Genomic DNA, 252,210 nt, shown 5'->3' with positions numbered 1-252,210 from the left:
TAGTGTGAAGAATGAATCCAAGTGCATTTTCCTCCATACCATTCCAGGTCAATTATTAGTACATCTTTTTTTTTTTTTTCCAACAAATTTGCAATGCCAACTCTGTCATATATGACATTCCCATACATATGTGGTTTAATTTCTGGAATATCTATTCCATTCCACTGATCAAGTTATCTAACCCTAGGCCAATACTACCAAATCTTAATTAATGATATTGGATACTAAATTGTAAATCTGCTCAGGAACATCTTCTAGTTTGTACTTCTTCAATTGTGTCTTGGCTACACATAGCTCTTTATTCTTTCACAGACATTTCAGAATTAGCAAGACAAATTCTACAAAAACTGCTACTAGAATTTTGATCAAAATATCATAGAACCTATAGATAAATTTTTAAAAATTTGAATCTCCCATCCATGGTCAGAGTAACTAACTCCATTCAATTATGTCTCCTTTAATATCTTTCAATTAAGTTTTATCGTATTCTAAATACGATAAACACCTTGAACTTCTTTTGTTACATTCATTTCTAGGTTCCTTGTATTTTTTGTTGAGTCTAAACTTTATGAAGACTATTCTTGCATTTGGCTCCCCATGTTTTTGTAGTTACAAGACCTTTTTTCTTATTTCTTTCTGAATGGAAATAAGAATCTGCGTATGCCTCCAAGGTATCTTACTTCCCCAGATAACTGCTCATAATTCACCCCTGTCCTCATATCCCCCTTATGATTTTTTAGCCTCTTCTCTTCATTTAAAAAGTGTATTTAAAGTTTTCAATAATTTAAGAATATTTACGTTTTTATCTAGTGGGGTGGTATCAGGATCTCTGGTCTATCATATTATGAGAATTAGAGATTTGAGGTTTTCATTTGCCAAATGTAAATTTACTAATGCAAGGTTTTCTCATTCCTAGTTTTCCTTACTTTCTAATCTTTGAAGAAGCAATAGACTTCACATGTAAGTATTATCCTATTGATCTAGGATGACCTTATGTATGGGCAGGGTGGACAGGCAACCACTTTGAGCTGTCAATACAGCCTTTTGCCAAAAATTACTCCTGACTCTTGATGATTGACATTCTCCCACTAGGCAGTTTTCTAGATAACTTGAAGGCAGTTGTTAAAAAGCAAACGTGTTCTGACAAATGGTTAATATACTAATTTATGATCATATATAGGGATACCTTAAAAGAGAATTAGGGACCTGTGCTTGATAAGTGTGGACTGGGAAAAGTGAAGATAGAGTGCCACCTCTAAGTGACCATCCAGTTGGAATCTCTAGGAGATAGAAGTTGGGAAGCCTGGTCAATAAGACCAGCCACACTGAAATGATGGGTTAATTCTGGGAATAAGTCGTAGATAAGGTTGGATAAATCAGTGGAACCCAAGAAGAATCTGCAATGCCAAATGGTTCATACTATTAGAGGTCATGTTCTAATTTTCATTTTGAAAAATGAAACCCAAAGTAATAATATTGATTTAATATTAACAATTTAATTTTAGACTGTGCCACAATGATAAAATAATCTCTTGCACACACATAAAGTCTCTTTGGAGAGAGGTATTTTCATCCACCTTACAGACAAAGAAGCTGAGTCTTGGGTTGTTTAACTGGCTTAGATCAGACAGCTAACAACTGTGGAGCTGCACTATGAACCCAGATTAAATTCCTTAACCTGTGTTCTTAACACAGATGCCAGACTGCCTCCAGTTTCTAATTTTCTTTCCCTCCATTCCTGCGAACAGTTAAAAAATTACAACCACAATTCATTCTGTAATAAGATTAGGGAATATTCAGTGAAAATATAAATTAAAAAAAATTTAATCTATTAAATTCTCCTGAAATAAATGTTGCATAATATCAGTGGAAGAATTTGAAAAAAAGAAAAAAATTATGTTGACTTTCTCTTAAAAACATTGATTTACCTCTATACCAGGATCCTTCCTTTTCTGCATATCCAATGATATCTGTTACCCAATCACCTGTCTTTTTCAGAAGAGGAAGAAAAAGGGCTGCTCTATTTATGAGCTGGGTCAACAGTTTAAAACATTCACTAGAAAAATGAAGAAAATTAACACAGTCTGACAAGCTGAAGGAACTCTCAAGCAATGTGACATTTCAAACCAGTTCAGTAAGGAAAATATGTAATTATTCCCCATAACTGTCAAATGAGTAGAGCAGCTGCTCTAAATGCTAGTTAATAAAATCAATTTGAGAGCAAACAGGATCCATCACACTGCTTGAATAATTCAATATCCTCTGGAAAAAAGATTTTCCTCCCTTTTTACTACTCTTAAATATCCAAGAAGTTTTGTTTTCTACTTATGAGATTTTTAAAAAAAATTCCACCTCTCTCTATCTCCAACTCACGTTTGCTAAAGCACTACCCTGTACTAACATACATATGCTCATAGTCTGGTTTTGATAACTCATGATAAGAGTCATAATTGATTTCTATTTCATAAGCTAAAGTGTTCCACCTACATCTGTCATTTTCAATAAAAGCAGCAAGAAAATTTGAAGTACACAATATAATTATTCAAATAAAAAGGAAGTAATTTTTTCTATAATTTGTTACTGTTGAGCATTTATCATACCTTTTATTCTATCATCATGATTATTTTCTGTTACTCAGATTTGCCTGCCATTGTACTAATTTCTTGGCATGGGATAGTTCTCTATTTTTCTAAGAAGTCTCTCCTGTCAGTTCTTTATGTCTCTTGGGTTTTGTCATTCCTTCCAATAAGCTCCATTGCTTTATTTAATGTCTCTTTTTTTTAAGGCATACATTACTGCTTTCAAATTTGTACTGCCCTAAAATTATTTTTAGCTATTATAGTTTAAAATTCATGACATATGCAGTGATTATGTTACATTTTCTTCATGTGCTATGGGTGATTCAGCCATAATCTAACTCATTTGGCAGCCTCTAGTTTTTTTTTTTTTCTTTCAAGTCAGCCACCATACTGCTACTAGTGATTCTTGTAAAACACGAATCTAATCATGTTATTACTATCTTTATAAAAAAAAGAACTCTCCATAACCCAAGGGCATTTCTTACTTGCATTGTCTCACAAGTAAGACAACATTTAAAAAAATAAACTACTCCAAGATCAAACATATTAGGAAATCTGCATATTATATGTCCTCTTAGAGTTTTACAGTGCTGTGACAACCTCTGCAATAACAAAATACTGTGTAATTTGATTTAACTCAGCTTTCCGCAAACTCGACACCACATACACACACATAAACACTTTTGAGCGGTGGTGAGGAGAAGTATTTACTAGAGTCTCATGGAACTCATTTCTTGGGAAAATGCTGACTACAGGAAAGGAGTCCACAGTCTTCCCACGGCCCAGGAGGCCTTCCCTGATGTGGCCACGTCCACCTCTCTCCCTGTACCAGCCAGTTACTCACTTGTACTCCGGGGTCCCGCTATTTGTAACCGCTTGCAGTTTCCACATTGAGGCAAGTGCTTCCACAGCCCTCTGCATTTACATGTACTTTAATCTCTGTTGGGAAAAAACTTTGTCCTCTTGTCCATCAAACCAATGTCTCATAATTCTTTGATTCAGTTTTTAAAAATTTCTTCCTCTTTTGAAAACTCTCCTAACCCTTCATATAATGGAATCTATTGATATAAAATAAGGTTTCTCAAGTGTTGTATGAGGTATAATTCTGGTTGGTACCCAAAGTACAGTTTTCTATATTAACAGTTACGTATTTAACAAATGTTAAAAACATACTGCTTTAACATTTATCATAATAATAGAAAACTGGTTTTGGAAATATATTGATTTTCCCTTAAGAAATAAGTCAAGTTAAATAAAAATATTAAGTAAGTAACAGCTCTTTGGGATTGACAAAATAGTACGTAAATGATAGTTTGAGGAAATACTGATCTAGGTTAGCTTAACACTACAGATCCAAAATTGCAGTGCCCAATAGGAACGCCAGAGGGCTCCAAATCATAAGCACTTTAAAGCTTAAGCATGTAAAAGACCTTATTTCAGGGGCAACAAATCCAATGATGATAATAGCTATCATTTCTTGATTATCTATTTTGTTTTAAGCATTTTTCTAGGCAATTTACATACATAAGCTGATTTATTCCTCACGATATCCCTTGAAATGAGCTATTATTATCTCCGTTTTCTAGGTGAGGTTATTTCTGATAGCAACAATGTTTTGTTTAGATTTGATCTTTTGAATTTAACATTGTTCCATGCACTGTGCAGAGGTTTTGATATAGGTCTTCTTAGTTATAATTTTCAAGAACACGGTGAGTTAGGTTATATTGCATTCCTTGTTTATAGATGAAGAAACTGAGGCTTAGAGTGATTAATTAATTTGCCCAAAATTACACAGTAAGGCAGTTTCTGGTGAGACATGTCTGTCTGAAACTAAAGCTTCTGACTTCATGAAGTCAAACAGCTTCTCCAGCATTTCACAACACATCTTTCTCTTCATGTGCATTAAATACATAACGTTTAGCATATTCATTACATCACTCCTATAAATATGATATTAGGTGATATTAGGTTAAAGTGTTAAAAGCAATCATCACACAAGGTATAACAATGTTGATATAAGTGTTGGATGTTTATTACAATATTCTTATGTATATTTATCAGAAAAAAGAAAGAAGCAAGGGAACGAGCAACTTAAGTAAATTCACCATTGTATACTAAATGCATTTCATGATTTAATAAAGTGACACGTAACAAGGTAAGAATAAATCCTAACCTAAAGCCGTTGTTGGCTACGTGACTCTGGGTCATTTTAGAAATGCAAGGGTTATACGCCTTTGTACCAGTACCAAGAGAGTTAGTTATCTATTAAAAAAGAGATAGAGACCCGAAGAGAGACTCCAGGGTAATCACTATAATGATTATGGCTTTAATAACCATGTCTTGGTTCAACAAATATTTATGCTGCTGACAGCATTTCACCCGCAGCTGAAATGCTGAACACTCACCAGAGTGTTCCCCACAAGAAGCTTCTATTTTAAGGTTATACTAAAGTGGAAGCACCATGAAAGAAATTTAAATTGTGAAATTTCAAATGCAATAGGAGGGACTACTATTTAAGAATAGTAAGAATCCACCTGCCAATGCAGGGGACACGGGTTCGAGCCCTGGTCCGCGAAGATTCCCCCATGCCGCGGAGCAACTAAGCCCGTGTGCACGACTACTGAGCCTGCATTCTAGAGCCCACAAGCCACAACTACTGAGCCCGTGCGCCACAACTACTGAAGCCCGTGTGCCCTAGAGCCCATGCTCTGCAACAAGAGAAGCCACCGCAATGAGAAGCCTGCGCACTGCAATGAAGGGTAGCCCCCGCTCACCGCAACTAGAGAAAGCCCGCGCGCAGCAACGAAGACCCAATGCAGCCAAAAATACATAAATAAATAAATAAATTTATGTTTTTTTCAAGTGCAGTAGTAGTCCTACATTAGAATATTTACTTTAGTAATAAATCACCTGGGATAAACGTAAATAGAATAGCCCTGGTTCCTGACAGCGAAGATAATCACAGAATTGAAGCATTGGCTTTTGTAGAAGTTTTTCCCTTTTGTATGTTCTGGCCCTCTGAACAAATACTTTTCTGTGACAAGCTTTGTTACCTTTGGTCACCAGATTGTCCTCTAAATTGGTTGAAGCTTGTGGATCCTAAGTTATAAGTAAGATCTTTCAAGCCACAAGAAGTTATAAGCAACATGATGAGTTCAGTAGTTTGAATTTAGGCCCCAAGTGGCTGTGTTTGAATTTTAAAACCCACTTGTTTTTTAAGGAACTTTGAAAGGATTGGAGGGCTACTCGTGCTACGTGGCCCTGTTCTTGAATGTCTGATAAATTTCATGCATATGCTGGTCAGGTCATAACAGACTGTCATATAGCTACTATCTCAGCTAGAGGTCTTTTCTTTCTTCCGCATTTAATCTGTGGGTTGGTAGGTGGTGGCATTAACATTTTGCTCATGCTTTCAAGTTCAGTCCTTCATAGAAAGGCTCCTATGATAGTTTCTATTTTGGAATCAAGATAGTACTATTTTAAAATTTAATTTATTTTTATTATTTCACCAAAATACAATTTACAAATAAGTTAAACCTTTGTCATGTGTGTCTCTGTATAGGCACCCACACACATATATATGGATACACACACGTAGTAGTCATGTGCTGGAAAACCAGCTCTCTGCCCCACTCCCACCAAACAAACAAACAAACAAAAATGCTCTGGTGTGTAGAAACTGCCAATTTCTGTAGTGTAAACACTCACATCTTTGCTGATTTGAAACTACGAACTTGACATTACTAAACATAGAGTCTGGAAGAGATGAGCATAATTGATTCTTGAAATCTGATGGAAGCCAGTGTCAGGACATGTGTGCGTGTGCACACGTGTGTGTGTATCAGAGGCTAATGTGATTAGCCTAACAAATTGTCTTATTTCTCTTCTTTGTTGGTGTATTTATCCCCACAACGCTGCATTGCTACTGCTTATGCTCTCACGTCTCCTCAGCCCAGGCTTTTACTTTGGCTGCACAGAGGCAATCAGTTGCTGGCAAAGGTAACCTGGCAGCACCTTCCTCAGCTTTCCATCTTGGGAGCTCTCTGCCTCTACTTCACTGGATGCCCTGTGCAGACTTCTGAGCCCTTGAGATTCATGTACATGGAAGTATGAGGGAGTTATTGCTCCACGGAGCAACCCTCAACAAATGGGCATCAGAGCAGGTGGATAAACATGTTCTCTTCTGCCTTTGGGGTGGGCAATTCTGAGAAACAGACTACATTGGCTATTCTGGGGGACCTTGAGGATTGACTGAGGTACGGTGCCCACAGAGACAACTGTGCCTTGATAATGCATCCTTAGATAAGTCTACAGTCCTTTCCGGTTTCGTTCTCCCAACTGTTCACTTCTGTTTCTTGGGTTCACATCCCAAAGTAAACTATTACCTTCAAGCAAGATCTAATCTTGGGCTCTGCTTTTTTGGAGGGCGCAGCCTGAGACTGTAGGCTTATTGCTAAGGCTGTATGATGAGAGTGAACTGATGAAATGTAATCACCACCAGCAACACCGAATAGGTTATTAGTTAAATTTTTGTCTACAAAACACTTAATTTGCTTTCTCTTTAGTTTAACTTCAAATTAAGATCATTTGGCTTAGACTGTAACTTCTAATTAAAAAAAAGATAGCTATGTGATAAAACCCAAATGGCCTTATAAAAAGGAGAAAATACTTGCAATACAATGGTTTACAAAATTGCCTTGGGCTTCTTCTATTTAAGGTTTATACCAGCAAACTATCAAAGACAAAGAAATATACATTTACTCAGTAAACTATCTATTTCTCCTGCCCACATTCACAAAATATGAGTTCTTACAGTTATATACTAGAAGTAATATGTTTAAGAACACACAAAATTCTTATGCAGGGTTTAAAATGGTTATGGAAACCATTGTCATAATATAATAGAAAACATGGTGATTATGCTGATTTTCACATCAGTGAGTAAAAAAATTAATAATGAACTCAGAAGATAATTTTAACCCCTACACATTCTGTGCTATAAATTGGGTTATACTATTTTTGGCTTAGGTTTAAAACATTTAAGTATGGTAAAACAGCTATTTTTGATTTATATATTTCTGTGTTTTCCTTCTCTTCTAAATAACCACAAATCAAAACTTAATAGGAGGCATTCTCATTCAAATAAAATGAAAGAAGAAACACTCTAAAAACACAACATATCCAAAAGATAAGACATATATAAAACTTAAATTTTCTTTAAATCTCTAATAGAAAGTACCCAAATACATAACCAGATGAGTAATACTATATTTTACCAAAGTTACTTATTTAAAAACAAATAATTGTAATTTTTCTCAATTTTAAAACATAGAACTTGAACACAAAAGAAAGACATGTATATAATGAGAATTTAGAAAATACAAAAAAGACTATTAAAAGAAAACCAAAAATCTTATTTGAGTGTAAGAACATTTCATTTTCTTTTCTTCCCTTTTTTTTGGTGTGTGTATGTAATTAAAATTTTTAAAAGCCATTACATTGATGTATAATTGACATTAAACTTTTATATTTAAATTTAAAGTGTACAATTGACTGAGTTTCCACATGTGTATAAATTATAACCACAATCAAGTTAATGAACATTTTCCAAAAAGTTTTCTTGTGTCCAATTGTAATCTATCCTCCAATCTCTTTCTTCTCTCTGTCTAGGAGTCCAAGTGCACATGCATGAGAACTTCTGATATTGTCCCACAGATTCTTAAGGTTTTATTCATTTTTCTTCAATCTTTTTCTTTCTGTTCTTCAGATAGAATAATTTTTACTGATCTAGCTTCAAGTTTACTGACTCTTTACTCTGCTATCTCCATTATACTTTTGAACTCATCCAGGGAATTTTTCCAGATATTGCATTTTTCAAGTTTAAAAAATTTCACTTGATTCTTTTAAAAATAGTTTCTATTTCTCTGCTGAGCTTTCCTCTTTTCATTCATTTCTCCTTCTCCACTCTCTCCCCTCCTGCCCTGTCTTCTTTCTGTGGTTCTGAAGGCAGGTAAACGTAGCAGAGGGTTCTACTGGAATTTTAGCAGCTGTGTCCTCTACAATCATGCCTTTGGAGCAAAACATTAGAGGTAAACAACAGAGACCATCCCACCATGGGGGTCTTCTCCACGTTTGATTTTTCACCACAACCTGCCTGTTCTTGTTTATTTTAACCTTTTCTGGTACATGATTTTTGTTTTTGTTGTACTCACAGGAAAGGGTCAGCTATAGGGGGTTTATACCACCATAGCAGAACAAACGCTCTCCAGAAACATTTATTTTTGTTTTATAAAACAAATTTTAGATGAAATAAAAGCAAACAGCTACACTTTTATAATAAAAAAATGGCTACCTGTAGTTTTAAACACATTTGTTCAGCCCCAAAGATGTTTTGGGGGGTAAAGACTTGGAGCCTTTCTTGGCTTATTTAATAGTAATAATACCAAGTTAACATAGTTGAAATAAGTTTCAGACGGTTATTGTGTTGCACTTGATACTTCCCGGTTCTGCTCCTGGACCCATGCCTAATGAACTAGATTATTGCAATTTGCCAGGCCTTTATTAATTCATTTGTATAGAAAATAAGCAACAAGAATAGTGTTCTTAAGGGCTCTTAGCAAAGATATGAGAGATGTTTGATGCTGTTTCCTAATGACCTGGTAATTGTTTAGCAATGATGTGTAAAGTGTTCCAATACAAACCTCTTACTACTTCCAGGCTTTAAAAAATGATTCAGCTTTCTCTTCACGACTCTTAGTCTTAATACTGAGCAAAGTTTGAATACAAAGTCGTGGAAGACGAAAACTGTGGGATCATGCAATCCTTTTTTTTATGCTTTTCATTTAACAAAACACCATCAGCATTTAGTCATATTGTAGATATTTGCTCGTCCTTCTGAAGCAACTCCAAGAATAATGGAATGATTCTGAGTGCCTCTGGTGGTTACAGGAAATGTTGCAGTGATGTGTGTGGTGTTTAGCTCACAGATTTCCTCCTCAGAGGACCAAATGGTTCTAGCAATGAGCTAGCAACATGACTCCAAAAGTTCTTTGAGCAGCCTTTATTCATGCTGCTTGGGACTGGGCTTATGGCCTCCTGGAGTTAATTGCAGCTGCCAGTCTTTCCTGCAGGGCCAGCTGCTTTTTATGGTCAGAGGAGATAAACAGAGGCTCAATAGGAGATCTATTTCTGGATGTTGAAAGGGCCTCTGTGCTGCTGGTTGCAGGGGTGTGTGTGTGTGTTGGGGGGGGAAATCATCCAACCTCCCTCATGGAATGCCTGGATGATTTCTCAGGCTGTCCTCATGCAGGCACTTCCTGTACCCAATTTAAATAGTAGATCGGCTAAGAGAAACAAGTGTTAAAGCATCTCACAGTGTGCGATGATGTCTAACTTGGCAAACCAATATGTTAATTCAAGGTTGAATTAATGACCAGGGTAAGAAGCTTATTAATTTGGGGTCACTATTACAACCCAGCGATTGTTAAGGACATTCTTTGGGTCAAGTGTGGTTTGCTTGAGGGAAGGGAGAAGGGAGATTTCATTCATTGAACACTACTTTGAACCTCCTGCATGAAGAGTATCCACAGTACGTTTATTCCCATTGTGCAGTGGTTAAAGCAAATTTTAATTTATACAATTGTGAGAAAGACGTTTTTAACTGCCGTAGTTTAACTTTATTACACATTACTGTTCATACAATATGTGTGTTAGTGATCTGGTCCCCCCACATTCAAGGAAGGGAACTTGGCTACAGAAAGATGGAACACCTCCTCCAAGGCCAGGCACCCATGAGCAGGCAGTAGAAGCCAGGCGTTTGGACTCAAGTCATGCTCTTTTCACTACCCCAGACCACCTTATTCACGTGATCTAAGTTTCGTGGTTAAGAATGCAAGTCAACTGGAAGTTTATACCTCTTTGAGAACTTCTAGTTGCAAAATAAATGAGTCACAGGTACGAAATGCACAGTGTGGCGTATATAGTCAATAACTATGGAATATCTTTGTTAACATATGGTAACTAGACTTACTATGGCGATCACTTTGAAATGTATAGAAGTATGGAATTACTATGTTGAGTAACAGGAACTAACATAGTGTTCTAGGCCAATTATACTTCAAAAACAAATGAACAAACTCATAGAAAAAGAGATCAGATTTGTGGTCAACCAGAGGCGGGGGGGGGGGGCAGAGGGAGGATTGGATGAAGTCAGTCAAAAGGTACAGACTTCCAGTTATAAGATAAATAAGCACTAGGGATGTCATGTACAATATGATAAATATAATTAACACTGCTGCATGTTATACATGAACGTTGTTAAGAAACTAAATCTTAAAGTTCTCATCACAAAGAAAAATAGTTTTTTCTATTTAAAAAAAATTTTATATCTATATGAGATGATGGGTGTTCATTAAACTTATTGTGATAATCATTTCCTGATGTACTGATATGTAAATCACAACAGTATGCTGTACACCTTGAACCTTTGCCTAGCACTGTCTCCACTAGACCAATGTTGGGGCCTGGCCTTCTCCTAAATGCATATATGTTATATTTCTTATAACATAGGAGGAGCTCAATACATGTTTACCAAAAAAATAATTAACTGAATAGAAAATATCAAATAGATTTTCAACAAATGATTAAGTCAAAGAGAAAATAATTGGCAGTATTCTGTGCGCTTGAAGACATGCTGTCTCATTTGATGGGAGCCTCAAATCTCTATGTGTGATTATTCCCTATTTCCCAATGTTCCTTTGTAAAAAATTGCAGATGTTAAAAGACTGCTTGGGTAACTTGCCTCTGATTCCCTGGTTAATAAGAGGAGATGGAGAAGCAATCCACTGCTGTGGCTCAAATCTCAGCTCTGTCCCTGACCGGCTGTATGACGGGGCAAGTTATTTAGACTCAGTCCATGCTAACAAATAATGTAACAGTGGTAATTCTAATGTTTGGGAGGAACCAGGACACGCTAATGTAGAGGAAAGAAAATTGCCTTTGGGATTGAAATCAGATGGGGTTTGCAACTGTCTTGACTTCACCTCTTAGGCTCCTTTTTCCTATTCTAGCTTCTTAAATGTCCCTTTCTTTCCTCTTTCCTTTCCCTTCTCCCTTTCATCCCGTTCTCCTGTTCGTTTCTTTTGGGTAACGTTTTTAATGAGCTGTAGAAACTTTATCAGCCAGGTTTATGAGAAGTGATCTGGCAAATGGAAGCTGCGATCAGAACACTGCAGGCAACTGTCTTCTAGCCTCCCCATAAAATTAGGTTAATTTAATTTAAAAATTCACCTCCTCAATTAAAAAACAAACAAAACAACGTTCTTCCCTTAAACGTGCAGGAACGGGATGTGTTGCTGGCGCACAGACGTCGCAGCCTCGCTGTCCCTCCCCTCGTGCTCGCGGAGGAGACTCGCTTCTCCCAGAGCCGCTGTCCGGAGGAGCGGGCAACAGCTGAGGTGGGCTGGGGGAGGGAGGCGGCGAGCAGCGCCCGGGACGCAAGCGCCCCACCCCTGTCCCCGCCAGACGCCCGGAGGCAAGGCGGTCACCGCCCGCAGCCAGTCCGACTGCCTCGCTCAGGGCAGCCGGCGGCCTCGTGCGGGGCTTGCTGGGGACCAAGATGCTCGTGGGCACTGGCTCTGCCTCCCCCGAAGGAAGGCTTTTGCAACCCCTGGATCCCAGGACTGTAGTGGTCCTTGGGGCGTCTCCCACTGGACCGGGTGTGCCTGGACCCGGCCTGCGCGGGGAGAGGATGCGCGGAGCGGGTCTCTGAGTGTAAGCGCCTGTCCGGAGACGCCGTCTCTCCTTTGGACAAAGGCAACCCCAATTTGTTTTTGTTGGGGATTGGGGAGAAGGATGATGAAACTGTGAAATGGTATTTCCCTCTCCCTTCGCTTCCCTTCCCCTTTCGTCCTTCCCTTCCTTCCTGCCCTTTTCTTTTCTCTTTCCTTTTCTTTTCTCCCCCTCCCTTCTTTCCTTTCTTCTTTTCCTTCTTTCTTCCCAAAAGATATCAGAATTTTCCCAGGGGAAGGAACTACCTACTTGCAGGCGGCAGCCTGGAGTTTGAATGAAGGCTTGTTGCATGACTTCAAACAGATCACTGAACTTTTGGTATTTTAGTTTTGTTTCATTTGTAAAACTTATAAAATGGGGATAATATAACACCACAGGGTGGCTGTAAGGATTATATAAGAATACATGTGAACATACTGGATGAACAGAGATCCTGTATGAACACAGAGCAGCTTCATGTCAAGCATTATCCATTAAAATAATTTGCCTTTTGGCAAAACATGATACCAAGCTAGCATATTCCAGTACTTGTGACTGATATCAATGATTCATATTGTATGGGCCAATGTGTCCATAATGAAACGGTCACTAACAATAATAAGAGCTAACGTTTATTGAAAGCTTGTTAAGAGCAAGGCACTATTTTAAGTGCTTTACGTGTTTTTAAAACTCAGTTCACCCTCACCGATCACTTGGAGGCATGTGCTGCCCTCCCCCTTACAGAAGAGAAAACTGAGCCACAGAGAGGTTAAGTGACTTGGCCAAGGTTACACACCCTGCAGGAGGCAGAGCTGGGGTTTGAATACAGCAGCCTAGCCACCCAGCTGCGCTCTTAACCTCTTTGCAAACCTACCTCAATTGCGATCTGAGGATTGAAACCTGGCCTATTGTAAGTTTCATTTCTAATAATCTAGTTATTTTATATTAAGTTCCTAACAGTACCTTGTCTAACACCCATATGAGTGATACAATATTTTTATCATCCCTTCCTAGTCAATAACCCGCACCCCTAAAGTAACTAGTGTTGTGACTTCTGTCACCATCGATTACTTTTGTCATCGTATAAATATATCCCCTTTTGTGTCTGGCTTCATTTGCTCAACAGGTCTGTGAGATTCAACCATAGTTTTGTGCATTGCTCTGTAGATTTTTAAGAAATTATTATTTTTTCATTGTTGTTGCTCTGTAGCATTCCATGGTATAAATCTACCCCAGTATACTTATCCACTTTACTCTTGTTTTTTTTTTTTTTTTTTTTTTTTCCACTTTACTCTTGATGGGAATCCTTATACATGTCCTTTGGTCAACAAATGCCCTTGTTTCCCTAATTATAGATCTAGGAAAAGAATTGCTAGGTTAAAGAGAAGGCATATATATTTAGCTCTAATGGTTTACTGGTTTCTACTTTCCCCACTCCAGTCCAGCCTCTTTTGTCTAAAGAGCAATCACCACCCTAAGCCAAATTCTTAATTTCACAGTATTTGCTTATCACACCCCATGCAGAATGATCATCACTGTTCTGTGCACTTTCCTCAAAACATGCCACAGCAACACAACACAATCCACCTTCCAAAGCACACACTCATGAATTTCTATGCATTCCTGCTTCTCCAATCTTAGAATCTAGCGGAAATGACTTCGATAACTTTCCAAATTTACTTATGTACATGTAATTTTGGCACTGCCAAATTTTATCTTTTAATTTCTTTAAATTCCAAATCTATTGGAAAAAAACCCCAAGAGTCTTCTCTTTTAAAAACTTTTATTAGGCATTGATAGACGACGCTGCACGATGTCTTGCACACATCATGCGAGTAAACAGCACTCCACAGGAATCCATACAACAGTTCATACAGTGACAATCAAAGTAGTTGATTCCCATTATAGTTTGCATCCAAGTAGAGTGAATGTCCTTACACCCCTCCATGAGATCTGATCTCACAATTAAGATTACCCTTCCATTCTAAAACAATCAACCAAAAACAATAAAAAAAAAAATAGAAGCCCAACCACAACAAAAAGCCATAAGGATGTTACTGAAAGTCCAAAATTAGACTTCAAAATTTCACAAAGTATCAATCTTTTGAAAGACTTGCCCCTAAATTTTAGGGTAGCCCCTAAAATCTGTGTGATCTGACACTTGGGTTGCTTTTACCGCCAGCAGCAAGTGAGATTGTATTTACAAAGAAGGATCATTACACTGATATATATCCACTGAAAATTCTTGAGGTAATAGATTTTTAAATCTCATTGCTTAAAAAAAAAAAAAAAAAAAAAATCTGTTAATTTCCACGTCCTGTCCAGCAGGACATATCTGTTGGCAGGAAGATTCTTTTCCTCTTTTTTTCTTTGTCAAATATTTACACATATTTGCATATACAACCTGTGTCTTTGTCTTTTCTAAGCACATGATTTATTTTAATTATTCACTATACATTCATCAGGAAAAGTTGAATTACATACTATAGTACATAAAGAATACAACAAAACCAGCTTTTTGTATAACACAAAAGGCGAAGACCAAGAAGAGCAAGATAATATATTGTACAAAATGTCTTGATGTCGATAAAGCCCACTGTGAGTTAATAACTCTATGTAAATAGCCAACACCATCGTTCTTCAGCATCTGTGTGGAAGGAGATTACAGATGGAATATTACCAAAGACAAGTGGTAGTGAACTGGTCGAATTCCTGAAGTACCATATAATTACTTTTATTTTTAATGCTTTTTGTAAAGTAATTTTGCCCTAATTGGAGCTATATAGATAAAGATGGATAACCATTCCAACTCCTGTTTTAAACTTTAATAATCAGCATTCTTTTTGGTGGTTTAAAAATACATTTCAATTATAATGGCTTCAATTTATGGTGTTTAAGATCCTTTTTAAAATACTTTAAATAATACTTTAACCTGCTGTTCTAGAGATAATACAGTGAATGAAAGTAGCAAATGCGGCCTATATATATATATATCCTTAGAGATACACTGTCTCATCAGCACTTTAAATAGAAGGAATAAAGAACACTCACAAAAAATATATGGCTCTTTAGATAAGAAATAAAGTCAAGTGAAAAAATAAGGCACTAAGAACATATATAAATGTTTTATATTCTCATCACACAAAGCACCATATGGAAGGTTAAAGGGACTATACATTAGTGCTATTGGAAAATGGTAATAAACCCAGTTTCCTTGACTTTCATTCACTAATTTCTTTTCTTATAAGTGATTAATGTATAAACACTAAAATGGTGGGGAGAAATTATATATTATGCTAAAAGCACAATTCATGGAACCAACAGCATGAAATAATCATTTGGAGATAAGAAGCAGATTGCTCTAAAAATGTAAGAAATTAAGGTCTTAAATACTCCTGATTTTTCAACATTTTCGTCACAAAAGAATTTGTTTCCTTTCCAGTTTTCTTTTAGGAATTTCTACAAAAGAGTATTAATATTTTCTATTTTCTTATTTTATTTCTACATGCCTTTTTCTTAAAATATATTCATAATGGTTTCCTCCACAGTTTTATGAATACCAAAGTTAACAGTATGACTAATGAAATGTAGACAAAGTTAAAAAGTAAAATTATATAAATACTTTCAATATCATTGAAAAGGTAAAGAAAATCTCTTTTCAACCAGGCTCATATATAAATATGAAAAGTATTATGACATTACTTGGAAAATGGCTACAAGTTTTACAGAAAATGAAAAACGTGTAATGTAATGAAACTATGGACAAGATCTAGTACAAACTGCTAGTGAAAATCATTCATCTTAAAATTAAGAAATTCTTCTCATTTGCTATTGTTTGTGAGGATGTAATTATTGATTAAATGGGATATATTCTGGTAATTCAAACAGGAGGTAACAATTATTCTTTAGAACTGCAATTTCTAAATATACAGTAATGACAGCGTAAACACCCAAATGTTTTTCTTTTTAGCATTTTACATTCTTTGAGAAAAAGGAGAATGTGAATACAGTAATTTAATAGACCCACAATTTTGCTATATATACATATAAATAAATTTTTTTCATGAATATATTTTATAATCAATTTTCTTTACAATGGAAACAAAACAACTAACTGTTGTGGCTTCTTAATAAATAATGTGTGGTTACGTTATGTTAAAATGTGTTAACAACATTTTTATGCCACTGTTTTTGTGTTCCTTCTACACAGAACTATTTCTATGTTCTCTCGGAATTTACTGCTTATTAAATTAATAATTTCTTTCATAAGCAACATATATATCATATATATATATCAATTAGTGTTCTAGGTTTCATACAAAATATAAGGTTGGTTTACTTTTTTCAAGACCATCTACAGAATTTAAATTATGATGAAAATGATCAAATAACAAAATTAAGCTGTTGCCACGTGGAATTAAAAAAATAGGTCTTACGCAGACGTAGAGAATGGACATGAGGACATGGGGAGGGGGAAGTGTAAGCTGAGACAAAGTGAGAGAGTGGCATGGACATATATACACTACCAAACGTAGGGGGGGTAGCTAGTGGGAAGCAGCCGCATGGCACAGGGAGATCAGCTCGGTGCTTTGTGACCACCTAAAGGGGTGGAATAGGGAGGGTGGGAGGGAGGGAGACGCAAGAGGGAGGAGATATGGGGATATATGTATATGTATAGCTGATTCACTTTGTTATAAAGCAGAAACTAACACACCATTGTAAAGCAATTATACTCCAATAAAGATGTTAAAAAAAATAGGTCTCAGAGAAAGGGTCTGTAATCAGCTGATAAAGTCATACTTTACCTAAAATTTTCTTTATAAAGGAACATAAAGCATGCTAATTTTGTTTAAACTGAAAAAAATTCAGATATTTCTATCAAATATTTAGACAGTATTTACTCAAGGGAAACAATAAAGTTATATTTGGACATAGAGGAAGTAATATATTAATGAAAAAATATTATTTTTAAGAACTTGACTGTATTATTGACATGATTTCTCCAGCTGGGGCATGAAGTGAACACCTAACTTTACGGGGAATTGATGACCGATGTAGTTTGCCAGCTACAAGGAAAAATCTGAAGTAACATCATCTCAGCAATTTGAGGGGATTTTTAACACCCAAGTTTGACTATCCCTTGAATTTTTCCATATCATGTAATAAACCTATGCTAAAGGTATCTTGAGTGTGGCTTATGTCTAAATCATATCAATGAAAAAGTTGAACATTTGCAAATGATGCATGGTTTCTCTAGAATAGGGCTGATATTAGTTACATGCAATACCATCCACTTTAGATTATCAGGAAGTCCAATAACATTCCCAGAATTAAGAATCCACAGTCAAGTACAAATGCGACAATATTATAAATCCAGACCAAAGTCCAAGCTGTGGTACTTTTTGTTGAAACAAAGACCCCCAAACCACACATTTGGTCATTTTGGATGAATCAAGGATGATCTGGGGTTAGACTGGATGAATGTCCACGCGTGCTTTCTGTCCAACTAATAGGTAAACACAATATTGACCTTATAATAATCATGAAACAATTTCTGAAGCTTGGTTTCAGAGTATTTCTAGACTCTCTGATTCAAATAACGTCTCATTCATTTTACTTCTTGTCAGAGGGCTGGGCAGGGTTCTCCAACTCCTATAAGGAAGAGGGACATGTTCCAAGTATTCCTGAGATGTTTTAACTTACAGATAAAAGAAGCCAAGGTATATTATGTTTACTACCAGGGTCCAATTCTGGAGTCTTTTCAGTTTGAATTTCATTAGAGTCAAAAAAGTTAATGGTGAGAGAATTTATGCCACACTTCGTCAAGATGGGAAGGGGACTGCAGAGGGAAAAAGCAAGATAACTAGGAAATCTAAAAAGAAAACAAACTTGATGTTGAATTATGTATCACTTCACAAGCAGGGAAGAAAGTCATTTAATATGATGGAACAGAGTGACAAAAATGTGGGATAGACCTGAAAAACAAAAAAAATTTTCTATGCTAATAACTCTGTGTAATCTAAGTAATGCAGTAAGTAAATACACCTAATGAAATTTCTTTTATAAGCTAAAAGGAAGTGGCCCAAAAAAAGGCAGTAGTAATTTTTAATGTTTTCTTTTAAATTTACTGCCCTTTAAGTCCATATTTTAATTCTCAAAATAGTCACGTCTTTAGTCAAAAAAGAATATAGTTTATAGTATGCATAATTACATGCTGCTAAAATTGGCACTGTGTATGAGAAAATGTAAGGTATGTGATATATGAAGACTTCAGCTAATGCCCCAAATAGACTATTACAAGTCTCACACTTCTGTGACTCTCTGCTTCTTGGATTTTGATAAAGTGACTACAGTCCAGCCTCAGAACAGTGATGTACAATAAAAGCCCCACACAACAGTTAGCTATGAAATGAGTATTCGTTCTACCCTCTAAACCAGTTATGAAGGAGTGCCTTTCTCTTATAAAGGTTTGCATTGAAAAGGTAGCATTTCACAATCTTGAATACTCCCCAGATTTGGAACTCTGATTTTGTTCAGACCATAGTTTAATGCCTCTATAAAATTATTTCAGTTTTATTAAAGTAATAATTATATTCATATTAAAATGGAACTTGCAACTTACTTTCCAGAGGAGGAAAATGTTATAATTAAAACACAATGATTTGAAAAACAAAATATGCTCAAACTGGCTGTTGATGGTAGTTTTGATCTACTATGTTACTAATCAGTGGAATTTCTTTTATAGATTTCATGAAAAATAAAAATGCTAAAACTTTCAGTAGAAACTAACTTAATATTTTAAACAAACATTCCAACTAGGTTATTAGGTAACATGTATTCATTACTTGCTACGTTTGAGCTCCTAATACCAATTTCTAGGATTACTATAATTTCAGAAACTTGGCTACATCTTTTCCAGGTATGTTTTACTTGTTTTAAAATTTCAGCTTCTGATTCCACCCCGCCTCCCTGCCCCTCTGCCAAGTTTAAAGAGGTGACATATATTTGCTAATACTGTTATTCTACTGTCTCCATCAAAATACTGCAATTAGTTTCCTCAACTCTGTCAAATTGCTTAAATGGCACAAGTATTTTAAAGTGCATTATTGGATCTTAAGGCTATATTTATACTAAGCATTAACACAAAACAATAAAGTTGACCACAGGAAAGATTACTTTCAATAGTTGGGATAGATTACAGCCACAAATATGAAAGGTTAAGCATACAATCCAATGGGAAGACTCACATTCAGGCATATATGCAGCCTGCATATAAAATTCAAATATAAAATGGCATTTGCCATGAATTTTTATTTTGGTACTTAATGAAGTATACCAATGGATATTATTTAGGCCACTAACTTTTTAGAATTATGAATTTAATAGAGCTCATAAAAGTCTAGTGTTAAAAACAACTGCATTAACAAGGGAGAAACCAGATCCATCTGGTGGCCCGTGTACTCAATTTGACAAAGGTGTGGAAGGAATGCTAATGCTCTGCACGTGCCTGAGTGAGTTTTTAACCCACTCCTTTCTCTCCTCCTCTTTTCTAGTGTAGAGGAGCTGGTTAGAATCTCAAAGGAGTGTAGAAAACTGAGGTTGGATTGTTTGGGGACTGGAAGAGTATTTTGAAGGTCCTTTAGGGGATCCATGGGCCATGTATTTGGGTGATAGGATTGAAAGATAAAGACTACCTGTGGCCTTGGGACTCAAGAGATGGTGGGTGACACAAGACAGGGAATTTCCTGACAGGCACCACTGAATCCTGATATCACAGCAAGGAAAGTACAATTAAAGATACCAGGTTGTAACCCAACCAGTGTTTAATTTATCTTTGATTGTTTTCCAGTCTGTTCTACCTTTGGGATACAATAGCACTTATCAGAAAATCAAGGTGGTGGCAACAGAATGTTGTTTGTGCCAAAGGGTTTGACCCCTCTTTTCTTAACTTCACATACAGAAGTTCTTAGGGAAATGCTGGGATTCATTGTAAAATAAAGGTTTCATGTTATTCCAAGCTTCTGAGCATCCCAACAAACCACCAAACCTCACATACACTCAAAATTATTTTTCTATGGAGAACGTGGTCATTCATAATTACCAACATGTTGCTTCCTACTTTTCACAATGGTATAATTAAGTTCCTCTGTGGAGCAACATGCATGAACATGGATAGTGTTTTAAAACATGTGACAAACATGATCACTTTGGCTATTTCATTTAAATCCCTCAAGTTTTAAAACTAGGCAACCCAAACGTCAATGCATCTTTCTCACATTATATTATAGACATCTCATTGCATTTTATTTTTATTGGAATAAGATGAATTTTCTTTTGTAAGTGTTGGCAAGATATTTATTTGGCTAATCAAGCATGGGGGGGGAATTATCCTGCAAAAGATACTTTTCTTTAAAAATTATGCACTTTTATACGTTTTTCTCCAAGAAAAGGGCCTTAAATATATTATCTCTATGATCTCATTCATTGAAAATGCATCAAAATTTTATTACTAATATAAAAACCCAATGAAACTTTAAAAACTTATGAAAATGTTCACACAGTGACAGAAGTATATGTAAAGGATCTTCACTAATGCTTTGTAATAGAGAAGTGAAAACAATCTTGATGTTCATTCGATAGGAGACTGATTAAATAAAGTATAGCCCCACAATGGAATAGGTAGTAGTTTACAAAAGAATGAGGTACATCTATTTAAACTCTTATGGAAAGATGTCTACCAATTCATAGTAAAATGAAAAATAGTCACAGGACAGTAAGCATATTATTATTCTATTTATACAAAATGAATACACACACAGATACATACACACACACGCATACTTATTTGTATATTTATAGATAGTATCTGGAAAGACACATACCAAACTATTAACAGTGGTTACCCCTAGAAAATAAGGGGTGTGGAAAAGCAGAGGAAGTCGTATTTTATAATTCAATATAGTTTGATTTTTTTTAAAAGGAGCATATATTAAATTTACAATGAAAACGTATTAAAAAATGACAAGCCTTGGATAAAAAGATATTCATCTTACATGCATGCTGCTTTTGTTAAAGTCGTTTTTAGAATTTACCCCAAAAGGTGCGATTGTTTTACCTTCAGGTTAGCACTAACATATAAATAATCTTTTATCTTTCTTCTCCCTTTTTAAGATCTTAATGATGCTTAGCAAAAAAAATTCACAAATAACTACTTTAAGTCACTAGCAGGGAAAGGCCTGATATATACCAACTTTGAAAGCGAGAAATGCATATGTTAATTTTTAGAAATCTAAGCGATAGAAAAATGAAACTCTTGTGCAGCACTGTGCACACTATCGCGAGTGCTGATGAAAGAGCCTCACCGATAACAAACGCCGCTCTGTAAGTGGAAAATTGGAACATTTCCAAATAATATAAAAATATCTCCAAAAGATAACTTAGTCAAAGAAAGGAATAAAAATCCCTGAGTAGGCCAAAGACAACAGATACAATAACCTAAGAAAATAGATTATCCAGGACCAGAGACTATATTATGTAGCTAGATGGTATGTATGTATTCATAGATAGCTATGTATATGTCTAAGTATATATACATACACATATCATAGATAAACACATCCACTAGATCTAGAATTCATCATATTCACACATTGTCAAACTAACACCCAAGTCTAGGAAAGGCCAATTTACAAAAATTAAGCACTTTTATGACAGAATTACATGGATTTGGGCTAGAAATTCCCATTCTCTCAGTTTTAATACTAGAGCAAGTAGAATAGGCACTCAATAAATATTTGTTGATGGACAGATGGTTGGAAAGATGAATTTGTGAAACTAGATTCTTCTTGTATCGTGTTATGCTTTAGAAATATGCTATTCCAGGCCATACATGGCACATCCTCCTCTAACTGGAAATAGACTAGTCCAGCAGTATAGCTTTTCTGAGCGTTACTCAGAAAGAATGGAAGTGCTGGCTTGCTATCCGTGAAAGCAATCTTCACTATTACGGACTTTCCAGATCAAATAAAAATGATAAATGTTCTTATACTCTGGAGCCCAACAAGACAAACTATCCATGTTAATGCATGTTTTATCACATAATCTATTTCAACTCAGAAAAGGTTGTTGAAAAATAAATGCTACATCTACGCCAATAGCTAATGTTAAGGATCTGGAGACAAGTGGAAACTTTAAGCTTCTTAGAGGTCTTTAATTCCCTTCTGCTGATGAACATTCGTGATGAAAACAAAAAAAACCCCACAGTTTAGTTACTTGTCCTTTTCTTATTTTTAAAGATTTCTCAGCCTGGTAAAACATCCTGAAAGTACTTTTTTCATTTTCTTTTGTTTCCTTCTCCAAAAGCAGTTTATATTTTAGATAAACCGATGAACACAAACCCCATAAACCCATGAACACAAAAGTTTTGTTTGAAATCACTTTTGTTTTAAATCTTCTTCCATAAGAAGATACCAACATATTATTATGCATTTGAGCAATAAACATAAGAAAAATCCTTCAAAAACGGTATTTGTTTTTATGAAAAACTTGAGAAGTAAAAGAGAGAGGGAAAGGAGAGGTGAGAAGGTGGGGTTTTAAATAATATCATATGCTTAACCTAAAGCATAATTATTGTAATCACAAGTTGGTTAAAAAATTAGCAGAATAGGGATATGTTTAAAGGCCTCAGCAGTTCTCTCTACAGCACACTTATTTAAATTAATTATAGAGTGAAGCAAGTATGCCAAGATATAAGAAATCTGAAAAAGAAGACAGAACGTTCAGGTCTTGAGAATTTCCTAGAAACAGCCTATTCGTTTTATCAGTTTATAAAGTTTGATAATACTTGAGGTGACACTGCACAAATTTCTGTGTGTGGGGGGGTGGGGACAGAGAGAGAGAGAGAGAGAGAGAGAGCAAGAAATAGCAAGGGTCAACATCAAAATAGCCTGTTGTGTATGTTGACTTTAATTCAGTACATTACCAAATTATGCCCACAAAGGAACAATCATTTTTAAATATGTCTATGAAAATCTGGAAAAATAGTGTAGGCATGGAACTTGACAAGTACAAGGTATTGGACCTAGTTTTAATACAGATATGTATATACACACACATTCACACCCCTACATGTATACACTTCAGTAACTATGATTCTTCTCATTCGTTTAGTTTCATTAGTTCCCTTTTGGGCATTGAGATTTTTAACAATTATAGCATCTGAAGGATGAAGGAATTATACTGCTTGGGTCATGGATGAAAATTGGTGCATATGGTGAGCCTTCATCTTCTGAAAAGTGGCCTTGCTTGTTGGTACAGGTGGGACCTTCAGTTATTCACACCAAGTCTCAGAAGAGGGCATGGAGGGAGATGCAGGTACAAAGACAGTCCAAGCAATGCTCAGGAGATGCATGCTCAGACAGTTCTGAGGATAACTGGTTCTAATTAAAATACTTTCTTCCAAGAACCATTAAGAAGATCAGAGTTATGATATAGATGTTTATAGTCTATGAAAGTGACCATTTTGTAAAAGCAGCAATCTGTATAAGGAAAGGACAGGATACCATGTCGGGAATGCACCGGAGCTAGAGGCATTGTGGCCTGCAGAGAACACAGAAGAGATGGCAAAAGGGGGGTCCTCTTGGCAGTTTTCAAGAAGTGACCCTCAGACAGGTGTATAATTCTGTGTAGCTCCTACCCGGACCAGCGTAGTCAGATGAAATCATCTGCATTTACCAGTGCATTCCTGTCCGTGATCGTTTTCTCTGTTTTTTACAAAGGCAATAGATAGGAAATACAAATAAACCTGGGGATTAAAAAAAAAAAAAAAGAATTAAAGCTAATTAAGAGGATAGGCTTTTAGTATCATAGATTTGAAAATTTTCTATTTTCAAATTTTTATTTTGCAAGCTATTTATAAATAATCATTATTTAGTAATACATGAAACTGAAAAGAGGGAAGATACCTATGCTATGAAATGTACATCTTCACGATTTCATCTTTATTATTTTTCTTCAGCTCCCTCTCCCCCTTTTAACAAAGTCTGTGACATCAGTTTGGATATGAATGCTTCTTATCAAAATATCAAAACTTAGGTTTAAGTCTTCTTTATTATCCCTAGTCATATCACTTGCACACTGATATTCATGCTTTGGTTTCAGGCCATATAGCATGTTACTTAAGAAAATGGGCAGTGGAGCAAATGTCAGCTTTGATTCCCAGTTCTACCACTTGTGAGGTCCTAGTAAAGCCTTAATTTCCTCAACTGTGAAATGAAGATAATAATAGTATCTACTTCATAAAGCCTCACTCATTGTAAGAACTTAAATGTTAGTTACCTTATAATTCTATCTGTCCTGTACATGCAAATTACTTGCTAAACAGAACTTTACATATAAAAATCAATTTATTTAGGAAAAAGAGAAATCCCATCTGCTATGTGGAACAATCATCAAAGCAGTCTTTAGCTATAGTGTTTAATTTTAAATCCTCTACAGCAATGGTTCTTAAAGTGTGATCCTTGGACTGCCCGTATCAGCATCACCTAACTTTTTAGAACTAGGCCCCTACACTGAGTCAGAAACTGTGAGTAGAAACGAGGAACCTGTTTTTTAACCAGCCCTCAATGTTCTTATAAAGCACTCCAAAGTCTGAGAACCATTGCTCGAAAATACATATTTTAATATACTTGCATGAATAAAACTATATTTATCACTGATACATTTTCTATTTGTTAGTGCTCAAGTATATGTTGGGTACATGTTCCTATACACATCAAAAGTATCTTTTTGACCCAGGGAACCCTTTTACTAGAACTAACCATAGACCCAAAGGTGTAACAGAGCCTCTTTTCTTTGATGTTCCAACCTGAACTCAGAATTGGAAAATCTGGGTTCTCTTCTACTGGAATCTTTTGCTAAAATACTAGTTACATTAACTCTTGTATAAAAAGGGGATGAATAATGCTTTATAAGAAACATGAATCAAAGTGTTCATGGACTGAAAAAGTGTCACACAAATACACCCTGTACAAAACACGCTCCTCTGAATCTAAAAATCATGTGCTGATTGCTTATTTAGATCAAGCATGGAACAGGTATCATCTACACTTAATACTGACTCACTATTACATTTACACTCATATTCTCTCTGTGGCACTCAGAGAATTCTCATCTCAGATACATTAAGTATTTCTTACCGATTACAACTGCTATGGCCCCTAGTGCTAATCCCAAGACCAGAATTAGAGGTGCAATGAATAATTTTCCAGCTGGAAAACAAAAGGCAAACCATTTAGAGAGTCTTAAACTAAAACTAAAAACAATTTCAGCAATGCTTTTTAATATCACAATGTATGTTATTTTTTAAGGAGTCATTAAAATTAAGGCAATATTTCTCTAAGGAAACGTATCAGGTGTAGAACAAATACACATATGTAAGTTCAGTAACTTCACCCAAGTCCTGGGCACACGTGTCATACATAGCATAAATCATCCTTTACAACCAAGAAAATTCCAAAGCTACTGGTTAACTTTATTCTACCAGGACCATTCATCTTTGTGTTTTTCCTTTAGATCTCTTCCATTTTAAATTTTTAAAATTCTGAAAGATTAAGAAAGGAGTGACACATTCTGAGCTGGCAGGAGAAAATCTAATTAGCTCACAAAATGGAGAGCTAGTAGGTGCTACAGAGGGCTGTGCCCAAGTCCACATCTGAAAATGTGATTTATTTATTTCCTGGGTCCAAAATAAACTAACTATATGAACACCTAATACACTGAATCACAAATGGGATGTTTCAATACCATTGTTAGAGAAAATTACCAATAAACATACAATATATTGAAGGTTTTTCAAATGAATCATTTTAACAAACTTAGAAAGGAAGCACTTATAAGGATGCCAAATGGCAACAACCAGCACTTTTTTTTCTAAATGAATAATTGAGCCGTGATTACAATAAATTCTAGTTATAGCACAGAGTTCACAACTGGAATCCTACTAGTGTTAAATGGCACTAGCACAAAAATAGAGGCTAGTAGTTAATATCTTGTCATTACATAGTAATCTTGATCTTAAGGCATGTGACACAGCAATAGCTGTACAACCCAAACACAACAAGAGAAGAGGAAGGAATGGAGGGGCTTCACAGTAGACTCCCTTTGCTGTTGAAAATAAAGCAGCAACACCATTCTATAAATAAGGACAGTAATTTGGATTAACAATTTACATTTAAAAACAGAAACATAATGCAGCCATTTGTTGGAAATTTGTCAGAAAAATATTAACTTCTTTATTCTTAAGAAAGGGGCTTTGGAACCACAGAAAAAACATAGATAAAAAATACAGTTTTTAATATCTAATTTTGAAAAAAACTGCCATTCAATTGACACAATGTCTAACCATGGGGTTTACTTACATTTTTCACCAATGTCAGAATCAATCAAGTAATACTAAATTGCATTGAATAATTACATTCCACACATTCTTAAAGTTACACTTGAGTTTAAACTATATTGATTTGCATATTGTAAAAGAACCTGGTTTTTTTCCTACACATGTAGCTCAGTGCGCTCATTCATGTTTCCTTTTTAAGTAATTATCAATAAATTTTCATAATAGTGATGAAACATGACTGCAAAGTAACAGCACGATTTTTTTTTTTTTTTTCAAATATCACAGAACTCAAAGAACCAGATATGTGCTCTCTCTCTTTGGGAAGTAATAAACTTATTACAATCATGCAATCAATGTTCAATACACGTTAAGTCTACCTTTGAAACTGTCTTGAGGACACTTAAGCACAGATTCTCTTATTCCTAAATCAATAATAATTCTTTTAAAATACCATTCTCAATAGCTGAAATAGTATTCTATTATATCCATATATTCTAGCTTATTTAAATATTTTAGTACTTATTTTTTGTTCCCTTTTCTGCTATTTTAAATTATCCTTGCAAATAAACCATTGTCAACCTAGATTTTTTAATCATGTTTTAAAATATCCTTCACACTACTATCAAATTTCTTTGTAAAAGAATTGCACAAAATTTCCAGTTCATTCAATAGAGTATGGATGTCCGGCATAGAGTATTAACTTGACAAAATATTTGCTAATCAATTTCCAGAACAAAATTTCATTTTTTACATTTCCCTGACTACTAATAACACTGAATCTTTTAAAACATGTTTATTGGCTATCTGTATTTCTTCAATTCTGGTTCCAGACTTCTTTTCTTTTTGAAAAATGTGATATTTATTTTTGGAGGGGGGCTCCATTGCTTTTGTTCATATAAATTATTTGCCAACTAGAAATCAGTCAAGGACCTGTATGTTCTTTACTATTATGTGTTTTAATGTAATATTTTCAATATGTGTATGGAATTATATGAGAACAAAGCATTCTTTCTGTCACTTTAATTCCCAATACCATTCACTGAATAACCTACCTACTCCCTACCAGCGAGATACCTGCACGTCAGAGGCTGCTCATTATCCTCAAATGGCTGCTCTCCCTTATTCTCTAGAGGCAGAACCTCTGATCTGTAGGGGGCAGATGGTCACATGACCATCCTTCTTTTCCAACCTCCAGCTGTGAGAGGAGGGCAGGCCCTTTCTCTGTCTCTGTCCAAGGACATCTGCAGGCTGTGGTCCCAAACTGAGGCGCGAACTGGGTTCCATCATGCAAGGATGGAGGGCAGGAGGGCTTTGCTGTCAGCCATCTACTCTCTTCCATGGCAGGGACAAGGTAAGCTTGGGACTTACAGAGTAACTCCTTTTCCTGCCTTTTGTAGGGATGAGATGTTTGGAATTCAATTGCTCTTTGTATTTAAAAGCATCGCTTATAAAATCATTCTGTCTGATTTTGTAAAATGTAATGGGTAACATGAATTATTGTATTTTTTCCTTGTTTGTCCACAGGAAAAAAGTCCACATTTCCCTTCTATACTTGGAGTGATGGTCCAACAGCACTTCGAGGCAGCTGTGCTGGAGGTGCAAAAATATGTGTAGGAGGGAGAGCTTATCATAAGGCCAGCTGCTCCCTCCTTTGTCAGGTTCCTCCTGAAACACACGGGTACACACACATCCACAGAAAAGAAAATGGGCCAAAAAGAAAACCATTTATGGAAAGCTGACCATAAAATGAAAAATAAAAACAGAGGAGACTGTACAAAGAAAATATTTCCCTGCTGACAATGTTTATGGGCTGTCCATTCTACAGGCTGTTAAATATCTTGACTCTACTTTATGGCCTGGAAAGAGAATTCTAGTGGCATCTAGGCAAATGGTGAAAGGACTCAAAGAGAATGCACCCCAAATATTATTGAACAAATAGGGCAGGAAATGACTTTCCTTATTTAAGAATGACTCACCAGAAAAACGAAAAGGAAAAAAAAAAAGCATGGTCAAATCAAAGATTATTTAAAACGAAAATGAAAGGAAACACTTTGCCACAAAATGGCATTGAAGTAGGAAAGAAGAGAAATAACAGTGTAGGAAATATAAGGATTTTGGTTTTTAGGTTGCTTTCTGTATGTACAGACTTACAAATAGGTTACAGCTCAAAACTTAATTTTGCAGTTAGTTTTCTCATGGTAATATTGTTATAAATAGTGGTTAGATTCCCTAGCTATCCCTCTAAAGTCTGTTTAACTAGTAAGTATATATTGGTTATATAATTATAATGTATACCATTATAAGCAACTAAACAGAAAAGCACTGAAAATCATTAAAACCAATCTTGACTATATTGAATGCTGTTGGTTGTGGGAAATTATGTTTAATTAAAGCTCAGTAAGGGTGTTTTTATAGATATCATATAAGATTTTAGAAAATGATGGCACTGGTTTCCACATGATACAATGAAATTTAAAATTTATGTTCTATTGTTTACCTGACAGAAGTATATTATTACCATCAGCTTTGTTCTGATTCGCCTGACATGATTCTAGTGAGGACAGCGGTTTACAACAGTAATGAAGTGATGGAGGGCCAACGAGTGATATAAAGATAGTCTCACGAAGTAACCAAGCACAAGTAAGTAGAAAGGAAGAAACATAGACAACGTTAAAAAGTATTGTGTATACATGAGAAAGACTGCCAGAGAAAGAAATAATGGAGTTCTGCATGATGAAAAAGAAAGAAATCTCACAGTAGGTATATTCCAGAGGAGTAGGGTGCCATTGGAAGAACTATCAGGCCAGAAGAACACTGCATCACTCAAAGGTGGTGACATTAGGCCAGAGCAGGAATCCGTGTTTATCTTTGCATACTTGTATATGAGACTGTGCGTTGTTGAGGACGAAGAAAGGGGTAAAAAAAGTCAATCCATAAAAGCATTGCACTTGGATATTTAAACTTGTGTTTGTATGCAATGAGGGCATTTGATGCTCATTTCATTAACTGTTAGCTATTAAGATTAACTACTAATACAACAGAAAATACATACAAATATATACAATGGCTTAACAACCACATAGGTACAATGTAACTCCATTACAAGACTCTGAAACATAGGGATTTTAAAAATTGTACTGTTTGCATTCCATGGATGAATAGAGGATATGCCTAAGACCCACTGCTAGGTACTGTCACTACAAAAGAAATGTGACATTGTCCCCTTTCATCCAGTGGCTTACAATAGGCTTTCAGAAGACTAATGACTTCATATTTCTGCAGTGTAATAAATTATTTGTTTTTTGAACAAAATCTGCTTGCTCATGTAAGCAGTGCCCTGCTAACAAACAAGTTTTTTATTTTAAACTCGAAGGGAGAGAAAACATCTTCCCCCTATTTTGAGCTAAAGGCTCTACTAGAATACCTGGCAGGTGCTGAGATTTGTCATGGCTATTCTATTACATTCCTAAGTTCTATCATCATCACTGCTTCCTTCCTGAGGAAGATTGTATAAGTCACGTCAGACACTCACCACAGACTGACCCTCGCACTAGTCTCCTTAGATGAGGTCTCTCTGGGAGGTAGCGGTATTTGCATCCAAATATACTGAGGTTTGATGTGTGGTCTCCAAAGAAACGGAGCTGGCGGTATCTCTCCCCACATCGATAACAAAAATTAGTGTTACATTGTGAACAGGTCATATGGTCACACCCTTCCGTTCTCTGGATATGGATCTGTACCAGCAAAAGAGGGAGAGAAAAAAAAGGTTATTAAATTTTTTATAAAGTAGAATCTGGCAAATGCATGGAATAACAGTTACTAGCTTCACCAAAATAAAAGCCTTACAAAGCATTCCTGAAGCCGTAAGTTTGCTTATTATCACACTCTCCCGGGCCACCTTTGTATCAAACACTTTAAACGTGGAAAGCTCAATAACATTTCAGGTGCTCAAGCTGTTGGCTTATTTTGAATAATACAGATATAAACAAACACATCCCAAAGAAAACTCACTTATCTTTCCAGACATGCATCGAACTCAATGATTTGGAGGCAATTTAAAATGCTGTGAAGGTGAGAAATGCAAGTCAAAACTACAAGGAGGTATCACCTCACACCGGTTAGAATGGGCATCATCAGAAAATCTACAAACAACAAATGCTGGAGAGGGTGTGGAGAAAAGGGAACCCTCCTGCACTGTTGTTGGGAATGTAAATTGATACAGCCACTATGGAGAACAGTATGGAGGTTCCTTAAAAAACTAAAAATAGAATTACCATATGACCCAGCAATCCCACTACTGGGCATATACCCAGAGAAAACCATAATTCAAAAGGACACATGCACCCCATTGTTCATTGCAGCACTATTTACAATAGCCAAGACATGGAAGCAACCTAAATGCCCATCAACAGACGAATGGATAAAGAAGATGTGGTACATATACAAAATGAAATATTACTCAGCCATAAAAAGGAATGAAATTGGGTCATTTGTAGAGATGTGGATGGACCTAGAGACTGTCATACAGAGTGAAGTAAGTCAGAAAGGGAAAAACAAATATCATATATTAATGCATATATGTGGAATCTAGAAAAATGGTACAGGTGAACTGGTTTGCAAGGCAGAAATAGAGACACAGATGTAGAGAACAAACGTATGGACACCAAGGGGGGAAAGCCGGGGGGCGGGGGTTGGTGGTGGTGGTCGCATGAATTGGGAGATTGGGATGGACATATATACACTAATATGTATAAAATTGATAACGAATAAGAACCTGCTGTATAAAAAAATAAATAAAATTCAAATAAAAAAATGCTGTGAAGGTACGTTTTGTTGATGCTATGATCAGCAAGAATGAGGTGGCTTGGGGAATAAAAAGAGATGAAGAGGATTCCTTAAAAGAAAGGATTATGTAAAATTTTTGTAAATAAATGTCAAGGAAAAGAAATCCTGTTGTGGAAGGAAATGATAGCAGGTTTAAGTGTATTTGCAGTACCATTTTAGTTTCCATCTCTAATTTAATTTGCAAATGCTTGTACAGGACTCTATATACAATGCTACCTGTGCAACTAAGCACCTCCCTCTGTTGTTGCTGTCAAATTACTGGTAAGTACGGAGGTTACTTCTTATCTCCCAAGCTACAATTTAGATGATATTACTTACATGAGAATAAAAATGTGATAATATACATACAGTGACTAAAACATTTTGGGGGCACATATTGAGTCAGATCAGTATAATATTGGTTCCCTCTATCCCTTCCCCTTCACCCACCTAAAAATGTGAGAAACCAAATACCAGGGCAATGCAACTGACACTCTCTGATTGCCAGGTGATCTCCTTTCTCACTTCTTCAATTGGGTGATTCTTAGGCTGATGCTAGACTAGAGTACCCTCCTGGATAGGTGAAGGCTAGCTTGTGGTTAAGGGCATATAAGCATCTGTGGTCAAAGGTAACTACCAATCAATATTTGGTCAATAGAAGCAAAATTTGCTTTTTCTGCTATTGGCCACCTCATCTTTTTCAATTACGTTGAATTCTTTTTCTTTTACCTGCCACTCCAGTGAGAGTGGACCCAGGTTTTGTGGGGCCTGAAGGTTATCTAACTGGGGGCCCTCTTAAAGGAGAAGCATGTAAATTACAAATGCAAATTAGATACAAGGCCTAAGAAGAGACCTGTGCAGGTGAGGGTCTCTGCAGCTTGAGCTCTTTAGCTTCCTGGTAATCTCTCCCTTAGTCTCCCCATTGCACCTGTTTCTATGAATGATTCTGAAGAACAATTCCTATGACCACATCCATTTAGCACAGCAGATGGCATTAAGGAATAAGGTAGGCTAAGGCCCTACTGAACCTTTGAACTATTTCTTATCCTTTAAACTACCTTAGCACTAGGAGAAAACGTGTTGAGAGACAACAGCTGAGCACCCAAAATAAACGTTACTTCATCATATGCTCAACTTTTTGACTGTATGTTGTAATTGCTCCTAATATGGAGGTAATTAAAGCTTAACAGATTTCCTGGCCACATAGCATAGTGTTGTATGTGACCTGTAAAGGGAAAAGGACTAATATTTGTTTAGAGCCTACTAAATGCTAAGCACTGTACCTAGCTTAGCGCCTTTAAGCCTCATGACCACACCATAAGACTGGCATGCTTATTCATAACCAGAGCTCAGAAGAGTAATCTGCTTGAATGAATGGAGAAAGTATTTTGATTCTTGTCTGTTTCTTTATTATGCTAAGCAGCCTCTTATTATAAACTTAAAGATAAAACCAGAGGGTCAATTGTATTCCGTGCTAACTGACAGAGTAGTCATGTCTGCCCTCCTGTACAAGGCATGTTCGAGTCTTTCTGTTTGTTTTAGCTGCTCTCTCGGCCAGTTCACGTTCTTCCTTTAAAATGTCAAAAATTTTTCTGACAAGAAGCTTGCTCTAATAAGTTAAACTTGTCACTGACAGTTCATTTGCCTCAAAATTTCACATACAATTTTTACTGTCATTTTATACCTGCTTGTAATATTGTTTCATTGTGTTCTAAAATCTTTATGCGGTATACTTATCATTGCATTTAAATAGTGAAGACTGAAAATTTTAGCCTCTTTTAACAGTCTTTCCTCATTTCTAAAATCATATTTGAAACACAGCAGGCAACTAAAATACTGTTAGTCCAAAAATACTTCTGCACAGGAAGTGATAAAATTCTAAGTTCTGACAATACTCTACAGGAACCTTGTACGTTGCAGTATTATATAGTTCTATAGATTAATTTGAATATTTTACTCATATAATGGCAATGATTTAATCATGAAAATGGTTTCATAATTTCCAACTGTCAAGTACACAGTGCTTTCTTTAATACTATTGCAAATATATCTTGATTATATATGAATATTTTATAACTTCATGCTAAAAGAGAAATGAACTGACACAATGCAAGTTAACTTGTAACAGAAGACATTATTTTTCACATTTACTAAGAAGCAAGTTGTAATTTTGAACTCCTAACACCCAGAGGCTAATAAATTTCATATGATAAACAACTTCCCTGAATATATCTTTAAAGGTCACACTTTGACAAAGCCATTTTTTTTAAAACATAGAGCCTTAAAAAGTAGGTTTAAATTACATTTATGTAAAAGTCCATTTTATTTCTCAGTCAAGTTTTAAAAGTTTTTTTTTATTATAGCTTCAAAACATTCATCAGTTTAGCTCTGCTAAAAAACATACCAATCACCCAAGTGGCTATAATTCAGCATCAAAATTCTGTTCTTACTTAAGGGATGGAAACAGAGTAAGACAGATGAGATATTTCTAACCCATTAGATTAAACTGACTACCCATAAGCCACAAACATCATTTGATTTGTTATCACTAACAGGGTTTCTTCTCTCCATCTATACCAAATAAGGATGGCTGATACGTAAGGAGTTGAATATTTAAGCACTAAATGTTGCTTCTATAGCTCTACATTTACAAGCCATGAGATAAAATGTTCAGGATATGCCAGATATTTCTTTAATATGAGTTTGATATTAAGTCCACATAGTAGTAGACAGAAATGACAGCACGGATCATTTTTGAGCCTATGACATTCTTTATGGTACATATCAACACCTGTAATAAGAGTAATCAATATATGTACCTGCCCTCTTCAAGTTGCTTACATTTAGTTTAATAAAATGCCCAAAAATTATCTTAAAAAAATAGAACTGGAATTCAGCTTTTTATTTTCATACAGATTCTACTTAATTATAAGGTGGAAGAATAACAATAAATGAACTGCTAAATATCCAACCTATTTTATAACTAAATCAGTACACATCTGCCCACAAGTATTTATCTCCACTTTCACCAAGAATTGAAAGCTTATTTTATTCTTTAAGCAGGAAATGATAACTAAATTAACTGTTGTGTATTATTGTCCCCAACAAATAATTTACTCTATGTGTAAAATTATTTTAATATATGTATTTGCCTCAATGGCTTTGATATGGGAGGAATTAATTAGAAGCAATAATTATGAGGAAAGTTTTTAAAAAGCCCATCAGTAACTCTCAGTTCCTTACTTATCTCACTATACCAATTCTCCATAATACAGGGATTTTTTTTTAACATCTTTATTGCAGTATAATTGCTTTACAATGTGTGTTTCTGCTGTATAACAAAGTGAATCAGCTATACGTATACATTTATCCCCATATCCCCTCCCTCTTGCATCTCCCTCCCACCCTCCCTATCCCACCCCTCTAGGTGGACACAAAGCACCCAGCTGATCTCCCTGTGCTATGCGGCAGCTTCCCACTAGCTATCTATTTTACCTTTGGTAGTGTATATATGTCCATGCCACTCTCTCACTTAGTCCCAGCTTCCCCTTCCCCTTCCCATGTCCTTAAGTTGGATTCTCTACGTCTTCGTCTTTATTCCTGTCTTGCCCCTAGGTTCTTCAACACAGGGATTTTTAAAAAGCAAGCATCTACACAAAGCCTTCAAAGACCTCATTAAAAATATGAACCTAGAATAGTTGTCCAATTACAAAATAAATAATATATGGGGGTAAAAATGAAACAATTCCAGAGATGCTAAGACTCCTCTGTTCCTTTTCTGGTGCCATGACTTAAGGAAGCACTTCATTAAGTGAATGCGCAAGTCAAGAAAAGACAGTGTTACCACATACCAGAAAAGGTGTAAGAAATCTCAGCGAAAGAGCTGAAAAGCAATCAGTCCAATTTAGAACAGGAAGTCAGCTGGTTTCAAGAATATCTTCAAAAACTAACAATGGAATATACACCAAGCAATAAAATTCCTGAGGAGCTAAATATTAAATAACATGATAAATAAAGTGGTATATCTATTCCCAATAAGGAAGAACAGTAAGGAATTTCAGGGAAAACAAAACGAAATGAAAGGCATGTAAGTTCCAAATATGAGGCGTAAAAAAACTACAGCATGATTAAGTAATTGACAGTGAGCAAAGATGCAAAACGCTTTTTTCCTAGAAGTTGTGATCTCATGGAAAAGGAAATGTAATCTTTGCTCCATAATTATATGTTCTTGATTATGTAAATACCCAATTGGTTTTCCCATGTTAGAATTATCCTTTAGAAATAACAGAAGTATTAAATATTATATTAGAATAGAATGTGAATGTTATTAAATTTGACAATATAAAAACAAAGTTACAGCTTACAGAAAATGGGAAATAGAGAAGTGGAAAGAATTGTAGGAGGGCTAGATCTTCGAATATCACTTAAAATTGTTAGACTATTGAACCAAGGTTACAGTATATTATTTAAAGGTAAAAGAGAATCAAAAGAAGAACTAAAATAATAATTATCAAAAATTAGAAGGAGAAGAAAGGGAAGGGATAGATAAGCGGAATGAATCCTCGTCTGTCATGTCAAACATGGTGGCCTCTATTATGGTAAACTATATTGCAAAAAATATATAAGATGATTTCAAAATCATTTGGTGTCTCCTGCTATGTTAGCTTTTTAAAGCCAATACTCTAATTGTCCTCCAATGTCCTAGTTTTCTTAGTTATAGGAAATTTCATACATATTTCAGTCTTATGATTGATTTATGATGACAAATTCTTTGAAGAAGAGCGTAGAATACTGTCCGATTCTCATTACTCATGGTAGAGTGTAGTACAAATTAGCCCCTAATTTTCTTCCTTCTTCTTTACCATACTTCCCTTAGCCCCACACCCCATGTTCTCAGAAATCTCCAGATGTCAGTTTTCCCCTCCTTCCCATTCATCTTTACCCTTTCCCCTCTGTGACTATGCACCACTTAGCCTGCTAATAGCTCATGTATCTCCCCATCCTAATAAATCCTTCCTTTAATTCCACATGACCTTCAGCCAATGATTACTCCCACCCTTCCATTTTAACCAAGCTTCTTAAAAGAATATTTTCACTGCTTTTCTTACTCACCTCTCAATTCTTCCTCAGTTGACAGCAACCCCATGTTACTGCAGTCAAATGTTCTACCGCTGAGCTATATCCCGACAACCCCATGTTACTGAAACATCCAGATCAACTGTCTTTCTCCAGGAAACATTCATTCATTCACTCAATAAATATTTATTTGCTCACTGATAAAATCTGACATGGCTTCTGCGATTAAGGAGCTTTTAGTCTAAGCTGTAGATAGACATAATCAATTCTGCAAATAAATAGACACTCGTAGGCTATGAAAAATGCTATGAAGGAAAAGGATAAGGTATGAAGACAATACTTAAGAAGCTTGATCTGGTCTAAGGGTCAGAAGAGGCTCCTCTAAGGAAGTGTCAGTTGATCTGAGAAATGAAGAACAAGTTAAGTTCATCAGTTAAGAAGACTTGGAGGTAGGGAGACCATTCCCAGCACAGCATATTCAAGGCACTGTATCCATGAAACGAGAAGCAAGCTGTACTAGCTTGAGTATTTCTCACTCTTTATTTTTATTTATTTATTTTTTTTTGATACGCGGGCTTCTCACTGTTGTGGCCTCTCCCGTTGAGGAGCACAGGCTCCGGACACGCAGGCTCAGCAACCATGGCTCACGGGCCCAGCCACTCCAAGGCATGTGGGATCTTCCCGGACCGGGGCACGAACCTGTGTCCCCTGCATCGACAGGCGGATTCTCAACCACTGCGCCACCAGGGAAGCCCTCACTCTCTATTTTAAAACTCTTTAATTATATGTCTCTGCTCAAACCCTCTCCCAGTCTGTAAGATCTGAAAGGGCCCAGATCATGTACATCTTGTTTGTTATTTTATTAAAGGGAGTTGCACTGATCCTGTCACATAGCATGTTCTCAATAAATATTAAAAGAACAAATGAGTATTATTCATGACCCTCTAATTGCCAAATCCAATGAACGTGTTTCTAATTCTTATCTTATTGTATCGCTCAGTGTCATTTAATCAGTTGATAACTACTTCCCTCTGACCTTTGATATACTCTTGCTTCAGTGACACCTTTGTTCCAGGTGCTCCTCTTACCTCTCTTAGGTTCCTATTTCTTCAGTTATCTTTTTTTTTTAAACATCTTTATTGCAGTACAATTGCTTTACAATGGTCTGTTAGTTTCTGCTTTATAACAAAGTGAATCAGCTATACATATACATATGTCCCCATATCTCTTCCCTCTTGCGTCTCCCTCCCACCCTCCCTATCCCACCCCTCTAGGTGGATACAAAGCACCCAGCTGATCTCCCTGTGCTATGTGTCTGCTTCCCACCAACTATGTATTTTACATTTGGTAGTGTATGTATGTCCATGCCACTCTCTCACTTCATCCCAGCTTACCCTTCCCCTTCCCCGTGTCCTCAAGTCCATTCTCTACGTCTGCGTCCTTATTCTTGTCCTGACCCTAGGTTCTTCAGAATCTTTTTTTTTTTTTAGATTCCATGTATATGTGTTAGCATACGGTATTTGTTTTTCTCTCTCTGACTTATTTCACTCTGTATGACAGACTCTAGGTCCGTCCACCTCACTACAAATAACTCAATTTCGTTTCTTCACATATCTCTTAATGCCATCCATGAATCACCATGTTGCACATACTCTTTGGGTGATCTCTTCCATACTCAAATGGCTTCAACTTCCCTCCACTGGATCTCATTTCCTAATTTCCACTGCAGACCTGGCTCCTGAGCTGCAGAGTCATGTAGCAACTGTTTGGGGGTCATATGCACCTGTATGCCTTACAGCCATTTCAAAGTCAAATAAGCAAAACCAAACTCAACCATTCCAAGGCTCCCCAGCCCAACAACAAGAAAACTAAGTCCATCTCCATGATTTTATCACAGTTTATGGTATCACCATCCATTTAGATACTCAAGCTAAATATCCTGTTGTTATCCTCTTCTCACTTCTCACCTCTACCCATTGAACAAAATCAGACAGTTACAGCCACAAGACATTTATCGAATACTTCTCCTCTTCTCCAGCCTTTGACCATTACCTTAGCTCATACAATCACCGTTTCCTTCTAGATGTCTACAACTACCTTCATATAATCAACAGCAACCAACTTAAAATATAAATTGGTTACCACCATTCCCTTGTTTATAGCTTTTCAGTCTGGAGGATGAAATCCAAGTTTCTTAACATTGCATGCAAAGCCCAGGCTTCTGTTTGTTTCTACAGCCCCACCTTTCACCACTTCCTTCTGTGAACCCTACTCTAAAGGAACCACAAAGCCCTTGTGGCTCTGGTACATAGAACTCATTTCCTGGCTCTGTGCCCTGTCCTTTAAGTGTAATACTCCCAACTCCTGGATACCTTTCATCATGCCAAAACGCACCCAATAATCCTCAACAACCTAGCTCTCCCTGCTTTCCCCGAGATGAACGGAGATGTCCCCTTTACCACGAACTCTCTTATAATACTCCACGCAAAGCCCTGCTGAAGCACAGCAGTGTTTTATCATCTTCCGTGTAACCACTGTGTCTCCCCTTCTGTGGGTTTCAAGAGAAAAAGGACCATGCTGCACAGAGCACATAATGGATTCTCACTAAAAGTACATATAAGGAGGAAAGAAAAATGACATTCATTTATTCAACCATTTTCTATTTAGTGCTAAACAGTGCCCAGAACTGCTCTAAATGCACAAGGTACCTCAAGGATCAAAACAGATCAATATCCCTGCTCTCATGATGAGAAATATATCCACTGTTTTAAACAGCGATAAGCAATATGGTGCTATGAAAAAAATAAAGCCTATAAGGAATATATTACCTATTGAGGTAGGGGAAAGGGATTACTGAGAAGCTGAATTTTGCTCAAAGACATGAAGGGAGGGAGCTGGGTGTGCAGATATCTGGGGAAAAAATATTTCAAAGGGAAGAGCAGGCATGGACACCCTGAGAAGGAAACATGCCTCATGTTTTTGAAGCACAGCCAGGAGGGCAGTGTGGCTGGAGGAGGGTGAAGGAAGTAGAAGATGAGGTAAGAGGAATAATGGGGTGTGGGCATGAACAGAGTGTGATGGGGCACATGGTCACTGCAAGGACTAGCTTTTGCTTTGTGTGAGATGGGAGCCATGGAGGATTTTGAGCAGGGGGGTATGTAATCTGCCTTATGTTTAGTAGTCTCGTTCTGGCTGCTGGGCTGCTGGGTTAGGAACATTGTGAAGAGTAAGAATCCAGTCAGGAGGCTATTGCAAAAATCTTAGAGGGAGAAAGATGATGATGTCCTGTACCAGATTAGTGACAGCACAGTGCTGAGATGTTGTCAAATTCCACATATATTTCGATGGTACAATCTACAAAAGTTAATGACTGACAGTATGTGTGGGTGTGACAGAAAGAGGTCAAATTCTTGACTTGAGCAGCTAGAAGGTTGCAGCTGCCATTTACTGAGATGGAGAAATTATGAGAAGGCCCATCTTGGGGACAGGAGAGTGCACTGTGCTGGAGAAGCTCACTAAGACAAGTGAAGACATTGCTTAGGAATTTGGATGAAAAGGTCTATATAACCTTTTCCCATAGTTCTCCAAACTTTGTTGATCTGCCTACTGATTGCTGCTACCAGCAAAACTTGTATCCTGTTTGGAATTCTAAGTTGAGTTTGCTGCAGAAAGAAAAAGCAATTCTTAAAGCATGAAATCAAATGAAAAGAAAAATAAATGAATCATCTTAGAAAGCTTTAGATCCTTTAGCAAAACTGGCCCCATAGGTATCCAAATGGAAAATGAGCAGATTTTTACTCAATTATTCCCTGTCGACACAGCTCATTGGATTTCATTCCTCTCAGAAGCCCTCATCTCTAACAGAGGCTCTCCACAGGGGCTCTCAGGCCCCTGGAGATGCTTCAGAATTTCTTTGGTAGGGGAATGTTTGGTTGTCACAAAGGTGGCTGATGCTGGCATTTGGGGCTGTTCTTCAATGTTTGGGACATTCCACACAGAAGAGAATTAGGTTCCACCCATACAATTTTCTGACACACTAGACATTCATATAGGTGAAAATCTGTTTATAAATATCTGAACATGTTACCTAACTTCATTTTACATATAAACGCAAAATAATGTTTGTATGGTTTTACTAGATAATTTTTTAGTTACTGTATAACTACGGTGTAAACTGAGAAAGAGTGATTGTATTTAGAATCTAACTTCATTTTATATATAAGCCCCAAAGAGGCTTATACATACCCAAAGAGGTATGTATGATTTTAATGTATCTTGAATTTTCTAGCAATAAAATTGTACACATTCATATGTACATATGCATACATATATATACACACATATATATACATATACACTAATTTTGTCCTCATTTTATTTTATTTATTTATTTTTTTGCAGTATGTGGGCCTCTCACTGTTGTGGCCTCTCCCATTGCGGAGCACAGGCTCCGGACGCGCAGGCCTAGCGGCCATGGCTCACGGGCTTAGTTGCTCCGTGGCATGTGGGATCTTCCCGGACCAGGGCACGAACCCGTGTCTCCTGCATCGGCAGGCGGATTCTCAACCACTGCGCCACCAGGGAAGCCCTGCGCCACCAGGGAAGCCCTGTCCTCATTTTAAAATGTCAGATAAAAAGGATAGCTATTGATAATATTTAAGCTTCACTTCATGGTTTCTTAAATCCAAATTTATGCATTTTAAATGGGTTAAAAAATCTGACTGCTACTTTTTGTCTTTTAATGTCATGGTACCTGAACATTTACATGTTGAAATACATATTATTTCATTATATTTGCACTTATTTTTATTCTATATTACGAGGACAATATATTGATTTTTAATGAAATGTTATATGTACTCACATTATACATTTAATCTCAGACAGTAAACAAATATTGAAGTTATTAGTCATAAAAATGGGGCACTGGATGAAATACAGTTTATATCCTAGAAAATATTTGTTACCAAACAATCAGGCTCTTCTCACAACTAAGGTCTAGGCTTTGGCACTTCAAGAAAACAGTAGCAGTGATAACCACTGCTTCAAATTTAGTGATTTCAAGTAATCTGGAGAGTTAAAGTAGGTAATTAGTGGTCAAGGAGAAGCTATTTTATTTTCTACAACGGGTACTATATAAAAGCAGTCACCAGCTGCTGAATATACTTTTGCAGCGACTTGTGAAGTGCTAGAGAATTGCAGGATTATCTATAAAATCCAACATTAATACCCTAAGTTCTTTCCTCAGCAACCATAGGCGCTATAGCTATAGCTCAGATATGAGCCCACAGACAGGGTTTGTGCTAATTTGATGTGAACAGGAGCAAATTAATCTTTTCTCTGAATCAATACATTTTTGCCAAAAGCATCCTATTACAGGATTTAAGAGAATAAAATATCTGAAAGGAAATATCTTGACAAGCAAATTCCTTTAATTCCAAATTCTCAATAAATTATGGATGAATATAATGTACTTTTCCCTGCCTGCCTTTTGGTTCAGTTACTTAACCTCTCTGAAACTTTTTCTATATCTTGAAGTGGTGGTAATTACCCCTTTCTCACAACTTTCTTTTGAGATTTAAATGAGGCAACAAATGTAACTCACATACTATTGAACCTATCATTTTATTATTACTGTGAAACACCTTAAAGTTTTATCAAATGGCATTTAATAGTTAAGATTTGGATGGCACATTGGAACTTAGCATCTTAGTATCACATCTGAGGATTTGATGAGATAATATGTGTGTAAAACTGCAATGGAGAGTAATATGTAGTAAATATCAGTGCATATAGATAGTATTGCCATTATTATTACTGTGCTAACACTACAAAGAAAGACAGAGCATTGTACAAAGGCATTTTTATGAATAAAATAAAGCTGGCATATTAGAACTCAGCACTCCCTGTTCATATCTTGGCATTTCTTAAAAAAAAAAAAAAAAATGAATGACTGTCCTGCCTCCTAAAACTAGGATATATGTTGACCTTGGAATAAAATAAATGATTTAATTACCTTTAATTCATAAATCACATTACTTATATATTAGTCTATGAAAATGTATAACTTCCTAATTAATTATCCCTATTCAATATTTTGTAAAATATCCTAACTAGAGATATGTTATGTATATAAGAGAAAAATTAAAGTGGTCAGCTGCATGTTATCTAGTTGGCTATGACTATATTTGTACCACATTATATAAATGTTTACATAAGCATTTCTCTTATCTGACATTAAGGAAGAAGGTAATTTGGGGTAGGGATGTTTGAGGAATTCCCTTTTAATTTTCCAAATTACGAAAAGCTAACCATTTTGAGAAATATTAACCTCAACTTTGCTTTAGTAAGCCCAGTATTCTTAGAAACATTTAACTTTTACCTGAGGAAGGAAAAAGAAAATGTAATAGTCAAATCCTTAGAGGTTGCATAGAGTCAAATCCTTAGAGGTTGCAAATAGAGATGTGTAAGCAGCTCCAGAAAGCTGTGATGTTAGAGTCCTTCTGTTCTCTTGTTAGGTTTTATTTATTTTTACTCATGAACTATTTCCAACACTTAAAATTTAAAGATGATAGTGTAACAGACATGCATGGATTTACCACCGATATTTAATAATGTTAACATATTACAATATTTCTTTCAGAAATATTTTTGAAGAGATAAAACTTTCTTTATATACTGCCTTTTTAATAAAATTGTTTCTTAACTTTAACTTCCTGCTGGCTTTAAACTGGCTCGCCTCATATTACTGGGTAAAAGGGCCTGAAGGTGTGTCCAGCTCTCTTTTGAAAGTACGTATGTTAAAAATATATACTCAGAGGGCAGAAATCTGGCCTTTGTCGAGTTTTGAATGTTAAAACCCCATTTTAAAAAACATTTTAAATAGAAAAACATGATATAGCTAAAAGATAAAACCTGGTTAACTAACACTAATTGATGAGTATTAAACCTTTTGAGGAACAATCAGAAGATTGGATCATTAACCATTCTTACAGAGTTCTCATTTACATTCCTGAAGGTTCATGATTGTTTTTATCTTTAATGATGCTTATTATAATATTAGACAGTAATATTAGAGATTTCTATCTCTTCTAAAATCTAAAATTGTTCAGGCCTTTAGAATCATCCAGCTGGGATTTGCTATGACCTAACACACATTTATTAATAAACTAAAATAAATAATAAAAAGACTTTTGGGGAGTTCCCTGGTGGCCTAGTGGTTAGGATTCTGGGCTTTCACTGCTGTGGCCAAGGTTCAATCCCTGATTGGGGAACTGAGATCCTGCAAGCCGCACAGTGCTGCCAAAAAAAAAAAAATACTTTTTATAAAGTATGTGTTGAACAATAAAACTATAGGTGGTCGCCATTTTCTGGAAAAAAGGAAATGATAAAATAATTTCTTTGTTTTCTGCTTTTAATTTAGTTAGTGGGGTATTACTCTACCATTTAAAGAACTATCAGTGCATACTTTGGAATAGTTTAAGTATTTCAGGCTTTCAAATGATAATATATATTAAAATAAAATTTGCACTTAATATTGTTTCCAAAAATTTTCATGAATAATTTAAATCTAAAGTATACAAGTGAAATTGCTTACAACTGCTTACTTATTTGTTTTGTATTGTATAATTTCATGTTTGTTAATTTTTAGGTGTGCATCTCACTTTTCATTTTCTTTGACTTAACAATTTTTTTTCTTATTAACTCAGAGTTTAGTATCTAATCTGTGCTATAAGACACAAGTCTCAAATGAATTTTTGCATAAAACTGAACAAATATTCTAATACCGCCAACAAAATTTAAATCTGCATTTTGCTTTAAATTTAATTTAAATTTAAAATTATCATGAACTAGATTGTCTTGTGGTAACTATTTTCCAGAGAGACATTTTAAAATTAGCATATATTTCTGGTAGGTTAAGAATTTATACAAAATAGAAGACACATTTTTAAGATAAAAATTGGTGTCTCACAAGTGACTGAAGAATACTATGAATTAAGGAAGCAATGAGACTCAAAAAACATGGCTAAGCAAAGTTGATCTTACTATGCTACTATTAATTTTTCATAAATATGTCCTATAAATAAATGATTTACATAAATGCTTATATATTTTTACCCTAGTACTAAAAAAAACCACACTTATGAATAAGTATCTTGATTGTATATGGGAGAAAAAATGTTTTAATACTCATTCTGATTATCTGCCAAAATTCAATTATAAATAATAATTTTGATTTCTCAGCATAAGTCAAATCTCTTCATAATACTATACCATATATTAAGCTGATCTTTCCACTTGAGATAAAGATAAAAACTCATTATAGGATAAATAATAATTATAAGCTAATGAAAGAAAAGTTGGCTTATTTGGAATACTAATTGAAATAATGAATTGATTATCAAACCTTGTATGGATGGGAAAATTTTACAAAAGCAAAATCATTTAACACTCACCAGTACAAGCACAGAATTTTTTTTAAAAATTAGCAGCTACAAGATTAGGGAGCTTAGAAAAGAGCTCTTATATATATTAATTTAACATATGTTTAGAGAAAAATTACAAATCAGTGGGTAGGGGGACACATTTAGATTAGATGCAATTAATTTGGAAAATATTAGTGTATGTATCCAATGCATAATAAACATCCAAATAAGTAATGGGTAGATCAAAGAGTTAAAATATTTAGAAATTAAATGCTAAAATGAAAGAAAGAAAATAGACCATTTATCAAGCTTCTGGATGATAGATAACTTTTTAGGCTTATATGCACATATCATATATATGTGTGTGTGTTCTTTCCTTCCAAAAATAAAAAGAATGATATACTTGGTCAAACACAAATTTTTAAAAATTAAAAAAATGCAAACACATAAATCAATTAAGTTTTAAAAAAAAATTATCACTGATATAAAAGAAAGTAATAAAAGATAGGAGAAAATATGTCAGAAAAGGAATTAATATTTTCAAATAGAAAATAGAGAGCTCATATAATTTGATAATAAAAAATATCCCCAACCTGACCCAAACAAGTGGGCAAAGGATATGAACAGGTAATTCAAAAAGGGGCATTTCAAACTCAAAAATACATGAATCTGTACTCAACCTAAAAGCAAACAAGACAATTCAAAATATAAGAACAAAATATTTTTTAAGTATTAAATATGCATTTAAAAATACTTGAAATGCTAATAAGAAATGATCATACAGAAATAGGTTCTCAGATTTTTCTGGTGGAATTATAAATTGTTTCAGTCTTTTTAGAAAGCAAATTGGCACTATGTACCAAATACTGAAAACACTGATATCCTTTAACCTAGTAATTCTGTCTTCAGGAATATATGCTTTTAAGGGTCCAAAATATGGAAAAATACATATTCAAGATGAATATCAATACATTATTTATAATATATAGATAGTTCTTACAAAACCCTTAACCCAAACAAAGCCAGCTTTGGTAACTAATAGCAGAAGGATATTTAAGCAAATATTACTTAGTTAATAAATGTTACGAAAACTAATTAGTAACATAAGAAAGGTTTGACATGTTAAATGCAAAAACAAAGCTTATCAAATTATCCCCATACTGAGATTCTTTTTTTTTTAAAGCTACTTAAATAGGGGAGAGACCAAGGAGACACTAATATGTTAACAGTGAGTATACTGGAGTGGCAGGATTCTGGTGAATTCTTTCCCTCTCTTTTCCAAATTTCTATCATATGTTATATGACCTTTATGAACAAAACAATCATTTAAAAATCAAAATAATTATTAAAATTATGAATCAATCTAAGCATATATACCTGTGCAGGGTACATAAATATACTTTGGTCACAACAAAATTTTAAACACATTTGATCATTATTGAAAACATATTCATATGAAAATATATGATAATTGTTTTGTTCACCTGGAAGAACTGTGTGAAATTTTTTTCATAAACTCCTAGCATCTTCCTTTTTCATATTTATAAATTTTAAAAGATTACTTATAAAAATAAAGCCTTGGACTTCCCTGGTGGAGCAGTGGTTAAGAATCTGCCTGCCAATGCAGGGGACACAGGTTCGAACCCTGGTCTGGGAAGATCCCACATGCCGCGGAGCAACTAAGCCCATGCGCCTCAACTACTGAGCCTGTGCTCTAGAGCCCGCAAGCCACAACTACTGAGCCTGCGTGCCGCAACTACTGAAGCCCGTGTGCCTAGAGCCCGTGCTCTGCAACAAGAGAAGCCACTGCAATAAGAAGCCCACACACCGCAACGAAGAGTAGCCCCTGCTCACAGCAACTAGAAAAAGCCCACGCGCAGCAACGAAGACCTAATTCAGCCAAAAATAAATAAAATAAGTAAAATAAATAAATTTTTTTAAAAAAATAATAAAGCCTTGGAATATAAAATATTAATACACTGAATAATATCTCCTTGTGGATTTCTAGTATTAGAGAGGCTTCATGGGCAAAAATATAATTTTACGGTCCAACAACAATGACAAAAAATCACAATTAAGAAAATGCAAAACTTTAAAGTCATATGCTTATAAAAGCCCTGAAACTATTTGTATTCAAAACGAGTCTTAAAATACGACTTAAACTGACATAAATTTTATGGAACCTGGATCTCACCAGCAAGTAGATTCTCCACTACAAGGTAGTCATCTAAACTCATTCCAGAGTTCTTTGGCTCCTTTCCCTTCAGCTATTTAAAAGGTAGTTCATTTTCAAACCCCAACCTTTTAGCTATTATTTCAAAAGAGAACCAGCATGTATGCCTCCTCTTAGCTGTTTATCTATATATGTAAAAACTGTGGGAGCTGTTAGTGCATTCAGTAAATTCCTGACAGCTGGGTGCTTTTTCTTTCAATACATCAAGAGTCCATTTAATGTTAGATTGAGGGATTACAGTAACAAATGTATGCTTTTATGTATTACCTCAACTCATTCAGAAAATCCCGAACATATAATGCTGCAGTAGTCCTCATTTAGCGCTCATTCTTAGAGCCAGGCCAACTGGTAATGGTTTCACAGCTTTCCAGAGAGATATAAAGTATACTTATGAACAAAGTGTCAAGCAGAATGACTTAAACAGCGCTCCTGAATTCCTACTGGCCTTTATTTAATTTGAAACTGAGCAGTACCTCTCAATAAATTGGAAAGACAACAGAAAGGGGAAAAGCCTCATCTTCCCATTGTTCTTTAATGGATAAAAAATAAAAATCTACTGAGCAATTGATGCAGTGATCTGAAGCAGCCTTACTAACACACCACTGTAAAGCAATTATACTCCAATAAAGATGTTAAAAAAAATCAAAGGGATAATTGTAGATGAATTTGCCTTCTACACGGAAAACAAAGAAAGCTTTAACTCAAACATCTGTAGACGTCACTTTTAAGAGAGCCAGGCCATCCAAACTATTTCAAAAATTTCTTCCAATTGCTAAGAACATAACATGTTATTTCAGGCAATGCTCTACCTACTATACATATAAACTAGTATGTGAATCTGGTGTAGTGAATCTGTGCATTATATTTATTCTCATTTATAGGCTTCAGAATATACTTTTACTACTTCAAGCTGCATTCACATGATTAATTTTAAAAATTTTCCTGATAATTCAAATTTCATTTATCTTGGTGCTAAGTCTCCTGGAAGGAATTGCAAAATTATTCTTGAAAGAAAATTAGGCCCGGTTTAGACATGATTATCAAAAATAAATTTGGCACAAAATGGAAACCACACATGGTGGAGTGTACATCTGCATTTACATACATATAATTTTCTAAAGTGAGCTTAAAAAAAAAACACAAAAACTTCAAATTTCAACAGATCCCTATCCCATAAGAGTCAAATCCAAAGTCTTCTGGCTGGATTTACGTGCTGGTTTGTCTATAGGAGATCGTTCCCTGGCTGTCTGCATGGTTGACTTTCAACATCTAGGTCTCTGCTCAAATGCCTGCTAACTCTTGATTACTTGCATGATCATCAAGAGAAAATTGAAAAATGGGATTCATAAAGTCCTGATTTTAGCTCTTAGCTTCTACCTCACCAGATTTACAAAAAGGTAAATGACCAGTTTAATGTAATCCTAAAGTAATAAGCAATGGCAGAGGGGAAGAAAACCAAAGGATTACAAGGATTCAGAGCCTACCTAATTGAGAAGTGATTGTAGTACGTGTTGGCAAACTAGAAATAATACTTTATATCATTTTCATATGAGCTTTTTTCTGTACACACATCTCCATTTTTAAATGGAAGATTAGAATTTTGAAGTTTAAGATCCATATTTATACGTAGCCTCCTTAAATTCTGAAATGTAAGGTGAATAAGAATATACATTGTTTATATACAAAAATCTTCATTTTAGTTAGGTAATATAATTACTCTTCCAAGATGAAAACAGCAAATATCCTTTTTCTCCACGTCTGCATTAAGAAAGTTATACATAGGGCTTCCCTGGTGGTGCAGTGGTTGGGAGTCCGCCTGCTGATGCAGGGGACACGGGTACGTGCCCCGGTCCGGGAAGATCCCACATGCCGCAGAGCGGCTGGGCCCGTGAGCCATGGCCGCTGGGCCTGCGCGTCCGGAGCCTGTACTCCGCAATGGGAGGGGCCACAGCAGTGAGAGGACCATGTATCACAAAAAAAAAAAAAAAAAAAAAAGAAAGTTATACACAGAATTCACTTCAATATTGTAAATAGTATTGTTCAGCGATACCCAGATGCATGTTTCTTTCCTCTCCTCCTAAAGGTTATCTCACCTTGCACTTTGGACACTTCTGGGCATTCCTCTGCCCATGCTCAATTTCGCTGGCCCAGTGACGCAATAATTTGTCTCCTTTTTTGTACTCCTTGCAGTTAACACCTTCATGCCAAGGAGAGTGGCACTTAAAACACCAGACGAATTGGCAAGTGGGGCACTGGATCTGCATAAGGAAAAGTAATATTAAGTACTAGTAGATATATTAAATTGCCTAAAAAGATAAGAATGGTGATGCTTAGGGAAATTAGCTAAAAGGCTATAATTGGTCCAAATTTAAAATACCTCCCCCTATACAAAACTGAAACTAGAATAAGATATGACTGTTCTGTTTTTAAAGGAGGAAAGAATTGCTTTGGCATGGGTGATTTGACTGTAGACCACACTAGAATTAAACCCTTCAGATATTCTGGAAATCAATTTGGCCTTAAGAAAAACCCCTGGATTGAAGCACAGAGTAAAATCTGAAGGCTCACAATGCCCCAGATCCACACTCAGGCTTCTGCCCTTGAACTCGCCTGTCCCTTGAACCAATTTTCCAGGCATTTCCATTGCTCTTCTTACCAATGGCTTCATTCATTTTTATAAAATCAAAGCTCCACAGATGCCTTATCAAATGAAAAATGCACTGGCAAATAAACTACTATACCAGCATTTGCTATGAAAATGGATATCCATGGTTTGCTATTAATCTAAGGGAGGTTAATTATAAAAATAATATAAAGGATCTTATTAGAAATATATACGTATGGTGGTCCTGTGGCCTACACCTAGGAAACCATCAGAAGATGTCTTTGTATGTTCACTGTGTGGAGGTGCATGTGAAAATGCATGTGTATGTTTTGAAAATATCTGTCTTCCACTTGACATGAAAGACACTTTATCTGACTTCCTGTATTTTGAATAACAGTGCAGCATCCCATTCTCTCACCATATTTCTGGTCCTCACTCTTTAAAAACATATGAGCATAACTTGACTTTCCCAGTTCTGTTTGATTAAAGTGAATTAATAAAATGTCTCACTATAAACAACCGACTATTCTCTGTGCTCCTGCAAATTACTTCACTGAGCATGATTGAATTTACTGACTACACTTTGAAGATGAGTTAGAATTTCTTTTGGTAAACTGTATACAATATCACTACTTTCTTTTTTGGAAAACCACGTTTTTGACAATGGTGGTTCCAATCTATAGATTGACCAAGTGGCAATTACAATCAGCTCTTATATTTATACCTCAAAGCACGGAAGTAATCATCTATGTCAAGAATAGATAATGTTATTCCTATGCAAATATGAGTAACAAAAATACTTTCTTTTACTTTATATCAAAACAAAATAGTATTTTGTCATAAAATTCTAAAACGCTGCATGTTTATTTATTTATTAAAATGCTGTTATATGGTAATGTTTATACTGCTGCATTACATGCATAGTTTATCAATAAAAAAATGCTGTAAAGTTGATATGAACATCATAAGTTTACAGATGAGGAAACTAATGCTCACAGAGATTAAATAACTTGCCCAAAGAAACATAGCAAGTAAAGTTGTCTGACTGCAAGGCCAGCATTCTTTTCATTGTGCCAAAACAATTCCTCATACTAAACAGCATTCTTGCTTTGATGACTGAAAACCGAAGTGTAAAAGTCAAAGAAGGTCATGTGGTTAAATCTATTCAGTGAATCAGAATTCTATATGACTATCAACATAAGGTGAATTTTGAAAATCCCTTTCAAGATTTTACTCCCATAAATTAGGAGACCCCTTTTTTTTTTTTTTTAAAAGGATGATACTATTTAGTCATTTAAAATAACCATTTTTGCCTTTTCTGATCATTAAAGTTAAAATAAGTTATTTTACACGGGACTCTCACTGTTGTGGCCTCTCCCGTTGCGGAGCACAGGCTCCGGACGCGCAGGCTCAGCGGCCATGGCTCACGGGCCCAGCTGCTCCGCAGCATGTGGGATCCTCCCGGACCGGGGCACGAACCCGTGCCCCCAGCATCGGCAGGCGTACTCTCAACCACTGCCCCACCAGGGAAGCCCCAAATTAGTTATTTTTAAAGTAAGAAGAATGAGTCGAAGTGGGTAAACTCCACATAATAAAACAATGTAAAAAGATCACTTAAAACAATGAAGAATACATGTGAATATCACATGGGGGCCTACGTGAATGTAATTTTTGAATGTAATGAATGAAACGGGGAAGTCGAAAAGACTCACTTTTCCTCCTGCTTCTGCCACTACGTCAGAAGGGCTGGAATATTTAGTTCAGTCCTCTTCTATTAGACATTATACATAATTCTAAATTACTGAACCCTAGCATTGTTAAATTTAAAAAAAACAAACCTCTGGTTTTTAATCAGTCAGTCTTAGATTATACTTATAAAATGAATAGTAGAAGAATGACTGTAATGGGTGCTTTGAAACTGGGATTAATTCAAAGGATGTCAGACATTATAATGGTTCAAGGATCTCTGTGACCAAGTGCTGAACTATCATATCTATGGATCTCTAATGAAGACAATTAGAAATGTAGGTTCTCCTAAGAATAAGGAATCTAATACTCCGTGTCCTTCCCAGGGACTCTAGCTTCCAACTTCACATAATAAACAACTAAGTTTCACTGCCCATCCTCACAGACAACACAGACTTGGTTGCAAACTACGAAACGAGTTTTGCAGCAAGCTCTCAAGTGAAGACAAATAATTTAAATTCAGACTCGCCTGCTTACTGTCTCACTGAAAACATTAAAATAACTACTGCCTTGCTTTGGATTAAAATAATACAAGGACTAATCACCAATCCCAACCACCTTGTTATTCAAAGACTGCACCTGAATTGTTTAAATACTGACTTTTTGGTTTGAAGGTGCCTTATTCATTCCAACTGTAACCATCTTCAAAATTGTAGACATGAACGCTGCATCTTCCTCCACACGAAATGCCATCTCACAGCCACAGCCCTCCTACACAGAGTGCCTGCCTCCCGAGTCACTATGTTCACACAGAGGCCACCACACTCTACCCTGGCTACTCAAAGTGTAGCTGGGGGGCGGCAGCGTCAGCAACACCTGGGAGCTTGTTGGAGACAAAGAATTCATGTCACACCCCCGACCTACTGAACCAGAGCCTGCATTTTCGTCCCCGTGTTAAAGTCTGAGAGCACTGCTCTATATCATGTGACCCCACAGCACTGGCCACAACTGATCACGCCAGGGATGAGTCCCCAGGCTAAAAGCAGGGATCTACTTGTGGGCAAGAAGCCTACGAGGTGGCTGGCAGAAGCTTTGGGCAGAGCATGTTCCTTGTTGAACAGAGATTGGCCAAGACAGATTTTCTCTCTTGCGGAATGAAAAAGGGATACACATGCACTCCACCTTGGCTGCAGAGGCAAAGACAGAGAAAAGCTAAGTGAACACAGTGCAGATCACTGGCGAAGGGAACAGCAGTCATTTTCACTTCTAGTAACACAACAGAGGAGCTCTCGTGCCCTCAGAGTTAGTGTCTGGTTCTCCACGAGGCCCGCCTGGGTGGCAGCTGAGACTGCTTTCTTGCCCTTCCTACTACTTCCTGTGCAACCTTATAGTAAAACATGTTAAGTGAGGGGGCTTGAAAGACAGCAAAGCTCTGCTTCTTGTAATGGGAGAAGGTCCAATGAACACAATCTGTCTACTGAAATCTTAACCAGATGAAATGCTACTTGCTCCAAGGTGTCTTCCCTATTTCTCCCAACCAGATTCAGTATCTTGCAGAACTTACATTACAGCTGTATTACATGTAGATGTCTAACCTCCCTAACAGCCTACAGGTTCACTGAGGGCAAAGGCTGCTTCTCATTTACTCTGTTTCCTGAGTTAAGTAACACAGAACTTGTGGCACATGGTAGGCACTCAGTAAGTTCTTTGTAAAATGAATTATTTTGCACAGACGAAGTACTGCATATTGGCTAACATTACATGAATTCCACGAAAACCCAACATGTCTAATTTATGACCAGTGGCTGAGATGATATCATTGCTTCTTAGATTACCAAATGATGTTTACTAAATATTTTATCCACATAACATTTTACTGAACATCATGATTAATGTGCAAACTCTTCTACAAGAGGCCAGGCTACAAGTGTTTCAAAAATAAAGTTATCAGAGTTAGGAATCTTGACTAACTTGTTCTATAATCCATGACGATAAAAGAACCTCATATTACATTTTTTTTACTTTTGAATTCCCTTAGTTCTTCTAGAATTCTGGGTTACAGTGACACTCAGATGACAAATTAAACCAACCCACTTGCCCGAAGCAAATGGTATTTTCTCTTGACAGTTCATCATGCCAATAAAGAAATAACCCACAGGGCTTCCCTGGTGGCGCAGTGGTTGAGAGTCCGCCTGCCGATGCAGGGGACACGGGTTCGTGCCCCGGTCCGGGAAGATCCCACATGCCGCGGAGCAGCTGGGCCCGTGAGCCATGGCCGCTGAGCCTGCGCGTCCGGAGCCTGTGCTCTACAACGGGAGAGGCCACAACAGTGAGAGGCCCGCGTACCACACACACAAAAAAAAAAAAAAAGAAAGAAATAACCCACAAAACAAAAACAGAATTCAAAACCAAAGAGCACCCTATATAAGTCTTTTCTTGCCTAAATACTATAGACTCCTATATACATAATTACTTTAAATAAATCACAAAATCATTACTTATCAAACTCAAAATATTAGACAACATCCATGTATAAACGTAGCATTGCCAATATGAATTAACTCGATTTTCCAAGAAGAATCTGCTTTATTAGAAATTCAGATTAAGACAAATACTCAAGAATGAAACATTCATCAGTTCATTTCCCCATTCAACAGATATTTATTGAGCATCTTCAAGTAACAGATACTGAGTGTACCGATTTTAGGCACATCGAAAACAATGAAAATACTGTCCTCAAAACAATTACTGAAGGCAGACAGATATAATAACCCCCAAGAGCTATAAAACCATGTAACAACTGCTAGAGCAGACGCTTGGACAAGGGGTTGCCATGACAAATGTGCCTCAGGGAAGGCTAAAGAGTAGAAGTCAGAGAGAACACGGCCTTGGAAGATAAGTGGGATGTCAGTGAGACAAGTGACAGGATAACACTTCAGGCAGAGTCCAGCCTGAGCCACCACTGAGGCCTGAGAGCACACGGTGCATTGGGGAAATAGTAAGTGCTCCAGTGGCGCCCGAACAGAGGTGTCACTTCATCTGGGTCAACCCTGAGCCTTGGAGATGTGCCCCCAAACAGGATCCAATTAGTCTTACATTAAGGTTCCTATACTCCTGATGTGTCTTTCAAAATACACTGTGGTCCAGAAACTTCTTATATGAACCATATAGAACTTGGCTGCCTGACTAGTATGTCCTAAAGAAACTGATCAATATACATGTAAATAATCACGACATCTTGTAGTTATAAAAAGTTTTGTAACAACTTAAGGAGGTTTTCTTGAAGAGAAGAAGACTGTGAGGAAGTGCTGGGTATAACAGAGAGGAGAAGTCTCTTATGCGTGACTTCAAATACTTTCAAGGAAGCATGATCGGCTCCCTTATAAGATCAAATCCTAGAGCAAGAGTAGCAGTGGGGGAAGGTTCCCCAAGTGGGAAAGATGACTTGACTTCTTGCCTTGATTTTACTCCCTAAGATTTTACCTCCTACTTGGGAACCTCTCCCTGAATGTGGCGCCAATAACACATGGGCTTCATGAGGCACTGCTCCTTGAACATAGTCCAAACGTGGTCAAGTGAACCTTCCCTTAATTTCTCACAGCATAGCTTAAACTAAACTGGAAAATGAAAGGGAAACTTTCCTAAAGGTTGGGGACCAAATAAGGACAAGAAGGCATAGTAACTCATGACAAGATAATCTAAATGGAGATAGAGTGTTTATTCATATAAATAACCTTACCAACATCCCTCTTATGGTTTCCAGGCTCCTTTTACATGTGCAACACACGATTTATTGCATTCACTTCAATACTAGCTTTTATTTTCAACGGAGAGGCATGCTTTTCTAGGGCAGTATATTGGAACTTGGGAATGGGGGTTTTGTTCTTTGAAAAGAGTCCTTCCTCTCTCCCTAATTTGAGCATCACTGTTCCATACTAATCCATCTTGCTTGTATTGCCAAGAATCATCTTTAAGCATTTATAGACTCTTCCTCTAAACCTAGAGAGCAAGGCCCAGAGGAATATCTGAGTCTATTTCTTCCACCTCTTCATAAATGAATATAAAGTGTGCTGGAAGATTCTGCTCTGATTTGTATAACCCAAATTCACTAGCCAGAAGAGGATGGCATCATCCTGTTTTCAAAAGGGCACCCTATTCTGAACACAACACAAAACGCTAACATCTCACAGAGATACCCATGGAAAGAAGCAAGAGGGCTAAGTACAGAGTGTACATGAGAAAATGGGAGTACTCTCTGTAGCCAATAGGTGAAGCAGGAGAAAGACATCTCAGCCTGAAGGTAACAATGAATCTTTCAAAATGGAAGGGAATGGGCTTCCCTGATGGTGCAGTGATTAAGAATCCACCTGCTAATGCAGGGGACAGGGGATTGAGCCCTGGTCCGGGAGGATCCCACATGCCACGGAACAACTAAGCCCGTGTGCCACAACTACTGAGCCTGCCCTCTAGAGGCCATGAGCCACAACTACTGAAGCCCACGTGCCTAGAGCCTGTGCTCCGCAACAAGAGAAGCCACTGCAATGAGAAGCCCACCCACCACAAGGAAGAGTGGCCCCTGCGCACCGCAACCAGGGAAAGACTGTAAGCAACAACAAAGAGCCAATGCGGCCAAAAATAAATATAAATAAATAAAATATTTTTTTTAATGGAAGGGAATGATTCTATAAGTAGCAAGTTTCCTAACAATGGAAGTGTTCAGTGTCTGAATGGCCACTTGGTAGGCATTTAGACTAATGCATGGGGTTCCCTTACAGTTCTGAGATGGCAAATATGGAAAAGTAGAAATACAGAGTAAAGTAGGTGAGAAATGCACAGTCCTAACATCTTCCAGATCATTTTATAATGGGCACAAGGCTTGGCTTACTTTTACTCACTATTCAGCAGGTTGTCAAAGAGAAATGATTCTTCACTTGTCTCTTGTGCTGAAGATACAAGGGATGATGTGATGAAGTGAAAAAAACAAACAGTTCTCAATCCCATGGCTGGTCAATTTATGGTAGCCATGAGCCTCTATTATTACAATTATTGTAGTTTTTTCTTTTTTAGGGTCAGATGAAGGCTAAAATTTCAAATGAATTCAAATATTTGGCTTTTGTTGTTAGAAGTTTCAAGTACAAGTAAAGACTCTATAAAGTATTACGGCTAACTTATACATCAAGACAGGAAACAAAGAACAACTTTAGCAAAGCATCTCATTAGTAACTAGAGGGAGAAATGCTTCCTAATAAAATTTAGTAGGCTTGCATCATAGCTGAGCGCTATACATTTTTTTAGTGGAAACATATATAACACACCCTTTGTTTAAGATGGCTTTTTAAAAAATTTTTACTTTATATTGGAGTATAGTTGATTTACAATGTTGTGTTAGTTTCAGGTGTACAGCAAAGTGATTTAGTCATACATATACATATATCTATTCTTTTTCAGATTCTTTTCCCACTTAGGTTATTACAGAATATTGAGTAGAGCTCCCTGTGCTATACGGTAGGTCCTTGTTGATTATCTATTGTATATACAGTAGTGTGTATATGTTAATCCCAACCTCCTAATTTATCCCTCCCCCACAAGATGGCTTCTTTAAACTGGGCTAGAGGACTTTTATCTTTATCTCCCTCACAAATCTATGCTAGCAACAATCATTTAAGGAACTACACTTGTTTTCTATCGGCTCCTGACATCAATGATGCATTATTGCCAAGAGAATTCAGCGTGTGTCGTAAGCTAAATTGATCTTGCCAGGCTGATGCACAATCTGACTCCCAATTTGTAAACACTGTCAACTCAAAGTGATGGTGTCGAGGGAAAACTGAAGAGCAGAGCAGCATGCTTTACACTTTCACGTGAAGCTTTAAACATTTTTATAGATGGAAAAAATTTCTCAAATCATGTTTACAAGAAAGAAGCTTAAGCACATTTTATTCATTTATTTTTTTTTATCTATTTCTATATAAATGAAAATTGTTCATTGGAAGTACAACTGAAGAGGTACAGCTCTTCAGGGATTTGAATAAACAAAGGACAGGCAGGCCCCCAGAAGCAGAAATAGTGGGAAACCATTGCCATCCCTAGGGCCAAAGAGACAAGGCAAGAAAGAATTTTCCGGAGACTAGTGAGAATTAGAAACATGGGGGAGGGACTACCTAGGGGGAAGCCACAGTCATGGAGGGACATAGCTACTAACAGAGCTTTGGCACTGAATTAGGAAGGGAGTAAGGAAGTAATGCATCAACTATTCTCCTTTCCATCCTCCCATTTCCTGCCAATGCCAACCCTTGGTTGAACCCAAATAGAGACTGCGATGGTAAGGGAGTCGGAAGAAGCAGTCCAAAGTGATATCTTTCTGGAGTTTAGGACAGGTCATCGAGGTTTGAATAACTGACAAAGGAAGAGGGTAAGCTGGGTATTCCTAGAATTCCAGCCTTTCACTTAAGCGTATTTTAAAGTACACCAATTAGGAACAACACACCCATTGACTTGATTGTATTCTTAAAGACCTTAGAAAAGTTCTTTTCCGCATGAGGAAATAATGTATTTGTGCAGTTTTATAACATAAACTGTGATTTCAACCCAGAAAATTTATGATTACAAGAGAGAAAAAGTACTGTATAAGATACAAGGTAAGAACATAGAGGGAGTTTCCTCAGGACATCTTATTGGCTTTTTTCACCTTATGACGAGTCAAAGCACTGTTTTGTGAATTATCAAGGTTCTGCTTAATATTTGTGGGAGAAGAGTGGGGATTATTATTAGTTTTGCCTCAAGGAAACCATAAAGAGGATTATCTCCAACATGTTCTCTGGGTTGATTTATGCGTGTCCTACAACTTACTCCAAATCAATATGAAAAGGGGGATCGTTTCTTGGTCTACACTTGGAAATAAGAAGGAAACCCAGAACTGCCCCTACCTCAGTAAAACTCCTAGGAGTAAATTAAGTACATTTAAGTATCTGCAATCCTCTCCTCTCTCCCATGAGAAACTGTAACTTTTCCCACCTCCCAAAACATATTTTTAATTTCTGTGAATTTAGGGACCTCCTCCCCTCCTCAAATATTAATGATTTCCATCACATCACTCCTAGTATTAGATCCACGCTTCTTTGATATCTCTTTGATGCCCCAAAGGGTCTTCAAACTTAACTTTATCCCACATTTCAAATGAATTAGTTTTCTACTCCCCAAACCTGCTCCTCTTCCTCAAGACACAGTCTGTTTCACGCCCTTTACTCTGACCATCCATCAGTCACCCCATCTTTTATTCCACCTCTATTCTTGTTGACTCCTTAGTCCCTTCCCTAATAACCCAGGGCTGTTCATTCTGCTGCCTTTGCCTGAGAGCGATAACAAGCATAATAATTTCTAGCATGTGTTGAGCACTTAGGATATATCAGACATGGTGCTAAGCAGTTTATATATGTGAACTTGTTTACTCCTTATTACACTCTTATGACAGGTATTATTACTACCACCAGTAAAAGATGCAGAAACTGTACTCAGAGTTACAGAGCTAGCATATGGCAGGCTGAGAATTTAAGTCTGGTTTGAAGCTTGTGCTCTGACCCACCTTTTCTAGCATAGCAAATTCAACATTTCAAGGCTTAGTTTAATGTGTTTGCCCTTTACTGAAGCCTTCTCAATCTCTCCTGTCTTTTCTTCTCCTGTGCTCTCAGCATATTCCACCCACATTTATTATGCATTGGCCCATTTATTAGTTCCCTCAAGACATATATTTTGAGAGAATACTCTACCAAAGTGCTTGACACAGGTTATCAGCAGTAAGCAAGTCTGGACCTGGTCTCCTAGAGACCAGTGGGAGAGACTTTAAGCAAATAACCACACGAATACACCATAAAATCTTAGCTGATAATTGCTATGGAGAAAACCTTCAGGTACTGGTGATGTGTCTGTCTCCAGGCATCACCTGAGAACCATTACAACCATAACTTCAACATTTTTATTTTCTCGATGCTAACTTGTTCTCTGTATTAACATTCATTTGGAGCTGCATTAATAAATTATAGGAACTGTTTAGGTTAGAAATTAGATTTTTAAATGGAAACTGAAATCAATCTTGTAGAAATGGAGTGGTAAAACTTTTTGGCTTCACGAGTTGCAGGGATGAGAAGGCAAATGTTATGAATGAAAAAGACTGGATTTGACCAAAGGCAAGGTTGTCTCAATGTAAATTTCTCAATTCAGGAATACGCTCTTACTATTTCATATAGTAAGAGTTTTATTGCGTTCAGAACATAATGAAAAGTTCTATTTACTAAATTTTTGCCAAAAGATGTTGAGTGAGGGATCAGTTTATCCTAGAAGGTTAAACTGGCACCTAAAAGTTCTTGTTACTGCTTGTTGATATATTCTGTTTATCCCTTTTCCACCTGCAGTGTACAAAAAATTTACAAAAGCCTATTCAAATGAAGTACCCAAACATGATATTTTATATCTCAAATTTCATATGTGATATACTCCAAGGTATTTCCTGCTATAAAATAGCTATAATATCTTCAAGCAATTTCAACCTTGTATGTTAAGTGCTTCTGAATTGACTGCAGAAACCATAATAAATGCTCAAAGAATGACATCTTGGATCAGGACATTATAACTCAACTCACAAAGAATAATATTGAAATATACATTACAAGGGTTCTATTAATAGATACAAAACACAATTTAGGCTCTAAGCAAAATTATGAAGAGAGTTTAAATTGCTCAGACATGTTAGACATTAGCAGTAAACATTTTTTCTATTTCTGTTGCCTTATGACTCAATTTAATTTATTCAAGTACTTGAATTTACTGCTCTTAAAAGTTATGACAAACTATACCAATTTGGAAGTGGGATCTGTTATTGGGAAAATGAAATTTTAAAAACTACAGCAAACCTAAAAAATATACATTGGTTAGCCCCAAAGAATGATGATATTAGTCTCAGTTTAGGGTGCTATACTGTAATCATGAATATCACAGTGGCTTTGCTGGAGTATCCATGCTTGCGCTCCCTTTACTCATAATATCCAGACCGGTATGGGCATGTGAATCAGGTAGTTAATAGTAATGTGAGAACTTGGAGTTTAATGATGGAAATGCTATAAAAACATTGTACTAAATAGTAAAAATCATTGCTTCAGGAATTGTGTAGAACTATGTAGAATATAGAACAGGGGGATGGATAATTTACCTCTTCTATTATAGATCATCTTTTCTGTAAGAGTAAATAAGAGTAACAGCAATAATCATCCCCAAATTCTGCAGTAGCTTTATTTTTCTTGAGAGCTGCTTAATAGTTTCACTTTAGGTTGAGATTTTTTCATCCCTCACCTATTACCAAGGATTTTAATTGCTTCATGATCAACAACATCTAGTTTGTATTGATTTCTGCTTCATTTACTGCAAAGGTTCCCAATTCTGCTACATATTAGAGTCACCTGGTGAGGTTCAAATATTTGCAAGACAGTTGTTCTGGGGCGAGAGGGTTGTGGGCTGGAGACCAGGCATTGGTGTGTCTAAAAGCTCGCCAGGTGATTCTAATGTACAGTTAGGGCTGTGAATCAAGGATTTGCTCCAACAGTTGTTGCCCTGGTTTCCATGCCTTCAGTCTTGCCCTCCTCTGACATCCTCTATATGCTGCCAGAATGATCTTCCTGCAATGGCCACAGAATTAAATTCAAGGCTGAGCACAGTGTAAAAGACTCAACATGATCTGCTCTTAAATACCTGACCAGCTGCCTCCCCGCTACTCTCTCCCTAGCTCTATCGAGCACTCATTTCCAACACGCCTGCCTCAGCCTCCAGGCCTGACGCTTACTCATCCCTTGCTCTGAAAGGCTCTCCACTGTTTATCTGCCTGGAGAACTGCATCTTCTCCATGAAGCCTTTCCTGACACACTAGCCTCCCTCCTGGGTCAGTGTTCTCAAAGCACAAGTGTATTGGTTTTCACGTTTTTTGACTACTCATTGAACTATCATTTTAGAACATATGTCTCTCTCACCTTCATTAGACATTTTTATGAGCAAGGACTGTGTCACATTTGCCACTGTAACACCAAAACTTAGCATATACTGGCATTTTGTATTTGCTGAATAAATGAATAAATAGCATATTATACTATTTTCACTTATTATAGACAGAACTGGAGGAGACTCATGTTGGGTTCACTGAAAAATTTAAGCTTGTACTAAAATTTTTTAAAAGTCTTAGTATTTATTTAATATTTAGTAATAGCAATGATAATTACTTTAAAGATTAGTTTTTCAATTAGTGAACTTTAAACAGGTTAAAGCCAAAGAAGTTTAATTAAATCCTCAATAGTGCTCTAATGATGATAATCATAACATCTCCAAACCATACATTTTCAGAATCATAGCCATTGTATACTCACCTCGGACTCCGATAAGGGAAGGAAGCCCACTTAATGCCTACCACAAGTTGGCCTAATTTGGCTGCTCCCAACATGTGCCATCTAACCCACAACTCTGGTGAACATGCTTACTTTGTATTTGCTTTCTGATCTGGAAGGGGTGGGAATATGTCCTTTTTTCTTGAAGGTTGTAAAGTGCTTGCACTGAGGACATGGCTTGGTGCTGGAATCAATACGGCCAAGTTCCAAGAAGTACTTGTATTTGATGGAGTCTTCATGCGTTAAGTTATAGATAACTGTTGTTTCTTCCAAGAATTCAAAACATTCCGTGATAGGGCATTTGATTTCCACTTGGCCAAGTTGTACCTGTGTGAAAGAGCAAATGAGAGAGAAAAAAGGCACCAGTTATTAAGCTTCTCTTCTTTTTTCTTTTTCTTTTTTCATACAGTGCTGCTTATTTCATGATCGCTGCAAAGGATTATGTCATTTTTCATGATTCTTAACATAATAAATGATAATCACTTTGGTACCTATATCAGGCAGTACCAAATAATTAATTACTATATAATGTTTCCAAAATGATTGATAGAGTGTTTAAACATTCTCCATCATTAAATATAATGATGATCAAATATGAGAACTTAAATGGGCCTCAGCCACAGTCTCCCCTCGGAAGAAAATTCTCATTCCATCCTCTGGAAACTGCAGGATGAGACAGCATTCAGACAATGAGCCAACTAAAGGAACAGCTAGGATGAAAATGTGTTTCAGATTTTTCAACCCTACTACAAAGTTTCCTTACTACAACCTTACTCAGCAGTAAGCTTAGGGCACATTTAACTACTTTTAAAAGACAAAAAAAAAGAGGATTTTGAAAGTACTTATATATACTACATCTAGTAGTTTAAAAATCATTGCTAGCAAAACCCTCTATTTTCCCTGACTCTTCCAGGCAAAGAACATATAACTGTTCCCATGTCATCAGAATCATAGGAACAAGTAAGAAAATCAAACCAATCATAATGTTGTCAGAAAATCCCTATGAGATCTGGCTACTACTGAGGTAATTTATAAAATGAATTTCTTCAAAGAACTAAAGAGTTAGATTAGGAGAGAGGAGAAGGGATATACTGGAATGCTACATTTACCATTTATTTGGTAGGGGATTCTAGAAACGGTTAGCATTAAAAATTACAGTGTAAGATTCAAGTACAAAGTGTGGACACAATTAAATTTTAAAAGATGAAGGGCTCCCCTGGTGGCGCAGTGGTTGAGAGTCCGCCTGCCGATGCAGGGGACACGGGTTCGTGTCCCGGTCCGGGAAGATCCCACATGCCGCGGAGCGGCTGGGTCCGTAAGCAATGGCCGCTGAGCCTGCGCGTCTGGAGCCTGTGCTCCGCAACGGGAGAGGACACAACAGTGAGAGGCCCGCGAACCACACACACACACAAAAAGATGAAGAAAATAAGCTACTTTGAAATAAGGAGGACCTGGAATTGTTTTCCTCAAGTAGTGAGCAAGAACTCTTTATATTCATGGCATCATAATCTCTTTTTGCTCATCTTAGGGTAGCAGAGGGAGGTAGTGAAAGCTCCAAAAGGCAAATAACACTAAACCATTTCTTTTTCACTTGGGTGAACCTGACATTCTGAGAAGGCAAAACACATTGACCTTAATGAGAAAAGCATACTATGAAAATGGAGGGAGGAATGAGGAAAAGCCACATGATCCAGGGAAAGAAAATCTCTGCAGTGAGCAATTAACAAAAACCCTAAATTCATAGTAACTTTTCTTTTAACTTTGCTGTTTATCTGGCACAGACTTGAGGAAAGGTAGTTAAGAAGCTACAGGCTGAAGGATGCCTGGGAACAATATATTTAATACTAGTAAAGAACATGAACCAGACTGATAATGAAATGAAAAAATCTGGCTTTGGGTAAACCATTTTATCAGTACTGACCTGTTGAAACGTAAGTTGCTATATCATCTTATGCTACAATTGTACAAGACATAGTCCAGAGAGGTCTTTCAAATATTAGCCCAAAGCAATTTTTTCTACTTTTTTTGATGAGTCTGCTTATAGTTACAATCAGATTTTATTTTTATACTTGTTACAGAGTTATTATAACCCAAATTATGTTTTGTAATAAATTATTTTCAGTTACAGCTGAAGGCAAAGGCTGTACAGATGAACTGGGACCAGAGTAGGAGGGCAGAGCATGAAGCCATGTTAGGAGTCTGAAGTAGACGCCAATGAAAAGAGAAAACGTCAGTTTTCAGCATGTGAAAGACAATTTCTTTTCATTCCACATAGAAGGAGTCCACTTGGATAATCTCAAGGGACTCTCGCTTATTGAAGAGCTGCATACTTTTGGGAGTAAGAGCTGGAATGTTTTACTCCCAGGTCAATGTTTTAACCTGGCCTCCCTTGCTTCTAAGTTTATTTATTTTAAGTATATAAATAATAACAATGGAAGCAGTAATTCACAACCACCCAAAGAGTCGGGTCGTATAGAAATGGAATGTGGTATAGGGACCAGAACCATCCAAGGCAGCTCAAGGGAGAGAGTAATTTGGTCACTCTTCCTGCAGTGGGTGTTCATTACCACACCACACTGGGACACCTACCATCTAACGTCCAACCAAGTGCCTTATCTTCTTCTTCAATGTCTCTCAAATCTGCCTGTAAGTCTATTCTATTTCCATAGCACACACAGTTTCCTTATGCTTCACACCCTCTGCATTTTGCGTATTCCATACGTTCTCTTCTCTCTGAAAGCTCCAAAATCCCTACCCCACTACGTTGAGTCAAATGATCTCATATTTTATTAAACAGACAGAAGCAATATGATCACGTTCCTTTATCTTCCCACTACAAACTCTCCCAATCTATGTCTGTCTCCATCTTTTCTGTCTTCCCTCCTTTTTTTATATTCTTCCCTGTTATTTTTTTTAAGGATCATGCAGCTTGTTCTATTCTCTTCATCAGATTTTTTTACAGCTATTTAAAAAAATTTTTATTTATTTATTTGGCTGCTTTGGGTCTTGGTGGCAGCACTCGGGATCTTCGTTGCGGCCTGAGGGATCTTTAGTTGCAGCATGCGAACTCTTAGCTGTAGCACGTGGAATTTAGTTCCCTGACCAGGGATCGAACCCAGGCCCCCTGTATTAGGGGCACGGAGTCTTAGCCACTGGACCACCAGAGAAGTCCCAAGTCTTCCCTTTTTTTTAGCTTTTATGTTTTTCTTTCTTTGTTAGTTTTAAATTTTTATTTTATATTGGAGTATAGTTGATTTACAATATTGTGTTAGTTTCAGGTGTACAGCAAAGTGATTTAGTTATACATATACATATATCTATTCTTTTTCAGATTCTTTTCCCATATAGGTTATTACAGAGTATTGAGTGGAGTTCCCTGTGCTATACAGTAGGTCCTTGTTGATTATTTTGTATATAGTAGTGTGTATATGTTAATCCCAACCTCCTAGTTTATTTCTGTCTTCCCTTCTTTTACAGCATAAGGCCTGAATCTACTTCCAGGACAACTGCATGAGTCTCTTGAAGCGTTTGTTGAGAATTCAAATTTCCTGGCTCACCTATGGCTTATACAATTTGAATTATTGCTGGTAAGCTAATATTTGGCAGTTTGGAACAATTACTCATACAATCCTTTGAATTACTCATACTTCTTCATATTAACAATATCCCCTTCTTCATAATAAAATGCTACTCATGACCTATGCAATCTCTTGGTCTCTACATGTCTATCTTTTCCAAATAATTTCCTCAATTTCCAAATAATTTCCTCAAAAGATCACTAAAAACCAATAATCATGATTAAGCAAAGTGCATTCATTTATTTATTCAACAAGGTACATATTTCATCAATTCATAAATATTTCAGTATGGGTCTAAAGAAAATAAGAAATCTTTAAAAAACATAACCATGATACCAAATATTTTCTAAAATGACAATAAATCTTTAATATCAATTTAACAGTTTCAATAACATCATCTAACTTCTATTTATAGGATTTTATGTATTTAATATCCTTAAAACAAAGGTCTAAATTTCTGTTGTGTTCAATGCTAATACTACTATTTATATCACTGAAAAATATGCTCTCCAATTCTGAACAAAAACATGTCCATTCTTGTAAGATAAAATTACTTAATTCTAAAACAATCTCCAAGGGGGTTAGTAAGAGACACAATTATTCACTAGATAATTATCCACTACCTCAAGCTAGATGGCTAATTTGTCACTTGGGAGAACTCAAAAGTAATTTAATGCCACAGGTGAGAGAAACCACTGGAAAAGTGACAGATTAATTAACTCTTCCAAAAAACAAAAAAAGAGAGAAAATATAAACCTTGGATTCGAAGCTCAGTTTATCAAATGCATGGTTTATGAATTTGATCTTGGTTTTAAGTGTTGATCATGATAGTTTACAGTGTGCCTTGGCCTTTTGTTCACTGAATACCAAGGGATTTCAGATTTCCTCTATCATTAAAAAGAAACATATTAATATGGCAGAGGAGAGGAGAATACCACAACAAAAGCAATAACGATAGTCATGAAATGTATGCAGCACCTCCTCCATGCCAGGCATTGTTAGAAGCACTTTCTGTGCATTAATTACTTTGTGGAATACCATAGAGGCAGAGTCATTTTTAAGTTCTGCATTTCTCCATAAGGCTGCTTTACTGATAAATCTGCTTCTTCGTTTACTCAGCAGGTATTACAGAGCATTGTGCTAGACGCCTTTGATTTTTTTTAAAAACTAATGAAAACCATCAAGTCAAATATCCCAGAAGTTCTCTCAACCCCAAGGAAGAAAAATATAAAGAAAATCCACTTAGGCACATCAAGTAAAAGTGCCAAGTACCAAATACAAAGAAAGTATCTTAAAAGCAACAGAGGAAAAAGACATTCCCAAATAGAACACTTCAGCCCCAGGTCCCTTGCTGGTAAATTCTATTGAGAATTTAAGGATGGAATAACACTGATATTACAAAACTACTCTTAATGAATAGTGATAAAAAGGGGGGGGGAATCACTATTCAGGTTGTTTTATGAGGCCAGCATAATCATGATACCAAAACCTGATAAGGACATTTCAAGAAAGGAAAACTAATGACTAATCTCTTCATAAACACAGATACAAAAATCCTAAACAAAACATTAGCAAACCAATCTAGACAATACATGAAAAAGATAATATATCATAATCAAAGCGGGCTTATTCCAAGAATGCAAGATTGGCTTAACATTCAAAAATCAATTGCTATAACTCACACATTAATAAAATAAAGGAGAAACATCATATGATGATCTCAATAGAAAGAGGAAAAGGTTATTTGATAAATTCAACATTCATTCATGTTAAAATCTTAGCAAACTAGGATGAAAATTCCTTAATCTAATAACAAGTATATATAAGAAAATCTACAGTAAACCTAACACTCAATGGTGAAATATTGAAAGCTTTTTTCTTAAGACTGGAAATTGGGTGAGTATGCATTGCCACCATTACTAAACATTGACTAGAGCTAGCCAATGCAAGAAGAGAAAAAGAAAAATGAAAATAAAATAATTAGAAATGAACATATAAAATCCCCCATTTTTTGCAGATTGCATAATTCTTTATGCAGAAAATCCAACATAATTGACAGATAAACTATTAGGATAAATAAGTGAATTTAGAAAATTTGCTGAATAGGTCAATACACAAAAATCAAACTTACTTCCATACACTAGTACCAAGCAATTTCAAAATAATATTTAAGAAATAGTATCACTTATAACATATTAAAAACATCAAATATGAATAAATGCAACAATGTTCAATACCCCTGTATAGAAATATCTGAAATATTTTTGGGAAAATGGAAAGAAGCAAATTAATGGAGAAATATAACAAGTTCTCAAACTGGAAGATTCATTAAAGATGTAAATATGGTCCATATTGACCTACAGATTCCAGGCCATTTTAATAAAATTCTCAGCAATTTTCTCTCTCTCTTTCTCACTCTCCCTCTTGCTCTCTCTCTTTTTCGAGGAGAATCATCTTCTAATTCAAAATTAGAAGATGATTCTAAAACTATAGTAATTACAATAGTGTGATGCTGGCACAAGGATAGATAAGGATAGAGATCAGAAAAATAGAACAGAAAAAGAGTACAGAACAGAACCACTTACATACGAACACTCGATGTTTTGAAATTATAGAGCAGTGGGGACAATGTTATTCTTCAATAAAGTGTGCTGGGTCACTTAAATATCTATTAAAAAAATCTGTTTGATTCCTACCCCAAACCAAGTAGACTGTAGCTATAATTATAAAAGGTGAAACAATAAGACTTCTAAAGATGGTCAAGAAGAATATCTTCATGTCCTTAGGGAAGGGAGAGACTGCTTACACATGACACTAAAAAAAACTCACCATTTTAAAAAAGTGATAAATTTGACAAAGTAAAATTTAAAACTTCTGTTCATCAATAGATACTGTTAAGAGAATGAAAATGCAAATGAGAATTGGAAAAGATATTTGCAATATTTAAAGAATAAGGTTTTGCTTATCCAGAATACATAAAGAGCCCTTCCAAATCAGTAAAAAAAAAAAAAGGCAGACAACCAACCCAACAGATAAATGGTCAACCAACCCAACAAATAAATTGTCAAGAGGATGTTCAAGTGACCAATAAACATATGAAAATACGTTTAACTTCATGAGTTGTCAGGGAAATGAACATTAAAGCCAAAATGACACGTAATTTTGAAGGAATTAATTAATTGAGCTCTCATAACTCTCAAAGATTCAGCAAAATAATGTTTAAATAGTTAAAACAATAACAATACAATTAGTACAGTATTAATTTTCTATTCAATCATGCCAAATTATTTTTCTATAGACATTCCTCCTTTATGTTACTTAAACTTCTTTCCTCTTTCCTCACTACCCAAACATTCATGCTCCCTTATCCACTTAAGTAAAATTTTATCCGATAGGTGAATTGCACATTCAGATTTGGGAACTCAAGCAGTAAAAAAACGTTTCTTAATATGTGGAAAGAATTATAAACTTAATCCAATTTTTCTCCTTGAAAAGCACACTGAGATATATTATTAGGTTGTAAGCAAGCAATTTTTTAGGATTCTATAGCTTATCTTGATTCTTTAAGAAGATAACACCCAAATTCTAATCCATCCTCAAAGAATATTAATATGGAGGGCTTTTTCAATGAAAATCACTGAGTAAGTATTTAGACTGAGAGAGAAATGCATAACGTATGCTCAGATAAACAGAACGAGTACATATTCATTTAACTATAATCAATTTTACCCTTTGAAAGGTAGAAATTTTAGAACAGGCTAGATATTTGGATACACTAGAAAGGGAAATAGTTCTAAAAGAAAAAAAATTGAGCTTACTTTGTTTAAATGTTATCCACTCTTTTTCATCATTACACTCATCTAAATCAGATATCACAATTTATTACAATTAGAAAATAAAGATACTACACAGGTAAGTTATGAAAAGAACCCTGGAATGGAAATCAGATATAGGATTCTGGTGTTATTAATATTTATGTGGCTTCATGTCCTTGAGTTCCAGGGACACACACAACCAAATTTCTTAGAGATGGACTGATTCACCTTTAGGATTCCCTGCTGGTGCTAAAATTGTATAATTATAATATATGCTCTAACTTACAAAAAGACCAAAAGTTTATGTAAGCTCTAAAGCTTTACCTCTAGCTTAAAAAGCTGTAGAGGTTAATAGTTAAAAGAGTAGATTCCACACACAAATTGGCTCTGCTCCTTACTACTAGTTGCTAAATCTTTCTCTTGCCCAGCATCTGTATCTGTAAAAATCAGAATTTACCAATTGAATTTGCTTGCTTAGAGGACTGTATGAGCTGATTTACATAAAATACCTGGAACAGTACCTGATAGGTATACTCAATAAAAGTTTGCTAATATTTACCTTTGTTGATATTCAGAAAGCAGTATTTCACAAAATTAATTTCAGAAATTAGAAACTCCTTTGTACTTATTTCTTATACAAGGAGAACATTTTAAATTCTGTAATCATCCATAATTCATAATTCAGTACTCTCATTCATAATTCAGTGTTCTTCCTCCAAAAGCATATACGTAAAGGAAGATAACTAAAAGTACAAATTACATGAATATACTGTAGAACTGAATGCTGAGATACAAAAGAAAAACAAATCATATACATTTACATCAAAAGTGTCCCCATTTTTAAAATAAATTTAACCAAGAATGGAAATACAGATGCATAATTATGGAAATGTACATATATAGTTCACATTAATAGACATAAAATAGCTTTGGAAATATTTTAGTCAATCCAGTACCGCAGATAAATAATCAGTATTACTCTAGTGGGAGAGGGAAGCCTTAAATTTTGTTTTACTCAGAGGTTTAATTTCAGTTAAAAGGGGCAAGTGAAAATTTCAGAGAGTAGAAACAACTTTGGAAGCTTTAAAATAAAATATTACAAAGCTCACAAGAGACCTTTTATAACTTCTCTCTCCCCCTCTTCATTGGTGTCTTTCCCTTGGCTTTCCAACTATGCTTAAATAAACTAAAAATGCCAAAAGCAAACAAAAGCAAAAGCCATTGGTGGTTTAGTTATGGAAAAGTATTTTGCCCTTCCACAAATCATATTAAATTCGTTTAACAAGTCTGAAAAGTGACATAAGAAAGCAAAATTTTGCAGATACAGGTGATTTTGAGGATTTACGAGTATTAGTGCCCAGTTAGAGCCATTGACTCGAGTGTGGGTATATTTAAGGTACTGGATTCCAGGAAAATTATTGCAAAACAGACATGTCAGCACAGACATGGGTAATGTAGTAGCTCCTCCAGTTTTTTTCCCTGTACACACCAAGGTAATTTTAATTCTCTCTTGGGTCTTGTAGCATGTTTACCCACTCTTCTTAGTAAGGGAGTGTTAAATACTTGAAGACAGCTGTCATGTCCCTTCAGTCTTTTTTCTCAGGAAAACATCCCACTTCATTAACTATTCCTCACCTATTGTTTGAAGACTTTCCTTCTTCCTACATTGTTGGTTTGTAAAAGTGTGATACCCAGAAACCAAAGCCATCATGCAGGTGTGGTCTGGCTACTGGGGAAACAGGATTATCCTCAACCACAGTAAACTGAAAGATAGGAAAGTGAAAAGAAAAAAGTCCTCAGGAATTATAAGTTACCAAAGTTAACCCAAGAAGAAGTAGAAAACATGAACGGGCCAAGTATAATAGAAGACATGAGGGTATGTCTTCTTCTAGGAAGGCCATCTATTTCCTAGATTTTCACCGTTGTTGCAATTGAATATTCTCTCACTGAGAATATTCTTTTTTTTTTTTTTTTTTTTTTTTTTTTTTTTTTTTTTTTTGCGGTATGCGGGCCTCTCACTGCTGTGGCCTCTCCCATTGTGGAGCACAGGCTCCGGACGCGCAGGCCTAGCGGCCATGGCTCACGGGCTTAGCTGCTCCGCGGCATGTGGGATCTTCCCGGACCAGGGCACGAACCCGTGACCCCTGCATCGGCAGGCGGATTCTCAACCACTGCGCCACCAGGGAAGCCCGAGAATATTCTTAATATTCTCTTTCTCTCTGTGGTTTTTATTTCTTTTCTCATCTTGTCTCTTTCTCATTTTCATTACTTTTACTTTGGTCCCTAAATCAGGCTCCCCAAACAATCTTTTGTTTCTTAAAATAATTAGCTTTGGGCTTGCTTATCCTTTACATTGCTTTTTTCTCTTTTAGTTTTCCTTTCTTTTGATTTTTACATTTAGTATTATGCTCTCCCTGCTTTTGTTTGTCTCATTTTGTTATTCTTTTTCTAGTTTCTTACAATCACTTTGTTTTCTGCTTTTACTCTTTAGTAATGAATACAGTTTTGGCTACATTCCAAAAATTTTGGTATGAAATGTTCTCTCTTCATTATTTTCTAGGCAGTTTATAGTCTGTTTTTACTTCCTACTTAGGTGTTTCTTAATTTCTATGCAGTTAAAACTTTTTTTGGTAACTTTTTTTCTAAAATTTATTTTCAACTCTACTTGATTATGAATAGAGTAGGTAGACTGTAAAAACTCTTAATTTTGATGTATTAAGGTTCTTTTCTAGCCAACTACATAATCTTTTAAAAATTTTTTGATATTAAAAATATTTAATCGAGAAGATTCTATACAGATTTCTATTAAATCACAGCTTTGTTGATTTAGGTCAACTTCTCTATGGGCTCATTAATTATTTGTCTATTCAATCTGATTCTGAAAGAGGAATATTGAAATTGCTTACTACAATTTTTTTCAAATTATCTTTGCACTTCTAGTTTTTATATTTTTGGTTTATATATTTGACTGCAGTGTTTCTTGGTGCATACAGGCTGTGACATATCTTCATAAATAGTCTTCTATCTGGTGTTTTTACATTTAAATTCTACCTCAACCTCATCAGAAATTAATACTACCACTTCCTCTTTTTATTGTCATTTTCCTCCTATGGCTGTGCTCATTTCTTCTCACCTCAACTTCATTTTAAATCACTTTGCTGGAAATGATTCTATGGATTAATTAAATACTCAAATATTTATTCAGTGCCTACCATGGACAAGGCACTCTACTAGCCACTGGGGGGAATTTAAAAATGAATAAACTACCTTCAAGCAATTTTCAGTTTATTAGGGGAAAGAGACGTAGGCATAAATAAACGCGGTTCAGGCAGAGAAGCACAAAGGAAGACTGGGTTTGACTGCTCATGGAAAAGAAGGTATTTTAGTTAAACTATGAAGAATGAAAAGGATAGCAATGAGTAGATTTGACTATGTCTTATTTCTTAAAAGAAAAAAAAAGAAAAATAATATGAAATACATATCTGATAATGTTAGGTCAGAAAACATAATAAACATTGTATTTGTATATTATAAATATGTAAAAGCATATTGAAAAAACATAAACTGAGAGGGAAGAAGAAAGAATTACTAAAATGATTTTTCAGGTTGTGGAATTATTTTTTTTCTTATTTAATGTTCTAGTATTTTTTTAAAAATAAATTTATTTATTTATTTTTTGGCATGTTGGGTCTTCGTTGTTGTGCGCGGGCTTTCTCTAGTTGCAGTGAGCGGGGGGTTACTCTTTGTTGCGGTGTGCGGGCTTCTCATTGTCGTGCCTTCTCTTGTTGTGGAGCATGGGCTCTAGGTGCGCAGGCTTCAGTAGTTGCGGCACGTGGGCTCAGTAGTTGTGGCTTGTGGGCTCTAGAGCACAGGCTCAGTAGTTGTGGTGCACGGGCTTAGTTGCTCTGCGGCATGTGGGATCTTCCCGGGCCAGGGCTCGAACCTGTGCTCCTTGCATTGGCAGGCAGATTCTTAATCACTGCGCCACCAGGGAAGCCAAATGTTCTAGTATTTTTGTTACAATTTTTATCATTCAGTAAATTTTTTTTGCATCAGTGTTTTCTGACTCTTAATAGGTGACAGATACAGAATAGATAGCAACACCAGTAAACCAAAACTTTGCATTGGTCTTGAAAACAAGAGAGAATACTGAGAATTATGTGTCCAGGATTTTACTTATCAAAACTAAATTATGAACATTATTTAAGTTTGTTTCTGAACACACTTGGTGGTCTAAGTTTATAGCCTCTACCATTGCCTTGATGGATTCTGGGCTCTGTCCTAACCCTCTGCAGGGTGCAGTGGAGAAAGCAGACATTTCATAAGTCAACTAAACCCTGTGGGAATCTCATCCCACACAGTCCTGCCATCATTACAGCTACTTCACAGAAAGCAACATTCCTTTCATGGAGCTCATGTCAAAATAGTTCTTTTTTTGTTTTTTGTTTTTGTTTTTTAAATAATATCCAGAAACTTTTCTTCTTGAAACTTGTTTAACAAATAGAACAACAAAATCACTCCTTACGATACTACTTGTAAACCTGGAGGTAGTCCAAGTTTGACAAACTTTAAAAATACATGTTCTGTATTTTTATTCACAGCCATTTCAATATTTGGTGGGGTTTTTTTTCCCCTACAGGTTTTGGTCTTTCAATACTGGCAAGCATCAGTGCTTTCCTAGACTTTAAACCAAGTTAACATCGTTTTTTAACTTAAAAAGAGCAATTTCAACAGAGGCTTTTCATGCCAAAAACAAAGTATCTTTGTGCACCCAATTCTAGGAATAGTCTGTTCATTACCTGGAGTTTTTAGATTCGAGAAAGAAAAATATAATTCCATTCCTGGCTTCTATTCGTTATTTGCAGATACAAAACACTGTTTAGTGTAGAGTACCAAATTTTCCTTTCTATCTCCCAGGAATAAAGTTAAAATGTATATGAATATGAATACGAAAAGAGAAAAAAAATGTGTTTTTTTTTAAAGTGTCTTCTCTTTTGATGTTTGAATTTTAATGCCTCCAAAGTAGGGAGAAATCTTTGCCTAGGAGTTTAGAAATCTCTTTTAAAAATATGATTGAGCTAGAGAGGTATCCACAAAAGGCTAGCCTGGTGAATGAAAAGTTTTGTGGTTAGAGTGAAAAAGAGTTGGAATACCTAGTATATCCACAGTGTTAAATGTCTTGATTTACTGCACATACACTTCAGAAAATCCCATCCTGCTTCAACTGAGCTTCTTTTCTTTAGAAGACTACAATACAATGATGAAAACCTCTTGACTTTGCTGCTGGCCAACGAGGTAAATACTGCTCTTGCATTAGAATGGAGACTGCTCAAATGAGATTGTTTTGATTGAAATAACAAATCACTTAAGAAAATTAACTAAGATAAAGTATAAAGGAAGATGGTGAAACAGAGACCACAACAGAAGACTGTGAGCTATATGGAAAGAGTAGAACACATCACCATATTGTAACAGAGAAAATAATCACAAGTAAAAATGAAACTCAAGTTGTTTTTAAAAACCCTTATACTTTTCTCTTCTAAGCCAAACATAGGAAAATGTGTAAAGGGAGAATAATAATATAATTTAAAAGTTTTTTATAAAGCACTTATGAATACTATATAAAAATACTTTATATATATACTAATACTGTTTTGTATTAGTACTATTTCCAGTTTTATTATATGTTCTTACCTCATGTTTATATTGAATTACAATAAATTTTGTCATTATATTCCAGAAATTAAATCCTCTTAGAACTACTCAGAGTATATACATATGTATATATGGGGATCTTAACCTGGGATCCTGAAATTATCTTTTACTATTACTATTACTTTACTGTTACTCTTTGCATGTGAAAAAAATGCTACTGTACTATGAGTACATTGTGGTTCTTTTGTATTTGTTTTAATTTTTTTCATACAGTAAGGGAGACAGATTTGGGCAGTCAAATCATTTACATACCCACCTGTTCTTCCATGAAATCAAGGGTCATCCAGGAAAGCAATGCGATTCTTAGAGAGTTTAGGGACTGCATATGGAAACCTGCCTACTAAAAAGACTCAACTGATAAACATCTAACTTTGATTCTTTTTTTTTTTTTGAGAAAGGTTTTTAATATTTGTTTTAGTTTTGTCCTCTCAAAACAGGAATGCCCAGTGCCTTTTGTCATTCTTTCTACCACAGAAAAGTGGAGCTCTGATGACATGTTTGTGCTCTATAGTAAAGGCTTAAATTGTAAACCTTCCTGAAACTTCTGGTATTGTCACAGTGAACTGAATGATGGTGATGATGACAGCAGCAGCTAATATTTATTGAAGCTTTAATCCAAACCCAGTCACTGCCAAAGCTTGGACACAAGCAAGCCCCTGCAGATGCCTCTCCAGACTTGGCAAAATTAGTCACTTGGAATAATAATGCCATGTCGCTAGAGGCCACCCAGAATTCTTAAATGCCTAATGAAAAGCAGTACATGCCTTTCTAAATATGATACTTGGATGAGCATAAGCAGTCTGTAGACAAGCAGATGGCCCCAAGCACATCTGGGCTGTCATCATTGAGCAGCAGCCCTTCTCTGGGTCCCTCTAGGTCACTCCTTCCTTACCTATGAAACATTTCTAATTTCCACCTCCTCCTCAAGTCCTCACCCCAACCTTTCCTTTCAGGTGACTGACACACACGCAATCAACAACCTCACTCCCACTTGACATGGTAAAATATAATGTGTTCAGTTGAGAACCCCTTCCACTTTCTGTTCCGCATAAGTTCTCTTCCAACCTTCCTTCCTCTTTGGTAGAAAGCAAGACCTTCCAAGCTTCCCAAGATGAATATTTCTACCTGCCTTGTCAGAAATCTCAACTCTCTCTGGTAACTTCAGACAATCAAGCATATGATGAGCTCAAGTTTCTCCCATCATAAAAGCAAAACGAAATAAAAGCTCATTAGGACCCCTATGTGCCTTAGTCTCTACATCTTAGTCTCCCTCCATTTTTCAGCCAAGCTAACTGAAAGATAATCTAATGTCCTTGTCTCTGTGTCCACATTTAAAAACCCACTGCAATCTGTCTCACCCCTCCACTTTAAGTCGCTATCTACAAAATTACCAATGACCTTCTCCTTCCAAACTGCCCTCATGAATCCTTATCTTACTCGCCTCCTCTGCAGCACTGACCCTGCTGACCTCTGCTTCTTTCTTGACCCCTAGGACATCACATTCTCTTGGTTCTCAGTACTTCCTTCTGTCCCTTTTGTGAGTTCTTCCTATGTCTATCTCTTAAAACTTCCTGGGTTTCCAAGGCTCTGTTTATTACAGATTGCTCTCTGAGAGTTATTCCTTCACCCCTACGGTTTCAAGTCCACACATATGCCGAAGGCTTCCCCACGTAAAACTCCAGCCCAAATCTCTCTACTGAGCTTCTGATATCTACATGCAATTCCTTACTTGATGTCTTCAGTCACATACCTCAAACTCAGCCTAAAACCAAACTCATCACCTCCCCATCTCTCCCTGACAGCCCACTGTCCTTCATGTTCCTTATTCCTGTGAGTGGCACAGAAACCAGAAAACAAGGTATTCTCTCTCCTGACTTTTCTTTGCCTCGTCTCTCCCTCAACCGATCAATCAACAAGATTCCATTTTATTCATACTTCAAAGAACCATTTATATCTTTTGATCTCCACTGCCACTAAGTTAGCCTAGGCTCTGAAGTACTCTTTCTAAAACACAAATCTGGTCATGATACTCCACTAATTAAAATTTCAATGATGATAACTTAGTGTTTCAGGATTAAGTGAAAACCCCTTTGTATATGAAATAAAGATCCAATTAAGGATTTGATGGCTTTTCTGGATTCCCTATTGCCATTGCCCCATTGCAAGCTATGCCCCAGTCATACACTAGTTTGCCTCTAGAACCTGCTGTTCCTTCTATCCGGGACATGATTCATACACATGCCTCTTGCCTAAATTCTGCAGGTCTTAGCTTAGATGTCAAATCTGTAGCAGCCTGTGCTCATTCCTGTCATTTTATTTATCCCATTACAGACTGATTGCTTGTATTTTCCATTATCCTATAAATTTTGTTGAGGGCAGAAACTCTGCCTTGTTTATTCTTGCATTTCATATACCTCACTCACTACCTGGCACAGGGTAGGTGCTTAATGAATATTTGCTGAAATTCAAAAAGAGGTTAATATAACTAGTGTTGGTTTTCCAGGTAGTTTTCAGGTAATGGATCTCTAGCCACAGAAGGCTAAGGGTCAAGCAGGGAGCATAGAGATGATAAAGGGGAGCACGGGGCCACTAGTCCAGGTGCAGCATTAATTATACGGGAGGAAATGTGATTTTATTTGTTTTGTCTAATGTATAATGTAGGCTTGTAGGAAGAATAATTAATGTCCTGTTCTGGATCATTCTAAGGGGTTCTGGGAGGGAGGGGGTGACAGTCAAATTAGCCTTGATCAATAGTTCTAAGAAGATAAAAAGATCAGTTATAACTACCAGGGCAGAGAACTCACATGGGCTGGAAGCCCGGCCTTCCTTAAGGGGAACAGACACATCCTTGACTGGCCACAGGCTCAGCTATTGTACCCAACATATTAATGGAAAGAAAAAAGGCTGGGATGTAGGAAAGGAAACACTTCTGGGCCTCTCTAATGCTCAGCCCATCCTTCCTAGTCCAACTCCTCTAAAGTGTCCCTAGGCTGCTCCGATTAAGGGGCATTGATTTTTTTTTTTTTTTTTTTTTTGCTTTTGTTTGTGTTTTAATGCACTAGCTGTCAAAAGTGTTACTGGCTGAGCAAAATTTCACTAGATCCTTACTATATATAATGGAACTATGTAAGTTTTGTTAACTGTTGAATAATCTCACCATTTTGAGGAAGAACGGAAACATATTTTTTCTTCCTAAACGAAATAGGTCTGGTAGACCTACTTCTCACTTGCTAGAACTAACTGGAAATCAGATGTCAATCACACTGGGGCCCTGGAGTGGAGGGAACTGTTTGATAATAGTCTTGGGGTCTCTTGTGTTTGTGCATAAATGATTTTATAAAGGAAATGTGGAAAACAGAAAAAGGGGAAAAATTAGGTTTTGTCTTATGATCCAAATGTGAACAATATTAACACCTTCATATATATCCTTCTAGAATATACTGTATTTATTCTACACGCACACTAAATTCAATTTGGTATCCTGCCTTTCCACATAACACAACATAAGCATTTTCCATGTTATTACCACTTATAATCATCGTTTCAGAATGTTGTATAATATTTCAGAAAGTAGAGGGCCCACAGTTAACCTGTGGAGACTCCTTCCAATTTTATGCTATTATAAATAATGTGCTGATGAATAACTTCATGCATGAAGCTTCTTCTGTATTTCAGATTATTTCCTTAGGATAGATTCCCAGAATTGGAATTATTGGGTCAAAGAACATGATTATTATAAGACTCCTGACACATATTGCCAAACTGCTCTCCAAAAGCTGTATTTATTTACAGTCCATGATAGTAACCATTTCACCACAACTTGCTCTGATTAGTACCATCATTAAAAAAACAAGCATGCAAAGTAAAGCAACAAAGAAAACCTCCGATACTTTTGCCTTTAATGTGATAAGCAAAAATGACAATATTTTTCTTTTTACATGTGTGGTTTAAACATTTTTTTTTACTAATTGTAAACTTTAATGTATATGTCAGTGTATTTATTTGCTGTTTTCTCCTTTCCTGTGAATCTTCTAGCTATGTGCTGACCTGAAAGAGTTTGATGACCTATACATACTACTCAGTATTCATGAAGATTATATAATACTCCATGTGAAGTAAGAATAGTTTCCAGCAAGATGAGCCAAAGTAACAAGCCTGTATCCAGAATCCAACCCTGAACAGATGTTTGCTTGGCAGCCTGGCTGCAATAATTAACATCAGAAAGCAGGGCAATTAAAAAAAAATACAACCAGATCTCACATCTATGAATCATGGTTCTGTAAATGTCCCAAACCATCTGGATGACTGGGCTCCAGTCCTCCATTTTGAGAAAGACCTGAACGATAGTCCTAAAGACAAGGGACCTCTGAATACCAAATGCTCATAGGATATTGTTTGTTTCCTCTTAAATCACTTCTATTACCTACCTTTTAATAACTGATATTGATGTAACTGTCTCAAGCCCTCTTTCCCTGGATTATATACTTCTCTTACGCACATACCACATTTGATTTATCTTGGTATCCTAGGGAGTACCAAGACCCTGCCCTGCATACAGTAAGCACTTTGTATTTGTTTGTTGAAATAAAGTGAAATAGAATAATCAAAGCCTTGGCAGATGTCTGACCCCAAGCCAGAGGGTGTCTCTTAATTGCACTGGTAGTTGTTTACCACTACGATAAACAGCTCTGTCTAAAGCCCCGCTGATGGTGGGAAGTCAGCACAGGAAAGCACAGCAGTGCTGCGGTGAAAAGCAATGTAAAGACAGAACAGCCCTTGGCTTCTGAGGCAGGCGGAGTGTCTTCACAGCACATATGGTGCTTGCCCAGATTTGCTGTGTGGTTCTTCACAGAGCTGACTGAGCTAGGAGGCAAACAGTGACTTCAATTTCATGTGCAAAATGGCAATATACTATTATTTTAATATACATTATTTTAGCTAAGGATTATTCATTTTCCCAATAAACAGATGGTGACAGGCAATTCTCAAAGGGAAAGAGAGGATTGCCCACCTGAATGACCAACTTAGAGAGATTTTCCTTTACATTTCTCAGTATTATTTGATCGAATATTTTCAAAACATTTAACTAACATCTATCTCACATTTTAGGAAACATGCTAATTGTCTCCAATCCACATCATTTCTTTTGCAATATTAAAATCTTCACTAAATCTGTTGTGGCAAAGAATTTACTAAAGCACTTTTTAAAAAAAGAATGCATGGCATAATCTGTCCCTCAAATTATTTCCTTCCAGATTTCAATTAATGAAACATTTCAAGTCTCTGCCTCTCTCTCTCTCTCTCTCTCTCTCTCTCTCTCTCTCTCTCTCTCTCACACACACACACACACACACACACACACACCTCTTACTTTTTTCTTCTTTTTTGCTTAACCACTTAGGATAATAGGGGCATTATTTTACTTAATCATGATATAATCATCTCATCAGGAAACAGCAGAGATAAAATATTCCTACCCAATACAGATTCTATATTCATATTTCCCTAATTGTCCCCAAAATGTTCTGCATAGCTGATTTTTAAAAATCATTCAGGATCCAGTCAAGAATCATGTAGTACATTTTGTTGTCATTTCTCTTTCATCTGTTTTAATCTTTCATTTTTTTAAATAAAATAAGTTGTTACTAACATTTTAAGAATTCAGGCGAGTTGTTTGTAGAATGTCTCACAATCTGGAATTGTTTGCTATTTCCCCATAAACAAATCTGACTTAAACATTTTGTGTGGTGTGTACTTCCCATGGTGTCAGATCAAGAAGCACGTACTTTCAGTTTTCTCCATTGTTGGTGGTGACAGTTTTGATCACTTGGTTATGGTGATGCCTGTGCCAGCTCTCTCTATTTTAAAGTACTTTTCCCTTGTAATTAATCAATAAACTGATTGATACTTGACTATGGGACTATATTTTATTCCCCCAAAACACTTTACTCAGTAGTTTTACCACTAGGTATCAAAAACCACTGAGCATCATTGTCTATAGGCCCTTTCAGTCATCAGAGTTGTTAAATATATATATATAATTTTATACACGTATATATTATAAATTTAATATATTTAAAATACTATATTATTAATTTTTTTCTTTATTTTAAATCAGCATTTCATACTGATGCTTCCACTTATAACCCAATGCTACAAGGGTTCTTTCTTAGTTTCCCTCATTCCATACTTATAACTCTTCTGCCATGGTTAGAAAACTGATATCAACATATTTATTTATTTGCTTTATCTTCCAGTACATAAATAAGAATTTCCTAATTACTGTACCAACAAATTAGCAACAACAAACCACTACAGAAAGATAAAGATTTGTCTGAAATTCTCTTTCTGCTCATAATATATCTTACTAAGCATACACTCAGAGTACTGTGTTTAAAGTTGCCTGAACTCATTCTTCTCTGTCTATGCAATTTGATAAATAGTTACCCCTTTGTTTCTGTTCATACTCTATCTTCAGGCTTACTTCTTTAAAAAAATTTTTTTAAGTTCTTTTTGATTGAATTTTATTTTTGATAAGTAGAACATTAACATGGTTCAAAAGTCAAAACTACATGGAAAGGCATACTCAGAGTATTTTTACTCCTACTCCTCTACCTTCCACCCCAATCCCACCCGCCTCTATAGGTAACCATTTCACTGTCTTGTGTATCCCTCCTATGCTTCTTTTTGCAAAAATAGGCAGATATATTCATATATTCACATTTTTTTTTTGTATTTTGCCCTAACGTGTTTTCAGTCTAGTTGAAGAGATACAGCATTCCCACATAAAAAGTTAACTAAACAATAAAAGGCAGAATATTAGTGACAAAATAGTCCAGAAAATACGTGCACTAGTACTAAATGCTCTGGAGGTTTTCTTCAGTACATCTCTAAGAGGTATTCAGGGACAGGTTTTAATAATCTGTTTATTCGTGCACAGGATTAAAAAAGCTATAAACATCCAGAGCTTTGCATTGCCAAACACATAATACAGTAAGAATAACATTTTCAAAATTAGCTAAAGCAAGTTGTAGTCATTATTTGCACTTATTCTTCACCATCAAATGAGCATTCACAATCTGTCATGTATATGACAAGAAGGAATAGTTATCATTATACAAAAGACAGTGGAAATCATGAAAGTCCACCTTAGAATTTTTAAACATTTAGCAATAGAAGTCGATATACGCTAAAAGCTTTTTATTTTTTCTACTTTAAAATAGAATACACAGCTAATTCTTCACTTTAAAACAGCAAACTTAAAGAGTTCTCATAAATAACTCTAAGTGGCCTTAGAAGTAAAAACTTTATTAGTGATATGACCTTTGGCTAGAAACTGATTAAATATCCAGACATGATCATTTCTGGTTTTAAAGGTTAATTAAGTAACTATTCAGTTAAGTGCTATTCAGATATAATCTGCTTTCCCATAGCTTATCAAAAAGTTAATGGATTAGAGAGGCAAATACATCTGTATTAAAGTAGTATTAATAATACCCAACAAGGACAATACTTACCAAGCACTATAGCAAATGCTTTGTATGCATCATTCTGTTCTCTCTTTATAACATTCATATGAGGTTATTTTTATGGTTATAATCATCGCCATCATCTCCATTTTGCAAATGAGGAAACTAAGGCTTCTCAAAAGTTAAGTAGCTTTCCCAGGGTCACAGAGTGATACTATACTGTCTATGCAACTGAAAAATTAGAGTTAGGCAAGTCACCTATATGTGATTGTTCACTCTATTTTTATCAATATCATTCTTGCCTGTTATTTAAAAAAATCAAATGATTCTTACAAGGTAGGTAATAAAAACAGAAATCCAACTCTAACCCCTATTCTGAGAGGGAAACAGTTTTAAACATAACTGTTTATTTTGTTACCTTTTTGTTTCTAGAGAATATGCTTATGCTCCTAAGATTCAAAGATCAGAATTTAGAACTCTCCTACTTTTCTCATCATTTTGCTTATTTCCATCCTCTCTGTAGTTGTAACACGTTTTTGTTAATTAAAAATTCATTTTAAAATATTGTGACTATGTAAGTGATATTTACTATTTACTAGTGAGCCTAATATTATATTACAATGTCATTTCATTTCTCACATAACTTAACATTTCTAGGGCTTATAATTTATATTTATTTTTATTTTTTAGCTTTTTATATCCCTATTACTAATATTTCTTAAAACTCTGCAACTGAATTACAAACTTCTCTTGAAGATTATTTTGCACATAATCAGATGAACTAGTTTATTCAAATTCCATTTCTTCTTTCTCAGAGCATACTTTCTGGAGCCCTCTGTCCTGCTCCAATATGGACTGTTGCTAAGCCTAATACTTTTGCCTTTTGTTGGCGCCCACAGCTTCCTGGAGTTCATGTTAACCACTATCTTGCTTCATTTCTCCTGTTTTGCTGAAGAACATCTCCATGGAGGAGTCATGCAATCCACATTTCAGAGTGAGAGAGTAAGAAGCTCATGGGGACATCTGTGAGCCAGCCTCACTGGCTGACTGCACTGCTAAAATCTGGTGGCAAGCTGGCCTTTTTGCTGGGAAATCACCAAGTACCAGTAACCTTAGGTATTTTCCCTGGAGCTATACACATTCTCCAGGGAAGAATCCTCTGGCTTTATGCCTGGAAGCGTACGTCCAACAACCAGTGCCAGAGCATGTGGCCAAACCGAGCGTAGGGGATTTGTTACCCTTTGTGTGGACTCGCCCACAGAACCCTACTGTCAGTGCAGAGCCTCTATCTCACCACACGGGGCCTGCAGCATCCCTGATAGAAATCTTATTACTCTGGGAGAAGGGCAATCACCTTGCTGTGTAAGGTTCAGAAAGGTGAGGGGGGTGGAGTTCCTACTCTTCATTCAGATTTTCAACTAATCCTGCTACCTTCAGCCCCACAATACACCACCATCTTAAAAATATTCTGAGGCTTCCTGCTCCAAAGACTTTCTGAGATTCACTGGTGCCGACTAACCTCTTTCCTTTTTCTCGTCATCCAAGTTTCAACTAGCTCTAAGTCAGTTATCCCTCCATCCATTTTCTCCTTCTAAAAATGGGTCTGGATTTCTGGTCCACTGTTGTCTTCTCCCTAGTTCTCACTGTGCTTCTGAGTTGAAATCCAAGTTTTGTGAATGCTAATGTGTTTGGAAAGCCTTCAACTAAAACAAACAAGATGTTATGTTTTCAGTGAAAATTCTTCTACTCAAGGAGATCTGTCCTTGAAATAATACAATGAGCTCATTCTGTTGTATCAAAATGAGGTATGAATTAGACCAAGTTTTGGAAAAAAAAGGGTAAATAATTCTAATTTTTAACACAATACCAGTGACCCCTGCATTTCCAGCAAATCACTTGATCTTATGAAAATAAAGATAATTGTAACTTTCCTCAAATATAAAATGGAAGGCTTGACTAAGAAATTATTTAAAATTCTGTTCAAAATACAGATATAATGCAGTAGCATTTTTCGGTTCTGTTCTTCATTAATTGATGCTAATGCCAAAGAAAGGAACCAATTTACCATGCTTCTATAAAGAATATAAAGCTTTTCTTTAATATGTACAAGTTACTCTATCACAAACTCTTGAATAGCCAGCATTAGAAATGACTAGTGGTTATACTTATAAAAACTCTAATTTTACTGTGTACTATTAGAAGGTTGAGTGTAAACATATGTTTAAATGCATCAGAAAATCTGATTAAATGAAATAAGTGGTAACCTCTTTTGTAAAGTGAATAAATGCTTCTCTGTATCAGTGGCTTTGTAATTCTACATGTTTTGTCTTAACCTTTTACCACTGAATGTGTTAATCTATTTATAATGCTTTGCTTGTGCCAAAATAACCACTGAATACAATTTGAATAGAAAGATTAATGTGACTGGTGCCCACACTGTAAAAATATACACTCAGTTAAAATTTAATAATAACTTCCCCAAAAGTCAATGACATTTATATATACATAACTAAGGAAAGAATTTAATCCCTATTTTAATCATAGGATTATATACACTTGAGCTTAAAGGCCTACAAAACACATGATCCTAGTATCAAGTGGAGAGAAATGTGTACACTCCCTAAAACAACATTACTTACCCAGAAATCTTTTTACTCCATGTAGGTTATTTTTATCATTTTATGCCTCCATGTACATGTTTTCTATACCTAACTTATAGCTTATGGTAAGACATACAAATAAAATAAAGCTGCAAAATAAAGGCAAAAGAAGCCCTGTCTAATCTTGCTCAGGACAACTCCCATTAATCCCGAAATTTAACTCCGTGTTTCCCAGTGCAAAGACAAATGAGAAAAGCAGTGGGGTGAACGTCTGTTAGTGTTCAGTAAAGAAAAGCATACCAACTCACTGAGAGAAACATTTTTTCTACATGAAATTCTAAGAAAATCTGTATGACTCTTCATATAAAACACTGAATACCATGAAAGGCAGAGTCACCAAAAATATTTTTTGAAAGATGTTTTCACACGGCCATGTCTTTTTTTCTCTTTAGTTGTATTCACAGCTAAGACTTATTTCAGTAAAAGGGAAAATAAACAAAGGGAAAAGGCACATGGAGTGAAGTCCAGAGGAAACCAGGTGCATGTTTCCAAAAGTGCTCTCATGGTGGAGTCACACAGAGGGCAAGTAATTCTGCCAGCAACAGACAATGCATGTGAAGCCTCACAGGCCATTAGAGACTGGGGGCCCAAGGTTTTACTGGGGACTGCTCATGTTAGCTCCCTTGGCCTAGCACAAACCCAAATCCCAGGCTCCCAGAAGATAGGCAGGTTTTCAGGATAAATTGTTTTCTGTGCACAAAGAGTTTAGGGACAGTGACCCACCCTTACCATTTGGGGAAGGTTTTACTTCAGTGTAGGAAAATGTTCCCCACTCAAGTTCCCATATGTCAGCCAAGGGTCCAACTGGCAAGTCGGACTTTCTAAGGATGGTGGGCTCAAGCCTGCTATGTTAACTCCTTTCTGCACAGATTCCATGAAAATGTGGCACTAATGACCCAATAAACTGACCTACAATCTATTAATGAGTCATGCCAGTTTGAAAATGCAGTTTTAATATTTCCCATCTTAAACAAAGAAACAAACAAAAAATCCCTTTCTTGACACCATATTCCCCAAAACCTTACAATTTTTTTCTTTGCTTTCTTTCACTGTAAAATTTTTAAAATCTAGAAAAGTAAAAGAATAATGACTGAAACATATTCCTGTCATCTAGTAATAATACCTATTAAGATGTTGTATTTGCTTAGACTCATTTATGTGTGTGTATATGATTTATTTAGTTATCTATTTATTCACTTAAAGAAAAAAAAATAGTACAAATACTGGAGTCGCCTTTAACTAGCCCCATTTTCTTATTTCTTCTCCCAGTAGCATCAACAGTCATTAGATTGGCAGGCCTCCTTCTAGTCCTCTTTACACTTTTAGGTAAAAATGTATTATTTGCCTATACAGTCAACATGTATTGTTCTATATTGTGCCTTTTTTCACTCAGCATTCTTTGAGACCTACTTATGTTGTTAGACAAAGATTTAATTTTTTGGCTGAAATGCTATATATAATGTTTTATCATATGATATGTCATATTTTATTAATCCAATATGTTTTTAGTGGACTCATGGTTGTTTCCAAAGTTAGTTCTTAGAAATAGTATAGCAATGAAAATGCATGTACATGTTAATATATGTGTGAATGAGTATTTTCAGAATTAAAATTCTTGGGTCTTGGGGGAACTATGTCTCTTTTTACATTACTGTTGTTTTTTTAAGATAATATGAAAATACTGAAAATACAAAAAAAGATATATAGTAGTATCTATAATTGTATAGTAGCCATATTTATAACCCTATATGATTATATGCATATATTTTAAATAAAATACAGATCATACTATATACACTATTATGACTTGCATTTATACTTATTATATCATATTCATATTTCCTAAAATATTTTAAAGTGTCTGCATATATGGGTGTCCCATTATTTATTTAACCAACATCTACCATTCAACATTTAGAGTTTTCCATGCTTTCTCTATTATATAATATACTGATGAATATCCTAGTGATAAGTATTTCTGTGTGTGTACATTTCTGACTGTTTTCTTACAAAATATCATAAAATTCCTGACTTCAAAAGTATTAATTTTGGGCTTCCCTGGTGGCGCAGTGGTTGGGGGTCCGCCTGCCGATGCAGGGGACGCGGGTTCGTGCCCCGGTCTGGGAAGATCCCACTTAAAGAAAAAAAAAAAAAAAAGTATTAATTTTGAGGTCCTGGAACCAAGATGGCGGAGTAGAAGGACGTGCTCTCACTCTCTTTTGTGAGAACACCAGAATCACAACTAGCTGCTGGACAATCATCAACAGGAAGACACTGGAACTCACCAAAAAAGACACTGCACATCCAAAGACAAAGGAGAAGCCACAATGAGACAGTACGAGGGGCGCAATCATAGGAAAATCAAATCCCATAACTGCTGGGTGCGTGACTCACAGACTGGAGAACACTTATACCACAGAAGTCCACCACTGGAGTGAAGGTTCTGAGCCCCACGTCAAGTTCCCAACCTGGGGGTCCGGCAATGGGAGGAGGAATTCCTAGAGAATCAGACTTTGAAGGCTAGAGGGATTTGATTGCAGGTCTTCAACAGGACTGGGGAAAACAGAGACTCCACTCTTGGAGGGAACACACAAAGTAGTGTGCACATCAGGACCCAGGGGAAGGAGCAGTGACCCCAGGGAAGACTGAACCAGACCTACCTGCTAGTGTCGGAGGGTCTCCTGCAGAGGCGGGCGGTGGCTGTGGCTCACCGTAGGGACAAGGACACTGGCAGTAGAAGTTCAGGGAAGTATTCCTTGGTGTGAGCCCTCCCAGAATCCGCCATTAGCCCCAACAAAGAGCCCAGGTAGGCTCCAGTGTTGGGTTGCCACAGGCCAAACAACCAACAGGGAGGGAACCCAGCCCCACCCATCAGCAGTCAAGCAAATTATAATTTTACTGAGCTCTGCCTACCAGAGCAACAGTCATCTATACCCACAACCAGTCCCTCCCATCAGGAAACATGCACAAGCCACTTAGACAGCCTCATCCACCAGAGGGCAGACAGCAGAAGCAAGAAAAACTATAATCCTGCAGCCTGTGGAACAAAAACCACATTCACAGAAAGACAGACAAGATGAAAAGGCAAAGGGTTATGTACCAGATGAAGGAACAAGAGAGAACGCAGGAAAAACAACTAAATGAAGTGGAGATAGGCAACCTTCCAGGAAAAGAATTCAGAATAATGATAGTAAAGATGATCCAGGACCTCAGAAAAAGAATGGAGGCAAAGATCAAGAAAATGCAAGAAATGTTTAACAAAGACCTAGAAGACTTAAAGAACAAACAAACCTAGATGAACAATACAATAACTGAAATGAAAACAACACTAGAAAGAATCAATAGCAGAATAACTGAGGCAGAAAAATGGATAAGTGACCGGGAAGACAGAATGGTGGAATTCAGTGCTGCAGAACAGAATAAAGAAAAAAGAATGAAAAGAAATGAAGACAGCCTAAGAGACCTCTGGGACAACATTAAACGCAACAACATTCACATTATAGGGGTCCCAGAAGGAGAACAGAGCGAGAAAGGACCTTGGAAAATATCTGAAGAGATTATAGTTGAAAACTTCCCTAACATGGGAAAAGAAATAGCCACCCAAGTCCAGGAAGAGCAGAGAGTCCCATACAGGATAAACCCAAGGAGAAACATGCCGAGACAGATAGTAATCAAATTGGCAATAATTAAAGACAAAGAAAAATTATTGAAAGCAGCAAGGGAAAAATCACAAATAACATACAAGGGAACTCCCATAAGGTTAACAGCCAATTTCTCAGCAGAAACTTTACAAGCCAGAAGGGAGTGGTATGATATACTTAAAGTGATGAAAGGGAAGAACCTGGAAGAACCTACAACCAAGATTACTCTACCCAGCAAGGATCTCATTCAGATTTGATGGAGAAAGCAAAAGCTTTACAGACAAGCAAAGGCTAAGAGAATGCAGCACCACCAAACCAGCTCTACAGCAAATGCTAAAGGAACTTCTCTAAATGGAAACACAAGAGAAGAAAATGACCTACAAAAACAAACCCAAAACAATTAAGAAAATGGTCACAGGAACATAAATATTGATAATTACCTTAAGCGTGAATGGATTAAATGCTCCAACCAAAAGACAGTGGCTTGCTGAATGGACACAAAAACAAGACCCATCAATATGCTGTCTACAAGAGACCCACTTCAGACCTAGGGACACATACAGACTGAAAGTGAGGAGACGGAAAAAGATATTCCATGCAAATGGAAGTCAAAAGAGAGCTGGAGCAGCAATACTCATATCAGATAAAATAGACTTTAAAATAAAGAATGTTACAAGAGACAAGGAAGGACACTACATAATGATCAAGGGATCAATCCAAGAAGAAGATATAACAATTATAAATATATATGTACACAACATAGGAGCACCTCAAAACATAAGGCAACTGCTAACAGCTATAAAACAGGAAATTGACAGTAACACAATAGTGGGGGGCTTTAATACCTCACTTATACCAATGGACAGATCATCCAAAATGAAAACAAGGAAACAGAAGCTTTAAATGACACAATATACCAGATAGATTTAATTGATAGTTATAGGACATTCCATCTAAAAACAGCAGATTACACTTTCTTCTCAAGTGCCCATGGAACATTCTCCAGGATAGATCACACCTTGGGTCACAAATCAAGCCACAGTAAATTTAAGAAGACTGAAATCATATCAAGCATCTTTTCTGACCACAATGTTATGAGATTAGAAATCAATTACAGGGAAAAATACATAAAAAACACAAACACATGGAGGCTAAACAATACATTACTAAATAACCAAGAGATCACTGAAGAAATCAAAGAGGAAATCAAAAATTACCTGGAGACAAATGACAATGAGAACATGACAATCCAAAACCTATGGCATGCAGCAAAGGCAGTTCTAAGAGGGAAGCTTATAGCTATATAAGGCTACCTCAAGAAACAAGAAAAATCTCAAATAAACAATCTAATCTTACACCTAAAGGAACTAGAGAAAGAAGAAGAAACAAAACCCAAAGTCAGCAGAAGGAAAGAAATCATAAAGATCAGAGCAGAAATAAATGAAATAGAAACAAAGAAAACAATAGCAAAGACTTTGAGAAGATAAATAAAATTGATAAACCATTAGCCAGACTCATCAAGAAAAAGAGGGAGACGACTCAAATCAATAAAATGAGAAATGAAAAAGGAGAAGTTACAACAGACACCGCAGAAATACAAAGCATCCTAAGAGACTAATACAAGCAACTCTATGCCAATAAAATGGACAACCTGGAAGAAATGGACAAATTCTTTGAAAGGTATAACCTTCCAAGACTGAACCAGGAAGAAATAGAAAATAAGAACAGACCAATCACAAGTAATGAAATTGAAACTGTGATTAAATATCTTCCAACAGGGCTTCCCAGTGGTGCAGTGGTTGGGAGTCCGCCTGCCGATGCAGGGGACACGGGTTCGTGCCCCAGTCTGGGAAGATCCCACATGCCGCGGAGTGGCTGGGCCCGTGAGCCATGGCCGCTGAGCCTGCACGTCCGGAGCCTGTGCTCCACAACAGGAGAGGCCACAACAGTGAGAGGCCCGTGTAACGCAAAAAACCAAACCAAAACAAAACAAACAAAAAATCTTCCAACAAAAATCCAGGACCACATGGCTTCATGGTGAATTCTATCAAACATTTACAGAAGAGCTAACACCCATCCTTCTCAAACTCTTCCAAAAAATTGCAGAGGAAGGAACACTCCCAAACTCATTCTATGAGGCCACCATCACCCTGATACCAAAACCAGACAAAGCTACTACGAAAAAAGAAAATTACACACCAATATCACTGATGAATGTAGATGGAAAAATCCTCAACAAAATACTAGCAAACAGAATTCAACAACACATTAAAAGGCTCATACACCATGATCAAGTGGGATTTATCCCAGGGATGCAAGGATTCTTCAGTATATGTAAATCAATGTGATAAACAATATTAACAAATTGAAGAATAAAAACCATATGATCATCTCAATAGATGCAGAGAAAGCTTTTGACAAAATTCAACAACAATTTATGATAAAAACTCTCCAGAAAGTGGGCATAGAGGGAACCCACCTCAACATAATAATGGCCATATACAACCAACCCACAGCAAACATCATTCTCAATGGTGAAAAACTGAAAGCATGTCCTCTAAGATCAGGAACAAGACAAGGATGTCCACTCTCACCACTATTATTCAACATAGTTTTGGAAGTCCTAGCCACAGCAGAGAAGAAAAAGAAATAAAAGGAATACAAATTGGAAAACAAGAAGTAAAACTCTCACTGTTTGCAGATGACATACTATACATAAAGAATCCTAAAGATGCCACCAGAAAACTACTAGAGCCAATTAATGAATTCGGTAAAGTTGCAGGATACAAAATTAATGCACAGAAATCTCTTGCATTCCTATACACTAATGATGAAAAATCTGAAAGAGAAGTTAAGGGAACACTCCCAATTACCACTGCAACACAAAGAATAAAATAGCTAAGAATAAACCTACCTAGGGAGACAAAAGACCTGTATGCAGAAAACTATAAGACACTAATGAAAGAAATTAAAGATGATACAAACAGATGGAGAGATATACCATGTTCTTGGATTGGAAGAATCAGTATTGTGAAAATGACTATACTACCCAAAGCAATCTACAGATTCAATGCAATCCCTATCAAATTACCAATGGCATTTTTTACAGAACTAAGACAAAAAAAATCTTAAAATCTGTATGAAGACACAAAAGAGCCCGAATAGCCAAAGCAGTCTTGAGGGAAAAAATCGGAGCTGGAGGAATCAGACTCACTGACTTCAGACTATACTGCAAAGTTACACTAATCAAGACAATTTGGTACTGGCACAAAAGCAGAAACATAGATCAATGGAACAAGATAGAAAGCCCAGAAATAAACCCACGTACCTATGGTCAACTAATCTACGACAAAGGAGGCAAGGATATACAATGGAGAAAAGACAGTCTCTTCAATAAGTGGTGTTGGGAAAACTGGACAGCTACATGTAAAAGAATGAAATTAGAACACTCCCTAATGCCATACACAAAAATAAACTCAAAATGAATTTGAGACCTAAATCTAAGACCGGACACCGTAAACCTCTTAGAGGAAAACATAGGAAGAACACTCTTTGACATAAATCACAGCAAGATCTTTTTTGATCCACCTCTTAGGGTAATGGAAATAAAAACAAAAATAAACAAATGGGACCTAATGAAACTTCAAAGCTTTTGCACAGCAAAGGAAACCACAAACAAGATGAAAAGACAACCCTCAGAATGGGAGAAAATACTTGCAAACGAATCAACAGACAAAGGATTAATCTCCAAAATATATAAACAGCTCATGCAGCTCAATATTAAAAAAACAAACAACCCAGTCCACAAATGGGCAGAAGACCTAAATAGACATTTCTCCCAAGAAGACATACAGATGGCCAAGAAGCACATGAAAAGCTGCTCAACATGACTAATTATTAGAGAAATGCAAATGAAAACTACAATGAGGTATCACCTCACACCAGTTAGAATGGGGATCATCAGAAAATCTACAAACAACAAATGCTGGAGAGGGTGTGGAGAAAAGGGAACCCTCTTGCACTGTTGGTGGGAATGTAAATTGATACCGCCACTATGGAGAACAGTATGGAGGTTCCTTAAGAAACTAAAAATAGAATTACCATATGATCCAGCAATCCCACTACTGGGCATATACCCAGAGAAAACCATAATTCAAAAAGACACATGCACCCCAATGTTCATTGCAGCACTATTTACAATAGCCAGGTCATGGAAGCAACCTAAATGCCCATCGACAGACGAATGGATAAAGAAGATGTGGTACATGTATACAATGGAATATTACTCAGCCATAAAAAGGAATGAAATCGGGTCATTTGTAGAGACGTGGATGGATCTAGAGACTGTCATACAGAGTGAAGTAAGTCAGAAAGAGAAAAACAAATATCGTATATTAACACATATATGTGGACCTAGAAAAATGGTACAGATGAACAGGTTTGCAGGGCAGAAATTGAGACACAGATGTAGAGAACAAACATATGGACACCAAGGGGGGAAAGCAGTCAGGGGTGGTGGTGGTGGTGTGATGAATTGGGAGATTGGGATTGACATGTATACACTAATGGGTATAAAACTGATGACTAATAAGGACCTGCTGTATAAAAAAATAAAATAAAATTCAAAAATTAAAAAAGTATGAATTTTGTAAAATATCTCATACATCTAATATATGGCTATATTTAAAATCAACACTAATTCTATGAAGAGATTTTTTACAAGGACATAAAGTAATGCAGTCCAGGTTTGTAGCTTTCTGAAGATGGGACTTCATACAGGACACTTAATGTGTCCCTTTGCTTCCTTTTCTGGAATATCAACATATTTTGTTGACCTTCTAATAACTAGCTAGCATACACACTGATATCAAGAAAACTGCTATGTGGCCACTAAGTGTTAGGTGAAAGTCCGTAAATTGGGACACTAGGATTTAAATGGTAATTTTGGTGGCTTTCTGTGAGAATAAAAACACACTACTAATAAACGTATATAGTTGCAGGGACAGTTCATCTCAGGACACAGGTGGCCTAAAAAATACCATGAGCGGGGTCAATATGATTCATCAGGAAGCAGCTTTGGATTTACTCAAAAGTTCAATCAAGCAAATGACTAAATTCCCATCAATACTATACTATAACATACGTCAAGATATGACCTTAACCTGAAATAGTATTAGTTTTTAATTAAAAAGTAATTTCCCTTCATTACAAAGATGGATTCTTCAGAAAATTGTACCCTAGGTAAATGAAAGATTCATTGGAGGAATGAAGTCTTTGTTACTGTCCATCAGAATGCCAAGCATCTAACCAACATGAAAAGCTTAGTTTTGGCGTGTTTGATGTTTGAACTGTTTCTGACAATAATTGACTTAAAGATTGAGTTATCTTTCAAGACTAATTATTCTACCTATAGTTGGATGATGGAATCTGTGTAGAAAAGAATTCGTATCCTATTTCCATCATCAGAAAGGATACTGTTCAATTAATAGCTATATCAAATAATTTAATCCTAATATTAACTAGTGGAAAGCAGAGCTTTATAGCAATTATAATTTTATTTTTCTATCTGTTCCTTAGTTTCATCATCTGTACATACCTCACAGAGTTTTTCCAAGGATTTTGTGAGCTAATCCATGCAAGGCATTTCGAGTAGAGCCTGGAATGCAGTATAAACTCAATTAAGTGTTAGTGATTATCATCATTATTCAAAATCTTTTCCTATCTACTCTACAGCGGTATTTTGTTAAAAGCACAGAAGAGATTCCAATCTATTCTGGGATCACCTAGTTTAGTCAGGGCCATCCATTTTGCCCAAAGCCAGGGAATATGTTATAAATGTATTACCTGGGGCTGTCTACCTAAACAGCACCCTCTGGAGTTGTGTAACATATTAGCCTTGAATTTGGTCCAGAGACAGTTCCTACTTATAAAACAACAAGATGATGAGTAAAAAGTGTTGGCTGACTTAGTATAACTTGCATATGTAGCTTGGAGGGCATTATATTTCTAGGATTTATACTGACATTTTGCAAATGAATTTTCTATCTTACAGCAACAAATCATAACTGCTTTTACTTCTTGGTGCTGTTTTATGTCATTTATCTTATAAACATTATCCAGTAGGTAAATAACAGCCAAGTGGTGATGTGAACCTTGACCTGCTCAGTGAAAAATATTGTGCTCTTTTCCAGTTGCCACTCAGAGAGATGACACACTGAATTATTAAAATACAATGAGTATACACGGAGTATTCCTGTTATGTCCTTTCTTTCAGAATCCACATACTTCTCTTTTACTATATTATTTAATGTGAATTAGATATGGTAGATGAATAAGAACTGTGCAATGAATAAACTGGCATTAAACATAGCCAAAGCTTTTAGACTTTTTTTTTTTTTTTTAGCACAAATATACTCTGGCCTCAGCACTTCTGTGCCAGCTCACCCTTCTCCCTGGAAGTCTCCTCCTCTGGGTGTTCACATGCCTCATTCCCCTGCTTCACTCAGGGCTCTTCTGAACCATCCCATCATGCAGAAAGCCTTCCAAAAACAGCGCATGAGCTCACATGCGCGCGCGCACACACACACACACATCCCCCCGCCACATTGCCTACATCCACCTATCTACCTGTCCTCTTACCTTGGTTCTGTTCTTCTGGCAAAAACCATTATCACCACTGTCCTGCTATGTATATTTATTTATTATCTGTTTCTTCCTATGAGAATGTAAGCTCCAAAAACTGCTATATCCCTAGAACCATGACCAGTCTATGTTATATATAGTAGGTGCTCAGTAATATAATAATGCTGAATCAGTGAAAACATCAAAATTAAAAAGCATTTATTTCAAATATTTTTCTTTTTTTCCCCAATGGGTTTTAAGAATAATTTTTAAGAAATGCTAACTTTCAGGAAACAAACATTTAATATTCTATATCTGAAAAACCACCATGACAAATGAATGTGCTGTTCAAATATATTTTACTCAAAGCTCTGAAAAGATACTTTCAACTTGAGGGTATGAAATAGGCATTTAAAAAGGACGTGGAATACAGTCATCAAAATATAATGAACACTGAATAAGAAATTCAATGATCAGAGATTAGTCAATAAAGCCCCAAATCAAATTAAACTACATCATTATTTCTAATTTATTGAAATATTAATGACACAAGCACATTACAAAAGTAAAATATAACTTTAAATCCCACAGGCTGTCTGCTACCATAATTTTGCTAAGCACCACCAAAGGAAAACACAGGACAAATTCTTGGAAAATTTCAAATAGAAAAAATTTCTGTAAAACACAAAACTAATGCTTTCTAAGAATATAAAATACTTGAGTTATAAATCTACCTTTACCAATAAAGCTCATATTAAATTACAGTAATTATCAAAATATATTTTAAATAGAAGCCCAAAAGCAGTATATACAATTGTGAACCACTAGGCAAAATGGATATATGCAGTGTTAATACAATTAATATATGAAAACACACTGCAGAGATGATGGAGTACATTTAAAATGTTATATTCATTATAGATACCTTATATTTATCAGTGAATGTTAATTTACAAAAATTTCCCAAATTCTGTCAGGTGAGCTATTCAAACTTAAAAGTCCTCAATCTGTTCTGTTTACCAGGACAGGTCTTTATAATGTGTTCTATTTTAGTACTATATATATTTAAATCTATTTTAAATATTTAGAAACATCTAGAATGCCTAATTCCTTTCTATTCTTTGGAAATTTCTTATTGCTTCTTTTTAAGGATGCTTTAAAGAACTAGATGCCAAACTACCTTTGATTATCTCTTTTGTTTAATCAAGGACTTTAATCAAATTTCAATATCTATTTGTTCAATAAGTGTCCTTTTAAAAGGAGAAAGTGGCTTGATTTAAAACTGACCTCTGGCCAGCACCTCCTGATGTGACCCTTTCAACTCCCACTAAAATGCATATGAAGACAAAGGATAAAGACAAGAACTCAGTAGCAAGAACTAGGGCTGGCAGTTAATACCCTACCAGAAAGAATTCCTTTAAATACCAGAGTTGAGGAAGGAGACACAGAGGAGGAGTAAAGAAAAAACAAAACGCAATGACAAATAGAGAAGTGGAAAATACCATGAACGAAATAATATTCGTTCCGATTAAACGCTCATTTTTAAATTAAAAGTCACTTTTTCAGAACCTAATATCTCCTTGTTCTCTCATGTAAAACTTTTGGATCTAATTCAATGGAAGACATATCCACACTAATGAATGTTGGCAGATGCTTTAAGACATTACCTAACCAAGTGACTTTTGAGTAATTACATGAAGAAAATTATTAACAAGGCTAAGATAATCAGATCAAGAAACTGAAAATCATAGACAATGGCATCTGATAGACATACAGTAGATACTCAGTAAACAGTAGCTATTATTATTACCTGTATCATTGAAGGTGGCAGCCCATTTAACACTCAGGATTTACTTTTAGTCTTTAGCTGTCTAATGTCCCTGAAGATTAAAGTTTTTGTGGAGCAAAACCTAGGTAAACTTTAAAAGAAGAAAAATTTGTCTTATGTGTTCTGCCTCCTTCCCTTTTATCTTCCCCTTGTCATTTCTTGAATTCTTGGTTCCCTTTTATCACCACCATAAGTATACCTTCAAAGTTATTGCTTTCCAGAGTGATTTAAGTCTAAAGAGCCTGTGCTAATGTGTCTGAGATGCCAGTAGCTTACTGTGTTAACCCTCCCAGGTTTTTACTGAATTTCACCCCCTGTCTTTTTGGAGACACATCTTAATTGAAATCATGAATCTAACAGCAAAATTTTAGCTTCCATGGCAGACCAGGGAGGGGCAGACTTGGGAGCTGGCAGATCTTAGATCATTTCTCAGGTCTCTTTTCTGCTGCACCCAAACATAGCAGGCTAGGGAGACTACTAAAGGCACTTGGACCCCAGAGTCTCTGGCTTAACTGGGATGTCATGGGGTGGCCAGGAGCAAAGAAGCAAAATGCACTCTTTCTGTAAATTTTGCCTAAGATATTAAATAGTTGGGTCAAAGAGCCAGTATATATTTAAACACTTTCCTTAAATTCTAAAAGGTACACTATTTTTTACACAGCAAACTTTTTATTGAGTTAAAAAAAAAACCCTCAATTGAAGCATTTTTGAACATTTCCTAGAGATTCAATGTGAAGTAGTTTGTGCCAGAAGAATAGAAATTGGTACAGGCATTCAAATCTGCAAAATGCAATTCTCCCTTGAGCGACTTTGTGAACTGCTTATTTAGAAGGCAGTTATAGTAATGTAGATATTTAATTAAATATTAAGTATCAAATCAGTTCATAAATTAGACTTCATTAGCACACTCCAACAAGGAAGCTCAACTGAAACTAAAGTTAAACATATACGGTTACTAATAAACCAAGAATAATATAAACAAAAACTTGGTAAATCATTATGTTCTGGCAGTTCCTATCTTAAGAGAAAATAATTTCTAGTCATACTAGTAGCTTTGTGCCTGTTACTTAAACACCATCCTCATTCATTTAGAGCAAACACTCAAGAATAATAATTTAAGAAAATGCTGTTCATTTCAATTATGTGAAATGTATGAGATACAAAGAAGACAGTACACCCGGAGGGCAACTGCTGTCCTTTCTTCTTTTCTCTGTGAAAGCCACACCTATCAGTCTGAAAACCTGTCTGACCCTTAGATTGTAAAAAAAAAAAATTGCTAAGCTGTTTTTGCATCAGCAAACAGAGGTAGAGGAAGACAAGCATGAACCAAAAAAACTATTTCCTGAAACTAGTCTAAAATAACTGGAGCAATAGAGAAATATGATCATTTTTAAAAGATTCTATAACAAGGGTAAGATCAACTGGAAATAAAATTGCAAGGATATAAACATTTTTTTCAGAAATTTCTCCCAATGAATATATGCATGGAGAGACTGCAGCTTGTAGCAGTTTATGTCTACTAGTTAGGAAAACAAAGGCTTTTATATTTGTCTATATCTTTCAGAGGAATAACACAATAGAAATGAGAGAAAAAAAGGGAAGGAGAGAAGGAAGGAGGAAGGGAGGGATGGAAGAAAGGAAGGAAGGAGACAGAGAGAGAGAGAAGAAATAAAAGAGAGGGTAAGAAAAGAGAGAGACAGTCAATATCAAATTATAATGCCAGGAGAATAGTCAGCTGCCATGAACCAAAGTCCTGTGGCATCATGATGCATTATGACATGGATATAGCTCTCCATGGCATATATTCATATTCATTCTCTCTCTCTCTCTCTCTCTCTCTCTCTCTCTCTCTCTCCCTCTCCTCTCTCTCTCTCTCTCTCTCTCTCTCTCTCTCTCTCTCTCTGTCTCTTGCCTCCTTCTTATTCTTTCTAGAAAGACATGGCAACATTTGAAAGACAATCACCTCTGCTTCTAAGAAAGTGAAAAAAATTTATTGTCCAGGTGCCATGTCTGTGAGAGGGCTTGACAAGAAATAATCACAAGGGCTCCTGCAGCACAATTAAATGTGCCCTTTGTGTACATAACCTACCTTTATCCCTTTCTTGAACTGGCTTGTGAGGGTGGATGAGAAGAGAAAAAAAACTAGTTATGCAAGAGCCTTCATTTTCATCCTATGCCTTTACCCAAGTTCTAGCAACAGATCCATGAATACAAATAGAGAAAAAAAGTGGTTCAAGGTCAAAGAACATATACTCTTATATGCACATTTCAGACACCTCTGCTCAGGGAAGCCCACTCTACCTACTTTTTTGTTCTTTGTGAACTAATTATATAAAATTACATGCAATGTGGTATAAAAATACATATAATAAGGTATCATTTTTAACCATTAAATCAAGTAAAAACATTTTAACTGATAGCAGTGAATGTTAATATCAGTATGAAGAAACTAATAGTCTCATGTATTGCTAGCAGCATAGTAAATTATAAACCTTTTTTGCAAATAATGTAGTGACTTCAGTTCAATATGATGAACTCAGCTGATATGAAAAATTTATCATACACAAACACATAAAAATACTGAATAAAATGAAATATTTTTGCTATCTAATTAAGCTTGAAACCAAGAGAGGGAAATCACCAGGATCCAGAAGAAAGAGGGTTCTCCAAGGAAGGGGCCAGATACAGGCTATAGCTGAGGGCAATCAAGGGAGGGGAAAGGATCCAATCACACGGAGATCTTGATCTGAGCTAAATGCACAAGGCCACAGAGGGCTGCTTCATTTGCAGGACTAATCAATACACCACCAAAGGCAAGAGGGGAAGCCATCAGCCTTGATGGATGGTAGAAAGAGAATCATTCCAAAAAGTTGGAAACCAAGACTTAAACTGTGCTCAGGACTGGGATGTCCAGACTCATAGCACTCTGTGATTCGTGGACCCCAAGCAAAAACTGGATATGACTGGTCTGGAATTAGGTAATGCTTAACTTCTTTGTAAGTATGGCTCTCTAACCTGGAGCACAAGGGATGTTTGTGGAACACAATCCCAGTAACGAGGCATGTAACCATAAGAAAGTGCAAGGTTAAGAACAAGGAAATATACATGCATGAAGCAACAGTCACCACAAATGAGATTTTTGCAGCCCAAGCATGGACACAGCTGAATAAATGAAAAAAGACTTTAAGGTAAGTATGTTTAAAACCTTCAAATTGAGTAAGGGAAGAGTAAAAACTATTAGGCAAGGATAAGGTTGCTGCAGGAAAAAAAAAAGTAAAAGAGGTCAAAATGAAATAGATAGAAATTCTAGATGAAAAGCACAATCATTGAAATAACTCAACCAACAATTTGATTTCTAGGCTCAACAGAGTTGAAGACAAAATTAAAGAATTAGATGATAGATCTCAGAAAATTATCTAGAATTTAATTATATATATATGTTGAATATACATATATTAAATATATGTATATATTCAATAATTGTATTTATCAAACATATCCAAAATATTGATAAAGCTACATATACTATACAAAGATGTTCATCACTGAATTCAATTTCAATAATAAAAATCAAAACCCCAAAATAATTGTAACATACACTGATAAGACTATGAAATTGTTATAAATCCATTTAGTGGAATAGCATGCTTTCTTTAAAATTAATTACAAAGTCTGTGGAGCAAGTTGGTAAATCCATAAAAAAGAAATCTAAGTGAAAGAAAGGATAGTAATTTCTATGCAATAATTATGAGTATATAACATATATAGAAATATATATAGCAATACAACATCGTACTAGTGACTGTGCTAGGGAAGTGAGGTTATATACTTTAATCTCTTCTATAGCCCCGTAGTTAGGAGTTGAGTATTACTAATCACCTGTATTAGATAAGTCCTCTAACTAAAATTTCTCAACTCCCAACATCACAGTTATAATGTAAATTTTGGAATCTAGAGAAAAAAGTTCAGGCCTCTTTTCTCTTCTTTAAATACGACTTAACATCTCCAACAAAAGGGTTACTCTACTTCTATGCCCCATTCTTCATTCACACTTTAAGTCACACTGTTATGGGAAAAAGGCCTCTATAAAGAAGCAGGAGCTCTCTGGGAAGTGTGCTCAGACCTCTGGTCCTTTGCAGGAACCGCCAAGGATGATGCAGACTTTGACAGCTCTTTCCTGGGCCTGGCAGAGTGCCTCAAAAAATATCTGTTGAATCAACAGACCATTATTGAGTCCTTAGAAATGGACACATTTTCTTACTGATTTTTCAAGGCTGTAGGACAGAGTATAAATCTTCTTTACTTGCAGTTTAAATATTACTCCTAGAAAGTGTGATATAAATCAAGCCTGAATTTGCTACATAAATAACAATTTCCCATAATTCCTAATTATGCTCCAGTGCCTTATGCTCTAGAGAAAACCATATTTAATTAATTAGCAATCTATACTTGAGAGCTTTCTACTGCATACAGTTCAAGGAGAATAGCATAAATTCATATTTTTAGAAATAACATGATACATGAATTTCTAGCATTACATCCTAAAAATTCTTAAAGATTAAATGTCTGTTCAAGATTGCAAAGATTTAGATTTAAGAAAAAAATTCTTTCAAAAGATTTTCAAAGGAAGCTTTGAAGATCTGTTATTGGAAGCTTAGGCAATGACCACTTGATGACTGAAAATCCTATCCAGATATCTGCTTTTATCAAGAAAGATTTTCCTGCAAAGATCAAGTTTCTCATTCTGTTGCCTGCAAAACAGAAAGTCTTTCTGCTTTCTCATCATCTTTAAGAAGTTTCACCTTATACCCTTATGTTATGCAAGATCTGTCTTTAAATTGCAGAGTCAACATTCTTGCATGGAATTTTTTATCCTTTGATGTCTCAATATGCTGATATTTCAATGTCAAAAAGCTTCAGATACTTCCCTGAATGACCTGAGGCACCAGGTTTGAGGCTGAGTTTACAAAATCAATCCTTTCCATTGCGGCTATAAATCCTACATACAAGCCCTTAGAAAATACCTTTTATTTTTCTTCCTTTTGTCAACTACTGAAAAAACCCTGAATATTCATGTGACTATAGAGTAGTGACATCACTGTAGTATATACAGAAGTCGAAATATAATACTGTACACATGATCATAAAATTTTATTTAAAAAAGCAAACAGGGAAAGTCTGAAAAACTGTCACAGCCAAAAGGAGCCTACAGAGAGACATGATGACTAAATGTAAGGTGGTAACCTGGATGGGATCCTGGAAGAGAAAAAGGACATTAGGGAAAAACGGAGGAAATCTGAATAAGGTATGTACTTTGGTAAATAACAATGTATCAATATCGGTTCATGTGACAAATGCACCATACTAATGTAAGATGTTAATAATAGGGGGTACTGGGTATGAGTTATACAGAAACTGTACTATCTTTGTAATAATTCTGTAAATCTACAACTGTCCTAAAATAAAAGCTTATTGAAAAAAATAAAAAATAAGAGACTAATTTTCACAGGAACAAGTCAGAATTAACATTTCAAAATGAGTGTGGCTCTCGTCCTTTGTGTATATATTTTGCATTTATAATTTTACCTTTCCCTTTACACAAAAGGCTTGTAATGAACACAACAGAGGATCATTAAAAAATATTCAGACCCTCACAGAACCTCATTAAGAGCTTTGTTCTTCTTCTACCGATGCTATCATGGCTCAGAACACTTCTGTACCTGCCTTTGGGGACAACTTCCTAGCCAGGCAAGAAAATCATTATTATCTTGAATCTGCCAGGCATTTATTCTCCCTAGGGCTAGGGCCTTGACTGCACTGCTTATCTCCCCTCAGCTTCCACCCCCATACCTCTTGCCTGTGATTCACCAGCCACAGGAAAACTATCCTGTCTGGATGCTGGTGGGTGTGGTTTGAGGGTGAAGGCAGAGGAAAAGGCTAGGACACAGGCTAGAATTGCAGTGTGAAGACAGCCATGCCTACACCAGCCCCCTCCCACTCTTAGGCACACAACTGGACCTTAGTAACAGGGTTAAGATAGGATGTAGACCATAAGTCAAAAGAGAAATACTATCACTGGTACATCTTGTTTCTTTTAATAATTGGTTTTAGATCTTATTTATACATTTCTCAAAAACTTTCCTACTGGATTTTTTCTAAAACTACCTCTGAGAAAGGTAACCTTATTTGATTGCTGAATTCTAAAGAAAAAGATTTTAACTCACCATTAAAGAAAAAAGATCAGAAGCAATTTTAAAACATGCATTTCAAGTGCAGAGTTTTGCAGAGCTTGATGTCATTTGGCTGCTGGACAATGAAACTAAACATAGATGTCGGGATCAATTAGTTCTAAGTTCCCATCACAGGCCTTCCCTAACTTCTCTGAACCTCAATTTCTTCCTCCCAAACCATTCACCTCACAAGGAGATTTCAGGACTAAAGAGGAGAGCAAAAGTGAAAGGGCACAGTGTGAGATCTGACACCAGCTACTCACAAACACTCAATAAACATTTAGCTTTTCCTTTACTACAATTACCTTTCATAATGATGATGATGATGAGGTTGCTGTCTACCAATCCGCGAGTGTTCACTATACACTAGCTACTGTATCTCCATTATAACATGAGGACCCGGAGACTTGGGGAAGTTAAATACCTTTTCCAAGGTCACAAGTCCACAAGCAGCAGTGCTGGGAGTTTACTCCATATCTGCCTTAGTCCAGAGCCAGTCCTGTTTGCCACTACGATGCTTACTCCCTCTGCTTAACAGGTGTTGTAGGAACATGAAGCCTCTCCATCCTGCTTCTTACTGACCCCACCTGGAATAAGCCTATCATATGTAACAATGTATTTTAGTTTGATTTTTAAAGAATAAATCCTGGATTTCCAATCACAGCTATGTATGCCACATTTTGGTAACAAATACAGAAAAATATTAACGAGAGGAAATGATGAAAAATGAGGAATCCGTTTCATTCCAATTAATTCATTCTAGACTAAACGCCAATGCTAATTGCTAAATCATATGATCTCAACACTGCAAGTCTTTAAACATCACCTACTATACCCACATATCTGATTCTTAGCCACCTTTACCTGTCTAAACACATGTGCATATGTGTGTGTGTGTGTGTGTGTGTATAAAATGACAGGAAGCTCACTACTAAGGCAAGCCACTCAATCTTTGGCCACCGCTGTTACTAAATCAATCTTTCCAATATACGACCAAATTTTTCACTTTCTCCTTATCCTACGGTAAGGTTCCTAGACTCCGTGGCATGCTGGTTGCTCTTATTCATCTGACATATCTGCCTTATACCATGACTCCAGAACTATAACAATATAACGAGTAGCCTCCTCTGACCTACAGAGTCCTCAAAACTCCTCTACATATAATAGAACAAAATAGATTCTACAATATACATCAAAGTACTTAGTTACGAAATAACATAATAGGGAAGATTCTACTATAATGAGGGATATGAGGGACATGAAGCCTCATAAGCCAACACAAAAGTCACGTGGACACTGGCAGAAAGTAGAGGAGGGAGACTGCCAACAGGAAAGCATGGGGCCAGGGTTAAAATGACAACAGAAAGCAACAAAGGAAAATAGGGGGCAGCGGTAGGTAGGAGTCAATAATAGGGTCAAAAGAAATAATAACTTTAGGGATGAAAGTCAAGGAAGGGATCCAGATTGGAAGTAAATGAGGAAATGCAAACAAAACAAAGCGCGGAGAAGCAAGCAATTCTTCTAAGTCCCATAGGGAGGTGAGGAGTGGCCAGGAGAGCATTTAAATATTGAGATGGAGGCAAAAGTAGGACAGTAATTCAAAGCGACCTGGGCCAGTGAGAAACCTCATCACCTCCAGTGATGAGGAGGATTAGAAGACTTAAGGTCATCAATTACTTAATCCACAAATGAGCACATTGTTGCAGTGCCTGGAAAGTGGCAGCTAAATTCCTCAGCATCCAAGCAAGCTTCCTCACACTCAATAGTGACAGACCAGACAGAAAGACACTTCATTTAGAAGCTAACAACTAGACAAAGATGTTCCAACTGGGATAATCAAAGTAGGCCACTGTAAGGATTGTTATTCTTTTCAGTATTTTACTCTCTGACAATACCAAAATAATTCAATGTATACCAACCCTTAGAAGTTTGGAGTTTATAAAAACTTGTCATTAAAGATCCTATTTCATATTTAGAATACAAAAGCACTTAAAATATACCTGCACAAATTATTTGAGTATGTCCTGCCTGGCTGGAAACACGGGAATTCTAGAGATTGGCTTCAGAATACTCCCTCATCTGTCAGAGATAATTGATGGCAGTAACATTTGTTCTTCAGCTGCTGTGCATTTTTTCACTTATCGTTGCTTTGAATCACACCACTGAGGATTAAAAGATAATCACTTCATTTCCCTCTCTCAGCACAAATAATAAGGAATCCATGCACTGATGCACTGAAGATTCCGTTACAATGTATTCCTATCACACAAGGAAGAAATCCTGTACTTCATTCAAAATTGTAAAATTAAAGGAGAAAACCAAGACAAGTGTGTGAATTCTGGACTAGTTAAGTAAATAATCCCTAAATTTGATGACTGTGATTCAATTTTTAACTTCACATTTTAACACTAAAAAAGTGTATTTATAACTAGCAAGAAACTAACTTATTTCAATGTATTTTTATTGTCATATTTAATTACTAGTTGAAAATGTATTAGTACATCTTTATCATAAGATACTAACAGGTGGTAACATTAATATGGGATTCTGTGTACCTCAGCTGTCACTAGATCCTTCATTCTATAGTTCTTAAATTAAGTCCAACAAGCTTAAAAGCACAGTTCTATTTATTGCTGACCTCAAAGGCATAGCCTCTAAAAATAAATGGTAGCAAGAATGGAGTATAGTGGAAGAATAAACACACAGGAAGACCAATAACAAGAAAAAAACACAGTGAGAATACTAGAAAATTTATTTAAAATTTCACATCAATACTAGACTCAACATTTCCTAACAGAACTCTAATCTTCAGAGTACTTTTGCCTTCTTTTATTTTCCTCATGAGTAAAATCTCATAAATAAGCAGTAGTTGCATATTAATTAATACGGAAATCAAAGGACAATTTAAAAATTAATATTCTGCAAAATGCCAAATCAATAAGTAAAAGGTAATCTCTGAGTTGATTGAAAATTTGAGACTCTATATTCCAAGGTCTTTTTGGAATTTTTAAATTATGTGTAACTGAAGTATAGTTCTCATACATTATACTTTTATGCATATGAAACACCTTATAACATTAAAAGTAAAAGAAAGAACAAAAAATGCTCAGTAAAAGCATGTTACCGTTTAAGTTTACCCTATTTTTAGAAAATCTTTTTACATAGTAATCCATTCAGGACTCCTTCTTCCCATTAGTGGAGCGTATTGCTGGACTACAAAGCCTGATTCAAATTAGAATATAAAAAACTTCCTCCAAATGTATTGGGTCACAAAATTATTTCCATTCCCTTTAAAACATGCAGATACTCCCATACTTCAGTCAATATATTTAGATAAAATATATTCTAGAGTGTCTATTTCTCTAATGAATACAAATGTGAAATGCACCAGGTTTTCCTAGAATATTTGATTAACATGAGGACCAAAATTTCCTTAGGAAATCAAGAAAGAATAATACTTAAGGGCAAAAGAATCAATAGCTGTGTTTTTCAAAAAATAAGAAAAAGTTTTCTTTACAGCATTTACAGTCATATAAGATGACAGTGAACAAATTGTAACTGTTGTCTGGTACCTCTAATACCCACCCCTTGCATTTATACAATATGCGTTATATATAACACCTCATATGTTATAACATTATGTGTTAGTGTTTCTGAAACTGGAATCCAATATACAGTGATCATCACTATACTCAGGGAGTTTTTTTAAAAACCGGTTTTAAAGACAAAACTCCTTTCTGAGTGATTATCCATGTCTTACACCATTTAATAGAATACGTCTAGCTTCTAGATTCTTAAATAAATTAAAACCCTGCTTTAAGATCAAGATAATGGTACAACATGGCAAGGTTTTGTACTACCAATTTGCAAGGGCTAAAGGGAAAGGAACACAGATGTTAATGCAGAAAGTAAATATTAAATGATGAAACCCCATTACATAACCAAGGTTTCTCAGTAGTCTGAATGGAGAAAGGCTTGAGAGAATTGAGTCATCACATGACCAATGGCAGACTAATAAGGGTAACATTCATCTACACTGATTTAGTTTCAGGAAAAAAAAATATTCATTGCATTAAACTGATCTTGTAAATTTGTAGTTAAGTTACTGGTTGTGTAACTGTGTTGGGACCTATGTTAAAATTTGTTTCTGTTTTATAGCTGTAGAACTGCATGAGGGGGATAAGTATAAAGCATGTGGAAAGTATAACTGCATGTTTATATATATTATAATGTTAAGTCAACAGCAGGGAGTCCATGACAATCTTCTCCTTTAAAGGTGGTCTGAGTATTTCTCAATTTTAAGAAATACTGCTGCATACTTTCTTAGCAGTCTTTATCATTTCATCTGATCCTCAGAGCAGCCCTGCAGGGCTTACTTGTCTCGACATTTTCAAGATTAGGCAAATGTGGCACAGTTGGCTTACCTGTCCTGCCTGCAGTTATACTTTCGGCTCTGGCTAAGTACAGTGCTTTTTCCATAATACCACAAACATATCAGTTGAGTGTGAACTACAATTTTAAACCTTGGGAGAAGAAAAAAAGATTCCATTTGTATTTGCTATTTTTCTAAGAGAAGTGGGAGAGATGAAAGGAGAGATACCCTTATAGGTATTCACAAAGCAGAAAGCATCCAGTGAAACCGAAGAAGAGCTCTGCTGGGCCTGTCAGCTGAGGAAGCAATGAATCCCTGCCAGCTCCAAGCACCAACTTCCCCGTGCACCTGCGGTTAGCCACTGCTGTCACGAGCAGGCTAAAAATGGAATGGCGTTTCTACAAGAGGAAATTTAAAATAAAATATCTCAAGACCAACCACTCTCGGGACTCGACTAGGAGACTCAGAACAAGAGCTAATAGGAGCCAGCAGGCCCTGCTTGTCCTCATTGTCCTATGCGCTGTGTTTTACCTTGTTCACTCACCAGAGGATCCAAGTCACCCTGAAACAGGAAGGTGTGTTTGATGTCAAATTCTGCTATACACCAACTGCAGGTTCTAGACCATAGGTAAAGGTGTAAGAAGACATGTTTACACTTGAAAACAGAAAGTGGAAGCAAAAAGCACTTCTGAAGGACTCAATTCAACATGTACTTATTTAGTGCCTACTATATGCAAGGCATTGTTCTTCAGCAAAATGAGAATATAGATTCCTTGTCAACTACAAGTTTATAATCTCATAGGCGCTTATAATCTTATGTTGACACATAATTACTATAAATTTGATAAGGGCTATGACCAATATAAACATAATATGTATGGAAAATGGTATTTAGAGAAGTTAGAATTTTGAGATGTTGGGCAAACTGAAGATTTAGGTAAGCTTATGGATTTACATTAGCATTTAGGAAACCTCCAGTCAAATGAGTCTTCACTCCCCCTTGTCTATACCCCGTGGCAGTTTTTTTTTTTTGATGCAGGCGGACTCTCAACCACTGCGCCACCAGGGAAGCCCTACCCCGTGGCAGTTTTTTTCCTCAGCTCCTTTCCCCTGTTTTAGACTGAGGCAAAAAAGGCAGATGTAAGTGACACATAAGATGTTATCCCACTCTGTGGAGGTGCAAAGGGGAAAGTGACGTGCAAAAAAATGAGGTAATAGTCAGAGATGACCAAGATTTGAGGCTAAGCGACTAGGAGGATAGAGATGACAGTAACTGAGAAAGGAACATAGGAGGATGAAGTGGTGAATGTTCTGGAGAAAACATAGAAAACTTTCTTTTTGGACATATTTAATTTGAGGTATGTCAGAAGCAATATCTCTTAGGAGATGCCCTCAGCTCACAATCAGAAAAGGGACTCTGGAGCCTGCAAGAGAGGTCAGGGTTAAACACAGAAATTCTGGAGTCACTCCTGCATAAGGGCAGCTGAAGGGATGGGAACAATCAGGTCAAAGGAGTATGTAGGGCTTCCCTGGTGGCGCAGTGGTTGAGAATCCGCCTGCCGATGCAGGAGACACGGGTTCGTGCCCTGGTCCGGGAAGATCCCACATGCCGCGGAGCAACTAAGCCCGTGAGCCATGGCCGCTGAGCCTGTGCGTCCGGAGCCTGTGCTCCGCAACGGGAGAGGCCACAACAGTGAGAGGCCCGCATACCGCAAAAAAAAAAAAAAAAAAAAAAAAAAAAAGGAGTATGTACAGGGTGGAAAACAAAAGTCTGAAGGCAGATCATGGAGAAATACACTAACTGAGAAGACAGGGTCCAGAGACGCCATCAAGGGCGAGAAAGCAATAAAGCTAAAGGTAGAGAGAATGGAAAGACAGCAGGGACAGCAGTGTTCAGGGCTGTAGAGGGTGAACAGATAGAAGGCAGAGCATTACCCTGAAAACAATGTCAGGGTTTCTCATGTGCACTGGTTCCCTTCAAGGTCCTAGGAATGTACTCAGTGGGTCACGTTTTTGCAGAAATAAGATATTTCAACTGCAACTGGTTAACACCACTTTCGCCTTCCACTCTGACCTCTCCCCATCACTGGGTCAGCTGTTGTTATTGCAGCTATGAGTGAACATTTTTCAGATCTGAGAATTCGAGTTGGTGATATAAGAAGTGTGAGTTTGGGGGGATATGTCGATGTGATTTGCCGTCACTTTTGAGTATAGTTAACTAATTGGTAGGGCCCCAGGGTAGGAACAACTTCCAGGAATGTCTTACTTCCTCCTGTAATGACTCACCTGGATCATGACATAGGTACAAGGATTGTATCACACAGCGTCATGTCCTACAGAGCTCAGGGTGGGAAATACGCATGGCATGCAAGAGAAAAGAGGTTTGAAACGTAGGGAGGCAGACATTTATCTGTGGAAAACTCCTTCTCATCATCAAACACAAAGCATTTAAACAGGGATTCTATTCGCTATGCTTAGGTCAAAATGGAAGTTCTCTTCAATCAGTTTAACAATTAAAAACACATCATGCTTTTTCTTTTTTATAGAAATAAGACATCGAATTTATCAGCATGCCTTTGTCTATAGGACACAAATTTGTAGGAGTACTACAGGCAAGTTTGTATGAGGAGAGACATGTTTCACGCATCCTAACTATCAATACTAAAAACATATTACAGATGTATGAAGCAGTTAATACCATATTATATTTTTAAATTGTGTGACTTTGTAGTATTTTTCAGCTTTCTAAATTTGTAATTTGTTTTGATTTTTCTAACCATTTTCTTTTGCACCTAATTTTATATTCACAATTTACGGTTCTTTGTCTTAAAGACTTCAGCCACATGGCATAAGCTTCAGAATCCAAAAACCTACATCTACCCCTGACTACAGATCTTACTTTCAAGACAGCTGTATCAGTAGAATGGTGGGGGAAGAACTCAGATTGCAATGTATTAAAGAGATTTAAAACTCTTCATAAAAAGAACATCATAAAAATAACAAAAGGAAAACCATGAACTGGGGAAAGATATTGGCAACACTCATAACTAACAAAGGATTAGTACTGTGAGTATAAAAATACAACTCCCATGAATCAGTAAGGAAGAGACAAGTAACCCAAGAGACAAAGAGAAAAAATGTGCTAGACCTGAAAAGGCACTTCAAAGAAAACATGAATGAACCATAATGTAATAAAAAAAATGTTCAACCTCATGCACACATCAAATTACGAGATTTTTTTTCATACCCACCAGATTGGTCAAACACTTAAAGTACTACAAAGTGCTGTTGAGGTTATGGAGCAACAAGGACTTTCACCAGTTGTGAGAGCAAGCGTAAACTGGCACAATGACTTTGGAAAACACTTAGGCAATACCAAGCCAAGCTAAAGATGCACATTCTTTTTTTTAAATTTTTTTTTATTTTTTTATTTTTTATTTTTTTCTGTAGTACGCGGGCCTCTCACTGTTGTGGCCTCTCCCGTTGCGGAGCAAAGGCTCCGGACGCGCAGGCTCAGCAGCCATGGCTCACGGGCCCAGCCGCTCAGCGACATGTGGGATCTTCCCGGACGGGGGCACGAACCCGTGTCCCCTGCATCGGCAGGCGGATTCTCAACCAATGCGCCACCAGGGAAGCCCAAGATGCACATTCTTATGAGGCATCGAGATACCTTCCTGGATATAAACCCTGGAGAAATTCCAGTACATGTGTGTTGTAATAGAAACAGTAAACAACAACATCAGAAACAATTCAAATGTTTATCAATAGTATGTCTGGGCTTCCCTGGTGGCGCAGTGGTTGGGAGTCCGCCTGCTGATGCAGGGGACGCGGGTTCGTGCCCCGGTCCGGAGCCTGTGCTCCGCAGCGGGAGAGGCTACAGTGGTGAGGGGCCCACATACCGCAAAAAAAAAAAAAGTATAATGTCTGAGTAAATTGGGGTTTATTCATACAATGAACTACAAAACAGCAGTGAGAATGAGCAAACTGCTGTCATGCACTTCAATATGGATGAATCTCAGGAATTTAACCTTGAATTTAAAAAGCATAGCATAAAAGGATATACAACATATGTTTTCATTTATATAAAGGTGAAATTAGGCAAAAAGAATTAATACTATTTAGGGATACATATATTTGTGGTGAAAATATATTAATAAATGATTCAATAAAATCTGGGATATTAATTATCTCTCAAAGAAAGAACACAGAATGTTTGGGATGGGTATCACGAGGCAATAAAACAACATTAACTTTAAAAATTGTGTCAAGAAGATAAAGGTATAAATAACAAGTCCCAAACATCTCCCTATTCAGGGTTCTAAATACCATCAAGAATTAGCAGTAATCTTGTTTCAATTCTTTCTTAATGGATATATAAGTTTTCCTTAAGTAATATTTGAGTATCTAGCATCACGGTTTTGCATAATACTAGCAGCCTGGATTTACAAATGATATTTTATACACCTATACCATCAGAAATTCTTGTACTATATATCCTTGACTATCTCAGTGCTCTCTCTTCCAGACAGTGAGCTCCAAATCCCTGAGGCTGTCAATAGTCAGTCACAGAGCTATAAAATTCAGAGTCAAGTAGCAGGTGTACATTTTCAAGTATAATTCTTACTCCTAAAGAGATGAAAGCATAGTTAGAAATATAATGCCACACAACTGCCTACTGTAGCACTGTAGGAAACACAGGGCGGCTCAGGATATACTAGTTTCAAAATACATTCAAAAGTTGGTTGTAGGGCTTCCCTGGTGGTGCAGTGGTTGAGAATCTGCCTGCCAATGCAGGGGACACGGGTTCGAGCCCTGGTCCGGGAAGATCCCACATGCCACGGAGCAACTGGGCCCGTGTGCCAAGAGAGGTCATCAATCACTTGCACCAACAAAAAAAAAAAAAGTTGGTTGTAGAAATTTTTATTACCTACTTAAAGTCATGCTAGTAACTATCTTCTTTCTCCAAATTGGAAGCAGCAATTGCACTTGAGGGAGGTTTGGAGTCAGAAGACTGGGCAATCTTGATTATTTCACTTACAAGCTTGTGAACTATGGCACTTATGAGGCAATGGGAAATTTTAACACTGACTAGATATATGGTGATATTAAGAAATTATTGTTAATTGTTTAGGTGCAATAATATATTCTGGTTATGTTTAAAAGAAAGTCTTTACAGAGATACATACTGAGGTATTTGAAGATGAAATTATGTCAGGAATTTGCTTCAAAATAATAAAGAGAAGGGAAATTAGTGAGAATAAAGATGGAACAAAATTGGTCACGGGTCACTGACTATTGTAGTTCGGTGATGGGCATGAGGGAACTACACTACTCTGTCCATTATTTTGTTTGAATTTTTCCATACTAAAAAGATGCATACACATATTTGTAACACACACATATCCCTTACATACTTTTTTTCTCTAGGCTAACACTTAAAAATTACCATTTCTTCTAGCCTCACTTTTTCCTCCTCCTCCCATCATAATCCCCTCCCCTTCTCCAAGCTTTACACTCAAGGAGAGCAATTCATTTTCTAAAATGTAAAACACTTTTGCTTCAATGACGCCTCACTGCCTGCAGGATAAAGGCCCAAATTCCCTGCCCTTGATTACAGATACAGCTCTTTGTGACCGAGTCCTCCTCAGGGATCAATTGTGTCTCCTGCTTCTACTAAAGTCACTTCGATTCAATGGAAGAGCTATGTTTTTGCAGTAGTGGTTCTCTCAGGCCTCGAAACTCTTCAGTAGCCCCTTCCACATCTGACTAATTCCTTCTTACCCTCAGATCTCACCTGAAGCCTGACTGGGTTCTTAATAAAACCCTTCCTAACAAACAGCTTACCTATCCCTCCTGTGTGCTGTCCCAGCATCTGCACACACCTCTAACGTAGCAACTACTACACTGCAAGACAAGGCTTTTACTTATATGCCTATCTGTCTAGTCTGTAATTCCTTGACTTAAAAACATGGTATGTTTGCTTTGCATCCCCAGGACCTGGAATAGTACGTGTAGCATCTAGAAAGCACTCAGTGAATATTTGTGCAATTAGGGAATAATCTTATTCTTTCATACTTCTTTAGCTTTTTCATCAAAAAAAAAGGAGAGCTAAGCAAATGGTGGTCAAGATGGGCTAAGGATAATAGTTTTAATAATAACAATAGAAAGGTGGGAGAGAAGAAGAGCTAATATGTATTAGTGCTTACTACCTGCCAGTTATTGGTCTAAGCATTCTATTTATATTAATTCTTTTAACCAGAAAACCCAAGACTCTTGTTAAACATACGGATTCCTGGGACCATCCCAGAATTACTGAATCAGAATTTCTTAGGGCTGGACTTAGGTGCCTCATACATTTCTGATGTTAAGTCAGCTTTAGGAATAACTAGCAGTACAGATCCAAAGAAAGTTCATATGATAGCATGTACATTTTTCATTTTGAAGTTCACTGTTACATAATATTTATCATTCCATGATATTCTATAAATTTGTGAATAATCCTAGTGTAGGCAGAGTCAATGACATTGGTTTCTCAGCCTGTAAAATGGACAAATATTCTGTTAAATTGGAGAATTTAAGAGGCTTCACAGCAATGTCTTTTTCTGATCTCTAATTATGACATCTTCAAGGAAACAAACTGTTTTAGGTAAGCGATGGCTGGTCATTTAGCAAGTAAGGATAAGATTAATAAACTTCCAATTGCTTTAAAGTTAGAATTTTACAACAAATTATATTATAACAAAGAATAATATCCTGCTGAATAATTCACAAAGACTTGGAATAGAAATCCCCAGCGTTTTATCATTCAAAAGTTAATTTCCAACTTCCTAAAACCAAATACAAATTCTGAACAAAAACAAAAAACATGCCAATTTCAACAAGAAAATTCTTCTCTCCTCCCACTATTCTAAATTTTCATTATTTTGCTCTAGGAATCAGCAAACTGGCCATTACTTTACATTTACACACCATTAGAAACATAAAGCATCACAAAGCATCCTATGTCAAGTACATTCTTAAAATGAATATTCTACAGCTTCTCAGTTTCTTGCTTGTTCCTGCTTGACTATGTATTATTTATGAAGCTTTCATCTGAGAATAGGGAACACATTTTAAGATATGTAGCTGTCTGTGAGACCAGTATTTAAGATATCAGCTCGTTTTATTTAGGAAACATCCTAATTACAAAAGTACACCTTTGTGATAATAATGAATAAGTGTCCTACTAAAATAATATTAAAAGGAAGTATTTCTTCACATGTAAAGAGTACCTTACTACTGAATATGTGATGTCCCAGACCAGCAGCACTGGCGTTCCCTTGGAGTTTGGTAGAAATGCAGAACTTGAGCCCCATTCCAGACCTACTGAATCAGAATCTGCAATGTTAACAAGATGCCCTGGGCCTTGAAAGTGTTGTTTTACAGTTTTAAATCATTTGAGTCCCCTGAGTTTCATCTCAATTCTGGATTAACAACCTGTGTGACCTTGGAGGAATCCACCTGACTCTGAGCAGTGCTGTCCAATAGAACTTTCTGTGATGATGGAGATGTTCTATCCCTGGGCTGTCAAACACAGTAGCCACTGGTCACACGAGCACTTGAAATGTTGCTATTGAGACTGAGGAACTGAATCTTCAATTTTATTTAATTTTCCATTTATATTTAAATAGTGCCTTGTAGCTATTAGTACAAATCTAGAAAGTACCGATAGTATAAAATCCCTTCCAGCTCTAACTTCTTACAAACTAGATCCAGAAAAATGATTTACAAAATCATATTCAGGACTGTGTTTAAAGCAAATATCTGTTGAGTTCCTACTACGTGTCAAGCACTCAGGCTTCATTAATGAACAAATGGAACAAAATCCTTGTCCTCATGGCTTACAACCTTGCAGGGAGAGAAAGACAATAAAATAAATACAATAAATAAAATGTAACATGATTATAAGATAATAAGGCTATGGGAAATAGAGGAGAAAAGAAAGGATGAAGAATGATGGTGTAGGGATGAGGGCTGGTAGCATTTTATATGAGGTGCTTGCAGAGAGGAGGCCACCAGGAGAAGCTGACATTGGAGCACAGCCTGGAAGCAGACAGGAGTTAAACATGTAAATATCAGGAGGAAGAATGCACCCAGAGAGAGTAAAAAGCTACTGCAAAGGTCACAATGTGAGTAACGGCCTGATGTGAATGAGAAACAGTAAAGAGTCTCCGGAAGCTGGATATGAGTGAGCCATGGCACGAGTAATGGGAGATGGATCAGAGAGGAAACAGCAGGGAGGAGAGGGTCATGGGTCATGCAGGGGCTTCAGGCCACTATAAGTCTTTTAACTTTTATTCTGAGGAGCCACTATAAACAAGTAATGTGTCAGATCACAGTTTTTAAAACGATCTCTCTGGCTTCACTCTTGAGATCATTCCACAAAGGCTCCAGGGCATTAGCAGGAGGAATAGTTAGGCTTTTATTGCTGGATTCCTGGTCAGAAATGATAGTGGCTTGGTTCACAGTGGTAGCAGGAGAAACGGTGAGAAATGGCTGGATTCTGGATATGTTTTAAAGGTAGAACTAACAATAATGCATGAAAATTAAGAATGTAGTATGAGAGAAAGAGAAGAGCCAAAGTTTTTGTCTAAACAACTGGAAAAATGGAATGGCCATCAACTGAGATGGGAAAAACTATGGGTGGAACACATTTAGAGGGAAGTATAAAGAGTGGAGTATTTGACCTGCCGATTATACATCCAAGTAGAGAAGTATTACGCAGAAGGATAAACCAGTCTGGATTTCAATGGAACAGCCAGAGCAGGTGATATAAATTAGACAATCCATGGTATGTAGAGAATATTTGCTAGAAATTGAATAAGATGACAAAAGCAGTGAACATAAACAGAGAAGAGAAGAGGACCAAGGCCGCTGAGAGTTAAAACAAAAGTTAAGAAGTAATTCAAAAAAGGAGGAATTAAGAAAGAATCATTCAAGAAATATCCAGAGTAGAAAGAAAAAAAATCAAGAGACTATGGTGTCCTTGAAGTAAAGTGAAGAAAGTGTTTCAAAAGGGAGTGATCGATTATGTCAGATACTGTTAGGAAATTAAGTAATGTGAGAGTGAAAAAATTACCATTAGATTAAGCAATATCAAGGCCAATGGTGACCTTTACAAGAGCAGTTATAATGAAAAGGTAAAGGGAAAGCTTGATTGAAGTGTGTTCAAGAGACAATGAAAAGAAAGGAAATAAGAAATGGGGAATATAGACAACTCCTGCAAAGAACTGGACTGTAAGGAGAGTGGAGGAAAGGAATGCTAGCTACAATGGAAAATGGGGCCATATGAGGGTTTTTGTCTTTATTTTGTTGTTGTTGTTGTTTTTAAAGAAAAGAGCAGTAACAGAGAGTTTGTATGCTGATGAGAAAGAGCCAGGAAAGGGAAGAATCAATGATGTGGGACAGAGTTCAGCAAACTATTTGACATATGGGCCAAATCTGGCCCGTTGACTATTTTTACAGCCCATGAGCTGAGTGATTTCTACATTTCTAAATGTTTGAAAAGAAAAATCAAAAGAATAATATTTCATGAAATAAGAAAATCACTTCAAATTCAAATTTCATTGTCTACAAATAAAGGTTTACTGGAACACAGCCATGCTCATCATTTACAAATTGTGTATGACTGCTTTTGCTCATCATGGCTGAGTTGAGTTGTTGTGATAAGGGATTATATGTGACATTTTCATTGATTCCCACTGTTGCACAGAGCTCTATGAATCACAATGATAGTTACTGCTATAACTTAACAGTATTTCAAGTGTCATATATATCGCTATACCGTGCACTTTATTTTCTTATTACGAATGCAAAAGGAGGTAAAATGGACTTGGAATGTCATGCTTTGAAGGCACAGTGCAGTGTGGATTAGTTTGTTATTGAATTAGATGGCAAAGCATTTTGTTATGTAGTAACATGATAGCTATGCTAAAAGAATACAGTATTTGTCAACATTACCAGCCTACGCACTCATCACAATACTCCCAACTCATAGGAAAGCAATAGTCAGGAAAATTAGAAGATTTAAAACAGAATATCCCAGGGGCTTCCCTGGTGGCGCGGTGGTTGAGAATCCGCCTGCCGATGCAGGGGACACAGGTTTGTGCCCTGGTCCGGGAAGATCCCACATGCTGAGGAGTGGCTGGGCCCGTGAGCCATGGCCGCTGAGCCTGCGCATCCGGAGCCTGCGCTCCGCAACGGGAGAGGCCACAGCAGTGAGAGGCCCGTGTACCACACACACAAAAAAACAAACAAAACAGAATATCCCATTACAGCAGAATTTCTTCACAAATGTAAAAAGTAAAATGAGGCTGCAACAAAAGTTAATTTTGCAAGTGGCATATTTGTTAGACAAGCAAAGAAAGCTGTTTACCAATTTCATATTAATTAAATTATATTATACTGCAGTTGCCAAAATGTGTTACTAGAGAGAATAAACTTATTTAAGACTAAGCCTTTTGGTAAGAACACTGCTCCAAACAGTTGAAGAAATTGAAAGCAACATCAACAGTCAATTAATTTAAAAACAAGGCAAATGATTTCAAGTCATTTTCCTTAGCTCTTTACATGTCAATAGATGTGCAGATACTAATTAATTGTTGTTATTTTTTTGAGGAGTCAATGCTATTTGAAGTGATAGGAAAATTAGCCTTGTATGAATAGTCTGCATGAAATAAACTACAGGCAAGAATATTTTTAAAGACGTTGAGAAAACATAAATTCAGTATAACCTGAAGTGGAATCTGCTAAGATATATTACAATGGATTTGTGGTAAAAATATACATAGAAAAGAAAAAGGTTTAGTTTGTCAAATTAACAAAGCTAGTGAAAATTTAATGTGTCTAAAGGCTAGAATTACTCACTGTTTTATTCATTAACAGGTACTTTACGAAAAATATTCAAATCTATCATGTTATTGAATGAGTAGTGATAACAGTGGAATTAATTTGCTTTCATGAAGTGAATTATGATTAGCTCTGTGCATTTTGTAAGGCAATAGAAGCTGAATATACTGACTTACCTTACCACACAGTACACAGTAGTGTGATGGGCTAGTAGTGGTAAAATTTAATTGCAATTTTTTTAGCTCAGAACAGTTTGAAATTTTTCTGAACGACAAGAACCACCTTTAACCACCTTTGGAAATTAGATTTTGCTGAAAACCTTATGTTTATTAATGAATTCAACCTAAAATCACAGATAAGACAGCACTTGTATTCAAGAGTTATACTATAGTAAAATCATTTTGACAACTACCATTTGAATCACAAGTAATGTCAAGCTGCTCTATAAATTTCTTGTACTGTTAAAAATTAAAACTAGAAGTAAAATATCCATTCCCACACAAATTTGCAGATGATATTCTTTCTGAGCTCAAACTACAATTCAGTCAGCATTTTTTTTGGACCCTGACTGCAGTGTACTAGAAATTTCATATTTCAAAATTCATTTCAGTCAGGCACAAAGGACCACATATTGTATGATTCTATTTACTTGAAATATCCAGAATAAGCAAATCTATACAGGCAGAAAGTAGATTAATGGTTTCTTAGAACTGGGAGGGATGTCAAGGGGTCAGGGAGTGACTGCTAATGGGTGTGTGATTTCTTTAAGAGAGAACTAAAATGTTCTAAAATTAGATAGTAGTAATGGTTTTACAACCCTGTGAATATGCTAAATAACATTTAATTATACACTTTAAATAGGTGAACTGTATGATATGTGAAGTACATTTCAATAAAAATGTTTTAAAAAATCCATTTAATTGTGCATCGAGGAGTTTCCACCTAACCTTTGATTGGAAGTAATCAATTTGCAACATAATGACATTCCAAATGCAAATAAAGAGAAAAATCTACTAAATCCTATAAAGGACTTTCAAAGATAAATATGAATATACATACAGGCCAGTAGGTTGATACCAGTGTTTGACAATGCCTATCTGTGTGAAAAGACATTTTAAAGATGAAATATGTAAAATCTCAAGACAGATCAACATTGACATAAGACTTATTTGCAATTAATACTGATGATAGGGGACACTAACTTTGAACCCCAATTAAGCAAAATGTTATCGCAAAAGATAAATTCTATTCTTATTAGATCTGTATTACATATAAAAAAATCCTCTATTATTTTTAAGTTTGTCAATAAAAATATGTGGAGGGCTTCCCTGGTGGCACAGTGGTTGAGAGTCTGCCTGCCGATACAGGGGACACATGTTCGTGCCCCGGTCCGGGAAGATCCCACATGCCGCGGAGCGGCTAGGCCCGTGAGCCATGGCCGCTGAGCCTGCACGTCCAGAGCCTGTGCTCCACAACGGGAGGGGCCACAACAGTGAGAGGCTTGTGTACCGCAAAAAATATATATATATGTGGAAATTTGTTTTATTCTCTTAGAAGTTCTTACATAATATTCTTGAATTTGTCTCTTGGCCTGCAAAACCTAAAATATTTACTATGCAGCCCTCTATTGAAAGTATTTGCCAACTAATGATATAGAAGAAAGAAGTATAGATGTTGGAAAATCATTTTGAGAAAGCAAAAAAGGTAAGTTCTTATACCACTGGAGAGATTTAATTCAGCCTTTAAAAATCAATTAGAAATGATTAGGTACAATGACCTAGCATGAAGGTAGGACTTACAATAATCAAAACAGATTACAGCAAAGGTCAAAGACAAATGGGGGAAGAAATCAATGGTGGAAGCCATGCATACAGTATCTTTGTAAAATTCAAAGGATATTTGAGATCAGTAGTTGAAAATAATATCAAAGAAAGTTTGTGGTCTGATGGTTGTCCCCCTTTTCCACTAACCACAAAACTGTATGTTTTTAAATGTGAAAAAAATATGCCAACATGGCAATACCAAGAAACAAGGTCAAAAAAGAAGGTAAGGCATTTATAGAAGTAGTGATCTTTAGCTTTATAACAAGAAATAGTTTAAGATCAAGAATAATGTCAACTTGGCAGTGAAGATAGATGTGTACTTCCATTTGGATGAGAAATTGAGAATTATGCTCCTTTAATGGAGATGATTATTTCTACTTTTGTAACCTATCTAGAATTCATTTTAAAAAATGAAAGAACTGAAAGCGGAGAAGAGTGGAAGATACAGTTTTCATTAAAAACATGGTGAATAATTATGGACTCTCATCCATAACTTCTATCAGAGAGGTCTCCAGAGCTTTTGCAAATACACAGTCGACAGTGGTAGGGCAAGAGACCCAAGAGGGTGAGTTTAAACCCAATTATCTCTATGGTGATACGCTACACTGTAGTTTGTAGATGTGTGCTATCTAGTAAAAAAGTGCTAGTTTGGTCCCTGCAGTGAGCCACAGCCACCCACCACCTCTGCAGAAGACCCTCCAATACTAGCAGCCATGTGGCCAACAGGGTCTTGGTGCTCCAGCCTGGTGTCAGGCCTGAGTCTCTGAGGAGGGAGAGCTGAGTTCAGGACATTTGACTGCCAGAAAACTCCCAGCCCCACATAATATCAATTGGTGAGAGCTCTCCCAGAGATTTCCATCTCAATGCTAAGATGCTATGCATCAATGCTAGTAAATGGATTAAATGCTCCAGCCAAAAGACAGAGACTGGCTGAATGGATATAAAAACAAGACCCGCATATATTCTGTCCATAAGAGACCCACTTCAGACCTAGGGACACATACAGACTGAAAGTGAGGGGATGGAAAAAGATATTCCATGCACATGGATATCAAAAGAAAGCTGGAGTAGCAATTCTCATATCAGACAAAATAGACTTTAAAATAAAGTCTATTAAAGAGACAAAGAAGGACACTACATAATGATCAAGGGATCAATCCAAGAAGAAGATATAACAATTGTAACTATTTATGCACCCAATACAGGAGCACCTCAATACATAAGGCAAATACTAACAGCCATAAAAGGGGAAATCAACAGTAACACAATCATAGTAGGGGACATTAACACCCCACTTTTACCAATGGACAGATCATCCAAAATGAAAATTTAAAAGGACTCACAAGCTTTAAATAACACGTTAAACAAGATGGACTTAATTGATATTTATAGGACATTCCATCCAAAAACAACAGAATACACTTTCTTCTCAAGTGCTCACAGAACATTCTCCAGGATAGATCATATCCTGGGTCATAAATCTAGTCTTGGTAAATTTAAGAAAATTGAAATGGTATCAAGTATCTTTCTGACCACAACACTATGAGACTAGACATCAACTACAGGAAAAAAAGCTGTAAAAAGTACAAACACATGGAGGCTAAACAATACACTACTAAATAACCAAGAGATCACTGAAGAAATCAAAGAGGAAATCAAAAAACACCTAGAAACAAATGACAATGAAAATACGATGACCCAAAACCTATGGGATGCAGCAAAAGCAGTTCTAAGAGGGAAGTTTATAGCAATACAATCCTACCTCAAGGAACAAGAAAAACCTCAAATAAACAATCTAACCTTACACTTAAAGCAATTAGAGAAAGAAAAACAAAAAAACCCCAAAAGTTAGCAAAAGGAAAGAAATCATAAAGATCAGATCAGAAATAAGTGAAAAAGAAATGAAGGAAATGATAATAAAGATCAATAAAACTAAAAGCTGGTTCTTTAAGAAGATAAACAAAATTGATAAACCACTAGTCAGACTCATCAAGAAAAAAAGAAAGAAGACTCAAATCAACAGAATTAGAAATGAAAAAGGAGAAGTAACAACTGACCATGCAGAAATACAAAGGATCATGAGAGATTACTACAAGCAACTATATGCCAATAAAATGGACAACCTGGAAGAAATGGACAAATTCTTAGAAAGGTATAACCTTCTAAGACTGAACCAGGAAGAAACAGAAAATCAGGCTCCCTGACTTCAGGCTATACTACAAAGCTACAGTAATCAAGACAATATGGTACTGGCACCAAAACAGAAATACAGATCAATGGAACAGGACAGAAAGCCCAGAGATAAACCCACGCACATATGGTCAGCTCATCTTTGATAAAGGAGGCAAGACTATACAATGGAGAATAGACAGACTCTTCAAGAAGTGATGCTGGGAAAACTGGACAACTACATGTAAAAGAATGAAATTAGAACATTCCCTAACACCATACACAAAAATGAACTCAAAATGGGTTAAAGACCTAAATGTAAGTCCAGACACTATAAAACTCTTAGAGGAAAACATAGGAAGAACACTCTTTGACATAAATCACAGCAAGATCCTTTTTGATCCACCCCTTAGAGAAATGGAAATAAAAACAAAAATAAACAAATGGGACCTAACGAAACTTAAGAGCTTTTGCACAGCAAAGGAAACCATAAACAAGATGAAAAGACAACTCTCAGAATGGGAGAAAATATTTGCAAATGAAGCAACTGCCAAAGGATTAATCTCCAAAATATACAAGTGGCTCATGTAGCTTCGTATCAAAAAACAAACAAACAAAAAAAACAACCCAATCCAAAAATGGGCAGAAGACCTAAATAGACATTTCTCCAAAGAAGATATACAGATTGCCAACAAACACATGAAAGGATGCTCAACATCACTAATCATCAGAGAAATGCAAATCAGAACTACAATGAGGTATCACCTCACACCATCAGAATGGCCATCAACTAAAAAATCTACAAACAATAAATGCTGGGGAGGGTGTGGAGAAAAGGGAACCCTCTTGCACTCTTGGAATGGGAATGTAAATTGGGAATGTAAATTGATACAGCCACTATGGAGAACATTATGGAGGTTCCTTAAGAAACTAAAACCAGAACTACCATATTACCAAGCAATCCCTGTACTGGGCATATACCCTGAGAAAACCGTAATTCAAAAAGAGCCATGTATGACAATGTTCATTGCAGCACCATTTACAATAGCCAGGACATGGAAGCAACCTAAGTGTCCATTGACAGATGAATGGATAAAGAAGATGTGGCATATATATACAATGGAATATTACTCAGCCACGAAAAGAAACGAAATTGAGTTATTTGTAGTGAGGTGAATGGACCTAGAGTCTGTCATACAGAGTGAAGTAAGTCAGAAAGAGAAAAACAAATACCTTATGCCAACACACATATATGGACTATAAAGAAAAAAAAATGGTTCTGATGAACCTAGGGGCAGGACAGTAGTAAAGATGCAGACGTAGAGAATGGACTTGAGCACACGGGGAGGGGGAAGGGTAAGCTGGGACGAAGTGAGAGAGTAGCACTGACATATATATGCTACCAAATGTAAAATAGATAGCTAGTGGGAAGCAGCTGCATTGCACAGGGAGATCAGCAGGGTGCTTTGTGACCACCTAGAGGGGTGGGATAGGGAGGGTGAGAGGGAGATGCAAGAGGGAGGGGATATATGTATGCGTATAGCTGATTCACTTTGTTATACAGCAGTAACTAACACAACAATGTAAAGCAATTATACTCCAATAAAGATGTTAAAAAACAAATTATCACTATTAAAAAAGTGCTAGTTTACATACAAAATAAACCTATATTACCTGTCACCAGGGATGCCATAAGAGGACAATGATTACAGAATACTAGAATTAGAAGAAATCTTGGAAATTATAGTATTCATATCCCTGAGTGTTTAAAATGAACTTAAAAAATAAAAATATTTATTTTCCAAAAATCAACCAAATTTTAAAAAGTAGATTAATGTAACATACATGTTTTCACAACACCCATTATTAACAAATGCTAACACTTTATCATTCTGCTTCCTATTTTTTATAGAAAAGATAGAACATTACAGATAAAAAGTACTTACCATTCTTCTCTCCTGCTGCAGAATTATGCATTCTTATAAATCTGGCTTATGTTTATTTTTTAATACTACACTAAAAACATATCTTTGAACAACATATCATGACTTTATATGTTTTTTTAAAATTTCACTGCATTGAAACTGCTTGAATTCTGAAATTTGGTTGGTTTTTACTTAATATTGCATTTTCAGTATCTATATTTATGTTAATACATATAGAGAGATTTAGTTGATTAAGTTTAAGTACAGTTGAATAGTGTACTTATGAATATACTAGAATTCACTCATCCATTTCCTAATGATAGAAATTTGCTTCCAAGTTTTCAACTACTATAAATAATGTTGCAATACATACCTTGTACATACCTCTCACATATGTGCAAGAGTTTTTTGGGGAACAAGCAGTGTCTAAATGTCCCTTTGCCCCATATCCTAACCAGCACTTGGTTTGCATCAGACTTTCTGATCTTGCCATTTTTAAGACCAAAATGTTATCTTGTTTTGTTGTTGCTAATTTGTATTTTCCTCATTAGCATAAATTGTAATGTGTCTTAATAATGAGTATGAACTTTTTGTATACATTTACTGGTCATTTATGTCATTAAACTTTGCATTTTCCAATGAGTAACTAGTCTTTTTCTTATTGATTTCTAAGAGTTTTTCTGTATAACGGATAATAATTCTTTATGATTTGTATATTTTAGAAAATGGTATTTGCAGGATGTGAATTGACTTTAACCCTAATTTATAGTATCATTTTCCTCCCTCAGCGACTTTCACTTAGATGGAAACTTCTTACTTTTAATTTTAATGAATGTATTTTCCTCACCTATTGAAATTATTGTAAGGTTTCTCTCCTTCAATCTATTAATGTGATAAATAATATGAAATAGATCTCTCAATGTTAAATAAAGCATTTTGCATTCCTGAGATAATTGATCATGATGTAATTGTGGTTTTTAAAAATGCATTTGCTGGATTTTATTTGCTAGCATTTAGTTAGGATTTTAAAAATTAATGTAAATGATGTAAATGGGACTACAATCTCCTTTTTCTTACTCTTATTTTTGTATTCTCCCAGTCTGCCTTTATTTGTCAAGCTCATATGAGCTTCATAATATAAACATTTTACAATGTGTAAAGGTTTCACATACATCAATCCATTAATTGACTTTTCCAATAGTCATAGGCTTATAATATAGCAAAGATTGAAACTCAAATGTTCTAACTCCAGACTTCCTTTTTACTGGTCCAGTAAGAAGCACTACATTTGAAATAGGTCCACAAAGCACTGCAGGAGATTAATTAATTAATTAATCAGTTTACTAGGGGTGAAAGGTCACTATTATGTTCAGCACCACCCCCACAAAAGTGAGGGCTACCACAGATGAAGAAACAGAATGACCCATATGAGTATTAGTATTTTTTACTGGTCATCTCTGTTCACATAAGTGTATGACTGAAAAGAAGGTAGCTTTGATACATAGATATCTACCTCGAATTAGATGACCTCTAAGGTTCTTTCCAGTAGTGAGAGGTTAGGACATAAATCCACTAAACCACCAGTCAGGCTCTAAATTTACACTTGTCCTGCTCATATTCCATCCACTACCTCAATCTTCTACTTATTGTGCTTCCTGTGTACACTAAATAGACTGAATATTCCACATATTCATAACTAGCCCATATCTTGGTTATCATAAATACGAACACCAGAATTTGTCTTTAGCTCCCAAGACATGAAAATCTTTCAAAGTTAGTAGCTCTAAACCTTTTTTGGATAGTGGTCTAAAAACCAGTAAATGTTATTAACCGAATCACAAGAGAAAATGGATTTTGCATAGGATCTCAGGGCATATATAACCCTTCTGAAGACAATCCATGAACTATTATGACTACAAAGTTAAGAACCCCTATCTGGAAAAGGGGATGATGAAGTGATGTTGAACAGAAAATACACAGAAAGCTTTTCTTTTCCTTTAAAACGAAGTACTCTCTAAAGTGGCCCTTCCACTCTGACAGTTATATCTGTTTCTTCCCTTTTCTCACCAGACAACAAACCTGCAAGCCAAGGAAGGATGAATGACTTCCCTTTACAGTTCTTCAATCTTATTCAAAGAAAACATTTGAGTAATACAAACCCATTTTCATTCTTCTCACCAGAAACTGAGTAAATAACTTTCACATACTATAAAGTCATCAACTTTTGACATTTTTTCTTTACAAATTTATCAATGGTATACCCAAGGTGACCTGGTAAACAAGTGTTTGCATATCATATAGAAATTTTTAAAGTCTTCAGAGAGTAGGTATGTAGATAAAACAATTTTAAAATTTCTTTTCAGGTAGAATCTACCATAGCATCATATATAAATAGATTATTAATGATAAATAGTCTACAAGATGGCAATGGTTATAAATTATTATGTGAAATGTGTTATTTATGCAAAACGCAATGCAGGAATATATATATATATATATATTTTGGTGGTTGGGGATAGGGTTTTGACTATAGAATTTTTGAAATATCAACCACATTTTTTGCTATAGAAAATATCAAAATATCTATAAACTGAGATAAACATTGAAAAAATATCTTATATCACCTCATGAATTAGCTTTTATTTTTTAATAAAATCGATACTTCTGGGACCACCCTGGTGGTGCAGTGGTTAAGAACCCGCCTGCCAATGCAGGGGACACAGGTTTGATCTCTGGCCCGTGAAGATCCCACATGTCGCAGAGCAACTAAGCTCATGCGCCACAACCACTGAAGCCCGCACACCTAGAGCCCGTGCTCCACAACAAGAGAAGCCACTGCAGTGAGAAGCCCGCGCACCGCAACAAAGAGTAGCCCCCATTCTTCACAACTAGAGAGAGCCTGCGCGCAGCAACGAAGACCCAATGCAGCCAAAAATAAATAAAATTTTTAAAAACATAAATTAATTGTTTAAAAAAATAAATAAAATAGGTACTTCCAAGAAAAAATGTTAAAGTGTTGGGATACAAAATTAAATCCCATTCATATTTATAGAGGAAAAATAATGAGTTGACTTTGAAATGAGTTGTTCTTGACAAGAAGATTAATACAGAGGAAAAAAAAGAGCTAAATTCTTTGCAAACAATTGAAATGAAGTATTACAAACGTAATGGATGTTCTAAACATAAAGTCCAACTTTTCTAACTACTTAAATTTTTCTCAAATTGTTTTATAGACAAAGTACTCCTAGATGCTACCCGGTATCTGTGATTGCTCACACCACCTAATTTGAAAATATTTTAAATTTACTAAACACTACTGGTCTTTAAATCACTTTTATCCAGCGGTGTTACATGGCAAGACAACTGAAAAACCTGTCATGATACAAATGCATAAGGTTTATATTCTTCTAAAATGTACACAACCCACACATGGAACAAATCTATTTTAAAGATAAATACTTGAGGTTTTCTCAAAAATACTTTAAAAAATCGATATTTTATTACCTCCAACTGAATATCACTGGTTCTATGATGAATAATAGAATGTAATTAGAGGAAACACTTCAGGACTCTGAAATAAACAAATGAAGGTTCATATGGGAGAGAGGGGGAACTCAGTTATTCAGCATAAAATCAACAAAGCAAATATTTGTTTAAGTAATTACTTTATCAGTGCACCCTTTCTAAAAACAAAGAAAAGGACAACCACAGTCAAAATAAAACAGCCATTGTACAGTTAAGCCATGACCCCAGGGCCTTTCCCCTTAAAGGTAGAGGAAGTGGAAGTGGAACTGACACCCAAAGAGAATACTGTTACAAAAACAAGAATTAGGAGTAAGAGATGAATACGTGTAAAAAATAAGAATTAATTGAGGAAGCAAAGGACAGTCATTCAAAACAATGCAAAACCATAAGGACAAGAACTAGAGTTATGAAATAATCCTAACTTCCTCTCAGAAATTACTGGTGGACCAGTGAGACCTTCGCCATCTGTGAGAAGGGGAGGGTGGGAGTTCCTATGTGTTTTAAGTAATGACATAAGCAAATTGTTGAGCATAAAATGAGGAAAGATTAAGAACGGCAAATTGAAAAAAAGTAGGTAGCAGAAAATAGCTCAACTTCTTTGATAAATTGAGTCTGACAATCAGTAAAATAACAACTATGGATACCTATTCATAGGTATTCATACATTTTTCCGTCAGTGATTTTCTACATGGTGTCTCTGGAACCAAATAATGAAAACCAAACAAACCAACCCATTGCAGACAGGCAAAATGCAAGAGGGAATCAAGTTGAACAGAGGTTGATCATACACTGCTTGAAAGATAAAGATGGCAGCTGGTCCAGAGTTATACGACGTGGACCTCTGAACATTAAAGGCTGCAAGGACTGGCAGGACATTCTGCTAGACCAAAGGCAAAGCACTCCCTGCACCTTTTAAAACCAAAAGCCCAATAAGTGATAGGACAGGAGACAGAACCATTTCCATACTAGCACAGACCACTGTCATCTCTGCCCTGGACTGCTGCAGACGCCTCCTAACCCATTTTCCTGCTTCTCTTCCTGCCATCTCACCCCTCAAACACAGTTTACTCTCCACACTGAAGCCAGACTCTTTTCGGAGCATTAATTATCATTTGACAGCTCTACTAAATTGTCCAATGACTTATTATTACAGTTGGAATAAAGTACCAATTCCACAGAGGGGCATCACAGCTGTACGTGATCTGACCACATCTCCCTAGATAAGCCATCTCCGACGAGGCTCCCTCTGTTCCCTGTTCTTGAGACACAGCACACCGGTGGGTCTAGCTTTGCAGAGGGATGCTCTGTCCAGCTGCCTGTGGTGCTCTGCTCTGTACTGAGGCCTCTGTTCCACAGACTCCTGTTCACCATTCAGCTCTCACCTCTCTACCTGTATCTGCATACTGTCCTTCCCAACCCCTCTCTCTAGCCATGGGGACTTGCACGCCCTCCCTCTTTATTTCCACAAATGTAATTTTGAGTGTGTATGTGTGCTTGCTCACCCCACCTCACTTGGAGACACGCCCCACCCCTAACTCCCTTCTCCTACTCTCCCTGTACATCAACAACTACTTTTTAGATACTAGCCAAGTTCCAACATTTTCTACTCCGATAAACACAGCTTTCTCTTTCTAGAACCACTTAAGTCAACAATCAGCATCACACAATGTAATTATAAACTTTCCCTAATATTTGCTGGACAGCTTACTTTTCACCTATTGAATTTCTAAACTCGCTGAGGATGGATCATAGACTACACTGTCTCTTCTCATAGTGATCAGCATAGCTCTAAACAAATATTTTGTGCTCAGTAAATGTTTTTAAGAGAATAAGAATGCTCTAGTTCCCCCTCCCCTTTGATTCCCTTAAACCTACTGAGTACTAGAGAACAGATCTTCTACAGTGTGACTACAGTGAAAGAAAGTCTCGTCCACTTGAAAAGATTTCTCTACATAAAGGTCTCTGCAACTCACTAATTATCTAGTGGAACTTTTTTTGTCCTGTGTTTTTCCAGAAGTGGTGATGAGATGATTAATGGTAATTCTTCCATCTTGTCTCAGCTACAGTCTTATGATCAGAAGCAGACACTTTATAGCTGACTGTGCAGGGTTAAGAGTAGGGTTATGGTCCCAGATCAGTGTCCTTAACCAGACTGTGATGAGACCTCCTGCTTTACCTTGACCTCATTAGCACCCTGAGCAAACCAACAAGGTTTTGTCCAACCCATCTAGACTATAACAAGCCAAAAGAATCCAAAAGTTGCAGTGATTTTTTTAACATCTGAATCTTAATTTTATTGTATTAATGATACAAAACATCTTATCATCACTAATAGAATTAGTAATAATTGTGAAAGCAATGTGTTAGAACCAGCTTTATTTTTAAAAATCTTTGTTCAGCATTTAGTGACACTGGGTCTCTAAGGTCTATGTTCAATTTATTTTGATATATTGCTTGAAAAAGCACCACACACAGACACAGAGAGGCAAAAAGAGAAAAGAAAAATACCTGTTGCCTGGGCTTACTAAATCATTATACTTATTTTTACATCTCATCTACCAAGTATTCAAAGATTGCTGATGAAATTCAGCTAGTAGATGTACATCTTCCCTAATGTCAATCAACTATTCTTGCAGCTAATCATAAAGTGCTATTTTTTAAACAAGTGGGTCAAAACTCTCTGAAGCAATTCATTTGGGTAATTTTCAAGCAAGATTGAAAATTCCATTTCCAAATTTTGTAAGTTTGTAGTGATTTTAAAGAGAAAAGCATATCTGGACAAACAGCATTTTTCAGAAATCCTAAAAACTAAAAACAAACCAAAAAAAAGCAGCAAACTCTTGGGAAAAGAATTACTATTGTTTCAAATGTTTTCTTTTCAAGCATACCTCTAAGCTCTCCCTTTATCCCAAGGGTGAAGCCCTCAGTGACTCACAAAGTGACATATTAAAAACTAACAACAGAAAAAAGGTAAGCTCAAGGGACATCTATTTTAGGTTGATTCAAACTAAACCTGAAATACATGAATTTACCTGAATGACTTTACTTAGATTTTTACAAATCAAGATCAGCAAATAATCTTGTGACACACAAATAAACTTGAGACGTTCACACACAGACACACACACAGACACACAGACACACACACACACACACAGTTTTAACATAAAGCACCAGCAAACTGAACACACAGAATATTTCTTTTATTTTTAGGAGCCTATTATTTTCAAAATGTTTCTTTCACAAACAAACAATCTTGAGGAGGAAAAATGGTAATATAAGGAAAAAAACCACTAAAGTTAATAGTAAGACTGGTTAAAAGTAGGATGGCATTATCAAAGGAAACAAAACACCAGTGAAACACTATGACCAATTGTTTTATTTTACCTGCTGTTCTAAATTGTTAAGCAACCAGAGGAAAAAGCTGCGGTGATTTAACTTGCCTCTTACATCTCGGAGATTCAGGAACACTGAATATGTCCAATAATCAAGTGAGGAAATAAGGCAAGAATCAACACCACAAAAAGGGAAGTAATTTGCTAGGTAGCCTATAATTAGCCTCTGAATCTTACAGTAGAGAATATCATTGAGGCAAACAGCTTAGGAAGATTTTAAAAGGGATCAGTCATTCACATGAATGCATAAGCACAGAATTTAGTTACCTCAGCTGGGGGAAAAGAAAAAGGCCCATCATAAAAGCAATACACCTCCTTTGTTTCAGGGTGAACATATCCTCAACCAGGAAGCAATTTCTGAGCACAACATGTTTGGTTCTGGAAACGTAAGGCTTACCTATTTGAGAGGACGCTAATCAAATGATAAAATCAGCCAAATTGGAATATCATAAACAATAAAAAACCAACAGTGGGTCAATTTAACAAAGGTTAACTAGCGTGGTTAATTCTTAGGTATCATTAAATATAATTTCTGTATAGAATATCCCTGGACTACAAAAACTGTTACATCAACTCTCTTTATTCAGCAAGGTATTCAATCTTTTCAAATAATATTTTAACCTCTAATGAAGCTAAAGTTTTGATATAATGGAAATTACATTATGTAGAATAATTTTAAGTGGTGTTAATAATTAGAAGCTGACCCTGATCTCAAGATATTTGATACAATGGAATTATCGAAAATATTTAATTTTAAAAGGGAACAACTTTTATGTAAGCTTTACTTAAAACTACATGAAGCTTTATTGTTAAATTATTCAAGGATAAAGCACAAAAAACCCCACAACACCAAACTATAAAATCAATATAATGATATGACTAGGAAATATGTAATTAAATGATTGAAAAGACATGAAATTTTTAAAAAAAACAAATTAAAATTCAGCCTCAAAACCTTTACTACCTAAATTCACAACATTCCTGATTTTCGTCTGAAGCAGTGTGGTGGATTAAAAATATGGCCCCAAATTCTTTTACATGTTCACAAAAAAAGTTGAGGTCTAAGTCTCTTCCCCCTGAATCTAGGCAGCCTATGACTGCTTTGCCCAGGTGATGCTGAGTGACTTCCAAAGTTAAGACAAAAGATCATGCAGCTTCCACCTGGCTTACTTGAGACTCTTGCCCCAGAGGAAGCCAGCCTCCATTTAAGAAGCCCACTTCCCTGAGACTATCTTGCTGTCAAGGCCACATGTAGACACTTCTGTACACAGCCGCAGCTGAGCATCCAGACAAAGGCCAGCCAGCATCAGTGGACAGCCAAGTGAGCAAGCTGACATCTGACTACAACTGCATGAGAAGCCCCAAGTGTGAACTGAGTCCTTCCCAAATTCCTGACCCACATGCCATGATCAAAAAAAAAAAAAAAATGGTTGTCTTAAATTCCCAGGTTCCGGAGGAATTTGTTAAGCAGAAGACATAGTAACCAGAATAAGTTTTATAATTAAAGAAGCATTTCAGTGATAGGTGGGATGCCAGGATAAAGACTCAGGCCATAGCATTCTGTTGCACTAAAATTTTAAATCTATTGTGAAATAAGATATCAAAAATTCAGGTTCAAAATCCTACCTTATTTTTCCTACCAACCTAAACTTACTATAATTTACTATAAATCATTCACTCAGTCTTTTAACAAATACTTATTGAGCACCTATTCTATTCTGGGCTTCATGCTAAATGCTAGTTATAAAAGCAGCTCAAATAATAGTGGGGAAGGGGAGATAATTAATCAAACATCAAATAATCACACAAACATATAATTACAAAAGGGGATAAAGATACAATGGCTGCAGAGTAAAAAGGACTCTAAAGCATAAACGGCAGGACTGATTCAGTCTGGAGACGCAAGGATGGCTGACATCTGAAAGAAGAGGAAAATTAACAGAGGGAAGGCTACACGCCTGATACACGTCTGATATAGAGCTGGAGGGACAGAGAAGAGACCGAAGAGAGCAGAGGCCAAACCTCATCATCAGTGTTATGAACTGGAATCTTTCTGTACAGCAATGTGAAGGTCTTGTAGGTGTTTAAGCAAGATAATAAAATGTTGAGAGTTTCATTTTAAATACCATCTTGGCTATCTATTCTCATACTCTGTATATTGACAACTAGCATCTGATTTATTAATTTTTTATAGACTACGTAAGTCCACTACACAAATACTCATTTCATGTGTACAACAGGCCAAGAGCTAAGAAATCAAACAAAAAAAAAATGAATAAGGTTTCTGCATGCATCAAGCTTTACAGTCTAATGGGAGCATAGAGCAGGAAACAGGTGATTTAAATATAGTGAAATGAGAAGAATCTTCTAGTGAGTCAAAGCATTGTCACAGAATATAGAAAGGATGCTTAATCCAGATATAGGGGGTCAAGAAGAATTCTCAAAGGAAGAAATGTCTAAGCTAAGACTAGATGAATGAATCAGGGTGAAAGAGGCAAACAGAGTTGGGGGAGTGTGGGAAAAAAAGTAGACCACCCCCCCAAGACAGAACCTAATGTCACTAAACTAAAGGATAATAATGAAGAGAGTCATAGAGTGCTCAAGGAACAAAAAGAAGTTGAATATGGCTATAGGCTTAGGGGGGCACTTGATGAGAAACAAAGTTAAGAGTGGTAAACAGGAGTTAGATCACTCAGGCACATGTAAATCATGTTTAGATTCTATTCTACAAGCAACAGGCAGACTGAAAGTCAAAGAAGGGGAACGCTAAGACCAGTCATGCATTTTATAAGACAATGCTGACTGTAGTGTGAAGGACAGGTTGGAAATGGTCAAGATTGGGGCACTAGGACCAAGCAGGAGGCTGTGGTTGGAATCCAGGAGAGAAATGGTGGAGGCCTGAGCAAATGCCAGTAGAAATGAAGAAAAGCAGAGTAGAGAAAATATAATTTCAGGAGGTAGAACTGAAAGAACTTGGTGATTAATTAGATCTGGGGGGTGAGGGAAAGGAAGAATTCAGGGATGATGCCCAAGTTTCTGGCCTGGGTATAACTGATGGAAACACGGAAGCCCAAAGGAAGGGCAAAGCTTTAGGGGTGTGGGAAGGAAGAGGAGGAAAGGGAGACTTTATCCTGAGAGGTTAAAGGTAGCTGTGGGTAGGACATGCAGGTGGCAATGTCGAGGAGGCAAACAGTTACTTGGTACTGCGGGTGAGAAGAGTCATCCGGGCTAGAGACAAAGATTTGGAAGTCAAGAGCATATAGGTGTTACCTAAAACCATGGGAGTGGACGACATGACCCCACTACTAGTACACAGTGTGAGGAGAGGAGAGAGGGGGTTTAATATAGGACCATGCAGATACCAACATTAAGAGATGGTAACATAAGAAAAAGCTCAAACGGAAACAAAAGGAATGGCCAAGAGAATTAGGAAGAAAACGGGAGAGTGTGCTGCCATTAAAACTTAATAGTAAGTCAAATCATAGCTCCTCTAAAGTAAACTCCTCTCGATTTTCGTACATGAAGATGAGGCTGACTTTGGTAGAAATCTTTCTCTGGATCTAAATTTGGGCAAGAGACTTCCACTTCCTCAAAACATGTAATTAAGTTTCTTCTTGGACTAGAAGACTTGTGATTCTATACAATATGGATATAAACTTAAAAGAAAAATGAAATAAATATATATTTAACCTATAAATGAGATAATAAATGCAAAGACTGTAAGAAGACCTTGGGTTTTAGAGCCAAATGGACCTGAATTGAAATCCCACCTTTGCCGTTTCCTAGCTGTGTGATTTAGGGCGAGTTATTTAATCTCTCTAACCTTGAGTTTCCTCACATAACATTCTGCTACCTACAGTACAGAAATTGAGCTGTTCCTGTTTTCTTGAACCCATTCTAATCAGAAAGCCAACCCCACCAGTGCCAATGAAAACAGCACTGTTCACACTTACAAATCTCCTTGTTGGGAAATCCAATGGTCAATTTTCATCTTTATCCTGCTGAAACTATCGGAAGCATTAGACAGAAATGATTACTCTTTCCTTTTTAAAACATCACCTTTGTTTGGCCTTTGGGTAACCACTCTGCCTTGGTTTTCTTCTTGCCTATCTGGCCCTCTCCCTTTCAGACTTTTTGCTGGTTCTTTCATATGTCCCAGACTCTATATCTGCAAACACTGGTATGCCCAGACTCAGTCCTCGATCCTTCCCTATCAACTATCATGCCCCAGGTGACCTCATCTGGTCTCAAGGCTTTAAAAATCATCTATATGTCAAAAATGTTCAAATTTACATCTTCTGTTAAGATCGCTCTGCTGAATTCCACACACCAACTGCCTATTCAACATCCTTTTATGAATGTCTAAATACCTTTTCAAACTTAGCATGAACTCCTGATTCTCCTTAAAACTAGTCCTCCTACAGTATTCCTCACCTTATTAAATGACAAACCCATTCTTCTAATTGCTTGGGCTCAAAACCTGAGTCATCCTGGACTCTTTTTTCTCTCATCCCACACCCAATCATTAGCACATTCTGTCAGCTCTGTCACAATATATTCAAAATTCCACCAGTGCAAACCATATTCACCTCTATCACCCTAGTCTGAACTGTCACACCTCCCCTCTGGCTTACTGCCATAGTCTTCTAACTGGTCTTTTTACATCCCTTCTTGACTCCCATAGTATATTCTCCACAGAGAGCCAGAGTACTTTCTCATAAAGGTAAAGTCATATCTGATTAGCTCACAACCATCTTACAGCTTCCGATCTCATTCAGAGGAAATGCAAATTCTCTTTGGCCTTAAAGCCCTTTCCGATCAGCTTTTCCCACTCTTCCTGCTGGTTTCTTCTTATCGCTCACCACCTCATTCCCTATGCTTCAGCCGCATGGATCTTTTTGCCATTCCTGGAACCCCCCCAAGTATGCTCCTGTCTCTGGAACTTTATACTTGCTGTTCCCTTAGATATCCTCATGGTTTGCTCTCTCACGGCCATCAGAAAGATCTCTGCTCAAAAGTCACCTTGTAAAATAAACCCTCCCTGACAACTCCTAAAAACACTATAAATATACAAAGAAAAACCTCCTCCCCAATATTTCTTATCACCCGTCCCTTGTTTTTCTTTCTCTATAGCCCTTGTTATCTCCTAATATACTAAATAATTTACTTATTTTATTATCAATCTCTCCCCAGCCTAGTATATAAACTCCATGAAGTAAGGGGCTTTATCTGTTACTGTTTTCTGTATCCCCAACACATCCAACAGTGTCTCATATGTAATAAGTATTTAATATGTAAGGGAATTAAAATTAAATAATAAAACGTGTAAAAATGCTTGGAATATAGATGTTCAATTACTGGTTGTTATTATTTGTGGAAACTTAAGCGTAATTACACAAAATTGATAGGGCAAATAGTACTGATAACATTGAAAGAGAATATTATTCTAGGAATTAACTGTCCTGCAGACACTGAATTTTTGTTTTAAGAACTTGATTTGGGAAGGTTCATTTCATTTATCACACAAAACCCTTCTAACACAGTGAATTTGAACAAAAAAACCCAATTCTTTGAAAGTATCATAACTTTAAAGATTTGCTACATTGTCATGAATGATCCAATACAAACTTAGCAAAATTATGTTTTCTCTTAAGCAAAGGTAATAAATATTTTGAAAGCAGCAAAGTATTAACTAATATTCTATTTATCACAATTACAAAACACTCTGAGAAATATGTTTATTAAGAAAAAAGTAATGAGTGGATTTATTACTTTGAAATAAACATAATAGGAGGAATAGTAATATGCTTACTAAAAGGTTAACTGGTATTCCAGAATCGGCTTAAGAAAATCCTCCCAGAAAGGAAGCAGAAGAGGGGAGACTCACAGCTGTCTGAGAACTTAAAGGAAAGCTTATTTATGCTTGGAAGACAAAGCTTGGAAGAAACACTGCCAACTAGTCTCTAAGATGGCTCCTTGGGGGCATTTAATACATTCACAGATTATCTCATAGTCCTTGACACACGGGTACTCAATAAATGTTTGTTAAATGCGTAAATGGTACATTAACAAATGAAAAAGTTCATTATAAGAAATTATGGGGCTTCCCTGGTGGCGCAGTGGTTGAGAGTCCGCCTGCCGATGCAGGGGACGTGGGTTCGTGCCCCGGTCCGGGAAGATCCCACATGCCGCGGAGCAACTAAGCCCGTGAGCCATGGCCGCTGAGCCTGCGCATCCGGAGCCTGTGCTCCGCAACGGGAGAGGCCACAACAGTGAGAGGCCCGCGTACCGCAAAACAAAAAAATAAATAAAATAAAAAAATAAATTATGACTCAAGTATCTCTCTACATCCCCATCACAAACTCTTAATGAAAAGCTAGGAGCTGAAGTCCTAACGTTCTCCTTTTGCTGTCTCTCATATGAGGAGTAAGGAAGAGCCTTCAAGTGTAAAAGTTGAGCTCTATCTACTCTAGGAGAAAAAAAAGAAAAATCACCACTGTAAAGGTTTCAGTTGACGCCTGAGGTAAGTAGTACTAGTCATGTTATTTGAGATCTTTTAGGCAGTGGAGCACAATGCAGGGTTTCTCCACGTGGTGTCGTCATCTCCAGATGCTGGAAGCGACGGGAAGGAAGACACCCAGGCAGTGCCTGGACAAGGTCCTGCTGGCCCAGAGATGAGCCCTTGATAGGGGATTGATTCCTCTGCAGAAATCAAGTGCTACTTAAAATCAAATTTTGAGAAGTAAGAGAAAAAAGAAATTATTAAAGAGAAATGAAGAAATTATTAAAAGAGATATCATTAAAGAGTCAGAAGAGGAAAATAAGTAAGTGCATGAGTCAGGATGGTATAAAAGCAAATGTTACCACAGCCCCCCAATACACATACACACACACACACACACTCATTCTGTACACAAAAAAATAAGCTTACATATGCCTGAATTCTCACTTTTCAAATTCTCAGAGTAATTTAACAGAGTTCAGTCTCTTTTATTCTTCACATTTTTAAGACTACCAAAATCACATCTGGCATGATAGGATCTGTAAATCACCTGTGTGAAGACGGCTGCATGCAAACTCCGTATTGAACAGGACAGATTCTAAAAATACCCAGGTTGTTTTAAGGTTTAAAGGGGAAAAGTAGGTTACACTTTTACCCATAAAAGTCTGGATGACTCAGAGTTTAATAATAGGATACAGAAGCTTTCATCCCTAGGTCACTGATTCGAGGGTGACTATGGTAGACAGTCATTCTAGGACATTACCATCTAGCAGCTGTTTTGTTCACAAACTGCAGAAGAAATGTGTTGCTTGTCTCTATTAATACTCATTTGACAGGTGTATACATTCCAAGTCATATGCATCTGCCAATCACGAGCACTCTGAAGCAGAGTGATGAAAGCTGCAACAGCTGTTACCTTTAGAAAGCCCTTAGCATGCCCAATTCTCTTCTTTCTTTACGTAAAGTACTAAATATTAATGTTTCACATCATAACAGATTTTACTGTCTCAAACCAAAATCATAAAAGAAAGATACCTGTGGAGGATTTTTTGAAATGAGCCCAATATCAATCTATGAAACAAGGAAAGCAACAATCTTTCCTCCTAGAAAATGTGGTGAAGGCCAAACCAGCTGAGGTCAGTATTCAGAATGGCCCTGTGACCTGCAGGAGACTGCAGACATCCCTGGGCCTGTGCGCTCTAAGCCGTGGTCATGCATGCACACATAGCTTACTAGGAAATGTACTTCTAAAATTTATGTACCAAAGATTTATGTACCCAGGCAACACAAACCAGTTAAACTCCCACTATCTCCGTCATGGTACTCTAGAGCCTTTAAGTAACTCCCCTATGTAAGTGCCAAAGATTATAATGTATCCGAGCAATCCTTCACCGTGGCAACTGGAAACTGGATGGTACCTATCGGCCAGTAAAGTCATTCCACTAAGAAGGATTCTCCAACAGCCCCAGTCACAGTGATAACTGAAGAAGAATTATGTTTTGAAAAAAACTAAAACTATTATTTTTAAACCACCGTATGGAGGTATTTAAGTCACCACCCTGTTATGTCTGCACTGAAATAATGAAGACACCTATCTATCAGCCTTTGCCACATATTCAGTCTATAGCACTAATGGAAATAAGATTTATCATCTAAAAACCTGCATTCCTGTCTTCCAACTTTGTACCTTCTTTGAAAGAACTCAGCATCTCCTTTTAGAAGAATATTAATTTAACCAGGCAATATTCCAACTCACATTTAGTATGCATTTTTAATATTTGCATAAAATGCTTAATAGGGACTCTGTTTTCTTAAATGATGTTAAATAATACACTATTTGGCACAGATCCAAAAGATGATGAAAAAAGTCACTAATAACTTTTTATTTCAAATATATCATTTTACTTTAAAAGGTCTAAAAGAGTCTTGCACGTTCAAGCTTGACAGATTTACTTCTGTCAAAACCAAGAAGCCTTATAAAATGAGAAAGAGGGCACTCTTCATGCCCTTTGACCTGGTTCAGTAATGCAACAAAACGAGTCTGCAGTTTCATTTTGTTTTGCTTTAGAACTGGTGTGTCATTACAGATCATGGTCTGCAATCCCATTTCATTGATGAGGAAATTAAGACACAGAGAGGTTAAGTGATGTGGAAACACAGACTCTTTAAGTAGAAGGGACCTTATCATTAACACAGATGAGAATTATAACCACAGGCCTAGTTTTATCCAAGTGAAAGAAATGCCATTTTTGTATAAGCGAAAAGTTTGTTTAAAAACTCTTTAATTCTAAGTTTAATAACAAACTTAGCAAACCTATTATTTTTGTCTACTTTAAGTCTTTGTCTTTTGTCTTAAACATCAAGAATCTCAGACTAGAATTCAGTGCTCAAGCAGATCACCTCCTTCTAGCCGTGGTTTCTGGGGGCAGTTTCATCATCTCTTTGTTGCTCAGCTCTTCATAAACTCAATAACTAATTAGTTGAGCATCTGTTATGTGTCAGACAACATTCTAGGTGCTAAAGCCACAGCAGGGAACAAATCATGTGAAAACTCCTATCTTCATGGAAATCAACTGCATAAGTACAAGACAGAGTATTTTTATCACTATGGAGAAAATAAATAGCTGGAAAGGAGATCTAGAGTGTGCGGTAAGGCTCAACTTTGGGTGACCACCAAAAAGGTGGTCAGTGAAGGTCACACAGGTGACATCTGCATACAGACCTGAAAGGGAGAAAGGGAAGGAGTAAGCAAGGGAATGGGGGGTTGGGGGGGACTCCAGGGGGATAGTCCTGGCACAAGGAACAACACACACAAAGCCCTGAAGTGGAAGCATGCCTGGCCTGCATGAGTCATCTTTTTGTTATTGTTTATTATTTCAAATAAAGTATATTTTTTCTTTATTGAAAGTTCTGTCAAATACTTCAGAAGAAGGTCAGGAACATACATACAATCCTAAATACTGCCGACAACCTTCAGATACTATGTAACTTCAGAGGAGCTTTTCCCAGTTGTGCATGGCAATGATTCTTCACTCACCTTGCCACCCTCCCACTCCCCGCCCCCATTCCTTCTCTTTCTCCACTGGAGATCAAAACACTGACTTCCTAAAACTATCTTATGGAGGCAAAAAAAATTTTGCTTTGGGGAAAGGGCCCACCTTAAGGGAATCAAACTGCAGAGTACCCCAACCTATAATGACCACCTCCCTTGAACTTCTAAACCCACTGCATCTGCATCCAGCCCTTAAAGAGTAAGTGCTACATGATATTGTTACTCTGTTTACATCTTATTATATGCTACCTTGTATTGTTCTTGTGTACACATCTTGTATACACACAAGGGGACTTCCTTGGAGCAGGGCCCATACCTTGGGAATGTCTGAATCCCACCACAGGGCTTTGCACATGGCTGGCACCTATATCTGTTGGGCTGTCTGACAGTGATGTTATAGAAGCTGACACAAGGCGCAGCAGGCTGTCCTCCTTTTTCAAGTATCTGTCTGCCGATAAAGCATGAAAGAGACATCATAGTCTCTCACAGGCGTTTGGATCATCTCAGCCATCTTGGCCAAGTCACTGTTTGTGTAACATTCCATTCTGCCTAAATTCCCCTTTGCGTTTGCCACTGGGCACGTTACACACTTTCAGTCTAGACACAAACATGGATTAGCCACAATACACAGAGGAACTGCACCGTGTGAAATCCTCTTCAGTTCCCTTCAGCCAATGTTATTAAACACTATTATGGGAAAGGATACCAACATGAAACTACCAGACACAGGGGCTATAAAACCCTGTCCATACAGTCTAGCCAGACAAACAGACACATATGGAACAACTCCAGTGCTTGCAAGACATGCAGAAGTATTTTGAAAGTATACAAGCAGTGGCCTGGAGGGTGAGGTAAGGCTTCATGGAAAAGCTGGCACCTGAACAGCCAGAGTTTTGAAAGATGAATAGGCGTAGGACAATCAGACATGGGATCAAAGGGCATTCCGGATTGTGCAAAACACTGGCAGAAACATAACAGACTGAAAACTGCTGGAAGGACGCATTCACCAACAGGGAAGGAAAGCCGGTCTACTGCACTCTTAAACTTTCCAAGAAAAAAAACAAGTTTTCAAATAAGGAGCTGAGGAGGAAAGTTTCACCAGCACTTGTTTTGTTAAGCCTCTTGGCCTTGCTTTGCTTTGTTTTGCTCTTTCTGTTTTGTTCCCTCTCAGAGAAATAAAGCACTCTGCTGGCATAAAACTTCAGTGAGAAAAAGTACTTCAACTTTACTGAGGAAAAAGAAACTGAAAAGCGGACCAGGGTCAAGGAATAAATAAATTAGTAACACTTTTTCTGGATTATCTAAATGGAGCAAAATTTCAAATTCTGTATCATTCATTGCAACTCTTCTCTCCACCAACTCAACACATATTTATTTTATGCCCACTATTTGATAGTTTCTGGGATACCAGGCCTCTGAGGCACTCTCATTGCCCTCCTCTTTGAGCAAGCTCCTTGCTTGCAATCTAATAAAAGAAATAGCAGAAGGCAATTCACTTGTACCCTGTTCCTTCTACGGTTGCCAATCAAAGCTCGAAGCTCAAGCAGAGTTAAATTCCAGTCAAGTTAACCAGCGAAGACAAACACACTTAAACCAACAACCGAGATGTAAGAAACTGATAGAGGTCCTCCATAAGGGTGTTCATCACCTCTTCCTGTGAGCAGGGAGCTGGCGAGCTGGACTTCCTGACCAGTGATTTGGAATGCTGAATGGGGGACAGGGGAGGGACAGAGGGGCTGAGGTTACCTGGGAGCTCAGGTAGACTTTGAGGCACTCCTCGCACACGGCCTTCTTGCAGCAGGGCAAGGGCTTGATGGGCTTGTCTTCCAGGCACACCCGGCACATCAGCACCATGAGGGGCGCATAGGGATCCCCGACCCCACCCAGGCCAGAGTAGGGTGGAGCTCCCAGCAGGCTGGGCACGGAGAACGGCTCGGGCGCCAGGTAGAACTCCAGCTCGATGCTGCCGCCGTCGGGGGACAGGGGGTCAGCTGGGAGCGACAGCCGGGGGCTGGGGAAGGAGGAGGGGGTGCTGGGAGGGTTGGTCACCGGCGGAGCCCGGGGTGGCGACGCGGGCAGCGAGAGCTGCTCCGCCGAGGGGACCTCGGGCAGGTCGTTCTCCACGCAGAACACGGAGCAGAAGACTTGTCTCTTGGCGGGGGGCGGGCGCCGCTGGCCCAGCACGTCCAGGACCAGTCCGTCTGGGGCCCCGACACGGGTCCGGGGCTCCGGCTGCTCGCCGGGGGGCGCCTCCTGCTGTTCATCCCCTCTCTCGTTTCGGTCCCCCGCTTCCTCCTCCTCCTTTGCCAGCTGCTGTTGCAAAGCCTGGGGGTTGAGGGGCCCGGTGTAGGCCAGTCCTGCGGGCTGCGCGGGTGCCTGGTTCTTATTCCAGCTCGGGGCCCCCCGGCTCCTCGCGGGCTCCGGGACGCTCGTGTCCGCGCAGCCCGAGTCGCTTCCGCAGCTGTCGCCGCTCGGCTCGGCGGAGAAGGCGCGCGGCCCGGGCGCCCCGGTGCTGTCCCCCGGCGGCCTCGGGGGCTCAGGGTGGCCCGTGGCGCCGCCAGGGGGGGTCCGCGCCTCCAGGGGCCCGCCGCTGCCGCTCACCGTGCTCTGCTCCTCGCCCATCGCCGCCCGCGGCCGAAGCCGCCGCCGCCCATCCAGCCGCCGGGACCCCCACCCGGCGCCGGCGGGCAGCGGGGGCAGCGGCTCGGCTCGACTCGCGGCTCCGCTTCTGCTTCCGGGTCCCTCCTCCGGGGCTGGGACGCCCCGAGCTCCCTCAGGGGAGCCCGTGCTCCCGGGCGGCGGCGCGCGGGGAGCCCGGCCCGGCCCGCTGCTCCTCCTCCTCCTCCTCCTCCTCCTGGTCCTCCCGCGCGGCCGGGCACCGCCTCGGGGGCGCCGAGGGCCGCTCGCTCGGGCCGCCGGCGCGCCCGCCCCACATGCAGGTCTGGGCGGCGCCGCGGCCCCTGGGAGCCCCTGGAGGGGCAGAAGGGTCCGGAGGGAGGAGGCCGTCAGTCCCGCGCCATCGCCGGTCCCCGCTGGGGGCCGGGCGGCCGGAGGGCGGTGGTCAAAGGGTCGAGGGGCCTGTGGCGCCGCCGCGGCGCGCACCAGGAGGGGCAGCCGCAGCGCGAGCCAGCCGCCGCGGCCCCTGGGGGAGAGGCCGGAGCGCGCAACCTCCCGCTCCCGCTCCTCGCGCTTCACCTAGCGCCCTCCTCACCGCCCCTCACCCCACCCCTTTGGCACACACCTCCCCACACGTACACACGCGCGCGGGCACCGCGCACTCACTCACGCACACCCCGAGTGGGTGTGATCTCAGACCAGGATGCGCTCTCACCCCCAGGGTTCGCGCTCGGCCTCCACTAAACCCTCCAGAGCCGGCAGGCTGCCCTTCGGGCTACGCTTTGAGCAGAACTTCCTACAAAACTCCTCTTTACTGAAAGCTAGAGCTAGAAAACCCTGGCTAGTTAGGATTTTGGTTTCGCTTGTTTCTCTTGCGTTCGTCCGATTTTAAATCCTCCAAAGAGGGAGTTCAGAGAATTAACGCTAGGAATTATTAGTTCAAAATGCTGTGTATACAACTCTCTGCTCTCTGCTTAATGAGGTAAGAAGGATGTTTGAAACCCACAAAAGTGCCAAAAAGCATGTTTAACCTTCTCCTTTAACTAGAATCTTATGAGAGCTGGTAAATAACGAATTTAAGATTTATCACCCTTTCCTCCTTTTCAATGTCCTCTTAGGAACTTTTTTTTTTTAACCCTTTGAATATTCCAAAATGGGTAGCATAAAGGTAGTAAGATGGTCTGGCCTAATCCGTAAACCGGATCGTTGGTGGAAATCATGAAAAGTTTCATTAGCACAACCATATTTATCCCCAAAACGGTTTCCAAGACAACAATTATAGTTGAGCCAGAACTTAATTATGTGTTGATCTATCTTTATTTTACAGGAAGTATTAGTCACCCAGACTGGTGCATGTTAGTTCCCTAAAGCCAATGAAAACATTTTGGGGAAGCCAACCTTTGTTTTTTTCATCTTGAGAGGGAATTCAATTTACACATTCATGTAATAGGAAGAAGCTGTGAAGTGTGTAGAATTTTTTTTATCTTGAAGTTGATATTGGGTTGTTCTAAAATATTTTCCAAACCAGATAACAAATGCTAGAAAGGTGACTAGCTATGCAGTACGAAGAAAGGAGGGTAACACCAAAGAACATGTCCATCATGTATGTCTGATGTTCAGTGGCACCACAAATAGATGAATCTAATCAATCAGTCTAAATGCCCACCTCATTTATCAGTCTGACCCAAGAATGAAGAATTCTTATTTGGAAGATTAAATGCTATTTACGGAATTTTTTTTCATCTTGGCTAATTGATTTCCTAGTAACGGATTTTTTTTTTTTTTTTTTTTCCAAATGATCCTAGTGTTTATTGTTTTAAAGGCAGGGACAAGAAGCCTACATGTTTGTGTCTTTTTTTGTATGCCATCTGATAACTACTTTCTTTTCTAAAGGGATATAAAAGTAATCTGTGTTTTCTGAGTGACAACAGACTGACAGTAAGACCAGAGTGACAATAATGGATACAAAAGAGTATATCTCCACAGTGTCTCTAGGAATCAAACCCCTCAAGGTCTTCCCATAGCTTTGGGACTCCCTCCTCCACACATATTTGTCAGAGGTGTTCCAAGAATTTGTTCTTGCAGTGCCCACCATTTTGTTCCTTATCCCTCAGATTTGGTTCACTGAAAGTGGCTTTCCTCGACACTGAATCAAGTCACCGGTGGGATTCTTGAAGGCTGCCCTGTTGCTCTGCAGCCCTTCTCCTTACCATGACTTCATCCCCATGGGATACATCTGGTGTTTGTGAAAATAGAACCATGGCATGCCATATCTCCAGCCTCCAGACAGACTCAGACTTGCCTCAATCCTGGGCCCAGCACCCCTGGTGTTCAATCTGGGACCCATGGGACACTAGTGACGTGGAATTAAAATGCAAAGTTAGTATGGTGATCCTACTATCAATTTCCCCTAAAATGAAACCCATGAAGCACCCATGATAGTTGTACTGATAGGATTCCTTTTTTTTTTTTTTTTTTTTTTTTTTTTTGGCGGTACGCGGGCCTCTCACTGTTGTGGCCTCTCCCGTTGTGGAGCACAGGCTCTGGACATGCAGGCTCAGCGGCCATCGCTCACAGGCCTAGCTGCTCCATGGCATGCGGGATCTTCCCGGACCGGGGCACGAACCCGTGTCCCCTGCATCAGCAGGCGGACTCTCAACCACTGCGCCACCAGGGAAGCCCCTGATAGGATTCATTTTAAAAAACTGGTTGAAAATATAGTTACTGTAGCAAAAATTTCACTTATCTAACACAAGCTTAATATTCTCAAAACTCAGACCATCTGCTCCATGTCAGACTGTATACAGTTGTTAGTACAGTATAAACGCTATCACCAATATTCTGTCACTACCAGTTTCAACTTTCAATGTTTTGTAATTTGCAATGGGCTGTGCACATTCCCTAAAACCAAGACTTGAATACTGGGAGACAATGTCAAGTTTGAGAATTGACATAGCCAATTACTTTTGGTCATTACTGAACATTATTTTTTCTATTACCAAGCTTCCTATCCTGGCATGGATAGGAATGGCTTGTTTGAGCATGACTTGTTTTTGCTTCCCTGGAAAATTTTTATTCAGACTTTAATTTGATAATTAAAGAGCCTAGATTTATTAATTTATTAAAAAGTGTTATGAAAACTCAGAAAAGCTGTGAATAATTTTAATTTTACATACTAAAGGTAAAGCAGATTTCTTCATAACAGTTGTGGAGAAAAAATACATAATGTTTAAATACCATGAAATAATTATACAGCAAATGCCTGACTTGTTTTTCTATCAGTCCTTTAACTATCAAATATATATATGTGTATATATATATATATATATATATATATTTTTAATTCATTTCCTGAAGAGGAATGAACACAGTGGAATGAATTTCTAGGTCTGCTTCTGAAAGACACAGTGGAATGTTGGTCCTCACTGTCCTATTTTCTCTCCTCTTCACCCATGGAGGGAGAGAACCTGGAATCATTGAGGAAAAGGGGCATTAGTACAACACAATTGTTTCGCTTTACTTTTCCACCCAATTTCCTAAGGAAAATCCAAATGAGATAAAGTTAAAAATAAAATGAAACAGTATATTCCTTCAAATTATAAAATTAAAGCCCAAGGCTTCCCTGGTGGCGCAGTGGTTGAGAGTCCGCCTCCCAATGCAGGGGACACGGATTCGTGCCCCGGTCCGGGAAGATCCCACACGCCGCAGAGCGGCTGGTCCCGTGAGCCATGGCCGCTGAGCCTGCGGGTCCGGAGCCTGTGCTCCGCAACGGGAGAGGCCACAACAGTGAGAAGCCCACGTACCGCAAAAAAAAAAAAAAAAAAATTAAAGCCCAAATGCTTGGAAAACAGAGGAAACCAAGAATAAAACGGAAGATGATGAAGGAAAATGAAGACAAATGGAAGGGAGGAAGGGGAAAAAAAAAAGGAAGGAGAGGAGAGAGGGAAGGAGGGAAGGAAGAAAGGAAGGGAAGAACTTTATTATCCACTACCCAAAATAACCACTTAAACTAACATATTGATAAACTTCATTCTAGTGTTTACATCTGTGTGTATAAAAAAAATCAAATGATATATGCTCCTTTTCCTACATTTTTAAAATTAGTAATATATCTTGACCATTTTTCACACTATTAAGACATCTGTATATCATGATTTGTGACAATATAGAACTTTACTATATAGATGCATCACAATTTATTTAACTAATTCCATTTTATTTTTAAAAAGTAGATTATGATTTTAAGAAAACACACAATATAATATTTAACATATATGAATATGTATTATAATCTTTGTGTACATTCCTAATATACCATAGCATAAAGTCCTAAAAATTAAATAGCTGCTCAAAAGAGTAGCTGTAATTTTGAGGTTTTGGCACACATATCAGAAAAACTTAGCACCAATTTATAACCCCATTAACTGAGGGTATGAGAGAGTCTACATCCCTAATCCTTCTAAGGAGATTTTTTTAAATTGAAAATGCTGTAAATAACATGTTACTTTTAAATTAATGAGCACATTCTTTTAGATAAAAAGGGAAAAATCAAATATTAACTGTCAATTCCCTTTGGATATATATAATTTAGCATCGCATGTTATGGTTCTCTATTCCTGAGGTTATGGCTCTAACAACTTTCCTTCCTCATCTTTTAAAAAAATTTCCTCATTACCTCTTCTAGTGACAGTAATGCTCTAAAAATACTTGGAGGTAACCTCAGTCATAGGTAATACTTCTAAGTCTATTATACCAATTCCTCATTTCCTAAATACAGGTGCACCTAAATACAGGTGCACTTATTTGAGTGCCCCAGACTCATTCCCAAATGAATACGGTGCCAAGGAAACCCCATCTTTCAGCCCTCACTGTGGAAGCTCTTTGAATTAAGACAAGAAGAGATCCACTAATAATGCAAGATCGACTCTTCTTGACCTGAGAAAAGCCCATTCCCTCCTCACAGAAAAAGTCACCTTGGAGTTTGAAGGCAACTCAGAGTTTCTACTACAGTGGCTTTAGTTTACCAGAAAGATGTCAACCCTGGCTCTGCATCTAGACATCCCTGTCTCCTCTTCCCAAGGTACAGAGTGACACAAAGAGAGAGATGCATTCTGTTCTGTTTCCCAGCTTCCCTTTCTGAAAGGGGTGTCAAGTCACAACCTGCTCCTGACAGGCTTTGTTTATAGCAGGAGTCCAAAAAATTTACAGCCTGGCTCCTCCCTGGCCCTGAGACTGGAATGCCTCGTTGGTTCGGTAAGTAAGAGCAAGATAAATCTCTTCTTGTACAACTCTCAGTACCCAGTACCTCCTTACTGGATAATTCACAGTAAAGGAAATCATTTTGTCCAAACTGAAGGGTAATCAAGCATCAATGGAACAGAACTGAAGATGCATTTTTACAAAATGACACTTTAATTCTGAAAAGAGTAGAGATTTTCTTAGCAAAAGGAAAAGCAAATCTCTTCCAAATTAGGGAGGAAGTAAGAGGTAATTTAGAGATTTATTTAGAACAACGGCGAAGTGCTTACAAAACTATGTTAAATGAAAAAAGACAAGAAAAATCTAATATATAAGATTACAGCTGTGTTGGGATGAATATGATAAAATAAGGACAAAAGTAATAGGAGTTATTGTATAAGGGTGATGTGGTTATGATTTTTTTTTCATTTCCTAAAATTTCTAAAATATTATGTTGCTTTTATAATGGACAAAAGAGAAAAACAAGATTTTTTTTAAAAGAGTGAAACAGTTTCATCCTAATGAACAGGGAAATAGATTTGGTGTTAATAGATGCTATTTGCATGTACACTCGTGATAGTTAAGGTAAGCAATTCCTCCCATTTGTGTTACAATTCAGTCCAACAATCATTTCCTGAAAGTCTATTAGATCCTGTGTCAAACTATGGAAAATTCAATTTACTAATTTGTTCCCCAAATTTTCCTTCATTTTTAACTTCATAACATCTATGAAACACTTTACACTGTCCAGAGCCAGAGCATATCTTAGCTATATGTGGAAGCCCAGTTCCTAGCATTCTGCACATATTTAGTTCTCACCAAAACATTTTTAAAGAAAAGAAACCACGAAAAAATGATCTTCTGTAGTGACTTAATCGTTATATAGACCTATGGTCCTCAAATTGCCCTGAAGCACAGCAGTAAACTCCTAGTTTCTAATTTATTAAAGCTCTTAGGATATTTAGAATTCTTCAGGGAATCATGGCGTTACCTGTTGGACACCATGTAAACTGCTCCTGTTGAGTTGTTTGGACCTAATTACTATTAGGAATTTCTTTTTGCCTAAATTAAAGGGCACCATGAAAAATAACTGAGACACGAGGGTGCCACAATCTGAGAAAGTTTGGAACCTCAGGTTGGAAACCACAGGTATAGGGCAGAAACAACAGGATCAAGATGCTAACCTCTTAGAGATTTATATTTTAAATGTATGAGACACCTATGTCATAAAGGATTAACCTTGCCTAAGAAAAGTTTTGGTCTTTGCTGCCAGCTCCTGGAAGGTAAGTATAGGTCATGACTACAGAAATGAGTCTGTCTGTTTATGTGAGGACCTTAGACCTCATATAAACCATGCCACAGTGTCTCTGCTAACAATGTCATGAATGGGGTGGCGGAGGGTGTCCTTGGGTCACGCGGTATCAACTTGACCTCTGGAGGGTCTGGGAACTAAGCTGAGCCACTTGCGTGGTCTGCCATGTCTACACCACTGACTTCCCATAAAAAGCCTGGATACCAAGGTTTAATGAGCTTCTGTGGTTGGCAAAATTCCATGCATGTTGTCACACATCATTGCTGGGAGAAATAAGCACTGTCCACACAACTCCTCTGGAAGGAGACAACTAGTGGCTCCATGCCCAGCCTCTCCTGGACCCTGCCCTGTGTTCCTTTGCCTGTTACTGATTTGAATCTGTGTCCTTTCATTGTAATAAACCATAACTGTGAGTAGATATTTTTGCTGAGTTCTGAAAGTCCTTCTAGAGAATTATTCAATCTGAGGGTGGTCATGGGAACTTCCTGAAATACACCACTGCAAAAATGGAAATCGACTAACTTTTATGAGTTTCCATTTCCCCAAGCAGAAAGATGTCATTGAGAAGGTACAGTATCCACTAAGGCAAGAATAAGGCAAGTTTAATATAAAAACAGAATAAGAGAAAATTCATGACCTTGTTCTTGGCACACAAGGAAGTTGATTGTCTCAGAAAATATAGATAATTAAGTGACTCTTTTAATTTATGAGGTGCTTGAAATTCATTATGACATTTCACTTGACAAAATCTAGGAAAATATTAAATGATTCTGAAATGTTCTAAGCTGACAGTTTAAGCCATTCAGTTACATTTATTTTTAAATTATGGCAAATAATTTTATCTATTTATCCCTCAGCACACTTGCTACCAAGTTGGAATGGGAGAACCCAGCTGCCTTTGGAGGATGTTAAATACCACAAGCTGTTTCTCAAACACTGTCGAATCAATAAAGCACAAAATATTTTCTCAAATACTTTAAAAAAATTTCTCAGCATGTAAGTATCTTAAAAAGCTTTTTATTCACAAAATCCTAACTCATTTACATTTTATTTTTTCTTATATTTATAAGACTTAGGAGTTGTTATTATAAGCCTTAAGAGAATAACACTTTATTCCATAATTATATAATAGAAAAAGCACAAGACTGGGTAATTTAATATCTGTATCACAGTTGTATTTTGCCATTGTCTATTTCCGGGCCTCAGTTTTTACTTCTGTGAAATGGGCAGATTGAACTGGATGACTCTAAGGTTCATTTCAATACTAAAATTATCATTTTCAATTTAACCAATAGACATTAATCCCTATTTTATGTACATTGTTGTGAAATGTATAAGGTGTATAAATGGTGAATGTAACTCAATCCATGCCTTGAAGAATCTTGCAATTAAATGGAGAAGACTGATGCCTAACTGTAATATCAGGCAGATTTTAGTGGATGGTATAGAACCGTAAATTGAGGATTATGGGAGTTGCAGTGCAGGGGGGATTTCTGCCTTGGTGGATCATAGAAAGTTTTATGAAGAGCCTGGAAGATAAATTAGATTCTTACAGATGGAGAAGTTAGTGAGGATAGTAAACATTTCAGTAGGAGGACTAGATGAGCAAACATGATGGCAGATCACATATGGTACCTTGGGTGGCAGCTTGTGGTCCTGGGTGTCTGATCATATGTGATGCATGGAGAAAGGACAGGAGGGGAGAAAAGAAAGATAAGCTGACACAAAATTATTTAGGGACTTTGTACTGGATAGTTCTATTTATCCTTTTAGATCCACTCTCTGCTTTTGTCTACCCTCTCTGCCTCTGGAGGCTGATGCATAGGGGCACACATCAATGGCCTCAATCACCCTTTGCCTTCCAAAGCAGGTCAGCCAAGGGAAGGCACTGGCAGGTGATCAGAGAGTTGGTGTGTTTATTTTTCTAGCTCTCGATCTGCTAGTTCCCTGCATGCTGCATGCTGTCCGTGCCCCTCTATCAAAGGCCATAGGTGCTATCATCTCTGGGTTCTGAGAATTTCTTCCTTCAGATCAAGAGGAGGTGTGTGAGTTTCCCAGGGCTGCTATAACAAAATACTGCAAACAGGAAGGCTTAAAATAACAATAATTTGTTGTCTCATAGTTCTGAAGACTAGAAGTCTGAAATAAAGCTGTCAGCAGGACCATGCTCCCTCTAAAATCTGTAACGGAGAATCCTTGGCCTCTTCTAGCGTTTTGCGTTTGCTAGCAAGCTCTGGCATTTCTTGGCTCGTAGAAGCATCACTCAAATCTTTGCCTCTTTTATAAGAAGATGACATTCTGAAGTACAGGGGGTTAGTACTTCATGTATCTGTTTGAGGGACACAATTCAACTTATAACAGGAGATAAGACTCCCCACAGTTGCTAATACCGAGGTACTGTGCTATCTCTTATGCAAGTCCTAAACCCTATCCACACCTTTGTAATTGGTCCCAGGGCTAAGCTCTACTATGTTACCCAGTTTGTACAGTCTGTTTTCTTCAGGGATTCTGATTGTATAGATTCGATTTCCCTGACCATGATTGGACCAAGCATTTTGTTTTGCTTTAGACAGTGGGATATATTTAATAGTTTAAGTTCTGGGTTTAAAAACAAATAGATACTGTTATCAAAGTAAATATGCAATAGAGGAAGGAGACCCAGGGGACAAGACATGAGGTAGTAGCTTATTGTTATGTTGCCATGTCGGGTCCCAACGGGACCCAAAGTGATATAATTGATTCCCACCTGAAGTGGCAAGGGGCACCAAAGGCTTCCTGCATCCCAGAGTAAAATCCAAAGTCTTCCTTAAGGCCTTTCATATGGTTTCACCTTTTCCTACCCATGACCCTCATCTCGCCCTCATTCATCACACAGACTCTCACTGGCCCTTTGCTTTTCCTCAAATGTCCCAGTCATACTCTCAGCCCAGAGCCTTGATCCATATTCCCTCTGCCAGGAGTGCTCTTGGTCCCTGGCATAGGCATGACCTCCTCTCACTTCCTTCTGGTCTCTTCTCAAAATGTTCCTCTTCCAATAGAGGCCTTCAATAACGGACTTGGGTAAAATACAGTCACCTTCATATACCTCATCCCCAGTCATCTCCAACCCTTTATTTATTTTTCCTTTCTGTGATCACCAAGTGCGGTAGTACTTATTTCTTTGTTAATTGTCTCTCCCTCCTTAGAATTTAAGCTCCCTGAGAACAGGGATATTTTCGGTTTGTCTCCTATTCTGCCCCAGGGGATAGAACTGTACCTGGCACAACAAACATTCATTAAATGGTAGTCACCGTTAGAGGCAGAATCTGTGAGATATGGTAATAGATGTAACGTGGTGAAAAGGATGACCAAAAGGAACTGGATATGGCTTCAAAGGGTTTTTTTTCCTCTTAGGTAAACCTGATTTCATACAAGTTAATTTCAATGCCTTTCAAAGACGGGAATGTGTGGTAACCCAGTTTAGTTATTTTTTCATTTTACGTTAAAAAAAAGTTTCTTTTATTTTCAATGGCATTTTAAAAGTTCTAATGTTAGTCATTGAAATCAGTAATTCTTACGAGAAATGTGAGTAGGTTGTGACTCAGAAATATATTTTTAAGATTGTGCTTCCGATTTGTATGCTGTTATTCTATTATCAGATTCTATTGATACGATTCTGTCTGTGGGTTGTGGCGGAGAGTTCTAGTGCTTTTCTTTCCCCTTTCCTTTAACTTCATGTAACAGTCTTACTATGCCTATGCCTCACCAGCTGACTCAATGCTCCCTTCTTTACATCAAATAGTCAAGTTAGAGAATTCGACAATATGTTTAACATGATTATCCAGCTTGCTCTGTGATGCATGACGTTTGTTACTTAATTACTTGCTTCCAGATTTAGGCATGACTAAGAGATATTGTGAAATTACAACTCAACAATGCTTTATGGGACAGGTGTTCCCACACCTAAGAGACTATCCAGCATCAAGCCAGCACCTCGGAAAATGGCGTCGAGCCAGCACTTCTCAAAATGGCGTCAGTGGATGAAATTCTGCAGGCAGATGGAGACGCGATCTCTTGACCTCTAATTGTTCCAGTGAGTCACGAATCTGCAAAACCTCTCAGACCCTGGGCTCTAGAGACTATTTATGCTATTATTTTAAGTATCCTTGTAAATTCTTAGGGACTATGAAGTAATAAAATTAGGGTAATTTTAAATGTTACTAGTGATAAATAACTGTCAGTGAACTTGAATCAAACAAGACTTAAGTCAGGGAAAAGACCTTCTTTTTTTCCCGCTAGAAAATATTATGATTAATAAAGTATTTTAAAGTCTAGATATAATTCCTACTTTCTATGTTCACTAAAATGCAGCAGTGAAGACTCAGAGTATATAATCATTCACTTTTTAATATGTAATATTCATTTGAAAGACAAATAAAAGTTAAAACTAGGAACTTGGAAATTCAAGTTTACTTCAATTGTTTACTGAACAGTTATGTTAAAATCAGATTATGAAGAAGTCAAAGTATATCACCTTCCTGGCTACGGAGGATTATGACTGTTGATTTTATGCCATTTTTCTCTAATTCCAAAGCAGCCAGATTATTTTTGCTAAGGTTAGATTTGGAAAAATATTGTGAAGTGAACAATGTGTGTGTTGGTGTACTTGTCTTGCTCATGGTGTAAGTGGTAGGATCTTATGCTGGTAGTACCTGGAAAATAATGTGGCCTGCCAAATTCATCTGGCAAGACTCAGAATATTCCTTTATCATTCCCTTCATCAAAACTTAACCTTACCTATGTCCAGTTCCCTCAGACCTTTGTGTTGCCCTCAAAATGACAAGGGGTAATTATTATCATTAATAATAATATCACTTATCTATAGCATGATTCACAACATATTTTCACATGCATTATCTCATCCGATTATTCAACATTGTACAATAGGAATGTCTAATACACATAAACCAGCAAACTACCGTCTGCCACTTGTACAGCTTTTAAGCTAAGAATGGTTTTTATATTTTTAAAGAGCTATAGAAAAAAATAAAAGGCGCCATGAAGCAGAATGTTGCTCACAAAGTCTATAATATTTACAATCACTTTACAGGTAAAGTTTCCCTATCTCTGGAACAGCATTATAACATTCATTAAGAGATGACTAAACAGAGACAAAGCTACATATAGGTTAAAAGCTAGAAGCCTTTAACTTTAAATATATTTTTAACAATGCCAAGAAACTAGTGTGCTCTGTCTCTCCCTTTCTCTTTAAATTTTATTTATGTATTTATTTATTTATTTTTGGTTGAACACAGGTAAATTTATTTCGTTTTGATAGCTATTCCTTTTAATATGTATTAGAAAATACATACTTAGCACATCAAACCCATGGTTTCACGGTAATCGCTACTCAGGATGAAACTGAAGTAGATAACTATATTAGATCTAAGACAACCTCAAGAAAAATATTGAGTAAATAGTACAGGAAGGAAATTTGGAAGTATCTGTTAAAAACAATAATATAAATAACCTACAATTCTGCAATTCAACTTGTAGGAATCAACCCTCAGTAAATTTTCACACACACACACACACACACACACACACACACACACACACACACACGATGCTCCTGTGTATTATCCTATAACAGCAAAAACAGAAAAGTCTTCCTGTCTATCACATGAGAAATGGGTAAATAAAATTTGGCAGAGTCACATCATGGCAATCTACATAACAATTACAAAGGATGAACTGCATCTACACTTAGCAACATGCTAGATCTCAAAAACATTGCTAAGTAAAGAAAAAAATTGCAGAACGATTCAATATACTATCTGCATTAAACACAGTATTTTCAATAAATTCCCTTTCTTTCTTTCTCTCTCTCTTGCAATTTCTTTTGCTTAGAAAGGAGTGAGAACAAGTACTTCCTTCTCACTAACCACAGCCTGAGACCCTGCTGACCTCATCCTCCTTACTTATCTGTCTCTTTGAATCTGTAGTACGGTGAAGGCAATGAAATAGTAGGGATAAACAAGACAAGGAGAGAAGAAAGGATGGGCATATGGGAGAGTTGTATTATTTTAGAACAGGAATAAAATAAAAATTCCAAAAAATAATAAGAGTGCTACTTTCCCTTGCTCTCCCTGAATTCAAATGTGTCATGAGGGCATGAGCAATTATTAAGAAAGATGAGAAGGAGAAAGATGAAGAATGAGTACTTACTGACACTTATTTTGTACCAAGAACTTTAGGATGTGTTTTTCTTTTTTTTAACATCAACTAACTTAATTCTTAATTATCCAGTATTATCCTATGTATAACAACTACTCAGGAACCCTCTCTGATTCTTAGCAGATCAGGAAATAACACAGCCCTAAAGACATCCAACAGAGGGATAGAGTAGTTAGAGTTAAGAATATGTACTGACATACCACAGAAATATAATCCCTAGGGTATGATACAAATAGCTCTTATTGGACATGCAACATCAGGAAACTTTGTCTAATGCCCATTTGTGTTAATGTTTAAATCATGTAATCATTTGGTCTTCAATTTCTAATCTGCAAAATTAGAGGGTTTATCTGGATACTTGAATCTGTTCCATCTCTAAGACCTGTAGTCTGAAATGCCTCCACTGTCTAAATTGTAGAGAATTACATCCTTCCAAGTCCAAAATATACCAGTAGTTAAAACAATAAAATGTTGCAAGAGAATTGTATCATGACTTTGATTCTCTTGAAGGCTCTGAAAATAAACTGAGATTGAGCTCAATAGGAAATAAAACTTTTTGAAATACTTACTTTCTTTGACATTTTAGACACTATTATTGGACTTTTTCTCCTAGAGACTTAACAGTTCTATATGACTTTAAAATTTCAAAAACTGATAATCAAGTTCTGCTTCTATAGTCATGTAAGTTCTTAGGGGACTGACTCTCCCTCATATAACAGATATAAACTCTGAATCAAAACCAAAAATAAAACAAACAACAACACACAGACCAAACAACAAAAACAATTACTGAAAGCTCTGGACAGTGAACAAAAGCAGGCAGATTCTGGAGGAGAGTCAACCTTGAAAGAAGGAATTGGCTCAGGATGAGTCTCCTGTTTCTATAGCTTTATCCGTAGGACAGACCACGGTCTGTGCTGCACAGGGTGGCAGGAAACATGTTAGAAAACTCAGAAGTTTGAATGAAACTCAGAGGTTTGAATGACTGGAGGAGAGTTTGGACAACATCAGCTGCCAGAAAGTAAGGGGGGATCTCATAAAGAGAGAGCCAGTAGGCTAAGCCACAAACTTTATGTATTAGTTCTGCCAGAATCTCTGGCTGACCCTGAAACACACATGAATGGGGCACACTGTAAGCAGTCCAGCTAAGGATAAAATAGTTAATATGAAATGAAAGCTGCTACAAAGAGACAACATTTGTAGTTTAAATCCAGCCAAGTTAATTGCTTGTTCAAACAAAAGCAATAAGCAGTTAATAAATAGTTAAATCCAAATATCATTAAATATCAACAATTTGGAGAAATATAGAGAACTGATAATCCTACAACATATCATTCCCAATGTCCAGCATACAATCCAAAATTATATGACATGAACAACAAGGAAAATATGACCCATTTGCATATGACAAAACATCAACAGAGAGCAAACACAAAATAACCCAGATGTTGGAATTAGCAGACAAGGACATTTAAAGCAGATATTATAATTATGCTCAATGAGGTAAACAAAAATCTTCTCATAATGAATTTTAAACTCTCAGCAAATGTAGAGAAACTACAAAATAGAACCAAATGGAGATTGGTTCAAGATGGCAGAGTAGAAGGACGTGCTCTCACTCCCTCTTGCAAGAACATCACAATCACAACTAACTGCTAACAATCATTGACAAGAAGACACTGGAACTCACCAAAAATGATACCCCACATCCAAAGACAAAGGAGAAGCCACAATGAGATGGTAGGAGGGGCGTAATCACAATACAATCAAATTCCATAACTGCCAGTTGAGTGGCTCACAAACCAGACAACACTTATACCACAGAAGTCCAACCACAGAAGTGAAGGTTCTGAGCCCCACATCAGGCTTCCCAATCTGGGGGTCCAGCAATGGGAGGAGGAATTCCTACAGAATCAGACTTTGAATGCTAGTGGGATGTGATTGCAGGACTTCGACAGGACTGGGGTAAACAGAGACTCCACTCTTGGAGGGCACACACAAAGTAGTGTGCGCATCGGGACCCAAGGGAAGAAGCAGTGACCCCATGGGAAACTGAACCAGACCTACCTGCTAGTGTTGGAGGGTATCCTGCAGAGGCAGGGGGTAGCTGTGTCTAACTGTGAGGACATGGTCACTGGCAGCAGAAGTTCTGAGAAGTACTCCTTGGCAGGAGCCCTCCCAGAGTCTGCCGTTAGCCCCACCAAAGAGCCCAGTTAGGCTTCAGTGTTGGGTCACCTCAGGCCAAACAAACAACAGGGAGGGAACCCAGCCCTACCCATCAGCAGACAAGTGGATTACAGTTTTACTGAGCTCTGCCCAACAAAGCAACAGTCAACTCTACACACCACTAGTCCCTCACATCAGGAAATTGGCACAAACCTCTTAGATAGCCTCATCCACCAGAGGGCAGACAGGAGAACCAAGAAGAACTACAGTCCTGCAGCCTGTGGAACAAAAACCACATTCACAGAAAGACAGACAAGATGAAAAGGCAGAGGGCTATGTACCAGATGAAGGAAGAAGATAAAACCCCAGAAAAACAACTAAATGAAGTGGAGATATGCAACCTTCCAAGAAAAAAATTCAGAATAATGATAGTGAAGATGATCCAGGACCTCAGAAAAAGAATGGAGGCAAAGATAGAGAAGATGCAAGAAATGTTTAACAAAGGTCTAGAAGAATTAAAGAACAAACAAACAGAGATGAACAACACAATAACTGAAGTGAAAACAACACTAGAAGGAATCAATAGCAGAATAACTGAGGCAGAAGAACGGATAAGTGACTGGGAAGACAGAATGGTGGAATTCAGTGCTGCAGAACAGAGTAAAGAAAAAAGAATGAAAAGAAATGAAGACAGCCTAAGAACCTCTGGGACAACATTAAACACAACAACATTCGTATTATAGGGGTCCCAGAAGGAGAAGAGAGAGAGAAAGGACCCAAGAAAATATTTGAAGAGATTATAGTCGAAAACTTCCCTAACATGGGAAAAGAAATAGCCACCCAAGTCCAGGAAGTGCAGAGAGTCCCATACAGGATAAACCCAAGGAGAAACACACCAAGACACATAGTAATCAAATTGGCAAAATTAAAGACAAAGAAAAATTATTGAAAGCAGCAAGGGAAAAACAACAAATAACATACAAGGGAACTACCAAAAGGTTAACAGCTGATTTCTCAGCAGAAACTCTACCAGCCAAAAGGGAGTGGCATGACATACTTAAAGTGATGGAAGGGAAGAACCTACAACCAAGATTACTCTACCCAGCAAGGATCTCATTCAGATTCGATGGAGAAATCAAAAGCTTTACAGACAAGCAAAAGCTAAGAGAATTCAGCACCACCAAACCAACTCTACAACAAATGCTAAAGGAACTTCTCTGATTGAGAAATGCAAGAGAAGAAAAAGACCTACAAAGACAAACCCAAAACAAATAAGAAAATGGTTGTAGGAACATACATACAGATAATTACCTTAAACGTGAATGGATTAAATCCTCCAACCAAAAGACACAGGCTTGCTGAATGGATACAAAAACAAGACCCATATACATGCTGTCTACAAGAGACCCACTTCAGACCAAGGGACACATACAGACTAAAAGTGAAGGGATGGAGAAAGATATTCCATGCAAATGGAAATCAAAAGGAAGGTGGAGTAGCAATACTCATATCAGATAAAATAGACTTTAAAATAAAGAATGTTACAAGAGACAAGGAAGGACACTACGTAATGATCAAGGGATCAATCCAAGAAGAAGATATAACAATTATAAATATATATGCACCCAACATAGGAGCACATTAATACATAAGGCAACTGCTAACAGGTATAAAAGAGGAAATCGACAGTAACACAATAACAGTGGGGGACTTTAACACCTCACTTACACCAATGGACAGATCATCCAAAATGAAAATAAATGAGGAAACAGAAGCTTTAAATGACACAATAGACCAGATAGATTTCACTGATAGTTATAGAACATTCCATCCAAAAACAGCAAACTCATTCCATGAGGCCACCATCACCCTGATACCAAAACCAGACAAAGATACTACGAAAAAAGAAAATTACACACCAATATCACTGATGACTATAGATGCAAAAATCCTCAACAAAATACTAGCAAACAGAATCCAACAACACATTAAAAGGATCATACACCATGATTAAGTGGGATTTATCCCAGGGATGCAAGGATTCTTCAGTATACGCAAATCAATCAATGTGATACATCATATTAACAAATTGAAGAATAAAAACCATATGATCGGGACTTCCCTGGTGGCGCAGTGGTTAAGAATCCGCCTGCCAATGCAGGGGACAATGGTTTGAGCCCTGGTCCGGGAAGATCCCACATGCCACGGAGCAACTAAGCCCGTGGGCCACAACTACTGAGCCTGTGCTCTAGACCCCGCGAGCAACAACTACTGAGCCCACATGCCACAGCTACTGCAGCCACGTGCCTAGAGCCCATTCTCCACAACAGGAGAAGCCACTGCAATGAGAAGTCCGCACACGGCAACAAAGAGTAGCAGCAACGAAGACCCAACACAGCCAAAAATTAAATAAATAAATTTATTTAAAAAAAAAACAAAACAAAAAAAACCATATGATCATCTCAATAGATGCAGAAAAAGCTCTTGACAAAATTCAACACTTATTTATGGTAAAAACTCTTCAGAAAGTGGGCATAGAGGGAACCTACCTCAACATAATAAAGGCTATATACAACAAACGCACGGCAAACATCATTCTCAATGGTGAAGAACTGAAAGCATTTCCTCTAAGATCAGGAACAAGACAAGGATGCCCACTCTCACCACTATTATTCAACATAGTTTTGGAAGTCCTAGCCATGGCATTCAGAGAAAGAAAAGAAGTAAAAGGAATAGAAATTGGAAAAGAAGAAGTAAAACTGTTACCGTTTGCAGGTGACATGATAGTATACATAAAGAATCCTAAAGATGCCACCAGAAAACTACTAGAGCTAATCAATGAATTTGGTAAAGTTGCAGGATACAAAATTAATGCACCAAAATCTCTTGCATTCCCATACACTAATGATGAAATATCTGAAAGTGAAATTAAGGAGCCACTCCCATTTACCACTGAAAAAAAAAAAGAATAAAATAGCTAGGAATAAACCTACCTAAGGAAACAAAGACCTGTGTGCAGAAAACTATAAGACACTGATGACAGAAATTAAAGATGATACAAACGGAGAGATATACCATGTTCTTGTATTGGAAGAATCAATATTGTGAAAATGATTATACTACCCAAAGCAATCTACAGGTTCAATGCAATCCCTATCATATTACCAATGGCATTTCTTAAGGAACTAGAACAAAAAATCTTAAAATCTGTATGGAGATACAAAAGACTCCGAATAGTCAAAGCAGTCTTGAGGAAAAAAAAGGAGCTGGAGGAATCAGACTCCGTGACTTCAGACTATACTACAAAGCTACAGTAATCAAAACAGTATGGTAATGGCACAAAAACAGAAACATACATTAATGGAACAAGTTAGAAAGCCCAAAGATAAACCCACTCACCTATGGTCAACTAATCTATGACAAAGGAGGCAAGGATATATGATGGAGAAAAGACAGTCTCTTCAATAAGTGGTGCTGGGAAAAGTGGACAGCTACATGTAAAAGAATGAAATTAGAACACTCCCTAACACCATACACAAAAATAAACTCAAAATGGATTTGAGACCTAAATGTAAGACCAGACACTATAAACCTCTTAGAGGAAAACAGAATACTCTTTGACATAAATCACAGCAAGATCTTTTTTGACCCACCTCCTAGAGTAATGGAAATAAAAACAAAAATAAACAAATGGGACCTAATGAAACTTTAAAGCTTTTGCAAAGCAAAGGAAACTACAAACAAGACGAAAAGACTACACTCAGAATGGGAGAAAATATTTGCAAATGAAGCAACTGACAAAGGATTAATTTCCAAAATTTACAAGCAGCTCATGCAGCTCAATATTAAAAAAACAAACAGCCCAATCCAAAAATGGGCAGAAGACCTAAATAGACATTTCTCCAAAGAGGACATACAGATGACCAAGAATCACATGAAAAGCTGCTCAGCATCACTAATTATTAGAGGAATGCAAATCAAAACTACAATGAGGTATCACCTCACACCAGTCAGCATGGCCATCATCAGAAAATCTACAAACAACAAATGCTGGAGAGGGTGTGGAGAAAATGGAACCCTCTTACACTGTTGGTGGGAACATAAGTTGATACAGCCACTATGGAGAACAGTATGGAGGTTCCTTAAAACAGTAAAAATAGAATTACCATATGACCCAGCAATCCCACTACTGGGCATATACACAGAGAAAACCATAATTCAAAAAGACACATGCACCCCAATGTTCATTGCAGCACTATTTACAATACAGGTCATGTAAACAACCTAAATGCCCATCAACAGATGAATGGATAAAGAAGATGTGGTACATATATACAATGGAATATTACTCAGCCATTAAAATGAATGAAATTGGGTCATTTGTAGAGATGTGGATGGATCTAGAGACTCAGAGAGAGTGAAGTAAGTCAGAAAGAGAAAAACAAATATCATATATTAACACATATATGTGGAACCTAGAAAAATGGTAGAGATGAACCGGTTTGCAGGGCAGAAATTGAGACACAGATGTAGAGAACAAACATATGAACACCAAGGTGGGAAAGAGGCAGGGGGTGGGGGTGAGGGTGGGATGAATTGGGAGAATTGGATTGACATGTATACATTGAGGTGTATAAAATGGATGACTAATAAGAACCTGCTGTATAAAAAAATAAATTAAATTAAATGTTAAAAAAAGATAGAACCAAATGAAAATTCTACCTGAAAAATACAATATCTGAAATTTAAAAATTCACTGTATTGGCAGAATAACAGAATAGAGATGATAGAGGAAAAAGTCAGTAAAACCTGAAGATAGATAAAATTTTTTAATCTGAAAAAGAGGAAAAAATTTTTTAAATAGCAAGAGCCTCAGGTACCTATGACACAATACCAAAATACCTAATCTGCAAGTAACTTAAGTCTCAGAAGGAGAAGAGAGGTTTGGTGAAACCTCTCTCTTAAGAGAAAAATACTTAAGGAAATAGTATCCAAAAATTTCCCCAATTTAGTAATCAAATATTTCAGCAGTCCTCAAGCAGTGTAAATAAGAACCTTGGCTCATTATAGTCAAATTGCTGAAAGCCAAATATAAGAGAAAAAATTTCAAGCAACCAGAGAAAAATGACATGTTACATACAGAAAAACATGGCTTCAAATGATAACTGACTTATCTGAAACTATGGAGGCCAAAAGGTACTGGAACAACAGTATCTTTAACCTTTGAAGTGTTAAAACAACAATAAAACAAAACTGTCAACCTCGGATTGTATAACTAGTGAAAAGATCCTTCAAGAATAAAGGTGAAATAAAGACATTTCAGAGAAAAGAAAAAAGGGAAATAGTTGCTAGCAAAACTTCCTGTACTATGAGTAGTGCTAAAGAAAGTTCCTCAGGCTGAAGATGATGCTAGAACGAAATCTCTATACTAGTGAAGAAATTAAGAGCATCAAAAATGTGAAGTATTATGTAAATTAAGTATAAAATATTCTTTCTTTTTAACTTCGTTAAACTACATATGAATATTTAAAACAAAAATTATAACATTGCTTTCTGAGAAATATCTTTTATTTTGAGCCCTTTTTCATTTTTGGTTTTAAAGTGTCCTATAATATAAGGTAAAAGTGTCCACCTTTACCATTTCTATTCATCATTAGATAGGAAATCCCAGTTAGTTCAATAAGAAAAGGAAGGGGGAAAGAAGAAATATTTGCCTTTATTCACAGATGACACAATTTTTACAAATAAAATTCTACAGAACTAAAAAAAGTTTTTAGAGGTAATGAGCTTATGTAGCAATGTCATAATATACAAGGTTACTATATAAGATGTATTTTATGTATTAGCAGCAAACAATTAGAAAATGAAATTAAAAATCATTTAAAGTAGTGTCAACATAAAATACTTGGCAGTGAATTTAACAAAAAATGTCAAAGACCTCTACATTGAAAATTAAAGAATATTGCTGAGGGAAATTAAAGAAAAGCTGAATAAATGGAGAGATAAACCATGTTCATGAATTGGAAGACTCAGCATTATTAAGAAGTTAATTCTCCTCAATAGGTCTATAGACAATATAATTCCAATCATAAACGCAAAGTCTTTGTTTTGACTAAAAATTAACAAATTGATTTAAAAATTTATATGTAAATGCAAAGGATATGAATATCTAAAGCAATCTTGGAAAAGAAAAACAAAATTGGAGGACACATATTGCCTGACTTCATGACTCACATAACTTCATGACACTTCATAAATCAAGATGGTGTGGTATCAACATAAGGATAAACTAACAGAGTAAATGAATAGAACGAACACCTCGGGCTTCCCTGGTGGCGCAGTGGTTGAGAATCCACCTGCCGATGCAGGGGACACGGGTTCGTGCCCCGGTCCGGGAAGATCCCACATGCCGCGGAGCGGCTGGGCCCGTGAGCCATGGCCACTGAGCCTGTGCTTCCGGAGCCTGTGCTCCGCAATGCGAGAGGCCACAGCGGTGAGAGGCCCGTGTACCACCAAAAAAAAAAAAAAAAAAAATCAGAATGAACACCTCAGAAATAAGCCCATGATTTATACAGTCACTTGATTTTTTACAAAATTCCCAAAGCAATATACTGAAGAAAAGATGGTATTTTCAATAAATCATGCTGGAATAACTAGATATACATTTGGAAAAAATGAAATTTGACCCCTACTCTCACGTCATACTTGATAATTAATTGGAAATGGCTCTTAGACCTGAGTACAAAAGCCTTAATCATTGGGCTTTTAAGGAAATCATAGGAGAATATTTTTGTGACTTGAACATAGGCAAAGATTTCTTAGATTATGAAAAAACAATAACTATAAAAAATGAATTGCTAACTATCAATTTATCAAACTTAAGACTTCTCATTGAAAGACACACATGAGCCATCAAATTGAAGTCTGGGAGAAAATATTTTAAAAACATGTATCTGATAATAATAGACTGGTATCCAAGCTGTAAAAATAACTCCTATGACTTGATAATAAGAAGGTCAAACAATCCAATAAAAAGTGGGCAAAGAATTTGAAGAGAAAATTTCACAAAAGAGATATATGAATGACCAATAAGCACAGGAAAAAGTGTGTGCATCATTAGTTGTCAGGGAAATGCAGATTAAAACTTCACAGAGATACCTCTACATAACCATGAGAGTGGCTAGAATTAAAAAGACTAATAATACTAAATGTTGGTGAGGAAGTTTCATGAGTGGAATTCTCATACATACTTGCTGGTAATGTACAAAGGTATAACTACTTCATAAAAAGTTATGTCAATTTACTATAAAGCTAAACATTTTCCTATTCTATGACCCAGTACTTCCAATCTTAGATATTTACCCAAGAGAAACAGAAACAAATGTCTAGATAAAGACTAGCACAAGAGTGATCATAATAGCTCATTCATAATAGTCAAAAACTTGAAGTATAAAAGAATGTATTTTTAAATCTATGGCATATTTATATAATATAAATTTTAAAATAAAAACATAAAGAATGAACTATTGATACATATATTAACATAGATAAATTTTCTTAATATGCTGAGAGACACTTTACACAAAAAAGTACCTACTGTATTATTTCATTTATATGAAGTTCTACAACAGGCAAATCTAATACATAGTAGAAAACAAATCCAAAAACTAGTTGCCTTTTGGGATAGAGGAAGAGATTGCTTGGGAAGAAGCTTAAGGAAATTTTCTAAGGGGATGGTAATGTCTTGGTAAAGGGTTGGATTATACCAATATATACATTTGTCAAAGCTCAGAAATAAAAAAGTGACTGTAAATAAATTTTGAAGTGTAAATATGCAAGCTTAAGTATTTGAGGGAAATGTATAAATGTCAGTAATTTACTTTGAATTGCATCAGAAACATAAGAGCAATTAACAAATGGATAGAAAGGTGGCTAGATAAATAGGTATGTGATAAAACAAGCATAATAAAATGTCAATGGTAGAATCTAGGTGGTGGGTACATGGATGTTCACTGTTATATTCTTTCAAATTAGAAAAGTTTCATAATAAAATGTTAGAAAAAAAATCATAACCAGGAATTATATTGTGGGAATGACCAAGAGTTCGTCTTATTTAAAATTCTTGAGTTTACTTAAAGGCACTTTGGAAAGTCTCTTTATATCCCAGGCATCTACTTGAGGGAAAATTAAATTCCATATTAATCTACAGAATCTTAAAGTTAATTCTAATGGTATTTTTCTAAAATTATTAACAAACTCCTCAGTAATTTACAGGTAAAAACAAAATGAATGTTTTATAAAAATGGAAAGGAAAGTACAAACAAGATGCTATAGACTGCATGTTTGTGTCTCTTCAAAATTCATATGTTGAAATCTATTCTCCCAGTGTGATAGTATTTGGAGGTGGGGCCTTTGGGAGCCCTCATGAATGGGATTATGAAAGAGACCCTAGAGAGCTGTTTTGCCCTTTCCACCACCTGAGGTTATAGTGAGAAGACAGCCATGTATAAACCAGGAAACAGGCTCTCACCAGAGACAGAATCTGCAGGCGCCTTGATCTTGGACTTCTCAGTCTCTGGAAATGTGAGAAATAAATTCCCATTGTTTATAATCTATGGTATTCTGTTATGGTAGCCTGAATGGACTAAGACACTAGGCCTAATTGCTTTGTACAGAAATTTAGACTTAATCCAGAAATTTAAGAAAACTTGAGAAGATGGGCTCTGGGAGAAGTGTGTCCAGACAGGCTCCCATAAGAAGAGAAAGCACAGAGCCCCTGATAGGCATTGTCCAGTAACAAATGTTTTCTTGCTGTATTTGGCTAGCTACAGGAATTTAGACATGAAAGATATTCTGGTTTTTTTAAATATAAATGTTTTAATAATTGCATCTGTGCAGCTCCTTTGACCACTTTCCAGGGAAAAGGAATTTTCTACCTATTACTAAACTATCTTACTATTAGCCTTGAATCAGAAGACAATGAATGATCTACTAAACAGATGGCATAGGCCCACAGCACATCTCCAATGCCTGAACAGTCACAGGAGCATTTTCAGTGGAATCAAACCAACATTCACCATGGTGCTGCTACTGACTTTAGATACATTTTTTTCTCCAAATACATATTTCCTGGAAAATTTTTAACTGTATTACATTGCATTTTAGTATTTATCAGTAGCATCCTATTGTTAGTTTTAGGGAAAGAAACGTTTCATGACTTGGAATAATTGTGTTATTGGCTAAGCAAAGAGTCCCCTTATTTTTCCTGTCCTCTCTAGCTTGATTTGAAGTTATTCTTGGGCTGTATTAATATTCACTTTCACAGCCAGAAGATTATAACTTGCTGAAGACTCAGATGATGGTTAGCATTTTTAGCAATAAAGTCTTTTTTAAATTTAGGCACATACATTAATTTTTTCAGACATAAAGCCATTGCACACTATAGACTACAGTATAGTGTAAACATAGCTTTTATATGTACTAAGAAGCCAAAAAATTAGTAGATTCTCTTAATTGCTATATTTGCTTTATTGTGGTGGTCTGGAACTGAGTGGGCAATGTCTCTGATATATGCCTGTATTGTCCTCTCAGTAGTGAATGTGTGTTGATTGTTTGATGGTGGCCCATGCAAGGGGAGATGCCCTTTAGACAGCTGGAAATATGGAACTACTCTGCTGTGAGGAAAAGGGCATTCAGATTGGGATGATCACATAGGGACGAAGCTATGGAGAAAAACTCTCATGGACAGTTGGGTGCGGAGAGAAAAGAGCAAAGAGGCCTAGTCAGGAACTCTGTTGAGGTAAAGTAGGAGAGGTAAGAAGCAGAATAGGAGCAAACTCACTTGGTATAAGAGAGCTGTTGGGAAGGGGGAAGTAGGATATAAAGGAGGCTAGGATTTTACAGAGTAATTAGTAGTGAATTGGCCAGCAGAAATAGTTTCACTAAAGCTGTGGGATCAAATCATGATTACAAAGAGTCTGGAACAGGCAGAGTGTTTAGCCATATTTTTGGCATTAAAAATTCCTTCTTTACTTCCTTAGCAAGGAAAATATTGAATAAATTATTGTGATTTAATGGGCTAAGTTGTCTGACCTGGTTTTCCAGAAGAAATATCCACATTAATATATTTCTATTTCCTTAGATTTATTGGTTCCAACTGTAATTGTATCTGGATGTTCTCCATTTATCTGTGCTTTATTCATTTCCTTTCTTGATAGCCTCATACTTTTTACTGCCTTTCTTTTTGCCTCTAGACTACTCCTGAAGTCATTGTAAAATGCCAAGTGGGGACAACCTACGGAATGGGAGAAAATATTTGCAAATGATGCAATAGACAAGGAATTAATCTCCAAAACATACAAACAGCTCATATAGCTCAATATTTAAAAAAAATAAACAACCCAATCAAAAAATGGGCAGAAGATCTAAATAGACATTTCTCCAAAGAAGACATACAGATGGCCAAGAGGCACATGAAAAGATGCTCAACATCACTAATTATTAAAGAAATGTGAATCATATTAGGAAATGTGACTCAGAATGGCCATCATCAAAAAATCTGCAAATCATAAATGCTGGAGAGAGTATGGAGAAGAAGAAACCCTACTACACTGTTGGTGGGAATGTAAATTGGTGCAGCCACTATGGAGGTTCCTTAAGAAACTAAAAATAGGGCTTCCCTGGTGGTGCAGTGGTTGAGAATCCGCCTGCCAATGCAGGGGACATGGGTTCGTGCCCCTGTCGGGGAAGATCCCACATGCCGTGGAGTGGCTGGGCCCGTGAGCCATGGCTGCTGAGCCTGTGCATCCGGAGCCTGTGCTCCACAATGGGAGAGACCACACCAGTGAGAGGCCTGTGTACAACAACAACAGCAACAACAAACTAAAAGTAGAGTTACCATATGATCCTAGTAGGTCTATTATCAATACATAACCAACACAGGCCTACTGTATAGCACAGGGAACTATACTCAATATTTTGTAATAAGCTTTAAGGGAAAAGAATATGAAAAAGAATATATATATATATATATATATATATATAATAACTTTGCTGTGCACATGAAACTAACACAACATTGTAAATCAAGTATACTTCAATTAAAAAAAATAAAATGACAAGTGGGATTGATGGTTCCTTGGGAAATACTACTGAAGAGATCTCAGAGAAGATACTTAATGTCCATAGAAAAGGAGGTAAGATACAGTAGATAACATAGCTCCACTGTCACCTTAAGAAGGCGAGTGGGATGTGTCTACTGAAGAGCTACCCAACATATGTTGGGATGCCCTTGAGAAAGTGACTAGGAGGAGAACAAAGCTTTCCAGGAATATTAGACCCTTGGAATGAGTGTGAAAAAACTTTGTACCTCTCTTTGAAGCAATTAATTTATCAGTCCAATCAAGTTGGGGTTCTAGTGCCAAGTCTGTCATGAACTGGTTAGATGAATTAGGCCAGTCATTAAGCTTTCACTTCTTCAGTTCTCACGTTTGAGTGAAGAGGGGTTGGACAGTGTGACCTCTAAGGTCCCATTGAGATCTAACATTTGGTGATTCCTTGGGGAAGAAAGCAGGAATATGCCAAAATAAATAATAAAATAAGTAAGTGGAAAGATCAGCCTGCTAGCTTTCTTATGTAGATTTAGAGCCCACTGAATAATCTTTTTTTGGTTTCCACACTTCTAGATCACTTAATAATTTCTTAATTACTCAATTATTTGCATTGAGAAATTTCTTATTTCTTCTCTTTTCTGCCAGATAAATAAAACACATAGCACACTAAAATGAATCCTCAAAAACAAAAGGATAAGATAAATGCCTAATAAAACTTCCCAAGTTTATTTGTAAGTTATATTTATTGTTTAAGACCAAAACTTCATAGTCAAAACAAAAGGGAGAATTGAGGCCAGAATTGATTTTGGTTCCTATAAGGATAAGAGGAAAAAACATTCCACAACTGATGTGACATAGTATAGAGAGACACTTGTTTCTTCTGTCTAAGCCCACAAATCAAGTGTGAGAGAATGACCTGCCTGCCTTTTTAATTTATGAAACCCCTCCTCCCTTTCCTAAATAGCTTGTAAATCTTTGATTACTAGTAACATTGAAAGTCTTAGCATATCTTTATTCACTATCTGTAGTTCTCCTATCATAATCTTTGGTTATTTTTCTATTTATTGATTTATGTATTTTAAAGATATTAAACTGTTGTCTACTATAAATATACTAATTTGCATTGTAAATCAGCAATGTAATGATAGCTAATCACATTTTATTTTATTCAAAAATTATTTCTTATAGGCACCCATGATTTTATTGGTGCAACAAATCAGATATCAGCCTATAGGTTAGTATTCATAGGAAATATCTCTAAAGGTCTCATACACATTGTGTAGCAAGTTACAGTTTTCAAAGCCTTCCATTACTAACTTGAACCAGTAGGATTATAGCAGATTATTTTCACTGCAAATCCAGTTAAGCTGGCCTCTTCTGTCTCCGTATACCTCATAGCATCTTCCCAAATAATCATGTTTAATGTGTTATACTTACTCTGTGAAAGCTTTCCAGCATGCAGAACTTTATTCTTCAAGAATTTAGAAATACTAAAAGTACCAGAATTTCAACAGGAACCTGAGAAAAGTAAATGAAAGAGAGGAACCATCACTGGCAATGAGGGCAAAGAAATGGAAGACATTTCTACAGATGTGTTGTCTTGACTTTATGTTACCTCTAAAATAGTTAAATAAAATGAGAGCATAGTTTTAGAACTGGAATTGTAAAATCAGAATGAATAGACTTTGCTTAGTTTTATGTTCTTTGGAAAAGCTTTTGGAGAAATCTAAAATGATAATCTAATTTATTGAGAGCTGCAATCACATAAGAAGAGGAGGCATACTAAGAGGAATTTTTTGTTTCATAAACACTGAACAATAGCTTTTTTGTGCTATATTGAAATTAAGAAATATTTTCATAGTATTACATGACAAACAAGAGGCAGATGAAAACTATAACCAAGAAACAAATGAATTATAGCAGAAATCATTAAATTAACCAGCTGTTCATTCTAATATATGAGTGAATGTTGGAATAAATTAAGACTAAGTCACCGTATTACCCAATTAGATTACATATAATTCTCAACAGAACAGCTTATCATTTCCCTCTTTTATTTCTTTTTTTCTTACTTGAAACCTTACTAAGCATTGAACATTGGTAAGAAAACAGAGTGGTAATATTACCAAGTCCATTAAGAATATGAGTTTCACAATATTAATAATTTTAAAATATTCTAGAAGATAATCAAATTAAGCAATTAAATATGATCAATCTATATGGATACATGAAATGGCTCAGATTTGCCATGTAATTGCATTTCTCTTTTCTTTCAGGCAAAAATTTGAGAATTAGATTCTTTTTAAAAAAAGACTTTACCCGCGGAGAGAAGATGGCGGAAGAGTAAGACGCGGAGATCACCTTCCTCCCGACAAATACATCAGAAATACATCTACACGTGGAACAACTCCTATAGAACACCCACTGAACGCTGGCAGAAGACCTCAGACCTCACAAAAGGCAAGAAACTCCCCACGTACCTGGGTAGGGCAAAAGAAAAAAGAAAAAACAGAGACAAAAGAATAGGGACGGGACCTGCACCAGTGGGAGGGAGCCGTGAAGGAGGAAAGGTTTCCACACACTAGAAGCCCCTTCGTGGGTGGAGACTGCGGGTGGCGGAGGGGGGAGCTTCGAAGCCGCGGAGGAGGGCACAGCAACAGGGGTGCGGAGGGCAAAGCGGAGAGATTCCCGCAGAGAGGATAGGTGCCGACCGGCACTCACCAGCCCGAGAGGCCTGTCTGCTCACCCGCCGGGAAGGGCGGGGGCTGGGAGCTGAGGCTAGCCGGGAGAGGAGTGGGGTTGGCGGTGTGAACACAGCCTGAAGGGGTTAGTGCACCACGGCAAGCAGGGAGGGAGGCCGGGAAAAGGTCTGGAGCTGCCGAAGAGGCAAGAGACCTTTTCTTCCCTCTTTGCTTCCTGGGGCGCGAGGAGAGGGGATTAAGAGCGCTGCTTAAAGGAGCTCCAGAGACGGGCGCAGAGCTGCTGAAGAGACAAGAGACTTTTTCTTGCCTCTATGTTTCCTGGTGATAGAGGAGAGGGGATTAAGCGCGCCCTGTAAAGGAGCTGCAGAAACGGCGCGAGCCGCGGCTGTCGGCACGGACACCAGAGACAGGCGTGGGACGCTAGGGCGGCTCTTGCCGCCTCCAAGAAGCCTGTGTGCGAGCACAGGTCACTCTCCACACCGCCCCTCCCAGGGCCCTGTGCAGCGCGCCACTGCCGGGGTCCCGGGATCCAGGGACAGCTTCCCCAGGAGAGTGCGCGGCGCACCTCGGGCTGGTGCAGCGTCACACTGGCCTCTGCCGCTGCGGGCTCGCCCCGCATCCGTGCCCCTCCCTCCCCACCGGACTAAGTGAGCCAGAGCCCCCGAATCAGCTGCTCCTTTAACGCCGTCCTATCTGGGCAGGAACAGACGCCCTCAGGCGACCTACATGCAGAGGCAGGTCCAAATCCAAAACTGAACCCCGAGAGCTGTGCGAACAAAGAAGAGAAAGGGAAATCTCAACCGGCAGCCTCAGGAGCAGCGGATTAAAGCTCCACAATCAACTTGATATACCCTTCATCTGTAGAATACCTGAATAGACAACGAATTATACCAAATTGAGGAGGTGGACTTTGGGAGCAACAATATCTATATATTTTTCCCTTTTTCTCCTTTTGTGAGTGTGTATGTGTATGCTTCAGTGTGTTATTTTGTCCGTATAGTTTTGCTTTGACCATTTATTCTAGGGTTCTGTCTCCGTTTTTTACTTTTTTTTAATTACTAAAAATTTTTTTTCTTAATACTTACTTTTTATTTTAATCACTTTATTTTATCCTACTTTATTTTATCTCCTTTCTTTCTTTCTTTTTCCCTCCTTTCTTCCTTTGATTCTTCCTGCCTTCCTTCCTTTCTTCCTTCCCTTCTTCCTTCCTCCCTTCCTTCCTCCCTTCCTTCCTTCCTTGCTTCCTTCCTTCCTTCCTTCATTTCTTCCTTCCTTCCTTGCTTCCTTCCATCCTTCCTTCCTTCCTCCCTTTCTTGCTTCCTTCCTTCATTTCTTCCTCCCTTCCTTTCTTCATCTCTTTCTTCCTTCCTTCCTTCCTTTCTTTCCTTTCTATTTTTTCTCCATTTTATTCTGAGCCATGTGGATTAAAGGCTCTTGGTACCCCAGCCAGGAGTCAGGGCTGTGTCTCTGAGGTGGGAGAACCAACTTCAGGACACTGGTCCACAAGAGACCTCCCAGCTCCACATAATATCAAATGGCGAAAATCTCCGAGAGATCTCCATCTCAACCCCAAGACCCAGCTTCACTCAACGACCAGCAACCTACAGTGCTGGACACCCTATGCCCAACAAATAGCAAGACAGGACAACAGCCCCATCCATTAGCAGAGAGGCGGCCTAAAATCAAAATAAGTGTACCAACATCCCAAAACACACCACCAGACGTGGACCTGCCCACAAGAGAGACAAGATCCAGCCTCATCCACCAGAACATAGGCGCTAGTCCTCTCAACCAGGAAACCTACTCAACCCACTGAACCAACCTTAGCCACTGGGGACAGACACCAAAAAACAATGGGAACTACAAACCTGCAGCCTGCAAAAAGGAGACCCCAAACACAGTAAGCAAAATGAAAAGACAGAAAAACAAACAGCAGATGAAGGAGCAAGATAAAAACACACCAGACCTAACAAATGAAGAGGAAATAGGCAGTCTACATGAAAAAGAATTCAGAATAATGATAGTAAAGATGATCCTAAATCTTGGAAATAGAATAGACAAAATGCAAGAAACACTTAACAAGGACCTAGAAGAAATAAAGAGGAAGCAAGCAACGATGAGCAGCACAATAAATGAAATTAAAAATACTCTAGATGGGATCAATAGCAGAAAAACTGAGGCAGAAGGACAGATAAGTGACCTGGAAGATAAAATCGTGGAAATAACTACTGCAGAGCAGAATAAAGAAAAAAGAATGAAAAGAACTGAGGACAGTTTCAGAGACCTCTGGGACAACAATAAATGCACCAACATTCGAATTATAGGGGTCCCAGAAGAAGACGAGAAAAAGAAAGGGACTGAGAAAATATTTGAAGAGATTATAGTTGAAAACCTCCCTAATATGGGAAAGGAAATAGTTAATCAAGTCCAGGAAGCACAGAGAGTCCCATACAGGATAAATCCAAGGAGAAACATGCCAAGACACATATTAATCAAACTATCAAAAATTAAATACAAAGAAAACATATTAAAAGCAGCAAGGGAAAAACAACAAATAACACACAAGGGAATCCCCATAAGGTTAACAGCTGATCTCTCAGCAGAAACTGCAAGCCAGAAGGGAGTGGCAGGACATATTTAAAGTGATGAAGGAGAAAAACCTACAACCAAGATTACTCTACCCAGCAAGGATCCCATTCATATTAGATGGAGAAATTAAAACCTTTACAGACAAGCAAAAGCTGAGAGAGTTCAGCACCACCAAAAAAGCTTTACAACAAATGCTAAAGGAACTTTTCTAGGCAAGGAACACAAGAGAAGGAAAAGACCTACAAGAACAAACCCAAAACAATTAAGTAAATGGTAATGGGAACATACATATTGATAATTACCTTAAATGTAAATGGATTAAATGCTCCCACCAAAAGACAGACTGGCTGAATGGATACAAAAACAACACCCGTATATATACTGTCTACAAGAGACCCACTTCAGACCTAGGGACACATACAGACTGAAAGTGAGGGGATGGAAAAAGATATTCTATGCAAATGGAAATCAGAAGAAAGCTAGAGTAGCAATTCTCATATCAGACAAAATAGACTTTAAAATAAAAACTATTACAAGAGACAAAGAAGGACACTACATAATGATCAAGGGATCGATCCATGAAGAAGATATAACAATTGTAAATATTTATGCACCCAACATAGGAGCACCTCAATACATAAAGCAAATACTTACAGCCATAAAAGGGGAAATTGATAGTAACACAATCATAGTAGGGGACTTTAACACCCCACTTTCACCAATGGAAAGATCATCCAAAATGAAAATAAATAAGGAAACACAAGCTTTAAATGATACATTAATCAAGATGGACTTAATTGATATTTATAGGACATTCCATCCAAAAACAACAGAATACACATTTTTCTCAAGTGCTCATGGAACATTCTCTGGGATAGATCATATCTTGGGTCACAAATCTAGTCTTGGTAAATTTAAGAAAATTGAAAACATATCAAGTGTCTTTTCTGACCACAATGCTATGAGACTAGATATCAATTACAGGAAAAGATCTGTAAAAAATACAAACACATGGAAGCTAAACAATACACTACTTAATAACGAAGTGATCACTGTAGAAATCAAAGAGGAAATCAAAAAATACTTTGAAACAAATGACAATGGAGACACAACGACCCAAAACCTATGGGACACAGCAAAAGCAGTTCTAAGAGGGAAGTTTATAGCAATACAATCCTACCTTAAGAAACAGGAAACATCTCAAATAAACAACCTAACTTTGCACCTAAAGCAATTAGAGAAAGAAGAACCAAAAAACCCCTCAAATTTAGCAGAAGGAAAGAAATCATAAAGATCAGATCAGAAAGAAATGAAAAAGAAATGAAGGAAATGATAGCAAAGATCAATAAAACTAAAAGCTGGTCCTTTGAGAAGATAAACAAAATTGATAAACCATTAGCAAGACTCATCAAGAAAAAAAGGGAGAAGACTCAAATCAATAGAATTAGAAATGAAAAAGGAGACGTAACAATGGACACTGCAGAAATGCAAAAGATTATAAGAGATTTCTACAAGCAACTGTATGCCAATAAAATGGACAACCTGGAAGAAATGGACAAATTCTTAGAAATGCACAACCTGCCGAGACTGAACCAGGAAGAAATAGAAAATATGAACAGACCAGTCACAAGCACTGAAATTGAAACTGTAATTAAAAATCTTCCAACAAACAAAAGCCCAGGACCAGATGGCTTCACAGGCGAATTCTATCAAACATTTAGAGAAGAGCTAACACCTATCCTTCTCAAACTCTTCCAAAATATAGCAGAGGGAGGAACACTCCCAAACTAATTCTATGAGGCCATCATCACCCTGATACCAAAACCAGACAAGGATGTCACAAAGAAAGAAAACTACAGGCCAATATCACTGGTGAACATAGATGCAAAAATCCTCAACAAAATACTAGCAAATACAATCCAACAGCACATTAAAAGGATCATACATCATGATCAAGTGGGGTGCATCCCAGGAATACAAAGATTCTTCAATATTTGCAAATCAATCAATGTGATACACCATATTAACAAATTGAAGAATAAAAATCATATGATCTCAATAGATGCAGAGAAAGCTTTTGACAAAATTCAACACCGATTTATGATAAAAACCCTTCAGAAAGTAAGCATAGAGGGAACTTCCCTCAACATAATAAAGGCCATATGTGACAAACCCACAGCCAACATCATCCTTAGTGGTGAAAAACGGAGACCATTTCCACTAATATCAGGAACAAGACAAGGTTGCCCACTCTCACCACTCTTACTCAACATAGTTTTGGAAGTCCTAGCCACAGCATTCAGAGAAGAGAAAGAAATAAAAGTAATCCCAATCAGAAAAGAAGAAGTAAAGGTGTCACTGTTTGTAGATGACATGGTACTATACATAGAGAATCCTAAAGATGCTACCAGAAAACTACTAGAGCTAATCAATGAATTTGGTAAAGTAGCAGGATACAAAATCAATGCACAGAAATCTCTGGCATTCTTATACACTAATGATGAAAAATCTGAGAGGGAAATTAAGAACACACTCCCATTTACCATTGCAACAAAAAGAATACAATATCTAGGAATAAACCTATCTAAGGAGACAAAAGACCTGTATGCAGAAAATTATAAGTCACTGATGAAAGAAATTAAAGGTGATACAAATTGATGGAGAGATATACCATGTTCTTGGATTGGAAGAATCAACATTGTGAAAATGACTCTATTACTCAAAGCAATCTACAGATTCAATGCAATCCCTGTCAAACTACCACTGGCATTTTTTACAGAACTAGAACAAAAAAATTCACAATTTGTATGGAAACACAAAAGACCTCGAATAGCCAAAGCAACCTTGAGAATGAAAAATGGAGCTGGAGGAATCAGGCTCCCTGACTTCAGACTATACTACAAAGCTACAGGCATCAAGACAGTATGGTACTGGCACAAAAACAGAAATATAGAACAATGGAACAGGATAGAAAGCCCAGAGATAAACCCATACACGTATGGTCACCTTATCTTTGATAAAGGAGGCAGGAATATACAGTTGAGAAAAGACAGCCTCTTCAGTAAGTGGTGCTGGGAAAACTGGACAGGTACATGTAAGAGTATGAAATTAGAACACTCTAACACCATACACAAATATAAACTCAAAATGGGTTAAAGACCTACGTGTAAGGCCAGACACTATCAAACTCTTAGAGGAAAACATAGGCAGAACACTCTATGACATAAATCACAGCAAGATCCTTTTTGACCCACCTCCTAGAGAAATGGAAATAAAAACCCAAATAAATAAATGGGACCTAATGAAACTTAAAAGCTTTTGCACAGCAAAGGATACCATAAACAAGACCAAAGGACAACCCTCAGAATGGGAGAAACTATTTGCAAATGAAGCAACTGACAAAGGATTAATCTCCAAAATTTATAAGCAACTCATGCAGCTCAATAACAAAAAAAGAAAAACCCAATCCAAAAATGGGCAGAAGACCTAAATAGACATTTCTCCAAAGAATATATACAGATTCCCAACAAACACATGAAAGAATGCTCAACATCATTAATCATTAGAGAAATGCAAATCAAAACTACAATGAGATATCACCTCACACCGGTCAGAATGGCCATCATTAAAAAATCTAGAAACAACAAATTCTGGAGAGGGTGTGGAGAAAAGGGAACACTCTTGCACTGCTGGTGGGAATGTAAATTGATATAGCCACTATGGAGAACAGTATGGAGGTTCCTTAAAAAACTACAGATAGAACTACCACACGACCCCACAATCCCACTACTGGGCACATACCCAGAGAAAACCATAATTCAAAAAGAGTCATATACCAAAATGTTCATTGCAGCTCTATTTACAATAGCCAGGACATGGAAGCAACCTAAGTGTCCATCAACAGATGAATGGATAAAGAAGATGTGGCACATATATACAATGGAATATTACTCAGCCATAAAAAGAAATGAAACTGAGTTATTTGTAATGAGGTGGATAGACCTGGAGTCTGTCATACAGAGTAAAGTTAGTCAGAAGAAGAAAAACAAATACCATATGCTAACACATATATATGGAATCTAAGAAAAAAAATGTCATGAAGAGACTAGGGGTAGGATGGGAATAAAACACAGACCTACTAGAGTATGGACTTGAGGATATGGGGAGGGGCAAGGGTAAGCTGTGACGAAGTGAGAGAGTGGCATGGACATATATACGCTACCAAATGTAAAATAGCTAGCTAGTTAGAAGCAGCCACATAGCACAGGGAGATCAGCTTGGTGCTTTGTGACCACCTAGAGGGGTGGGATAGGGAGGGTGGGAGGGAGGGAGATGCAAGAGGGAAGAGATATGGGAACATATGTATATGTATAATTGATTCACTTTGTTGTTAAGCAGAAACTAACATACCATTGTAAAGCAGTGTACTCCAATAAAGATGTAAAAAAAAAAAAGCCTTTATACTTACATAAGTAGATGAAATAATTTCCTTTGTTGCCTGGCTTCATATAATCTATTTGTTTCCTAAAGAATTTCACTTTATTCTCCAAAGCTTTTCTGTTAATTATAGTACAAATCTTCAAATGAGGTAGTAGCTAAACTTCAATAAATTTGAAATTAATTCCTTATGTAATACAAATCCAAAAATAAAATTATATTTGAATAATCAGGAAAAAATTGTAATTTATGGACTCACTCCTATTTCTTATGAAGAGTTTAATCCCCAGGACATATTGTCAATATATCATTTATATTTCATTTAAAATAATCCAGTGATATCTTTAAAACTGGCCAGGTAATTGCAGTTAGATTAATCTCAATGTTAGAAATAATTTTTAGATATTATTTTCTCAAAAAAAAATTTTTTTTTCTCCAGCACATGTAAACAATTCTGGGAGGGTCTTGGTGGTCAGGTCTGCTGGGGAATGTATCAGAAACTGGGCCTAGGGTGATGCTTATTTCCTTCACCTCAAATTAAAATAACTCTTCTTGGTCATCGTTTCACAAACTTTTTTGTATTTGAGACACCCTTTTGAAAGAAAGTGTTCAAAACTTGGAACAATTAAAATTCTCAAAACAAATCGGCAAAATTTACAATAAAACAACCTGCATGTAACAGGATCCCACAGAGTTTAGAAAAGCATCTATAGAACTACATTACGTCTTTGAGAGCTTACTGAAATATGCCTTTGAGAAAAATTCTTTACTGCTCTAAGCTGTCATATACTCACAAAGCAAATTTCATGGATATCCTTGTAAATACATGATTTTTCCTTAAAACCAGTTGGATATTATAATATGCTTTCTTCCTTAGAGCCAGCTTTATATCATTTTGTCAAACTTACTCATCTAAATGTTCACGTGGTAATATATGTAGTTTCATTTCTAACAGAAATGATTTTCCACACTATAAAAAATTTCACAGCACTCTGTAAAGCACTGTGAAGTTCCAGTAACTCCATGGAACACAGCATGTATGGTTGAGAAACATGCTTCTAGAATCTTGTCTGCTATGAGTCCATTTCCTTTTCTCCTGATTTATGCTTTTATACTCCATCTAAATTTCCTATTGTTCTGCATCATTTAATATTTTCCAGGCATGTAGTGAACTTTGCTTCATTTCCTCTTTGTTGTTGCTGTTGAGCAGTAGCCTTTTTCATTCTCTTTTTTCTAAATCCACTACCAATGATTACTTTTCTTTGGACTAACTCCAACTCTTGTAGCTGGTTTATAATAGATGTAGAAGGGAAATCAAGAAATCCTTGAAATCTAGGCTCCTAGAATAGAGGCAGAGAAAATAGCAGTGTTTGGGCTAAGCTTTTCTCTCCCATTCTTGACAGTCTAAAATCTAGACCATTTGAGTGGCTCTGGAGGGAGTACCATTTTGGGGCTGAGAGACTTGGCGGACATCCAAAACCACAGTGTTTAGGTGCATCCTGAGTCATGAGCATGACCCATCTTGACAGTGAAACTGTTCCACTATACAAATACCAGCAATGTCTGGGCTCTAATCCTTTCACTCAAGCAAGGACCATAGTGTACCTTGCTTGCGCTGACTGTCTGGAAAAAAAAAACTGTGAACAGCTTGAGGTCTGGATGATGGTCAACCTTCAACCTTTCTAAAACTGCCAACGAGCTCACTGTTTTTGCAGAATTGTGTCTGTGGACCCACATTTCCATTAGACTGGAGGACCTCCAGGTGTTTGCTTAAGGAAGTCATTGAAATTCAATGCAAATTAAGGCCAGATTTCCAGAAGAAGAAATTCAGCAGTAAGAATTTTCCAAGCACAAGATTTCAAGACACTATTTAGGTGTTCAATATGTGCTTATAATATGAGGAGTTAAAATAAGTTTTAACTTTTAAAAATACAAGCTACTTTGCAGTTTGATATAAGGAACATTAGGTTGGAATATAAAGAAAATTTTAGGTTCAGGCGAAATTTGTTGATTTAATGGTAATAAGATACCATTACATCATTTCCCAGGAGCTTGTTCAAGATATAATTATCCACTGAGAATTTAAAAGCAACATACTGTCATATAGAAAAATCAAGAAAGATTAATTTGTGTGGAATGTAAAAAAGATCAATAAACAAATAATATTAATTTTAAAAATTCATTTTCACTCAACATGGAGCTAGTCAGGTGTTACCTAAGAAAGAAGGCCCTATATAAAAAGTTAAAAAATCCTTTAAGTTAAGGGATACATTGGAAAATCAGACTAAATGAGAGGATTAAATAATAAACAACATGCTGTATATGCTAAGTTGAATGTTTACAACTTGTCTAGATATAACATTCATAGAAAAAACCTATCATTTTCTATCTAGCATCCTCATTTTGAAGATGAGAAAACCCAGGTTGTAAGTGGGTAAGAGATTCACTTGCTGTCACACAGCTCGTATGGTTGAATTGTTGAATTGATTTCTTGGTCCCTGATCTAATGCTAACTAGAGCAGATAATAAAACAGTATATATTAAAAAAAAACCAAATTATTTAACCAATAATGTTAAAAAACAGTTATAAGAGTTATACATTTGCAACATTTTGATTAGAGAACATATTTTTCACATGTTGGATTATAGTAATTAGCTTCCAATAACATCCTAATTAATACATCCATATGAGTATTTGAGCAAACTTGTAAATATTAGTAATAACGTGGAGAAAACACATAAAAACCTTTATTCGGATAACTAAAATGACCACTTTCATTTAAAAATGTTAATGTAGCATACTTGATGGCAAAAAAATGCCACTTCTTCCCAAGACATACCAAAGCCAAGACTATTTCCCCATCTGAAATACGAGTTTATTTTCTCTTGAAGTTATTTTGAGACAGAAACGGGAGTCTTTTGAGAAAGAAAATAGGTGCTCAGGAAAAGGCTCATAAAGGCATAGGAAAGATCTAAAGAAAACATAAAAACATTCAGTTATCCTTTGTAATAGACTAGTTTAAGGAAGCCACTAGAGTGATTTTTAAAAACAAATCAGATCAAGTCTTGCTCTTGTTCAAGAATGTTTGTTCATTGGCTTTTTGAAGCCAAGTAAACAAAAAGTCCTCACCATGGCCAATGAGGTCAACCTGCCTCCTCAAAGATGACCTTTCTCTCCCCCTCCTCCACTGTGGACACCTTGTCTCTCTTTCCCAAAGTCATTTCCTCCTCAGGGCCTATTTTCTTCGCTTCCTGCTGCCTTTCTTGCTGTGCCCCCAGATAACAGCATGGCTGACTCCTGCATGCCATTTAGATCTCTCGACAGATGTCAGCCTTGCAGAGCAGACTTTCCTACTATCTAAAACATCCTCCCACACAACTTTGATATCTTTATCCTATTTTATTTTCTACCCAGCACTTATCACTACCTGGAATTAAGTTATCTCTTGCCTGTCTCTCCCATGAGAATATAACCTTCATAAAGGCAGAAATGAACCCTTATGAGAACATATATGTTTCCACTTACATAAGAAGAGTAAGATTTCTTTTGCATTTACTGTAATTCCTGCATTATAAGTGCTTTACATTCATTTTCTCATTTTATCTTCATAAGAACCATACTAGAAAAATACTGTTATCGTCATCATTTCCAGGTGGGGAAGTCAAAGCTTGTAGACATTAAATAATTTGCCTTAAGTCACATAAGTATTAAATATTTGGTATGGGATTCAAACCTTGTTCTTTTTGGCTTTAGATCCTGAGCTGAAAACAATATGAGAAATGGAGTTTCAAGGCAGGTAAGTGACATAATCATTCTTGTATACACAAAGTGAAAGAATTAAAGCAGAATGTAGGTAGCGTGACTCTCAGGGAATAGAATCACAAAGAGAAATTTTACACAGACCACGGAAAAAAAAGTATTGCAAGGTCTATGATAAGCAAAGCTGAAAACATAGTTAGCTCTTAAAAATATTTGCTAACTTGATGCAAAAAATAGTTCCTGCTATTATCAAGTCAATTATACTACCATGTCTGAATATAGAATTATAGATTCTTAGAAGTGGACAATGTTTTAAAATCTCTTCATGCCTGGGCTTCCTGCCTCATTGAGACTAGTATCTAAAATATCAGAAAGAGACTCTCTTCATATATTAAAGATTCCTGGAGTGGATTTTTCTTTTCTTTCTTTTTATCAAATAGATTCTTCCCTCTTTTTACCTGTACTTAATTTTTCTGAACAAAGTTTCTTTTTTTGGTGTTTTTGTGGAGTTGGGAGAACAATAGATCTATGTTTCCTCATCATAACACATCTTGGTTATAAATGTCCTTCTACCTACTAGAACTTCTATCCAGTTCTATTGACAATAAAGAGACCCTTTGATTACTTAGTAACCAATTCCTCCCTTTACATGAACCATGAAGGCTTAAGAGCTGGCTGCAAAGTGTCAGAGAATTTCTCTTATCTCTGGAGCAGTTGGGTAATTGCTAACTGGTTTCTGGAGTGAGCACGTTTTCTCAGTTATCCCTTTGAGATCCTCACGTATTCTGGGATACATCTTCAGAAGACTAAGTCCTGGCAACACATGACTGCAGTATCAACTACCAAAGTCACCAAATTATAAGACTAGGATGGAAGTTGAATCCATTTTGGTTGAATAAGTCTGATCAAAGCTCGTCCCTCCAAATTAGCCTTCTGTGTAAATGCACAGATTATAAGCTCATTATTCTACATGAAACACAATTGGCTCACTTGCCTTTTGATGCTTAAGTAGAAAATCAATAGTGTAGACTGGCTCAAATTAACTTCGGTGAACCGGGCTTCCTATGGAATTAATCAAACAACTGTATCTTGTTGTGGCCCAGACTTGCTCTCAGGGATTTTTGGATAGATGATGTAGTGATTAAGAGTGGGAGTGATGGAGCTAAACCATGCAGGCACATCTATGCTAACCACAAATATTTCTTTTAGTAAGGCACAGAGTAATTTTTGTCTTTAAAACCTCTAATGAAATCCCTAAAAGTATGGCATATAATTAAATTCAGAGTTTTTCAGGTGATTGAGGGTGTCTGTGTGAATAAACATGCGGTTCAATTGGACCCGCTTAAAAATTCCTTGGTTGGCTTGTCTGTATTTGCTTTTACTGCTCACAGTGCTTTAAAATGGTCCAGTTAAATCAGACTGTCAAAATGGTGAGGTTCCCTGTTCGACTTACCCATGCCACACAAACCCACGCAGACTGTTATGAATATTCCACATTTGAGAAAACCTCCCGTTTGTGAAAACATATTGGGTCACATTAAAAAGGAGTGAAATGAATCCCTTTTTCAAAAAGTGTTTGGTAGGTAGAAAGGAATGCTGAGGTGACGCCTGTGTAATGGCAGAACTGCAGATGTCTCTTTCTCGTGGAAATATGCTCTATGGGCTTAATTTCATCATATTGGGGCAGGGGAGAACTATAAGAAGCATGTTTCAAATTACCCTGAAATGGAAGGCTGACAGCTTAAATCCTGACCTTCTGCAGGGTATTTAGAGTGCAGAGCAAGAGGCAGCCCACACATTTTCAAAAGGAACCCCGTTGTGAGCTTTGCTATACCTCAGCACTGCCAGGAATGCCCTCCTTCACTGCTCTACATTGTAGAATGCTGGCAGTCATGTGTGTGACCCATTTATTTTACTGCTACAGCATTTACTGCAGGCACACTTTGTTTAAAAGGTCTCGGGCCTCCCTGGTGGTGCAGTGGTTGAGAATCCGCCTGCCGATGCAGGGGGTGCCCCGGTCCGGGAAGATCCCACATGCCGCGGAGCGGCTGGGCCCGTGAGCCATGGCCGCTGGGCCTGCGCATCCGGAGCCTGTGCTCCGCAACGGGAGAGGCCACAACAGTGAGAGGCCCGCGTACCACAAAAAAATTATAAATAAATAAATAAAAGGTCTCAATTCTGTTGCTTTTAAATGGAATTATATAAGCCAGCGGATTTAAATGCATATGTAGGTGCATTATTTAGATGTGTCCTAAATTAGATAAGATGGGGTTTTACAGAAGCTGGAGTGCCTTCCAGAGTGGAGTGTGCACCAATGTCCAGCGAGATGCATGTGAGAGGATAGGATGACTAATGACTCCTCCTGGGGACCTTGATTCATGAGGAGCAATGGGGATGTGAAAAGGGATGGGTGGCTAACCACACCCTTCGATTTAATGACCCTCCATGTAGGACTAGAGTCAGGCCCATAAGGAATGAATCTCAACACTACTAGCTCTGCTCTAAGTAAAATGATAATGATTGGAGAAATAGCTTCAGTTCCCTTGAAATAATTGCTTGTAATCCTGAAATTGAAGGATTTTCGGTTGAAAGATAATTAACAGAAGGGTGAACAAAATTGCCATGTATTTTTGGTTATAATTCCACTGCTTCTGGACAAATTTCCCAAGCAATGAAAAGGTTTTAAAAAATGCACCATTTACTAAAGTCATTCCTTTGTGTCCTTTAACATAATTTGCTTATCAGTTGAGTCCTATTGGAGTCATATCACAACTGCAGTTCCAAACCATCACCACAGTCACTGCATTGTTGCAATTTAATGGGGTAAGATGTCCATGTTGCTCTTTAGGAGCTCTGTTTGATAACTCCTCACATTTAATTTGGCTTCTGCCCCTTTAATATTACAAATCAGCTATTTTTCCATCTGGTCTAACGTGTCATTTAAGGCTGATATTTTCTTATTGATTTTCTGTCTGGATGATCTATCCATTGACATGAGTTGGGTATTAAAGTCCCCTACTATTATTGTATGGCTGCCTATTTCTTCCTTTAAGTCTACTAATATTTGCTTTATAGGTGTTCCTATGTTGGGTGCATAAATATTTACAAGTTATATCCTCTTGTTGGACTGACCCCTTTATCATTATGTAATGCCCTTCTTTTTCTGTTATTACAGTCTTTGTTTTAAAGTCTATTCTGTCTGATGTAAGTATAGCTAATCCAGCTTTCTCTGGGTTTTCATTTGCATGGAATATTTTTTTCCACCCCTTCACTTCCAGTCTGCCTGTGTCCTTACATCTAAAGTGAGTCTCTTGTAAGCAGCATATAGATAGGTCTTGCTTGTTTTTCCATTCATCCACTCTATGGATTTTGATTGGAGAATTTAGTCCGCTTACATTTGAAGTAATTTACATTTAAAGAAATAGCAAGGTGTGTACACATTGACATTTTGTTAATTGATTTCTGGCTGTTTTGTAGTTTCTCTGTTCCTTTCTTCTTCTCTTGCTCTCTTCCTTTGTGGTTTGATGATTTTCTTTAGTGGTATGCTTAGATTTATTTTTCATTATCTTTTGCGTATCTAGGTTTTCGCTTTGTGTTTACTATGAGGGTTACATATAACAACTTATATTTGTAACAGTCTATTTTAAGTTGATAACAACTTAAGTTTGAACACATTCTAAAACTCTACATTTTTACTCTCTCTACCATGCTTTAAAATGCTGTCCCATTTTACATCTTTTAATCTTGTGTATCTCTTAGCTAACTATTGTAGTTTCAGCTATTTTTACTACTTTTGTCTTTTAACCTTCACACTAGCTTTAAGTGATTAATCATCTAAGTTTACTATATATTTACCTTTACCAGTGAGACTTAGACTTTCACATGCTTTCTTGTTACTAATTAACATCCTTTCTTTTCAGCTTAAAAAAAAGTTCCCTTTAACATTTCTTGAGAGGTTGGTTTAGTGGTGCTCAACTCCTTTAGCTTTCACTTGTCTGGAAAACTTTTAATCTCTCCTTCAATTCTGAATGATACCTTTGCTTGGTAGAGTACAAGAGTCCCTTATGCACAGGGAATACATTCTAAGACCCCTGGTGGATGCCTGGAACTGTAGAGAGTACTGAACCTTGTATATACTGTGTTTTTCCCTTAATACATCCCAATGATAAAGTTTAATTTATAAATTAGGCACAGTAAGAATTAATGACAATAAGCAAAAATAAAATAGAACAATTATAACAGTATATTGTAATAAAAGTTATGTGGATGTGGTTTTCTCTTTCTCTCTCTCAAAATATCTTATTGTACGGTACTCACCTTTCTTCTTGTGATGATGTGAGATGATAAAATGCCTACATGATGAGATGAAGTAAGGTGAAAGAGAGATGCTAGTGCTCTGGAATATGACAGAGGGAGAGTGTAAAGATAGTGCCCATCCTCCCAGGTCTCAGAGAAGGTTTACAGTCAGTCCTTAGATATGTGTTTAATTAGAATCCTGCCCCTCAGGCTGCAGTTATGATAATAAGATAATAGGCTTCTTCCACAGAAAGACTGAGCTCCTGGATCCGTTGCCTCTAGTGCACTAGGGGAGGTAGCTATTTAAGAACACTTTCTTCACTGGATACAGCCCTGTAGGACCCATGAGGGTAAGCCCCTCTAGCCACCAGAGCCAGGCAATGTAGAGGTGGTCCCGGCAGCAGCTGCTTTGTTGTGATTTCCCTTTTGTTTGCCCATTGCGAAGGGGTCGCTCTGCCAGTTTTAAGGTTTTTTTCTAGAGGAAATTGTTCCATAGATAGCTGTTGATTCAGGGTTTCTGTGGAAGGAGGCGAGTTCAGGTTCTTTCCAAATTGCCATCTTGAACCAGAATGATCAAGTTGTTTTCAAACCCAAATACTTAGTGTTTAAAGCACTAGTTTCATAGAATAAAAAAGACCTAAGTGAAAAGAACAAGCTAACTTTGTTTATTGCTATTTTCCCTCTCAGATAGGAAGAGGATAGAAGACTGTACTTATAACTGGAAAGAAAACAATTCTACCTGATCCATTTGTAAAATCCTTCACACTCTTAACTTGTTTTAGAGCCTAGATGAGTTGAAAATCCAATATATATGAAGGCTATGTTTCATTTGTTGAGTCTCTGCGATTGTGTCTGCAGGTCCCTAAACATGTAAAAAAAAATGTAATTGAGAGTAAACATAGAACATTGGAAGGTGTGTCTGGAGGGTGGCCAAACATAGCAAAAACATGATTGGCCAGGGGCTGCTTTAACAGTAGGGGCTGCTAGCCAGGTAGATTCCCTTAATAGGTCCATGAACTTGGCCAACATGGGGACTGTCTGGAACTCAGCATTGTATTTCTAAAGGAGATCAGGACCTTGTGATGACATTCCTTCCTATAGAATAGACTTTGGTTTCATTCCAATCAATATTGAGCCTTATCCAGGGAAGTACTATGTAGATTTATCAAAGAGATTAATTTGGTTTTTAAGTGATTTCTCCCAAAAGGGAGACATGTTGCAAAGATTTAAAGATCAGCATAATTACAAGTCTACTATTTTGTTTCGCTATTTGGGAATGTACAGTTTAGCTCTATAACCAGCTCTCCATAATGAGACTATGTTTTAAGTATTAATTTAACATCTTTGAAAAGTGGTGAAAGACTTTATACCAAGAGAAGATTTTGGTGAGTTCTTGGCATACAAGGGTACAGAAGATAATAATTTATCTTATTTTCAAGTTTCAAGATCATAACCAGACCTTTTTCCCAAACAGATGGGGTCTAATACACAGTTCATTAAAGGTTACATAACTTTAAAAACAGACAAACAGAATATCTTAGCAAAAGAACATATAACAGAGGCAGAACTTACTAAATTATGCTTTCTCATGATAGCACAATGACTTAAATATATCGAAGAATATATTTAGTGAAACAAATTTTAACGTTTACTGTATCAGTTATAAATAGCATTTGAAAAATAATAGGAGAAATGTTCAAAGGAATTTCTATTAATGTATGCTTTACTTAGAGTTTACAAGCCTGAATCAAAATTTTATTTAAAATATCAGGACTTAGAGACAACTTAGCAAAAAATCATCCATATGCAATCAATCTTCCATCTATAGATAGAGGATTTGAAGATGTGCATAAATTAATTGTTTCAAAAGTGACAATGTTTAGACAAATGAACTTACAAGAGCTATTGTTCTGTGTGGTCATTTTTTTAAAAGCAAAGCTAATAATAAATACTCTTTGAATACATGGGCAAAATTTGATAATACATGACAGGCAGATGGGCCAATTTTTTTTTTTTTTTTCTTTTTAAGGAACTAACAATTCTTAATAATATGGCACAATATGCTTTAGGAGTCAAAAAAGTGGAAGATGCGGGAAATGTTTCAGGGGTTCAGTAGGAGGAAGGGTCTAGTTTTAGAACAGTCAGGAAAAACTTCTGAAATGAATTAGGATTCCAGTTGGATCTTGAAATGACTGAGGGGCCTTCCTAGTGAAGGAATTTAAGTGAGATATGCGGACAAGAGAAGACTTTGCATAGGAGCTGCAAAAAAGAAACAAAAGAAATAGAGAAGATGATTTCTGCCCTCCTAGAATTTACATATAAATGAAGGACTATCTACACACACAAAAAAATCCCATGAAATATTTAAAAGAGTCATATTTTATGGACAATTCAAGTTAACATTGTGGACTATATACAATGTTGAGGAAGCATTAGAATGGCAGTACTATTCTGGTCTAAATTAGGGGAGGATTGTGGAGAAAATGGGTTTAGAGTTACAGTATAAAGGGAGCCTTGGCATGAATTACTTAGTCTTAATTCAACATTCTCACTGAATATTTGATTGTCCAGTAAATATATCTTGACTGCTCATTCTGTCGCAGGTTTCCAAAGCCTAATAAACAATTTGAAAGGTTTTTTTCCCCTTTATTTTTCCTTATAAATGTAACTTGTAATTGCTACAATGAACCATAATTACCTAAAGTCACATTAGATGAAATCTAAGTGCCATTACTATCTCCCTTAATTAGGGAGGGCAAGCTCAAGGGAAAAGGAAAATGGATCCGGTGATGCTGGCTTTTACTTAAGCAGAGCAAGGACACTCAAGGGAACTTAGACTACACCCTTCTAAGTCTAAGCTTATTAATGCATTACAAAGTGTACCATTTCAAAACTATTTTTGCTGCTATTTTAAAGTCATATCTTAATTTCCTGAAACCTCTAGTTTGACTTTTTCTGTTAAAAAGCCTGTCTTATGTGTGTGCAATGAAAATAAATAGAAAGAGAATGACTTTATGGTTGGAACCAATGACAGGGCTTCACAAATTTAATATTTATGTATTTATGGTTCTCTTTAATTATATGTCAATTGTTTAATTTTTTCCGGTATTTTGTTTTATAAAGGAAGATAATCCTAACCCAGCTTAGATGAAGGAGACTGCAGAAATAGCCTTGTTTTTGTGCAGAGAAAAATAATTCTGCAAATGTAAAGACTTGCCATATCTGTTTCCTTTTCTTCTAGGTCTCTTTTATTACTGAAATGGTGGTAAATAAATCTCAGAGAATTATATAGATAAACTGCTTCCAACTGTCAAGAAAATAAATCCAAAAGCAAACAAACAACCAAAGAGATGCAGACCTTCTGCTTGTGCACTCTCAGAGCATAATTTCCCCACTGTGTCTTGTCACGAGGCAAGATCTTCCTGTGCAACCCAGGGCTCCTGAGGGACTGCTAACACCAGTCTCAGAAGGCTCAGGAGGAGCATTTGAGCATGTTTTAATATCACTGGGCAGTTCTTACATTTCTTTCAGTAAACAGGATTTCATTATGGTCAAACAGGGGCTCAAGAACTTCTGATGAATTACTTAAAAGGCGGTAGAGGGAGCAAAGACTTGTCTTCTACATATTTTATACTGGAGCTGGGACACAAAGCAATATGATGCCTAAAGGTATAACATTTGCAGTAAGAGAACTCAGAGTTTGAATTATTCTTGCTGCGTGACCTTGGAGAACTCCTTGCTTTTTTGTTTTTTGTTTTTTAAGCAAAACATTTTTGATACAAAACAATGCATGGCAGTTGTAAGAAAAATATTCAAACTATATCTAACAAATACAGGGTAAAAATTGATAATTTATTTTTCTCTTTTACACTGACTGCCCAGAGGAAATCATATTTGCAGTATGTCCACAGGGACCTTTTCCTATACATCATACCGTTTTTCCATCATGTGGATGCTATTTATTTTAAGCCACAACAAAAAAAAGGATTTAATTTATTAGACAGAAATACTTCTACTGAAAATTATGTAATTAGATGGGTGGATTACTTAACCTTTTGCCTTAAGAGTCCTCCACTTTAAAATGAGGATGTTAATTCCTATTTCAAAGAAGTTTGATGAGGATTCAGTGAGTTAACAGAAGCCAAGCGACTGTGGGAGAGACTGAAATATGGAAAGGGCTCAGTAAGGCTGAATGTTATACACAGATGTGCTCACTTTCTCTCGTCTGGTTGTACTTCACTTCCAGGGTTCCACAGTGGCACAAACCATGTTACTTATTTATACCTTTCCAAATCCTAGAACAGGTCATGGTTCACGGAAGGTGCTTAATCTGTGATTAAGTGAAAACACCACAAGTTTAACACGTAGTGAGATGCTTTGCAATGATTGAGTACATCAAGTTCTTTTTATTCCGAAAGCTCCTCGAAGACACTGTTCTATCCATTTTCTTCTCTTTAGCACATACAGTGGGTCTTAAACGATACCTGGTTAGCATGCTCCTAAGCTAGTCAAGCCCAGAGCTAACCTTTACTTGGGTGGAAAGTAATCTGAAGGAGCAACTTCTTTAAAAAAATATTTTACTTAAATGTATTTATTTTATTTAAGTTTATTTTTAGAGGTTTATTGAAGAATTATTGGCATACGTTAAACCTCACATGCTTAAGTAAAACAATTTGATGACAACTGACATATGTATATATCATTGAAATCATCACTTAATCAGATTAGTGGATATAACCATCATGCTCCACATCTTCTTTTGTGACCCTTTGTAATATTTCCCCTCCTCCACTGCCTGGCCCCTGAACTAGCAAATACTGAAGGCCCACTATGGGTAGAATGAGAAGCTCACAGCCTCATTTCTCTCAGGCAGGCTGTTATCATTTTAAAACACCAAAATAATCCTCTAGCTCCTTGTGAAATTTTGGATGTAGAATGTTTGTTCGAGGACCACTAAGGAACAGGGAGCTGAAGCCCGGACCCATGACTCATCTTCGAGAGAAGCCTCAAGGGAGGGAGGATCCACTGACAGTTAAGAGGAAGCCTTTGGGGTCCTTTCTGGTTCGTCCCCAGGCCTGGATTTAGTTCTCTCTTCTACTCCTCTGGATTCTTGGAGAAAAAAAATCTTAGCTAAGCACAAATTTCTATATCTTTATTTTCATGTCAAAAAATTGTTTCATCTATCTAGTCTGGGTATTTATCCGCCGGGATTTATCCTGAGGAACTAGATAATCATCTTCCTCTTTAATTGCTTTTAAACATATCATTTAAATGAAAATCTTCTAGTAAACTTACCAGAATTTCCTGGCAGCCTTTTTGTTTCTTTGAATGAAACAAAGAAACATCAGTTTACCTGCCCGGGAGCATAAAGTCAGTCATATAAGCAGCAATTACCAAGTCTACTAAGTCCACTATCATATCCGTTATATTTCCCACAGGTCCTCAATTACATGCAATAATTTTTTTATTCTGTACAACAGAAAGTTTCCATTTAGCAAAATATTATTATATCGGAGACAATATCAGGACTTAAAAAATAATGCTAAATATATATAACATAAATTTTAGCATTTTAACCATTTTTAAGTGTATAATACAGTGGCATTAAGTACACTCATAATGTCATATAACCACATCAGTATTTCCAGAACTTTTTTGTCATCTTAAACAGAAACTTAAAGCAGGCCTTTATTTTTTTAAAAAAATAATAGACTTTATTTTGTAGAGTAGTTTTAGGTTCACAGCAAAATTGTGTGGAAAGTACAGAGATTTCCTGTGTGTCTACATATACTCCCACATATACATAGCCTCCCCCATTATTAACATTTCTCACCAGAGAGGTACATTTTTTACAACTGATGAACCTACATTGGTACATCATAATTACCCAAAGTCTGTAGTTTACATTAGGGTTCACCCTTGGTGTTGTATATTGTATGGGTTTGGACAAAAGTATAATAACATGTATCCATCTTTATAATATCATGTAGAGTATTTTCACTCTCCTGAAAATTCTCTGCATTCTACCTTTTCATTCTTCCTTCTCCCCAGTCCCTAGCAACCACTGTTCTGTTCACTCCATAAGTTTGCCTTTTCCATAGTGTCATATAGTGTCATATGACTCCAACTATGTAGCCTTTTCAGATTAGCTTCTTCAGATTTATTTCTTTTTAGGGCTGAATAATATTCCATTGTCTGGATATACCATAGTTTATTTATCCACTCACCTACCAAAAGACATCTTGATTGCTTCCAAGTTTTGGTAATTATGAATCCACTCATAGCAGTATTATTCACACTAGCCAAAAATTGGAAGCAACCCAAGTGTTCATCGATAAATGAATGGATAAAAAAAATGTGGTATATACATACAGTAGAATATTATTCAGTCTTAAAATGGAAGGAGATTTCTGGCTCATCCTACAACATGGATGAACGTTGAAAATGTTATAAGTGATATAGTCAATAACTAAAAGACATATCATTTCACTCATATGAGCTTCCTAGAGTAGTCATTCATAGAAAGAGAAAGAAGAATGATGGTTGCCAGGGGCTGGGGAAAAGAAGAATGAGGAGTTAATGTTTAAAGAGCTTCAGCTGGGGAAGAAGATAGGTGGTGATGGTGATTGCATAACAGTGTGAAAGTACTGAATGCCACAGACCTGTACACTTAAAAACGGTCAGAACTTAAATGTTATGTTATGTGTATTTTACCACAAAATTTAAATTTTTGCTGTTCAGCCTTATAGTCTTTCTTTTTCTACCTGTCTAAAAGTAGACAGTATTTTTAGATGATGAGAAATAAAGAGAAATTTTTTCTTATTTTTGTGTTTACTAGCATCTTCTGGACCTTATTCTTGAACAAAATTGATCTAGTGAGATTTAATCAATTATACTCTGGAAACATCTGTGACGTCTATAATTTTTCCCAGAATGGAAAATCAACAACAGAACCCTTGAGCTCAAAAATAATCTAATCTAACTCCTGAGTTTTACCGACAAGGATGCTGAGACCTGGGGGGATTTCGTGACTTGGGAAGATAACATAGCCGCTCTCTGACGCTGTGGGTCCACTGGCATTACTGTTCTAACAAAAAACAGGTTTACAGGCTGTGTACTTCTTGTGGTGCAAATCATATTAGCCAGGAAAACAAAGTACTGACAAATTCAGTAAACAAAACAGCCATTAGGAAAACAGGATTAGGACAGGGCTCAAAGAAGCCTCCAGGCAATACATTTTGCGATGTTAGAGGCTGTTAGGGCCTTTGATGCCCTGTTGCAGTATTCAAGGGCACTCAACTAACTGCTCACTTCCCTCTGCTGCAAATTGAGCATAATTGCAGGGCATCCATCATAGAGCTCCTGTGAGATTAAATGAGATAGTCCGTTTAGATGAGCTGGTACTTTCAGATGGCTCTGTGGAATGGTCTATTCTTGTTGTTTCTGATTCTTTTAGATGAGCAACCCAAATTCATAGAATGGCTATGATATCACAACCCCAAACTGTAAAATTATTGTGCTATAATCTTGGGGTTTTTTCCCCTTATTTATGAATGTTGTTCACCAATTTGCTGCCTTAAATGTCTGGGAAATTGTGCTAAGACATATTATTCTTAGATATTCACTACTTTATTTGAAAGACTTAAGAAGTATTAAACAGTAAACTTATTCAAAATGATTTATGCTTATTAGAAACTTATTAAATTTATTAGCTATGGTAACTTGAGGTTTGCAGGTACAACCAGGTAGTAGACTGTAAAGTCTTTAAGGGAAAGAACATTGTCCCATCTATGCTTCTCTTAACAAGTAGTCGTAGGCATATGATAGATGGTTGTTGGATAAGTAATAGAATGAATAGAGAAATAATGAACGACCTGTTCATTGCTCATTAATATCGGTATAACCTTGATTATTTTTTCTAGTGTGTATTTCCCATTCATCTTTTATGTGCTATCATTTTAAGTTCTTTCATTAAAAAATTAGTTAAGGCAATAATGCCACAATGCTGGACAATCTTTAACCCTGGGCTCAATATGTCTGTTCTACCAGAGTAGATTTATCCTGGCCACAATCCTGTATCCTGTGTTGATTAAGAACATGGGTCATCCCAGGCACTGGAGTTGGGGAAAAAAGCAGCTTAGGGACATCCCAGAGTGAGATGAAACAATGAACTTGCAAAGTATGTAGGACTAGGTCTCAGGCTTAAGGTGACATCAATGAGTATCAGACTCCTATGTGGACTGATCTGTAAAAGCTGCAAATTGGTTTTCTTTCTACTGTGAACTTGCTTTCTTTTTATCTGTAGCCATCTTAATTAATACACTTTTTTACATTAATTTATATTTGTCAGAATATTGATGTTTTTCCTTTGACCCCTCACTTTCTGTTTTGGGTCTTTTCCTTTATCGTAAATAAGATAAAAGTTTCTTCCAGCTTTGTTTTCTGTCCCTCAAAGCCTGTTAAGAATATTCACAAAGTGCAATTACTTTGTGAAAGAAATGTTGCAGATATCGGATGTGATTTACAATCATTTTGGAGCTGGAGTAGGGCCAAGAGTTAGTCATGTATAGAAAAAATTTTATTTGCTGCTATCTGGGAAATAACTGCTAAGTCTACTGTTCTCTGTGCATTTTCCAAGAAAGGGATTACAGTTACTACAGAAATGAAGTGTATGGTCATATATTACTTCTAGAAAAAATAATTACTACCTACATTTGACAGACAGCCCTGTGTGTGTTCAGAAAACATAGAAGCATAATGAAATAAAAAATTTCTAAAAGCCTAGTTGGTCAAACAATTTAACATCTAAACTCTTATGTCATTTTAAAAACAAGAACTTTAAGAATTTGGTTGAGGTTAAGGAAATGGTGTAGAGTCAGCGTCTCTGTGACCCTTGTCACATGTCGTTCTCTGGCACCACTTCATTGATTAAACTCATAGCTCTCTCTTAATTAAGACATGGATTAACTTACTGAAATTATTTCCTTAACATATGTATTTATATTTCTGTTTTCTAACTTTCCTATTGTCTAGTTTAGAACTGGTCCATCTGAAGAATTTTGGTTTTTATTCCAGAAAATGTTCTTTGAATTATTATTGAATTTCACACTACCTCAGTTAAGCTTCCCTTTGGTTTATGTTGACATCTGATTTATGAGCAATAGCCAGATGCAAGGGCTGCTAATTTCTCAACTGCTTTCTGCCAAGCTCTCATTAACATTTAGTTAAGGTGAGTCAGTGACATGCATGGGCATTATCATTTACGCAGCACTAAGAAGATGAGTGTAATTGGCAGTGTAGGCAATTCAAGGGAATAGTGGAAGAACTTATCCAAAGGTGTGGAAAATGTGTTGCAGGGAAGCAAGTGGCAAAAGGAGGGGGTGCTAATTGATTGTCTTTGATGCAAATGTAGAATTTATGTTGAGGGAATCTAGGTCCTAGCGAGAGGCCAGTTATGTTCTAAGAATAAGGAGGAGGCCAGGGTAGCTGGAGGGGAAAGAGCAAAGGGAGAGAATAATAGGAGTTGACGTCGGAGATAGGTAACAGGATCACTGTAACGTCTGTATGAAAAATAGACTATTGGCAACAAAGTTGAATCAAGATGAACAGGAGGTGGAACCTAGAAAAATGGTACAGATGAACTGGTTTGCAGGGCAGAAGTTGAGACACAGATGTCGAGAACAAACGTATGGACACCAAAGGGGGGAAAATCGTGGTGGGGTGGTGGTGGTGGTGTGCTGAACTGGGCGATTGGGATTGACATGTATACAATGATGTGTATAAAATTGATGACTAATGAGAACCTGCAGTATAAGCAAACAAACAAAAAAACAACTAATACTAAACTTTCTTTGGGTTATTTGTATGGAAATATGTTAATATAAATGTTTCAGACATTACATGAAATTTCTAAAAATCTTACATGTTTAGTATAATGTTATAAGTCATAATTCTAGTTATTACTTTAAAATGTATATCTCAGAAATAACTAAATTTCCTTTTCAATTGCATTATTATGAACTTTCATCAAATCTTTACCTGTGGTCATTTTTAAGTCTTTTGTCAATTACAGACAGTTCTGGGTGTACTCTGATGCTTTTGCAAAAATGTTCCTATAAAAGAGTTTCATCTTCAAGGAATTCATGGAAAAGACTCTGACAGGTATAGGTTTCTGACAAGTACAGACTATACTGCTGAACTGAATGAATAAGCAGTTTCAGAACTCTTATGCTGATGAATTCATAAAAGTGCTAACAAAAGATCAAGATGAAAAAAAAATTAATTACATGGGACTGAGTGAACGGATGAGGATGATTATAACTTTTGTGACTTTCTGTTTGAATAATAATAAAAAAAATCCCACAAGGACTCAGAGGCAAAAAATATACAAATCAATTTTCACTGCAAAGTAAAGGAGCAGTTACAGTGGAGGATTACTGGACTGAATGTCAATATTATGACACGGTATGAGTGTGTTTCGTGTTTGGTAATTGCAATCATTGTTACTTTTGTTGTGGTCATCCATTTACAATGCTTGGTGTCAGTTTATTTATCTCTTGTAAAAATAAAATACAGTGTGTGTGTGTGTGGAAAAAAAAAAAGATGAACAGGAGGCCATTACAATAATACAGGGTAGAAATGAGAGTGGCATGGATTTACTGGTAAGTGGTCAGATACTGGGTAGGGTTTCAAGGCAGAGCCAACAGGATTTGCTGATACATAAGATGTGGAAATTGAGAGAAAGAGAGGATCCCTTCTATATTTATTGAGTCAGTATATGTGTCAAACATTGTGCTAAGTATCTTGGCCTAGAAAGATAAAAAAGCACAGTCCCTGCTCTTAAGAAGCAGATACCTAGTACATTTTTCCCCAAATCATTTTGATAACAACAGTAAAAAAATAAATTTTATCCTGTGACCCAGTATGCACATACATATATCTGCATAACAGAAATGGAGGTTTCAAGAAACTATATTTATCCATGTGATATAAAACTTTGATTTAAAATATAATTTTAGTAATATAAAAATATAGTGTTCTTTTATATTCTATTTCATTAAAAAAAATGCTGGTCACAATCCATTAAATCAGTGGTTCTCAAACATTTGGTCTCAGGAACATTTTACACTCTTAAAATTAACAAGACCCTAAAAAGCTTTTGTTTGTACGGCTATATCTTTTGATTTACCACATTGTAAATTAAAATAGATAACTAAAATATTTAATTGATCTAAAAATGACAATAATAAACCTATTATAGGTTAACATAACATTTTTAATGAAAAATATTCTTAAGGAAACATATGCAAAAATTAGTGAAAAGACACATTGTGTTACATTTTTGAAAATCCCTTTAATGTATAAGACAGCTAGATTTTCATATCTGCTTCTGTGTTCAGCTGGTTGAGATGTATTGTTTAAATCGAAGTACAGGTGACCCTTGAACAGCGCAGAGGTTAATCTGAGTTTAACTTACACTCCTTATGCACAGTTCCTCCACATCCATGGATTCAGCCATCCATGGATCGTGTAGTATTGTAGTCTTTATTATCGAAAAATATCTGTGTATAAGTGGATCCTCAAAGTTCAAACTTTTGTTGTTCAAGGTTGACTATGTATGAAGAAAGTCTGGCCTTATACAGATACATAGATAGAAGAGGGAGGAGCATTTTAATGGCCTTTTGAAGGTAATCATGGATATGCTTTGTTACACAAAGTTCAAGGAGTGGTAGTTTCTAAAACATCATTTGCATCTTGAAATCTGAAACTGTGTCAATGAACTGTTAGTACATTTTCATTTAAATCCATTGGCTTGTCTTATAATTTAAATGGATCTTTTACCAATGCATGATTTTGGAATGTCATGAATTGGTCATTTGGAAAATATTGGTTCACCGAGTTATGAAAATTTTCCAGATGGTTTAGACATTTCATTATATAATATCAAAAAATTGCATTTGTTAATATCACCATCCATTTCATCAGAAAAGTAGTTTTGGCCTTGTAAATCCCTGAAAATATCTTGGGACCTCTCTTCTGCCAGGGTTCCACAGCTCACACTTTGGGAACTGCAATGTTAAATTGGTTTGGCAACCCACTAACAGGTGGCAAACCACAGTTTGACACAGAGAACATTCTAAGGCAGGAAAATTTTAAAAGAAAGAAATTTGAAGGAAATGAAAGAAGTATCATTGAACTAGATTTTAGTTTTATCCCCACCAACCAAGGTCATGGCTAATAATTGGATGAGAGGGAATTCAATTTAAGTTTATCCAATTTCAAAGACCGTGTTTTTTCCAATATAAATGCCATCCTTTTACAGGAAATTTTCGCGAAAAAAAATTATTTATTTTTCAACAAATATTTATTTAGTATCTGCTATAAGCCAGAAGCTATTTTATTATCGGGATTCCTATTATTCTAGGTATTATAACAGACAAAATCTGCTGTTAGTCCCGTGGTAGCAATATTTCCTTTAAAGTATATAAAAAAAAAAAATTTCAGGTAATATTAAAGTCTATGATGGGAGTATGGAAAAGTAAGAGCAGTACTATCAAGGCCCCATGCTTTAAAGGTCTCCACTTGAAAATAAAGGCCCTTTAGCCATACCTCTGCCCACCAAACAAAGAATCCACAGGACCAAGGTTCATGGCCACCCTAAATCACAATCTCCAAATTCCTCATTCTCAGGACCTCCTAATGGTGTTTGTATTCTAAGGGGAAGAATAAGCCACAGGTGTGGACATCCCTAGGACAATTTCTGGAAACAAGGAGGCTGGACTGAGCTGTCCATAAGAGCATGAGGTCTTTCTTGGTGCAGGATGAAGTGGAATGGAGAGGAAGGTAGGCATGTGGCAAGAGAATCCATTTTTGCTCTGCTTTGTCCTATAAATATTGAGGATGGGCCTGGATAAAGGGGTAGAGAGACTGGGTGAATGGTTCAGAAACTACTTGTACTTAGGCAGGTCAGTAGGTTACTTTTCAAGGTGGACTAGGCACACTTGTAGAGACCCCATCTCATATCATATCAAACATATTTTTAAAGTACATATTAAATATTAATTTATGCTGTAAAAATTTTAGAGGTTTTTATGGTATTGTTTTTCATAGAATTTGGCCATGAGAAACTCATTTAATTTGCAACTGGCTATGGTTTGATTTCTTGGTGATTATTATATATACTTGGAATTCTTGTGAAGAGGAAAAAATAAATTATTGTGGAAACGCAATGCAATTTTCTTGAGTCCTTAAATGAGTTTTTTAAACTGACACAATATGTTTTGCAATATTTAAACATTTATTAATTTTGAATTTGAAGTTTATTGTTATTTTGTAAGAATATTTTCAAGTCTCAGGTATTTTCCCAGGTCCTTGAAAAAGCTTATTGTGTTTAATGGGTTGAACTCTCATAGTATCATTTGATAGTTTAGGGCCTAGAATTAGGCTGTGTTGTCCAGTAGAGTAGCCACTAGCCACACATGCTATTTAAATTAAAAACAAGTAAAATTTAAAATTCAGGTCCTCAGATGCACTAGCCATATTTCTGGTGTCCAATAGTCTCACATGTGTTTAACGGCTACAATATTGAAGAATGCAGGTGTAGAACATTTCCATCATCATAGAAAGTTTTATTGGATGATGCTGATCTAGGCTAATCGTAGCCCTGGAAGTGCAGAAACTGATGCTATCTGCAGACTACAAATCAAGTGAGTTATGAAGTACTGAAAATTCTTTCAGTACTGTATTCTTTCAGTGTTGTAAAGGAAAGGAGTGTGAAGAAGAGAGATAACGTTTGCAGAATGTTTTGGAGAAAGGTCTCCAAACCACGTACAAATGAAATAGAACTGAGTGCAGAATGAAAAGAAAGTCTGGAGGAAAATGTGAACAAATAAATGGGTGACAAGGTGATACTAACTGATAATCAAAAAAAAATTCAAGACTTTGAAAATGAGAACTTGTGGCACGTAGGAAAATGAGAGCCAATGTAGTCAAAGACAAGAAAATCGGATTCAGGTATCTGTCTGCTGCTTTGAGAGGAAGGAGCAGATCTCCGAGATAATACAGAGGAAATAACAGCAGAATCTGGCAACTGGTGAAGTGTGATAGGGGAAAAAAAAAAAAGCTTCTAGGAGACAGAAGAGAATGAAGAGATGATTCTACAGAGTTAGTCCAGTTGAGAAGGGTCCTGTTTGTGAGACTGGACAAAACTTGGGAGGAAATGGAGACTTGAGTGTTTATTCTTTTCAATTGAGAGTGTAGGCAGAGGGTGTTACCATCAGAAAACAGGAAGAAATGTGGGACTTGATGGGGTCATGGGTCAGCGGGTAAATCATTCACACAGAAAAGCGAGGGCTACAGACCTGAAACAGATGGACTTTCTCAAGGAAGGAAGAAAATAACCAGCAATCCTTGTTTGGAGGGCACTCAGCTCAGTGAAAGGAAGGAAAAGCTATGCCCAAAGGAATGCATAAGAAATAGTAAAAAAGGGTGAACAGTCCAGAAAAGGAACAGTTCTAAAAGCCAGTAGGAACATCTTAGGGTAAAGGAATGACATAGAGAACTACAGGTAGAAAAAACTTTGAGATTAGAATAGAAAATGAATAGACTTATACCTATAACTACATCACTGAAAGCCTTACTTATAGTGCTTGAATATGAGGGCAAGAAAATGCCTTGACCCTAGGGCATGAAGGACCACATAGAAAATTCTGGAATCAGGACTTCTCATTGCAGAAAGGACGTGCACACTGATTAATGGGGTGACAGAAGAGGGGATATGATTCTGTAAGCCAGTGTTTAAAAGGCAGAGGCATATGTTTACAGTTAGTAAGAACCACTAAAATTTGTAGAACATGGTCTTGTTTCCAGAGCTCACTTCTTGAGCACACTACCTCATTTAAGCTCTGACTTGTGTCATGTAAAGGCGACTCTGCTCTTACTTTCATTTCATGCATTGATAATGAAGTAACTGAGGTAAGAAGATGATTATTTGTCTGGGATTATCAGTTCCATCTACTGTGGCCCTACTACTACTTCTTTCCACATTCCTAAGGCTGCGTGCAAGTCTTTGCAATCTATTTCCCTTCCAATTATAACCGGATTTCACCTGTCTGGTTTTCTTTTTCAACGCACAGTCAAATTGTGCTGAATTGAATCTAATCGCCCTACGACTATGTAATGCTTTAAAAGTTCACCCTTGGCCAGAAAAGAATAGAAGGGAAAGTTTTCAAAGGTGGTTTTCTGACTGTTCCCAAGTCAGAAAATTATGTTCTGGGTCAAACCTTTTGCCTTATTCCTAGTGTAGATTCTGTGTCTCTCTAATCTTAAAGAAGCTGTTTTGTCACAGAAGGAGAGGGAGAGTATGGACTCTTATTGATAGCAGCAGACTTTGAAGTAATAAGGAAAGCTTACATGTGGTTGAAGCTACACCTTACTAGTAGCTTCCACATAAAAACTGTTGAGATAAGTATATTTCTTTTTTATTAAGGTATAGTCGATTTACAACATTATATTAATTTCAGGTATACAATCTAGTGATTCAATATTTTTATGAATTATACTCCATTTAAAGTTATTATAAAATATTGGTTGTATTCCCTATGTTGTACAATATGTCCTTGTATCTTATTTATTTTCTACATTGTAGTTTGTACCTCTTAATCTCCTGCCCTGATCTTGTCCCTCCCTTCACGGCTCTTCCCACTGGTAACCACTGGTAACCACTAGTTTTCCCAGAGTGTTTCATTTAACAGTAGGACTCCCTAGATATATTGAGAGAGATGGACAGAGAGAGAGAGAGAGAGAGAGAGAGAGAGAGAGAGAGAGAGAGAGAGAGAGGAAAGACATTTGCCTAACAAAGCAGTGAACAACTGAAAAATTGTAAGGAATTTTTGAGCAAGGAAAATACAAAGAACACCTCAAGGGCTTCCCTGGTGGCGCAGTGGTTGAGAGTCCGCCTGCCGATGCAGGAGACACGGGTTCGTGCCCTGGTCCGGGAGGATCCCACATGCCGCGGAGCAACTGGGCCCGTGAGCCATGGCCGCTAGGCCTGCGCGTCCGGAGCCTGTGCTCCGCAATGGGAGAGGCCGCAGCAGTGAGAGGCCCGCATACCGCAAAAACAAAACAAAACAAAACAAACAAACAAAAAAGAACACCTCAAGGGGCAGAAATGGCTGAGACCTTCAGGCTACAGCTTAAAGCATTTGAATAGCACTAACATGGAAGTATTAAATGTTGTAAGTTCAAGATACAGAGAGAGAGAGAGAGAGAGAAGGAGAGAGAGAATCATCTAGATAAGAAGAAAAATGATCCATCTGGTTCCATGAGTTTATTTCTTTTTCTGTTTTTGTGTGGAAAAACATTTTGGAATATTTTTCTGTCTTAAACTAAATGCCCACATCTGTGTCAACTGAAGATTTCCTACTTTCACAATGAACCAAACCAAAGGTGGGAATAAGAATGGAGAGAGAAAAAGTGTTTTTAACAATAAACCACCCTGGGCATGATATAAAGCCTAAACGTTTTAAGAAGTGAAATTTATTTTGAGCGATGCTTATAAGGTGGAAGTACCAATGTATTATAATGTAAGTAGTGTGTTTGACCAAAAGAACAACACAAAATAAAATGCAATAAAGCAAAAGCAACCAAGTTAAGAACACATTATAGAATAATGCTTGTTTCTCTCAACAAATTTTCCTGATTCAATTTTATATGATAATTTATACCTTTCTATTTTGGGCTGTTTGGGGGGTCTGGTCTTTTTTCTTCCTTGAAAGAACCTGACAGGAAATGATTCTTACCACTAAGTCAAAGGAGGCATATTTACATAGTTCCTCATGATGTGACCAGGAAATCCTGTTGTAGAAAAAACGTTGCAGAAAAAGGAGGAAAAAAAAAATGTAGTCTGCTCATGTTTTCTTAAACTTCTCCTGCCCCACCCCTGGAGCCATTTAAAATACGGTCTCACTTTTTTTGTAACCGTCGATGTCAGCACCAAAGTTCATATTTTTGGGTTTGCTTGCCTCTTGTTGAAAAACTAAGAAGGCGGAGGTTTCAGATACATTTTCCCATCATTTCTAGTTCTGCCCAGTCTCAACAGGGATGGTTGAATGTCCGTGTGCAGGAGAAGGCATTCCAGCTTCGCAGGTTTCTAATCTCTTGCCTGACATGCCATCAGGTCTCCTGCTGACGTCTGTGAACTGTGCCTCAAAGGCAGAAAGGATCTAGGCTCTGTGATCTCTCTCCTGAATGACAGCAACACTGCCAGCCAGGAGGGGGCTGTCACTTCAGATTCCACAGCGACTTGAGCAGCTGCAGCTGCTGCCTGAGGGAAAGCCAGATGCACCAAGATTTTGAATGTGCTGTCAGGTTTGCTAGGAATGTGCAGACGTGTTGCAGTTGTTGCGCAGGATTCTGGTATTTGAAGTCTGTCACAAAGCCAATTCCAATGTGGGTAATAATATGGTAACTCTGAGCACTGGGCGCCATGCACTAAATTTTACTTGAGGGTTCACACATTCTTACTGGCAAGTTCTATGAACCCCATGTTATAAATAGGGAAACTCCCCAGCATGTCTAAGGACACATGGTGAGTCAGTTCTATAAATGGTACTCTGGTGGCACATCTATTCTCCAGTAACTTTCACCATTTGTGTTCTACGTATAACATATTCCATCCTGGGAGGGACGGAGGCCATTTGTTACCACCTGGGAATGAAGAATTAGCTAGGTAAATCAATTGCTCTAAGTACATTTTATTTGGAAGGAAACATTATTATTGTAATTCAGAGACAAAACCACACCTTTTATATTGTATGTATTTGTCTGTGATCGTTATTGGGTATTCAAATGGCACTCGTTCTCAAATTCCCTTTCTTTGTATAGAAGGCAGATTTCTCACTCTCCTAATCAGATTTTCTCTTTCTAGAGCTGTTTCCCCAAATTTGCTGTTTTTGTCACTTCAGAAAGTGTGAGTGTGACAACTTAACATTATATCAGAGTTCACAGTTTAAAAACCATAGTTTTAAAAGAGTCCTTGCTGTATTGACCGTCTTGATTCTCAACTTGAATGTTATTTGATCTTTTTGGAACTCAGTTGAATTCTTTGACCATTAAGGATTTTCATTAAGCAAAAGCACAAGTAGGAGAAATTAAAGTTGTAATGCAATTGTGATGAACTTCCACTACAGGAGATTTTACCTCTAAGGAAGAGGACATGGGCCTGTTGCATAAGCAAGGATGCTGTTTGCCTCATTTTCCCTGTGTCTCTGGCATATAGAACAGTGCCTGGCATGAAGTAGGGACTATATAATATTTATCAAAGGAAAGTATGAATGAATGAATAAATTGCAGACTTTCAAGAGGAGCTTTTGATGTTATTCTGGGAAGAAAAAAGAGCACTGGGCAAACTCTTCCAGCGATTTCTTTTTTCCTCACCTTTATTAATGTCAACGTATATTGCAGGCACAGAGGGGTTAAGATAAGGCCTCTGCCCTCAGGCCACTTTCATAATAGCTACTGATTCTGGTAAAACAGCTAGCTTCAGGTCCTCAGTCCTTCTAAGGTCAGAGATATACCATTATTCCGCAGTAAATATTCTGTATGCTCATCCCAAGATTCAGAAAACAGGAACTTTGTGGTTTACATCATAATTTTTATTTGGAGTTTCCTTCTGCTCCAATTCCTCTTACCTACTTGGTGTTCTATTAGTATTATTGTTGAACTGAATTATTAAATTTCAGAAGCATATTGTAAAAGACAGTTTCAATAATATTTCCAGATTATAAATAGCTTTTTCATTACTTTTTGCTAAGTAGGGATGCTTAGAGAATTCCAAAAAGTTCCTTATCATTGAACTCTTTTTCAGGGACATTAATAACTTTTCCCCCATCTGTATATTTATTTTGTCTCTCCAGCTTAATTGTTGTGTGTCTTTTTCCGACCTTCAGTTTTCTCATGTACAAAGTGGGGATAATATTTACCTTCTGAAGAGTTAGTAATATTCAAAAGAGCCCATATAAAAACGCTGAAAATTTCTGCACATTGTAAGTACTCTGCTCAAAGTTGCCGATTATTAGTATTGTATGGGATTATGACAGAGACACCACAAAGGAATAATACATTGACTTTACTCTCAAGTAGCAACAGTCCCAGCACGTAAATAAACAGATCATAATGCAACTGGTTGATAATAATAAATGAATGAAGTGCTTAAGAACACGGTGATTAACTTCATCCAAGGATACTCCATGAAGACTTCCTGGAGAATGGAATTTTGATTTCAGACTTGAAGAATGGGTATAAATGTACCAGGCAAAGAAAATTAAGAGGGTCATTTTAGGCAGTGGTTATTCATGAAATAGAAGTTCAGAGTGACCAGAACCTTCAGTGATGGTTCAGACAAAGTGGAGGTGGGAGAGAGGTGGTTGAAGAAGCGGGTAAAGTTTGTTGAAGACAGATGTGAAGGAATTTGTATGGTAAGCCAAGCAATTCAATTTAATTTTCTGTAATTAGATCTATGTTTTGGAAAATTAACTCAAGAGGTAGTGTGTATGAGAGAATAGTGGTTAAAAGGATGGAGTCTAGAACTTGCCCTATGACTTTAGGGCAAGTTACTGCAACTCTGTGCCTCAGTTTTCCCAGCTGTAAAATGGGGATAGTAAAAATACATACTTCACAAAGTTATTGTGAGGTTTAAGTGAGTTAACCTCTGATTAGAATAGTGCCTGGCACATAATAAGTGTTATAAATAAGTGTTGGTTACATAATCATATAAAATAGAAAGTGGATAGCATGGAGGCAAAACCCAGACGTGAGGCAAGTGAGGATCAGGTCTCAGACAGTCATTTTAGTGGACTGCATAATGCAGAAAGAAATTTGTCTGGTTCAAAACACAGAGAAATCTGAATAAAATGACAATATTTCTTGAAACATAGGTGAGCTTGAACTATCAGTGATTGGGGGCAAAGGCACAAAAACACATAGTAGTATGTAAACCAGATCTAGTCCTATTGTTGGGGACTGGGACCAGCAAGAGGCAGAAAGGGTAAGCTTCTAGGCATAAGTACACAGAGAGCTGAAATTAAGCTATCTGTGTAAAGCTGCAAACATTGAAGAGCTGCTCAAGCTATGAAAATGGGGCCAGAAAATCTATCTCCTGGCCTGGGAGATGTGAGAAGGACATTTTTACTCTACGTATTCAGCTCCATAGATGGAACAAGTGCCATGTGCAAAACAAATAGGTATGCAAAGCAATGTGGCATCCTAATGAATATTACCTACAAGTTATGGAGATTTTACACTGATGAAATGAACATCAAAAGTGTTCATGAACAACCCAACTATGCGCTATATAAGAAACACACTTCAAATTCAACTCCACGGGTAGGCTGAAAATAAAAAGATAGAAAAAGATATACCATGCCAATATTAATTTTTTAAAAAGGAGTGGCTCTTTTCATATCTGATAAAATAGACTTCATAACAATAAAAATTGCTAGAGAAAAGGAGGGACATTACATAATGATAAAAGGACTAATTCACCAGGAAGACATAACAAACCTAACTGTATACAGACAACATACATGAAGAAAAAAATCATGAAGCAAAAATAAATAGAGCTTAAAAGGAAAGTAGACAAATCCAAAATTATAGTTATCTAGGATATAGATGATCTGAACATTACAATCAACCAGAAGCTCTAAATGACATATATAGAGCATTTAACTCAACAACAGCAGAATATATATTTATTTATTATTTTAAAAATATTTATTTATTTATTTTTGGCTGTGTTGGGCCTTTGTTGCTGTGCACGGGCTTTCTCTAGTTGTGGTGAGCGGGGGCTATTCTTTGTTGTGGTGTGCAGGCTTCTCATTGCAGTGGCTTCTCTGTTGCGGAGCACGGGCTCTAGGTGCGTGGGCTTCAGTAGTTGTGGCATGTGAGCTCAGTGGTTGCAGCACACAGGCTTAGTTACTCCAAGGCATGTGGGATCTTCCTGAACCAGGGCTCAAACCCATGTCCCCTGCATTGGCAGTTACTCCAAGGCATGTGGGATCTTCCTGAACCAGGGCTCAAACCCATGTCCCCTGCATTGGCAGGTGGATTTTTAACCACTGCCCCACCAGGGATGTCCCAGAATACATAGATTTTTAAAGCTTCCATGGAAGAGTAGCCAAGATAGACCATGTAACACAACAAATTGAAATCATATAGAGTATATTTTCTGACCATAATAAAATCAAACTAGAGATCAACATTAGAAAGACAATAGGAATATCTTCAAACACATGGAAATTAAACAACACACTTCTAAAAATTCATGGGCCAAAGAACATGTTTAGACAGAAACAAAAACAAAAAAGAACAGAATGAAAATAAAAATGCAGCATATCAAAATGCTATATGAGATGTTGTTAAAGCAGTTCTGAAAAGAAATTTATAGCATTAAATGCTTATGTGAGAAATGAAGAGAGTTTTTAAATTAGTAATTTAAGTTTCTACATCAAGAAACTAGAAAAAGCAAAATAAATCCAAAGCAGCATAAGAAATAATACAGAGCAGAAATCAATAAAATTGAAAACAGGAAAACAATAGAGAAAATTAATGAACCAAAAAGCTAGTTGTTCAAAACAAAAACAATAAAACTGATAAAACTCTAGTAAGACTGATAAAAATAGAAAGTGAAAAATAGTGATCAACAATATCAAGAATGAGATAGGTGACATCACTCCTTATGCAGCAGCCCTTTAAAAGGATAATAAGAGAATACCACAGACAATATTATGCTCATAAATTTGACAGTTTGGAAGAAACTGACTCATTCTTTGAAAAACTCAAAGTAGTACAACTCAGCCATAAATAGATAGTTAAGAGATAGTTAATCTGAACAGTCCTATAACGAGTAGAGAAATGAAATTCATAATTTAAAAGCTCTTTAAAAAAAATCTCTAGGCCCAGATGGTTTCACTGGTGAATTCTACCAAATGTCTAAAGAAGAATTAACACCAATTCTACACAGTCTCTCTCAGAAAGTAGAAGAGGGGAAAACTTTCCAATTCATTTTATGAGGCTAATATTACTCTGATACCAAAACCAGTAAAATATAGTACAAAAAAAGCGCTACAATTTCTCTTTTGAACCTAGATGCAAAAATCTTCAGTAAAATATTAGCAAATGAATCTAACAATGTATAAAAAATAATAAACTGTGACCGAGTGGGATTTGTTCCAGGTGTGCAAGGCTAGTTTAACATTTGAAAATCAATCCATGTCACCTACCATATTAACAAGTTAGAGAAGAAAACTCATATGATCACATAAGTTGACACAGAAAAAGCATTTGACAAAGTCTAACACCCATTCATGATAACTGAAAGCAAACAAACAAACAAAAACTTAGCTCATTAGGAATAGATGGAAATTACCTAACTTGTTAAAGAACAAATACAAAAACAATCCACACCTAATTTTATATGTGGTTTGAAAAACTGAACAAGATAGGAAATAAGGCAGGGATGTCTCCTCTCACCACTCTGAATTCAAGATAGTACTGAAAGTACAATATAGTACTGAGAGCAATAATGCAAGAAAAAGAAATAAAATGCATACGGGTTAGAAAAGAAGAAATAAAACTGTCCCTATTTGAAGATAAAATTATTGTCTATGTAGAAAATGCCAAGAAAACCCCACACTCCAAAACTCCTCCTGTAACTAATAAGCAAGTTCAGTAAGGTTGTACAATATAGGAATAACACAGAAAAATTAATGGTATTTCTATATCCTAATAATGAAGATGTAGAAGCATAAATTAAAGACGTAATAACATTTATAAACATTCAAAAGAAAATTAAATACTTAGGTATATATATACTTAAAACAGGTACAGTCTCTGTATGTTGAAAATCTTTAAATGCTGATGAAAGAAATCAAAGAAGACTGAAAGAAGTGGACATATCCTAGTTCATGGATTGAAAAGCTCAACATGGTAAAGATACAAATTCTCCTCAGATTGATGTATTGATTCAATACAATTTCAATCAAAATCCTAATAGTATTATTTATTAGACATAGACAAATTTATTTTTTAAATTATGTGGGAAGATATAGGACTTAGAATAGCTAAAGCAATGATTACAAAGAATAACATGAGAGGAATGACTCAACCTAATGATAAGGCTCACCATAGTAATCAAGACAGTATGGCTGGCAGACAGACAGACACAGATCTATATGACAAAATAGAGAAACCAGAAACCGACTCACTCAAATATGCTCAACTGATTTTTGACAAAGGTGAAAAGCAATTCACAGGAGAAAGGATAGCCTTTTCAACAAATGGTGCTGGAGCATTTGAACACCAATAAGCACAGAAATGAACCTCTACCTACACCTCAAACATATAAAATGTAACTCAAAACCAATATAAATATAAATGATGAAACCATAAAACTAAGTACATATTTTATATATGTATGTATATGTAAATAATATAGCAAACACACAGCTGAGTACAACAACTAGGGGAAATCTCAGTAAACTTGGTGAATTGTATCAATGTCAGTATTTTGGTTGTGATACTCTATTATCATTCTGCAAGTTGTTACCTTTGAGAGAAACTGAGTAAACGGTGCATGAGATCTCTCAGTATTATTTCTTACAACTGCATGTGAATGTATATGTATAACGATCTCCAAAAACCAGTCCTGAAATGGTGAAGCCACAGGGGCCTTGGCAGAGAAAAGAGAGTTGTGATTACATAGAAATGTTTCCACAAAGTAGGCCCATTGAGACTCTTGGTTCATGAAAACAGCACTGTTGAAGAGGAGCTTACAGTCAGAGATTTCCAATCACATGAGAAAATGAACTACTATGAAAAGGTCAGCAGATGTAATAAATGTAAAATTCACATCTAACAATTTGAGACAGAACAATCTGGAAAAAAAAGTTTAAAATTAGCTTGTTCAAAATTTTCTAGGAAATCTTGGAAGGGAAGAAAAAAACTATGAATCAAGAACAGAATGATAGGGCTTCCCTGGTGGCGCAGTGGTTAAGAATCTGCCTGCCAATGCAGGGGACACGGGTTCGAGCTCTGGTCAGGGAAGATTCCACATGCCACGGAGCAACTAAGCCCGTGTGCCACAACTACTGAGCCTGCACTCTAGAGCCTGTGAGCCACAACTACTGAGCCCGTGTGCTGCAACTACTGAAGCCCGTGCACCTAGAGCCTGTGCTCCGCAACAAGAGAAGCCGCTGCAATGAGAAGCCCATGCAGCGCGACGAGGAGTAGCCCCTGCTCGCTGCAACTAGAGAAAAGCCGGTGTGCAGCAATGAAGACCCAATGCACCAAAAATAAATAAACAAAATAAATAAATTTATAAGAAAAAAAGAAGAACAGAATGACAAGGGCGCTTCCCTGGTGGTCCAGTGGTTAAGACTTCACCTTCCAATGTAGGGAGTGCAGGTTTGATCCCTGGTTGGGGAGCTAAGATCCCACATGCCTCGCGGCCAAAAAAACAAAACAAAAAAAAACAGAAGCAATATTGTAACAAATTCAATAAAGACTTAAAAAAAAAAAAACCCGTAATGATATTCTGGAAGAAAATTAGGAGGATTGAAAGATAAAACCAAGTGGCAAGTACAGACATAAAAGTATATTTAGTAAAATAACTCTGTGAATAAGCTAACTAGCAGGTTAGACATAACTGAAGAGGAATTTAATGAACCAGAAGAGAGATCTGAGGAAAATATAAAAGAACAGTTCAGAGATGATGAAGCCTGAAATTAAGGAACATAAAGAAAATAGGTTCAAAAAACAGACTCTACAGGATTTGATTATAAAAAGTACGTGGGAAGTGTGAGAGGGGGTTATTATTGAAGACGGGTCTGAGATCTCTATCTTGGAAGACAGTGGAAATTTGAACTACCTGCAGAATATTTAAGTTGGATGCCCAACTTTCAGTTATGAGTAAGAACCAGGGCCTCAGGAGCAAGCAACATGCTGGAAAGACCTTGTTTTACAGAGGTGAACACTAAAGCCCATAAATGTAGAAATTTTCCAAAAGTGGAAAAGCAGAAAGTTTGATCTACATGTCAGAAGGATTGATTGCCAACTAATTTGAGCTTAGTGTGGAATAGATGAAGACAAATATTAAGAATTCAAAGGGCTTCCCTGGTGGTGCAGTGGTTGAGAGTCCGCCTGCCGATGCAGGAGACACGGGTTCGTGCCCCGGTCCGGGAAGATCCCATGTGCCGCGGAGCGGCTGGGCCCGTGAGCCATGGCCACTGAGCCTGCGCGTCCGGAGCCTGTGTTCCGCAACGGGAGAGGCCACAGCAGTGCGAGGCCCGTGTACCGCTTTTGCCAAAACTCCTACAGGATCATATGATAAGGTGTGGCATGATGGTTCGGTCACATAAAAGCTCTTGATTACACTGCAACAAGTGAGTATTTTATCCTGACAAGTAGCTCATTAAAGAGAAATTATTTTTAGAGAATAAGTGAAATAAGTTAGTTGCTTTTGGGTAGCTACTAACTTATTCTTGATAGAGCAGAGCACATTACTAGAGTTAATAGTGGTTGATGGCAGGGAAGCATTCACTGCTCAACATATTTTCCTTTTCAGTATTAGTCAAACAAAATGGGCTATTTTTGCAAATAATTCTACTGAATTTTAACCAGTAATGAATGAAGGGGATGTCCTCACTTATTTATACATGAATATATTGTGTCAGTATCAATAAGTTTATAACTTTACTATTAGTTTACTTATTTACTAGAGCTTCTGTTTCTAGGACAACATTGTAATGATAATATAGAAACCTCTGTCTGAAATAATAGGGTTGGAAATCGGGATGTTTAGCTTAGTGAAATTAACAGAGGTGGCATGTGTATAAAATCAATTCGTTTACCAATTTGTTAAAATGTACTGAGAGCTGGAACTCTACTGCCAATAATGTTTAAGCAAACTTTCTGTTTCATAATATACTTGAGCAGTAAAGGGCAATGGTTAAAGAATTCGGCTTTTGTGGTCAAACACATCTGCTCTGTTGATCACTAGTTGTGTGGTTTTGAGTCAATTAAAGTAGCCTTTTCATCCCTTCATGGGTAGCAGTAGGAGGACTTTATCTCAAAAAATTCTGCTGATTGAATTAACTCCAGGTTTCGATGCACAATTCCTGATAAACTGCTCAAAACAGTGTTAGGTTTTATCAGAATTTGTCATTGCCTCAGTGCTATCATGATATAGTCAACTATCAATTCTACTTATGAGACAGCTTTGATATGGAAATCTGATTAATAGAGTTTTCTGTATGTGGTTGTTATGAAAATGCAAACTTTAATGATGGGGTTCTTATAAAATTAGAAAATAAGAAAGCCATTTATATTGAGCTGCCGTGTTACAGGACTGTGTAAAGAACTGTCACGTATTTTATCTCATATATTATTTCATATTTCACATATATTATTTCACTTTATGTGCACAAGAGTCCCATAGGACAGTAATATTCTTTTCAGTTCAGAATTGAGATAAGAGAAATCCTGTTTCAAGAGCCACACATATACTTGGTGGCAGAATCATATTCAAATCCCCTCAAGTCCCTATTTTTACTTTCTTGTAGAAAATATGATTAAGCTATAATATTGATTGAATGGAGATTAACTTTTCCTCATTTTGTTGCTTCCACTAAGTTAACTGATTAAAGCAGGTCATGATGTAATCTTTTATTCCTGCTGTTGTGTACGTAACTATGCTGGAAATAAGTCATGGAACAATTATTGTTTTCATAGTTTCTGGCTGATCTCTGATAAACTACCAATATATAGGTTACAAGGTCTGACTGATGAAATTATAGTTAGATGGATAGATAAGATATAGCTACTAGGAAAAATAAGAGCCAGTCTGGCTTGACCACAAATGGGTAAAAGACTAATTCTGATGAGAATCTAGAAACTTGGGCATTTGTAAAGTCTTAGGAATGTGCCCTTAAACTTTAGCAGCCAGGAGAAGTTAAATTAGCAGGAGGATGTAACAGGGGAAAATGACTCCACCCTCCACAATTCTCAAACATAGTTAAACATCAAAAAATGACATATAATAATACATTGGTAAACCTTTTAAATACTTGTATATTCAAGTATATGAGTGGACATGCTGTTTTATAAACATGCGTAGAAAGAAAGTATTTCATGTTAATACAATTAGAGTTTACATTACATTTGAAAACAATAAATTATTCCATGTTTAAATATTTGGATTAAAATCCAGATTTTTAAAAACTTTTTCTGGATTTATTATATAATTTAGATATTTTGGGTTCAGTGTTTGCTTATATTGAAAATTTGATAGTTTTAGCTTTGTGAAAGCCAGAGTTTATATTCCAGTCTTAGTCCGCCCCCTTCTGGTTACTGATAAGCATAAAAGATTCTGAATTTTCTCATTGATTCCAAGATTTGTGTCAACATTTCTATTTCTGTATTTTTATAATTAAATTTCTGAAACGTGACTGTAAGTCACCACATTCGATAGTTGGCGATTGACCAGTTTACCTGAAGTACAGTGTGTGATGATCAGGAACCCATCTGTATGCACCAGGAACCTCTAAGAAGCTTCTTTCTGGGAGTCAGATGCTTTTAATCTCAGGGGTCAAATGGGAACACCATAAGGGAAGAAGAAAGAAAATGGAGGTAATGCAGTAGTTGCTATATGTCAAATGAAGTACTAGGTATTTCCCAGCCATCATCTCAAAGAGATCAAATGCTGCTGATTTGACAAAAAAGGAAATTGAGGTTCAAAGAGCTTAAGTGACTTTCCCAAGATCACATAACTGGTAGAGCCAGGCATATGATGCTTTCTTGACTCCAAATCCTGTCCTCTCTTGACTAATACATAATAAAAGGTAGAGAAGCAGAAAAAGAGTGACCTACGGCAGAGAAGAGTTAGTGATTTATTCATTCAATTACACATTTAATGAGCACGATTCAATTTGTGGATTGTGGAGTATATATTGTTAAAATAATTTAAACATATTCTAATTTACAATATTTTAGTGAGCAGTTAGATTGAGCTATAAATAGTGTCAGATGTCAGATAATCTCTTCATTACATAGTAATAACACAAAGTAACAAGTTAGAGCAAGTAAGAACAAATTGCATTCTTCTTATTCTTTATTTTAACACACACACAAAAATTGTGTTTTTCTTATCTCCCAGAGGAAGGGGAATAAAAGAGACAGGATAGAAAGACGCTGATTTTTACCTAGTGCTGACTACCTGTAAGTGTTTTATGTTTTTAGTTTTTATTAATTGTCTCAACAACCCCGTGGTGTGAGGCATTGATTTTTAATTATCCTGATAAGATAACCACACATCCTGGCTTGCTGGATAGTCCTGGTTTACTCTTGTTGTCCTGAGATAATTAATAATAGCGCCTCCTTTCACTCTTAAAAATATCCCAATTTGGACAATGTACTATATATCCTTCTAATTATCTCTGTTCTGTACTTGTAGAAACCAAGACCCAGAGAAGTTAAGCAACTTGGCCAAGGTGATCAGTTTGTAAGTTGCCACGTAAGGACTGGGAGAAAACTCTGCCTGACTCTAAAACCCGTACTCTTACTGTGCCAAGGTTGTGTCTGTCACAACATTTTCAGAATTTCTTCATAGCCTTTTTGACTCTCCCTTGCCTATTGAGGCATAGGATTTACTGCTATCTTTTAGGCTTTATAGGCTAAGTCATAACTGCCATTAAACTTTCCACATAAAATATAACTTCATTTTCAAAAGGAAAAACAGATCTTGCTGATAAGACCACCCATGAATGCTAACAGCCTTTTTAAACTTCCCCCAGTTGCTTTGTAAAGCTATCACTATACAGTGCTTAACTAGGTCATATCAGAAGCTTCTTGTGGTATTGAAAGGCTGTATTATCTTCATTTAATATTCTGCCCTTTCTCTAGTGCTCTATCAGATCAAAGTGTTAAGCTTGTTGAGTAATAATTTTGCTAATGAGTTCCTGGTAAAATTGTGTCATTATTAGAGAAGAGAGAATCATTTAAATTAAAACTATCAAATGCTGGGGTCGTCAAATGTCAAGTAAACCAGATCCTTGAAATTTATCCTCAGGAAAGCTGTCCACAGGTGAAGCATGCTATATGAATATAGGGTGAGGGGTGGAGGGTAGGGAGTAAGTTGAAGCCAAAATGTGAAATGCACAACAAGAATGCCCTTGGGGGAAAAACTTACACAAAGTCAGCTTCGGGGCTGTATTGGAGGTGTATACCTAAAGGGAAGTGGTTTTACCCCCTTTTGCTTAAAGGTAGTTGAGGGTGGGGGAACTGAACAGCCAGATAGTAAAATATTATGCTTGATAAAACTCATTAACTTTAATGTGACTTAACACATTTCTTCTCCCAGGAGTTTTTTTTTTTTTTCTTTTCTTTCTCCCAGATATTAAAAAAATGAGAATATAGACAGAAATTTCAACATAGGTTGACAACCTAGACACCTTTCAATGAGGGGTCTGCCTGCAAAGTCTCAATGCGGAGGTGAATGCTATTTTGTCTGGCAGTTGGTGGGGTGTCTCTCAGGACAGCACATGCATTTTGGTGGACTTAAAAAAATATTATGAATGACGATTTTAAAAAGCTGCTCCCTTTCTGGGCTCTGTTCTTGACATAAAATTCCCAGTTATATACTATTTTTTTTCTCTCTCTCTCGGCTTAACATAACATATACATAATACAAGTGTTATCATAAACTTTCTCACATTTGTGTGAGAAACACTTTTGTGTTTTATGTGGGGAGAAAAGGAATTTTTGATGGATAATGAGGGAGAAGGAGAGAGAAATATTTCAAAATCTACATTTTGTACACAGAAAAACCATCCTGGATTTTGCAAAAGCACTTCTACAAAATCAGCAAGCTGAGAAGCTCTCGAATTTTTGCAAAGTCCAACTGGAAGAATTATTTACCATTTTATCAACATCTTCTTTCTTATCTTGGCTTCTTAGGGATAGCCAAAATGTGTTACAAAGTACATTAAAAGAAGCCTCCCTTTCTTTTTCTACTCACATATCCTTGTGTCTAGCCTCTTAATAGCCCATAATCAGGTGAATTGTTTATGCTGCTGTGAAGTGAAGATGGCCTTATGCTGGAGGTACCCTGGTGTGTTGCCATGGAGATGCCATGAGCACTGATTGAGCATGAGGAATTTTGGCCACACTGTGGAAATAAGCATAGAGAGAAGACAAGTTGAGATTTTCTTTAAAAGGATCCAAAATAACATCAGTTATACTCATACCTTGCTTATGCAACAGATACTTCCTTTAAATAGTTTTTCATAAATAAAAATAATAAAATCCTGTTATAGATACATTAAAGAAGCCTGATAGTTATTGTTGGCTAATCTCGAAACAAAGAAAATGGGGATTTTTGTTGTTGCAATTGTTGTTAGTGATAACAGTACCTACTCCCTGGTTATATTATTTTAGTATAATTAAATACTATAATATATGTCAAGCATTCAGCATGGCTTTTAACAAGCAGGCAGATTTCTAAAGCTGCCCCTTAAGACTCCCATTCCCTGGTTATTCAACCAAAGACTTATCTAGACATTACTCTATAGAGCAATCTAGGAGGGACTCTACAAATGTAATTAAGGTTACTAATCAGCCGACCCTAAAATAGATCATCTTGGGTTACCTGGATGGACCCTGAGAAGCAGAAGAGGAAGGCAGAAATATCAGTTACATCAGTTAGAGGGATGTGACAGAAGAAGTCAGAGATATCTGAAGTGTAAGAAAAATTCAGTCCAACATTTATGAGCCAAGGAATGTGGCAGCCTCCAGAAGCTGCCCCTGGATGACAGCTAACATGGAGACAGTTACTCCAGTCCTACAACTGTGTGGAGCTGAATTCCACTAACAACCAAGTGAGCTTGGAAACAGACTTCTCTCCAGAGCTTCCAGAAAGGAATATAGCCCTGCTAACGCCTTGATTTCAGCACTGTGGGACCCCAGAGAAGCTATCTGACTCCCAGAACTCTGAGATAATCAATCTGTGTTGTTTTAAGCAGCTAGATTTATGGTAATTTGTTATGGCATCAGTAGAAAACTAATACAGGCACAAAGGAATGAGCAATGCATGTCTCTCCTTTTCTTCCTCTTTCCGCATTGCCCCCATCTCCCATTTATCATTGCTCTCTTCCTCCATTATTGGTAATTTGTTGTTATTACATATTGTACTTGCAATCAGAAGGAGTAAGAGAAAAAGAATGCTGCTCTCTCTCTCCCCTTGTCTTGTTCATCCTCATCTCCTCTTCCCTCAGCAGGTTAAAAGTGATAGATAGGCTGTAGTGGCCGGAAGTATGAGCAAGATTATTTAGGGCATGGGGAAAGAAACATTTCACTGTTTCTTTACATAACCGCCCCCCACCCTGTACCCTGTTCTTAGGTTAAAGCAAATTTTATGAATTAAAACAAAGAAAGAAAAAGGTGAAAGTGTCTTAGGAATAGGCTTACTTCTAATGTAGTACTTGCTTATTTTTAAAACATAGTGGAGGTGATTGAGAAAGTAGCAATCATGAGTTTGTAAGAAGGATAGAAATCTATGAACATCCTCATCAAGGTCAGAGTCATTAGTGCCAATGTCTGTCTTACTATAAAGATTTCCTCCTCCTAATGGGTTGATATTCAACATGTGAAGTGCCCAGCTCCACTATAGCATCATATAATAGATGACATCCTCCCAAGCCAAATGCATCCCTTAGATAACAACAGCTGATGATAGAAGGTTGTGATGTGTTTAAGTGGGAAGTGAAATGGATCTGGAAAGTTAAACCATACCCTGTATGACCTTAGTGGAGGTCTCTATTTTAGGGCCTCCCTAGAAACCAGTCTGTCTTGGTTGGGTGCTCTCTTCAGCATATTCAGCATCTCAGGTTTAAATGAGTAGAGTTTTTTTCCAAATGAACATCTTGGGAATAGAGGATATTTGCCAAATAGCAAGCATTATTTTGCACCATAAAGTCTAAGCTGGTCATAGAGGAAAGTAGACACCCAGGCTGAAGGTGATCTCTTTGGGGTAATGAAAGTTTACACTTGACATATGGAAGGTGATCAGAGATATCAATGTATAATGTGAGAATGTACAGCTTAGAATAAAGTCAAGAATTTTCTGGAGCTGAACTTTTTATCATCATCATCATTATTTATGATATTAAAAATACTTCGTGAATGTAGGGAGTTTTAGAATTTATTTTAAAAATTCTCACTTACAAAACCTTCTCACAAGAGCACTGTGAGGTAGATATCATTATTATTTCCATGTTACAAATTAAAAGAAGCAAAGTCTCAAATAGTTACATCACTCCAAAAGTCATTCGTTAAGAAGTGGTGAAGATGAGATTCACATTAATGCTTTCTAATCCCAAGGTAGCTGATGTTTTCTTCTGAGTTCTCAACCGACTCCACCAAGGTACTTGGGGAAGACTAGTATACAGTACTTTTTCCTCCCCCAGTTTTTTGTTTGTTTGTTTGTTTTGCGGCACGCGGGCCTCTCACTGTTGTGGCCTCTCCCGTTGCGGAGCACAGGCTCCGGACGCGCAGGCTCAGCAGCCATGGCTCACGGGCCCAGCCGCTCCGCGGCATGTGGGATCTTCCCGGACCGGGGCACGAACCCGTGTCCCCTGCATCGGCAGGCGGACTCTCAACCACTGCGCCACCAGGGAAGCCCTCCTCCCCCATTTAAAAAAATTATTGTAAAATATACATAACCTAAAATTTGCCTCTTAACCATTTTTAATTGTACAGTTCAGTGGTATTAAGTACATTGATATTCTTGTGCAACCATTACCATCATACATCTCTAGAACCCTTTTCATCTTCCAAAACTGAAATGCTGTACCCATTAAATAGTAACTCCCCATTGCCCCCCTTCCCCCAGCTCCTGGCAACCACCATTCTACATTTTGTCTCTAAGAATTTGAGGTACCACATATAAGTGGAATTATATAATGATTTATCTTTTTGTTACTGAACAGTCTTTTTTAATTCAAAATAAGAAGGTTAAGATAAGCTAAGAAATGTTTTTTGTTTTTCAGGATTCTTGACTTGCCAAGTGATGTTCTCCCATCACTTCCAGTGACTCATTTGCAGACTTCATGTTTCTCATTCCTGTGGGCTCTGATAGGCTGGAGATCATGGTTCCTGGGGGATGGAGTGTGAGGAGGGCTTCCTACAAAAGATACAGTAAGTGACCCATTGAACCTGAAACTATAAACTGCTACCTGGCCACTTAGGAGTTCTCATGCCAAGGGACCAGGAGGCATAGAAAGGAGTATTACAACTGGCAGGGATAATTGATCTGTCCTCTTTCAAGAGGCAATGGAATTGTTGTTACATATGGAAACAGGGAAAATTATGTCTAGAACTCGGATTCACTGGAGTGTTTCTTGATCCTGCCAGGCATGATAATAACTTGATGGACAATTGCAAAAACCAAGGCCTGGCAAAGAACAAAGAACCAAGGGCATAGACTCCTCAGTGGTGAAGGTCTGGGTCATCCCACCAGATAAGCACCCTAGGCCAGCTGAAGATGAGGCAGAAGTGAGAGAAATCTAGAACAGACTAGAGAATAAGGAGATGATGAATACTAATTACAGCTTGATTACTAGTTAGTATTTCTCAGCTACCTCTCAAGAAATCTGTGACAGAGTGGGCCTCAGTGTGAGGTATGAGCAGATCTGAGAGATGCAAGGAGTATTACAGCAGATGCCTTTATTGGCCCCTGCCATGTCTCCTTGGTCTACACCTCCAATCTCAGCCATTGCCCAGGTGGGTAGTTTTGTATGAGCTCATATGCAACTTGTGCTGGCAGCTGTTCCATCTTAAGAGTATACTGTATACCTTTGCACTTTCAGGGTCTTCTCCAGTGCCATGTCACCCTACTTGGCCCTTGGGTAAGGGTAGCTCAGGAGTGCAGGGGGAGTTGGAGTGCCCCCAGGGACAGCTCTCATCCAAAAGGTGATGATGGGAACCAGTAGATGAATGCTCCAGATTCCAGTTCTCTGAGTAGTAATTCTAGGGAGGCATTTTCTACCCCTCTCAGAGGATCAGTGATAACAAAGTCTCTATTGCCATTTTTTTTCTTTTCTTTTTTTTTCCTACTTCCTTGGAGCAACTTCCCAGTAAATGACCTACTTCCAAGTCCTTGAATTCTTCCAGAAAGCAAATGATCAGAAAAATATTTGCAGAAGTGACATTAACCTTAGGATCCATCAGAAGATGAACTTGAAGGATAGCTCCCATTAGCATATTTAAGTTTAAGTATGTATCTTTAAAAATGTATGGCTAGGGCTTCCCTGGTGGCGCAGTGGTTGAGAGTCCGCCTGCCGATGCAGGGGACACGGGTTCGTGCCCCAGTCCGGGAAGATCCCACATGCTGCGGAGTGGCTGGGCCTGTGAGCCATGGCTGCTGAGCCTGTGCGTCTGGAGCCTGTGATCCGCAACGGGAGAGGCCACAACAGTGAGAGGCCGGCCTAGCACCAAAAAAAAAAAAAAAAATGTATGGCTACAATCTATCTTTTGGGAAGGATTTTTGCACAAAACAATTTGACTTTAGTTGTCTTAATACTAATTATTATCATTTGTAGTTGCAGATGGTAAATCTGTACAATTCTTTTATACATTTTTTGGTGACACAATGAAATTTAAAAGCATATCTGTATATGTGACTCAAGATAAGGTGTCTACTTATCACTTGTTAAGCAACTACTTTTTACTGGGTATTTTTTCATAACTACCTTATGAACTGGGTGGACATTATTAACTTCTAGATTTACACCTTACGAAGATAATATGCCTTAGAAAAAGTAAGTTTCTTTCCCAAGATCACACAGCTGTTGAATGGCTCAAACAGGATTTAAAACTAGGAATTTCTGTCTCCAAGGTCCATGTTCTTACTATCATATCTTAAAAGAGTTTATTAGAAAACACTAAAATGAATTTTCATAATGCCTGGAACAGGTATAATCAGACCTTGTATTTTCTAACATAATCAGAGCAATTGTAAAAACAAAATTTTGGATATGCATAAGAAATAAGAGATCATTAAACAGTTTAATCTTTATCAGGTAGTTGAAGGTATTAAAATATTAATAACCAGATATTAGCTAATAAAATTGTATACTAATATGTTTAGTAGCATTAAAATTTTACATAGAGTCACTCAGTGAAATAAAAGAATATTGCAAATATGATAACTAAGATAGAGAAATGGTAAATGTTTGGTAGACTTTCACCCAAAGAAAGTCATAGATCTTGGGCAATAGGTCACCTGGGATTGTCACTCACATTTAAATAATAAAAAAACTCAACATCTTGCTTTGTGATTATATTTGATTTAAGGAATCAAGTCCAAAGATGGAAACTAGTGAGCAAAAGATAGACTCACCATACTTAAGAATCTAAAATAATCACAAAAATAAACATAAAATTTTCCTTTGAGAGAGAGGTATATAGAGTTCGAAAGAAGGTTCTGCCCCAGCTAGAGGAGGCTTCCTTTGAGATAGGAACTTTGAGTGAGATCTCTTTCAGTTATCCACTGTTAGGTAAAAAATTGGCCCAATTTGGTGGCATGAAACAACCATTTATCTTGCTCATAAGTTCTGGGGGTGATGAATTTGGTCAGGACATAGCAGATATATTTTTTTGTTTCTGCTCCATGGTATCTGGAGGCTTAAATGGAAGATCCAAAGGCCCAGTGTGTGTGTTGGTTGGGGGTTGGGGGTGGAGGAGGGTGGGAGATGGATTCTAAGGCTGGGAATCAGAGCCTTCTAAGTGCTCAGTCACCCAGCTGGCTGTAGCTTGGGACTTCTTTTGGGACTTTTGACCAGCGCACACACACGTGGCTTCTCCATAAAGCCTGGACTTCCCCACACATAATGGCTGGGTTCTAGTTCCAAGCTTGCTGAGAAAGAGAGAGCTAGACAGAAGCTATATGATGGTGTTGCTTCTACTACATTCTGTTCTCAAGGCAGCCACAAAGGCCAGCCCAGGTTCAAGGGAAGGGGAAATCTACTCTTCCTCTTTATGGAGAAAGGCAAGATTCTGGGAAAGCTCACAGGGGACAGGAAGTATTGTTATGACCATTTTTTATGAAGGATAAGGTATTGCAGATCTGAAGAATGAGTAGAAATTAACTGAGCTAAGAAGGAGTGGGTATGAGATAGGATGAAGAGGAAGAGTGTTCTAACAGAAGAGGACCACAGAGGACTTGCATACCCGGAGAGAGGAGTGGTACTATTTAATGAGAAAGGAAACACCAGTTCTGATGGAAGATCATATGTAGAGTTTTGCTTTGAGTTGATTTTAAACACTCAAATTCAAATGTCAGTTCGCAGGGCTAGGAACTCAAAGTATTTCATCAAACTATATCAAATAGATTTTCCCATGGTTCAGTCTCCACTTATAAACTGGAAACTCCAACCTTCCTTAAATTACTCTGGCATATCAAAAGTTTCTCATTTAGTCCTTCCTTTAACCAATAAGTAAATATTGAGCACCATAAGTACCAATTACTGTCCTAAGTACAAGTGATACTGTTGGGAAGAAATCAGAGTTCCTGTCCACATGGAACTTACATTCCAGTGATATAAGTTCAACCCATAGGCAGTCAACTCACAGACAGATAACTATAGTCATCCCTTGGTATCTGCAGGGGATTTGTTCCAGGACCCCCCTCAGATACCAATATCCTCAGGTGCTCAAGTCCCTTATATAAGATGGTATAGTATTTGTATATAACTTATGCACATCCTCCCATATACTTCAAATCATCTCTAGATTATTTATAATACCCAATACAATGTAAATGCTATGTAAACAGTTGTCACCATGCTACAAATTCAAGTTTTGCTTTTTGGAATGTTCTATAATCTTTTCCAAATATTTTTGATCCACATTGGTTGAATCCTTGGATGCAGAGCCTATAGATAAGGAGAGCTGGCTGTATAAATAACTGTAAGTGCTATGAAGAGAAAAGGCAAGACATATATGGTACTAGAGAGTGACAGGTGGCAGTCATTTATAGACTTTAAAGGGAAGACATCTTTAATAAAATGATCTTTAATAGTGGCCTGCTGGTGGGGATGGTGGGGGAAAGGCTATCTTTGACCAACTGAGCTGCTGTATTGATCCACCTGAGCAGGATTCTGACTTGGAAGTGTTCAGTCATGACTCCATAGACAAGAGCTTCATCCTATTGGTTCCTCAGCCAAGCACATACTCCAAATGTCTGATGACTTGATTGAGGTGGAGTGCCAGCATGCAATTACCTGTGGGAAGAATGTTTGAAGCAAAGGGAGAGGCAGTTGTAAAAGCCCAAGTTAGGTGTGCTCCTGATATATTGGAGAAAGAACAAGGTGGCCAGCTTAACTGGAGAGAAAGTGGTAGATGAGGCTGCTGATGTATCCAGGTACTAGCTCATGGAGGGCCACTTAGTCATGGTAAGGAAGGTTGACTTTATTTTAAATACAATAGGAAGCTATCGACGATTTCAGGTAGAAGAATGACATGATCCTAAATATATTTTAAATGGATCTGTCAGGCTGCTGTGTGAAAACAAGCAGGAGGGGTTAAGAGTGGGAGCAAGGAAGCTAGGAAGGAGGTTATTGCAGAGATCCAGAAAGAGAAAGCAGTGCTTAGATCAGCCCGATGGAGGCAGAGATACTGAGGACAATCAGATTTGGGATAGAGTTTGAAGTTGAAGCCTACAAAAATCCCTCTCTCTTCCAGGTCATCCTATGGCATTGCGGTTTCCATCCGCTCTGCCACATTCACCACCTGGAATGAGCTGGTTTGATTCACTTCCCAGGCTACTGTGCTCCTATCGCTCACCTGGTCCATAAAATGCCCTCTCCTATCATATCATGTGTTGCCTCACTAAAGTGGAGAGAACGTGCTTCCTGCCTCTCTGACATCACTCACGGTGCTTGATCCCAGCAAGTGTGCCTTGTCTCTCTGTTTCTCGAGTGATTTCCCCCCCCCACCCATGATGCTTCTTGATCTCTTAAGCAAAAGGACGCTGTTGACCCCATCCCTCTGCTATCCAGGCAGTACTGGGTATGTTGTGTTGAGGCACTACCCAATGACAGCCCATTCCCCAAGAGTCCCTGAGGTAGTGTGGGCAACAGAACGTTGAGAATCTGTGTGGTACAGTTACCTTTAAGCTCCGGTACATCAGTTAATGATTTTCACCACTGTAGGCATCTTAGAACTTTCAAAAATGAAACCAGCTTATGGTGAATTGTACAATAAGATTCACTGTCTTACATCCGAAGGCATTTGTTCTTCCTTTTATAATGACGCTCATTTATTTAATACTTAAATATTTACTTGCCTTTGCCTTCCTTTGTGCTTTATCCTGAAAATTGTCTTTTAAATCTGTAAAATGCCTCAAGCTTTTTTGGAATCAAGAAAGGATTCCAATATTAAATGAACAAATGAATGAATATTTAAGTAAATAAAATACTTTGTCTTAGCTTAAAATGAAGACCTAGAAAAAAGAAACAATTATTTACCTTACAGAGGAAAGCTTCATGAGGCATCTTAAAGCTTATTTTCATGTGTGTGAAAGGGAATGATGAACAAATATTGAATTTCTTTAAATATAGGACCTCAGAAAATGATCTTGGGTATTTTTTTCAAACTGAAATATATTTGACATATAACACTGTGTAAATTTAAAGCGTACATGTTAATTTGATACATTTATATATTATAATGTGACTGCCATAGTAGTGATAATTAGCACCTGTATGACCTTGAGTATATATCATAAATACCCAAGAAGAGAATATGTATTTATTAGGAAGAATTTCTGTACAAAGACAATTGTGAAATATTGGGAAGAATTAATGAAGGTAGTTGTGGCTGGGACTTCTTAGATGATTCTTTAAAATAACTTGTTTTCTTCTGCGTGAGACTACTTGCAATTCTACGTGGAAAAGAAGATAGAATGTAGATGGGTTAAATAAAAATAATTTTTACAAATAAAAGATACAATTAATATGTGACTTTCCAATAAATTTATTTTTGGAAAAAATTTTAAAAATAACATGTAGTTTTAAAATGTTTTAATGATAAAACTTTTGGTTATATAATTCATTGCATCTCATTTGAAGCAATTTTAAATGAGATATTTAATGGAAAAAAATCATAAATTATGGGAAAACACAACAGCAAGTCAAATTTATGATTTCTTTTTCTTGTTTTTGTCTCTACAGTCAGTTTGACGACTAGTGCTCTAATTGGTTGTTAGAACTGCCAGACCAGATGCAACCATTCACTTAAACCAGAATACATATTAGGGTTAAGGATGAATAATTCAATAAATATTTTGGGGGGGCTCTTTTCACATTGCAACTCTAATCAGCAGATGGAATTTAATAGCACCTGGATTAGGCAGAAACTAATGAGGTAAAAATTTCTTCCTCTCTACCTACAAAAAAAGTTCTCATTTGCACTAGGAATTTTTAAAGGGAGAAATCATTCAGATTATATTTTTTGAGTACACAGAAGGTATAGCAAGTTAGTTGAGAGCCTCCCACATGAGAGAAAAGATACATGCTTTTGGATCAGAGATGAATTCACAGGCAAAATGTACTCTATTGGGCTACTAGTCAAAGAGGCTTATCTGTGTTGCTTGTCACTTAATACACACAGACTCTCACATACACCCATATGCAACTACCGCTACTGCTGCTCTCCAAAATTCAGTTTTTACCAAGGGAATTTCCAGCCAGGCACTACTCACTTGCCTTTCACCTCCTGTTCTCTCTCCTCCCTTCTGATTGACTGGTCTTCAGTATGTCACACTGTTGATTGATAACTTCTTGAAATAACCTCTATTTCCATAACTTCCTGGGGACCATAAAGATTTAGTCCTGTAATACCCGGTATAGTGGTTCCTGGCCTGTGCAGGCTTGGACTAGACTGGGCATTCTGGGGGTGGCTGCCTCTGCAGACACAAGCAAACCTGTGCTGAGTCTCTTACGACTAAAGAGGAAGTATTCACTTCCGCTTAAAAGCACCAACTGCTGTCCAGTGAGAGTCGTCGCTGGGTGGAATTGCTTCATCCTTACAAATGCCTTTATGAGTCTAAGGGAGTGCAGCTTGCTACTCTGAATTTTAAAAAAAAATTAGCCTAGGGTAAAATTATGATGATATTTTCTGGATCTTGTGGTATTTGTAGTATGTATCACTTTAAAAAATTTGTAACTTGTTTTGACTTTCTCAGTCTAATCCTTTGGTTCTAAGAGCAATATGAATTTAATAGCATGTAAATTCAGCTGTTTTAGATGGTCAGTGAATTAATAGTAAAAGAGGAGAAAGAACAAATCTGTTGCCTATCCCTTGTTTCTCATGGTGACTGCAGAATTTTTTGTTTTTTTTTAGTTTTATGTTTCACACATAACAATAACATAGTTTAAATAAACTTCTGTTTTGTTATCCCAGTATTGTTTGTTATAGGATAAAAATAGTAAAACCAAGGAAGCTGTGTTGTTTTGATTAAAGAACTTAGTTTGGTTTTGGTGATGGTGATCGTAAATCTACTATTTGCTGCATACAACTTTTTTTTCTTGATAGTGGCACTAGCTTTATTATCTTTGGGGGGCCTGGAAGGATTGGGTTCTGAGGAGCAATGGGGACAGGAGTTATGGTGGAGCTGTATGGCCATGGCCTTAGGTGGTGGGCATCTGGGGTGACTCAGCCTACAAGTGCCCGTTGGCATCACCAGTATAGCCACTGGGGGCAGTGGGCACTGGTCCTTTCTTGCAAGGCACAGGTGGCAGCCACAAGCCCAACTCGCTTGAGGCCAGGGCACTCCATCTTGCGCTCCAGAAGCTTGTGGTTCTGCGGCCGGAGTCCCACGCAGGCCGTGAGGATATTCTTCGCGCTGCTGCGGGGGCAGGACACGTTGATCACCTGGCTGCCTGGCGGCGCAAGTGGCACCTGGAAGAGGATGCCAAGTTGAGCAGTGACAGCACGGGGCAGAAGCTCTGTGGCTGTGGGTCGACGTCGGTGCAGAAGCTCACGCACTGGCACAGTTCTGTCCGCAGCGCCAGGTCCAGCATGATGGGCGCGGCCAGGAGCGAGTCCTCGCACGTGTTGAGCAGCACCAGCATATTGGTACCGCCCAGCATCAGCTGTGATGTGCTCATCCAGGGCACGCTTGCTGTCGCCCACGTATGGCACATACTTGATGACCACACAGTGACCGGGCTCCATGACCGGCTAGTAGAGCACTGGGTTGCTGTGCACTGTGTCGTCCACCACGCTGCTCTTGGATACCTGGAGCGGAACTGTGGCGGAGTCGACAGGTTCTGCTGGTCATTGTTGCCCAAGTGGTTGTTCCTCACAATGGACGTGGTCTCGTGGCCAGAGCAGATAAGCAAATCCACGAACACAGACTTAACCTTGGTCTGGCCCGACCTGAAGTCGTCTCCACCCACAAAGAGGCTGCACTGCCACTTGAAATCGAGGGCACCAGGCACCAGCACGGTCAGTGGGGACCCACCGAGGAAGGAGCAGCCCTCCAAGATGCTGGCCGCCGCAAAGAGCATGGAGGGCGACACTTCCAGGCCCAGCTGGATGGTGCGCAGCAGGTTCTCAGCGGTGTCACTGAGGCCCAGGATCACTTTGGAGAAGTGCTCCGTATTCGCTGTCTTCCGCATGATGACTTCAGCCAGCCCGGCGCTGGACTGGAAGCTGCAGAAATCAGTACAGATCCGCTACAGCTGCTGTGCGCGCGTGGCTAGGATGACGTAGTTGGCCCGCGCGCTCTAGTTAGTTAGCCGCGAGGAACTCTGGGAGGTAGACTGAGGGCCGCGGAAGCAGGGTCTCCCGTTGCAGCCACGTTTTTTCCTGTGGCACCTGTGTGCACTGCGTCGCCTCCGCCTGGTTCAGAGACGATTATGGCCCAGCCATCGAATACGAGGTCGTCGGGCGCCACCATGGGGAGCAGGCACGAATACCTCCTGGCCTTCTTTGACCAGGCCCAGGTTAATGGGGCCGCCTGCGTCAGCGAGCCACTGTAGTTGGCCTGCTTGTGGCAGGTGCACGTGGGCCAGGATAGGCGCAGTCGGTGGGCCAGCACTGCAGCGGTCAGTCTGGAGTCGTTGCTCCCGTCCCAGCCCACGAACACGACCGCGAACCCGGGCACCTGCCTGGCGGTCCGGAAGGTGAAGCTCGTGGACCTGGGGTGCATCTTGAGGACGGCGGCTTCGCGGCTGATGCATGTCATCTGGTATTTACCGCACGTCGCTGGCCTTGGACTGTAAACCATGTTGGACTCTTGACCATAAACTCGGTGGCGACCTCCATCGCGACGAGCGGCGTGGAGACAGCTGGGACAGCGGCAGACAGCTAAGTAAAACTTTAGAAAGTTTTTAATAGAGCTATAAAATGAGTCATAAAATAAATTTTTATTTAAAAAGATATCACATAACAGTTTAAATTCAACTTGGTTTGAATCAAACATATCCTCATAGACCGAAGACTCTATGAAAATATTTATCTGATTGGGCATTTCAATGAGAACTGGTCCCTTTATGGTAGCTGAGGTCCTGACTGACATCTTGTGAAATAGTGAAGGGATGACTTAATTCCTTTTATTTCATAATAATTTAATTTCTAGAAGCTCACATAACCTTACAATCAATTATTTTATTGTCAGTATTTAATGGAAAATCTTAGATGGTATGACTGGGATGTAGAATCAAAGAATATATGTTGACAAAAATTTTTAAACTAAATTGTTTGCATATTTATTTACTCTATGAAGTCTTTTAAACACTAGATGGCGCTAAAAATATATCATGATACATTTTGTTATTCATCAAGAGGTTATATTAATTTTATGACCTCGTAAGTTGGTGCATTCTTTGTTTATATTTTTTAAACATTTAAAACAACTTAAGTGCTGCTAGTGTAATTGATTATTGAAATAGGTAATAAAATCACCAAACTGTAGAAATACAGAATTTGTAATTAAAATTATTCAAAGTGTTATTTTGGTGGCCCACAGATATTGCCTTACGCAGGCTTTCTCATCATATAAAGTTCCTGTCATCTAAATTCACTAAGAGGAAGAAATACTTTGCAAATGGACATAATGAATAGGTTCATGAACTGTTTGATAATCTGACTAATGATGAGATGTGATGTATGAAAACATTGATAAAAGATTTAAATTCTTGACATGTGATACTTCCTCCAACAAAGGTAACATAAAACTAATGATATGCCACTACATGAGGACATCAGTGATTCATGATTGATTTGTCGTCAGTTCAAGGAATGTTTACAATTAGTGCACAGAATGCTTTGAAATGACCTGCAATGTCACACAATTTAAAGGGTTTCCTCAATTTGACAGTAGTCCTAAAATTTTACCCATTATTAATAGATATTTTGTGAAGTTGAAAGAAACTTTTATATCCTATTGCTAGTAAACACATTATGATCAGCTGTGCTAGAGGAAAGCCTGAGTTTTCTTCCTTGTCCTATGGAGACAGGATTGAAGAGTGTAGCCAGTCCCTGGAGAAAGGTGTGTTAGAGAGTAACATAATTCAAGTGTTCCATAGTGTCTAGATCTTGTGATATTTGTGGTATTTGCTGCTTTTAAAAGTTTCTCATTTGTTGTGACTTCTTTTCTCATTACAAATACATATTCATTTTTGTATGCAATTTTGTATTCTTTTTCTTAAATAGGGCTCAAAAAACTGTATAAGCTTCAGATTGCACAAATTATTCATTTTTATTCCATACAGTCTATGATTTTTTTTTCCACTGTTGGACTTTTATGTTGTTTTCTTTGTTTTTTTAATGCCCTTTCTCTCAGTATTGCCTTTCTAATTTCTATTTGCCTAGGTCTACAAGACCTGGTACATATATCATATTTCCTTCATGAAAAGGGCTCTGATCTCTTTCCCAAAACTCCTCACTTCAAGTCAGTCAAGAGTAATTTCTCCCTCATCTAGAAAAATGTATTTTTATTTCTTTTGTGACCCATTTCTTTGTATATCTTGTATTATGTATATTTATGAATGCGTTATTTTCCCCTATTGGGGTCTTCACTTCCTGATGAAAGAGTCTCAATCTTACCCATATTTGCATCCCATGTAGTACCTAGCACAGTAATTTATATATTATAGGCAACCCACAAATATGAGGGCATGAGGGCATGAACATTCTTTGATCTGAGGGTCACAACATATGTTCTTCTCTGCCTGTTTATTTGAACTCTGAATATTTTGGTCTTAGGTGTATGCTTATATTTAAAATACAATATGCATCAACCAGACTCTTGGAGAAAGTAAAGGAGCGTATTCTACATTTACAAGAAATCATGGTCCTATCTCGATATAGGCAACATTACAATACCATAGATCCTTCTTCCAGCATATATTTAGTCTACATCAAGAGGCATCAAACTATAGCCCATGGGCTAAATCCAGCCAGCTGCCTGTTTTTGTAAGTAAAATTTTACTGAAACACAGCTCATTCATTTTTATCATGTCTGTGGTTGTTTTCAAGCCACGAAAGCAAAGTTGAGTAGTTTCGACAGAGACTGTTATAGTGAAGAAAGCCTAAAATCTTTACCATCTGGTGCTTTATTTATTTATTTATTTTTTAACATCTCTATTGGAGTTATAGTTGCTTTACAATGGTATGTTAGTTTCTACTGTATAACAAAGTGAATCAACTATACATAAACATATATCCCCATATCTCCTCCCTCTTGCATCTCCCCCCCCACTCTCCCTTCCCACCCCTCACCCCTCTAGGTGGACACAAAGCACTGGGCTGATCTCCCTATGCTATGTGGTTGCTTCCTACTAGCTATCTATTTTACATTTGGCAGGGTATATATGTCCATGCCACTCTATCACTTTGACCCAGCTTAGCCTTTCTCTTCCCCATGTCCTCAAGTCCATTCTCTATGTCTATGTTTTTATTCTTGTCCTGCCCCTAGGTTCTTCAGAACCATTTTTATTTCTTTTTTTTTTTTAGCTTCCATATATATGTGTTAGCATATGGTATTTGTTTTTCTATTTCTGACGTACTTCACTCTGTATGAAGACTCTGGGTCCATCCAGCTCACTACAAATAACTCAATTTTGTTTCCTTTTATGGCTGAGTAATATTCCATTGTATATATGTGTATATATATGTATATATGTGTATATAAATATATATATATCTTCTTTATCCATTCATCTGTCGATGGACACTTAGGTTGCTTCCATGTGCTGTCTATTGTAAATAGAGCTGCAAAGAACATTGTGGTACATGACTCTTTTTGAATTATGGTTTTCTCAGGGTACATGCCCAGTAGTGGGATTGCTGGGTTGTATGGTAGTTCTATATTTAGTTTTTTAAGGAAACTACATGCTGTTCTCCATAGTGGTAGTATCAGTTTACATTCCCACCAACAGTGCAAGAGGGTTCCCTTTTCTCCACACCCTCCCCAGCATTTATTGTTTGTAGACTTTTTGATGATGGCCATTCTGACTGGTGTGAGGTGATACCTCATTGTAGTTTTGATTAGCATTTCTCTAATGATTAGTGATGTTGAGCATCCTTTCATATGTTTGTTGGAAATCTGTATATCTTCATTGGAGAAATGTCTATTTAGGTCTTCTGCCCGTTTTTGGAATGGGTTGTTTGTTTTTTAGATATTGAGCTGCATGAGCTGTTTATATATTTTGGAGATTAATCTTTTGTCTGTTGATTCGTTTGCAAATATTTTCTCCCATTCTGAGGGTTGTCTTTTGGTCTCGTTTATGGTTTCCTTTGCTGTGCAAAAGCTTTGAAGTTTCATTAGGTCCATTTGTTTATTTTTGGTTTTATTTCCATTTCTCTAGGAGGTGGGCCAAAAAGGATCTTGCCATGATGTATGTCATAGAGTGTTCTGCCTAAGTTTTCCTCTAAGAATTTTCTAGTGCCTGGCCTTACATTTATGTCTTTAATCCATTTTGAGTTCATTTTTGTGTATGGTGTTAGGGAATGTTCTAATTTCATTCTTTTACATGTAGCTGTCCAGTTTTCCCAGCATCATTTTTTGAAGAGGCTGTCTTTTCTCCATTGTATATTCTTGCCCCCTTTATAAAAGATACGGTGACCATATGTGTGTGGGTTTATTTCTGGGCTTTCTATCGTGTTCCATTGATCTATATTTCTGTTTTTGTGCCAGTACCATACCATCTTGATTACTGTAGCTTTGTAGCAAGTCTGAAGTCTGGGAGCCTGATTCCTCCAGCTTCATTTTTCTTTCTCAAGGTTGCTTTGGCTATTCGGGGTCTTTTGTGTTTCCATACAAATTGTGAAATTTTTTGTTCTACTTCTATGAAAAATGCCATTGGTCATTTGATAGGGATTGCATTGAATCTGTAGATTGCTTAAGGTAGTATACTCATTTTCACAATGTTGATTCTTCCAATCCAAGAACATGGTATATCTCTCCATCTGTGTGTATCATCTTTAATTTCTTTCATCAGTGTCTTATAGTTTTTTGCATACAGGTCTTTTGTCTCCTTAGGTAGGTTTACTCCTAGGTGTTTTATTCTTTTTGTTGCAATGGTAAATGGGAGTGTTTCCTTAATTTCTCTTTCAAATTTTTCATCATTAGTGTGTAGGACTGCAAGAGATTTCTGTGCATTAATTTTATATCCTGCTACTTTACCAAATTCATTGCTTAGCTCTAGTAGTTTTCTGGTAGCATCTTTGGGATTCTCTATGTATAGTATCATGTCATCTGCAAACAGTGACAGTTTTACTTCTTCTTTTCTGATTTGGATTAATTTCTTTTCTTTTCTCTGATGGCTGCAGCTAAAACTTCCAAAACTATGTTGAATAATAGTGGTGAGAGTGGGCAACCTTGTCTTCTTCCTGATCTTAGTGGAAATGGTTTCAGTTTTTCACCATTGAGAACGATGTTGGCTTTGGGTTTGTTTATTATGTTGAGGTAAGTTCCCTCTGTGCCTGCTTTCTGGAGAGTTTTTATCAAAAATTGGTGTTGAATTTTGTCAAAAGCTTTTTCTGCATCTACTGAGATGATCATGTGGTTTTTCTCCTTCAATTTGTTAATATGGTTTATCACGTTGATTTATTTGCATATATGGAAGAATCCTTGCATTCCTGAGATAAACCCCACTTGATCATGGTGTATGATCCTTTTAATGTGCTGTTGGATTCTGTTTCCTAGTATTTTGAGGATTTTTGCATCTATGTTCATCAGTGATATTGGTCTGTAGTTTTTTTTTTTTTTTTTTTTTGTGGTACATGGGCCTCTCAATGTTGTGGCCTCTCCCATTGCGGAGCACAGGCTCCGGACGCTCAGGCTCAGTGGCCATGGCTCACGGGCCCAGCCGCTCTGCAGCATGTGGGATCTTCCTGGACCGGGGCACGAACCCGTGTCCCCTACATCGGCAGGCGGATTCTCAGCCACTGTGCCACCAGGGAAGCCCTGTAGTTTTCTTTTTTTGTGACATCTTTGTCTGGTTTTGGTATCAGGGTGATGGTGGCCTTATAGAATGAGTTTGGGATTGTTCCTCCCTCTGCTATATTTTGGAAGAGTTTGAGAAGGACAGGTGTTAGCTCTTCTCTCAATGTTTGATAGAATTCGTCTCTGAATCCGTCTAGTCCTGGGCTTTTGTTTGTTAGAAGATTTTTAATCACAGTTTCAATTTTTGTGATTGGTCTGTTTATATTTTCTGTTTCTTCCTGGTTCAGGTTCGGGAGGTTGTGCTTTTCTAAGAATTTGTGCATTTCTTTCAGGTTGTCCATTTTATTGGCATAGAGTTGCTTGTAGTAATCTCTCATGATCCGTTGTAATCCTGCAGTGTCAGTTGTTACTTCGTTTTCATTTCTAATTCTATTGATTTGAGTCTTCTCCCTTTTTTTTCTTGATGAGTCTGGCTACAGGTTTATCAATTTTCGTTATCTTCTCAAAGAACCAGCTTTTAGTTTTATTCATCTTTGCTATTGTTTTCTTCATCTCTATTTCATTTATTTCTGATATGATCTTTATGATTTCTTTCCTTCTGCTAACTTTGGGGATTTTTTGTTCTTCTTTCTCTAATTGCTTTAGATGTAAAGTTAGGTTGTTTATTTTAGATGTTTCTTGTTTCTTGTGGTAGGATTGTATTGCTATAAACTTCCCTCTTAGAACTGCTTTTGCTGCATCCTATAGGTTTTGGGTCATCGTGTTTTCATTGTCATTTGTTTCTAGGTGTTTTTTGATTTCCTCTTTGATTTCTTCAGTGATCTCTTGGTTATTTAGTAGTGTATTGTTTAGTCTCCATATGTTTGTATTTTTCACAGATTTCTCTTCCTGTAATTGATATATAGTCTTATAGCATTGTGGTCAGAAAAGATACTTGATAAGATTTCAGTTTTCTTAAATTTACCAAGGCTTGATTTGTGACCCCTGATATGATCTATCCTGGAGAATGTTCCATGAGCACTTGAGAACAGGTGTATTCTGTTGGTTTTGGATGGAATGTCCTATAAATATCAACTAAGTCCATCTTGTTTAATGTATCATTTAAAGCTTGTGTTTCCTTATTTATTTACATTTCAGATGATCTGTCCATTGATGAAAGTGGGGTGTTAAAGTCCCCTACTAAGATTGTGTTACTGCTGATTTCCCCTTTATGGCTGTTAACATTTGCCTTATGTATTGGGTGCTGCTGCGTTGGGTGCATAAATATTTACAATTGTTATATCTTCTTCTTGAGTCGGTCCCTTGATCATTATTTAGTGTCTTTCTTTGTCTCTTGTAACAGTCTTTATTTTAAAGTCTGCTTTGTAAAATATGAGAATTGCTACTGCAGCTTTCTTTTGATTTCCATTTGCATGGAATATCTTTTTCCATCCCCTCACTTTCAGTCTGTATGTGTCCCTAGGTCTGAAGTAGGTGTCTTGTAGACAGTATATATATGGGTCTTGTTTTTGTATCCATTCAGCCAGTCTGTGTCTTTTAGTTGGAGCATTTAATCCAGTTACATTTAAGGTAGTTATCAATATGTGTATTCTTATTTTCATTTTCTTAATTGTTTCAGGTTTGTTATTTCAGGTGTTTTCCTTCCCTTGTGTTTCCTGCCTAGAAAAGTTCCTTTAGCATTTGTTGTAAAGCTTGTTTGGTGGTGCTGAATTCTCTTGGCTTTTGCTTGTCTGTAAAGGTTTTAATTTCTCCGTCGAATCTGAATGAGATCCTTGCTGGGTAGAGTAATCTGGGTTGTAGGTTTTTCTCTTTCATCACTTTAAATATGTCCTGCCACTCCCTTCTGGTTTGCAGAGTTTCTGCTGAAAGATCATCTGTTAATCTTATGGCTATTCCCTTGTATGTTATTTGTTGCTTTTCCCTTGCTGCTTTTAATATTTTTTCTTTATATTTAATATTTGATGGTTTGATTAATATGTGTCTTGACATGTTTCTCCTTGGATTTAACCTGTATGGGACTCTCTGTGCTTCCTGGACTTGACTGTTTTCTTTCCCATATTAGGGAGGTTTTCAACTATAATCTCTTCAAATATTTTCTCAGTCGCTTTCTTTTTCTCTTCTTCTTCTATAATTCGAATGTTGGTGCATTTAATGTTGTCCCAGAGGTCTCTGAGACTGACCTCAATTCTTTTCATTCTTTTTTCTTTATTCTGCTCTGCGGTAGTTATTTCCACTATTTTATCTTCCAGGTCACTGATCCATTCTTCTGCCTCAGTTTTTCTGCTTTTGATTCCTTCTGGAGAATTTTAAATTTCATTTATTGTGTTGTTTATCATTGTTTGTTTGCTCTTTAGTTCTTCTAGGTCCTTGTTAAATGTTTCTTGTATTTTCTCCATTCTATTGCCAAGATTTTGGATCATCTTTACAATCATTACTCTGAATTCTTTTTCAAGTAGACTGCCTATTTCCTCTTCATTTGTTTCATCTGGTGGGTTTTTACCTTGCTTCCTTCACCTGTGTATTTCTCTGTCTCTCATTTTGCTTAACTTACTGTGTTTGTGGTCTCCTTCTCGCAGGCTGCAGGTTCATAGTTCCCTTTGTTTTTGGTGTCTGCCCCCAGTGATTGGTTCAGTGGGTTGTGCAGGCTTTCTGGTGGAGCACACTGGTACCTGTGTTCTGGTGGATGAGGCTGGATGTTATCTTTCTGTTGGGCAGGGCCACGTCTGGTGGTGTGTTTTGGGGCATCTGTAAACGTATTATGATTTTAGACAGCCTCTCTGCTAATGGGTGGAGTTGTGTTCCTGTCTTGCTCATTGTTTGGCATAGGGTGTCCAGCACTGTAGCTTGCTGCTCATTGAGTGGAGCTGCATCTTCGCGTTGAGATGGAGATCTCTGAGAGAGCTTTTTCTGTTTGATATTACACGGTGCCGGGAGGTCTCTGGTGGACCAATGTCCTGAACTTAGGTATCCTACCTCAGAGGCTCAGGCCTGACACCCAGCCAGAGCACCAAGACACTGTCAACCACACGGCTCAGAAGAAAAGGGAGAAAAAGAAAGAAAGAAAGAAAAATAAAACAAAATAAAATAAAATTAAAAAGTTATTATAATAAAAAATATATTATTAAAAATAAAAAATTTAAAAGTAATTAAAAAAAGCGAGAAAGAAGAGAGCAACCAAACCAGAAAACAAATCCACCAATGATAACAAATGCTAAAAACTATACCAAAAAAACCCACAAAAAATGGACAGACAGAACCCTAGGGCAAATGGTAAATGGAAAGCTGTACAGACAAAATTACACAAAGAAGCATACACATACACACTCACAAAAATAAAAATTATATATTTTTTAAAAAAAGGAAGAGAGCAACCAAATCAATGAACAAATTTACCAATGATAATAAACTGTAAATACTAAAGTAAGAGAAAGATAAAACCAGAAGCAAATTAGATGCAGAAGGCAAACCCTACGTCTACAGTTGCTCCCAAAGTCCACTGCCTCAATTTTGGGATGATTCGTTGTCTCTTCAGATATGCCACAGCTGCAGGGTACATCAGTTTGATTGTAGAGATTTAATCTGCTGCTCCTGAGGCTGCTGGGAGAGATTTCCCTTTCTCTTCTTTGTTCGCACAGCTCCTGGGGTTCAGCTTTGGATTTGGACCCGCCTCTGCATGTAGGTCGCCTGAGGGTGTCTGTTCTTCACTCAGACAGGATGGGGTTAAATTAGCAGCTGATTAGGGGGCTCTGGCTCACTCAGGCCAGGGGGAGGGAGGGGTACGGGATGCCGGGTGAGCCTGTAGCATCAGAGGCCAGCGTGACGTTGCAACAGCCTGAGGCGCGCCGTGTGTTCTCCCGGGGAAGTTGTCCCTGGATCACAGGACTCTGGCACTGGAGGGCTGCACAGGTTCCCGGGAGGGTGGATAGTGACCTGTGCAGTAGCAGCCTTAGCGTTTCATGTCGGCTTCTGGTGTTGGCGCTGATAGCTGCAGCTCATGCCTGTTTCTGGAGCTCGTTTAGGCGGTGCTCCGTATCCCCTCTCCTCATGCACCCTGAAACAATGGTGTCTTGCCTCTTAGGCAGGTCCAGACTTTCTCCCGGACTCCCTCCCTGCTAGCCGTGGCGCACTAACCCCTTCAGGCTGTGTTCACGCCGCCATTCCTCTTACTGTGATCCTATCTAAGCCCGAGCCTCAGCTCCCAGCCCCCAGCCCCCGTCCGCCCCGGCGGGTGAGCAGACAAGCCTCTCGGGCTGGTGAGTGCGGGTCGGCATCGATCCTCTGTGCGGGAGTCTCTCCGCTTTGCCCTCCGCACCCCTGTTGCTGCGCTCTCCTCCGCGGCTACGAAGCTTTCCCCTTCCACCACGCACAGTCTTCTCCTGCAAAGGGGCTTCTAGTGTGTGGAAACCTTTCCTCCTTCACAGCTCCCTCCCAGAGGTGTAGGTCCCGCCCCTATCCTTTTGTCTCTGTTTTTTTCTTTTTTCTTTTGCCCTAGCCAGGTATGTGGGGAGTTTCTTGCCTTTTGGGAAGTCTGAGGTCTGCCAGTGTTCAGTAGGTGTTCTGTAGGAGTTGGTCCTCATGTAGATGTATTTTTGATGTATTTGTGGGGAGGAAGGTGATCTCCACATCTTACTCCTCTGCCATCTTTTTTTTTTTTTTGGTACGCAGGCCTCTCACTGTTGTGGCCTCTCCCGTTGCAGAGCACAGGCTCCAGATACACAGGCTCAGCGGCCATGGCTCACGGGCCCAGCCGCTCCACGCATGGCATGTGGGATCTTCCCGGACCGGGGCACGAACCCGTGTCCCCTGCATCGGCAGGTGAACTCTCAACCACTGCACCACCAGGGAAGCCCTCCTCTGCCATCTTGAAGCTCAAAGTCCCCTGGTCCTTTAATGAGAAAGTTTTCCTGGCCTCTGATATAAATCTTATTGGTAGTTAGGTAGCCAGATGACTGGATAGGAGAATGCAAATCTTTTCTTTTAAAAAATGACTTTGGGAATAAGAGAACTACTAAAATTTCAGTTTTGGAGCTATCACTTTGAGTGTTTGAGAGGTTAGTGTTCTCTTGGAGCGTGTACACCCCATTATGTAGTAGGAGCTACTCCACAGAAGTTTGTAAACAAAAAAACCCCAGAAGAACATGGAGAAAGACCAACACATTGTATTTCCACAGAGTAGGCCAATTAGCAATCACCAAATCAGTAACTTGTGAAGTCTACAAGGCCCAGACAAATGCAGTAACTGGTAGGGGAGGGGTGCATTTGGGGGAGACAAGAATCCAGGATCAGACACACAGCACCCAGTGCTCTCCATTGCATTCGCTGATTTCAACACAGTGAGGTACATCTGCGGTGATCTTACAGCATGTAAAGGAAATCCCCTTTTCTCCTCAAGCTTCTACAACACTATTAATCACTGCTGCGACACGGCAGGACATGGGCTTCTTGCACCACGAAGTCATTGCTGTGGTCTTTCTGGAAGCCAAGGAGGAAAAGCCCAGAATTTTTAAAGGTTAAGGATTTTAGTCCTTGCTTCATATATCCATTCCTGGGCAGCACAGGATGTGTCCAAAGTATCGTTCTTAAAACCTGTCCCCACCCCCGCCCAACTCTCTCTCTGTCTCTCTCTGTCTCTCTCTCTGTCTCTCTCTCTGTCTCTGTCTGTCTGTCTGTCTGTCTGTCTGTCTGTCTCTCTCTCTCTCTCTCTCTCTCGTAGGCCTGGCCCAATCCAGTGAAGGATGGATCTGGTATGCAGAGTGAGTGCTGTGTCCTGAGATTAGAGCTCTGGAACGGGAGACCTTTATCACATAGGCGACCCACATCCATTCAGCTTCTCCTAACTGCTCTGCCTTGCCTTTTCCTGTTCATACCAATTTCCAGTCTTCCAGGAGAAGGAGATCAAGTCATGGGGCAACCCAGTTAAAACCTACCTAGTCTCCCATGAAATATTGAAGGTAGAGAGGTTGCCAGAGGACACTGTAGCAGAAAAGCCAGCTCTAATTGGCAAAAATGAGGTAGTTCAATAGGTGGTGCACTCCAATACTCATTCTCCATGGTGAGAGAACAAAAAGTGTCCCTGCTGTGCAGACCTTGAGACCACCGTGCAGGAATGAGGGCCTTAGATTAAAACACAAAACCAGGGCTTCCCTGGTGGAGCAGTGGTTGAGAGTCCGCCTGCGGATGCAGGGGACACGGGTTCGTGCCCCGGTCCGGGAAGATCCCACATGCCGCGGAGCAACTAAGCCCGTGAGCCATGGCCGCTGAGCCTGCGCGTCTGGAGCCTGTGCTCCGCAACGGGAGAGGCCACGACAGTGAGAGGCCCTCGTACCGCAAAAAAGAACCAAAAAACAAAAAACCCCCACAAAACCAGAATATTTATATTAGGAAAAAAGTTAACTCAAGATATACCATTTGCACACACCTAGTTCAGTTGGCATCCTGAGACAGTGGGACCCAAGGTGCAGTTATTGAAGGGAGCAAATAAATATAAGCGTATTGGCTTAGAATACCCTATGGCAGGGAGTGGGCAGCTGAGCAGCAAGTCTGCAGCTGTCTCCCCAAGCACCCCTTTTGCCTATCATCACAACCCATTTATTGGGACAGTTCCTGGCACCTTGTGTCAAGAGTGGGTTATGAGGAGACAAGATGTGGAAAAATCCAGCCTTACCCCTGAGAGATTCCCTCCTATGGAGTATAGTGGCTTGTGGGTTGAACCCATCAAGATTAGGCATGAGGTGGTCTCATGCCTAATCTTTTCACTCTGTCATGACAAATATTATTGTTACATACCCTTCTTTAAAAGGAAAACAACTTCTCTACTCAGGCCACTTTCAAAAGCTGGAGATTCTGGGGGTGGAGACTTGGATAAAGCATACAGGCTCGAGAGGGATTTCCTCCAAAGCCCTCCTGTGCATTTGAACAGAGTATGGTTGGAGTTCCTTTGTCTCACCACTACCCTGACCCAAGTGGGAAGAGGGGGCAATGGTGTAGACCCAGTCAGAGATACATGGTAGTGCCAGCTGCCCCTACCCACCCTGTCCCCACTTTGTCACTCTGCAGATTGATGCCCGGTCCTGGAAGCTTCCTGATGGCAAAAGGATGACCCCCACACTGAGTCTCAGTCCTTAGCCCCTAAAGCAGGGTTGGGCCCTGGATCTCCTCTTCCTCCCCAAAGTATGCTGGCCTTCCTTGTGAGCTGGGGACTTTCAGTGTACAGGAGGCTGCCACGTGGCAGATGCGGCATGTCTGGGCCAGGTGTCGCTCCTTGCATTCCTTGGCCTCATGGTCTAGACCTCCACAGTTGTCTCACCTGTCTCTCTTTTGTCTTCCTTCTGCATGTATTTTCCTTTTGGCTACCTCACACTCCCAATACCGAACACCCACCAGGGCTGGTGACACTGTGAGATTCCACTCCCTAAGGGGACTTCTCAAAGGTGAACTCCATTGCCTCACCCGCCTTCAGGCTCCAGAAGCCCTCCATGTGCAGTTTACTCTGGGGCACAAAGTACAGCACGACCTTGGTGCTGGCAGTCACAAACGGCAAGCACGACCTGTGCTCCCGCTGGGACCCACTTACAGGTACTGGCATGGTGCTGCAGCTGCGGCTCTGCCATCTGGGCCATGTCCTCTGACGCCACCTCTGGTGCCTTGGTGCTGCCACCTACGAACTGCTGGCCTGACATGGAGACCATGGTAGTCGGTTGAGCTCCTGATCAAGAGGCTGCTGCCCCCTGAGAAATCCAGAAGCAAAAGGTGGTGGGAGAAAAGGCTGCTGCAGCTGCTCTAGTACTCCAGGTGATGCTTATGACACCAGCATTTGAGAATCATGATTTATATAGAGCAAGAGAGTGAGTGAGGAGCAGGTTTAAATAGTATATAAGCATGTAGGAGAGCTTACTTACGATAGACCTGCGGCTTCCAAAGCTCACACTGGGGAGGTTTAGGAGAGTACGGGGCAATGGGATTTGAGATTGGGTAAATAAACATCAGATATTTAGCATCTGGACTCTGACTGGCTCTGGGAGAATGGACTTGGGCCTGAGGTACTTAGGAAGAATCTCAGTAACTGTCAGAGGTGATGTGTCTGAAATAATTGAAATGAGAGTAAAATTGCACTTAACTGTGAAAAATGCACTTTATTCAAGATCCAGTCATAATTGTAGATCCACTAGTTCTCACCCAGGTCTAATCACAGCAGCACCAAAATTGAAGTTACTGCTTTTATTACCCGAAGAAGAACACACAGTTTAGCTTCTCAGAGTCTCACCTTTCAAGTGTGTCTAACATGAAAATGAATGTATTTTTCCTAATACTTGAAATAGAGAACATTTCGTTTTTACTTTTGAGCCCCCTTTGGTCTAAATCCTCTAGAACTAGTTAATACATGCTTGGGTCAAGCCTTCTGGCATGATCCAATTAGAACCAGGATAGGGGTTTCTGATTCTTCAACTATTTTGAAAAGTAAGACAATACAGTACGAAAAGATAAAGTTATTTGCATAATTAGCTGCAAGTTATTTTGGTCTGTGCCCCCTTCCTTCCCCTTCCTCCCCCTCCCCACCCCGTAGGCTTAGAGGAAAGATACAAGTGGGGATAGAAGAAAAAAATGAGAGCAAAATGAATTTCACATTTTCTGCATTTGACAGCTTTGTTCTTTCTACTGCTTAATGATACCAGATTATGAACAGTTTGTAAGTTTTTTCATAATATAAGTGCCTATCATCATCAGGGGTATTTTGTTTTTCCTCACTAAGACCATTCACTCTTATTTGCGTAGTGAAATCTCAGTAACATGCGAAAGACATAAGACACTGAAATTTAGACTATTTTTAGCCATAAATGGTTCTGATCAGCATGCATATCTGTAGCACTCGCTGCATATTTACCATGCATTATTAATTATGTTCACTAAGGCAGATATCTCATTCCTAATATTCCTTTGTATCCCGTTAGATTTATGGTACATAGTAAATCCTCAGTACATATGAGTTGATTTATACAGCTGTGAAAGAGGATAGGTTCAAATTTGTTGATGACGTCAGTTGGAAAATTCGAGGTCTGTACAACTGCACATGGATGAACGTTGATAAGTGAAATGTCTGATGGATACTATGAGAATATTCTAGCAAAAATTATTTAGGAAAAGTGGGCAATTCTTTATGCAATGAGAAATTTACAAAAGAATGGTGATATATTTCAAAGCTTATCTTTATAAGATTTGCACTTGTAAGCATTTTCCAAAATTAGAGAAAAAGACACTCTGAATCCTTTCAGGAATCTTTATTGCCGTTTGCATACATAGATACTCTCCAGGGGCCCTCGGTTATAAATCCCTTCTTTGCGATGAAGACAGGGCAGCTTTTGCCTCCCTTGCTGACGACACCTTATACCTATGCTACGTCTGTCAGGAACAGTCTTTGTCTTCTGTGTGCCCCATCCTGGAAAGTACCCACATACGATTTTCTTTGCTTCATTTCTGGGTACAAATGTTTCTCTTTCTGGTTTGTTATATCAAAGATTGGGGCTAGTTTGAAATATTAAGAAGCAAATGAAAATCCATCTGGCAGAGATTTTTTGAAGACATTTATCACCATTTTGGGAGCAATAAGAAGCTATTCTGTCTTCATTAAGGACAAAGTAATTGTCAATATGCTTGTTGGAAAGTGCACTAAGAATAGACACACAGAAGAGTTTCTCTATAGGGAGTGTTGTTAGGCCCTTGAATGGGTGACATAGGAGGCAGGTCACTTCAGAATAGATTTTTATTAATAAATCTTGGGTGTCTTAATAAGATCTGAATTATAGACAAATGTACATTTCTCATATTTTGGAAATAAACAAAACCAAAACGTCCCACCAAAATGTCCTTCTTTAAGGCATCAGTTCTTCCCAGAGCTAATAATAATTGAAGGCATATGGAATCGATTTCACTGAAGACTCTGAGTGCTGCTATGGAAAGATCTTCAAGGAGTTTTGTTAAGTGTGAAAAAGCAAGGTGCCCACACAGCATGTATAACTGTGGCTGCCTTCAAAATGGCAGTATGGCGTTAGAAATCGGGTGTGAGAGAGAGCTTTTTGATTTTGAATCTAGTGCACATATTGCCTATTCTGAAATAAATAAAAATAATAAAATTCTAAAAGCTCTTTGTTACTAAACAACAACAATGAAAAACACCCTGAATTCATCTAATGTTGACCAATAGGGAAGTGGTTAGATGGTACTCCATCTAATGGAATAAACTCTGCATCTATTAAAAAGAATGAGGTAGATAGGCATAGAGAACGTAGTAAGTGAACAAAAGCAAAGTGCAGTATGTGCAAAGTTTCATTTCTGTACATTTTTAAAGGTCACTCAAAGAGCATTATATACATACACTATTCTATGTGCGGGTGTTCTTTTCTGGAAGGACACACATGGAAGGATGAATAGAGATTAGCCATGGGGAGAGAATAGAGGGTGAATGTATGGGGAGGATGATTTTATTTGTCATAAATTTCTGAGTATTTTTAATATGTGTGTATGTTATTTTTATTTAATGAACACCTAATAGTTAATTTGTGTTATGCCTCTGTGAAAAATGTTTAGTGTCATATTCCATATTTTCCTAAACTGATGTGAATCCAAGTGGATGAGTTATATAATATAGAAAACTCCTGTAAAAATTTCACAAGGAGATAGATAGCAGCCAATCCATTCTAGACACTTTTTTTTTCTTTTCTTTTTTTAGTCACAGTCTTTAGAAGTGATTTATTAAAAATGATTGGATTTTCCAAATTACTAGCAACAGTATGATGCAGTGGAAATAGTAGTAGCCCAAGAGTCTCACTGTGACTTCCACTTGGGCCCTTTCAGCCTAAGATGCAGTAATCTTCTGTGTTCAGAGAAAGAGATGACTAGTTTATCTTTAAGATTCTGTCCCCCTTAGAATGCCAGGATTCTAATTCTTATTGCTAGAAAGCAGAGGATTCAATGCTGATTTAAATAGTTCTGTGATTTAAAGATTTTTAATATCCTATGTGATATTATATATCAGCAGTTAGGAATGCTGGCTCTTATACCAGTGTGTTGGGGTAGTACCTAGGTAGACTTGGCAATTATGGTTGGTATAATAATGACCCTTCAAAGATGGCCATGCTTTAACCCCTGAAACCTATGTACGTGTTACCTTACGTAACAAAGGGATTTTTGTAGTCCCTTTTGCAGATATGCTTAAGGATTTTGAGATGGGAAAATTATTCTGGAATATCATAATCACAGGAATCTTTGTAAGAAGGAGGCAGGAGGGTCAGTGTCAGAGGGGAAGAGGTGAAGATGACATCAGAGGTCACAGAGTCAGAGAGATTTGAGGATGCTATACTTCTGACTTTGAAGTCAGAAGAAAGGACCTTTAGCCAAGGAAAGCAGGAAGTCTTCAGAAGCTGGAAAAGGCAAAGAAACAGATTCTTCTCTTGAACCTCCAGAAGGAACAAAATCCTGCTGACACCTTGATTTGAGCCCAGTGAAACCCATTTTGGACTTCTGATCTCCAGAATCATATCTTAATAGCCTAATAAGTTTATGTTGTTTTAAATCACTAAGTTGTGGTAATCTGTTATAGCAGCAGTAGGAAACTAATACAGTGATTTATATCTAGAATTAAAATTTGAGGGTCATATCAGTTGTTGTATGTGTTTCCATCTCCTTTAATACAAACAGAAATTGTCAACCAAAGCAAGACTGAAGAAAATTTGTGATCATTCACTAACAATCAATAATACACATAAAATGCTGTTGACTTTTATAAACAAAATATAAGAAATCAATAGGTAAGTTTTTTAGGGAACTTGCTTGGCTTTTAATTGTAAATGTACACTGTTTCAGAAGGATAAATTGCCAATAGTTATTTGATGAGAATAAAAATGAGGGAATACCATTATGCTTGGCATGGCTGGTGGAAAACTGTAAGGAACTGTTTCAGTTTTTTCCTAGCCTTCCAATGTAAATAATCCTTTAGGAAGATGTGACTTTTTGTAGTCGTAGTAAATCCTGCCTGTAAGAATGATTAACACTGGCAACAAATACTTAACAAGTCCTGGTTCACTGTCCATCTATACCCCATTTTCTCTAGCTCAGCACTTCTGTGTTAGTTTCAGTTTTAAATGTCAAGCAAAACCCAAGTGGGACTTATGGAGAAGGGAATTTGTAAACATCATATATTACAAGTGTCTTGTTTTCCTTCAGAATTGACCATATTTACCAGGATTCACTGTGCTTTTTTTTTTCTCACTTGCTTTTTTTTCCCTCCCTATACAAACAGTGAAAGAATGTTGATGAGAGAGGTCCTGTGGTCATGATAGGTCCACTTTTAAGCCATGGAGACCCTTAGGGAAGGCTAATTCCAGGGTTTTCTGCTGAAGTCCACCCTCTGCCTGATGGCCTTCATTATTAAGAAATCCCTTTTTTTTTTCTTGTCTCAGTGAAATGGGTTTGGGGAGGAGGGGTGGGTGGAAAGAAGTGAATTCCCTGAATAGGGTCAGAACTACAAATTCTGTGAGTGAATGAGTAAGAATCAACTATAATCAGAGAGACAGATCTTCTTTGATGTTACAGAAAAACATAGCAAGCTACTTACATCTGCTCTCTGGAGACTTTATTAGAAGTTAGAACTGTGGGCTCTGTGGACAGACTCTGTGTTTGAAATTTGGATTTGTCACTTAGATGCTGTGGCAATACAGAATATTGTGTGGCACTTATCATATCCTTAATATTATCTTACATTGCAGACTGTTTATAATAGAAAAAAGAGCAAGAGAGGTAACTTTGCTATTCTGATGCTTTGGATATATGCCCACATAGAGACCTATGAAGGAAGAAAATATAATATCTCTCAATCAATTACATAAAACATATTATCTCAATTTACTCATTTGACACTGTGTCTTGATTCATGATGCATTATAATTAGAAATATTTTCCATTTCTAAAATCATTTTAGCAAGAAATCCATCTTATTTTAAATTTATTAGATATTTGAAGAAAATATTTGAAGAGATAATATCTGAAGTCTTCCCTAACATGGGAAAGGAAACAGTCACCCAAGTCCAGGAAGCGCAGAGTCCCATACAGGATAAACCCAAGGAGGAATGTGCTGGGATACATATTAATCAAATTGACAAAAATTAAAGACAAAGAGAAAATATTAAAAGCGATAAGGGAAAAGCAACAAATAACATAGAAGGGAATCCCCATAAGCTTATCAGCTGATTTTTCAGTAGAGATTCTGCAGGCCAAAAGGGAGTGGCATGATATATTTAAAGTGATGAAAGGGAAAACCTACAACCCCGAATACTCTACCCAGCAAGACTCTCATTCAGATTTGATGGAAAAATCAAAAGCTTTACAGACAAGCAAAAGCTAAGAGAATTCAGCACACCAAATTCAGCATTTACAACAAATGCTAAAGGAACTTCTCTAGGTGAAAAGGAAAGTCCACAATTGGAAACAAGAAAATTATGAATGGGAAAGCTACATACAGTAAAGGCAGGAAATCATCCACAAACAAATATGATATCAAAATCAGCAATTATGAGACTAAGAGAGTACAAGTGCAGGATATTGGAAATGCATTTGAAATTAAGAGACCAGAAACTTAAAACAGTCTTGTGTATATATATATATATATATATATATATATATATATATATATATATGTAGATTGCTATATAAAAACCTCATGGTAACTGCAAACTAAAAATCTACAGTAGATACACACACAAAAAAGAAAAAGGAGTACAAACACAACACTAAAGATAGTTCTCAAATTACAAGAGAAGAGAGCAAAAGAAGAAGGGAAGGAAAAAGACCTACAAAAACAAACTCAGAACAGTTCACAAAATGGCAATAAGAACATACATATATATAATTACCTTAAATGTAAATGGATTAAACGCTCCAACCAAAAGACACACACTGGCTGAATGGATAAAAAAACAAGACCCATATATATGCTGTCTACAACAGACCCATTTCAGATCTAGGGATACATACAGACTGAAAGTGAAAAAAGGTATTCCATGCAAATGGAAATCAAAAGAAAGCTGGAGTAGCAATACTCATATCAGACAAAATGGACTTTAAAATAAATAAAGACTCTTACAAGAGACAAAGATGGACACTACATAATGATCAAGTGATCAATCCAAGAAGAAGATATAACAATTGTAAATATGTATGCACCCAACATAGGAGCACCTCAATATATAAGGCAAATGCTAACAGCCATAAAAAAAGAAATCGACAGTAACACAGTAATTGTGGGGAACTTTAACACCCCACTTACATCAATGGACAGATCATCCAGGAAGAAAATCAATAAGGAAACACAGGCCTTAAATAACACATTAGATCAGATGAACTTAATTGGTATTTATAGAGTATTCCATCCAAAAGCAGCAGAATATACATTCTTTTCAAGTGCATGTGAAACATTCTCCAGGATAGATCACATGCTGGGCCACAAAGCAAGCCTTGGTAAATTTAAGAAAATTAAAATCATATCAAGCATCTTTTCCAATAATAACGTTATGAGATTAGAAATCAACTACAAGAAAAAAACTGTAAAAAACATAAGCACGTGAAGGCTAAACAATATGCTACTAAACAACCAGTGGATTACTGAAGAAATCAAAGAGGAAATCAAAAAATACCTAGAGACAACTGAAAACTAAAACACTAGGATCCAAAACCCATGGGACGCAGCAAAAGCAGTTCTAAGAGGGAAGTTTATAGCAATACAATCTTACCTTAGGAAACATGAAAAATCTCAAATAAACAACTTAACCTTACACCTAAAGCAACTAGAGAAAGAAGAACAAACAAAACCCAAAGTTAGTAGAAGGAAAGAAATCATAAAGATCAGAGCAGAAATAAATGAAATAGAGATGAAGAAAACAATAGCAAAGATCAATAAAACTAAAAGCTGGTTCTTTGAAAAGATAAACAAAATTGATAAACCTGTAGCCAGACTCATCAAAAAAAGGGAGAGGGCTCAAATCAGTAAAATTAGAAATGAAAAGGAGAAGTTACAACAGACATCACAGAAATACAAAGGATCATAAGAGACTACTACAAGCAACTGTGTGCCAATAAAATGGACAAACTGGAAGAAATGGACAAATTCTTAGAAAGGTACAATCTCCCAAGACTGAACCAGGAAGAAACAGAAAATATGAATAGACCAGTCACAAGTACTGAAATTGAAACTGTGATTTTAAAAAACCCCAACAAACAAAAGTCCAGGACCAGATGACTTCACAGGCAACTTCTATCAAACATTTAGAGAACTAACACCTATCCTTGTCAAATTCTTCCAAAATATAGCAGAGGGAGGAACACTCCCAAACTCATTCTATGAGGCCACCAACACCCTGATACCAAAAAAAGACAAAGATATCACAATAAAAGAAAATTACAGGCCACTATCACCGATGAACATAGACACAAAAATCTCCAACAAAATAATAGCAAACCAAATCCAACAATACATTAAAAGCATCATGTACCATGATCAAGTGGGATATTTACAAAGGATGCATTTTTTCAGTATCCTCAAATCAATCAGTGTGATATACCACATTAACATATTGAAGAATAAAGACCATATGATCATCTCAATAGATGCAGAAAGAACTTTTGACAAAATTCAACTCCCATTTATGATAAAAGCTCTCCAGAAAGTGGGCACAGAGGGAACATACCTCAACATAATAAAGGCCATATATGACAAACCCACAGCCAACATTGTTCTCAATGGTGAAAAGCTGAAAGCCTTTCCTCTAAGATCAGGAACAAGACAAGGATGTCCACTCTCACCACTTTTATTCAAAATAGTTTTGGAAGTCCTAGCCACGGCAATCAGAAGAGAAAAAGAAAAGGAATCCAAGTTGGAAAAGAAGTAAAATTGTTACTGTTTGCAGATGACATGATACTATACATAGAAAATTCTAAAGATACTACCAGAAAACTACTAGAGTTTATCAATGAATTTGGTAAAGTTGCAGGATACACAGTTAATACACAGAAATCTATTGCATTTCTCTACATTAACAACAAAAGATCAGAAAGAGAAATTAAGGAAACTATCCCATTTACCATCGCATCAAAAAGAATTAAGCTACCTAAGGAGGTAAAAGACCTGTACTACGAAAACTGTAAGACACTGATGAAAGAAATCAAAGGTGACACAAACAAATGGAAAGATACACCATGTTCTTAGATTGAAAGAATCAATAATGTCAAAGTGTCTGTACTACCCAAGTCATTCTTGGGATTCAATGCAATCCCTATTGAATTACCAATGGCAATTTTGGCAGATCTAGAACAAAAAATCTTAAGTATGGAAACACAAAAGACCTTGAATAGCCAAAGCAATCTTGAGAAAGAAAAATGGAGCTGCAGGAATCAGGTTTCCTGACTTCAGACTATACTATAAAGCTACCATAATCAAAACACTATGATACTGGCACAAAAACAGAAATATAGGTTAATGAAACAGGGTAGAAAGCCCAGAAATAAACCCATGCACCTATGGTCAATTAATCTACAACAAAGGAGGCAAGAATATACAATGGAGAAAAAACAGTCCCTTCAATAAGTGGTGCTGGGAAAACTGGACAGCTGTGTATAAAAGGGTGAAATTAGAACATTCTCTAACACCATACACAAAAATAAACTCAAAATGGATTAAAGACCTAAGTGCAAGACCAGACAGTATAAAAAACTCTTAGAGAAAAACATAGGAAGAACACTCTTTGACATAAATAGCAGCAATATTTTTTGTGACTCATCTCCTAGAGTAATGAAAATAAAAAGAAACAAATGGGACCTAATTAAACTTAAAAGCTTTTGCTTGGCAAAGGAAACCATAAACAAAACAAAAAGACAACCCAGGGATGGGAGAAAATATTAGCAAATGATGCAACTGACAAGGGATTAATTTCCAAAATATACAAACAGCTCATGCAGCTCAATATCAGAAAACAACCCAATCAAAAAATGGTTGGGGCTTCCC

General features: G+C 37.3%; 1 protein-coding gene and 1 pseudogene across 2 annotated transcripts; both read right to left on the bottom strand.

The window, feature by feature from the left end:
- Window positions 1–23,296: 23,296 nt before the first annotated feature.
- RNF217 (ring finger protein 217) lies at window positions 23,297–144,086 on the bottom strand. 2 transcript variants are annotated; one of them, XM_059083952.2, is made up of 6 exons: window positions 142,967–144,083; window positions 62,107–62,340; window positions 49,395–49,559; window positions 30,275–30,476; window positions 25,544–25,615; window positions 23,297–24,150 (listed from the first exon to the last, which is right to left on the bottom strand). In XM_059083952.2, the coding sequence occupies exons 1-6, from the start codon at window positions 143,840–143,842 to the stop codon at window positions 24,077–24,079; spliced, it is 1,623 nt and encodes a 540-aa protein (XP_058939935.1). In that variant the 5' UTR covers window positions 143,843–144,083; the 3' UTR covers window positions 23,297–24,076. The 2 variants fall into 2 exon arrangements, with proteins under 2 accessions (XP_058939935.1, XP_058939937.1); XM_059083954.2 differs by lacking the exon at window positions 49,395–49,559 and having other exon boundaries at window positions 142,967–144,086.
- An 84,313-nt stretch (window positions 144,087–228,399) lies between these two features.
- On the bottom strand, window positions 228,400–230,041 carry LOC131768253 (inositol-3-phosphate synthase 1 pseudogene; annotated as a pseudogene).
- Between the last annotated feature and the right edge of the window lie 22,169 nt (window positions 230,042–252,210).

Source organism: Kogia breviceps, chromosome 13, assembly GCF_026419965.1.
Source record: "Kogia breviceps isolate mKogBre1 chromosome 13, mKogBre1 haplotype 1, whole genome shotgun sequence".
Classification (NCBI taxonomy): domain Eukaryota; kingdom Metazoa; phylum Chordata; class Mammalia; order Artiodactyla; family Physeteridae; genus Kogia; species Kogia breviceps.
This window is presented reverse-complemented; position numbering and strand designations above follow the sequence as displayed.

Excerpts from the sequence above, each read along its gene's own strand:
- RNF217 (XM_059083952.2), bottom strand. The coding sequence starts at position 143,842 with ATGGGCGAGGAGCAGAGCACGGTGAGCGGCAGCGGCGGGCCCCTGGAG. Across the intron at positions 62,341-142,966 it reads AAGTCTACCTGAGCTCCCAG|GTACAACTTGGCCAAGTGGA; the intron begins GTAACCTCAGCC and ends TCTTTCACACAG. Across the intron at positions 25,616-30,274 it reads AGTGCGAGGGTCAGTCTGTG|CTGGAAAATTATTCATTGCA; the intron begins GTGAGTGTCTGA and ends TTTGTTTTCCAG.